This window comes from Uranotaenia lowii, chromosome 1 (assembly GCF_029784155.1).
Source record: "Uranotaenia lowii strain MFRU-FL chromosome 1, ASM2978415v1, whole genome shotgun sequence".
NCBI classification, from domain to species: Eukaryota; Metazoa; Arthropoda; class Insecta; order Diptera; family Culicidae; genus Uranotaenia; species Uranotaenia lowii.
The window spans coordinates 197466278-197754635 of record NC_073691.1 but is presented as its reverse complement, the minus strand read 5'-3'; the positions used below and the strand labels follow the sequence as shown (position 1 = coordinate 197754635).

At 37.7% G+C, this 288358-nt stretch overlaps 10 protein-coding genes and 4 long non-coding RNA genes across 19 annotated transcripts; 6 read left to right on the top strand and 8 right to left on the bottom strand.

Annotated features, from left to right (window-relative positions):
* Nucleotides 1-44640: 44640 nt before the first annotated feature.
* On the bottom strand, nucleotides 44641-50922 carry LOC129740070 (uncharacterized). Its single transcript, XR_008736087.1, has 5 exons — nucleotides 50860-50922; nucleotides 50728-50799; nucleotides 50426-50665; nucleotides 49755-50363; nucleotides 44641-44967 (listed from the first exon to the last, which is right to left on the bottom strand). It is a non-coding gene; the product is annotated as an uncharacterized LOC129740070 (long non-coding RNA).
* Nucleotides 50923-61589: 10667 nt separating this feature from the next.
* LOC129739587 (lipase 3-like) lies at nucleotides 61590-63499 on the top strand. 2 transcript variants are annotated; one of them, XR_008735905.1, is made up of 4 exons: nucleotides 61590-61710; nucleotides 61774-62493; nucleotides 62558-63074; nucleotides 63131-63499. XR_008735905.1 is itself a non-coding variant. In XM_055731061.1 (3 exons), exons 1-3 carry the CDS (start codon nucleotides 61612-61614, stop codon nucleotides 62954-62956), a joined length of 1218 nt encoding a protein of 405 aa, XP_055587036.1. In that variant the 5' UTR covers nucleotides 61590-61611; the 3' UTR covers nucleotides 62957-63499. The 2 variants fall into 2 exon arrangements, 1 of the variants encoding a protein (XP_055587036.1); XM_055731061.1 differs by having other exon boundaries at nucleotides 62558-63499.
* Nucleotides 63500-78205: 14706 nt separating this feature from the next.
* LOC129739751 (lipase 3-like) lies at nucleotides 78206-79584 on the bottom strand. The gene is made up of 2 exons (XM_055731266.1): nucleotides 78751-79584; nucleotides 78206-78691 (listed from the first exon to the last, which is right to left on the bottom strand). The coding sequence occupies exons 1-2, from the start codon at nucleotides 79561-79563 to the stop codon at nucleotides 78305-78307; spliced, it is 1200 nt and encodes a 399-aa protein (XP_055587241.1). The 5' UTR covers nucleotides 79564-79584; the 3' UTR covers nucleotides 78206-78304.
* Nucleotides 79585-84141: 4557 nt separating this feature from the next.
* LOC129742871 (lipase 3-like) lies at nucleotides 84142-87095 on the bottom strand. The gene is made up of 2 exons (XM_055734818.1): nucleotides 86262-87095; nucleotides 84142-86200 (listed from the first exon to the last, which is right to left on the bottom strand). The coding sequence occupies exons 1-2, from the start codon at nucleotides 87072-87074 to the stop codon at nucleotides 85706-85708; spliced, it is 1308 nt and encodes a 435-aa protein (XP_055590793.1). The 5' UTR covers nucleotides 87075-87095; the 3' UTR covers nucleotides 84142-85705.
* An 8421-nt stretch (nucleotides 87096-95516) lies between these two features.
* Nucleotides 95517-108337, top strand: LOC129742878 (lipase 3-like). Its single transcript, XM_055734825.1, has 3 exons — nucleotides 95517-96129; nucleotides 96188-96898; nucleotides 106253-108337. Exons 1-3 carry the CDS (start codon nucleotides 95932-95934, stop codon nucleotides 106637-106639), a joined length of 1296 nt encoding a protein of 431 aa, XP_055590800.1. The 5' UTR covers nucleotides 95517-95931; the 3' UTR covers nucleotides 106640-108337.
* Nucleotides 106893-124424, bottom strand: LOC129742887 (lipase 1-like). Its single transcript, XM_055734834.1, has 3 exons — nucleotides 124251-124424; nucleotides 107492-108193; nucleotides 106893-107394 (listed from the first exon to the last, which is right to left on the bottom strand). Exons 1-3 carry the CDS (start codon nucleotides 124374-124376, stop codon nucleotides 106993-106995), a joined length of 1230 nt encoding a protein of 409 aa, XP_055590809.1. The 5' UTR covers nucleotides 124377-124424; the 3' UTR covers nucleotides 106893-106992.
* Nucleotides 109007-110172, bottom strand: LOC129742892 (uncharacterized). The gene is made up of 4 exons (XR_008736570.1): nucleotides 109923-110172; nucleotides 109781-109860; nucleotides 109640-109706; nucleotides 109007-109550 (listed from the first exon to the last, which is right to left on the bottom strand). It is a non-coding gene; the product is annotated as an uncharacterized LOC129742892 (long non-coding RNA).
* On the bottom strand, nucleotides 113539-114861 carry LOC129742897 (uncharacterized). Its single transcript, XR_008736571.1, has 4 exons — nucleotides 114612-114861; nucleotides 114470-114549; nucleotides 114329-114395; nucleotides 113539-114239 (listed from the first exon to the last, which is right to left on the bottom strand). It is a non-coding gene; the product is annotated as an uncharacterized LOC129742897 (long non-coding RNA).
* LOC129742900 (uncharacterized) lies at nucleotides 123427-131607 on the top strand. Its single transcript, XR_008736572.1, has 3 exons — nucleotides 123427-123622; nucleotides 129907-130443; nucleotides 130556-131607. It is a non-coding gene; the product is annotated as an uncharacterized LOC129742900 (long non-coding RNA).
* On the bottom strand, nucleotides 129598-257084 carry LOC129742841 (uncharacterized). Of its 5 annotated transcripts, none has more exons than XM_055734780.1 (12): nucleotides 255726-257084; nucleotides 137975-138110; nucleotides 136469-137904; nucleotides 136134-136413; nucleotides 135479-135925; nucleotides 134977-135153; nucleotides 133239-133454; nucleotides 132878-133174; nucleotides 132463-132805; nucleotides 130542-130770; nucleotides 130087-130474; nucleotides 129598-130020 (listed from the first exon to the last, which is right to left on the bottom strand). In XM_055734780.1, exons 1-12 carry the CDS (start codon nucleotides 255919-255921, stop codon nucleotides 129960-129962), a joined length of 4206 nt encoding a protein of 1401 aa, XP_055590755.1. In that variant the 5' UTR covers nucleotides 255922-257084; the 3' UTR covers nucleotides 129598-129959. The 5 variants fall into 5 exon arrangements, with proteins under 5 accessions (XP_055590755.1, XP_055590761.1, XP_055590767.1 ...); XM_055734786.1 differs by having other exon boundaries at nucleotides 134977-135150; XM_055734792.1 differs by lacking the exon at nucleotides 135479-135925.
* On the top strand, nucleotides 135432-140329 carry LOC129742865 (splicing factor 3A subunit 3-like). The gene is made up of 3 exons (XM_055734812.1): nucleotides 135432-138763; nucleotides 138832-139527; nucleotides 139591-140329. The coding sequence occupies exons 1-3, from the start codon at nucleotides 138668-138670 to the stop codon at nucleotides 140257-140259; spliced, it is 1461 nt and encodes a 486-aa protein (XP_055590787.1). The 5' UTR covers nucleotides 135432-138667; the 3' UTR covers nucleotides 140260-140329.
* Nucleotides 257085-257319: 235 nt separating the features above from the next.
* LOC129738276 (uncharacterized) lies at nucleotides 257320-262341 on the top strand. Its single transcript, XM_055729460.1, has 2 exons — nucleotides 257320-257436; nucleotides 261696-262341. The coding sequence occupies exon 2, from the start codon at nucleotides 261781-261783 to the stop codon at nucleotides 262339-262341; it is 561 nt and encodes a 186-aa protein (XP_055585435.1). The 5' UTR covers nucleotides 257320-257436; nucleotides 261696-261780.
* Nucleotides 262342-271957: 9616 nt separating this feature from the next.
* Nucleotides 271958-272528, top strand: LOC129741923 (uncharacterized). The gene has a single exon (XM_055733741.1). It carries the CDS (start codon nucleotides 272019-272021, stop codon nucleotides 272505-272507), a length of 489 nt encoding a protein of 162 aa, XP_055589716.1. The 5' UTR covers nucleotides 271958-272018; the 3' UTR covers nucleotides 272508-272528.
* A 7154-nt stretch (nucleotides 272529-279682) lies between these two features.
* LOC129738275 (uncharacterized) lies at nucleotides 279683-280249 on the bottom strand. The gene has a single exon (XM_055729459.1). It carries the CDS (start codon nucleotides 280247-280249, stop codon nucleotides 279683-279685), a length of 567 nt encoding a protein of 188 aa, XP_055585434.1.
* Between the last annotated feature and the right edge of the window lie 8109 nt (nucleotides 280250-288358).

Genomic DNA, 288358 nt, shown 5'->3' with positions numbered 1-288358 from the left:
CGAGGATTGCCGTGGAATCCTTCAACAATGGGAGCAACTGAACAACCTTGACCTGGCAGACGATATTGTTTTGCTCGCCCAAACACAATAATACATGCAGAGCAAACTCGACGACCTCACCGAAAGCTCCAAGGCAGCAGGTCTCAAAATCAATGTCGAAAAGACCAAGTCGATGGAAATCAATACAGAAAGTCGTTCCAAATTCGTGGAAGCTGGACAACTGGTTGAGACAGTGGAGTGCTTCCAGTATCTTGGTAGCCAGATAACGCCTGATGGTGGTACCAAGAAGGACATCGAAACCCGGATCAGGAAAGCCCGATTTGCGTTTGCAAGTCTCCAAAATATCTGGCGCTCACGCCAGATCTCTCTACGAACTAAGATCCGAATCTTCAACTCAAACGTGAAATCCGTATTGCTGTACGGGTAGACTGAGTCGATTTGGGGTCATTTTGGAATTCCTCAAACCCTGGGGTCTAAAAAGCTTCGTCTTGGTCCAAAACTCATCCATGATTTTTTGCAAAATTTTTAAGTAACGTTTACATGAGTAAATTTGAACTTTTAGGTTTGTATGGGAAAATTGAATATTTTGTACTGAAAAATCAACATCACTTTTGTTTCATCTGTGGAACCGAGCCAATGTCAATTGAATTTATTGTTTATCAGTGCGAAAAGACATACCCCTGTTCAACAGCTCATAACTTTTTTTTCTAATAAGATACGAAGTTACGGTCTTCGACAAAGTTGTTCAGCGGAAAATTTCCTTAAGGAATTTTATAAATTGGCACAAAAACCTTCAGCTGGCTCGGTTCCACAGACGAACAAAAGTGATGTTGATTTTTCAGTACAAAATATTCAATTTTCCCATACAAACCTAAAAGTTCAAATTTACTCATGTAAACGTTACTTAAAAATTTTGCAAAAAATCATGGATGAGTTTTGGACCAAGACGAAGCTTTTTAGACCCCAGGGTTTGAGAAATTCCAAAATGACCCCAAATCGACTCAGTCTACTGTACGGGTGCTAAACTTGGTACACATACGCGGTAACTACGCGAAAACTGCAAGTATTTGTAAACCGCTTCCTGCGGAATATCATCCGCGCTTGGTGGCCTGGCAACTGGATCTCGAATGAGGAACTACATCGCCGGTGTCATCAAAAGGCGCTAGAAATCGAGATTCGGGAACGTAAGTGGAGATGGATTGGGCACACGCTGCGAAGAGATGAAAACGAGATTTGCAGAGAGGCGCTAGATTGGAATCCAGAAGGTCATCGAAGAAGAGGCAGACCCAGAAATTCGTGGCGGCGAAGCCTAGCCGCTGAAATCCGAACTGTCGACGAGAATCTTGGCTGGGACCAGGTGAAGACGCTGGCTCCGAATCGTCAACAGTGGAGGTCTTTTATCACGGCCCTATGCACCGGAGGATCGGCGCGGGATCATTATGTAAGTTAAGTAAGCATATCCGACGAAGACGAGCTTTCTCGTTTTGGGCTCAAATTTCTTCCGCTTGCAGTCTGGCTCGTGTACATAGACAGGGCAACCGAAGACTCGCATTCGGGTCAGATCCGGTTACGACGCAGTCCAAAGCTCGAACGGTGTGCATTCCACGGCACGAGTAGGCAAGCGATTTTGAATGTATGCTGCTGTTAGTACTGCTTCTCCCCAGTAGCATTTGTCGAGCAGCATGCAATCAGCCATCTCTTGAAGCGCTCGATTTTTGCGTTCCGCTACTCCGTTTTATTGCGGAGAGTAGAGAACCGTGAACTGTACTTCGATACCTTCGGAATTGTAAAAGTTCACAACTTTCCTGACGCCGATAAGTACACGCAGCGAAAAGATTTTTTATTTCAAAGGAAAGTGCCGCAAAAACAAAGGATTTTTTCCTTTGATTTTGGGATAAATAAAAATTTCTTTGATTCAAAGGCAATTTCCTTTGTTTCAAAGAATTTTTCTTTTGAAAAATCTTTGAATCAAAATATTAGTGCTTTGAAACAAAAAACAGTTTCATTTGATGCAAAGTTGTTCTCGTTTGCTACAATGTAACTTAGATTTAGATTTAAAAGAATTGGTTCATTGAACCATTTTCCTTTTATTCCAATTGGAAGAAATATTTTCTGTTGTCCCGAAGTTCCTATTAGGAATTTTGAATAATAAAAAGAAAGAATTTGCATTTAAAATTCATTTTTATTCACAAAATTAACACTAACACTGGTTCACTATAATTTTGATCCTAATTTTAGCCTGAGGGCATACTTCTTGGGCCGCTCAATAGACTTCCGGAAGCAGCTCCGGTTGCTAGCTTTAGTGGTCATCCAACTGGTGATTACCGCTGAAGATCGGGCCGAAGATAATCAGACCGCTGGATGTAGGGCGGAATCTGCCGTGGTCCTGTAATGCAAGAGTTTATATAAAATCTTAAACATCCACTTTTTGATTAATGGATTAACACACACTTACCATCTCTGATTCACTAGTTTTGATTTTCAACACAACCGGACAAACTTTATTCGAAATTCGGTTCTTGCTCAATCCAAAATATCTTTTAAGTTTAAAATTTTAATTTAAAGAAATTATTCCTTTCTTTTGAAAACAATTTTCTTTGGTTGAAAGAAAATTTACTTTGTTTTTAACGAAATGTGCAATTGAACAATTTTTTTTTGAATCAAAGAATTTGTTTAAAATCAAAGTCCAAAATTATTCAGTTCAAAAAATTAATTCTTTCTTTCAAAAATTATTCATTTGAATCAGAACGATAATTCATTGATGCAAAGAAAACAGGAGTTTGATTCAAAAAACTGAAAGTTTTGAATCAAAGTCAGTTTTGTTTTGTATCAAAATCCAAGTTTTCTCTGCGTGTATTTGCGAGTGAGCTGTGAAAACAAACAATTCGTTTTCTGATCAAATTCGGACAGTTTTTCAACCGAAATCGGCCAGTTTTCCGACTAAAATCGGACAAAAAATTGTCTGGAGCTGAAGGCACAGCCCTGTTGTTGTTTGCTCTGTTGTATGTATTTTCATTGGAATTTTCGGGAATTAAAATGGTTTGGAAATTAAGTTTAGTCAATTTATGTTCTTTTATTGATTCTTTTTGATGAATTTATCAACAAAAATGAGGCTTTTCCGATCAATTCAGTTGACAATTATTATTAGTAACTTTGAATCGAAAACATATCTAAAAACTTATGTGAAGGCCCAAGCTTCGTCCTCTTTCGGCTTTCGGTTCACAAATGAAAGCAGATTATGAAAAACCAGATCGCTGTATTGAAAACCAAAACTAGTCGTTTTGTTTTCAAGTGGTTTTAGCTCGGCCCAGAAATTCTGACCGAATTCCAACCTAAACCGAACCGATTGGAACTGACAGCGTTTGATTTCTGTCATGTTGATACTGTTTTTTAGCAGTTCGGAATTGGTCCGGGAAATCGAAAATCAAATCGGTCTGTTTACGAGACTCGCTCAAATCCAATAAAAAAAAGCTCAGACGTCAACCGCAGGGATGCCAGGTGGTTTTGTCAAAAATCAGGACAATATGAAGAAAAAATCAGAATTTTTCAGGACACCACAAATTCTGCTTACACGCTCCTTTTTTTAAACTCAAAATTAAGTACGGCCGAGGTTCAAAACATAGTTCGATTCTATGAACTTAAAGTTAAGTACCCTTTTTCCTCCTCGCGATTGTTCAAAATGGAGTTCGAACTGCGAACTCAAAACTAATCCCATTCGTGCCATTTTTGCCGAGCCGCATTTCAGGTAGCTACGAACAAGGGCATAAAAAAACAGATAAAAAAATGGTACTCGCTTTTGAACTTAGTTTTGAGTATGCTTGTCAGAACTTAGTTTCGCTATTGCCCAATCAAACTCAAAGCTGAGGGCTGCCACTGAAGTGCTGTTTGACCGTGGTCAAATCATAGTTCGATTGTATGAACTAAAGTTGAGTTCCTTTTTTCCTCCTTGCGATGGTTCAAAAGGAAGTTCGAATTGCGAACTCAAACTAATCCCATTTTTCCTTCGGCGAAGGAGCAAAACTGAGATCGATCTAATGAACTTAAAAATTGAACCCTCCTCGCGTGTGTTGAACTGAAAGCACTTAGCGAGTTCGGCTGCGAGAACTGCATTTTGGGTAGCTACGAATAAAGGCATAAAGAAAGTTCAAAAAATGGAACTCGCTTTCGAACTTAGGTTTGAGTATGCCAGTCAGAACTTAGTTTTTGCGTTTGCTCAGTCTTACTCAAAGTTGAGGGCTGCAACTAAAGTGCTGTTTTGAACCAAAATTTTGAGTTTAAAACAAGGAGCGTGTAGATTGCATAAATAAAGGCGATATAATGGTACTGTAGACGCCTTAATATTTATGCACCGAGGCATCTTGTCTTCCGGAATCTCGATTCCAGGCGCCTTTTGATGACATTGGCGATGTGGTTCCACGTTTGAGATCCAGTTGCCAGGCTACCAGATGCGGATGATGTTCCGCAGGCAGCGATTCACAAAAAGTTGCAGTTTTCGCGTCGTTACCGCATACGTGCACCAAGTTTCGCGTACAACAATACGGATTTGACGTTTGAGTTTGAGATTTGGATTGTAGTTCGTAGAAAGATCTGGCGTGACCGCCAGATGTTTCGGAGACTTGCATACGCGAATCGGGCCTTTCTGATCCGGGTTTCGATGTCTTTCCTGGTAACACCATAAGGCGTTATCTGGCTAACAAGATACTGGAAGCACTCCACTTTCTCAACTTGTTGCCCAGGTACCATGAAACTGTAGGGATTTACTGTGTTGGTTTCCATCGACTTGGTCTTTCCGACATTGATTTTGAGACCTGCTGCTTTGAAGCTTTCGGTGAGGTCGTCGCGTTTGTCCTGCATGTCTTGTTGTCATTGGGCGAGCAAAACAATATCGTTCATCGATTTTCTCCTGGATCCTGGATCCACGCTTGAGAACAATTGATCGTAAAGGAATTTAAGACACCCACTTAGAATTCAGATGAAATGCATGTATCAGTTACGGGGAAGTTATGTGAATGCTACAGAGCACACGTAGAATCGATTGTTTGCATCAAAAGCTTTTTTTGCGTGAAAAATCTTGTGAAATTAAATTCTAAATTATTTTGCGTGTGCATATTATTTCCATAATTTTTGACAAACTAGTAGTATCTTGAAAAATCCTGACTTTTTTCTTCTCGGTGTACTGATTTGTGACAAAATCATCTGACGTCTCTGTCGAGGATGCCAAATTGAGATACGTGAATTCTTCACATTTTTTTCCAATTACAAGATAAGATCTACGAGTTTCAACGATGGTTTCCCATTGTGAAAAAAAAGATTGAAGTCAACAATACAGTCGTTCATGCAACGCAAATTGTTTTAACTTATCTGAGGAAAAGTCCACCGGAACAGAAACTCATTTCGAAACATAAATAAAAGCTCAAAATGTTAGGGTGGAGAGCAGCGAGAGAGTTCTTCAACGTTTTTTTCCGCTGCCGCCTGGGTGATTCGACGGCGCGAACTCACTCAGAAAGGAACGGGTGTGGGGGAATTTTTAATTAATATATATACGTAATTACGCTGCTGCGTAGAACGACAACCAAGCTACAGTGCTACGAAATACCTCCCGACAGTTATGGGGGACGCGTCCTTCGGTTCGAAGTTTGATGACGAATACTAGCAACGTTTTTCCCTAGTGTGAGAAGACAAGTAGACGTAAAAAGTGCACTTGAAATCGAATTAAGTGAATTCTTTTTTTAAATTTTTCTCCTACTTTACTTTGAAACTAGATTCAAATTGTTGTTTTAACTAAATAGTTAGTTAAACTCAAACTAAAGAAAATCATTCAAACAACTGATAGCGTATCGTTGTCTATCGATATTGTTTGATTTTTTAGCATGGCCCTGCAAAAAGCTTTCCAATTTCTTTTCCTGCTGTCGTTATATAGGCAGCACATGACAAAAATGACAAAAATTCCAAAAATTCCAAGTATGACTTAAATGACAAAAATTACAAAAAAAACAAAAATTACAAAAGTCCCAAAAATGACAAAAAATACAACAATTCCAAATTGAAAAATGAAAAAAAACAAATGACAAAAAAGACAAAAATGACAAAAATGACAAAAATGAGAAAAATGACAAAAATGACAAAAATGACCAAAAATGACCAAAAATGACAAAAATGGCAAAAATGACAAAAATGACAAAAATGACAAAAATGACAAAAATGACAAAAATGACAAAAATGACAAAAATGACAAAAATGACAAAAATGACAAAAATGACAAAAATGACAAAAATGACAAAAATGACAAAAATGACAAAAATGACAAAAATGACAAAAATGACAAAAATGACAAAAATGACAAAAATGACAAAAATGACAAAAATGACAAAAATGACAAAAATGACAAAAATGACAAAAATGACAAAAATGACAAAAATGACAAAAATGACAAAAATGACAAAAATGACAAAAATGACAAAAATGACAAAAATGACAAAAATGACAAAAATGACAAAAATGACAAAAATGACAAAAATGACAAAAATGACAAAAATGACAAAAATGACAAAAATGACAAAAATGACAAAAATGACAAAAATGACAAAAATGACAAAAATGACAAAAATGACAAAAATGACAAAAATGACAAAAATGACAAAAATGACAAAAATGACAAAAATGACAAAAATGACAAAAATGACAAAAATGACAAAAATGACAAAAATGACAAAAATGGCAAAAATGACAAAAATGACAAAAATGACAAAAATGACCAAAAAAATGATAAAAATTACAATATGGCAAAATGACAAAATGACAAAACGTCAAAAATGATCAAAATTACAAAAATGACAAAAATTACAAAAATTATTAAAATTACAAAAATTACAAAATTACAAAAATTACAAAAATTATTAAAATTACAAAAATTACAAAAATTACAAAAATTACAAAAATTACAAAAATTACAAAAATTACAAAAATTACAAAAATTACAAAAATTACAAAAATTACAAAAATTACAAAAATTACAAAAATTACAAAAATTACAAAAATTACAAAAATTACAAAAATTACAAAAATTACAAAAATTACAAAAATTACAAAAATTACAAAAATTACAAAAATTACAAAAATGACAAATTTACAAAAATTACAAAAATTACAAAAATTACAAAAATTACAAAAATTACAAAAATTTCAAAAATTACAAAAATGACAAAAATGACAAAAATGACAAAAATGACAAAAATGACAAAAATGACAAAAATGACAAAAATGACAAAAATGATAAAAATGACAAAAATGACAAAAATGACAAAAATGACAAAAATGACAAAAATGACAAAAATGACAAAAATGACAAAAATGACAAAAATGACAAAAATGACAAAAATGACAAAAATGACAAAAATGACAAAAATGACAAAAATGACAAAAATGACAAAAATGACAAAAATGACAAAAATGACAAAAATGACAAAAATGACAAAAATGACAAAAATGACAAAAATGACAAAAATGACAAAAATGACAAAAATGACAAAAATGACAAAAATGACAAAAATGACAAAAATGACAAAAATGACAAAAATGACAAAAATGACAAAAATGACAAAAATGACAAAAAAGACAAAAATGACAAAAATGACAAAAATGACAAAAATGACAAAAATGACAAAAATGACAAAAATGACAAAAATGACAAAAATGACAAAAATGACAAAAATGACAAAAATGACAAAAATTACAAAAATTACAAAAATTACAAAAATTACAAAAATTACAAAAATTACAAAAATTACAAAAATTACAAAAATTACAAAAATTACAAAAATTACAAAAATTACAAAAATTACAAAAATTACAAAAATTACAAAAATTACAAAAATTACAAAAATTACAAAAATCACAAAAATTACAAAAATGACAAAATTTACAAAATTTACAAAAATTACAAAAATTACAAAAATTACAAAAATTACAGAAATTACAAAAATTACAAAAATCACAAAAATTACAAAAATGACAAAATTTACAAAATTTACAAAAATTACAAAAATTACAAAAATTACAAAAATTACAAAAATTACAAAAATGGCAGGAAAATATCACATAAATGACACAATAATTTCTCAAAAAATGACACAAAAATTGCAGAAAGTTATACAACAATGAAAAAAACAGAATAAAATTATGAACAGAATATGGTATGTTTCAATCGTAAATTTACCTCTCCATGAAGTTCGGTTAGTTTTTTTTATGACGGCGAGATACCCCTGATTCGCAAAAGCAAAATCTAAACTGTACCTAGTAAAGCCACGCCAACTGTCGACGTCCCCTTTCGCTTTTCACCGGTCAGTCAGCAGCAGCCGGAACACCGAACGAGGAAATAGAATCCCATCCCAATGAGTGAATGAATGCGCGGTGGACAATTAATTTCTCCCCTTCGCAACAAGTGTCTCGAAACCGACCCTTACACGTGCCAGCGATTTAACGAATCAAACTGCCGAGCGTGGTTTATAAGCTGATAAGAAACTTGGTCAATTTTTGACAAACGCTCAGAACGTATGCCTGTTCCGTTTGGTATGTCAGACTGAAGCGTAAAATATCTTCTATCGTTGCTGAACTCCCAGTCGTAGTAGCCATGAGTGGTGCTACTGCACTCAACTTCTGCGCTTGCTTGCTGCTAGTTGGTGTGTGATGATGATGGTTGACTATAATTTTTCATTGACAGCTGACGGCTTCTGTGTAATTCCCACATGGCTAACTAGAATGGACAACTTGTCATACTATTAAGAAGGCATATTAACTTAGTCCATCGGGAGTTGTTTTCAGAAAAATAAAGAGAAAGTTGTTGAGCTGATAAACTTAGATTTATTTTTCTCTTTGTGTTTGTTGATTTCTAACCAATAATTAAAAGTTCTGTTTTGACAACAGCAATGCACATTGTATTTAGATTTTTTGTTTTGTTTCAATTGTTCCTAGGTTGACGAAAAACCCCATTCGAACCGGCTTAGGTATCGAGAGATCATAACAAAGAGTGCGATAACTGATAATCCACCGACTAGGGAAACTCCAAAATTTAGGAACCGAACTCATACGAAGAAAACTAGGAAACCATGAGCATGGCACTGGGGGGTTTGAAAGTGACAAATCCGCTCAGAATACTTAGTTGCATCAACTAAACTGTTCGAAACGGCAGTTGGAGTCTTTTAGAAATAAAATTATGTTTCTCTAATCGAGGCCGGGATTCATCATCGGTTAGAGTCAAATTTGAGCTGAACTGAGCCCTCAATACTTTGCTCTACTCCAAATCGATCTAACTGCTTTAGATGGTCTCTTCTCGTTTACTTGACCTAATCTATTCATGAATCGAACTGAAAATTTTAAGAAAATCTTTTAAATAGTACAGCATACTTCTGAGCGCCTGAGTTTATACTCTGCGAATATTTCAGATACCAACCAAATGGACATGACAGTGAATTTAAAAATCCTAATATTCCTATCCTATTAACGAAAATGCCTTAGTTTTATTCATTGACATAGTGTTTTGGAAATGGATTGGAGGTGGATTGAAAAATGAAAATGCTTCAATTTTTATGGATGAAGTCTTCTTCTTAATGAATTCTTCTTTACGATTTTAACGAATCTCAATTCAGTCTCGATTTAGTCAGATGTGTCTGTCACTAACAAGAATAGATCAATGACCGACTTTGTTTTGTTTGTTTTTGCCTAGTGTGGTCAGAAATAGAAATTTATTTTATTTCAAAAAAAAATTCAAAAAAATATATGCGACGTATAGAAGCTTCAGCTCTCTTGGAAACTTAGTGAAATGCTGTAGCCAAATATTCCTCAAACATACTTGAGTTACGTTACGAGGTTTCCAAAACTATAAATTTTGTAAAATTCGGTTGGGAAACAAGAGAGGTATATTGGTTTTATTCAGGAGCGCCAAATTGACAATCCAGGGACTGTAACGGGTAAAAATTTCAGGGACGGATGAGAGCTAAAAATCTGCGATTCCTAAGCCAATTTCGTCTTTTTCCACCGGAAGGCCAAACCGGTTTATGTGAAATATTTTTCTAGAAACCAATTTCAGCCTCAATTTTATTTTGTATTGTTTGTTCTTTTAATTGCCCAATTTCACATTCAAAAGTGTTCGATAAATTACACAAGTCTCAAAATTTACATTATTTGGAGGTGCGAAGAATTTATTAGCTTTTTTTTGCTCTTAAACTTTTGAAAATAGATGAAAATTATTTAAAAATAATTCTGCAATTTTCTGACAAAACGTTTTTCGTTCAAATAAAAAGAACACTGTATAACTTTTTTTATCTTTCATTATCATCATCCTCATTATCATCAAAATATTATTCTTTAATCGGATAAATTCAGAATCTGTTTTTTTTTCTCTTAGCTTAGCTTTTTAGGTCATTAGTTATCGATAATTGATTTCACTCAAAACTGATTTATTTTTAAACTTATAAACTATGTATCACCAAAACGAGATGTGATAGACAAAATTTGACAAAAAATCGAAGTCAGGATCGCAAAATCTACCAAATACATCATTAAATGCTGTCTCTTGAATTATCCAACAAATTCTTTAAATGAGATTTTAAAATTGTTTAAAAAGTTTTTTTTTTTGGAAAAAATTCTGAAAAAAAGGTTAAAAATTTATCTTTTTTATCTTCATATTTTATTTTAATTTATGATGAGTTTGGTAATCTTTAGTATTGTTTGTTCATTTAATTTATCGACCCATCGAAAAAAGTTATGTTCATTAAGTAATAGCATTAAAGGATTGTGAAAATTATAGGCGGATAGAAAGTTAGAAGAAATGAACAAATTTTTTTGTCTCTATTTGAGAGGTTTTCAGTCGCTGGCTGGTTCGCCTCTAAAGAACAAATATTTAAAATGAGCGAGTCGAAATTGATTAGAAGCATTTTCATCACATGTCATCGATATCTCCCTCATGCAACAAATTTTTAATTTTCATTATCTTGAAATATTTAACTAAAATAACATAAATTTTACGGATAAATTGAATTTCCATTTTATTTTAATTTTCAAATTATTTCACAAAATTTTATTGTATTGTTATATTAATTTTCAAATAAATTTACCAAATGTTATAGTCCAAATAAATTCTTGCTTTTGTCTATTCCAATACCCAATACCTATTTAAATTAACAGTGACAAAATATTCAAAGCTCGAAATTTCAAGCTTTAACTTTGTTAATCCTTTTTTTTTAATCAATCATATTTTTTAAAAGAATCCATGGAAAGATTTAGAAATGATTCGAGGAAAAAGCTTTAAATTGACAGCAACAAAATATTCAAGCTTGAAATTTCAAGCTTTAACTTATTTAATTCATTTTTTTTAAATCGATCATGATTTTTTAATGAATATTTGAAAATTGATTCGAGGTAGCAAGCTTAATTTTAATGTTTGAATTTGCTTTGTGTTTCCCAAAAATTAACTTGAAATTTTTAGATCAGAATAAAATCATCATTTTGAATAATTTATTAATAACTTACCGGAAAAAAAACATTTATTTGAAACTTTGATTCTGTTATATTTTGTATCGTATCAGTGAAATTTCTTACTTTTTTTTCGAGTTTGTGTGATGGCAATAAATAAGAAAATGGTTTTAGAAATTTTTTATATCTATTTTTATCAATGTTATTATTGCTAGCTAAATTTGAATTTCGAAACTAGGTCTTTAGTTTTCAAAATGGCGTCCAAGCAAGAGTACCTACGAATCAGAATTTTGTACTTGCGTCGTGAAAATCCAAAATACATGCACGCAGAAATAGCAAAACCGTTGAATGTGGCAAAATCAACCGTCATCAAAGTAGTAAAAGTGTTCGAGGAACGTAACAACTAGGTAGGAAGTCGGGATCTGGGGGAAATCGAAATCCGGAAACCGCAGTAACGAACAGAAGAGTGGCTAGCACTTTCAAGCGAAACTCCAAGCTCTCCGTTCGAGATGTCGCCAATAAGTTGGGAATATCGTCTACAACCGTGAATGAAGCTTAAAAACGATCCGAACTATCGACTTATAAGAAGGTGTTGACTGCTAATCGTAATGAAAAGCAAAACCCTCCGGCAAAAACAAGATATCGGAAGCTGTATACTACATTGTTGACAAAATTTGATCGCGTGATAATGGACGACGAATCCCACGCCAAGGCAGACTTCAGACAGCTTCCGGGACAAGAGTTATATACAGCAACCGGATGGGAAGCTATCTGTACCTAAGGCTTGTAAAGCGACATTTGCGTTGCAATCGGGCTCGTCACCCAGGAAATTTATATGAAAGAGTGTCTTCAAAAGCGTTTGCTGCCATTCCCTGAAGAAACATGACTTGTTTGTGCTATTTTGGCCGGATTTGACATCCTACCTCTATGGATAGTTAGTTAAGCGAAGACCGTAAAAAGACCCAAAAAAACTGTAAGCAGCGAGAAACAGTTCAAAGCAAACTGGCGTTCGGCGCCGAAGAAAGTGGATAAGGTGACTGTACAAAATCTGATGGCAGGCGTCAAACGACTAGGTCGACCGGAATCTTAACTGACTATTTTTTCCGTCTTTTATACAGATTGAACTTCAAAAAGAAGAATACTTTCATTTTTGTTTTTTAAGAAACAAATAATCGATTTACACGCAATTTAGTTTGACCACTTTTTGATCCGAACATCCTTTATTCTACCAACCACGCCAGTGTTGCCAAAATAACGAACGTTGCCATAGAAATTAATTTCATTCTAAATGTCTTCAGTGTTGCTGAATGCAACTTTTATTTTATTAGAATTTATTTTTCTCTAAATTTGATTTATTTTCTGCATATCCTTCGTCTCATCTTTACACTTTTTGTTATGGAATAAGAGTAGATCAGAGTAGAGAGTAGAGTAGTATGTCCCCCTGAATCGATGCAATTTACATGACATGCGTGCATCGTGGCTGCTGCGACACCATCCCATATGAGCTTCAATGAAAATATTTAATTCCATTTCTGTTTTTAAAATAATAATGTTTGGCTGGCCATTTTCGGTTTGCAATTTGATTAAATCATATATCGTTTTTCAATGATAAAAAGATTTTATGAATAAATTCGATTTATTTAATTTCTTATTATTCCGGTTGTCGGAAAATCAAATTTTTCAAATGAGATTAATCTATTGCTGCAATGGTTAAGCTTTCAACTACTAACTTTGAAATCATTATAACGCCTAAAACCGTTCAATAAAATGTTAGGAAAATTGAAGCAACAGCGCTTGATGTTTTTCAAAGATGGAATCAACAAATCCTAATCAATCCGTAATGTACCACACTGTCTACATTATCTTCCTTTTCCTGGGAAATCAAAATCTTTTGAAAGCTGGGTGATCTGATAGCTGATACCTGAACCGTTACAGTTACGAAAAAAAAAAACAAAATAATGTTAAAATTAAAGAAACAGACAAAAAATTACAAAAAATGACAAACGTTACAGAAAACAACAACAATGACAGAAAAAAAGACACAATAATATGAAGATTAATAAAAAGGACACACAAGGTGAAAAAATACATGAAAACACAATAATGTCAAATAAAAAAACAAATGTGAAAAATTACGAAATGACAAAAAAAAATCAAAAAAGTACCAAAAATGAAAAAAAATCAAAAATGGCAAAAAATAACAAAAAACGAAAAAAAGTCAAAAATATGGCAAGAAATGACCAAAAATGAAAAAAAAAAATGATACAAATAGATAAAAAATAAAAAAAAAATAATGAAAAAAGTTATATGGGAGAGTGGGGAATCATGGGCCACTTTTTTTCGATGTTCCATAACTTCTTTATTATGAACGATAAAATGAAAATAAAAAATGGTATGGTTTTCAACATTTTCAAGGTATCATAAGGTTTTTTTTTTAATTTTTAATAAGTTATTTTCCCCAAATTCTGACTGTTTGAAAAAAAGCAATATTTTTTGGATTTTGAAAAATGGTGGGGAATCGTGGGCCACCAAATCCAAATTGACCAAATAACATGCATAGTTTATGAGTTGACCCAAAACTGTGATTTCCTAATTCATTTCGTTATTTAAAAGCAATTTCAGATGATGAAATAAAAAAGAAAGCTGTGTATGATCGCATAGATTCCAAAACCTGGCTCGCGAACGTTTTGGCAAAATTTCTTATACAGGATGGACAAAATATTTTTCATAATTTTTCATTTGGCATAAGAAAACTTTACAGATAGGAAAAACGTATTTAAAGTTCTGAATGTGTATAAAAACATAAAAATACAGGTGATTCAAGATGTGTGGCCCATGATTCCCCACAAGCTGTGATTTGCAAATTGGTTGCGTTTGTGTGACTTATTGATGTTTCATCAAAAATTCTTTTTTACCATGTGAAAGATCATGGAAAAACTAAGATCATAAGCGCATGAGCATATTTTTGTTATGCACTTTAGGTTCCCCATCGATGAAATTAGCGGGTGTTTTTTTTAATTATGTAAGTAAATTTTTCTAACTTTTTTTAGCTTGATAAATAAAAGAAGCATATGATGCGTATTTCAGTAAACAACATATAGGAATATATGCTCACGCAAAGCGACGACGATGAAAGTTGAATTGAGCTTTTTATCTCAACACACATCTGAGATATTAAAAGTGGCCCACGTTTCCCCATGGCCCACGATACCCCACTCTCCCCTACATAGAAAAAATACGATGAGATAACAAATGACAAAAATGAATGAAAACTTAAAAAAGACAAAAAAATTACAAAACAGACAAAAAAAACCAAAATGACAATAAAAAAAATTACAAAAAAATAAGGCTAAAATAACAAAACATTAGAAAAAAATATTTAAAAAAATACAAAAAATACAAAAAGTGTTATGACACTAACAAAAAAACAAAAAATTATTAATGACATGAGAAAGGATACAAAATGATAAATAAAACAAACACAGAACAAAACTTGAAAAAAAAGAAACAAAAATGACAAAAAATGACAAATAATAAATAAAATGAAAAAAAAAATGTCAAAAAATGAAATAAAATCAACAAAAAATTTTTAAAAATAATACAAAAATGAATAAAAATGGTAAAAATGTTACTAAAATGGTATAAAATGTTAAAAAAATACGAAAAATAGAAAATGATCAAAATAAAAAAAATGACAGAAACTGTCAAAATATTTGAAAAAAATCCGATAAAATACAAACAATAACAAAAAAGTACAAGAAATTACAACAAATTACAAAAAAATTTCAAGAAATGCGAAAAATTACTTAAAAATACCGCAAAATTATAAAAAAATTCAAAAAATTACTACACGTTACAAAAGGTTACAGAAATTGAAACAATTTCAATATATGTAACTCAAAAATTACAAAGAATTAACAAAAAATTACAAAAAAATTTCAAAGAAATTCAAAAACAAACAAAGGTAAACAAATACAAAAAAAGGCAACACATATTATTAAATAATTAATAATTAATTAAATAACATAAAATAAAAAAAATACATATTAAAAAAAATCTATAAAAATAATTAAAATGGCGAAAAGTAACAGAAAATAACAAAAAATTCAAAAGATAACAAAAAAAAAGGAAAATAACAAAAAATCACAAAAAATTACCAAAAAATTAAAAAAAAATACAAAAATTGCAAAGAAAAAATAACAAAAATTAAAAAGAAAAAAAAATACATAAAATAACAAAAGATTATATACACTTCAATAATTTTAGAAATCACAAATGAGCATAAAAATTATAAAAGAATACAGAATATTATAGACTATCATAAAAATTGCAAAAAAAAATTTAAAAAATTTAAAAAAAAATAAAAACCACAAAAAAAGACAAATGTATTACAAAAAGCTACAAAAAAATAAATAAAATTTCGATTATTTCAAAAAATTGAAAATGATCACAAAAGTTATAAAAAAAAGAAAATTACAAATAATGATAAATAATTGCAGAAAAAAACAAAAATTACAATAAAAAATTTAAAACTACTAAAAATAACAAAATATTTTAAAAACATCGAGAAATAACATAAAATAAGAGGCGAAACCCAAAAATTACAAATAATTAAAAAAATCAAAATGAAAAAAAAAAACAAATAATGACATAAAGTTACAATCAATGACAAAAATTTTAAAAATGACAAAAAAAAATGACAAAAATGGTAAAAATGACAAAAAACGACAAAAATTTCAGAAAACACGAAAACAGCAAAAATGACAAAAAATGACAAAAACTGACAAAAATTATAAAAAAATGACAAAAAATGACAAAAAATGACAAAAAATGACAAAAAATGACAAAAAATGACAAAAAATGACAAAAAATGACAAAAAATGACAAAAAATGACAAAAAATGACGAAAAATGACGAAAAATGACAAAAAATGACAAAAGATGACAAAAAAGGACAAAAATGACAAAAAATGATAAAAAAAATGACAACAAATGACAAAAAAGACAAAAAATGATAAAAAAAAATGATAAAAAATTTCAAAAATGACAAAAAATGATTAAAAAAATGACAACAAATTTTAAAAAATGACAAAAATGACAAAAATGACAAAAATGACAAAAATGACAAAAATGACAAAAATGACAAAAATGACAAAAATGACAAAAATGACAAAAATGACAAAAATGACAAAAATGACAAAAATGACAAAAATGAGAAAAATGACAACAAATGACAACAAATGACAACAAATGACAACAAATGACCAAAATGACAAAAATGACAAAAAATGACAAAAAATGACAAAAATGACAAAAATGACAAAAATGACAAAAATGACAAAAATGACAAAAATGACAAAAATGACAAAAATGACAAAAATGACAAAAATGACAAAAATGACAAAAATGACAAAAATGACAAAAATGACAAAAATGACAAAAATGACAAAAATGACAAAAATGACAAAAATGACAAAAATGACAAAAATGACAACAAATGACAAAAATGACAAAAATGACAAAAATGACAAAAATGACAAAAATGACAAAAATGACAAAAATGACAAAAATGACAAAAATGACAAAAATGACAAAAATGACAAAAATGACAAAAATGACAAAAATGACAAAAATGACAAAAATGACAAAAATGACAAAAATGACAAAAATGACAAAAATGACAAAAATGACAAAAATGACAAAAATGACAAAAATGACAAAAATGACAAAAATGACAAAAATGACAAAAATGACAAAAATGACAAAAATGACAAAAATGACAAAAATGACAAAAATGACAAAAATGACAAAAATGACAAAAATGACAAAAATGACAAAAATGACAAAAATGACAAAAATGACAAAAATGACAAAAATGACAAAAATGACAAAAATGACAAAAATGACAAAAATGACAAAAATGACAAAAATGACAAAAATGACAAAAATGACAAAAATGACAAAAATGACAAAAATGACAAAAATGACAAAAATGACAAAAATGACAAAAATGACAAAAATGACAAAAATGACAAAAATGACAAAAATGACAAAAATGACAAAAATGACAAAAATGACAAAAATGACAAAAATGACAAAAATGACAAAAATGACAAAAATGACAAAAATGACAAAAATGACAAAAATGACAAAAATGACAAAAATGACAAAAATGACAAAAATGACAAAAATGACAAAAATGACAAAAATGACAAAAATGACAAAAATGACAAAAATGACAAAAATGACAAAAATGACAAAAATGACAAAAATGACAAAAATGACAAAAATGACAAAAATGACAAAAATGACAAAAATGACAAAAATGACAAAAATGACAAAAATGACAAAAATGACAAAAATGACAAAAATGACAAAAATGACAAAAATGACAAAAATGACAAAAATGACAAAAATGACAAAAATGACAAAAATGACAAAAATGACAAAAATGACAAAAATGACAAAAATGACAAAAATGACAAAAATGACAAAAATGACAAAAATGACAAAAATGACAAAAATGACAAAAATGACAAAAATGACAAAAATGACAAAAATGACAAAAATGACAAAAATGACAAAAATGACAAAAATGACAAAAATGACAAAAATGACAAAAATGACAAAAATGACAAAAATGACAAAAATGACAAAAATGACAAAAATGACAAAAATGACAAAAATGACAAAAATGACAAAAATGACAAAAATGACAAAAATGACAAAAATGACAAAAATGACAAAAATGACAAAAATGACAAAAATGACAAAAATGACAAAAATGACAAAAATGACAAAAATGACAAAAATGACAAAAATGACAAAAATGACAAAAATGACAAAAATGACAAAAATGACAAAAATGACAAAAATGACAAAAATGACAAAAATGACAAAAATGACAAAAATGACAAAAATGACAAAAATGACAAAAATGACAAAAATGACAAAAATGACAAAAATGACAAAAATGACAAAAATGACAAAAATGACAAAAATGACAAAAATGACAAAAATGACAAAAATGACAAAAATGACAAAAATGACAAATATGACAAAAATGACAAAAATGACAAAAATGACAAAAATGACAAAAATGACAAAAATGACAAAAATGACAAAAATGACAAAAATGACAAAAATGACAAAAATGACAAAAATGACAAAAATGACAAAAATGACAAAAATGACAAAAATGACAAAAATGACAAAAATGACAAATATGACAAAAATGACAAAAATGACAAAAATGACAAAAATGACAAAAATGACAAAAATGACAAAAATGACAAAAATGACAAAAATGACAAAAATGACAAAAATGACAAAAATGACAAAAATGACAAAAATGACAAAAATGACAAAAATGACAAAAATGACAAAAATGACAAAAATGACAAAAATGACAAAAATGACAAAAATGACAAAAATGACAAAAATGACAAAAATGACAAAAATGACAAAAATGAATAAATTACAAAAAAATAACAAAAAAAAAATGACAAAAAAAGATTAAAAATGACAAAAGTGACAAAAAATTACAAAAAATTTACAAAAAAGAAAAAAAACAAAAAAATTAAAAAAATTGCCAAAAAACTACAAAATAATGCCAAAAATTTCCTTAAATCAAGCAAAATAAAAAGTTACAAAAATATCACCAAAATGACATAAAAGTTCAAAAAATTGCAAAAAAGAACAAAAAAAGCAAAGACAATTTCAAATCATGAAAAAATATCCAAAAATTTAAAAAAATATTTCAAAAAATTACATTAAATAACCGATGGACTGAAAGTTGAACAAATGACATAAACAGGCTTAATGGACTATAATCACAAAAAATTACATACGAAATACAAAAAAAAACAAAAAATTACAAAAAATTACAAAAAATTACAAAAAATTACAAAAAAATACAAACAATTACAAAAAATTACAAAAAATTACAAAAAATTACAAAAAATTACAAACAATTACAAAAAATTACAAAAAAAATAACAGAAACTTCAAAAAAATAACAATAAATTACAAAAAATTAAAAAAAATTACAAAAAATTACAAAAAATTACAAAAAATTACGAAAAATTACAAAAAATCAAAAGAAATTACAAAAAAATAATAAAAAATTACAAAAAATGATAAAAATTGCAATAATTGAAAAATAATTACAAAAAATGAATAAATGTTACGGAAATAATCTAAGGTACAAAAAATTACCAAATACATTCAAGAAAATTAAAAATGAATACATAAAATTACGAAAGAAATTACAAAAATTTATAAAAAAAATTACAAAAATTCCCAAGTAATCAAAAGATTTTCTGGTTATTGCCTCCTTTTTTAGTTTTCTTCTCCTGACTCTATTTTCCGTCCTGTAACTCTTCTTGGTTTGTTAGTTCAAGAAGTTTTCTTTAAAACTTTATACTCACGTTAATTCAATTCCAAATCTTGCTGAATCTGATTCTGTGATTATTTGTTTATCTTTTAGTAAAAAGCCTTCTTTTCGATGAGGAAATCTTTAAATTGTTTAAATTGATGTTCTGAACATAGATACCTTAAGAACCGCCCTTAGTACAAAGGTAACGCGCTCAGCTTTCACCGGGAAAGCTCAGGTTCAAATCTCCGAGCTAGAGACAGTTAAGTATGAAATTCATTTAGAGAAAAGGGTGAAATAATAACAGATTTGATTGGTAGTTGGAAGATTTCAAAATAACTAAAAAAATGTGAACGCTTTATTTGGTCCTTTTTCTGTTTCTTTTTTTTTTAAATTCATGCAAAGGTTGAAAAGCCTCCTGCTCAGCTTTGGATATGGAACTTGAAAGTGTGGATATGAACTTAAATTTTTAGCTTAATAAAATGGCTATACAACCCATGAGCAAGGCTGAGTAAGCTTTTAAGAGAATGTTTTAAGGAACTTTTGGTTACTTGGTAATGTTTCATATTACAAAAAAAAAACAAAAATAATCAAAAGTCAAAAAAATAAAAAAGGTACAAAAAATGACGAAAGAATACTAAAAATGTCAATATGGACAAAAAATGACAAAAATGGCATAAAATAACAAAAAATTACAAAATTAAAGAAAAAATAATTTAAATACAATTAATTTCAAAGCAATAACACAAAAGTAGTTAACATAAAATGACAGGAAAACCATACAAAAAATGCCAACAAATCACCATACAAAATATGACAACAAATAATTTAAATTGACGAAAACTTTCAGGAAAAAAAACAAAAAAATCACAAAAAGACAGGAAAAAACAACATCAAAATTCAATGTTTTCAAACAGAAATGACGGAAGCTACAAGAATCACAGAAAGATTTTTTCTTACGATGTTTTTGATATAAAACTTTTGTATTTTTCTTGTCACTTTTTGTTATTTTTATCTGGTTTAAGATTTTGTTTCCGTACTGTTTTTTTAGTAATAACCGAGCGTTTTGATAATAATATTTTAAAATTCTAGAAACATACAAAAAGCATAAGAAATTATTCTATATGTTTTTCAACAATTGTAATCAAACAAAACGAGTTTGGCTCCTTAAAGCCTAAAGGTATGAGCCGTTTCAATAAATAATTTACAAAACAAAAAAAAATGTTTTTCAATTATTTTTTATCTATCGTTTATTGTTTCTATGCTTTTACCAAATTTTAAAGTTTTTTGTATTTTTTGTAGATTTTTGTTCAATTTTTAGAATATTTTTACATAACTACATATTAGATATTGACTGATAGCATATCGAAAATTGTTAGAAATTCGTGTTCTTAGCTCAACTGTTCTTTTCTGCAATATTGTGATCCTAAACCATCAAATTAGAATCCATGTTTTTGATTCTCATTTTTATTTTGTTTATCAAGTATTAGTTAGTTAATTAATAAATGTTGTTTCTAGTTTGTTTTCCATAATAAAATATGTCAAACAATCCTCTGAGATCCTGGTAAACAGATGTTGTGCTCCACCCACACTTTGTGCTGATTTCCGATACCGTAGGCGGCAATTCAATTTGGCTTCGATTGACAACACGTATGAGAGCTGCTGCATGGCATGATGACGTGGCGTCGCGACATAATAAAACAGAATTAAGGTCGAACAAATGAGCCCGGGAGATGAAAATTGGAGTAACAACGAAAAAGAAAAAAAAACAATCCTGGCGCAAACTCAAATGACCTTCCTGCTCTTGCCGTCACGTTGCCATTTTGGCCTTTTCCTGTAGTGTGGTGTGGATGAGAGTGAGCGGCGGAGATGATTGTTGCACATTTTGCATAATTTGTGGGTGCCGCCCATACTCATCGCATCGTCCTCCCACCCCCATAATTTGCGATGGGCTCGATTCGGCAAAAAGTTATATTTCTCGATTGGTTTCGATTGATTGGGTACAAGCGTTTGCGCGAAAATATGTGCTTGTTCACATATTCGATTATTGTGTCGTGTATAATTTCGCGATAATGGCGCCTCGAAATCATGTTTGTCTGATTGCAGCTCCTTGGGCGCATCTTATCGGTTGCATCCGTTGCCTACTTGAAGGCGCAAGAAGGTGAATTTTTCGCTCCATCGAAATCAATCGAAGACGATCGACATCTGGCGGGTCAATTGGTGGTCGTTTTCGTCAGTTGACACACGGAGAGACATAGGATAAGAAGCGGTTGCAGTTTCCTAGCTTTTTCGTCAGCTAACAGGAACCGAGCGCATGACAGAGGTCATCCGTGATTCCATGATTCGTTGTTGACAAACAGCGAAAAAAAAAACAATTAAACCGTGGCACGGTGCAATTATTCTAATTAGCTGTTTCCACTATAATACCCGAATTATAGAGAGTGGTAAATTGAAACCTTTATTCATTATTATTCAGATAACAATAAAGCAACTCTCACTCACAAGCTCATCGGTGTTCCCCAACTTACGTCCGCGATTCCGAAGCACCAGGCGACAATAACAACAGGCGAAACGCCATCTCCGATTCGAATTAACCGCATCGACGCAATCGGTACAAATGTGCATCCTCCGACACGACACGCACACATGTCATAATTACCAGTAAAGTGTCCTACAGACACAAAATTACGCCCCCTCCCGGGTGAGCGCTGCTCAATGCATTAAGTTGATGCACCGATTGATGCAAATTGATGCAACCAACAACCGGGAAGTTGGTCATTGGAACAAAATCCGCGTCGTTGATGCAGTTTTTGTCTGTTGATGTCAGTTAGTAAGTAAGTCCATCGCACACTTGTAGATCACTTTCCAGTTGGTACCAAGTTCGCATGATTTGTCGAAGACCCCTCATCTGGCAGGTTGTCATCGGGGAGCGTTTGAAATTTTGATTGATGTTTGGCAATTAAAGCATTTAAAATTTCCAGTGGGAATGAATTTTCATTAAGTTCTTTTTCATGACGTTATAGCATTGGGTAAATTGGCTTGTATCTTAATTCAGGTGCATTCAATTAAAAAAAAAATCTTCGCAGATCCTCAATGAATTCTTGAAATCTTTAATTTTGCATCATAACTTTTTTATGAATGCACCCTGAAAGCCCAGGAAAAAAACCTCTGTAATCAGACCTTGAGTGTCAATTTAATACTCTTCGCTTAAAACCGCTCTCTTGTTTCTCAACCAATTTTTTACTAATTTTTTTGTTTTGGAAACCTCGTATTGTAGCTCAAATATTTCAGACTTTATTCAACTAAAGCACTTCAAATTTTCCGTTACTCAAAGTCTAAGAAAAAAAATCCGAAAAAACATGCTTCGGAAAAAGTACTGAAGATTTCCTTACTTTCTAAAGCGGGCCACAGACTACACCAAATTTGTACAAATTTGATTAAATTCGATGAAATTTTGTCGCTGTGAACACGATTTGCATCGTGTATGGCACTGCTTGAATGAGTGCCCAAACGATTGGAGTAAAATCGGTCGGAATCGAAATATTTTGTACAAACCATCCTCCCAGCCGGGGTGGAGATGATTTTTTTGTTGCTGTTGCTGTTTTCGCTAGCAATCGTTTGTGTTCGCATGAAATATGTTTGTATCGTGTGTGGGCGAGCAAGAATCAAACAATCGTCGTGTAATCATCGAATTTGTACAGGCCATTTGTGTAGTCTATGGCCCGCTTAAGAAAGCTGTTTTTTAAACTTTTTGTCAATTTGCCATTTTTCAGATTTTTTTTTCAGTTCAATTCAACTTTACACTGGATTTGTTTTTGCATTCCATGGCTGATCTACTGTCTTTTTCCGAAGCATGTCTTTCGGTTTTTTTTTTGGTTTTAGTGCGTTTTAGTCAGGAGACTCTAATTGACACTCTAGAGACTGTAACGGTTAAAAATTTCAAGGACGGTTGAGGGTTAACAACTCAAAGTTGTCATATTGGGGCTTATTATGCGACACGTGTGACGTGACTCACGAAATTTCACGTCTTCGTTCTGACTCCAGAAAATTCTTCAGAAAAGAAATTTATGTATCAAGGAGTTCTGAAGATCAATAACAGCTCATTCCAACGAAAATTTCGAGGCTAAAGAGGCTATTTAAGCCAGCAAAACAGTATGAAATTTCGTAAGTTACGTCACTCGAGTTGCAGAATAAGCCTCATTGTGACATCAGAAATATGCCTCAGCTCGTGGCGCAGATGATAGTCTTCAAGTCTTCCAAGCCAACGTTCATGAGATCGAATGTCTGTCTCGGTGTACATAATACACTTTCTCTGAGTTGGTGATTTTAGCATTTGAAAGTTGCTAGCAATCATATCCTCGAAAGCTGTACACTTAGAGTTGAGTAAAAAGGAAACTCTTCGAGGAAAGTTTTTGTTTGTTCAAAAACAAATAATTCTCGGGTGAGCTTTCATTACGTGTCGTATGAAACATCTTAGGAATTCACAGAAAACTGCTGCAAAAGTTGCTACGAATATTCTAAATGCAAAGAAGTTGCAAATAGTTTATGTCAGTTTTTGTATTTTTTCTTAAACAAACTCTTTGTTTCAAACGACATAATGAAAGCAGAACGTACGACGTAGCGTAGTGCTCGGAATACTTGCAACAGAAATGAAATAATATGTTTAATTAACTTCTTCTTGTTTATTTCAGAAAGTCGCGGCTAAACCGTTCACAGTAATTAAAAAAAAATTGAAACAATCTGTGAACGGTTTAGCCGTGACTTTCTGAAATAAACCAGAAGAAGTTAGTTAAACATATTATTTCTTTTCTGTTGCAAGTATTCCGAGCCCTACCTACCACATAGGTGAGATCTGAATCTTTGTTAGTATGGAAGGTAGTGAATAAATTTAGAATTAGTTTTTTTCTTATTCAGATTTGATAGTTTTTCAGCTATTGTTGATGGGTTTTACTAACAACAGAATAATTTTAAAACTTTCAAACGTCATATCGCCAAATTTGAAGGTGATCTACTCTTATTCCATAACAAAAAGTGTAAAGATGAGACGAAGGATATGCAGAAAATAAATCAAATTTAGAGAAAAATAAATTCTAATAAAATAAAAGTTGCATTCAGCAACACTGAAGACATTTAGAATGAAATTAATTTCTATGGCAACGTTCGTTATTTTGGCAACACTGGCGTGGTTGGTAGAATAAAGGATGTTCGGATCAAAAAGTGGTCAAACTAAATTGCGTGTAAATCGATTATTTGTTTCTTAAAAAACAAAAATGAAAGTATTCTTCTTTTTGAAGTTCAATCTGTATAAAAGACGGAAAAAATAGTCAGTTAAGATTCCGGTCGACCTAGTCGTTTGACGCCTGCCATCAGATTTTGTACAGTCACCTTATCCACTTTCTTCGGCGCCGAACGCCAGTTTGCTTTGAACTGTTTCTCGCTGCTTACAGTTTTTTTGGGTCTTTTTACGGTCTTCGCTTAACTAACTATCCATAGAGGTAGGATGTCAAATCCGGCCAAAATAGCACAAACAAGTCATGTTTCTTCAGGGAATGGCAGCAAACGCTTTTGAAGACACTCTTTCATATAAATTTCCTGGGTGACGAGCCCGATTGCAACGCAAATGTCGCTTTACAAGCCTTAGGTACAGATAGCTTCCCATCCGGTTGCTGTATATAACTCTTGTCCCGGAAGCTGTCTGAAGTCTGCCTTGGCGTGGGATTCGTCGTCCATTATCACGCGATCAAATTTTGTCAACAATGCACAGTGGTCCAGAACAAACATTTATCGTGACAAAATTAATTACGCAAAATATGTACGTTTTAGACATATGATGTCTTCTGCAAAGTTGTTTATAATTATAAGGGCCGTATTTTGAAAGAATATTTTATTAGGGCGTGTCATCCTCCTGGGAATTCGTAATGCTAATTTCTTTCAAAAGCTAGATAGAGCAAAAATATATTCTACAATGTTGTAGATTTTAACTTTTCAACGAACTTTGCTGAACACATGAAAGTCGTACGATGAAACGTTTTCATTTTATAATTTTTTTAAGATTTACATATTAGAGCGTGTCGAAAAAAACAGTTTTTTGGCCATAACTTTTTCTAGTGAAGTTGTATAGTGTTGATATGTTCTAAACAATTGTTTAGCATAATAATGCGCACGTTTTTCTTTAAGACTATAGTAAGCTATTGTTTCATCTGCAAAAGTTAGGAGCACAAATGTGTTCAAATTTGACCATTTTTGGGCTGCAATATCTCTGATTTGTGCAAGCCAAAAAATCTGAAATCTATTGCAAAATGTTGCTTGAAATATGAATATTAAATGCTGAAAAAATTGGAGATAGGTTTTTCTTTTAATTTGAGATTTTTAATTTTGAAAATCGTGGTTTTTCATGATTTTTTTTCATAGAATTTTATTTAACCTTCCAAAGCCGTTCGCTAAATATCCGTTTCCTGGAAATATGCGTTGTAATTTGATTTCGTTCTCCTGGCTGTAAATGTTAACTGATTTTGATGATATTATATTCATTGTGTAGGTTATTTATTCTAATTACTCAACATTTCAAAATAAAGTCGATATGTATTACCAGGATTTCAGAAACTGGTTCAGAAAGTTAAAAGTCCGAAAAATCAATTTTATTTTTGAAATACTCATAACTTCTAACAGCTTTTCTGTATTTAATTATTTCATTGATGTTTGAAATAGTCAAGAATCCATCTATCCGACAATGTATAAATATGTTGGGGTCCAATGAAAGTTTTTACCGCTATGACAGATCTTCCGGTAGAAAAAAGTCTTACTTTAAAAAAACGACATCCAGTTTTTGCTTTGCTTAGCTGTATTTCATTTCTCAATGAACCGATTTTAAAAACTCAAATTTTAGTTTTTTGGCGTTAATTTGATCATTATTTTCATAGAACATACTTGGTCTGTCAAAACTAACAGTTCATCAGTATATTGGAATGATGATTAAGATGTTTGAAATGTGCGCTTCGGGTCATATTGACCCGAACGGCTTTGGAGGGTTAATTTTAATCCTTTTTTATCAGAAACACAACCAATACCAATACACACGCCACCCATTACTCGTGATATTATTTTGAATTCTTCAGCTTCTTATTTAACAATGATCTGAAACATTTTATTGTTTCAATAAATATTTTTTTAAAATTAACGAAGTTTAATTGTTCTAAGAAAATTCAACTTTCTTCAACAAATTTCCCGCAGCTTCGGGCATTAGCGGAATTTCTTTGACTCTCGGGACGCGATTGGTCAATGAAATGAGCGCATCAGAAGTAATCTTGAATTGAGTTCAAAATTAATTCATTGAATGAGAGCAATTTATAATATTCAAAAGTTAGATTGACCGAATTTTCTTAACAATTTTAAAATTGGCGCTTCTTGTCGTAATTGAAAATTTGATTTGTTTGCTGGGCAAATATAATTTGCTACAGTTAGTTCGTCATCCGATTTGCATGATTCCACGTTGTGGGTATAACGATCAGCAAGCGCATGTCTACCGTTTATTTAACTGATACTTGATAACTGTTTGCACAATTGGTTGCTATAAACACAATGCATTGCAATGCTATAATCTGAAGTGACGTTTATAACATCTTCTGATGTTTTTAAACTTGGTGCGGCTTATCGTTACGGACTATTGAAAGGTGTTCAGCAACTCGTGTTTTAGCTCGTTCGGTTTTTAGTAGTGCCACAGAATTAGTTAAAATGGAAATTTCACATAGTGAATTGTTTGATTTGCTATCCACTGGTAAAAAACTCCCTGAATTAGTGCATTTTGTAGAAAGTAAAGTGAGTGATGGTAAAATTAATGTTCAGGACCTGAAAAAAAGCTCGAATTTTGATTTTAAGGTTTGTTTGTAAAGCATAACTGTTGTCTCAATACAATTGCAATTGTAATTGTTTTTTTTTTTGTAGATTCAAATTCAGCTGGAACAAAGTTTATAGAATAAGGGATAGATTCCTGAAAGAAAATGCGGTGTGGTTCAGTAAATCATTACTAGTGAAGATAGATTATAGAAATTCGAGTTCCATAGGACGCCCAAAAACTGATTTTCAGAATGCTAGTGATCGAACTAAAATGAGGATAACCAAACACCTCAGTGATAAATACACTGCCGAAGAGCTAGGTTTTGCAGCGGGGTTGAGCATTGCAGCTCAGGGATGTAGAAGTGTGGGCGTAGCACAAAAGAACAATTAAACTTTGTTAATTTAAAAAAAAAAATTGATTGAAACAATAAAATGTTTCAGATCATTGTTAAATAAGAAGCTGAAGAATTCAATATAATATCACGAGTAATGGGTGGCGTGTGTATTGGTACTGGTTGTGTTTCTGATAAAAAAGGATTAAAATTAAATAAAATTCTATGAAAAAAAATCATGAAAAACCACGATTTTCAAAATTAAAAATCTCAAATTAAAAGAAAAACCTATCTCCAATTTTTTCAGCATTTAATATTCATATTTCAAGCTACATTTTGCAATAGATTTCAGATTTTTTGGATTGCACAAATCAGAGATATTGCAGCTCAAAAATGGTCAAATTTGAACACATTTGTGCTCCTAACTTTTGCAGATGAAACAATAGCTTACTATAGTCTTAAAGAAAAACGTGCGCATTATTATGCTAAACAATTGTTTAGAACATATCAACACTATACAACTTCACTAGAAAAAGTTATGGCCAAAAAACTGTTTTTTTCGACACGCTCTAATATGTAAATCTTAAAAAAATTATAAAATGAAAACGTTTCATCGTACGACTTTTATGTGTTCAGCAAAGTTCGTTGAAAAGTTAAAATCTACAACATTGTAGAATATATTTTTGCTCTATCTAGCTTTTGAAAGAAATTAGCATTACGAATTCCCAGGAGGATGACACGCCCTAATAAAATATTCTTTCAAAATACGGCCCTTATAATTATGAACAACTTTGCAGAAGACATCATATGTCTAAAACGTACATATTTTGCGTAATTAATTTTGTCACGATAAATGTTTGTTCTGGACCACTGTGCAATGTAGTATACAGCTTCCGATATCTTGTTTTTGCCGGAAGGTTTTGCTTTTCATTACGATTAGCAGTCAACACCTTCTTATAAGTCGATAGTTCGGATCGTTTTTAAGCTTCATTCACGGTTGTAGACGATATTCCCAACTTATTGGCGACATCTCGAACGGAGAGCTTGGAGTTTCGCTTGAAAGTGCTAGCCACTCTTCTGTTCGTTACTGCGGTTTCCGGATTTCGATTTCCCCCAGATCCCGACTTCCTACCTAGTTGTTACGTTCCTCGAACACTTTTACTACTTTGATGACGGTTGATTTTGCCACATTCAACGGTTTTGCTATTTCTGCGTGCATGTATTTTGGATTTTCACGACGCATGTACAAAATTCTGATTCGTAGCTACTCTTGTCTGGACACCATTTTGAAAACTAAAGACCTAGTGTCAAAAGCCAAATAGTAGCATCATTCTAGACAAACACACCCACACACACACACCTTCAAAATCAGGGATGTTTAGTTTTTTTTAATATGAATGTTTAGAAAAATACGGCGAATTTAAGTTGAAGACTTTTTGATCTGAACACCTTTAATGGCAGAGAGCGCAGATTGTCAAGGCTGCTGCTTCGAAAAAGTTGTTTCTGATTCGGCCTCCGGTAGAAAGACGGATTGGCACAGGAAGCGCAGGTTTTTGAAGGCTGCTGATACGAACAAAATTGTTTCTGATTCGTCCCCTGGAAAAAGACGGATTGGTTTAGCAGGCGCTGATTTTAAGGCTGCTGCTGCCATGTCCGTGCGAAGGACCCGTCCATGGGGGAGGAGGGGGGGGGGGGGGAGGTGTGGGTTTCGAAATTCAAATTTAGCTAGCAATAATAACATTGATAAAAATAAATATAAAAAAGGAAATTGATTTCTAAAACCATTTTCTTATTTATTGCCATCACACAAACTCGAAAAAAGTAAGAAATTTCAATGATACGATACAAAATATAACAGAATCAAAGTTTCAAATAAATGTTTTTTTTCCAGTAAGTTATTAATAAATTGTTGAAAATGATACATACATACTATACATAGATTCCAAATTGGAATTATACTACAAAACGAAGGTTAAGAATCAGAATCAAAGATGAAATAGCATTATTAGGTATATTAAAACAGAAATGGAATTAAATATTTTCATTGAAGCCCACATGGGATGGTATCGCAGCAGCCACGATGCACGCATGTCATGTAAATTGCATCGATTCAGGGGGACATACTTATAGAAAACACATACATACAGGCGCATTACCAGGGTATTATTCATGCGAAAAGCCAGCAGCCGCCGTTTTTCCTGTCGCGTTCGTTCGCTTGTTGTCAGGGTAATGTGGGATCTCGATTGGTGGGTGTGGGTGGCGCGCCGAATAATAAATGAATTTGCGGTTGCAACTGCTGATGCAATTAGAGTGCATATTTTTCGGGCTGGTCTACGCCCACACCTCACGCCGTTCCCGATGCACATCAGCATCCTCCGCGTCGCACCAAAAATGCTTATTAGCAGCGGCCGATTTTTGCTCCTGACCGATTATTCGCGCCCGTTAGTCGCAGAAATTAATGAGGCGTTCTGGGTTGTCGTCGCATTGTCTTATTAAAATAATTTGTTGATTGCCATTATCTTAATTTCCGATCGGATCATTCTTTTTTTTATTGGCCGTTCCTCGATGTCAGATTATATTAGTGTTTTCCTAATAGATTTGTTGTTCCCAAGCTCAGGTGGCAAAGTTTGTAATTTGATTTTCTCCCCGAATCCACCTCGCGATTGCGCTTGACACCCAATGAAAATGTCCGCCCAATGAAAGTGAGGGTCCCACCCAATTAAGTAGCCGTATCATGTATGCCGCCGCCAAGTGGTATTATGTCAGGTTCAAATTAGAATCACACCTGTCTCCTTCCTCGTCGAACTGCCATCGAGAAATGGGCCCAGGGAAATCCTCCCTGACCGCATCTTATTAAATGTGCCCAGCTCGGTAATTTTCCACCGCACACGCTAGTGAATCGCTAATGATGTAAATTGTCTTCGCGCCAAGATAAATTAGCAGGATCGCATCGCTCGGTGCAGTTTGGTGCATCCCAACAAAAACACGCGGGTGGATTTTTCGCGGATCGGCAATTCGCTTCGACCAGCCTATATGTTTAATTTTCGTTTTTTTTTTTCATCAACGGCTATCGCAATTTTCACCTCCGTCCGATTATGTTTTTCCATCACCGGCTTTGATTGTATTAAAATTTATTATACTAATTGGTCCATTTACGCGAATAAAATGTGAAATTATTATTTTATCATCGAAGGGCCAAAATTGCGTGAGTAAGAGTAATTTTTCTCACAGTGATTATTTTTGTAATGACAACATTTTAACAATCATTTTACAAAACAAGTAGGAGGTACTCAACTTTTTTCTCTCCCTCCGGATGTTTTGTTTACTCACATATCCAAACTTCATCATCATGAGAAGGCCGTTTGACTGAACAGTATCAGGAATGCATGAATAATTGCACTGGACTAGAAGCAGCATAGTGAGAATTTTTGTTATATCAAAGTTGTAATAATAAAAAAAATTACAAAAATTACAAACATGACACAAATTACAAAAATTACAAACATTACAAAAATTACAAAAATTACAAAAATAAAAAAACGAAAAAAATTACAAAAATGACACAAATGACAAAAATGAAAAAAATTACAAAAGTGACAAAAATGACAAAAATGACAAAAATGACAAAAACGGCAGAAATGACCAAAAACGACAAAAATGTCAAAAATGACAAAAATGACAAAAATGACAAAAATGACAAAAATGACAAAAATGACAAAAATGACAAAAATGACAAAAATGACAAAAATGACAAAAATGACAAAAATGACAAAAATGACAAAAATGACAAAAATGACAAAAATGACAAAAATGACAAAAATGACAAAAATGACAAAAATGAAAGAAATTACAAAAATTACAAAAATTACAAAAATTACAAAAATGACAAAAATGACAAAAATGACAAAAATGACAAAAATGACAAAAATGACAAAAATGACAAAAATGACAAAAATGACAAAAATGACAAAAATGACAAAAATGACAAAAATGACAAAAATGACAAAAATGACAAAAATGACAAAAATGACAAAAATGACAAAAATGACAAAAATGACAAAAATGACAAAAATGACAAAAATGACAAATATGACAAAAATGACAAAAATGACAAAAATGACAAAAATGACAAAAATGACAAAAATGACAAAAATGACAAAAATGACAAAAATGACAAAAATGACAAAAATGACAAAAATGACAAAAATGACAAAAATGACAAAAATGACAACAAATGACAACAAATGACAACAAATGACAACAAATGACAACAAATGACAACAAATGACAACAAATGACCAAAATGACAAAAATTACAAAAAAAGCGACAAAAAATGACAAAAATGACAAAAATGACAAAAATGACAAAAATGACAAAAATGACAAAAATGACAAAAATGACAAAAATGACAAAAATGACAAAAATGACAAAAATGACGGAAAAGACAAAAATGACAAAAATGACAAAAATGACAAAAATGACAAAAATGACAAAAATGACAAAAATGACAAAAATGACAAAAATGACAAAAATGAGAAAAATGACAACAAATGACAACAAATGACAACAAATGACAACAAATGACCAAAATGACAAAAATGACAAAAAATGACAAAAAATGACAAAAATGACAAAAATGACAAAAATGACAAAAATGACAAAAATGAAAAAAATGACAAAAATGACAAAAATGACAAAAATGACAAAAATGACAAAAATGACAAAAATGACAAAAATGACAAAAATGACAAAAATGACAAAAATGACAAAAATGACAAAAATGACAACAAATGACAAAAATGACAACAAATGACAAAAATGACAAAAATGACGGAAAAGACAAAAATGACAAAAATGACAAAAATGACAAAAATGACAAAAATGACAAAAATGACAACAAATGACAACAAATGACAACAAATGACAACAAATGACCAAAATGACAAAAATGACAAAAAATGACAAAAAATGACAAAAATGACAAAAATAATGACAAAAATGACAAAAATGACAAAAATGACAAAAATGACAAAAATGACAAAAATGACAAAAATGACAAAAATGACAAAAATGACAAAAATGACAAAAATGACAAAAATGACAAAAATGACAAAAATGACAAAAATGACAAAAATGACAAAAATGACAAAAATGACAAAAATGACAAAAATGACAAAAATGACAAAAATGACAAAAATGACAAAAATGACAAAAATGACAAAAATGACAAAAATGACAAAAATGACAAAAATGACAAAAATGACAAAAATGACAAAAATGACAAAAATGACAAAAATGACAAAAATGACAAAAATGACAAAAATGACAAAAATGACAAAAATGACAAAAATGACAAAAATGACAAAAATGACAAAAATGACAAAAATGACAAAAATGACAAAAATGACAAAAATGACAAAAATGACAAAAATGACAAAAATGACAAAAATGACAAAAATGACAAAAATGACAAAAATGACAAAAATGACAAAAATGACAACAAATGACAACAAATGACAACAAATGACAACAAATGACAACAAATGACAACAAATGACCAAAATGACAAAAATGACAAAAAATGACAAAAAATGACAAAAATGACAAAAATGACAAAAATGACAAAAATGACAAAAATGACAAAAATGACAAAAATGACAAAAATGACAAAAATGACAAAAATGACAAAAATGACAAAAATGACAAAAATGACAAAAATGACAAAAATGACAAAAATGACAAAAATGACAAAAATGACAAAAATGACAAAAATGACAAAAATGACAAAAATGACAAAAATGACAAAAATGACAAAAATGACAAAAATGACAAAAATGACAAAAATGACAAAAATGACAAAAATGACAAAAATGACAAAAATGACAAAAATGACAAAAATGACAAAAATGACAAAAATGACAAAAATGACAAAAATGACAAAAATGACAAAAATGACAAAAATGACAAAAATGACAAAAAAGACAAAAATGACAAAAATGACAAAAATGACAAAAATGACAAAAATGACAAAAATGACAAAAATGACAAAAATGACAAAAATGACAAAAATGACAAAAATGACAACAAATGACAACAAATGACAACAAATGACAACAAATGACCAAAATGACAAAAATGACAAAAAATGACAAAAAATGACAAAAATGACAAAAATGACAAAAATGACAAAAATGACAAAAATGACAAAAATGACAAAAATGACAAAAATGACAAAAATGACAAAAATGACAAAAATGACAAAAATGACAAAAATGACAAAAATGACAAAAATGACAAAAATGACAAAAATGACAAAAATGACAAAAATGACGGAAAAGACAAAAATGACAAAAATGACAAAAATGACAAAAATGACAAAAATGACAAAAATGACAAAAATGACAAAAATGACAAAAATGACAAAAATGACAAAAATGACAAAAATGACAAAAATGACAAAAATGACAAAAATGACAAAAATGACAAAAATGACAAAAATGAGAAAAATGACAACAAATGACAACAAATGACAACAAATGACAACAAATGACCAAAATGACAAAAATGACAAAAAATGACAAAAAATGACAAAAATGACAAAAATGACAACAAATGACAACAAATGACAACAAATGACAACAAATGACCAAAATGACAAAAATGACAAAAAATGACAAAAAATGACAAAAATGACAAAAATGACAAAAATGACAAAAATGACAAAAATGACAAAAATGACAAAAATGACAAAAATGACAAAAATGACAAAAATGACAAAAATGACAAAAATGACAAAAATGACAAAAATGACAAAAATGACAAAAATGACAAAAATGACAAAAATGACAAAAATGACAAAAATGACAAAAATGACAAAAATGACAAAAATGACAAAAATGACAAAAATGACAAAAATGACAAAAATGACAAAAATGACAAAAATGACAAAAATGACAAAAATGACAAAAATGACAAAAATGACAAAAATGACAAAAATGACAAAAAAGACAAAAATGACAAAAATGACAAAAATGACAAAAATGACAAAAATGACAAAAATGACAAAAATGACAAAAATGACAAAAATGACAAAAATGACAAAAATGACAAAAATGACAAAAATGACAAAAATGACAAAAATGACAAAAATGACAAAAATGACAAAAATGACAAAAATGACAAAAATGACAAAAATGACAAAAAATGACAAAAATGACAAAAATGACAAAAATGACAAAAATGACAACAAATGACAACAAATGGAAACAAATGGAAACAAATGACAACAAATGACCAAAATGACAAAAATGACAAAAATGACAAAAATGACAAAAATGACAAAAATGACAACAAATGACAAAAATGACAAAAATGACAAAAATGACAAAAATGACAAAAATGACAAAAATGACAAAAATGACAAAAATGACAAAAATGACAAAAATGACAAAAATGACAAAAATGACAAAAATGACAAAAATGACAAAAATGACAAAAATGACAAAAATGACAAAAATGACAAAAATGACAAAAATGACAAAAATGACAAAAATGACAAAAATGACAAAAATGACAAAAATGACAAAAATGACAAAAATGACAAAAATGACAAAAATGACAAAAATGACAAAAATGACAAAAATGACAAAAATGACAAAAATGACAAAAATGACAAAAATGACAAAAATGACAAAAATGACAAAAATGACAAAAATGACAAAAATGACAAAAATGACAAAAATGACAAAAATGACAAAAAAGACAAAAATGACAAAAATGACAAAAATGACAAAAATGACAAAAATGACAAAAATGACAAAAATGACAAAAATGACAAAAATGACAAAAAATGACAAAAATGACAAAAATGACAAAAATGACAAAAATGACAAAAATGACAAAAATGACAAAAATGACAAAAATGACAAAAATGACAAAAATGACAAAAATGACAAAAATGACAAAAATGACAAAAATGACAAAAATGACAAAAATGACAAAAATGACAAAAATGACAAAAATGACAAAAATGACAAAAATGACAAAAATGACAAAAATGACAAAAATGACAAAAATGACAAAAATGACAAAAATGACAAAAATGACAAAAATGACAAAAATGACAAAAATGACAAAAATGACAACAAATGACAACAAATGACAACAAATGACAACAAATGACAACAAATGACAACAAATGACAACAAATGACAACAAATGACAACAAATGACCAAAATGACAAAAATGACAAAAAATGACAAAAAATGACAAAAATGACAAAAATGACAAAAATGACAAAAATGACAAAAATGACAAAAATGACAAAAATGACAAAAATGACAAAAATGACAAAAATGACAAAAATGACAAAAATGACAAAAATGACAAAAATGACAAAAATGACAAAAATGACAAAAATGACAAAAATGACAAAAATGACAAAAATGACAAAAATGACAAAAATGACAAAAATGACAAAAATGACAAAAATGACAAAAATGACAAAAATGACAAAAATGACAAAAAAGACAAAAATGACAAAAATGACAAAAATGACAAAAATGACAAAAATGACAAAAATGACAAAAATGACAAAAATGACAAAAATGACAAAAATGACAAAAATGACAAAAATGACAAAAATGACAAAAATGACAAAAATGACAAAAATGACAAAAATGACAAAAATGACAAAAATGACAAAAATGACAAAAATGACAAAAATGACAAAAATGACAAAAATGACAAAAATGACAAAAATGACAAAAATGACAAAAATGACAAAAATGACAAAAATGACAAAAATGACAAAAATGACAAAAATGACAAAAATTTTCACACTGTTTTTTCTACAATTTTGCCAAAAAAATGCATATTTTTTGTTAGTTTCAAATGATATCTCTATAACAAGAGTTGATACCTTCTCCGGAAAAAAATCTATTGCGCCTTGTCTTGAGGAAAAATCTGAGGGCTTACTCAGCTAACACCGTTTCTTCTTGGAAAAAATACGTTTACGAGAAAAGACGCCGCTCTTCGAACCAAAGGTGCCAGATGCGTACTGATTATTCAGGATTGGTCCTGATTTTCGAGAGGCAGTCCCAAGGACTATAAAAATCGCTCACTCATCGAAACTCACATGAGAATGCTTCGCCGCCGGCTCGCTATTCGTTTGTGCTCAATACAATCACGAATAGCAACACAAACGATTCTACGATGGCAGTTTCTTTGTTGCTCGTTTTACAAAATATTCATGATGAGCGAGTCTGAGCAACGGGATCACGAGCAGGGATGCCAACTGTTTTTCAGAAATGTCTGGAAGATTTTCAAAAAAAAATCTGGAAAAGTCTGGATGGCGAACTGTTTAGGTGATGACCTTTTTTTTTTTTTTTTTGGTCAATATTGCAGTCTAGGGAATAACACTTATTACTTTATATCCATCATACGTTCTATACACTATCAATGCCTGAGATTAATATGTTGATATCGGCTATACTACGTTTTATACGTTACTTCCTGTTGATAGAACTTCGTGGCATTCCTCACTCTTCGAAAACTAATTCGAATCATTTCCTGCCATTTTGCAACCAAAATTTTGAATGTTCATGTCGAAACTCAAAAGTCTGGAAAAATCTGGAAGAAATGACAAAAGTCTGGAAGTTTCGAAATTTAAAAAAAGTCTGCCAAAAGTCCAAAAAGTCTGGAAGATTCCAGAAAAATCTGGAAGGTTGGCAACGCTGATCACGAGAGACTCGTATTTGCTTCGTGAAAATTTAGATACCAAGCTTGCTGTTTGTTTAGAGGAGTAAGTACGTCAGTTCAAAAGAAAAAGAAAAAGGAATCTTTCGGCTCCGTACCGTACCATCCGGGCACCGATCGTTTGAAGATTGGCTTGCCCTACACAAGTGTACACTGTTGCTGTTGATGTTATTGATGTTCCCTCAAGCTTGTAGCTTCAAAAAGTGACGCACATTCTTCCGTAGGAAGAAATAATAACACCACTAGCATGAAGGAAATGTATTCTTTTGGCTCGGCATTTTTGCCTGAAAAGCACTGAAAAGCAACATCACTAACATGGATTGACTCTACCGACCGTATGCACACTGTTCTTCTTTTTTTCAATTTCTGTTGGCCAACGCTGTTGAAAGCCAACACGGCTTGGCGTCAGTATTGTTGCTGTTAGTGTTTTTTTAAGCTCAAGCTTCGCAAAGGGACGAAGATTTTTCCACGGGAAGAAATAATATCATTACTAACACGGTTCATGAGCGGGTTGGTAAAAATTTTCACGAACCAGCTCGCTGCTACGCAATCGTCGGGTTGATGCTCAACTTTGTGTGCGAAGAGGGAAGCAAAATAAAAAGGAATCAGGAACCTTGTTCGTGTTTTCGTTTTGGTCGGGATTGATTCGTGAGAACAGGAGATTCTCGCTCACACCCAGGGATGCCAACTGTTTTTCAGAAAAGTCTGGAAGATTTTGAAAAAAATGTCTGGAAAAGTCTGGATGACTATCTTTGTAGGTGATGACCTTTTTTTTTTTTTTGGTCGTCAAATCGCAATATTGTAGTAGTCTAAGGATCTATACTCATTCCTTGAAAATAATCAATGTCTGAGTATATGTGAACGAAAGCTTGAACAACCGAAAGCTTAGACCCATTCAGCTGTCAAAATAACTTCTGTATTCTGCTTCACAGTAAATTCAATCTTGCAGTTATGAGCAATTGATTTTAATAGCATTTTTTTACTAAAACGTTGAGCTTATAGAAATTTCTGGACAAATCTGGATAATTTATGAAAAGTCTGGACCAGACAACATGAGGTCTGTATTTCTGGATGACACATGAAAATCTGGAAGATTCCAGAAAAATCTGGAAGGTTGGCAACGCTGCTCACACCTCATTCGCGTTCCACGACATTCTTATGAGCAAAAATCGGAGCGATGCAGGTTCCGTCGCTCGTATGAATGAGTTTTTCAATCCTTGGGCAGTCCTGATTTTTGCAAAAACTCTCGAATTATTCTGAATTTTTGAAAATTGGTCTTTGAAATGTCCTGATTTTCAAAAAAAAATTAATTATAATTAAATGTATAGATGAATGATGAGAACATCAAACGAATCTGTGATAAAACAGTTTAACCCAGGAGGATGACAACCTGTTTCTTCTTTCGAGCAAGAATCTTTCTCTATGTTTCTATCCATCGGGAGAGAGGAATATGGTTTTTCCCTCTCAAGGTAGTACAGAATTGAAAAAGTCAAAATTTCCACCAATGAGGAACCAGAATAATTGTTGTGTTAGTTTGCAATCAAGCATAATTCTCTAGGATTTGACATTTAGTCCAATTAATTGGCAGCCAAATGTCAGGTTCGTTATGGGCCCACAAAATCGTGGGCTTGTAATTTTTAAGGTTGTTTAATTTAATGACATAGAACAAAGATGCCATCCCCCTGGTTTAACCTCTTAAACCAATGGTAATATTCGGTTCAGATGATACTTAAATAAACGATGTTTCTCGATATAAACTGCAAGCCAGCCAAAAAGTTGATCTCTTCTGTTGACGCGGTTGTTTTGTCTTCATTTTTGTAATTTAAGAAGAGCTGCTTTTTATTTCTAAGAATGTACTGGTGTTCTGAAAAAAACTGTTTTTTTTTATCGCCGTATCTTTAATTATTGACGAAACCACCTGGCACCTCTGCTCCGAACACCACCTTTGATAGTTATTTTTGCAAGAAACAAAATCCAAAACAGCAGTAGGCATGGTAGCCAGGGGTGCCAGGTGGTTTTGATAAAAATCAGGACACCACAATGATAAAAATCAGGATTTATCAGAACACCACTAAATTGATGTAAATAACATGCAGCTCTGCTTGTATTGCATAACTAAAGGCGAAATACAGGTGCTGAAAACGCCTAAAGTTATGCAACTACAGTGAGAAGAACCTTCTATGTCCTGAAGTTAACATCGAAAAACACTATTCAAATATCATTTGAACCAAAGATTATCATCGGTTAAATTAGTTTAACTATTTTATAGAAGATTGGTTTGATTTTTTCACCATTTAACAAAAAAATTAGTTAAAGTTTAGATATTTTTCAAAAATCAGGACAAATCAGGACATTTTAAAGGTCATTTTTCAAAAATCAGGACAATTCAAGCGTTTTTAAAAAATCAGGACGCCCTCTCAAAAATCAGGACAAATCCTGAAAAATCAGGACACCTGACACCCCTGATGGTAGCCACAATTACAGATTTTTCTTTTAAAGTACAGATTTTTTTATTTCTTTTTTTTATCAACTGTAACAATCGGCTAGCTCAGACGATTTTCACTTACTTTCTGGCTTTCCACTTATCAAAGGCAGACAAACGTCCAAAGGTGGTTGTAATCTGGGGGTGGAAGACTGAAATTCGCTGTATCGTTTTCTGTATCGTTTTTTTACTGTTCGGCAAAAAGCCAACAATTGTTGAAAAGATTTGTAATCGTAAACTTTAAACTATATAAAAAATTTGTTCGATCAATGGGAACTACCCTAAATCTAAATCTGTTATTCAAGCCATTTTAAGAACAACCATTAATCAAGCAATTTTTATTTATCAGCTTCAAAAACTTCAACGAAATTTGAGCAACTCAATACGCCTGATCTGCAGAATTCGCCAGAGCAAAACAAAACCTAATTTAATCATTGATTCATGCAAAACAAGTGGTTTTCAGCATTAAAAAAGTTTTATTGAAATTCACTAAATATGAAAGTAAGATTTTGAACCTTCGCACTGGTCGGTAGATTGCTGAGAGAAATTTGACGTTTAAAAGATTTTTTTCTTTTTTTATTCAGTCTTCCTCCCCCAGGTTGTAATCAAACGGCGGACTTGGGCAGAACAATTGCAAAACAGAGGGATTTCGGTTTGGTGTGTCACGACACAGAAGGATAGATTTTGAACCGTGTTTTTTTTTTCAGTAAGAGTAAAGATTGGAATGTGGCAATGCTGACAGCGGGGAAGAAATTGTTGCTATTTTTTGTACGTTGTGTGGTGGGAGTCTAAATAATTTTTTTTATTCATTTTTACTAGCCATTAGGTTTGCGCCACGCGTAAGTTGACGATAGTCGAGTCACCCTAGTCACTCGATTCCAGTTGTCACTCTAGCCGAAAAACGTCTTTCGTCTTTTGTGAAGGCCGACTTCAAACAGATCCCCGGCAACTTGTTTTTCACGGCCAAGGATAAGTTCAGCTTTCCGGAGCATATCCGCACTCAGAAGATGTCCAAATTTGCGAGGAAATTCCTGGTTTGGCAAGCCAACTTCCTCTCCTGAAGGCCCAGAACGTTCCAACAACCTTCTGGCCGGATTTGGCCTCATGCCATTACTCCAAGGACATGCTGAAGTGGAATGAAGTCAATAAGATCAATTTCGGGCCGAAAATGTTCAACACTCCGGAGCTCCGCCCCATCGAGAAGTGCTTTGCGATTATGAAGCAGCACCTTCTTAAACGATCTAAGGTAGTGGAGGCAGTCGAAGAACTGAAGAAAGTATGGGTTTACATGCAAAAAACGGTTGATTCACAGGTTGTGCAGAATCTTATGGCCGGGGTTAAGGCCAAGGTGCGGCATTTGCGTATGGACTGTAAATAAAATACGAGTAGAATGGTAAAATGAAGTTGAATAGTTATTTTTCAATCCCTGAAAATTTGATGGCAATCGGATGATAACTCTAATTTTGCGAATCAATTTTATGTGTGGCAATTTCATCATGGACACCCTTTACAAGAGCTTATCACGCGCGGGGTGCTTGAAAACGAAATAGGTACCTTTTTTTAAATCGAAAATCCCCAGTGTACATTACATTGCCTTCACCATCTTATTCACTTAGATGGAGAAAACGAGAATATTGCCGTGAATTGTTTGTTGACGAAATCATGCCGTTTGCAATTTTCGCCAAATTTTAAGAATTCCTACCATGTAATGTGAATCAACAGATTTTCCAAAAAGGAAGAAAAAGGTTGAGACTTTTTAATGTTAATTGGCAATTTTACCCACAGTCCGTCTCTGCAAATCTTCCGTCCAACACGTCTATCACACCAATAACGGAATGACGCTATGATAAGGTAAACTTTCTCATCCGGGACCGTGCATCGCTGCTCCCAAATGGGCACAACTGAGCGCATCCCTATGGAGACCAGGGATGCACATTTCGGCAGGAGCACATCCGTTCCGTTTCATTCCGACTGAGACTGATGGATGGGGCTGGTACATTCATAACCAACTCCCCCACCACCCTGGTCAATTTGTAACCATTCATTTAATGGTTACAATAAAAATTGTGATTTTTGGGCCAGTTTGGATGAAAACATTGTAAATATTGTAAATAAAAATTATTGTTAGTAAATGTCTAAAATTAGGATAAGATATCTACATGTTTGTGTGATGTCTTGTCCTAATTTTAATAGCAATCGGCTGGTGTCACTTAGGGATTAAGTTTTTGTTTATTTATTTATTTGTTAAATTTTTCGTTATTTATTCATTTATTTATTTATTTATTTATTTATTTATTTATTTATTTATTTTTGCCGTAATCATTCATTATTTATTTAGTTAGTTATTTGTTAGGAATTAGTTTTGTTAGTCTAGTATAATTTGTTCTGGAATGCACGCTATAAAAAGAGATGTTAGAAAATAAGACACCAGCCCTCTATATGTCAGTTCCTGTATTGTTCCTGTCATGTTGCTGTCATCGAAGGGGACGAGAACATCACCGACGGGAAATGGGAACAGGGCTAAAATGAGAGGCAGAAAATGTATAAATAGAAGGAGCTCGCAAGACGCGAGGCTTTTTATGCAAGTTCCGGTCCGAGGTGGAGCAGCAACTGCGCGGTCACACACCAAAACGTGACAATCGTTCGTATCCGCAATTGGGTGGCTCTGACCCCCTTCCCACGTTACATTAGATCCAGTTGTGATCTGTATAGTTTTTTCAACGGCCAGTTGGAAGACTTCACGTCGTTTTTCCCCAACTGGTCGGTCGAGGTGGCTTAGTGAAGGGAGCCCCAGTACATTAGTTTTCCCCCAGTGTCGCTAATCACCATCAGCCCTTTGTTAAAGAACACCGGTGACCCGTGAGTGCTTTAGGTCGTGCAAGTGACAGTGCCCCGACTACGTTACAACCCCCAAGGGGCACTTTAGGCTGTGGTGAGACCTGGTGGGAATTCCCTCTGGGAGTTCCAGTGCCGACCAACCGTTACAAGCCCCTCGATAGTCGTGAGACACTCGCGTGGTTTTATCGTGCACGAACTCTATAGCTCCCCGGACCGTGTAGTGAACGACAGGCCTACGCCCAACAGGCCGAGTAGTTGCTCGGATTGCCCGAAGTGCAATTCGACCTGTTCCTGAAACTGCCCTGTTCCTGTTTTCATCCGGATCCCGTTACGTCGTTCCTGCAGTAGTCCCCCAACGAGTCGACCACCGAGAAACGGCCGCAACGAGTTCGTCGAGTTTGAAAAATAAATGCGCAAGTACAAAATTAAACCCCAAAATCTTACCACATTTTCTCTTGGTTCATTAACCCCTAAAATTGAAGAACACTCACAAAGAAAAGTGAATTGAAAAGTTTTTAAAATAAAAGTTATGTATGGTCTTTCTTCATCCAAATTGTTGCGTCTTAATTAAAAGTGCATTCCCTAAAATTCAAAATTATTCTTTCTTGTTGTTTGTTTCTGTGAAGTTCAAATTGGTTTTAAAAGTCCGCCCAAGAATCATAGTTTGAATTGTTATTGTTGTAAAATTTCTCCGGTGATCAATACATTTTCCCCTGTTGAGCTAGCGCAGGGAAGTAGGGTCAAAACGACTCTAACAATTGGCGCCCAACGTAAAAATTTCTGATTAAATTTAAATTTTCATTATTAAAATAGAAAGAAAAAGTGGTCTACTTCCCAGACCAGAAGTAAATCCCTTTTTCTAATTGGTCTCCCGGAGAAATTCAGTTAAATTTAACCTCATTAAAATCGCGTAGTTGTTGAAGCAAGTTTTTCTAAAGTCATTTCACGAGGAAGTTTTGGGGATGAAAATTCCCTGATTGCAGCGAATGATAATAACTATTATACAAACCATACTCTTCTCCCGAATTGTTGATCGATCTGAAATTGTTACTAACCATTCTAAAGTACCTTCTTATCCAACAGCAAAATTATAAGTTCATATTTGCCAAGACTAATCTTGCATTTAGTTGTGTTCATACCAGATATTGCCTTCCTTTGGCGTTTAAAAGAACCCAAAGCCACCCACATATGTAGCATATTTCTTTTTCAGCTCACATATCCAAAAGAATCACATTAGTTAATTTATTACTTACTAAGCTAGAGTTAGTCAATGATGGAGGACTTGAATTTCAATCAAGCGATAGATCGCTTGGTGAAGTGGTATCATGTCATGCGGGTGGAATTATTGGAGGAAGATGAACTTGAGCAAGAGCTCAAATGTCGCGACGTGATACTATCAGGTTTGGATTTATCTCGGAAAAGAAAATGTTTGCGAGATGCCTTAAAAAGGGAGAAAGAATCCGGTTTAAAATTAAGTGCCCTAAGTCTCAGAAGCCATCCCGAAAATGAGAGGGAGCTTTGTTTGCTTAAATTTAAACAGTTAAAAAAACTTTTAGAATCTAACATTTCAGACGAATCACAGAAAAGAATTTGCTTAGCCCGTCTAGCCCATGTGGGTACACGAGTGGCTACCCTTCTGTGTTCGTCACGAGGTTCCCCTAATCTTCTAACACAGATGCAAAATGTGTTGGTTGAATTAGTCCAACTCGTGCAATCTGTCTACGATCCACCGGGTATCGAATCACAAGAAATCGTTGTCCAAAATCCATCGCAGGCTATCACCGAGGCAAACACCAACACGGAGGTCGAGCTTCCATCACCCTCTGTTCTGGGCCAGGACGACCTGGATTGGATCCACAGCTTGCAGGCGAGGATAGTTGGCCTAGAAGAAGAATTGGCAAAACGAAAAGAAGGAAGAGAAGTTGAGACTCAAACGGAACAAGAAGTGTTCAATGTTTCGAACCCACTGGAAAGGGATTCCAGAAATTACTCTGAAAACTTTTCTGCTATCTCCAGTTTTCAGAACAATTCTTTCCCTCAAATTTCCCTTAATCCTACTTATCCTCACCCACATTTATCTTACCATCAAACTACCAATCCTTATCCATACCTAACAGCAAATATTTCTCAGTCCCACAGTGAGAATAAACTTCCAAATATTCCGTCTAACCAGCCCACCATTTCAAATTTTCATCTGAATCACACTATCAATCCTCAAAACCCATATCCCACTCTTACCAATCAAATTCCTGTAAATCCTAGCAACCCGAATCAATCCCTTCCCAATGTGAATTTCTCACATAATGTCGGACAGCCAAATTCCTGGTCAAACAATTGTCCAAATCCGAATCCTTCTCAGCCTCAGCTCCCATATAACGCGTTTCCAGGCCAGTACCAGGGACCATCCGGTCTACCTCCAGGACATTGGGGATCGCCGTACGGGAATCCAGGGTTTCCTCATCAGTTTCAGCCCCCTTTTCATCCCCGACATACCTTGCCAGTTTCCAAATGGAATTTGGCTAAGTACAGCGGAGATGATCAAGGTTTGAAACTGAATGAATTCCTAGAGTTGGTCCACACTCTGTCGTTGGCCGAAAAGGTTTCCGAGCAGGAGCTTTTTGAATCGGCTGTTCATTTGTTTACAGGATCTGCCCTCAAATGGTATATGACACAGCGATCAATGGGTCGTCTCGTCAGCTGGCAGCATCTTGTTTTTGAACTTCGCAGGACATATATGCACCCAGATTTGGACGCTCTCATCAAAATGAAAGTGTACCAAAGGCGTCAACGACAGCAGGAGTCATTCTATGAGTTTTACAGCGAAGTAGAGAAGTTGATCCGAACGATGAGTGTACAGATTCCAGAATTCGAGAAAATCCAAATCATTCAGCAAAATATGCGAATGGATTACAAAAAGCTAATGGCTTTCATTCCTATTTTGAATTTGGAATCATTACTCTCGGCGGGTCAGAAGCTTGACGCGCTTAATTTTTCCGCGTACAGCAAGGTGTTCGGCTCCGATAAGGTGGTTCACGTGGTCGAAGGCGAAGATCCAGAGCAGCCGAGGTCGACCAAAACCAAGAAGCAGGCATCAAACTCTGATTTCATAGTACCAGTTCAGCAATATCCGAGGGGTAATTCAGCGGGTTCTAAAGCGAATATTGCTCCGAAGAACCAGAATCCGATCCCGCAAAATTTACCTGGTCCGTCACGGCAAATATCCAGTAAATCTACTGCAGTCGGGGAACCATCTGGCAATCAGTCGCAGCCTCAACTCACATTGGAGACGGTGGTAAACAACCACAAGCCTCCTCCATCAAATCGGTGCTACAACTGCAATCGGGAGGGACATCATGCAGCAATTTGCCGTCAACCACCAATCATTGTCTGCTTCAAGTGCGGGCTTCGTGGTTTTCCGACTGCTATGTGTCCGTACTGTTTAAAAAACCACGGTACTGCGAGCCAAAACCGCGGTTCGCAGGAACGCCAGGCGTAATTTCTTCTTCTGACGATTCGTCAGCTCCTCCGTGGTTCTGGGAAACGGTCCCGAATCATTATTATTCAGCAGATACTGAAATCTGTAACATTTCATATCCATTCCCAAATGATCACCGTCCGTTTGTAGATATCCAGATTCACGATATTCCCGTTTGTGCCCTACTAGACAGTGGCAGCAATTACACCTTGCTTAACCAGAGGGTTTTCCGCAAGACAAAGCACGAAAAACTGAGTCCACTGAACAAATCGCTGGATCTCCGTTCAGCTAGTGGTGACTCGATGGAAATTTTAGGTCAGGCCTTTCTGCCTATCCAGTTTGATGGACGAACCAAAGTCATCACCACTCTGGTGGTGGCTAATTTGTCTATCGACTGCATTTGTGGGATGGACTTTTGGACCAAATTTCAGATCGTTCCCACTATGTTGTCTGGAGATTCCGTGAATGCAGTGGTCCTGGAAAATGTTTCTTCGCCCTCTAACTGCTTGTCGCTAGAAGAAGAAGGAAAATTAGAGGAGATTAAATCGAGCTTTTTAGCAGCAGGTCACGGTAAACTCACCATTACACCTATGGCCACTCATCGGATCGTCTTGAAGGAGGAATTCAGAGGCAAGCCACCAGTTCGTCAATTCCCATACGTGATGTCTCCGAAAACCCAGGCGTTGGTAGCTGTTGAGCTGGAACGGTTGCTCGAGGCCGGCATCATTGAGCGTAGCGAGTCCGACTGGTCGTTGAATTGCGTGCCGGTCATTAAACCCAACAAGGTTCGGCTTTGTTTAGACGCACGGAAGATCAACGAAAGAACTGTCCGTGATGCTTACCCTCTACCCCACCCTGGAAGAATATTAGGTCAGTTACCAAAGGCAAAATATTTGTCTACAATAGACCTGTCCGAAGCGTTCTTACAGGTTCCCTTAGAAAAAGAGTCCCGGAGGTACACAGCTTTCAGCGTGCAGGGTAAAGGGTTGTTCCAGTATACCCGGATGTGTTTCGGGTTGGTCAACAGTCCTGCGTCATTGGCCAAAATCATGGATTCCGTACTGGGTCATGGTATACTGGAACCGAATGTTTTTGTATACCTCGACGACATCGTCGTGGTTACAGAAACATTCGAGCATCATGTACAGCTTCTTACGGAGATCTCCCGTCGTCTACGTGAAGCCAACCTAAGCATCAATCGGGAAAAATCACAATTTGGGGTATCCGAAGTACCTTTCCTCGGTTACCTTTTAGGAACGGAAGGTTTACGGGCGAATCCGGAAAAGGTGCGGCCGATTTTAGAATACGAACGGCCCTCAACTGTAACAAAGCTCAGAAGGTTTCTTGGAATGGCCAATTACTATCGGCGATTCATTCCAGACTTTAGTGGAACCACGGCAGCTCTGACTGATCTGCTGCAAACAAAATCTAAGCTGATTCGGTGGAATGAAGACGCCGAAATTGCATTTGTCCGCATTAAGGAGCTTTTAATTTCTTCACCCATATTGGCCAGCCCGGATTTCAGCCGCCCTTTTACCATCCAGACAGACGCCAGCGATGTAGCAGTAGCCGGAGTGTTAACGCAGCAGCAGGAGAACGGAGAGTGCGTTATCGCGTACTACTCCCACAAACTAACCACTCCACAAAAAAACTACCATGCTGCCGAAAAGGAAGCATTGGCAGCTATGTTAACCATAGATGCTTTTAGAGGGTATATTGAGGGTTACCATTTTACTCTGATCACCGATTCATCCGCTCTTACTCACATACTTAATGCAAAGTGGAAAGTCGGATCTCGTTGTAGTCGGTGGGCGCTCATTCTGCAGCAATATGATATGAGAATAGTGCACAGGAAAGGCAAAGAAAACGTCGTTCCTGATGCACTGTCTCGTAGCATTGCAGCAATTGACGGCTCACCTACAACGTGGTACGATTCCATGATGCATAAAGTTGTGAGTAAACCGGATGAATATGTCGATTTTAGGGTTGAAAATGGTAACCTTTTCAAGTATATCTCGGTACCTGACTTTCCGCACGATTCAAATTTTGAATGGAAGATGATTCCACGAACGGAGGATATTCCAAAAATTATACAGGATTCCCATGACTCTGCATTCCATCCAGGATACGAACGAACGTTGTCAAGGGTAAGACAAAGGTTCTACTGGCCGCGAATGGCGGTGCAAATCCGAAATTATGTCCGCCAATGCACTACGTGTAAAGAGGTGAAGCCATCCCATGTAGCTATGGTACCCGAAATGGGGAAAATGCGGTTAGCCGACCGCCCCTGGCAAGTTATTTCGATCGATTTCATTGGCCCACTTCCCAGAAGTCGTAAAGGCAACCAGCATCTGTTGGTGGTTTCGGACTACTTTTCGAAATGGGTTTTAGTTCAGCCTGTGAAGAAAATCGCTAGTTCAACCCTGTGTGCAATTTTGAAAGATCAATGGTTCATGAAGAATTCTGTTCCTGAGATAATTATAACCGATAACGGTTCTAGTTTTCTCTCGAAAGAGTTCAAGTCATTGCTTGATCAATTCAAAATTACACACTGGTTGAACTCACGGTATCATTCACAGGCGAATCCCGTAGAGAGAGTAAACCGAACCATCAACGCTGCTATTAGGACCTACGTTAAAGAGGATCAGCGCCTCTGGGATACTAGAATTGCTGAAATAGAAATGGTATTGAACACCAGCATACACTTGCCCACTGGATTTACGCCATACTTCATTATACACGGCCATGAATACGCAGAACTAGGAAGCGATCATCGCCTGGCCCGCCACGGAGAAAATCTCACTCCCGAACAGTTTGAGGAGAGACGCAAAGAACTATTTGTGAACATCTACGACCTAGTCAAAAAGAATCTCGAAAAAGCGTATGCCAGGTCAAAACACACCTATAATTTGCGTATTCGTCCAGCAAAACCATTTATCAAAGGGCAATTAGTTTATCGTCGAAATATGAAGCTTTCCAATGCAGGGGAAAGCTATAATTCAAAATACGGACCGCAATTTCTACCATGTAAAATAAAAGGTGTACGTGGAACCTCTTCGTACATACTCGAAGATCTTAGTGGCAAAGATTTAGGGGTGTGGCCCGCTGCACACATAAAGCCAGCATAAAAGTGCTACCCTACTATCTCTCGTTTTGAAATGTGAGAAGGTGTGATAAAATGATAAATGACTCACCGTTGTTTTTTTCCAGCCGTTTGTTGATTTTATGGATCGAAATATCCAGCTTAGTCCGTCCTAGTGGAAAATGATTCTTTTTGGGTTCTGGTGAAATTATTCACACTATGTGGCGCGTGTGCATCCTGATTGAGATCCTGAAAGAAGGACAATTCCGAAGAAGCACAGCGTCCTTTCGCCAGACCTCGGTACAGACCATTCCACGGTCGTTATCCTGCCAACAGTTGAATAAACATTTTGGATAGTGCACTGCTGGTTATCCACGCTTGACACGCTAACTGGTAGCTAAGTGGCAAATCGAAACTGTTCTCTATTGCCGAATGTAGAAAATACTCCCACAATTTGCAATACAATCCAGTGATTGTTTTGATTGGTCGGGAGAAGCTTTTTACCAGCCAGAAAAGCGCTCCGCGCAAGTGTAGGTAGGGTCCTGCGTTACCAGCACTTTATCCGGTATCTAGCCATTCGTCGCTAGCAGGTCGGCCAATCCCAGCAAATCGTCTACCATCTCACGGCTGCTATTAATGCTAACATGGTCTTTAAAGTGTTCCAAAAGCGAGACCATTTTTTCCATCCGGTCGAGACACCATCTCCATCACGATTAGTTTGCTAAAAAAAAAAAAAAAAAAGTAAATACCAGCTTACCTAAACAAATTGGAACAAATAAGTACCCTTGCGGTTGCCGCGTTCCGTTCCGCTTCTTCGTCGAGTGCACCCTATCACGTCCTTGAAGCGAGAGCCGAGCAATCTACACCCTCGAAAGAATCATCACCCGGTTTAGCGATTCAGGACATCGTGAACCGATCACATAGACTCGGTGTAATCCCGTTTCTTGAGCACGGGAAGCGAGCCACCCACACATCGCATCCTCTTTTGAGCGAGCCATCACATTCGAGCCGGATCCGGAACATCTAAAAAGAAGCATGGAACCAAACCTTTGGTATCGAAAGGCAAAAATTATTTACCTCCTTACCTGAACTCTGGCTCCTCTAGTAGCGATTCCGGCTCACTCGGACCCAACGAGCATTCCCCGGCGTGTGAAGACCTGAAAATAAACGAAGGTAAAGGAGAAGATTCCAAAAATCGCGATTATTTCCCAACCCACCTCTAGTTTTCTTTCACACATGCCGCACAGAGAAACCAAAACTATCCCCATCAATGAATGACGTTTGTATGCCACGTCATCATCCGTCATCATCAATCGCCAACAGTCATCATTAACGAAAAGCGAGTTTCGTTCAGTTTGGCGCAGTACGCAGCCAGTTAGTGCGATGTTTACACACGATCAAAGAATTAAACCCAATTCTGCGTTATTTCGCTATTTTGCACTCAAAATTGAGCGATAAATGAAATAACGTTTCGAGTTGGTAATTCTTCTAATAAAATTAATCGTTTCAGTTGCGCACGAACTGAAACTGATGAATAAGTTTAAGTTTTCTATTAGTAATAACGTAATTAAGTGTTGGATGTTAGTTATAGGGATTGAAGGTTGAATGATAGCATGAATGGGAGTATGAATGATTAAAGGAACGAAAGATAATACTAGTCGGATGAATCAAGAAAGAATGCGTGATTTAAGATAGAAATAGGTAGTTTATTTATTTATTTTAGGCTAATTTAGGGTAAATACTGAAATATGTACGTCGTCACGGCAAATCTGGTAATGAAAAACATTTGATAAGAGGTGTCTTGGCAAATTTATGATCTCTTAATTTTCTGAGAGCCTATTGGACGAGATCGCACACTGAATGATTGGGGGGACACTTTTGGTTTTGAGAAACGATTTGGATCAGAGGAGAGAAAGATGGAATTTTTTTGAGATGACGCAAAATGGTAGTCGGTGATCAGTAATTCCTATTATGGACTCGTGATTTGGTGGAGGGAAGACTTTGTTTTGGCGACTAGCTCGGGATGACTCCGTTGAGGAACGAACAGAAATGGGCGTCTTTCGGGAAAAATCTTGGGTCATTGTTACCGTGCTTTGTAACCCCGTCTTCAAATCGGCTACGTGAGAAGATTCCTCTGCAAGCATGAACAAATTAATATAGCGATCCTAATGCTAAGGGAGCCGCGGTAGGTAAGGCGCTAATTCCTGCCGTGCATAGTGACCCGGCATTAGAATCGACGACATGGGGAGATTCCTCTGCTTGGATATGACTCAATTACTCTAGAATATGTTGCGAATTGAAGACCAAGGGAGCCACGGTATGTGAAGTGCTTGCACTCTTACTTCACAATGGCTATGAGGATATTCCGTTACATTTCTGTGAAGTTAATCAGCGGAGAACCCAAGGAAAAAACCCTCGTTCGAGATAGGACCTTTGCAACCGTGTCTAGTGACCCGGCCTTAAAATCGTCTACGTGAGAAGATTCCTCTGCAATGATGACCCAATTACCCTAGAATATGTTGCGATTCTAATGCTAAGGGAGCGGCGGTAGGTTACGCGATTACACATGGTGTGTTGTGACCCGGCATTAGAATCGACGACATGGGAAGATTCCTCTGGTTGGCTATGACTCAATTACTCTAGAATATGTTGCGATTTTAAGGCTAAGGGAGCCACCACGATGCATTGGTCCTCGGGTTTTTTCACCCCCGACTCCGGGAAGATTGTAACCATTCATTTAATGGTTACAATAAAAATTGTGATTTTTGGGCCAGTTTGGATGAAAACATTGTAAATATTGTAAATAAAAATTATTGTTAGTAAATGTCTAAAATTAGGATAAGATATCTACATGTTTGTGTGATGTCTTGTCCTAATTTTAATAGCAATCGGCTGGTGTCACTTAGGGATTAAGTTTTTGTTTATTTATTTATTTGTTAAATTTTTCGTTATTTATTCATTTATTTATTTATTTATTTATTTATTTATTTATTTATTTATTTTTGCCGTAATCATTCATTATTTATTTAGTTAGTTATTTGTTAGGAATTAGTTTTGTTAGTCTAGTATAATTTGTTCTGGAATGCACGCTATAAAAAGAGATGTTAGAAAATAAGACACCAGCCCTCTATATGTCAGTTCCTGTATTGTTCCTGTCATGTTGCTGTCATCGAAGGGGACGAGAACATCACCGACGGGAAATGGGAACAGGGCTAAAATGAGAGGCAGAAAATGTATAAATAGAAGGAGCTCGCAAGACGCGAGGCTTTTTATGCAAGTTCCGGTCCGAGGTGGAGCAGCAACTGCGCGGTCACACACCAAAACGTGACAATCGTTCGTATCCGCAATTGGGTGGCTCTGACCCCCTTCCCACGTTACATTAGATCCAGTTGTGATCTGTATAGTTTTTTCAACGGCCAGTTGGAAGACTTCACGTCGTTTTTCCCCAACTGGTCGGTCGAGGTGGCTTAGTGAAGGGAGCCCCAGTACATTAGTTTTCCCCCAGTGTCGCTAATCACCATCAGCCCTTTGTTAAAGAACACCGGTGACCCGTGAGTGCTTTAGGTCGTGCAAGTGACAGTGCCCCGACTACGTTACAACCCCCAAGGGGCACTTTAGGCTGTGGTGAGACCTGGTGGGAATTCCCTCTGGGAGTTCCAGTGCCGACCAACCGTTACAAGCCCCTCGATAGTCGTGAGACACTCGCGTGGTTTTATCGTGCACGAACTCTATAGCTCCCCGGACCGTGTAGTGAACGACAGGCCTACGCCCAACAGGCCGAGTAGTTGCTCGGATTGCCCGAAGTGCAATTCGACCTGTTCCTGAAACTGCCCTGTTCCTGTTTTCATCCGGATCCCGTTACGTCGTTCCTGCAGTAGTCCCCCAACGAGTCGACCACCGAGAAACGGCCGCAACGAGTTCGTCGAGTTTGAAAAATAAATGCGCAAGTACAAAATTAAACCCCAAAATCTTACCACATTTTCTCTTGGTTCATTAACCCCTAAAATTGAAGAACACTCACAAAGAAAAGTGAATTGAAAAGTTTTTAAAATAAAAGTTATGTATGGTCTTTCTTCATCCAAATTGTTGCGTCTTAATTAAAAGTGCATTCCCTAAAATTCAAAATTATTCTTTCTTGTTGTTTGTTTCTGTGAAGTTCAAATTGGTTTTAAAAGTCCGCCCAAGAATCATAGTTTGAATTGTTATTGTTGTAAAATTTCTCCGGTGATCAATACATTTTCCCCTGTTGAGCTAGCGCAGGGAAGTAGGGTCAAAACGACTCTAACAAATTCCCTTGCTTGAGTGCATTTGCAGTTGCATTCTATCAGCTGTTTGTTCGGCGGGGAAAATGCATTCCGCTGATTGCTGCTGATGATGAGTACTATCTACAACGAAATTCGTGCGCATTTCTTCTCGCGATTCGCCGCGTTACGCGCTCTCAGCCGAAGTGACGTTGCTACCTATCTCATTGATGAGCGTTATTATTTTCGTGTATTTTTTTTCTAAGTGTGATTGCAGTTCGCCGTTTGCGGTTCTATTTGAAGTATGTAGATAGGAACGGATGCAAATGCATTTCGCTCAAGTAATGGGAGAGTGACTGAACTTGCGCGTTTCTACTTTTTTTACGGTTACGTGTTGCATGAACTCACGTAGGTACACTATAATTCTTATTTGTAATTGGGGGATATTAATCTTTGAACTCTAATTGGGGTCTAATAGTTGATTGGGAAAAATATTAAACTGCACATGTCTCTATTAAATTGAATAGGAATGTCTTAGATTGGTTCGCAGTATTCAAACAAACTATTTCTTAGCTTTTTCTCAGTCTGTGTTTTCTTGCATCTCACTCAAGTGAATGAGCTGCAGTTTTTTCTACTAAAAATGCACCAACAGCTTATCTGGAACATTTTGGTTTCAGTTATCGTGATTTTTATTAATGGGGGGGCATTTATTCGCAAGCCATCTACTGAAAATAGAACGATTATCGCATGGTGGGGCAGGATCAAGACATTTGAAACAATTTAATCTGCATACGATCGACATCTGAAAGCTTGCAATAAATTATTTCTTATTCTTTATTCGATGTTATGAACTTGAGAGCAAATCAAGATGCTTTAAAATATTAAACTGAATATGGGATTGAATTACATTAAAAAAAACTCATCATCAATTTTTCTTAGCACAAGTTATTTGGATTTTTTTTTTCATAAACTCCACCAAAATTAATCAATCAAGCAATGCTGCTGACTGAAATATGCAATTTTCCAGGGTCTGAAAATAAATCGCTGTTTACTAATAAGCCCACTGTATCGGAAAAACAAACTCTTCCAAGTGTCATTATCCAAACAAATGTTGATTTATGTTATTTTCCTACCACTGTTAATATCGAGAACGATTCTTTTACACGGTCCTTAAAGTAGGCGATGACTAATTGACGTCGCATGTGTTTTTTTTTTTCGTTCTACTAATAATTCCAATAATTTCCGTTTTTTGATTTAGTGAATATAATTAATTGAAATAAAGTGGTATCAACGTGTGGCCGGATATTCCCAGTAAGGATGGCCACCGAAATAAGTGCTCCTCATTTAAGGAAATGCACGCTCGTATTTTTTCAACCATTAATGACTTTTCTTGAACCATTTTTTGCGATTTCCGATAAAACTGCCATTATTGCTGTTTTTCAATCATGACGTACGGTTCAATTTTAAGCATTTTATAAGTTCTAATGAAAAAGTCAAAAAATGGTTAAATTTCCATCGTTAAATCGCCATCTTTGCAAGCGAAATTGTTTGTTTTTACAGCTGTGCGGTGAATTCAACCTTTTGCTCTGAAGTCAGTGCGTGGTTGTAGCTTATTTAGTGGATTTTACAATTTATGATAAACATTATCAGATAATAAAAGGCGTAAGTATGTTTTGGATTACAAAAAAAGTGTTTATAATGAAAAATTTCTAAACCGCATAATTTTGTTTCTTGCAGTTTCTCGGCAGATCCAGAATTGCATTCGACAGCTACATTTCAATTCGATGGATAATCTACAGTCTTCTTCAAAAGGAATCGGATCAGATGCTACCGGGAAATAATATGCTAGAGCTTCCGGAAAATTATCTGCAGGAGCAGACAATATTATGAACGATAGCTATGCGGGAGGTGATGACTCTTTTGCCTTGAACGAATCCGACCTCAACGGTAGAAAAATGTTACCTCATCAGAACGACACGGACAGACGAGACGGAGACTGCCGGTAGTTTCAGGAATGGCAATATTAGCTACGAATCACTCATCTTAAAAAAGGTAAGCCTTATTAACATTATATTAAATTATTTCAACCCGTCTTTTGATTTCTTTGCATCATATAAACGATTTTCTATTTTTCTTTCAATTGCAGTATCCCGATTCGAAAGTTGCGATTAGAACCCAGAATTAAAAAATGAGTGGAACGGGTACAGGGTCGAGTATTGTGCCAGTAACCTGGGGAGGAGACAGCGTTCGCGAATGTGATGGCAGCAGAGGCCGACGAAATGTGCATCTTTTTATTGACAGCTACCGCTATATATTGCCTTTAAGACATGTATTTAGAAATAAAACACGGATTTGTACAAATAAGGATTCATTCTTGTCGTTTCACATTCATTCAAGTGGTTTCCCCAAGAATTTCTGCTCATTTTTCGCTTTTTTGGGTATGCTTGAAAAATAACCATAATCCGAGTTCTCCTCGAAATCTCATTTAATGAGTTTTTGCTGAAAACTCATAAAACGACTTGAGCCACAAAACATCGATTATGGTTATTTTTCAAGCATTAATGGTTCAATATGGCCGAGCGTGTGGAAATGGACTTTTGCGATTGCGGATTGCGCTTTTTTTTTCGTTCGTGTCGGTACTTGGATTTCGGTTTTTATTCAATGGACCTAAAAGTGGTTTTTCACAGTGTATAAATTTGGTTTTTAAGTGTATAAGTTTGGTCTTGTTGAATCCCACGATTTCAGTGCTAAGTTCAACTGCTTAAAATGTAAAAATAACGGTAATGATCAATTCGACTTTAAAGATTTCGGACAGAGCAAATATGAAAGCAAATGGGGGCTCGGGATGCCGGATCCTTCTGTAACAAAAAATGATGAATTTCACGGTTCTGAAAATTTTAAGTGACAAAAAGTCAATTCCAGGCATTAAATTCAGGGTCAGGGGACGGTCAAAGAGGTCGTCAGTGTCAACAGATTAATGTTTTTGCGATATTGGCATTAATATACCTACATGGGATTGTGATGAAAATTAGCACATAGGTGTTTTGAAGGACGAGCAATCGATTCTAGGTACATATATAGAGGATAGATGAAATTAAGAAGTAAAATAAATTATAAAGTATAAAAGTTGAAATAATTGAACATACTCATATTCTTATCTTGGTAGTAAAAGAACGTAAAATTGTTAAGGTTGCCAGAATTTTTTCCACTTCCATCCGGGCCTAGCAATTCCGGGCATTTTTTCTAAAAAACCTGGCAAAATCCGGGCATGAATTACAATTTTTTAAATCCAAAAACCGGGCAAAATTTAGGTGTTATTATATATAAAAGCAAAGAAAAAAATGCAAAAAAAATAAATTAATATTTTTTAATGTAATTTCAGACTTCCAAAAACTTTTAGGAACACTTAATTATTTAAAGGTTTATAAAAGTAAATCAGCGAAATTATTTTAAACAACCGTTGAAAATTTCCATACCGTTAATCGATTTTGCTGAAACTTACTCAAAAACTTTGATTTTTTTTTATTTCTTTGTGAAAATTGTGAAAATATCCGGACTTTTTTCACGATATCCGGGCAACCGGGCCGGACCGGACTTTCTCGAAATTTTGCATCAAATATCCGGGCAAACCCGGATAAAACCGGGCAATCTGGCAAGCTTGAAAATTGTGCTTTTGTGTCTGATCGTGCATATTTATGAGAGTTGTTAAATGAGCGTGTAGAGAAAAAACGACAGTTATTCAGCGGCTATTATTGTAAAGGGTGGTGCTTTATATGAATTCCGTTTAAATTGATTGGAAAGTGGAAGTTGGTCTAAAGTTTAAGTGAAATAAAATTAAAAAATGAACATACCCAACCGGCGGATTCGACAGTATCAACTTTAGGAACAGGGGTTGGCCAAAACGGTCGTCCATATCAATTGTCCAATGTTTTTGCGATATTGGCGTTGTTATACATTGGATTGAGATGAAAATTTCAACACAGAAGTTTTGAGGGACGCTCAATTGCTTTCAGGTTAAAAATTTTTAGTCAGGGAAGGGGTCGGCAAAAGGGTCGTCCATATTATCTGTTCACTGTTTTTGCGATATTGTCTTGATTCTGCATAGGATTGTTACGGAAGTTAGCACATGGGAGTTTCACAGTAAAGGTAATTGATTTCAGGTGTCAAGTTTTGGATCGTGACCCACAAAAAAAGGGTTCGTCCGTGTAAGTTGTTCACTGTTTTTGCGATATTGTCGTGATTATGCATCGGATGGAGATGAAAATCTGCAGATGGGGGTTATGAAATATGAGCAATTGATTCCAGGTAGCAAGTTCCGGGTCACGGGTCGGCAAAAGGGGTTGTCTATATTAACTGTTCACTGTTTTTATGTTACTGACGCTATTATACATATGATTTTTATAGAAAACTAGCTGACCAGGTGTGCTTTGCTACACCTTCCAAAAATTGTTGAAATTTGTGGTACCTAGTTATTTAACTTTTCATTTATTTGCAGAATTTTTTAATTCATTTCCAAAAACATTAAAATGTTTGTTCAAAAGAAAATTGCTACTTTTTTTTTATTTTGTAATTTTATTTTTTGAAATCCGTGTTTACATCGTATTTATGACTCTGAATTTCTTTGCATTATTAGTTTATAAGTGATACCAAAATATTTTTTTATATGCATGGAATTTCCGTTGTCCCTTTTAAATGTGGAGAGAATAGAAACATTTTTTGTAACAAAATAATGTCATGGGACATTTATTTTACCTATATATTTGGTCTCGAATTATTATAAAAATTGTGAGAGTGACCACCTCCCCCATTCCTATATACCTAATAGAAGAAAGGGGGATCTCATAACATCAGAAAAACACTTCTTTCTTGTATATTAATCCTATCCCATGTCATATATGGCTCCATTTTCGATAAGTTCTCGAGTTATTCAAAAAATGGGTAACTCACTCCTCACTTTATACCTCCCCTGGCAAAAGAGGGGGATCTCAAACCATCGAAGAAACATTGCCCGTACAAAAATATGCTCCCATGCAAATTTGGTTCCATTTTTTCGATTAGTTATTAAAATATTAAAAAAAGTGTATGCGTGACCCTCTTCCCACTTTTTATCGTTCCACTGAATGGATTGAGGAGTGCTAAAACACCGAAAAAACATTTCTTGTGCTCGAATTCTCTCTCATGACAAATTCTGTTCCATTCGCTCGATTGTATGGTTATTTCTGTCATATTTGGTTCCATTTGTTAGATAAGTTCTTGGATTATGAAAAACAATCATATATGAGCTCCCGTCTCCCTAACTGTATTCCCAATTGAAGGAGAAAGAAGTGTCACAAAAGGAAATAACAATTTTACGTATCCAAATACTTTTCCATGCCAAAATTGTTTCCTTTTGCTCTATTAGGTCTCGAGTTGTGCGAAAAATTTAAAAAGAAGTCCCCCTATCACCCCACTGGTAGGAGGCAGTAGTAGTAGCCCCTTCCCCACTTTTTATCTTCTTACTAGAAAAAATGGAGGGGGACCAAATATTCATGGAACTATTTATCGTCCCCAAATACCCTTCCAAGCCAAATTTGTTTTCATTTGATCGAATAATTTACAAGTTATGCAACAGAAAATGTATGAAGGCCCTCTCTTCCCTTCCTGTATCTCCACTGGAAAGAGGGAGAGGTCTGAAATAATCATAAAACCATTTCTCTTATTACACTACCCTCCCATGCCAAATTTAATTCTATTAGCTTGATTAATGCTCGAGTTATGTAAAAAATTGTAAGGGAGGCCCCCTCCATCCTTCCTATCTCAACACTGAAAGGAGGATGGGGTACCAAATATTCTTAGAAACATCCCTCGTACCCAAGTACCACCCCATGCCAAATTTGATATCATTTGCTTGATTGGTTCTCGAGTTATGCAAACAATTGTCTTTTGTTTGGGAGGCCCCTCGCCCCCTTCATGAAAAAGGGAGGGGTCTCAAATTATAATAGGAACCTTTCCCTGCCTCCAATACCCTCACCTACCAAGTTTCACGCTGATCGGTTCAGTAGTTTCCGAGTCTATAGGGAACAGACAGACAGACAGAAATTCATTTTTATATTTATAGATATCGCAAAAGGAAGTTTTAAGGTACTACGTAAAATTGTTTTCAAATATCGAATTTCTGGCAATGGGTCGTCCACATTAAAATTTCAGTGTTTTGTGCAATAATTTTGTGGAAGGCAGTTAATTGATACTTGGTATCCAATTTTAGTGCTAAGGTCAGGCAGAGGAGTCATGCATATAAGCAAATAGTACATTAGACTGAGTCGATTTGGGGTCATTTTTGAATTTCTCAAACCCTGGGGTCTAAAAAGCCTCGTCTTGGTCCAAAACTCATCCATGATTTTTTGCAGAATTTTTGAGTAACGTTTACATGAGAAAATTTGAACTTTTAGGTTTGTATGGCAAAATTGTATATTTTGTACTGAAAAATCAACATCATTTTTGTTTCTTCTGTGGAACCGAGCCAGCTGACAGTTTTTGTGCCAATTTATAAAATTCCAAAAGGAAATTTTCCGCTTAACAACTTAGTAGAATATCATAACTTCGTATCTTATTAGGCAAAAAAGTTATTAGCTGTTTAACAGAGGTATGTCTTTTCGCATTGATAAATAATAAATTTAATTAACATCACTCCTGGAGTCTCGCGAAGTATAGCATGAAAAGTAGCCGTGCAATACCTCGCCAGGCACCCAGCAGGGATGTCAATTGAATTTAATGGTAATCAATGCGAAAAGACATACCTCTGTTAAACAGCTAATAACTTTTTTGCCTAATAAGATACGAAGTTATGATATTCTACAAAGTTGTTAAGCGGAAAATTTCCTTTTGGAATTTTATAAATTGGCACAAAAACTGTCAGCTGGCTCGGTTCCACAAAAGAAACAAAAATGATGTTGATTTTTCAGTACAAATTATTCAATTTCAATTTAAAAAATGACCCCAAATCGACTAAGTCTAATAGTACATGTTTCTGTCATAATGTCGTAATTTTGCAACCGATCGGAAAGAAAGCACTCTCACATAGATTTTTTTTGAATAACCAATCAACCGTTTAATTTGAATTTCAAGTTGAAGGACAAGAAAAAGTGGCAAGTGGAAAGTTGTTAGCCCGAAAGTATTTTGGGTCCAATAGACTGTAGACCGAATGATAATTCGGCCTAAAAACTTTTCGAACAAAAAACCATGCGGCCTTACATCTATTCGGCCAAATAACCTTCGGCCTCAGAGTTTTCTGGGTCATCAATCATGAGTTCAAGCTTCAGAAGGTCACAATATACAAACAGGTCTTCACTTGGGGGTCTGGGTCACTTCAATGCGATTGAAAATCAGCTGATGCAAGTTCTCATGTTATTTTTTTTCCTACCACAACATATGAATATTTCATCTAGATTAACCTGCGGTTATCAAATCCTTAATTTTGCCCTCATTGGCAAATTCGGTTATCGATAAGAGCTTACACCCCTCGGAATCCCACAGATAACCGAAAAAAACCGGCCAAACAACCGGTGGTCTCGAAGAGTCCTAATCTTATCGCCCCCCCTATAGCACCCTCTAAGGGTTGACGTAAATGGTTAACTTTCTTCCAGACTGTGGTCTCCCCAAAGCGAAGATAAGCTGCTCCAGTCGGGGGCCTATAAGAACTCGTGCCTCGGGAGGGTCCGATAACAGTTTAACCAGTGCTAGCATCGTAGAATGAAACAGTTGATTATCTTGTGTGCCATCCTAATTCTTGCAGTCAATGCAAACTCGGATATCCATCCAGATATTATAGAGGACGCGCATTTAGATGCGGTAAGGATAGTTTGGTCGATTGATTGAAAGACGTTCTAAAACAGTTGTTTTGGGTCTCCACAGCTAGGACTTCTTCGCAAGTACGGTTATCCAGCAGAAGAGCACATCGTAGAAACCGATGATGGCTACCTTTTGGGAATTCACCGCTGTCCCGGCAGCCCAATGTCCCCGCCAGCCTTCGGTAAGCCCGTAGTCTTGCTGCAGCACGGAATGTTGAGCTCCTCAGCAGATTACATCCTGATGGGTCCGCAGACCAGTTTGGTGTACATGTTGGCCGATGCCGGATATGACGTTTGGCTAGGAAATGCCCGAGGAAATCGGTACTCCAACCGCCATCGCTCTCGGCACAACGAGACTGCACAGTTCTGGGACTTTTCGTGGCACGAGGTCGGCAGCATCGACATACCCAACGTTATCGATTACATTCGAGCAAGAACTGGACAGCAAGCCATCCAATACGTTGGTCACTCGCAGGGAACAACTGTGTTCTGGGTGATGATGTCCCAGCATCCGTACTACAACCGACGCATCAAGTCAGCTCACTTCCTTGCCCCAGCTGCCTACATGCACCACACCCGTAGTCCTTATGTGATCTTCCTGGCCACCTTCCTGCACACCACGGAACTGATGCTGCAGATGATGGGAACCCACTACTTCGCTCCTACTAACGAGATGGACATCCAAGGTGGACTGCAGAACTGTCACGATGGCGCTCCAAACCAACAAATGTGCACGATTCACACCTTCCTGATTGCGGGCTTCAACTCACAAGAAGTGAACTTTGTACGTAGTCTCCATCAAACTTTGTCTTGAAGTTTCTAACGTTCTCTTTTTCCCTCGGATACAGACCATGTTGCCCGTTATCCACGCTCACTCACCGGCTGGTGCTTCGGCCATGCAGATGATCCATCACGCTCAGACCGTCCGATCACGGATCTTCCGCCAGTATGACCACGGACCCACGATCAATCTGGTGCGCTACGGATCGACCATTCCTCCGCGGTACAACTTCGCCAATGTTCAGTGTCCCACGTTGCTGTACCACAGCACAAACGATTGGCTAGCTGCGCCGGAAGACGTTCAGCTACTGCGTAACGAACTTCCCAACGTTCACAAGCAGTATCTGGTTCGGCAGCATTCCTTCAACCATATGGACTTCATCTGGGCCATCAACGTTCGGCCGCTGCTGTACGACGAGCTTCTAGCGGATCTTAACGCTTACAAAAACGCGAACCCAGTTGGATAAACTCCTTTGAAAAAAGTATCAAAAATATCTCGAAATCGCAGAATAAACAAATTATGGAAGAATTGAAAAAAAAACTATTGGAATGTTATCGAGTTGCTTAAATTTACAACCGACACCAGTGAGTAGCCAGTAGATTGCCGATAAGAAAGATTTATGGTCACATTTCTTTCGCAGAAACTGAGGTCGTAAATAACAAGTGGTATGTAGAACGTGCGCAACACTGACGTGACGCCAATTCCCGTGACTAAGCTATAAGCGGTTTAACCCGAAGAGCTTAGTACGCGTGAGGCGGCAAATTTTCCAACCTAAGCGGCTGTCATCGAAAAATCTTGTTAAGAATGTGATTCAATTTTTTTTTGGTATCCTGAACACACATTGGCTTCGACTAACATTCCATCGCTTTTACTCAGGACTCAAACCTTCACTGCTAGTCATCGGTCTTAAATGTTTTCGGAAACTATCGGCTCTAACAATTGTGGAGCAGTTTTAAACTTTTTAGTCTTAAGAAAACTTGGAAAAAAATAAATTATCGAACTAAAACAAGCAATAGGTAATTTTTTTAACTGTAGGGGAGAGTGAGGATACTTGATCCCTGGGGATACTTGATTCCTAAGCTATATCTCGAAACTGGAATGTCCTACAAAGATCAAATATTCTAGAAAAATGTGCCAAATGGAGCAAAACAACAATTCCTTATTCTCAAAAATTTTTAACAAAATAATTTTTTGAGTTATTGAACTTTTTTTGAAAAATTTCAAGAAATGTGACTCCTAGATCTTTTTTCATCACTTTAAAATGTTCCTTACATGGGAAAATTATGAAAAAAATATTTGTTCCAATGTATCAATCGTTCGAGCGTAAAATGAACTTCATAATGCCATATTTTCAAAGCAATGGAAAACTCTCAACTTTTTTCGGAAAAAGTTTTCTAAAATGTTGATTATGGGTAAAACTGATCCCCTAGATTTGGGTACAATTGATCCCCCTTCCAAACGGCGTATTCTTCTTCTGAATTGATCGTTATGATTGCTGATTACGAAATTACTAATATTTATCCAAAAACTAATATTTATCCAACAATTGTCTGAAGAAAAGAGCAAAAATAATTAATTTTCTCTTAATTATAAAAAATAGCGCCTTTAAGTATGCAATGTTAATAGCGTTGAGACAAAGTTATAGAATTTTCTTCTTATGTCTGCTATAAATTGTGAAATGAGAACAAACATGACCAAAATAGTCAATGAACATTCTATCTTGGGGTTTTGTTTGATTTTTATATAAGGATTAGGGCTTCCTGAATAAAATATCAAGTCTCCTTCGAAAGGGGATCAAGTCTCCCCTAGCTTCAGAAAAATCGCAATTTTTTTACTCCCACGTAAATGCTTCTAGTTCATCAACGGGTTCAAGTATCGTTCTAATTTTTGGAGCATAGAAACTTGAAGTTACAAGCTGTCAGAAAATGTCAAAGACGGCGCGTTGCTAAATTTTTCCAACAAGTTATGGTGAAAATAAGAAAAGGGGATCAAGTATCCCCACTCTCCCCTACTGATTGTGTCTTTCTTATAATAGTAAAAGCTGTCTACGTTCATAAAAACTTGGCGACTTTAAAGCAGCTCGATCCCTGACCCGACGAACCTTTAGGAATGAAAAATCACTTTTGGGAAGGGTTCACCAACAAAATCCAATACAGCACCCCATCAACAATCTGGTGGTCTAAATGAGAAATCCTTAACGGAGGATCGCCTACCAAATCTTGCCTAATAGCCAATATATCAACGACCCATTAACACTAGTTGACTCCTTCTGTAGATACTTTTCATCCGTCTCGGCCCCATCTACTTCATCACTTCTCCCCATTCTACAACAACCCGGACTACAACAGCTGCTTCACGTTTTACGAACTGGAGTTCGCAGATGATATCGGCTACCCCTGCTTTAAAAATCTATCCATACTGGACCAATTGACGTTTCTAGAAAAATCTCATCAACAAAATCTGGTTAGAGGGATCCCTACCTAACATTTGGAAGATAGGACTGGTGATCCTACCTACCTACCAAAGGGTCCAGCGCCGATTGACCGGCGCATAGAGCTGAGATAAAAGATCTCCACTGCTGGCGATCCGGAGCCAGCGTCTTCACTTGCTGCCAGCCAAGGTTCTCGTCAACTGTGCGGATTTCAGCGGCTAGACTTCGCCGCCACGAGCTTTTGGGCCTGCCTCTTCTTCGATGCCCATCTGGATTCCAGTCAAGCGCCTCTCTGCAAATCTCGTTTTCATCTCTTCGCAGCGTGTGCCCAATCCATCTCCACTTACGTTCCCGAATCTCGACTTCCAGCGCCTTCTGATGACACCGGCGATGAAGTTCAACGTTTGAGATCCAGTTGCCAGGCCACCAAGCGCGGATGATGTTCCGCAGGCAGCGATTCACAAAAACTTGCAGTTTTGGTGATCCCCATCCGAAAACTCAAACTGAACCTGAACCTAATCGAAAACTTCCGCCCTATTACTCTCCTCAACTGCCCTGGGAAAATAGTGGGGAGAATCGACAACGGCTTTCGCTCAAATATCAAACCTCCACGGTGGAGTCTCCCAAGCGTCGGTCATCGACCCCTCTTCCTCATAGTCATTAACTCCCTTTTCCAGTCCACCCCTAAATAATACCATCTCCACCTTTATCTATGCCGACGACATCCTCCATGTCACCAATATCTTCAAACGTTCAGCAACGCAACAGATTTTATGCAGCAGAACATTCAACCGCGAAACCCAACTAGCATTGGCGATCGATTTGACAGGTTCATTGAACGAGGTTTCGTTAGAGTCTAAGCAAGGACTCCGACCCTACCTGGTGGGCATATCTGCCACGTCCGCCTTCGTCTTCGTCTTCTTCATGATAACCTTCAACCGAGTTCAACAATCTGGCTCATTGCACCACGCTCATTGGGTCCATGCGGAGGATGGACAACTGCCTTGCTTGAGATTCCTCGGTTTTCTTGCGTACAAAGGGTGGGATCCTTCTTCAGCTTTCGTTCGAAACCACTCAGACTCATGAGCGCCATCGGGCACCTGACCATTGCTATGCTGTTCCTGGTTGTTAAGTTTACGATGGCAACCTAGTAAGCCTTCAGGGTGTGCGTCTCCACTAGGTTCGTAAATGGTTCAACCGAGGTAAGATCTGAACGCCATTGGTTCGTTGATGTTTTCAATCTTTGACTCCAAATGGACGTTGTTGAATCCGATCAGAATCTACGGTTCGTCTCCTTCTTGATTTGCCATGTCCATACCCTAAAGATGCGAATGTTGACTGGTGATTTCCTTGAAATTAATACGCTGTCTTGGAAGGCTCAGCTTCTTCACGGTTCGTGCTTCTTTTAATACTGAACGTTGTCCCGTTATGCCACCTGATACCTGTAGTGTCAGGCATATTGGATTAGGTTCTTAACCTACAATATTACTCGTCGACTCCAGCGTTAGTGGCTGTGGTCGACTTTTAGCGTTCAGGCTATCGACGATCTCCTCCTCGATAAGCGTCGTAGACGAACCTTCGTCCAAGTAGGCAGCAGTTGACACTGATCTTTGTTTGTAGTGGAGAGTGATCGTTATAATCCTGTAACTTATCGAGCCCTGCTCGGTCATATGGGTGTGATGCTGTTCCGTAATTGACTGTATCCTTTGAAGTTGGCTTCGTAATTATACTCCGGTGCACCAAAGGATGACAGGCTCCAACATTGCAGTTTATCTTGAACCTACATCAGCACATCTTCGTGCTCACTTAGGCACCGTTCGCAGTTTGTGCTCTTCCTCCATCTTCAGCCGTTCCGTACAGCTCATACTCCGGAAAATGTTGCAGTTTCTGACCCGATGTTCATCCTTCTTGCTGGCCCTTATTCTGCGCCGTGCGTGATGTGATGATAGTCGATTCACCCAAGTCACTCTATTCCAGTAGTCGGTTTAGGTGAGGATTGTCACTTCGGATGAACTTTGTGAGTTCTTACCCTATTCTCGTAGTCACCGTGGATGAGAATCGTCGCATTCGGGTGACGATTTTAGCTGACAATTGGCGGTACATTTTCAGGTGACGACGAGATAGAAATTTATTGAAAATTACGAAAATTACAGTAAAGCGGAGTTGTGAGTTGTTGCAAATCAATCAAAAAAATATACCCAGCATGTTTTAAAGTTTTCAATAATCTATAAATTTATAAACGGGTTTTAGTTGAGGAGTTTTTAAGGGATTTGTGCTAAATTTGGCTGAATGATATTTCAAACTGTTTTTTACCGATATCTAAGTTTTTTTTGTAACATCTTTATTTGGCTCATATCTTTAGGCTTAAGGAGTCAAACTCGTTTTGTTTGTTAAAAATTGTGTGTTTAAATCTAGTTCATCATGTTGTGTCGAAAATATTCGATCACAAAGGGGACATCCATACTGTTCCGTTTCCTGTGAAACTTCCATCCGATGAGTAAGTTCTTCGTGCCTATCTCTGGCTCTGGTCGAAGGGTAGAGCCTTCCACAGTGCTGATAACAGCAATAGGGTTTACATTGGTGTGGTAGATAAAGGCAAGAGGACAGTAAGGAAGAAAAATACTTTTAATATTAGTTTAACTATTCTTGAAAAGTTATTGAGGAATCTAAATGTATAATTTCCTGGCATCACGGAGTAGGCACTTGAATGAACTGCAACACTTGTAAAGCGCCCATTGATCGAAATCAGCAGAATACATTGAACAGACTTCATTCGGAGACTTTTGAGTGAGTGTGCGTGTGGAGAAATGTTATAATGGAATGAGAGAAAAAACGGTCATTCTTTTGGCGTCTTTCGAGAAGGAAGGTTTGTCTGTCGGTTTGGCTTAGTGAGTTTTAAAAGTCGGTGAATTGGCAATTCCTTTATCGGTCACCACAATTGGTAATTGGCTTAGACTGGACAATATCGTTGTAGGATTGTACCAGTACTTTATCAAAGGATGGGAGAAACAAATCTAGCAATTTTTTTTTGAGATTGTTTTCTTGTGATTGTGGGATGTTCTCTGATATCCTATACAACCCGTAACTTTTCTTCCAAACTATTAGGATACTTTTTCCAGCGCTTCTTCAAATCGACGTAGAATATCACTCCCAGGGGCCAGAAGTCGCTGCGGAAGTCGTACGGTTAAACGGTCGCAGCCTCCGAGGGCGTTCGTCATATTTAGCTCTTCCTCCAGATCCCAAAACTTGGCCATCACCACAGCTGGCTAAGAAAGTTTCGATCTTCTCGGCATCAATGCAAAAAATTGGCCGGACTTTTGGCTTTAACAAGTCAAGTTTTCCGAAGGCAAAAAACAAAAACATAAGATTGACAGTTCGGGGTTCGTCCAGTCACTCAGCTGGGAATGAACACACCTGTCACTTGCTCTCACCTCACTTATAATACCGACTGTCGGAATAAGGTGACAACAGTCGAGTGACACGACAATCATCACGTCACGCGCGGCGCAGAATAAGGGCCGCTGTGTCTTTTGGATCGATGACGAGAATAACCTCGATGGCCTCAGCTACGATATTGTATGTGAAATCCGCGAATGTTCGGACTCGGTCAGCCAATCTCCGGCACAGCACCCATTCGTGCTTCGTTGTAGTCGGGAGTTTATCGACCAGTTCTTGTACTAGTATCGGATTGACGAAGTTATCCTGTTGGTTGACCGCTTCCAAAACTCTTGGACCGCCATCCCGAAAGAAATGAAGGTTTCGAGTCGATCGCTTCTCGGAGCATCCATCTTCCGTACTTTATTCAACGCCGTATGGGTCAGCTGTTCGGGTTTGCCGTAGTGCGAAGTGTTTCGATCACCTGCGGCACGGCCGACGTAGACAATGTTCAGTGTTGCCCGGCTGCAACTGAAGAATATCAAATTCAGTGTAAGGGGCCGGAAGAAGGGGTCGTCCATATTAAAATTTCAGTATCTTAGTGATATTGACGTTTTTATGCATCGGATTGGGGTGGGAATTTGCACATAGGAGTTATTAGGGACAAACAACTGATTTCACTTATCCAAACTAAAATCAGGGGTCGGCCAAAGGGGTCGTCCATATTAACTATTCACTGTTGATGCGATATTGTCGTTATTATACATCGGATTCAGACGAAAATTGGTACACAAGAGTTTTGAGAGATGAGCAATGGATTTCAGGTATTAAATTCAGTGTAAGGGGCCGGCAAAGGGGGTCGTCCATATAAACCTTTCAATATTTTTGCAATATCGTCGTTATTATACATCGCATTGGGATGAAAATTTGCACACGGTAGTTTTTGGGGACGAGCAACCAATTTCAGATGTCAAATGCTTTGCCAAGGGTCTGTAGAGTCCAGTTAAATCATTTCCGATATGGAAACGTTTATTCTTCTATCAAATACTAAGCTTCTAATTTTCACGTTTTCACTCCTAAACTGTCAAATCACTTCCTTCCTATTTTTCAATGCCGTCTTTGATTATACATAAACTTATATTTTTTATTGATGTAGACAATCACAACACTTATCATCGAGGGGCGATCCTACAGGGTCGACGAAAGGGGTCGTCCATAAAAAATAATTTTTCACTGTTTTTAGCAATATTGACGTTATTATAAAATGGATTGCTTTGAAAATTTGCACACGGGAGTTTTGAGGGAAGGGCAATCGATTTCAGATATCAAAGTTCATATAAGAGCCCCCGAAAGGGGTTTAGCTTTTTGGCAATAATTGCGTTGTTATGCAATGATTTAGTCGATATTTATACACGTGGTTTTTGATTCCTGATTTCATATTTAGACGACAGACGAAGTGATCGTCCAATATTTTTGCAATTATTACTTAACAATGCATCTGGAAAATGCTTGGCAATTGACTTTCATAAAAACTGTTCATGACATATTCCAAGTTGAAAGCGAAACGGAGTTCGTATGGGATCAGCTAGTTTATTAATAAAGTGATGCAGTTTTCTTTTATATATTTTGTTTGATTAAAAGGCATTAAAATTCGATTTTCCAAATCATTTAAATTCCAAAAAATGAGTGGAACTTATCTTTTAAATTTGGTAGAGCACTAAATTAGTATTTGATATTACTTAAATGAATAATAGATCTTTGCCATTACAATATAACTGCTTAAACTGGTTCCAAGTAACTGTATCAAGTAACCAATCTTACAAGCAATTCGCTTTTGTCTTTCGTTGAGTCATAAGTTTTAATCGAATTTAAATGCCTTTTAATAAAACAAAATATATAAAAGAAAACTGCAACGTTTTATTAATCAATTAAATGTTTTAACGTTATTTCTATAAGTAAAATAGGTAATTTTTACATAAAATGTGTATTTTAAATCATTCAAATCTCTACTAGTTCCACCGATTTCCGCACTTATTTCAAATGGAAATGGTTCCGCTTATCATCAAAGATAATCGCAAAAAAGGGGGAGTTGCGAAAATGTGCACTTTTCGATGGACGAGCCCTCAAAAATTGCCAATAAAATACACTAAATGCTTTCTATAGAGCTTCAACAACTTTTAAACCCATCATAATGTATGAGAAAAATGTAGATCGTGGCATGTTACAACTTTGTTTCAAAGACAGCGAACCCTTTTATCCAATCTACAACGTGTCAGGTTCAAAAAACTGTTTTTCAAGAGATTTTTTTTACTTTGACTGTAACTCCTGAGGATGATGTGATAGGACTTTGACATATTCAACAAACTTATGTATTTTGATCAGATAAACAACTTTGTCGAAGACATCAAAGCCCTAATTTGAAAAACAAAAAAGTTAGCGTTTTTATCTCACTATCGGTGGACCCCTCGGCAAAAATTTTGATATTAGAATATGCTCCATGTAAAACTGAACAATGTTGCTGGAGACTCCAAATGTCTATCTCTTCATCCCTGGGCGCTATTATTTTGTACAACTAGATTGATGTTCTGCACCACTGTGCATGGGAAGGAAAGGGTTAAGTTTCGGCTTTTACTGCCAGCAAATGTACCTGGACTCGTAAGTTGATGCTTCTTATCTATCGGCTGAGTAGGTTTTTGTAAGCTACAGAAAACATAACAAATAGAAAACTTACATCGTTCCTCTCCTCAGATAACTAACAAATCCTATCGGAATTGTTCGGGCACGGCCGATGGGGGGGGTTCGGATTTCGGGGTATTTCTTCCCGTCTCTCGTCGACGGCATCCACCAGCAGCAGGAAGGTACGGTCAGTCGACACTTAGCACACAACAGCTGTTCACCCGTTCGGGGGGAGATTTTGTTTGCACCTTTTTGATGTTGATTGTATGGATTACCACCACAATTGGATTGCACTTATGTTGCCACTACTTATTTAACCCGATTTCGGATGTATTATAGAGGTAAGTCGCTTGGTCGGACTTAATTATAAACTTTATTGGGAACGAATTAAAATGCCGTGCGTTCAATTCAACTTATTGATCTATTCTACTTAATTCTAAAATGGCTTACTACACTATTATTTCAGACTCTCTATTAATGTTGCGAGAGAGTCATGCTTATCCTAAGGTACTTGCACAGATAATGGTGTTTGCGAACAAATTGATTAAAGTGTCAAGTGAACATAAAAAGGACACATTACAAACAGAAATCAATTTAAATTCCTGATCGGTTCAGTATCGATCATTCCGGCCACCTTGAAACTGCTGGCGATCGTTTCAATAACCCATATGCCCAACGGATTGCTGCATGCTTCTTCGGCTGGATTCGAAGGCACGGCTGGTATGTTGCTCATCGAGGAAACTGCTTCGACTCAGCGTCGGAACTAGGGATCGATAGTGGGACCCGGGTGATCACTCGGCTGAGAACTCATTCGGTTGGACCAGAAGATACGGTTGACACGTCGCACATCGAAGAACTTCGTCGCAACATCGGAACTGGTGCAGAATCTGTGAACGACAAGAGACCCGGTAGAACGAACAACGGAGGATAAGGTTATAGGAACGCTTATCACCTGTTAGCGCCCTTTAAGCGCGTTGAGCAACGTTCGGCGTGCTCTACCGATCTTTGAAGACTCTGCTGTTGATACCGATGTTGTTGGCCGTTCTCGATGGTGGCCCATGAGATGCTGCGACGATGTACGATAGTTGGTGATCTGGAATCGACAAAAGACCCGGTAGATGGAACGATAGGAGAAAAATGATAGGAACGCTAATCACCTATTAGCGCTCCGTTAGCGCGTTGAGCAACGTTCGGCGTGCTCTACCGGTCTTAGAAGATTCTGCGTTGTGGCTTGGTGAACGGCGATGAATACGTGGTGACGATGTAGTGATAGTGTAGGATAGGTAGGATATGATCTATTAGCGCTCGACATGCGCAGTGAGTCACATTCGGCGTGCTCTGCCGGTCTTTGTAGAAGGATCTCAATAATGATGAGGAATGAAGGACGTCTAAGGATCTGGAAGCAACAAAGACCCGGTAGATCGAACGATATGGATGAAATGATAGGAACGCTAATCACCTGTTAGCGCTCCATTAGCGCGTTGAGCACGTTCGGCGTGCTCTACCGGTCTTTGTAGCCTTTTCTGGTCGTCGGTGGTTGTGACAACCATCTCGCTGGGCTGTCTTTAGTCCTAAAACCGGAACGACTCCATCTCGACCTGGATGAAGCTGTGCAAGGCGATCTAGTGACCGTAAGGTGGCGGAACAGGGCCGGTATTTCAGCGACGACGGATCGTAACACCATGCAAAGTCGGACGGCTGTAGGTTACTGGAGAGTTCGCTGACCGCATTTTGCACTCCCGGCATGCGTCTCCAACTGGGCCCGTCTGTACCAATCTGGATAGCAGTTGTACGTTTAGCAGCGGCAGTTCTCCAACGATGCTGTGGCGACTTTGACTATTGAGGTACCCGGAACGGTTCTGTTGGCAGAACAGGTGCACAGTACTCCATAGCGGTAACAGAGTGCTGTGTGGCGAAAGGGACAACGTAGCAGCAGGATCCACAGACAGCGTCTTCTCCTTCGTCGTTGACCTTAGCGGCGCTTAGATAGGTGGCGGACAGTGAATTTTGTTGAACGACGGAACCGACGAGCAGCGTATCTTTGAGCGCGTACCCTGAGTTGGGCCCACAGGATGCGTTGAATACCACGCGTTCGTTGGTGGTTTTGCTGGCTTCCTTGATTTGGCAGATAGCAGTGTGGTTTGTAGTCTTCAACAGGATCGCTCTGGTGCGCTATTCCGAATTGGTCGTTACTTCCAGGAATCTTGTGGTGTGTATCTCTGGTGGAGTTTCGATGTGTGGCATTCGTTTCGTAATCTCCAAGGGTGGTTTGTGGATCCTTGAACCGGGAATGGTGGGTGAAGTATCCTTGATCGTGGATTTGAGTGGTGGAGGGTTCAGCTTCCATTCTCTGTTTTCCATCAGTGGTTTCCATTGGCCGGAACTCCCCAGGGATCGTTTCTCGGGTTTGGTCAACGGTGGAGAGGAAGCACGCTTGCGGTGCGGTGGTGGAGCTGGAATCCACTTTGCCAGAAACTGTCCAGCCAAAGAGGGTGTCCACCAAAAACGGAGAATTATCACCAAGAGAGTGGCGTACGCCTGTGTGGAACTCGTGGTAACATTCTCCACCGATGATCATGTCGATTGTTGCTGGAACGTAGAACTGAGGATCCGCCAATGGAACCTTTGGCATTTTCCAGGCAGTTGTATCGATCGGGGATGTGGGAAGATGGGAGGTTGGCTTCTTCATGACGAGGAAATCGAGTGTGGTGGAGAAGTCGCTGTTCCTGGATACGATTTGGGCAGCTAACTTGTTCCTGATGCGCTTGACTGACTCTCCAATTCCGGCAACTGCGATGTCCACGGGTGTTTGTCGGGTGGCGAGCTCGTTCGCCAGCTTCCTGGTGATAAAGTTGGACATTGCTGCGGAATCTAAAAGAGCTCGTGCTGGAATCTTTCTGCCGTATCGGTCGACAACTAACAGCGCAACTGTCTCCAATAGAACCGTCGAATTTGAATGCACGGATAGGTTTACTGTTGGTGGGCTAAGCGATCTATCGGGGCCTGGATTTGCTTGTGTGGCTTGTGATCTCTCGGGTGAGAACTCATTCGATGGTGCTACTGGATCGTGCAACATCGTATGGTGCTTCGCTTGGCAAATCCTGCACAGGAACTTAGATTTACAGGTTCTAGCCTGGTGGTTCCCGCGGAAGCAATTCCAGCAAAGACTGTGCTGTGTCACAAGCTCTCGCCGTTGGGAGCTTGACAGATTTTAAAATGCTGGACATTGGTGAAGGGGATGTGTTCTCAAACAACAGTGGCATGGAGAAGTGCTGAATTGGGTTTCGGACGTAGCTGCGTTCACGACAGATTTGATGAGAGCTTGCTTCTTTGGGATTTGTCCGGCCACCTTGGAAACGGTGAAGCCTGAGGAACGATGCTGTAGATCGCTGTCCACGGATTTCAACATCCGGACTTGTTGAATTAGAAACTCGATGAGCTCGTCGTATTTCACCTCATCCTTCTGTCGAGTATCTTGCTCCCACGCACGAATCGTCGCCGAATCCAATTTATTCGTCAGAATGAAGATGAGCGGAGTGTCCCAATGATCTATCGGTTCACCTAACTTCCCCAGTGCCTTGACGTGTCGCTGGAAATCATCAACCAGTGTGTTGAGGTCTTGTGCGGACTCATGCTGTATCGGTGGAAGGTTGTACAGGCCTCGGAACAGCTCCTTTCTGAGGAATCGCTTGTTGTCGTAGCGCTTTTTCAATGCGTCCCACGTCGACGCATAGTTATCGGCTTGGATATCCACAGACTCGAACGGTTTTCTGGCCTCTCCTTCCAGTGACTGCAACAGATACTGCAGCTTGTTGACGATTGGTATGTCTTCGTTGCAGTGGATCATCGAAATGAAATTGTCGCGAAATGATATCCATCGCGATTCATCCCCGCTAAACTTCGGTAGATCGATTTTTGGCAGCCGATGATGGAAACTGGAAGACATGCTATGAGAAGTCGATGCGTGCATGATCGTCGAACTCAGAAGATGCTCCCTGCTTTCCAGTTTAGACAGCAAAAAACCTTTCGCTCTGCAAAACCGATCCTCGAAATCCGCCCGGAACTCCAGATGCGCCTCGAACCGTTCTTCGCTATCGCCCATTTCGATGTCATTCTGCACGTTCATGAACAACTCGTTGCACTTGTTGAGCGCCTCTAAACGTACCGCAACCTGGCAACAATCTCGTTCGTAGGTGAAATCCGCTACGAACTTCTCCACCACATCTCGTTCGGCACACGCTCGTCGTCTCGTCAGAAGGTCCGCTGCTAATTTTTTCTCCGCCTTGCTAGCCATCACTCAACACCACTCAAATCACACTCAAAAACACCAAACGACCGTAAATGCCACCAATGATTGACTTTTCGGATGCGATTTGTAAATAAAAATTTCCAAAATATTCTTATTTTATTCGAGTTGCTATCCTTTTGGACGGTACTGTAGTCAGCAACTTGTATAAACACCACCAAGCAATGCTACAATCGCCTCAAAATAAACAGGTAAAGCGATTTTGAATTTTTCCAAAAATCCAATTTTTAAAGTGTTGCTTTACTTTTGTACGGTACTGTTGTCTAGCCACTTGCCCAAATGCGTCTCAGCAATGCTTCAGTGTCTCAGTGACCACTGGAAGTAAATTTCAATTTGTTCAAAAACTTTTAATTTTTCAAGTGTCGATGTATTTTTGAACGACACTGTAAAGTGCACCACCCTAAATGCACTTGCACTTGCGCCTTGAACTGACTTTTGGCCACAAAAATGCAATTTGGTTAAAAAAGTTATTTAATTTTTCCTTGTTGCAAAACTTTTGCGCTGCACTGTGTTTCAAAACATTTGAACGGCACTGTAAAAGTTTGCCGTTTGTTTTGATTCTACGAATCCTTTAATCGACTGTTTGGTTATAATTGCGGTGTCGGTTAATTTTTTTGCGCTCAATTTACAAAATTATCCGTTGGCCAAGTGATTAATTGGGCCGTAATAGTTTGTCCGCGGTGTGAAAATCACAAGTTGGCCTACCTTGGGTGTGGATTTCTACAAACCACAACTACTATGGCGCTCGGAAGATGGCGAATGCTGATTCCTCTGCTGGTTCCTGATGAGATGATGTCCTCGAATCCGGCTGCGAAGGACCAAATGTTCGGGCACGGCCGATGGGGGGGGTTCGGATTTCGGGGTATTTCTTCCCGTCTCTCGTCGACGGCATCCACCAGCAGCAGGAAGGTACGGTCAGTCGACACTTAGCACACAACAGCTGTTCACCCGTTCGGGGGGAGATTTTGTTTGCACCTTTTTGATGTTGATTGTATGGATTACCACCACAATTGGATTGCACTTATGTTGCCACTACTTATTTAACCCGATTTCGGATGTATTATAGAGGTAAGTCGCTTGGTCGGACTTAATTATAAACTTTATTGGGAACGAATTAAAATGCCGTGCGTTCAATTCAACTTATTGATCTATTCTACTTAATTCTAAAATGGCTTACTACACTATTATTTCAGACTCTCTATTAATGTTGCGAGAGAGTCATGCTTATCCTAAGGTACTTGCACAGATAATGGTGTTTGCGAACAAATTGATTAAAGTGTCAAGTGAACATAAAAAGGACACATTACAAACAGAAATCAATTTAAATTCCTGATCGGTTCAGTATCGATCAGGAATTTACTTAAAACAATAACTGTTTCGAAACTAATCAAAAGTTAAAAAATCGCGTACTACTGTCAACTTCTTACTCGAGCTATCGCAAGCCAAACAAGATTAACTTCGCGCGTTTTTGCGCACAACCAGACCCATGTAACTTATCGAAAATTCTTTCTATACGCTCAGTGCTGCTCCCTTCTAAGAAGAGGTATCATAACAGGCGACTAAAATAGCTTGTACACCCTCCATGGGGGTCAATGGTTTGAGTATTCAACAACTTCAACGTCAAATAACATACAAAATTATCAAAGCAACCGTTGTTCGTATTCGCACTATTGGTATCAATTTCAACATACTTGTTTTTATGAATTAAAAGATTCCCAATTGAGCATTCAATAGATGATTTTCTTCTCGAACAGAGTAAAATTAGAAAAGCAGAGTTTCGATTTAATTCAAATTCAAATCAATTTTTCTCCGAATGGCTATATATGGTTAATAATTCGTCCAAAAGGTCAACCAAAATATATTTTTACCATTTCAAGCATTGTAGATGGCTCTGAAGTACTCACTTTCAACAGATATACTTTTAAAGCAAAGTTTTTCCAAGACACACATTGGTTACCATGGCTAGATGCATGAATCTTGTTGCCCCAACTCTTAAGGTGGCGTTGCGAACATCAAAAGTCCGTATAGAAGAATTAATGTTCCCGGCAAAGCCCACTTCTTTATCTTGAAGTGACGGTATCTTTGGCACAACTGTCATTGGCTTGTCGAATCTTATGCCAGCCCAGTAAGCTAGGCTGCAGGGTGTTTGGCATGTGTGCCCAGTGATTTTACAACATTGAGAAATCAGTACTTTCCCGGTTAGAGAATATGTATGAGAAGTGGAAAGTGACAAATAGTTATCGCTATTGTAATGGATAATTTGTTTAAGGACTGGACGAACAAACCTGAATAAAGATAACTCCAAATATTCTACCACTGAAACCTGCGTTCCCAACAAGTTTTTTAATCGTCTCTTTGCTCTTTGTCTCTTTACTTCGCCGAAAAAGATGTGTCTTAAAATTTCTGTTTTTTTGTTTCGCGGCTGAGCAAATCGAGTTAGTAATTCGTTCGTCAAACAGTTTCTGGTGTTGAATTCTAATTTCTCTACATTGGAGCTCTCCCGTTTTTGAGCCACCGCAATACTCAAAAAATTCAAATACTCAAAATTTCCGGTAGAAACATGTAGCGTTTTCGTTTTCTCTACTGGCACTGGGCAAACTTTTTCTTCATAAACAAATAAAATCGTCATCCGGGACGACGATGCAAATAGATGGTTGCTACACTCACCCCACTCATGCTTAACCCCAACACTGACAACTTCTACGGGGTACAACCGCCTGCTGAGGTTCAAAACTCGGGCAAAACTGATGGACTTTTGAATGAATAAACGAACACAGTGACAGCAGTATGGGTAAAACTCGTGGAGAACTAGGTTGCTTCTGCTCATAAACGAAAACACTAACCACATTGTCCAAACTGTTTAAATGTCAAAATAGAATTTCGTTCTCAATTTTTCTGGGAAAAAACTATTGTTTAAATGGTAGTCTTGGATCATTAGCAAGGGTTGAATCGTTGAATAAACACAAATTGTAAGGGAGTGTATTTACATATCCTAACTAAATAAACTATTGAAGATTTAAATTCTCTTACAAAACTTTCCAGGTCAGAATCCTCTGGATGATGTCCCCATACAGTAGCTCCCGAACATCCTTGGCAAACAGAAAATCTAGATGGTTGAAGGTGTTATGCTGCACCTGCCGGTGTTCAATGAGATTCGGTAGTGCGCGGCCAAGCTGCAGTACGTCTTCGGGATCAGCAAGATAATCGTTCAAGCCGTAGTGAAACACAACCGGTGTCCGAACTTCCGTGAGGTTGTACTCCGGAGGTTCCGGCATGCCGTATATGAATGTATTTTTGATTTTACCGAAATCGTACCGCCGAAATTGTGCCGTCCGTACGCCTTGAGCGTAGTGCACAATCTGCTTCGTCGATGCACCCGCAGGTGTGTGACCAACGAGGAGGGGAATTATTTTCTGGAAAAGAGGTTCGCTTAGGAAAAGTATTGGAAGTTTTCAAATGCATAATACATTACCAGTTCGACCTGGTCAGGATCAGCTCCTGCCAATTGGAAAAGAACGTTCAAGCACAGATTACTTGTAATACTTCCAGAGCAAAACAGTCGAGCTATATCATGGAGAATACTATTGTTCGGTTTGAATTCGTCAATTCCGAAGGTTTCGAACAGTATGGTTAGGGTTTCTTGGAACACGGATAACACTCGTAGCAAAGGACTCCTCATATGACTCGTGAAGGCCACTGGAGCAAGAGCCTGCATCAGATGTACCTTTTCGTTGTACTCAGGACGCGTTGAAGTCATCACAAAGAAACTCGTCGTTCCCTGAGAATGGCCGACGTATTGTAGCTTCCCTTGCCCCGTAAGATCCAGAACGTAATCGATCATGGCCGGTAGATCGTAGTATCCTATCTCGTGCCACGAGAACTGCCAAAAGGCGAACATATTCGGGGTCAGCGTTTTATGCCTCCTGGAGTATCGATTGCCTCGAGCATTTCCCAGCCACACATCGAAACCTTTTTGGGCCAGAAGATAGGCTAAGCCGTGCTTGGGCCCAATGATAATCCAATCCGCTGAACTACACAAAAGTCCGTGCATCAAAAACACCACTGGACTACCCGGCTCACCCGGAATCCGATGCATCTCCAGCACGTAACCATCTTCCGTTGCGACGTGATGAACTTGAACCGGATACCCATGATGCTGAATCAGCTCCGGAACCAAACGCTTAGCATCAGACTCATCCACATCGAAGTCTCGCGTAAGATTCAAGCCTCGCGATGAGCAAATCAAAACCAGTAAAAGAACACCTGTTCCGCCTAATTTGGTCATGGTTAATGTCTTTGGGAAAAACCATTTGCCAACTGCAATACGGCCAGCCACACCCGGGTCGCTTTATAGTGGAGACGTTTGTTGATAGTTGATGGATTACGGTCCACTTGAAATCCCAGTTACGTATAGCACATAGGAAGTGGCTCCAGCTGCTAGATTACGGCCAAGTGTTTGCCCAATCCTTTGACCTATCTATCTAGCATTGTGCAAGCGGCTTTGTTTTGATTAAGGTCTTCTAGGGAATTTTGATTAAGGTAAGGTTTTCATTTCTCATCTTTTGATCAATTGGTTTTATCGTTTCAATTTAAAATTAGCATTCGTATAATAATGTTTACATCTCTTGACCTTATGCTCTTCAGCAAGTCAGGAATGCATTTCATTGAACAGAGATTAGTTTGTCTATCTATTATGATAACAGAACGCTCAATCTTATCACAATTCTATCGAAGGAGTAGAATAAATTTCCAAAGAGCCCTTAACAAACGTTCAAAGTTCAACCAAAATCTGATAATGTAAATTGGTATAAACTTATGTAGATATGTGTTTTAATTTTTTCTTTAAAATAAATAATTTTGTCAATTTTAACAATTTTGAAAATTTTGATGATTTTGACAATTTTTGCAATTTTGACAATTTTGACAATTTCGACAATTTTGACAATTTTGAAAATTTTGAAAATTTTGACAATTTTGACAATTTTGACAATTTTGACAATTTTGACAATTTTGACAATTTTGACAATTTTGACAATTTTGACAATTTTGACAATTTTGACAATTTTGACAATTTTGACAATTTTGACAATTTTGACAATTTTGACAATTTTGACAATTTTGACAATTTTGACAATTTTGACAATTTTGACAATTTTGACAATTTTGACAATTTTGACAATTTTGACAATTTTGACAATTTTGACAATTTTGACAATTTTGACAATCTTGACAATTTTGACAGTTTTGACAATTGTGACAATTTTGACAATTTTGACAATTTTGACAATTTTAACAATTTTGACAATTTTGACAATTTTGACAATTTTGACAATTTTGACAATTTTGACAATTTTGACAATTTTGACAATTTTGACAACTTTGACAATTTTGACAATTTTGACAATTTTGACAATTTTGACAATTTTGACAATTTTGACAATTTTGACAATTTTGACAATTTTGACAATTTTGACAATTTTGACAATTTTGACAATTTTGACAATTTTGACAATTTTGACAATTTCGACAATTTTGACAATTTTGACCATTTTGACAATTTTGACAATTTTGACAATTTTGACAATTTTGACAATTTTGACAATTTTGACAATTTTGACAATTTTGACAATTTTGACAATTTTGACAATTTTGACAATTTTGACAATTTTGACAATTTTTACAATTTTGACAATTTTGACAATTTTGACAATTTTGACAATTTTGACAATTTTGACAATTTTGACAATTTTGACAATTTTGACAATTTTGACAATTTTGACAATTTTGACAATTTTGACAATTTTGACAATTTTGACAATTTGGACAATTTTGACAATTTTGACAATTTTGACAATTTTGACAATTTTGACAATTTTGACAATTTCGACAATTTTGACAATCTTAACAATTTTGACAATTTTGACAATTTTGACAATTTTGACAATTTTGACAATTTTGACAATTTTGACAATTTTGACAATTTTGACAATTTTGACAATTTTGACAATTTTGACAATTTTGACAATTTTGACAATTTTGACAATTTTGACAATTTTGACAATTTTGACAATTTCGACAATTTTGACAATTTTGACAATTTTGACAATTTTGACAATTTCGACAATTTTGACAATCTTAACAATTTTGACAATTTTGACAATTTTGACAATTTTGACAATTTTGACAATTTTGACAATTTTGACAATTTTGACAATTTTGACAATTTTGACAATTTTGACAATTTTGACAATTTTGACAATTTTGACAATTTTGACAATTTTGACAATTTTGACAATTTTGACAATTTTGACAATTTTGACAATTTTGACAATTTTGACAATTTTGACAATTTTGACAATTTTGACAATTTTGACAATTTTGACAATTTTGACAATTTTGACAATTTTGACAATTTTGACAATTTTGACAATTTTGACAATTTTGACAATTTTGACAATTTTGACAATTTTGACAATTTTGACAATTTTGACAATTTTGACAATTTTGACAATTTTGACAATTTTGACAATTTTGACAATTTTGACAATTTTGACAATTTTGACAATTTTGACAATTTTGACAATTTTGACAATTTTGACAATTTTGACAATTTTGACAATTTTGACAATTTTGACAATTTTGACAATTTTGACAATTTTGACAATTTTGACAATTTTGACAATTTTGACAATTTTGACAATTTTGACAATTTTGACAATTTTGACAATTTTGACAATTTTGACAATTTTGACAATCTTGACAATTTTGACAGTTTTGACAATTGTGACAATTTTGACAATTTTGACAATTTTGACAATTTTAACAATTTTGACAATTTTGACAATTTTGACAATTTTGACAATTTTGACAATTTTGACAATTTTGACAATTTTGACAATTTTGACAATTTTGACAATTTTGACAATTTTGACAATTTTGACAATTTTGACAATTTTGACAATTTTGACAATTTTGACAATTTTGACAATTTTGACAATTTTGACAATTTTGACAATTTTGACAATTTTGACAATTTTGACAATTTTGACAATTTTGACAATTTTGACAATTTTGACAATTTTGACAATTTTGACAATCTTGACAATTTTGACAATTTTGACAATTTTGACAATTTTGACAATTTTGACAATTTTGACAATTTTGACAATTTTGACAATTTTGACAATTTTGACAATTTTGACAATTTTGACAATTTTGACAATTTTGACAATTTTGACAATTTTGACAATTTTGACAATTTTGACAATTTTGACAATTTTGACAATTTTGACAATTTTGACAATTTTGACAATTTTGACAATTTTGACAATTTTGACAATTTTGACAATTTTGACAATTTTGACAATTTTGACAATTTTGACAATTTTGACAATTTTGACAATTTTGACAATTTTGACAATTTTGACAATTTTGACAATTTTGACAATTTTAACAATTTTGACAATATTGACAATATTGGCAGTTGTAGTGACAATTTTGACAATTTTGACAGTTTTGGTTTTTTGACATTTTTTACAGTTGTAATATTTTGACAATTTCGACAATATTTATCATTTTGACAATTTTGGCAATTTTGACAGTTTGACAATTTCACAGTTTTGATCTTTTGACAATTTTGACCACTTTGACAGTTTTGATCTTTTTACTATTTCGACAGTTTTGACAGTTTTAATCACTTCTACAACCTGATAATTCTGACAATTTACAAGTGAATGATTGAATTTGTTAAGGCACGCGCTCTTGAACTGCGAACAGTTAATGTTTACGAAAAGAAAAGCACAAAACTTTCATGTTCATTCGAATGTCGACACAAGTGTAGGGACCTCGCTGCATCTTCGAGAACGTTCGGCGGGAAAAAGGCAAGAAAAGAGCTTCGGGTTATACGCCAGCCAGCCCAACCAGGCACAACGTTCTCGTTCAGGGTAAACAACACGTGCTCAGCTCATCTGTTATCCGTGTTCCGATCCCTTGCGTCTCGAGAAGATTGAATTATTCCCGCCGCTCTCCGCCTTTCGGATTTCATTCACAAGTTAATCGAATAAACGCAGCGCATAGCCGCAATCGGAATCGGAACAACGTCAAAGATGATCGGGTTTACTAGAGGTCATACTCGTCGACCACTACTCATGATAGTGACGTAGGTGGTGGCGCGTCTCGACTCGTTACGCGTCGTGAATCGCCATCACACGACGACATGATTGTAATGAGCTGACGGACGACGCGATAGCGACGCGCGTCCATTGTCAGTCCGTGTTTAATTGTGGCGCTACTTATACGCCTCGACCAGGTGAATTTATGATGGGACCTTTCAACCTTAAGCTTATTAAATTTCATTCCTAGTGATTCAGATGAACTTATTATAAGGGTAATAAAAAAAAAGAGATCTAAAACGACGTTGTAATCATACAGTGCAATTTTGAATACGAATTGCAAATTCGATGACATATTTTATCTCTGGTAAATTACAAGTGTTGATCAGTGTTACATGCGGAAGCAACAAAAACTGAGCCACTGGGCAAAGGCGTAGAGATACCACAGACTAATAGAGATACTACATTTATGGTTTAGTTAGTAGATAATTACATTAGATAAATAACATTTTCATAATGACATCCTAAGATAAACATCCAAAATAACTATCAAAGACAGAATGCAGTTTTGAGATGAGTGAAGAAAGTTACAATTTAATTGTTCAACAATATATCATTGCATCCTTAAAAAAACCATAAAATTTATATTCTAACTTGCATTCTGAAGAATTCAGAAATGGCCCTACGTGGTAGCGAATACTTTTTAATTTTTAAGTATTTAAAACTACAATAATGAGTGTTTGATTATTTCGGTTTTCCTTCTAGCCGGTCTGAAGGGAATGTACTGTGAGATTTATTGAAAAGAAAAAGATCTGATCCAGAAAAGATAAAGTGCGTTTTGCTTTTTTTTTGCTGTCTTCAAAACTCGCAATAGCATTTTTTTTCCTCAACAGCTGTTATCCAATTCGTTGTTCTTCTTTGCTGTCCTCTCAACTCTCAAAGATAGGTTGTCCTACCGACTCGCCTTTTTCCAACAGCTATCTTCTCAACTCGCTGTTCTTCTCTGCTGTCCTCCCAACTCCCATAGGTAGGCTGTCCCCAGACTTGCCTTGTTTTCTAACAGCTGTCCTCTCAACTCGCTGTTCTTCTTTGCTGTCCTCCCAACTCTTAAAGGTGGGTAGGCGATCGCGATTATCATAGCCCCCCATCATAACGCGATTATCATAACCCCCTGGCGAACATTTCAGAAAAAATCCTTATATAGGATTTATGTTCGTCTCCATCGCATTGGAAAAAATGGACAAAATATTTTTCATAACCTTTCATTGGGCATGAGAAAACTTTACAGATAGGATAAACGTATTTTCTGAATGTGTATAAAAACACTTAAATAATGGTGTAATAATAACCCAAAAAATGTGGCCCACGATCAGAAGTGCCAGCGTTCCTAATTTATCAGGTTTTTTTTTCAGATTTTCGAGAGACCGTCCTGATTTTTAGAAACGCTTGAAAGTCCTGCTTTTGAAAAATTGTCTGTTAAATGTCCTGATTTTCGAAAAATATCTAAATTCCATATTCCATAAATTATAACTAAACCTATACACGGAAAAAAAATTGAGTGGTCATCCCAAAGACGCTGTCATGATAATTTTACCATTTCAGCGCTATAGTATTTTCAACCACGAAAAGTTGAACATCGATTTTGTGAAAGTGCGCATGAAATAATATTCAAATTACTATGTACCTGGTAATTGCCGATAACTCTCAATGTTTGTTGTCGAAAATACTATGGTCATGATAATTTCATCATAATTTCTATCACAACTACCGTCCGCATAGTAATTTTGACATTGTGGCACCAATTCATATCAACAAAATACTACGCACATCGTACTTTTGAGAACAAAACATATTTGACTCAAAAACATAAGTGCTTATGATAATTTTACTATGGTAAACATTCTTGTTGTTTACACTAATTCAGGATCATTAATCATCAAACCCGTTTGTAAAAAAACTAATTTTGAGCTGCTTTATAGTTACATAACTTTGAAAATCATTCCAGAGCATCGGGAGAACACACTAACATTGACCGACGTGTGTCGGAAGTGTGAATTTTCATGTTTCAAATAATGTCATAATGCATGCATGCAAATAAACAAACAAACATACATAGTAATTCTACTATTTAAATCAAGCTCCTCGCTCCTCCTAATCTTTATCATAACACATACTAGTTTCATCATGAAACATATTAATTTTACTAGGGACGAAGTAAAACAATGCATCATTTCATTGACAATTTTACTAAAACGCAGTCGAATTTACTATGCGCAGCCAAATTGAGCACATGGTAAAATAGCTATGCGTAAGGTATTATAAACAACAAAACATATTTGACTCAAAAATATGGTCGCCTGTTGTTCGTTTAAACCACGGATTTAGTAATTTTACTATGCTTTTTTTTTGTGTGTAGTTAAATGATGAGAACATGTTGGAAATCATAGCAGTCAGCGATTTATACCCATACAGTAGCTCCCGAACATCCTTGGCAAAGAGAAAATCCAGATGGTTGAAGGTGTTATGCTGTACCTGCCGGTGTTCAATGAGATTCGGTAGTGCGCGGCCAAGCTGCAGTACGTCTTCGGGATCAGCAAGATAATCATTCAAGCCGTAGTGAAACACAACCGGTGTCCGTATTTCCGTGAGGTTGTACTCCGGAGGCTCCGGCCGGCCGTATATGAATGTATTTTTGATTTTACCGAAATCGTACCGCCGAAATTGTGCCGTCCGTACTCCTTGAGCGTAGTGCACAATCTGCTTCGTCGATGCACCCGCAGGTGTGTGACCAACGAGGAGGGGAATTATTTGCTGGAATGAAGAGTTTCGGTTAGGAAAAAAGTTTGAGGTTTTCATATGCATAATACATTACCAGTTCGACCTGGTCGGGATCAGCTCCTGCCAATTGGAAAAGAACGTTCAAGCACAGATTACTTGTAACACTTCCAGAGCAAAACAGTCGAGCTATATCATGGAGAATACTATTGTTCGGTTTGAATTCGTCAATTCCGAAGGTTTCGAACAGTATGGTTAGGGTTTCTTGGAACACGGATAACACTCGTAGCAGAGGACTCCTCATATGACTCGTGAAGGCCACTGGAGCAAGAGCCTGCATCAGATGTATCTTCTCGTTGTACTCAGGACGCGTTGAAGTCATCACGAAGAAACTCGTCGTTCCCTGAGAATGGCCGACGTATTGTAGCTTCCCTTGCCCCGTAAGATCCAGAACATAATCGATCATGGCCGGTAGATCGTAGTATCCTATCTCGTGCCACGAGAACTGCCAAAAGGCGAACATATTCGGGGTCAGCGTTTTATGCCTCCTGGAGTATCGGTTGCCTCGAGCATTTCCCAGCCACACATCGAAACCTTTTTGGGCCAGAAGATAGGCTAAGCCGTGCTTGGGCCCAATGATGACCCAATCCGCTGAACTACACAAAAGTCCGTGCATCAAAAACACAACTGGACTACCCGGCTCACCCGGAATCCGATGCATCTCCAGCACGTAACCATCTTCCGTTGCGACGTGATGAACTTGAACCGGATACCCATGATGCTGAATCAGCTCCGGAACCAAACGCTTAGCATCAGACTCATCCACATCGAAGTCACGCGTAAGATTCAAGCCTTGCGATGAGCAAATCAAAACCAGTAAAAGAACACCTGTTCCGCCTAATTTGGTCATGGTTAATGCCTTTGGGAAAAACCATTTGCCAACTGCAATACGGCCAGCCACACCCGGGTCGCTTTATAGTGAGGACGTTTGTCGATAGTTGATGGATTACGGTCCACTTGAAATCTCAGTTACGTACAGCACATAGGAAGTGGCTCCAGCTGCTAGATTACGGCCAAGTGTTTGCCCAATCCTTTGACCTATCTATCTAGCATTGTGCAAGCGGCTTTGTTTTGATTAAGGTCTTCTAGGGAATTTTGATTAAGGTAAGGTTTTCATTTCTCATCTTTTGATCAATTGGTTTTATCGTTTCAATTTAAAATTAGCATTCGTATAATAATGTTTACATCTCTTAAGTAAGTCAGGAATGCATTCCATTGAACAGAGATAAGTTTGTCTATCTATTATGATAACAGAATGTTCAATCTTATCATAATTCTATTGAAGGAGTAGAATAAATATCCAAAGAGCTCTTAACAAACGTTCAAAGTTCAACCAAAATCTGGTCTTGTGTGTTTTAATTTTTTTAATTGGATAATTTTGATAAATTTTTCAAAATTTTGGAACATTTTTATCACAATCTAACGAAGTTTTGAACAATTTTGACAACTTGACAATTTTGCGATGTTAACTAAATTTTGACGGAATCAAAGCAATCGAAAGTTTTCTTTTAATTCAACTACGGTATAAGCAAGTTCAGCTACCGGTATTTCGTTTGCAACTTATTGATTTCTTCAGCGATCGTTTTCGATGTTTTCGATTGAAAATCAATTAAAAATTGAAAAATTGTCAATATCGAAAATTTTGACAATTTTGACAATTTTGTAATTTTAACAATTTTGACAATTTTGACCATTTTCAAAATTTTCAAAATTCTAAATTTTCAAAATTTTTATAACTTTTAAAATTTTCAAAATTTTTAAAATTTTGAAAATTTTGAAAATTTTGAAAATTTTGAAAATTTTAAAAACTTTGAAAGTTTTGACAATTTTGAAAATGTTGATAAATTTGACAATTTTGATAATTTTAACAATTTTGACAATTTTGACAATTTTGACAATTTTGACAATTTTGACAATTTTGACAATTTTGACAATTTTGACAATTTTGACAATTTTGACAATTTTGACAATTTTGACAATTTTGACAATTTTGACAATTTTGACAATTTTGACAATTTTGACAATTTTGACAATTTTGACAATTTTGACAATTTTGACAATTTTGACAATTTTGACAATTTTGACAATTTTGACAATTTTGACAATTTTGACAATTTTGACAATTTTGACAATTTTGACAATTTTGACAATTTTGACAATTTTGACAATTTTGACAATTTTGACAATTTTGACAATTTTGACAATTTTGACAATTTTGACAATTTTGACAATTTTGACAATTTTGACAATTTTGACAATTTTGACAATTTTGACAATTTTGACAATTTTGACAATTTTGACAATTTTGACAATTTTGACAATTTTGACAATTTTGACAATTTTGACAATTTTGACAATTTTGACAATTTTGACAATTTTGACAATTTTGACAATTTTGACAATTTTGACAATTTTGACAATTTTGACAATTTTGACAATTTTGACAATTTTGACAATTTTGACAATTTTGACAATTTTGACAATTTTGACAATTTTGACAATTTTGACAATTTTGACAATTTTGACAATTTTGACAATTTTTAACAATTTTGACAATTTTGACAATTTTGACAATTTTGACAATTTTGACAATTTTGACAATTTTGACAATTTTGACAATTTTGACACTTTGACAATTTTGACAATTTTGACAATTTTGACAATTTTGACAATTTTGACAATTTTGACAATTTTGACAATTTTGACAATTTTGACAATTTTGACAATTTTGACCATTTTGACAATTTTGACAATTTTGACAATTTTGACAATTTTGACAATTTTGACAATTTTGACAATTTTGACAATTTTGACAATTTTGACAATTTTGACAATTTTGACAATTTTGACAATTTTGACAATTTTGACAGTTTTGACAATTTAGACAATTTTGACAATTTTGACAATTTTTAACAATTTTGACAATTTTGATAATTTTGACAATTTTGACAATTTTGACAATTTTGACAATTTTGACAATTTTGACAATTTTGACAATTTTGACAATTTTGACAATTTTGACAATTTTGACAATTTTGACAATTTTGACAATTTTGACAATTTTGACAATTTTGACAATTTTGACAATTTTGACAATTTTGACAATTTTGACAATTTTGACAATTTTGACAATTTTGACAATTTTGACAATTTTGACAATTTTGACAATTTTGACAATTTTGACAATTTTGACAATTTTGACAATTTTGACAATTTTGACAATTTTGACAATTTTGACAATTTTGACAATTTTGACAATTTTGACAATTTTGACAATTTTGACAATTTTGACAATTTTGACAATTTTGACAATTTTGACAATTTTAACAATTTTGACAATTTTGACAATTTTGACAATTTTGACAATTTTGACAATTTTGACAATTTTGACAATTTGGACAATTTTGACAATTTTGACAATTTTGACAATTTTGACAATTTTGACAATTTTGACAATTTTGACAATTTTGACAATTTTGACAATTTTGACAATTTTGACAATTTTGACAATTTTGACAATTTTGACAATTTTGACAATTTTGACAATTTTGACAATTTTGACAATTTTGACAATTTTGACAATTTTGACAATTTTGACAATTTTGACAATTTTGACAATTTTGACAATTTTGACAATTTTGACAATTTTGACAATTTTGACAATTTTGACAATTTTGACAATTTTGACAATTTTGACAATTTTGACAATTTTGACAATTTTGACAATTTTGACAATTTTGACAATTTTGACAATTTTGACAATTTTGACAATTTTGACAATTTTGACAATTTTGACAATTTTGACAATTTTGACAATTTTGACAATTTTGACAATTTTGACAATTTTGACAATTTTGACAATTTTGACAATTTTGACAATTTTGACAATTTTGACAATTTTGACAATTTTGACAATTTTGACAATTTTGACAATTTTGACAATTTTGACAATTTTGACAATTTTGACAATTTTGACAATTTTAATAAATTTGACAATTTTGACAATTTTGACAACTTCGACAATTTTGACAATTTTGACAACTTTGACAATTTTGACAATTTTTACAATTTTGACAATTTTGACAATTATGACAATTATGACAATTATGACAATTATGACAATTTTGACAATTTTGAAAATTTTGAGTTGTGATCTTCTGACAATTTTGACAATATTTATAATTTTGACAATTTTGGCAATTTTGACAGTTTGACAATTTTACAGTTTTTAACTTTTGACAATTTTGACAGTTTTGATCTTTTTACTATTTTGACAATTTTGACAGGTTCAATCACTCGACAAGCTGATAATTTTGACAATTAAGAAAATACGTAAATGATTGAATCTTTTAAGGCACGCACTCTTGAGCTTCGAACAGTTAATGTTTACAAAAAGAAAAGCACAAAACTTTCATGTTCATTCGAATGCCAACACAAGTGTAGGGACCTCGCTGCATCTTCGAGAACGTTCGGCGGGAAAAAGGCAAGAAAAGAGCTTCGGGTTATACGCCAGCCAGCCCAACCAGGCACAACGTTCTCGTTCAGGGTAAACAACACGTGCTCAGCTCATCTGTTATCCGTGTTCCGATCCCTTGCGTCTCGAGAAGATTCAATTCTTCCCGCCGCTCTCCGCCTTTCGGATTTAATTCACAAGTTAATCGAATAAACGCAGCGCATAGCCGCAATCGGAATCGGAACAACGTCACAGATGATCGGGTTTACTAGAGGTCATACTCGTCGACCACTACTCATGATAGTGACGTAGGTGGTGGCGCGTCTCGATTCGTAACGCGTCGTGAATCGCCATCACACGACGACATGATTGTAATGAGCTGACGGACGACGCGATAGCGACGCGCGTCCGTCGTCAGTCCGTGTTTAATTGTGGCGCTACTTATACGCTTCGACCAGGTGAATTTATGATAGGACATTTCAACTTTAAGCTTATTAAATTTCATTCCTCCTAGTGATTCAGATGAACTTATTATAAAGGTAATAAAAAAAAGAGATCTAAACCGACGTTGTAATCATACAGTGCAATTTTGAATACGAATTGCAAATTCGATGACATATTTTATCTCTGGTAAATTACAAGTGTTGATCAGTGTTATACGCGGAAGCAATAAGAACTAAGCATTGGCGTAGAGAAACATTTATGGTTCAGTTAATAAATAATTACATTAGATAAATAACATTTTCATAATGACATCATAAGATAAACATCCAAAATAACTCTCAAAGACAGAATGCAGTTTTGAGCAAGGGGGGTATATAGAAAATTTAATAACCTTGGTTTTGAGATGAGTGAAGAAAATTGCAATTTAAACTGATTAACATTAACTAAGAGCAAGTTCACTTGTGTTGGGAGAAAGTGGTAGAAATTCTGACACTTGTAGGTCAATGTAGGTCAATGTGGTGGAAAGATGAGAAAAGAACGTTGAAACAGGTAGTAGTAAAGTTTTTTCATCGTAAACAAAGTTACCATGACAAAAGAGACGTCACTGCAGACAATTTTTGCGGGGAATTTTGATTAGGTTAAATGGAGTTCCTTGAAAACAACGCAGGCACATACGAATACAGACATGACTCCCTATAGAAAATTCTTTCCAATTTTTCGCAAAAGTGCAGTTTAAAGAGCCTATAAAAACAAAGAGACGAAATGTCACGATTGGAATTTTAAAAGTTTTTTTCAGTGTTATTGCAATCTAACAAAACACTTGTCAAAATGGGAATTTTGTAATTGCGAAAGCGAAAGAATGTTTATAATTTTAATGAAAAAACTGGCACCCATTTTTTTTTTATTTAACGGCAAATGTTAACATATTAGATAAGCAAAACATTGCTAAATTAACTACTATTATCAATTTCTTCCCCTGTTAATGGCGAGCTTGTTCTGTTAAGCTGCCAATCTTATCATTTTCAAACAAAGTAAATGAGAAGTTGTAATGAAGTAATAAAATTTTGATCAACTTGATCCTTTCATCCGAAACAACAGTCAGTTTTATTAATGGCAATCCAGGGGCATCACTGTAGCATGGTTGTTGATTGTATTATTTGGGTGCCTATAGAGTATTTCCTGAGACAGGTTGTGGTAACTTTTTGTTTTTGTTTTGAAAAACGTAAACACCAACTGGTCATCATTTTAATATTTGATGATAAGAACTGTTCAGTTCTTTCTTTTAAAAACTTCTTTAATTAAAAGCATTAGCATACCTTCATGTCCCAACTTGTTATGAATGTACAATTAATTAAATAAAGAATTTATATTCTCCTCACCAAGGTGCGCTTACAAAACCACTACAATTGCATTGCCATTATTTTTATTCGTTTCTATCTGGTATTTGAACATACGTAATGTTGTTGTTATGTTTACCCTACCACGATATGCCGAGAAAATGTAAACATGAGAAATCAGCTGTTCTTCTGACAAGTGGGAAAATGCCTTATTTGTTTACTTTGGGAGTTATTAAGCAAACACTAGCGACGATGTCCTTTATAGAAGAGTTTAGATTAGTTAGGGCGCTCTTGAAAAGCTTTGGAAAAGGGCCATATATTTGTCCTAACTACAAAACGTCATACAATTACCTGGCATCGCGGATAATCATTTTATTGTTTTCTTTTGTTTCGATTATAGTCGTTTTACCATCTTTATGGCATTCGCAACTTTATATCAACGTTGCAGTTGGCGAATAGTTATTGAAAAACTTATCCGGTACAACTGTATTCGATATTTACTCTTGGGCTCGAACTCGCGGACATCGGTTCAGGAGGCAACTGACTTGCCAACGGAGCTATAACACAAACACATAGTCTCTTTAGTGCAGTTAAGTGAATGCACTGCCTTCTGGTGTCGACATTGCCCCTTACCACTATTGTATAGTATCCTCAATATTGTCTATGCAGTTGAAATCCGAAGTTTTCACGCTGGTGATTGGCAACCTTGCCAACCAGCGACGATGAAAAAATCATCAAAAACCTCGGCAATCGGGAACCCTTTCTTTCGATTGGTTCCGACACATGGAGGATGTTTGACAGATGTCTGGTCAACATGAAATGCCGCTGTCGCTGATGTTGACGAAAACTCCGGTTTGGGGATTCAGCGACAATATAATAGTAAGATTGTACTCGAAAAACATCTCTCTTGAGACCAAGGTCTTTTGATACACTAGGTTTTCCGACATTCACAGTAAGTAGGCGGGGATTGAGCGGGGCTCTCAATGAGTTTGTTTTTTTTTGCTCAGCTTTTCGGTGGTTTGTTGGTAAATAAACTTCATGAGTTCCGCATAGTTGCATAACCTACATAGCCAAAATAGCTGAATCGGGAATTCGATAATCGGTAACACCTCCTGAATATATACACACCTTGCTTGAGACCTGTGAGTATACAAGTCTTCTCTCATGATTTTAATTGACATTCTTCTGCTGTATCTACACTCGATTACTGCGATCGAATGATATAAGAGGAGAAGCGGGCTATATGCACCTATTGAGCTGAATACTGATTTAATCAAATATTACATCGAATATGTGCATAAAAACTATATACACATGAGCAGACATCTGTTTTCTATATGTTGAGGTAATTTTTATGCTGAAATATCTATCCTTCAGTTTTTGAGAAATCGATTTTATTACAACTGTTGTCAAAATTGCCGAACCTCAAACCGTGCGGGCTAAATGCGCCTGTTTATGTAAAATAATAAAACAAAAGTAAGGATTGCCATATTATGGAGGCAGTTCATCCATAAGAAAAACTTTATCAAATCTGTTTTGAGATCTTCAATTCACTTTAAAGGTGTTAATTAGGGCTTAAATTCGAAGTTTTAATGATAAAAATCATATAGATTAATTCTATTTAACCTGTTATTTTAGGATAGCGGCTGTAGAAAATTTGACAACTTCAATAGTCAATGCTAAAGCCGCTTCAATACCCAAAGTTAAACATAAATTTAATCAATCTTTAATTGATGATGATCTTCAGTTTTTGATACGACTGAAAAACATTCGTCGACGCCAATATCAGCGTACTAGGGATCCTTCAAAAAGAGATCAAACGTCGTTTAAATTTCATTCGTAATGAAAATTTTGCCAAAGCAGTAGAGGACATAAAACCCTACTCAAAGCCATTTTGGAAATTAACTAAAATTCTGAAAAAGCCCCAGAAGCCAATTCCTACTTTGAAAGACGGGGATAAACTTCTTTTAACGAATGCAGAAAAAGCTCAAAAATTGGCCCAACAATTTGAGTCTGCTCATGATTTTAATTTAAACGTTGTAAGTCAAATTGATGCTCAAATTTCCCTTGAATTTGATGATTTTCTTTCTAAACAAAATGTATTTGAAAGTTCTTGTGAGACAGAAAGCCATCCAAAGGATTCAGAACAAGGTTCTGAAAATGATTTTGCGGCTTCCACCTTGGCACAGCACCGAAGATCTTCATCGGATTGCGGGCATTGAATCGATCGAAGAGATGGCCAACAAAATCATCTCCAACTTCAGAGGCAAATCGATGCAGTCTTCCATCGCAGAGATTCGTTCTCTTTACAATTGAGTTAGTTTTTAGGATATAGTTTAGGCTTGAGTTTATATATAAATAATTTTTTTTCTATTCAGGATATTCTCCTATAAATCAAATAATTTATTGCCCTAGCAATATTAAATCAAATAAACAATGTTTAATATTTACTTAATTAAAGAGTTGAACTGATCATAATTGATCTGAACACTTAATATACTGTAATAATATAACTTGAATGTAATGATTAAAAGGCTAATAAAGACTTATTTAAAAGAAAAACCGTCAAACGGGGCATAATGCAACAGTAGGATTAAATGCAACATTTGTATACCACAACACAACTCTTATTCAATTTTTATTTAAATATAATGTAATATAATTATCATTTAATGGTAACAAGATGATGGTAACATTGTTTCTTACATCGTGAGATAGTTTTTTTTAAACTTTTATGATTTCAGCTTGTCGTTTTTTTTGTTTTTTTTTATTACTTACTAGTTAGTAGAATTTTTTGTAGTATCTTTTACTCCTAAATGTATGCAGCACAAATATTATTCTTAAAGTTTAGCCCTGAGGCCTATTAAGTTTGATTTGAATATCGTTGTCACGATTATCAAAACAGAACCCCTGATAGGGCAATTTCCCGCGCCCATGACGATTACGGATACACTTAGCGCAACAGCTCACCAGAACCTGTTACATGATGGTTACAGTTTACTTACCCCAACTAACTTGTGATTGGAACCGGCAGTTGTAGTATGAAGTTCTCCGATTGAGAAGGTTCTATCCCAGACCGGGCCGGGTGCCTGTCGTTTGGAATCTGGTCGTGTGATGTGATCGTGAGACGCAGAGTGAGAAACCCCCAGCGCATTGCCCAGCTCAATGCAACGTCACAAAATGTTCGCTGATAATCCCGCCGTTCGATAGGAAGGGTGGAGGCTGGAAAAGGCTCAATCAGCTCGATTGCGGGTACTTATGCAGGTATACTAATCAACTTAGTACGGCTCTGGGGAGGTAATTTGTCGACGACGACGGACGTCGCGACGACAGCCTGCCAACAACCTTACGCGGTAGTGAACTTGATCATACTTGAACTTGACTCAGTTCTGATCAGCGTGCGGTATCGCGACTTACAAATTCTACACTTACTCCCTGATCGAATTGAAAAGTTCTCCTGGAAGCTTTCGAGAATGGGTGCGATTTGTTGGTGGATTTTTTTCGCTTACACCTTTGCGGTCGGATCTTCTCTTAAGCAGTACGATATCCCGGAAGATCCTCCCGGGGACCTCCGGGATAACGTCGGATCAAAAGTAATCAATAACGATCTGGAAATGGAGCTGGACGTCGAAGGGTTCCAGATCGAAGACATCGATGGTCAACTGACGGTTGTAAGTTTTCCCAATCCTTTTGACGAATATCCTTGTTTTAATTTGTGTTTGAATGCAGCCGCAGTTGATCACCAAGTATGGCTACCAGTTGGAAACCCATCGGGTGACCACCGAAGATGGCTATATCCTGACAATGTTCCGGATATTACCGCGTCAGCAACCGGAAACGCCCAAGTATCCGGTATTGATTGTTCATGGTCTGCTGGGAAGTTCCGCTGATTTTGTAGTCAGTGGACCGAACCACAGCCTTGCTTACTATCTGTCCGATTCCGGGTACGATGTGTGGCTTGCCAATGTGCGCGGAACCAGATATTCGAAGGATCACACCGATCGACCGCTGCAGTCCAGAGAGTACTGGGACTTCAGCTGGCACGAAATGGGATACTACGATATCCCGTCCATGATCGATTACATCCTGAATTCCACCAGTTCCGAAAAGCTGCAGTACATCGGCCATTCGCAGGGAACGACCAGCTACTTCGCCATGAGCTGTAGCCGGCCGGAGTACAACGATAAGGTCGTCCTGGTGACGGCTCTTGCTCCGGCCGTTATACTCAAACAGGTCAGGAGTCCCATTCTGAGGCTGATGTTGAGGGTGGCCGATACCCTGAAGGACGTTTTGGATTCGATGGGGGTGTACGAGTTTTTGCCCTACAATCCCAACAACTACTACGTGGCTCGATCAATTTGTCCGAAGGAGGAGAAAAATAGTATTTGCTCGCTGCTGGTGGCTCTTATCACCGGACCGCATCCGGAGATGTATGATGAGGTGAGTTGAAAGATGCTTGAAGGTATTCCGCCATTTGGTTAATTTAAAATGTTCAGGTTTGAAAATGGGCGAAAATTTCAATTTTAACAATCAATAGGAATCGAGGCAAAGCCGTGCGAGGGGCAGGGGAGGTTTTAAGGAAAAAAACCCTCTCCCCCCCCCCCCTCCCCCTCCCTTGGAAATTTCTTCCAAGTAAAATTTACACCGTAGTATTGGGAAATTACTTGATCTTAGAAGGTGTTTATAAATAAGTGTTAACAAGCCTAAGCCTATATGACTTTCGCGAATTGAAACTAATTTCTAATTGTAAATTTCGATTCGCAATTCAATTAAACTTTAGTATTGAAACTCTAAACTTGAAACCCCTACCTCGTCGTTTAAAACCTCAGTTTTTATTAAAAAGTTAAATTAAACATCAAAAAAATTGGAAACGAACCATTAATACCATCGAATACTAATTTTATAAATCGACAAGTTGGACATCTTGTCCCAGGGCTATACCCCCCCCCATTGGTCCAAAGAATTAGCAAAAAAATCTAAAATTTAATATCCTCTACCTTATTACAAGAAATTTTAGATTTGAAAATCGTTTATGTCATTTAAAATGTTATGCTAATATAAAATATTTTTCTAGAAACAAATTCCAGTTTCAATTCAAAACTTTTCCTTGTTCTTCTCAATGCTCACCATCACATTTAAAAAGGTTTTGATAAATTACCCAAGGCCACAAAATTTACATTTTACAGAGATGCAATCAGTTAATAACGTTATTGAAATAATTTTCTAAAATAGGTTAGAGTTATTTAAGAAAGTTCTGCACTTTTATGATAAAAGTTAGAAACATTTTAAAATAAAAATTTCAAATCAATCATTAACTTTCCTCAAGACTTCAAGTAATTTTGAATTCTGGGAATAAAGTTATAGTAGTTTTCTATTTGTTTACTTTTCCTCATTTACCGAATTTTTAAAGAAGTTTTATGCCAAATCGAGTTTAAGATATTTTTCAAAGCTCAAATCTTATCGTTCTGCAGGTTTTAACAAATTTGCTACAAGAAATGAAGTTTTTCTTTAATTTTTTGCAGTAATGTCAAAAATACTTATACCTAATGATATTTTAATATTTTAATGATTTTTATAAGATCATGCATCATCATCATCGAAATATTATTCCTAAATTGAAAGAAGTATAGTAAACATAATCAGAATCAGATTTTTTAACAAATGTAGGTTTGATAGTTAATCAATTATCAATGATTGATTTTACTTAAAACTGACATATTTTTTAAACTCCATATCACCAAAACTAAATCTGAAAGAACCAATTTGACAAAAGATTCGAGCTCAGTACTCTTAAATCTACAAAATCAATTATTAAAACATGAGCACCAAAATGCTTCTCCATTGAGTTATCAATTTAATTATATAAATAAGTTTTTATTATAAAGACGGGTTTAATGGAAATGGTAAAAAAAAACTTATCTTTATAATGTTCATATTTTGTTTTAATTTTCAGATGAATTTACCGTTTATTGTACAGTTTATTTTCGGTTTGTAAATAAATTTACCGAGTTTTAAAGTCAAACTATTCAAACTTTTAGAAATATTTTTGATATGTTTGTCTACGTTTTTCAGTTCTGAATTTTTGGTATTCTAAAAATATAAACCTTCAAATCGATTTATTTTTATTCAAAACACTACATCGTAATTTTTCAATCAACCCTTCAGTTGAAAATGCAGTAATGAAATTTAAATAAAGACGAATAATAAATGACATTTATTAGCATTTTCCTAACATTTATTCTTGGTTAACTTTTGAAATGATCTGACATTTATTTTAGAATTAATGTTTTTTTTTTCTAAATCTGTGTTTTGGAAATACCTATTTCAAAGTTTAAAACTAGACTGCTTAGAAATTATTTTGACGCAAATTTCTAGTTCAGCATAACAAACATCATTTTAAAATGTGGCTTGTGATATAGCTCAGTTGGCAAGTCTGTTGTCTCCTGAGCAGATGTCCGCGAGATCGAGCCCAAGAGTAAACATCGAACACAGTTGTACCGGATAAGTTTTTCAATAACAATCCGCCAACTGTAACGTTGATAAAGTCGCGAATGCCGTAATGATCGTAAAACGACTATAATCGAAACAAAAAAAAAACATTTTAAAAATTTATCAACGACTTACCAAAAATTGATTTGAAACTTTCATTGTTAGGTATTTGTTTTGGAAGTTTTGATTAATTTTATCAGTGAAATTTATTATTTTTTAAGTGAGTGTGATAACTATGAGTAATAAATGTTGTTTGAAATCCATTTCCTTATTTATTGTGTATTTTTGGTATTTTAAATATTTTTAGCAAAATTTGAAATTCCAAACTTGTCAACTTGTCTGTGATCAATAATTGATAATATTTTCAGTGGTGGAAACTTTAGTATCAATAAATTTTGATCATAAGATGTAATTATCAAAGATTACTAAACACAAAGGATCGATTTCAGTTCAAATTATTTTTCTCTATAGAAATTTTAAGATTTTTTCTTGAAATAAAACCATATATAGAATACCAATTTGATAGTCTACATCTAAATTAAGTGAATTGTTTTGTTTTTATGGAAATTTAACAGTCGTTATCTCTTTAGTCGATTTTAAATAAAAGTTCCAAAAAAAAGGCACCAAAAAATTTTCTTCTGTACATTTAAAATTTCAATATTTTAATCTACACACCTTTGATTAACTGGAAAGATCACCATTTCAAAAAATATTTTGAAATTTGCTCAACTTAGACTTTTAAAGTGTGTTTCTTGAAATTTGCTTCATGGACAGATAATCCTTTATTTTTCATATGTAGAAAAACAGAAATCTTCTTAGTCTCCTTTTTACATATTTTAAGGCAAAGCCTGCAGAATTTCATGTTGATGTTCCAAAATCATCCATTCAGACAATACTAAAGGCTGTCCAATCAGGATTGCGCACGCCACCCTTTCAAAAAAAGACAATAAACAAAGAAATCAGACACACTTATCTCTTTTCAAAAACGCTTAAATTCACCCACATCTTTATATGATTCGCATAACCAAAAAAGTTTATTTTTTTAAAGCGGCTTAACAAGCACAAATAACAACACTACACTGCAAAAAATCCACATATTAGGAGTATGTGTCGGCCTATATAGATCTTTGCAATTTGTCTCCCATTTAAAAATTATGTGTCATTCTTATACTCAGGAAATATTTCAAAGTTGTATGCGACACATGAAAGTTATAAATTCCTACATATTGATTTTATGTGTGAAATGAAAACGCCTGAAAATAGGCTTCAAATTATTATTAAAAATAACATGATTTGAAATCTTGTCTTGGGCATATGAAAATAAAAGAGACAATTGTGATTTGTTTTCGCAATGACAAAACTTTCTTGTAAAATTTTTTATAAAAAGTTTCGTTGAACAACTATTGACTTTTTGGTGGCTCATCATCGAAGACATCCGAGGTTCCATTTCCGAATTCAGCGTTCCATTATTGTTGAAGGACCATCCGTAATCCACACCAATATTAGCTGCGAGAAACAGATAGAAAAAAAACAAACATACGCTTTGTGATCATCGTAAGAAAAATGATCTTTAAGAAGTTATTTATAAAATTAACTAACCTTGTTTGCCTTTATAAGACCCAAACAAGTTTCCTTCACCGGTACCTCATGTTTTTTTCCAATCGGAGCCATTTTGAAAGGGTGCAATATTTCAAAGATGACATTCATAAAAGTTATGTGTACGTTGATGAACATCATCTTTCAATCCAATATAAACTAAAACTGAAACATAAATCTTATTTGAATCATATAATAGCAGAGATTTATGAGCTTATGTGTGCAAAAACATAATCCATAAGTGTACATTAGACCGCTGCAAAAAATGACTATTTGCTCCCATATGTTTTTTCGATGCCTTTTGGGTCACCAATCATCAGTGTAAAATTTGAGATGATTTGGTTGATTCCTGAGTTAGCGCATCGCGTTTCAATTTTGTATGAAAATTTGTATGGAAGAAGAAATATTTGCACTTTAAATCATCCAGAAAATTCAAGTTAGCTTGAAATGAAATCGGTCTTTCATTTTTGGTTTTGACTATTCTTAAGCTTCATTTTTTGCTTACATGACAAGCAGCTAAGAATTTCTTGAAAAAATTTATAACCATTTCAAAATAAAAAATCTGAATCCATTGAAAAGTATTCAAAAATGGCAGACTTTACTTGCTAGAGCTGTTAATAATTGCATGAAATGTTTTTGCAAAGGCTTTATAAATCAATAAATTCTCTGGCAATGCAAAACAGATTTTTTGAGATTTTAATTTCCATCCTATTGTTACACAGCTTTCAAACAAGCAGTCAAAAACGATATAATTAAATATATGAATTTTGAAAACAAAAACTTTATATAACATTGAATATCTTTTCTGGGGTACAATTTAGGTTGGTGCATTGTTCACATAAAATGTAATGCAAGAATCAAGGAACATTTGTCATTAAAAGTTATATTTTTTGGTAATTTCAGAACACCTCTGGCGATTTTCGAATGCAAAATTTTGTTTTCCCGCACAAATTTCCATACAAAATTAAAACTCGTTGCGCTAATTCAGGACTGGATGGATCGCTTCCAAAATTTTTATTGCTATTTCTGGAAGCAAAATCAACCAAAAAAAGCTATGGGAGGTGTAAAAATTTAAGAATTTGAAATTTTCATACAAAGCTTGCAGCGGTCTAGTGTACATTTTTTGCAGTGTAGCATTAGCGTGACTTTAAGATACTTATGTCGATTATTACCAGTGTTTTTATAATCCAAATGGCGATTTTAAACACTATACAGCTAAAGTAAATAGTTCAATGGCATTTTCATATTCTTACATATTCGTAACACAAACCATAAAAATATCATGAAAAAAGACGCTCTACGCTTTTGAACGAAAATTAAGGTCCTGGAAATGGTTTCTGAATGATTTCCAAAAAATGCGTGATAAAATCGAGCGTGAATTTGGCGAGTATTGATAAAATCGAACAGTGATAAAATCGAAAAACTACCGTCAAACGGGGCATCATGCAACAGCGGGGTTCGATGCAACATTTGTATAACACTACATTGAATCAATTTTTAATTTAATGTATTGTAATAAAGTTATCTTTTAATGATAACAAAATGATGATGACATAATTTCTCGCATTTTAAGCTAGTTGTCTTAAGTTTTTAATTTTTATGTAAAATTTGAAAAATCGAGCAATAAATGTACAAATTTTAACATTTTTTGATGCCGAAAAAAACTTAACCCAATATTACGGATCGGCTTGATAAAATTACCTACAAACTTTTTACAGGTTTCCTCATGTTATACCAACATTGTTTGTGTAAAAATATTTTTCGAACAATCACCCAATTTTTTTAAATGAATATTTTTAAAATTCAGTTAGGTGTCTGAGGTTAAATGCAACAAAATACAAATCAAATAAATACCTTGTAAATCTCGTTTCCATGTGCTGGAATATGAATGTTTTGCATCACGCGTTTGTAAACATTTAAATTTCATTCATCCAAACATTTATTTTTATGATTTCAGCTTGTAGAATTTTTCGTAGTATTATTTAACCCCTAAATGTATGCAGCATCCTTATTTTCAGAAAAAATGTGAAAATTTGTTTTTACAGACCCAAAACCTACTGCAATTGGTGTTGTCATGCGTAAAAGTCTTTAAGGCATCGCAAATATATTAAAAACTATGAATTTTCGTTCGTGTTCATAAGATTTTTAATTAAAAACAAAGTTTGTTGCAAGTTACCCCATTTTCTAAGGAGTGTGATAATCGCATGTTTTTAGAAAATTAAAAATAACTGAGGAAACCAATAATTTTTTTAACTACGCCAATTTGATGCCCCAGCATCCTTAAAACTTTTGATGCATAAAGGACGGTACTGTATCTTATGTTTCAAATACCTGAGAAAGGTTTGATGTCATCAGAAGATAATAGATCCAAAAATAATCAAAAAATTTAAAATTTCGAAGAAACAATGTCATTGGAGTTCAACGTTAGAAATGTGTTAAGTTGGAGATATTCTTGCGTGCACCGTGCATTCTTGCGTGGAGAATGAGGATACTTGATCCCTGGGGATATTTGATTTCTTAGCTATATCTCGAAACAGGAATGACTTACAAGGATCAAATGTTCTAGAAAAATGTGTTGAATGGAGCAAAACAACTATGCTATAAGCTCAAAAAATTTAAACAACAATTTTTTTTTGAGTTATTGAACTTTGTTGGAAAATTTTTACAAAATGCGACTTGAAGATCTTGTTTTATCACTTTAAAATGTTTCTTACATGCAAAAATTAAAGCAAAAATACATCCAATACATAAATCGTTAGAGTGTAATATGAACTTCATAATACAATGTTTTCAAAACAATGGTAAACTCTCAACATTTTTCAGAAAAAGTTTTCTAAGGTATTCATGATTGGGTCAACTGATCCCTAAAGTTCAAAAAGGTGTTTTTTCTTCTAAATAGATCGAATGATTACAATATTACGATTATTTATCCAATAACTGATATTCACACAATAATTGTCTGGCAAAAGGGGCTAAGAAAGTGGATTTTCTCTTAAATTCGGAAAATAGCGCCTGAAGGTATGCAATAGGGTAGAGACATTGTTTTGAAATTTTCTTCTTCTGACATTTATAAATTGTGAAATGATTAAAAATATGACTAAAATAGTCAATTGACATTCTTTTTTAAAATTTTGTTTGATTTTTTCCAAGGACTAGGGCCCCCGAAATGAAGGATTAACTTCAAAAATATCGCAATTTTTTTACTTCCACGAAAATGCTTCTAGTTCATCTACCGTTTCAAGTATCATCATAGTTTTACGGGCATAGAAACTTTGAGTTATATGCTGTCAGAAAATGTAAAAGGGTGCGAGTTTCAAAATTTTTCCAAAAGGATATGGTGAAAATAAGAAAAGGGGGTCACTCTCCCCTACTGTATGCAAAAAATTTGTACAAGTTAGTATCTTAAAAACAATCCACTTGATGAAATACCTAGCTAAAAAAGTTATCACTTCTTTGATGATTTAAAACCATGCACTATATATAAGCAATGCTGAATACATTCAAATAATTTATTAATAGGACTAGACTTTTTGCACTTATCTCCTAGCGCATCAAATTTGTAGCTTCAATGAGGTCAAAATAAACTAAATTACTTGAAAAATTAATTGTGTCAAATCTCTTTGAGTTCGACTGTGTAATTTGTAAGAATAAACCGGTCTAATTCCAATTCTTGCAAAACGGTTTCCTTTTCGCTGTCGCAAAATAACGACGAATGATGGGGGCCGAGCGATTCGATTTCAATCAAAAATTGACAAATTTATATAAATCAGATTGGTTTGAAATCATTTTTCTAATTTTATTTCGACATTTTCTGTTGAATTTAATGATTTTGATAGTTAAAAGCATTGAAAGGAAGCGTTAAAACAACACGTTGGGGGGATCACTACGTTCGTCTATCAATATGGCCGAGTGCGCCAATAATTCAATTCACTTCGTGATTTCAAAATCAAATATCTCAAAACATAGTTTTAAAAGTGACAAATTTGTGATAGGAAATAAACTCACAAGCGTAAGTTCATCATGTGAAATAGCCAATTAAAGTGGAAAGAGATTTTTCGGCTCTAAAACATACATTCATGAATTAAGGGATCAAAGTCAAGGAATACGACGGAGGTGGGTGCACTTCCCCTAGTTAATTTGTGCCAATTTATAAATTCTCTAAAGACATGTCATAATCATGGTTTTTAATATCTGTTGAAAAACAAAGGAAAAATATTGGTTACAATAACTTTTCCGATTTTTGGCCATCTGATCACTCGAACGATTTTCAGATTAACGATTGGTTCAGAAACATGATTTGACAGAAGAAGTTGATTTATTTTGCAAATTGACCCCTATCGCCCAAAAAATCGAGGGGCTCCCAAACAAAACTCATTTTAATACCTAAAAAACTCATTTAATTTTCATGTTCCATTTGTAAAATTTGGTAAACGTGCATGTTCTGACAATCTGACATGACAATTGTGTTGTATTGTATTAAAAAACCTTTCCTACTTTTAAAACTGGGAGCTTAAATATATAAAAACAACATAAAATTCGCTGCAACTCTAACAAGTTTGGAGTGATTTTCACAAAAATTGATCACAAAATAAATTTTGATAAAACAGACGGTTGATTGTACCAAGTTGGAAAAAAAAAACATAAAATTGCTTTAGAACTGATAGCTCAAATCGTTGAACTTGTAAATGCGAGTCGCAATCTCTACTAAAAAAGTTAACGATCATAAAAATCGTTATTTAAAGTCGGTATAAATCGGATATGAAAAAAACTTCGCAATAAATGCAAATTTGTTCACCCAGTTATCATTTCCTGTAATTTTTGTAATTTTTGTCATGTTTGTCATTTTTGTCATTTTTGTCATTTTTGTCATTTTTGTCATTTTTGTCATTTTTGTCATTTTTGTCATTTTTGTCATTTTTGTCATTTTTGTCATTTTTGTCATTTTTGTCATTTTTGTCATTTTTGTCATTTTTGTCATTTTTGTCATTTTTGTCATTTTTGTCATTTTTGTCATTTTTGTCATTTTTGTCATTTTTGTCATTTTTGTCATTTTTGTCATTTTTGTCATTTTTGTCATTTTTGTCATTTTTGTCATTTTTGTCATTTTTGTCATTTTTGTCATTTTTGTCATTTTTGTCATTTTTGTCATTTTTGTCATTTTTGTCATTTTTGTCATTTTTGTCATTTTTGTCATTTTTGTCATTTTTGTCATTTTTGTCATTTTTGTCATTTTTGTCATTTTTGTAATTTTTGTCATTTTTGTCATTTTTGTCATTTTTGTCATTCTTGTCATTTTTGTCATTTTTGTCATTTTTGTCATTTTTGTCATTTTTGTCATTTTTGTCATTTTTGTCATTTTTGTCATTTTTGTCATTCTTGTCATTTTTGTCATTTTTGTCGTTTTTGTCGTTTTTGTCGTTTTTGTCGTTTTTGTCATTTTTGTCATTTTTGTCATTTTTTTCATTTTTGTCATTTTTGTCATTTTTGTCGTTTTTGTCGTTTTTGTCATTTTTGTCATTTTTGTCATTTTTGTCATTTTTGTCATTTTTGTCATTTTTGTCATTTTTTTCATTTTTGTCATTTTCCGTTACTTTTTGTTGAGTGATTCAGATCCTTTCATATTAGACATCGTTAATCCTTTCTAGTTTTTTCACAACTTAAAGCAATTTTTTAATAAAAAAAAACTAACTTCTATGTTATTGTTTTCAGCAACTGGCTCTTGCCTACATGGGACATGCTCCAGCTGGCGCATCCACCAAACAGCTGATGCATTTCGTCCAGTTGGTTCGAAGTGGCCTGTTCCGACAATTCGATTACGGCAAGAAGGGCAACCTGCAAACGTACAGCAACTGGAAAGCTCCCCAATACAACTTTTCCAACTCGAAGGCACCGGTCCAGATCTTTTATGGACTGAACGATTGGATGGTACACCCGCGGGATGTGGAGGAGTTTTCCCGGATGCTGCCCAACCTGTTGGAGGCAGCCCCGATTGTGGACAAAAAGTTCAATCACCTGGACTTTCTGATGGCAAAAAATGCCCGGCAGCAGGTGTACGATAAGATGCTGCCGGTGATGGAACGATACAATCGAGTTTAGATAATCGTTCGTGAGAATTGATTCGTCGATTCTCAACGCTGTTTTCATCTAGATTTCATAGAATGTAATTAAACGTTGATTGTTCGTAGAAAGATACAAAGATCTCTCTCGGATAGCTGATCCATTCCGAAATCTTTCCATCATAATCTATGATAGCGAAAAGTTCAGCCACGTGGTTTTAATCAACAATATTTTTTAGTGTTATTATGTGTGTTATTGGATAGAAAAGACTTCACTTTTTTTTGCAACAATAATTTAATAACCACATTTGTACAAATATTTACATTAAAACATAAAAATCTTCGTGTCCTAGATCAGTTAACATTTGCCTCGACAGTTAAACCTTTTTCCAACTAGCTGTAGCTCCGTCCATCGGAATCTTCAATGTTTCGGACAATCTCCTCATAAAGTACCTCCCGCACCGAATTGGCCAGGATGAAATCGACATGGCTGAACCGTTTATCCGGCACCGGGTAGCTTCCGATGACGTTCGGCACTTCCTGTTCCAGCTGCAGCACATTCAGATAGTTTACCGTGTTGTCGTTGTATCCGAAGTAGGTCCGGACCGGGGCCGTCACCTGCGATAGGTTGTACCGGGGCACTTCCCCATAGCCACCGTACGCTGCTCGGTTCAGCACCGGATCTTCGTAGTCCACCTGCCGGAACAGCCCATCCCGGATGATCTGAGCGTAGTGGCCAACCTGCTTCAGGGAGGCACCGGCCGGGAAGTGACCGAAGAATATGCGCAGCATTCTCTGTTTGATGAAAGTTAGAACATTAGCTGTGTGTTGCAAACTCTCTGGAGCCACTATCAAGAGCCACGGAAAAAATCTTCATCAATCAGAAACTCACCGCGTCCAGCTGATCCGGGTTGGCACCAACAATATCGTAGATCACCGAACGGCACAGAGTTTGGGCTGGCGCTGGACACAGCCAACGAAACAGGAAGTACTGCTGCTCGAAGTTAGGTAGTATTTCGTATTGACCCGCTTTGATAAAAACCTGCGCCAGCTGCCGATAGCTCACCGAAAGCAGCCGCAGGAAGGAACTTAAACTGCGGTACATGTAAACTGCCGGAGAAAGGGCATGCAGCTGGATGATCTTGTCGTTGTACTCCGGTCGACTGCTCAGCGCCACAAAGGCCGTCATGGCTCCCTGGGAAAATCCAACGTAGTGTAGCTTGGATGCCGCCGTTTGATCCAGGACATAGTCGATCAGCGAAGTAACATCGTAGAAACCGATCTCGTGGAAGCTGAAGTCCCAAAAGGTGGGGTTCTTGGTCGACAGTAGCTTGTGCTTCCGGGAGTACCGGGTGCCCCGGGCATTTCCCATCCAAACGTCGTAGCCCAGGTTGGACAGAAGATAGGCCAGTCCGTGCTGCCTTCCTATCAGGACCCAATCGGAACAGCTGCTGAATAGGGAATGCATCATAAACACCGGATGCTTCCGGGAGGGTCGCCGGGGGATGATTCGGTACATGCCCAGTAGATAACCGTCCGGTGTTTCGACCTGGTGTTCCTGCACCTGGTAGCCATATTTGCGGATCAGTTGAGGCTGTGGGATGCAAGGAGCGAAATGTTAACGAGGGTTTTGTGGTTTATCGGCGGCAAATCTGGACAGCTTAAAATATTTTAAGAATTTTATTTTTCAATTCCTTTAGCCCAAAAAGATAGATATTGTTTTTCTGAATGGATCGTGATCATTGATTATCATGAAACTACTCTGTCCAATAACTCATGTTTATCCAATAATATAAAGGACTAAAAATACTGTGTTTATCTAAAAACTCGAAAATTGCGCCTTAATGTATGCAATGACTCTAGGGTAGTAACAAAACTTTTATGATTATCTTTGCCTGATGCTTACAAACTGTGATGAACTAATATCGAAAAAAATAGTCAACGGACCTTTTATCTTCGGATTTTACTGGATTTTTGCCTAGGGTCAGGTCACCCTGAATAAAGGATCAATTCTCCTGTGTCTTAAAAAATATCACCATTTTTAGTCTCACAAAAAGCTTCTATTTCATCTACAAGTTCATGTTGTAACACGGAGTTAGCTCAGTGGGTGGAGATTTGGGAAAGGTAAACAAGAGGGAACTCAGGGTCGTTTTATGATGCAACGCGACACTTTCTTTCCGCGGAACTCGCAGCAGAGGAATCCAATGGGAATCGAACCAACCAGGGTCGTAAGCATGGGTGATTACCTCTCATGCTAGCAACCAGTCCAAACGATGAGAAATGTTAAAACCGAGGCGGGCAAAGCATATAATTTCGTGAATGGAAATGTTAAGAGGGAAGGATTGAAAAAACGATTTTCGATAAGGTGTAAAATAACAAAGTATTCCAGTAAAGTATTCTACCTGATTTCAAATTTTACATAATGTGGGGGGTTTTATTTACATAGTTTTTCAGGGGTGACGTCACATATAAGGCATACTTGCGGTTAGATTTTGTGCACGGAATTTATCAGGAACTACTAGCGGCAGCTGGATCGGCGGACAACGACGATTGATTGGAACCATATGGGGACATCGGTTCCCATATTATGTTGATTTTTCCACCAGCAATCCGGAATTCACAGCAGACTCTATCCGGCGTCCCGGAAGAGCCTGCAAGTTGCGATTTGTGATTCCGGCCTTGTTGTACCGGATGATCTTTCCGATACCCTCGTAATAGCCCGACAAGGTTATGTTTTAGCCTTGCCTTCGTCGTTAACCTCGTAATGGCCCAAACTAGGTTATCAAGCGGTCCTAGCGCCACCGGATGGCCACAGCCAAAAGCCTTCCGACAAGGTTATGTTGTGTGGTCTTTCTGTCTGGTTGATTTTGGATGTTAGACGTCGCCGTGTGGTTGCAGTTCACGAATAGCTGGTGAATAAGCCGACAAAACAAGAAAAGGCCCTCTTGGACCTGCCAAACAGGGTTTTAATACCAGTGACTTAAGATTTTACACAGCCCACGTGGTTTACAATTTTTGTTTTTGTTGTTAAATTAATTACCTTTTCTTTGTGGTGGTTTTTGTTGAGTTTGTCTTCACGATATTTGTTCTTTTTATAATTTCTAAATCTATAACAAATTAACATTTACATTTTAACACGTGCTTTGCTATCTACGTACACATTTTGTTTTTATTTACTAACCGTACTTATATATTTTTTTAACCGCGCACCGTACTACTGTTTGTATTTTTGTAATACGTTTTTATTTTGTACTTTTAGCTCTAGAATAGATAGGAATAATTTAATTACTTTACACCACAACATTTTAAACAAACTAAATTACTTGAACTACACACGACGCACACTTCTTACTCCTAACGAGATCACAGACAGAAAGAACATGCTTTGCATTGCCGATATTCGATAGACCTTGATTTTTGGCCGACGCCCATACATACGGCAAATTTACATGGTGCGTCGTTCTCTGGGTGCCCACACTTCCCCATGACGGCCCTGGTTGAGCACGACGCCCCTGGATTTCTCTGAGAAAGAGAGTGCCTGTGCGGGATGACAGATGATTTGGGTGAAGTGGGGTGAAGTTAGCCATTCTGTTTGCAGGATTTGTTTTTGTTTTTCCTTAAGGGACAGGGATGATCTGATTTTGTGGCGGAGCCACACAAAAACATGTAACCGACGGCTACATTACCCCATCGTCCCTTCTCAAAATGAATGAACTTTCATTCATTTTGTTATGAGGGAGATGAATGCAACAGTCCATTTGAAATAATTTATTTTGATCTGATCAAAAGAATATTTCTTTACTATGGTGTCTTTTTAAACGAAATACCTATATCTCAATCATCACTAGATTGGAACAGTAGGGGAGAGTGGGGATACTTGATCCCCTTTTCTTATTTTCACCATATCTTTCTGGAAAAATTCAGCAACTCGCCGTCTTTGACATTTTCTGACAGCTTTGAACTTCAAGTTTCTATGCTCCAAAAATTAGAACGATACTTGAACCCGTTGATGAACTAGAAGCATTTTCGTGGGAGTAAAAAAATTGCGATTTTTCTGAAGTTATGGGAGACTTGATCCCCTATTGAAGGAGACTTGATCTTTTATTCAGGAAGCCCTAATCCTTGTATAAAAATCAAACAAAACCCCAAGATAGAATGTTAATTGACTATTTTTGTCATGTTTGTTCTCATTTCACAATTAATAGCAGACATAAGAAGAAAATTCTATAACTTTGTCACAACGCTAATAACATTGCATACTTAAAGGCGTTTTTTTATAACTAAGAGAAAATTAATTATTTTTGCTCTTTTTTTCAGACAATTGTTTGATAAATATTAGTTTTTGGATAAATATTAGTAATTTCGTAATCAGCAATCATAACGATCAATTCAGAAGAAGAATATGCCGTTTGGAAGGGGGATCAATTGTACCCAACTCTAGGGGATCAATTGTACCCATAATCAACATTTTAGAAAACTTTTTCCTAAAAAAAGTTGAGAGCTTTCCATTGCTTTGAAAATATGGCATTATGAAGTTCATTTTACGCACGAACGATTGATACATTGGAACAAATATTTTTTTCATAATTTTCCCTTGTAAGGAACATTTTAAAGTGATGAAAAAAGATCTTCAAGTTACATTTTGTGAAATTTTCCAAACAAAGTTCAATTACTCAAACAATTATTTTGTTAAAATTTTTTTAACTACAAGCATTGTTATTTTGCTCATTTTGACACATTTTTCTAGAACATTTGATCTTTGTAAGACATTCCAGTTTCGAGATATAGCTAAGGAATCAAGTATCCCCAGGGATCAAGTATCCTCATTCTCCCCTATCGTTTGTTTCAGTGTAGCACTTTTACTGACGGTCACTCACGACAACGTCAAGTTACTGAGTGTTTTGTTGACGGTCACTCACGACAAACGTCAATAACAAAGAGTTCAATGTAAACATTGGAGCTGGTATTGTTGATCAATCTTCGGGAAAATATTCTGTTCATATTTCACGGTAAGTATTCTCACAAAGCTTATTATTGGCAAATTTTAGTAAATTAATCAGTTATTCTATCTCTTTTCTATTTCAGCTAAAATTGCGGAAAGAAGAAGTCCGGAAGAAGCAGAAATTTAACGAAGCAGATGATCCGTTCAGCTGGAGATTTGCTTCAACATATCCGAATCGTTGGATAACAAAAGTTGGGCAATCTTGCGGTTGTTTTTCGATGTGCCTTTTTCTATATTTCTCATCACAAGGACCGCGGTTCCAGGGACGGAAGAAAAACGACAACAATCAGTTTCAGGTAGGTTTTATGTATCGTCACATTTGATGAATAGATACTTTGTAATATTCTTATTTTTTTCTTGTAGGTGGTGAATCTCAAGTCGGTCACGGAGAAGAACCAAGTTAACTTCCCGGAAAAGCGAGTCATCATTTTTATGCTAGTTGCATTTGCATGGGTCCATTGATGGATAATAAATGGGACCCTAGGTGAAAATTAAACCGTGGAAAATATTTCATTCCTAAAAATGTAAGTGTTCCAATTTATTTATGTATTTTGAGATTTAAATTCCAAATAAATTACTTTAAAAAGTTTGTATGATTCTCTCTTTTTCCAATCCGAAATTCCTTCAAAGCAAATTTACCAATTTTAATAGTTCTAACTACATTAGAAAGTCAAATCCAATTCTTATATCAGGAAAAAAAATTCGAAAGTTCGAAACGTGAAGCAGTTTGGGACATATTCAATTATGACGACGTTCATTTTCTTGATCGGATCTTTCATAATGTATTTTAATTCTTGTTTTTTTTTTTCGAATTAGAGAATTGATGTAGGCTTGAGGCTCAAACAATGACAAATTTCAAATCCATGCAGAAAGTATTAGAAATATCTGGAGAAAACAATCAAAATTATAATAATTATATACTGACTCTTCACAACTAAATTGTTCGTTGTGGAAGAAACTAATTGTTCTGCTTAGATCTTAAAACTGCGGGAAAACATCCATAATTCCACAACTAAAGATTTTTCACTTCCTAGGGGGGTGAAGAAAATAAGAACTATATACAAAAGTTTAGAGAAAAAGTGGCTTTTAATTTGCCAATCCAACTGGTAAATACCGATTCAAAACTATAACATTTTCACAATTTCTTATTCTACATATTCACAAAATTTTAATAATAGTAACTAGTAATAAATTAAAGCAAAAAACAAAAATATAATAAATTCTGGTGATTCTGGATTCTAATACAATTCTGGTGCATTCTTGTGTGGTGTTCTTAGAATCATCTTCAAATTTCCACAGATATTTTGCCTCAAACTTAGCATGTTTAACATGCACTGAAATGGTTTGAACTTATTGAACAATTTGTACAAAAATTCATCTATGTCCGTGTAGTGTTTTTCACTTTTTGATTCAATTTTTAAACTCATTTCCGTTCTTATTTATTTGCATTCCAATTCTGAAAACAAAAAGAAAATATTAGTAAATTTTTCAAGAAATAACAGGGGAAACATTATTCCATTATTGGTAGATTTTTTTCTAATCAGCGGCAAAGGGAAAGCTTCAGAGTTTTCTGAAGTTCCATCAAGGCCCAAAATTTTGATTTTCAAAATTGTTTGCATGATGTAAAAGTCCTCAACTCCAACTCAAAAACTTATGGTTATCGGATTAACAATCGTTAGGAGAACGATCCAATAGGCTAACAGGAACTGTTACTATTCCTCCCTCCGGGAAAATGTACCGTTGCTAAATTTTTTTTTTGCGGGCGCCAATTGTAACACGGAGTTAGCTCAGTGGGTGGAGATTTGGGAAAGGTAAACAAGAGGGAACTCAGGGTCGTTTTATGATGCAACGCGACACTTTCTTTCCGCGGAACTCGCAGCAGAGGAATCCAATGGGAATCGAACCAACCAGGGTCGTAAGCATGGGTGATTACCTCTCATGCTAGCAACCAGTCCAAACGATGAGAAATGTTAAAACCGAGGCGGGCAAAGCATATAATTTCGTGAATGGAAATGTTAAGAGGGAAGGATTGAAAGAACGATTTTCGATAAGGTGTAAAATAACAAAGTATTCCAGTAAAGTATTCTACCTGATTTCAAATTTTACATAATGTGGGGGGTTTTATTTACATAGTTTTTCAGGGGTGACGTCACATATAAGGCATACTTGCGGTTAGATTTTGTGCACGGAATTTATCAGGAACTACTAGCGGCAGCTGGATCGGCGGACAACGACGATTGATTGGAACCATATGGGGACATCGGTTCCCATATTATGTTGATTTTTCCACCAGCAATCCGGAATTCACAGCAGACTCTATCCGGCGTCCCGGAAGAGCCTGCAAGTTGCGATTTGTGATTCCGGCCTTGTTGTACCGGATGATCTTTCCGATACCCTCGTAATAGCCCGACAAGGTTATGTTTTAGCCTTGCCTTCGTCGTTAACCTCGTAATGGCCCAAACTAGGTTATCAAGCGGTCCTAGCGCCACCGGATGGCCACAGCCAAAAGCCTTCCGACAAGGTTATGTTGTGTGGTCTTTCTGTCTGGTTGATTTTGGATGTTAGACGTCGCCGTGTGGTTGCAGTTCACGAATAGCTGGTGAATAAGCCGACAAAACAAGAAAAGGCCCTCTTGGACCTGCCAAACAGGGTTTTAATACCAGTGACTTAAGATTTTACACAGCCCACGTGGTTTACAATTTTTGTTTTTGTTGTTAAATTAATTACCTTTTCTTTGTGGTGGTTTTTGTTGAGTTTGTCTTCACGATATTTGTTCTTTTTATAATTTCTAAATCTATAACAAATTAACATTTACATTTTAACACGTGCTTTGCTATCTACGTACACATTTTGTTTTTATTTACTAACCGTACTTATATATTTTTTTAACCGCGCACCGTACTACTGTTTGTATTTTTGTAATACGTTTTTATTTTGTACTTTTAGCTCTAGAATAGATAGGAATAATTTAATTACTTTACACCACAACATTTTAAACAAACTAAATTACTTGAACTACACACGACGCACACTTCTTACTCCTAACGAGATCACAGACAGAAAGAACATGCTTTGCATTGCCGATATTCGATAGACCTTGATTTTTGGCCGACGCCCATACATACGGCAAATTTACATGGTGCGTCGTTCTCTGGGTGCCCACACTTCCCCATGACGGCCCTGGTTGAGCACGACGCCCCTGGATTTCTCTGAGAAAGAGAGTGCCTGTGCGGGATGACAGATGATTTGGGTGAAGTGGGGTGAAGTTAGCCATTCTGTTTGCAGGATTTGTTTTTGTTTTTCCTTAAGGGACAGGGATGATCTGATTTTGTGGCGGAGCCACACAAAAACATGTAACCGACGGCTACAATGTATCGTTCTAACCTTTGAAGCATATAAGCTTGAAATTACACGCTGTCAGAAGATGCAAACGACAGCAAGTTGGTAAATTTTCCCAAAAAGATATGATGAAAATAAAAATGGATTTCTATCTGTCTGTCTGTCTGTTTCCCATAGACTCGGAAATTATCGAAGCGATTTGCATGAAACTTGGCAGGTGGGAGCGTTGGAGGCCGGAAAAGGTTCCTATTATGGTTTGAGACACCTCCCCTTCACTGGAAGCGGGAGGGGGTCTCCCAAACAAAAGTAACATGTATGCATAATTTGAAAACTGATCATGCAAATGGAAACAAATTGTTTAGATCAAGAAAGTGAAAGCAAATTTGCCATAGAAGTGGTTTTGGATACGAGAAATGCTTTTATGATTTTTCGAGCTCCCTCTCTTCTTCCAGAAGAAGAACGGGATTTTGTTTTTTGTTTTAATTATATAGTTCTGTATATTTAGCTCTAGAAAACTCATTTTCCTTGTACAGTCTCACAACAAGATAGCACCAGAGTAGGCTATATTTTTACTGCTGGCTGCTGTCAATCAATGGTGGAGGAACAGGAAGAAAAAAAAGAGAAAATGGAAGGCGAAAAGAAAGCTTTTGCTTTCTTCTGTACCAGGCGTCCGTGAGTAAAGTCCGATTTGTGTTAAGTGTCTGTGTAATTCAAAGGAATTCGCCCGGAAACGTCGGTTGACTTCCTCACGGCCCAGTCCCCAGTTCCTTCGTGGTCTCGCGCCTAACCGTGAAAAAACCCGCATAATCACCCTCGGGTTCTGCGGAATCCTAATTTCCAAGAAGGACTTCCCTTCTTGGCCTGTCCGGATACAGGGCACTCCCGTGGTGGGTATGCCGATCAAACGCCAATTAAGTGAGACGCCTGCAATAAATGAGTCCAGCAACGCCCGCTGGCGCCGATAGTTTCGGAACTCCGTCGATATCGTTGGGCGTCGATACGCCCACACATAAAAGAACATAAAAGGTTTCTGTCGATATTTGGTATCACTCCCTCCTTCCAATGGGAAGATAGGAAAGGGGCTCTCCTCCTTTACAATTTTTTGCATAACTTGAGAATTTATCACGCCCATGGAACCAAATTTGAGTGAGCGTATGAAACGCTGCGAAAAGATGAAAAAGAGATTTTCAGAGTGGCGCTAGATTGGAATCCAGAAGGACATCGAAGAAGAGGCAGACCCAGAAACTCGTGGCGGCGAAGCCTAGCCGTTGAAATCCGAACTGTCGACGAGAATCTTGACTGGGGACCAGGTGAAGACGTGAACAGTGGAGGTCTTTTACCACGGCCCTATGCACCGGAGGATCGGCGCGGGATCATTAAGTAAGTAGGGTAAAACTGTACAAGACGCACCAGCTAAGCATAATTGCTATTTTCAGCGATACCAATCATTTAAGAACCAAATTGATAGTTGACGACGATTCAAGGATGAAATTTACGTATTATCGAAAAGAAAAAATATGATAAAAAAACGAACTTGGCTATATTTTTGTAAAAAACTAAAACAGCCAGAAAACAAACCGCGGGGTAGAACGCCAAAACTAGTGGACAGAACGCACCAAACAGGAAGGGTGGTAAGAAATAGAACAATGATTATAACGAATGTTATTGTTGAAACACTAAATGTTTAATTACATGTTCATCGTATTTTTGTAAACCACCATTCTTTGGCTAAAAATCATTTAGTATTGCTAAACTCATCGAAAATTTCGCTTTTCAAAACACACTTTATTATAGCCTTATAGATAAAACGCCTTCAAGTAGGCAATGAAATTCAATTTTTTTGACTGATATAGTGATATCGCGGCAAAAATGGCGGCCGATAATTTTTTCGAGTCGGATATTGGTGCACCGTTTTAACTCGAACAAGGACAAAATATGTGATAACTTTGCAATGTTATCGTAATTTGGGAGTCAGCAAATAAAAAGAAGGGCATTTTGTTTTGATATTCAGGTTTTCTCAAAAGTTAACAGCATTTAAAATTTGAGCTTAAAACACGTGGTCTTGTGCGCATTCTGCCCCAATTTTCATTTGATTGATTTTTGACAAAATTTGTATGAAGTTAGTAAAATACAACAAAATGTTTATAGCCTTCCGAAAGTGAACATGAGTGGTAAAACGATAAGCTGTAGTTTGATCAGATTGCGCAGGCTGTTTTACCATAAAACCTTATATGATACTTGTGAAAAATTACAAGTTTCACGATGATTCCATTAATTCCTCTATTTCTAAGAACTAAAGTGGATTTTGTGAACTTTTCATCTATTGAAAGATGAAAAAGCTTGTTTGCTACAATAAAAATTAAGAAAAACATAATTTGTAGCCGTAGGTTAGTGTATATTTGAGAAAGAATGACATGGGCCATTTTACCCCGCTGGTGCGTCTTGTACAGTTTTCCCCTAAATAAAATATGATGAGAAATGGTTATATGATTATTTGAAACTCCTCCATTCTTCCATTGGGGATATAGGAAAGGAGTAGGGAGGCCAAACTTCACGGGGAAAAGGAATATTGCACGAGAAATGGATGTATTAAAATTTGAGACACCACTCTTCTTCCAATAAGTTTATAGGAAGGAAGAAGGGCCGTAATACAATTTTATTGGCATAACTTGAGAAATCATCAACAAATGAAATTAAATTTGGCAGGGGAAAATATATTCGGGTACGAAATATGTTTGTAAGATTGTTAAAAACCCTTCCGCCTTGCAAAAAAGAAAAAGGGAATATCCTATACAGCTGTTTTGGCATAAATCGAGCTCTGATCGATCAAAAGGGACTATCTTTTAAAAGAGAGGTTGTTTGCGTATGAATAATTTGAAACCCTCCCTTTATTCAGGGCGGAGTAGGAAAGGAGACAAGTTTTTTTTTCATATTTTATTCGGCTTAACTTGAAAATTTATCAAACAAATGGAATCAAATGTGACATGTGACGTTTTTTAGATACCAACAATGATTTTTTCATGAAAGATCGTGAGCCCTCAACATTTTATGAAAGAAGGAAAGGGTGAAGAATCCATACGAATAAAACATACATTTTGGCATAATTAAAGAACTCATGAAACTTATAATAACACAGTAAAAATTTCGGATCTTGAAAAGCAAATTTGAAGATCAACTTTCACTAAATAAGATAATATCATCTTTGATTTAAAAATTATTCCTACGAAGCACACCGGGTCAGCTAAAGGGTGTGTCACATCAAATTGCATCACGGAAAAAACGCTGTAGAAGTTCACCCAGCTGACCGATCCTTTTGAAAATTTTAGACAGTAAAATGAAAACTATTAAACAACTTTTGGCATTTTCTTTTTATTCATACTTCGAGCTCAAGCCCTTATGCTCGCACCTTCCTCTTTAGCCCGTCCATAAGGTTCTGTACAACGTCAGGTTGTAGTTTTTTTTTGAACAGAAATTCATTTTCTCTTGAAGTCCGCCTTCTTTTTTTTTTTTTTTTTGTTTCGATTATAGTCGTTTTACCATCTTTATGGCATTCGCGACTTTATCAACGTTGCAGTTGGCGGATCGTTATTGAAAAACTATCCGGTACAACTGTGTTCGATGTTTACTCTTAGGCTCGAACTCGCGGACATCGGCTCAGGAGACAACAGACTTGCCAACTGAGCTATATCACAAGCCCAGAAGTCCGCCTTCGATTTGACAACTTTTGGGTTCTTCCGAAGGGCCTGCTTCATAATCGCCCAATATTTCTCTATTGGGCGAAGCTCCGGCGCGTTGGGCGGGTTCATTTCCTTTGGCACGAAGGTGACCCCGTTGGCTTCGTACCACTCCAACACGTCCTTTGAATAGTGGCACGAAACGAGATCCGGCCAGAAGATGGTCGAGCCCTCGTGCTACTTTAATAGTGGTAGTAAGCGCTTCTGTAGGCACTCCTTAATGCCGTTTTCGTTTTTCTCCACTGGCGCGGGGCAAAACTTTCTCTGAATAAACAAACAGAATCGTCACCCGGGACGATGCAAATATATGGTTGCTTTAGTCAACCTTATGCTTACTCCCAACACTGACAACTTCAACGGGTTGCAACCGCCTGCAAGGGTTCAAACCTCGGGCAAAAATAGTGGACTTCTGAATTTATAACCGAACACAATAACAGCAGTTCGGGCAAAACTCGTGGATAATTAGGTTACCACTGCTAATAAACGAAAACACTATAAGTTAAACCTGCCCGTTTATCGTGCCGGTCGTCACGAAGGGGGCGCTTCGCTTTCCGCAAGAGCAGATCACTTGCCACACCATGTACTTTTTGGCAAACTTGAATAGTTTCTGCTTGCGAATCTCTTCCGGAACGCTGAATTTGTCCTCTGCGGTGAAGAACAACAGGCTCGGCAGCAGACGAAAGTCCGCTTTGACGTAGGTTTCGTCGTCCATTACCAGGCAGTGCGGCTTTGTCAGCATTTCGGTGTACAGCTTCCGGGTCGCACACCATGTTTTGCCTTTTTTTTTTTTTTTTAAGATAACGAACACAAACACATACAGGATCTCAATGAACTTGATGTTTCCTCGAAGAGATTCCTTTTTTCTTAACTCTAAGTGTACATCTTTCGAGGATATGATGGCTAGCATCTTACAAATGCTAAACCCACCAACCCACAGAAAGTGTACTATGTATGCCGTGACCGGGATTCGATCTCATGCCCGCTGGCTTAGAAGACTTGAAGGCTACCCTCTACGCCACGGGCTGCGCCTTTCGTAGCGGACTCCTCGCGGAGCCTTCTGAACCTTGTATGTACGCAGGCCTTCCCGCTGCTTGGTCCGCTGGACGAATGAACTTGACAAATTCAACTTTTTGGCGACATCCCGGACCGAACTCACGTCTAAACTGCTTAACTACGCGTTTGTTTACGTTTTGTTTCATACAACGTAATGAAAGCTCACGCGAGAAATATAGGGGAGGAGCGGGCTATATGCGCCTATTAAGCAGAACACTGATTTAATCAAATATAACATCGAATATGTGTACAAAAACTATATACACGTGTGTAGGCATCTGTTTTCTATACATGGGAGTAATTTTTATGTTAAAATTTTCTTCTGGTTCCAAGAAAACGATTTTATTATAAGTGTTGTCTAAAATGCCGAACCTCAAACCGTGCGGGCTAAATGCGCCTAATTATGTTTTGAACAAAATTTCTGTTTTTTGGGCAATATTTCCGTATAATTTCATTGAAACTGCTAGAAAGTAATAATTTCCGTACGACAAAGCTGAAGTTTTATAAAAGTCTATGTATATTATAATTTTTTTGGAATAAAACAAAAGTAAGGGTTTCCATACTATGGAGGCAGTTCATCCATGAGAAAAACTTTATCAAATCTGTTTTTAGATCTTCAATTCTCTCTTAAGATGTTATTCAGAGCTTACCTTTGAAGGTTCAATGATAAAAATCATTTATTTATTCTATTTAACCTGTTATTTAAGGATGGAGGCATTTTACAAACATGATGGGGGCATACAAAAACACTGTATTATTCCACTATATAATCATTATTAAACCTCCACAAAAGCTGAAATATGTTTAATTTCTTAAGTTCATTTGAGTTAGAAAAAAAATCATCCTAGTTTTTGTTTTAAGCTTCTTTACGTATAATTTTTAAAAGTCGAAATATTACATCAAAATGTATCAAAACCTTGTATGATTTTTTAAATTTTTTTGAGTTTGTAAATTCATAAAATTCTTTCTTGCCTTATATTCTAAGCGTATCACCCTCAAAATGCATTGGTCAGATAAGCTGTTTAGTCAGCCACTTCAACAAACAGCCGTAGGGTCATTTAACCCAAGCAAGATCCATCGAGTTTTTGGAAATTTATGAACAGCCGCCGCCTCAAAAATACGATTCCATTTTCTGTATCGTTTCATGGACGCATCTCGAGTAGCATCAGGGAATCGGCTGATTTATTTTCGGAATTCTTCAGCAGTGTTTATAGCTCGTCTAATCCTGATTGCGCTGATACCTATTTTGGAACTCTACCGAACTATGACGTCAGGCTCCCACAACCTCTATTTACCGATCAGGAAGTGTTAAACGTACTCAGTTCGCTCGATCCATCGAAAGGTCCAGGTCCAGATGGCATTCCATCGTCATTGGTTTCGAGATTAGCTCTATCTCTTGCAACACCGCTTTGTTTAATTTTCAACCGATCAATCTCAGAAGTCTGGGAGTGCGCATCGTGTGGAGAACTACCGGCCAATTTCAATCCTCTGCTGTTTTTCAAAGGTGCTTGAAATTTTGATGTACGAAAGGCTCTATTCAGCAGCTACTCCGATACTTGCCGAAGTCCAGCACGGTTTTATCCGGAAGAGATCAACGTTGACCAACTTGATGCGCTGTGCCAGTGACCTGATACTGCAACTGATAAAAAACTGCAAGTGGACTCAATATACGTCGACTTTGCCAAGGCCTTCGACAAAGTACCTCATATGGTCGTGATGGAGAAAATAAAACGCTATGGTTTCCCTGAATGGGTAAGCAAATGGTTGCACTCTTACCTGCTTAATCGTCAAGGCTTCGTAAATATCCGTGGAATTCACTCCACTATGTTTACTATGCCATCTGGTGTTCCGCAAGGTAGTCACTTGGGACCACTTATTTTCGTGATTTTCATAAACGACTTAGCAACCGTCCTTCAATCGCCAAAACTACTGTTCGCAGATGATTTGAAAATCTACCGGATCGTTGACTCAAGAGTGGACTGGGCTGCCCTCCAAGAAGACATTAACAGACTTCTCGCATGGTGTGGAAAACATGGAATGGAAGTAAACGCTGATAAGTGCAAGTGCATCAGCTTTTTTAGAACCAGAAACTCTTTGGTCTTCGATTACCGACGCTGGCATCAAGGCGCATTCTTCTACAACGGCTCTTTGTCTTTGATATTCTACAGAATAATGTGGACTGCCCAGAATTGTTGTCGTTACTTCCGTTTAACGCTCCTGTAAGATCTACTCGGACGCAGGAGTTCCTCAGACTTACTACTAGACGAACCCGATACGGACAAAACAACCCTTTGGATACATGTTGTGCTCGTTTCAATGAAATAGTTAGTAACTTTGATTTTAATATTTCTAAGGCTGTGTTTAAAAGTAGAATAAGATAGTATCTTTTTGTAATGTGTAAACATCTCTAAATGTCTGCAAAGACTAAATAATAAATAAATAAATTACGCTTTTGGTGACACTCCGCTCGAAAGAGTTGTCACAATTAAGGATCTTGGAGTAACCTTTGATCAGAAACTCTCGTTTAATCAGCATATCGCAATAACAACAGCTAAAGCCTTCGCTCTGTTTGGATTCCTGCGACGAAATACTTTGAGCTTTGAGGACCCATACGCTCTCAAGACAGTGTTCTGCTCTTTGGTGCGAAGTGTCTTGGAGTATGCGGCACCAGTTTGGGCACCCTACCACTCTGTCCATATCGAACGAATTCAGAGAAAATTTCTTCGTTATGGCGTCAACTGCCATGGAGAGACCCTGTAAGGCTACCACCCTACCCACAAAGGTGTGCTCTTTTGTCTATACCGTCCCTAGGTCAAAGAAGAACATATTTGCAGCGAATGTTTGTATACGATATCCTGACAAACGCTGTAGATTGTCCACAATTGCTCCAAAGCTTGAGTTTGCACGCCCCAGCCCGCCGTTTGCGTAATCAAACCACCCTTTGGCTACCTAGAAACAGAACAGTTTTTGGACAAAACCACCCGCTGAATCGATGTTGTCAAGTCTTCAACGATGTTTCACACTTGTTTGACTTCAATGTATCCAAATCAATGTTTAAATGTGCAAAACGTAACGTTCCCTAGTTTTAATATAGTTTTAATTTCAACAAAAGTTAATTTTAATATTCGGTCTGTATGGCAGCAGTCGAAGACATAAATAAATAAATAAAACCCGATAAGCCCATTTAGGAAACCTTTCCTCTACTTCAAACTCACCTCCAGGCAAGGTTGCCGAAATTACAGAAAAATCTGTAATTTCACAGAATTTTGAGCAAATTTTCATCACAGAATCTGTATCACAGAACACAGATTTTTTAAATATTCACTGATTTCACAGAATTTTTGAATTTTGAATGAATTTCCAAAAAAAAATTTTTTTTTGCCAGTAAAAAATTTATTATTCTTGCTTTTAATAAGTAAGGTATGTTTAGGCTTAGAAATCGGTCCTCTACAGCAACGAGCGAGGCAGCGCGATTTCGACACGGCGCGTGAAGCGCCTGGGGCGCATGAAATATTTCCAACCTATTGTGATAGGACTCCGCGAACTTCTTGGCGGGAGATTTTGCGTTCTATGCACCGCAAAAGATCGGCTTGGGCATATCGAACCGCCATCCCATCGTTCACTTCAGATTGTTCCAGCGCGACGACTAGACGGCCAGGCCGAAAAGTGTCTCAAAATTATATTTGTCTAATTGTTAAGTGTTTAGTAATAAATTCTATATAAGTCTTTAAAGTCTTTTGAAAGTTAAAATAAAAGTGTAGCAAGTTGTATCATCATTGGACCAAAAAAACCGAGGAAGTGTATCAAGAAAACTTATCACAAATTTTGGGAGCTAGTGTCCGCATCAAATTAATTGTCTGGGAATCATCCACTGCAATCCTGATCCCTCGAAAAGGTATAGTAAGATTTCTAATGTTAATTTATTTTTTTCAACTAAAATGTAAATAAGACACATGTCATGAATTTTCAATAAAAATAATGGAGTATTTTTGGGTAAAATCACAGAAATTCAGAATTTTTTTTTTAAACACAGAATTTTTTTCGTTAACCTTGCCTCCAGGACGTAACATTGATCAAATTAAAATTCTTCAAATGCAGTTTAGTTGTTTACTGAATGTGCTAAAAAGTTCCCAAATAAAGTACATCAAAATGTGTTGCCCCAGTAGAGTTGCTATGTTTTTTTTTACGTCGTCACGTCACGAAATAGGAAATGTACCTATGCGTCAGCTTTAGTTACGTTAACACTTTTCCGATTTAATTAAAATTGCGCGAATTAAAATAATATATGAAAAATGGAGCACTTTGACAACTTTGAAGCGCGTTTTCTCGAAACTATCATTTGGGACTATTTTCCCTTTGATTCTGAGTGCCTCAATTGTCGTTGGGTTTGCTTTTAATAACACCATCTCACACTTGATCTTTTGTTGGCCTACTTCAAGGCGTTTTAGATAAACAACACCACGTTCGATTAGATGTGTCCAGATTTCCTCGCGTATGATCCTTGAATGGTTTTTCAATCTTACCACCGTTAGTAGTGCATCCTCTTCTTCGACCAGAAATCGGGCCGTAGTTTGATTCTTGAACCCATCGGCCAGATGAACCAAGATCAATAACACTCCAAAGGATGAACCTAACTTCGCGAAAAACATCGCACCCACGTGTCGATCCTTCGAGCTAGAACTAAACTCCTTGACAAACGGCGCTCGACTGGAGGCAACTGAATCAACGGATTTCGTTCTTAATCCACGGTATCGCACCGGCCAAATCGCCCGTCCCAGCCAAGGAGGAGGTCAACAGTAGAAACTCTATAATGATTACCTGGAAAAATAACCGTTAATCGAGGGTGTGCAGCCACATGTCCCCTGCTATTAAGTCACACACGTGTCCTAGTAGTTAGACCAGTAGGTTACTAACTAACTGTTGCTGCTGCTGCTGCTAAGTTGTCTCGCGCGATTCGCTACCGTGGAGTTTGTCACTTGATTGGAGCTACAGGCCGGCATCTGGCCACCAGCCCCGGTCCAGCGCAACGTAGCGCGTCAAGTAGACCAGCTAAGCCGCCGCAGCGCCGGCTAATAACAGCTATATTCAGTAGACTTCGCTGACTGACTGCTGATTCTAGTAACAGATCCTTTGCTGAATTAACTGATGAACTCTGGCCCGGCAGCATAGGCGCCCTCTGATGAAGGAGATCCCAGAACAAACGAGTGAACGTAATTTAATGAAGGGAAATCTTTCAATTCGGAAAGACTAAGACACAAGACACATTTTCGGCGAAAACGCCTAAATTTAGTGCTACTGTAATTAGTGTTTAGAAATGTTTCGATTCCCTCAAAAGGGGATGCCTCAAACCATTCCTTCAACAGATTATCAATAAGAACAATGTGATTTCTCTGCTCCTAAAGGTATACGCGATCGGGTTAAGTGATATCTATCTGTTTAGTTTTTAATGACCGGCATTTTGTGTGAGCGTTAGGCTGATTGAAGATTATTGCGAAAGTGCGAAACTGATCGTTAAGAACCAAGCAGATCGGTAGTTTCAGCTTTTGGGGTTCGGGACAGTACGGTGTGGGAACTAAACATGTAATGTAAGTAAGTACATATAGGTATCAAGAAGCGACCCGTAACTAGTCGGACCTGGTTGCAGTTAATCACACGACCAACATATCTCAGCAGGTGCAAGCTTCACTAATATGGGTAATTTGTGTGAGCTTATAATTAGCGCCGGGTCCTATCGCGGATGCCTAGCTAGCCCAACTCGGTGATCAATTGGTTGGTTTATTCAGTCGGAATGGTGGACAGGTTTCATTCGTCTCTTATTTTTTGCTACTGACATTTTGTAGGTTAGTAGTTTCTCTTTGTGACGTGATTTATTTGATTTTTATTGTAAGAACTTATGTTAAATTCACCACAAACTGGACACTGGACACAAACAGCGAAAAGTCAATAACAAAGAAATCACTGATCGTGCAAAGCTGATGACATTTTCATTTTCTTAACCCGTTCTGTCTTTTGTCAGAAATCTATTTATTATCCTTCTGACGATGGAAGTGGTTTCTATCTTCGATTTTTTACCCCTAAATGTATGCACCACAATTGAGACTTACCTATATTTATGTAAAAAAATAAGTATAAAATTGACAAAAATCGAAAATATGACAGAAATAACAAAAATTAAAAAAGTGACAAAAATGACAAAAATGACAAAAATTACAAAAATGACAAAATTTACAAAAATGAAAAAAATGACAAAAATTGCAAAAATTACAAAAATTACAAAAATTGACAAGAATGACAAAAATAAGAAAAATGACAAAAATGACAAAGATAAGAAAAATGACAAGAATGTCAAAAATGACTACAATGACAAAAATAACCAAAATAACAAAAATGACAAAAATGACACAAACAACAGAAAAGACATAACTGACAAACTTTTTAAAAATGACAAAAAATGCAAAGATGCTAAAAATGACCAAACTAACAAAGCTGAAAAAACGACAAAACTGGCAAAAAAATACAAAAATGAGAAAAATAGCAGACACAGAAAAAAAAATCAAAAACTTTAACAATGACAAGCAAACGAAAAAGGATAAAAATAACAGAAATGACAAAAATGACAGAAATGCCAAAAATGACCAAAATGACCAAAATGACAAAAAATAAAAAATGACAAAAATGCCAAAAATGACAAAGACAACAAAAAAGACAAAAATGACAAAAATGACAAAATGAAAAAAATAACAAAAGTGACAAAAATGACAAAATGACAAAAATGACAAAAAAGACAAAAATGATAAAAATGTCAAAAATGATAAAAATGACAAAAATGACAAAAATGACAAAAATGACAAAAATGACAAAAATGACAAAATTGACAAAAATGACAAAAATGACAAAAATGACAAAAATGACAGAAATGACAGAAATGACCAAAAATGACAGAAATGACAAAAATGAGAAAAATAACAGAAATGACAAAAATGACCGAAATGACGAAAATGACAAAAATGACAAAAATGAAAAAAATGACAAAAATGACAAAAATAACAAAAAGTACAAAAATGACAAAAATAACAAAAATGACAAAAATGACAAAAATGACAAAAATGACAAAAATGACAAAAATGACAAAAATAACAAAAGTGACAAAAATGACAAAAATGACAAAAATGACAAAAAAATACAAAAATGACAAAAAAAAACAAAAATTTAAAAATTGACAAAAATGACAAAAATGACAAAAATAACAGAAATGACAAAAAATGACAGAAATGACAGAAATGACAAAATGACAAAAATACAAATATCACAGAAATGACAAGAAATGACAAATCGACAAAAATGACAAAAATGATAAGTAAGAAAAAGTTTCAAAAATGGCAAAAAATAACAAAAATGATAAAAATGATAAAATTCACAAAAACGACAAAAACGACAAAAATGACAAAAATTACAAAAATGACAGAAATGAGAACAACGTATGACAATAATGACAAAAATGAAAAAATAACAAAAATTACAAAAATGACAAAATTGACAAAAATGACAAATATGAAAAATATGACAAAAAATACAATATTGACAAAAATGACAAAAAAACAAAAATGACTAAAATGACAAAAATTACAAAAATGCCAAAAATGACCAAAATGACAAAAATGACAAAAATGACAAAAATGACAAAAATGACAAAAAATGACAAAAAATGACAAAAATGACACAAATGACATAAACGACATAAATGACAAAATTGCCAAAAATGAAAAAAAAGACAAAAATGAAAAAGATGAAAAAAAAGACGAAACTGACAAAAATGGTAAAAATGACAAAAATGACAAAAATGACAAAATTTACAAAAACGACAAAAGTGACCAAAATGACAAAATCGACAAAAATACAAAATCACAAAAATTGCAAAAATGACAAAAATTACAAAAATGCCAAAAATGAAAATTAACAAAAGAGTGACAAAAATAACAAAAATAAAAAAAATGACAAAAACGAAAAAAATTACAAAAATGACAACAATGACAAAAATGACAAAAATGATAAAAATGATGAAAACGACAAAAATTACAAAAACGACAAAAATGACAAAAATGACAAAAATGACAAAAAAACAAAAATTATAAAAATGACAAAAAATGACGAAAATTACAAAAATGACAAAAATGGTAAAAATGACAAAAATGACAGAAATTACAAAAACGACAAAAGTGACAAAAATGACAAAATGACAAAAATGACAAAAATGACAATAATGACAAAATTGACCAAAATGACAAAAACGACAAAAATGACAAAAAATTACAAAAATTATAAAAATGACAAAAATGACAAAAATGACAAAAATGACAAAAATGACAAAAATGACAAAAATGACAAAAATGACAAAAATGACAAAAATGACAAAAATGGAAAAAATGGCAAAAACGAAAAAATTACAAAAATGACAAAAATACAAAATGACAAAAATAGCAAAAATTACCGAAATGACAAAGTGCCAAAATTGACAAAAATGATCAAAATTACAAAAATGACAAAAATTATAGAAATGACAAAAACGACAAAAATGACAAATTGACAAAAATGGAAAAAAATGCAAAAATGACAAAAATGACAAAAATGACAAAAATAACAAAAATGACAAAAATGACAATAATGACAAAAACGACAAAGTTGACAAAAACGACAAAAATAACCATAAAGAAAGAAATGACAAAAATGACATAAATAGACAAAATTAATAGAAATGAAAAAAAAATCATAAGATTACCAAAATTACAAAAATGGCAAAAATGAAAACGAAGATCACATAAAGACCAAAATGACAGAACTGATAAAAATATGCAAAACGAAAAAAAAAAACCATTTTTGTCTTTTTTGTTTTTGTGTTATTTTAATCATTTTTTTTTTGTTTTTGTCATTTTTATCTTTTTTGTTTATTATTGTCTTTTTTTCGTTTCTTTTAGCTTTTGGTGTAATTGGTCATTGAAAGTTGCTTTTTCTTATATTTTAGATTTTTTAATTATTTCGGATCACCCCAGCAAAAAATGGATAGACCACCCTCATGAAAAATCAAGTCTTAGATGTTTTTTTAAATAACATCAGATCCCGATTTTCTAGACATTTCTTATTAAGTAATTTGGAATCCAAATTAAAATTTTGTCTTCCTTTTGAGCGATTCAAAAAAAACGGAACCTTGAACCCTTTGAGGCACCTCTAAATCAAGTCGGATTGAGCTTGAATTGAGCAAAAGTTCAATTTTTTTTAACCAATTCACAAAAATCCCCAATTCTCCTATTTGAGCAAGAATGTTGTTGATTTCAAGTCTTCAAATAAATGCAGATTCTTCTGCTAGACTAAATTTATTTAAAAAAAAAAAAAATTCTACAGATTTATAAAATATTTGAAAACACACTATGAATTTAGTTTGGAAATTTCCAATCGTGCAGATAGTCGGGCTCGACAAATTCATGCCTTTTTTCTCAAAGTAGTAATTCTCGTCCGAGGCCACTGACACAATCTTAACCAGTCGCTCGATTCCTTGGCTATCAGCATAGTCCGAAACTACTTCTTCTGTCTTTTACAGATTTGTTGTATTTAGCTAATCTGATGATTTTTTAAATGTTCAAGAATACATCTATCCGACGGTGTTCGAATATGTGGGAGTCCAATGAATGTTTTGACCGCTATCTCAGATCTTCTGGTAGAAAAAAAACTTAGGTAGGTACTTAACAAAAGAAGGGATTCAGTTTTTGCTTTGCTTCGCTGCATCTCATTTTTCGATAAAGTTTTTAAGTAACGATGAAGTGAATCGGGCAAAAGTAAAACAAACGAGAGTTTGAAGAAAATTTCTTTATTTCGACGTTTTAATTTGTGTTTCACATTTTAGCAGTGGCTCACGATCGGAGTAGATAAAAAAAGAGGAAGCATTGTTTTACATCTCTTGGATCCTATAAGCTAAAATTCTACCGGTAATAGTTTTGTCACTTCTTACATGTCGATTAGCTTTGAGTTTTGTTCCGTTTTTTGTTTCATCTTTATTCAGTTTATTTGAAGGTTATACCTACACTTAACGACAGAAAAAAATAGATTGTATCTCCCTAACTAGTTTTGATTATGTTATTTTAGAAACTAGATACTGGATGATGTGTTTCGTTGTACATTTAATTGCAGTTAGCTGGACGTGTTGCATGTCCTTCGTAGCTCAGCCCCCCCTGACCTTTATGCTAATCTCGGGTGACCAGTGATGCTCGTAACGATTCGTAGGTTGTTTTCATTGAATCCAATCTGTAACAACAATGAAGGAAAAAATCAGCGTCGATTGTTAAAAGGGTCCGGAAACATTCAATGAACCTTAACGCAAGCAATGGTTTCAAAGCCGTCCGGATGTTTCCGTACACGGCTGGATTGGTGGCTTCCTGAACCCGTAGAATACTGTTAGCTGCATCCGGTGGACGAGTGAACAATCGGGACGGTCTGCTGGGCAGGGCTTTCGAGGCCGCATAATCATCAAGGGTTCGTTCCCGAATGTACAGAAGCGGCCTGATGATGCGAACCTCTTGGCCTGAGCTGGGACAACTGTTCCGAGTGATGGCTTGCATCGGACAGAGTTTGCCCTGATAAAGCAACGACACCAGAAACCGATCGGCGAGCTTATCCAGCGTGTTTCCCTGAGCTAGAACGTTGTAACCTTTGCGCTGAGCTATACTGGTAAGCTTTTCCTGTAGGTTTTCGGGGGTTTCTGTTAAAAAAGAATTTAAACTTTTTATACAAACTTAAAATATAACAAAATTAAATGAACTCGATACCATTCTGTTCGTAGAAAAACTCTACTCCCAGCTCCCGGAGGTACAGCATCAGGGCTCGCGGGTCGACCCCACAGTCTCCGATGCTGACGGTGGCCAGCTGGACTTTGCTGAGGTGACGTGCCCGAACAAACTGTCGCAACAGGTGCAGCAGGCAGAGCGAGGAACTGGACCCGGAGAGGCACACGAGGATCCGGTCCCCGTCTCGAATCATATCGAAGTCGTCCAGGGCCTGTGTTAATTGAAAGGGTGTAGAATTTTACTCAGGGTTCAATATATTTGAACTTTCGAGGACCTTACAAAACCACCATGCAGGGTTTGTGACCGTTGAAGAGATGATTGCCTCTCAGTCTTTATGAGATTTCGCTTTACATTTTTGAAACTTAAAGAGCTTCTGTAACTTTGTTCATAGCTCCAAAATCGCCAGAAAAGCTTATGAAATGTTCGATGTTTTATTTTTACTACGCGTATTTTGTTTGTTTGTGAAACCTAAGGAAAATCTCGATTTGAAAATAGAACTTTAACGGAAAACTGATATTCAAATCACATCAGCATGGTTGCTCAGTTCCAGCCTGCCATTTCTGACAACTAGATGGAGCTGCAACCGTGGAACTCGAAAACAAATTCCAGGTAACTCATTTCCCATGAGCGACGTTGCTCAGAGTTCATTTAATGCTCTCTGAGAGCCAATCGAATTGGACGCACAGTGGGTAAAAAATTGAATTTTACAAACATCGTATAATTATTGAGAAAAATTCTTACGAAGACATATTTCAAGAAAAAAAAAATTGTGGTAGAGATGAAAGGAGTATGGGATGATAAAATTGTGTAGTTTTTGTGTTTTACCACCTCATGCATACCTTATGCAAGTACTCAAGAAGGCATCCACCAAATTACAAAAAAAACTGATATTTAGCTTTTTGCCAATCACCACACAATGGAAGCTCTCAAAAACCAATTCTAATGTTTTTTTTGTTAGTTTTACCAATTAGTGATTTTGAGTATGGAAACAAATCGAAATTCTAAGGAGTTCATCTAAAAAGACAGTTCAGTTTGAAGATGTATTTAAATGTAGCTTTTATTATTTCTGTCAAAATCGCATCTGATAACTTCATAATATCTTTCAACTTGTAGATTATTCCATTAAATATTGTAACTTTCTGGTATAATAGTACATACATCGGTAACACGCATTCACACAAAAATCACATTGTTTTTAATTATTTTGTTTCCTGTTTATTCAACGTTGTATATATTGGCTCCAATGACTTGTAAAACGTGTTGCTGCTATCGGCTTCTATGCAATTATGGGTCTGTAGAAAATATATAGAGGATCCTCTCATCCATCAACAACAACGATAACGATAAATCTACTCAGTATGTGCTCCCGGCCCGGTTGAAACAGCATTCGCGGACCGAGTAGTTCCAGCGAACTTATGTTACGTCTCAAACTTTGAACCATTCTAGTGCAGTTTCAAACATCTTTCAGATTGAATTTTGAAAGCAAATTTCGAAAAAATGAAGGCCAGCGAAAGAAAAGAAAGGAATAGATAATGTATTTTCTTTTTAAGAAAGCAACGATCAGATTTTAAAGCCATTCTTTTTTAATTACGTGGTTTTTCATTTTTCAAAACGCCAATTTCGAATTAAATGATAAACTAACTGTAAGGTTGGTGCCAATTCTAATACTACAAAACTAGGTACGATTTATGGTTTTGCTTAGTTGGTTTTGACTTTTGTAGCGAAAGTGTTAGATGACGTCCAATATCCGTAAATGCAATTTCAATGTTTTTTCAAAGGATTAATGCTTGCAGCAGCAGATTTAGTACGTGGATTAGATATAAACTTGGGTTAGTTTTTGTAACAGTTCGTGCAATATGGGGCAAGCGCAAGCAACGCAAGACAATAATGTTCAATCATTAACCTCGGCGGCTTGTTTCCAAATATCTTTGGGTAGATTGTGCCACTTGATTACATCTGGGCTGCACTGGTCTGAATCGATGTCTTGTGAGGGCGAACTTTTCAGAACGTTTTGCTGTCGGATGAGAGGACTTTTGGCACCGTTATTAGCACTACTGCTGTTGGTCGCAAGCTCCACCTCAGGGGTGGACGGAAGACGGGTGTGATCTGTAGAAACCGTTGCTGTCGACGGTATTTCCACCGATGATCCGGTCGGGGCAGCCGATTCAGATACTACCCTTCTCTGAGAGGCCAGAACTTCCGGCTGGCAGCGTTCGCTTTCCAGTTGAGCTGAAATTGTACGATTTCTAGAACAAAGTACGGTGATGAGCTATCAAAGCACTAGCCTACAACTGGGCGCATTCGGGACAGTCAGTTACCTATCTTTTGCGGAAGCTCCCAGAGCCGACTTCAACTTCTCTTCGTGCTCGCTGAAGCACATGTTGATGCCGGAGTCCTGCGATGACATGGTAGATTTAAAATCCCCCGCAGAAGTTTTGGCAATGGCTCCCGTGTAGGGAAATGTGGGTGCCGAACTCTCTGCACTGGGCGCAGTTAGGACGGCCGAGATCGGGGCATTCGGTCTCGGAAATGATTCCGACCTGTGCTTGTCGCTATCAGCCGACTTTGGGCGCCGTAGATCCGGCGTAATATCACTGTAACGCTGCTTGATTAGGCTAAAAATATATTTTAATTTACAAATTATATTCTACAAATTTCAATAACTGACAAAATACTTACAGTTTTGGTCCTCCGGTTCCACCCGCCGTTTTCATAATATCGGGTGGGGAGTTTTTGCGAGGACCAAGATAGTTTTCGGGTGAAATCATTTCATCCACCGCATTGACCGCATCTCGGATTTCCGATTTAACTTCGATCATCATGCCCTTACTGAATTCTTTCAGGTAATCGACCACATCGCTGGCCGAGATAGAGTCCCGCTTGCTGTCGTTGAAGCTGTAAGTAATGAGTGTACAAAAATTAGGTTTCCGAGCCCTTGCGAAAGCTGTTCGGTGCAGTACTCAGGGTGTCGACTCATATCTGGTAATAAAATTCCCTGATTTTCCAGTCGTTTTTCCAGAAAATTCCAGGTTTGAAAAACAACCTGAGGAAGCAACTTAAAGTTATAAAAAATATATTTCCCCCGAAAATAAACGCACAGGAAGCTTTGAGTAGAGAACACTAATTTATTACAATAATTTTAATGAAAGTATTATTGGTGATATTAAACATTTTAAGATAAGTCAGCCAGTTCGGATCCACTTGTAGAAATTTCTATGATTTCAACATAACAATTTTCTCTTGCAAGCTATCAGCCTTCTTCTGTGCGTCTTCCAAAATTTTCCTCCGTTTCACCTCAAGCGATTTTGCTTCCGCTTTTCGATGACGCTTCATCAGCTTTGTTTGATCTGATTCAAGAGCTTCTTTTTTGCGGCGATCTTTGTCTTCCAAATACAGAGCATGTGAATTTCGAACTCTTTGAATAAGTTTGTTGGAAATTTGGACTGATTTTATCCCTCCAGCATAAAAAACAGCATCATAGATTTGTCGTTTAGCCACCACTGATTCTTCACGCATATTTTCGAACCATTTGACTCAAAGAATTGTACAGAAAAGGTACCATCGGACTGTCCGACTGAAATTCTCGTAAGGAAGGTTCCACTTAGCCTCCAACGGATACGAAGAAAGCCAATTTGACCAGAAGAAGCGGATCCTTGAGGCATGCAACAACGTCTCGATATGAATCGGATGTCGGCTCTATCTTGTCATTTTGAACACCTTTAACAAACTTTTTCATGTGTGGAGTGATTACTATTGCTCGCTGAGCAACGCTCACGTTCTCTAACCAACGGTGAGCGCAAAACTTTAACGGAAACACGGTACTTTTAGAATACTGTGTATATAGTGCGCGGCGTGTAGGTACATCCTTCATCAGGTTGTAGCTTCCTCTCAGATATTTGAGAATATCCCAGCCAGTAGCGCGAATACCATCTTTGAATGCGCCATGTAAAATATGTAATCCGCAACTTCCCAAGTCCAGAAGCTTCTAGTCATTATTTTGGGTATCCTGCTTTAACTCACGTAAAAAGGCTCAGTTTACATTGGGCCCATCCATCGATACTTGCATCGATACTATGACGTTTCAATTTCTTCAAATAAAATCAGGATCATTATTTTTCCCTGATTGGTGGAAAAATTCCCTGAAATTCCCTGATTTTCCCTGATGCAAATTGAATTCCCTGATTTTTCCTGATTTTCCAGGTTTTTCCAGGTAGTCGACACCCTGAGTACTGTTAAATGGTTTTACTAACTCAAAACAACCCAAACCAGAAAGACTTGACTATGCGATCAGTCAAGCCCTTCTTTAACGCTCGGCTAATGTCCACAAACTTCTTCAATAAAACTTCCAGTTCCTAGGGGTGAGCTTGATCACAAATAGCCAGCCAGATAACTGGAGCGCCAATACACGGTTACTTACCTTATGTTACCCAATGAAGAGAAAGCGGCACCACTCATGTCCAAACTATCGGTGCTCTCCAAAACATCTTCAACCTTGGAAATGACTTCTCGGATTTCTGACTTTATTTCCGTTGCTAGTTCCTTTGTGACTTCTTTAACGTACGCCTGAATATCTTCCACATTTTCGCTGCAACTGCTGAAAATAACCCGAACTGAATTAGTCAAAGAATCGTAGAAAAATCACAAACCAACACCACAGAAAATGAACACGCTACACCAATAGAATAGAAAGGAGATAGAGACAGGGAGGGAATCAGCCAAAGCGATACACACATATATTGGCGAGTGGAGAGGGGGAAAGGCTACCGTACACAGTACTACGGAAACATCTATATGGATTCAATGATGATACTCCAATCTCCACAATCGGGAGACTGCAAAGCTATCAATTGGTATGGAAACACAATGTAGAAAGCAATGAAGATATGGCGATTGTCAAACAACCGCGCAATGTGTCTAACCTTCCAGTGCGTAGATTCGGAAGGCTCGGTGCCGGGGAAGCTCGTCTACTATTGTCTGCTAGTGCTTCGGCAGAACCTATACTAAGATCCGTTTGGCTGCTGCAGGAACATGAACGTTGCTTAGACCGCACCACGAGTGGAGCAATGGTGCTAACCGGGGACGTAAGAGTGCGACTTTCACTCAGGCTTAGGGTGCGCCCATAGATGGTAGGATACTGAGTGGAATTGTTTAAGAGTTGTCGCTGTCTTTGCTGGACCTGCTGAGTCCAACCCAAACTGTAGCGAGCTTGAGGTGCGAGTATTGTGTAACTACTACCACCACCACCGAACACGACACCTTGGTCACTACTGGTTGTAGCAGTAGAGCCGCTCTTGGCCGGTTCCGGACTGCTACCAGTAGGACTTCTAAGAACTACCGTATTCATAGGCGAGCTCCAACTATTGCATCTGTGTGTGCGTGATTGCCGAATTTTGATCGAAAATATACAAACAATTTAGATCAAATGTTCTAGTTGCTGGTTATTTTGCTATAAAAATGACTATCATTGGGTTTAGTCACGTAACACATGCGTTTCAGATAAAATATTAAAGAATAAACTGATACACTCTTTATACACTACAAAAAAGGAGGGACATCGACGCACAAAGGACATACCTATTTCGACTGGTACTGGACTCGTTGACGACAAGATTTGTGACTTGCGGTGGTGGACTATAGCTGCCGACCTCACCACCCAAAGAAAAGCGAACGGTCGGGGGAGATGATGTTGGCGTCGGAGTTGGACTGTGTGATTGTTGAGGCGAAACCGAATGCTGTCGACGGATCGAAAGCTGTAACGGAGACGCCGGAAGGCTGCGGCTTTTGAATCGTTTAATATCGAGTGCCGACAGACTGTGGTGCCGATGGATCATCAGAAGTGACGGATTTTCTGGAACTATCAAACAACTGTGAAATTAGTATTTTCATTTAAGAAAAAAAAGGTAACTTACCTCGACTAGGATCGAAAGGCACCGAATTTTTGACCCGATGAGAATGACCCAGCAGCAGTTCGTGGGCCTCTCCCGGAAGCATGTACCAACGAAGGTTTTCCACTGCAGCATGTGGCAGCTTCAGAATGATTTCGTCGGAGGCAGACCGCAGTGCCATTTTTCGAGAGCGATTGAACAAATTCCTTGCCGTTTGCAGACAGTCCGAGTAGCTTTGTGGAAACGTTCCTGGACCAGAAATACGACGGTCGGAGAACAACATTTTACCGTCGGTATATCGGATCGCTCCAAGCCATTTACGTTCCTTAGCCAGCGAGTTCGAATGATGTCGCCATTCACCGGTGTTATCGTCTACTTCGTACTGTGGTAACAATTTCCACGCCTCGGTCGCTACCATTTTGAGAGCTTCCAATATGAAAGCGACTTCGGTTTCGGTCATGAAAAATGGTAGCGTTATCCTCACATATCCAGGATGTATGCTGGACGCTTTGAGTGAGTCATCGTTGAGTATTTTCTCATATTCCACAGCCAGCTGCGGATTGATTCCGAGTAAATCTGCTATCATGTTATCTGCGGTTGCCTGAACGCCAAAAACGTCGTTCAAAACGGCCACTACAAATCGATGGTGCAAAAAAGCTCCCCTGGGATGATGCACCATAAAACACAGTGTCGTTAAGCGCTTGGCCGTAGTACAAGGAGGCCCGAGCAGAGTTATTTCCGGTATAGTTCTCACGTGTGCTAACATTTGTTTGCAAATTTTTTCCATGCGGTTCATGATAGCCTGCACTCCTAGCGATTCTTTTAATTGTAGAACTAGCCCTGCTCGTACTGCTCCGACTACTCCAACCGTATCGGCCAATAACGAAACACTGTTTTCGATCAAACGCTTTTTGATTATTAAAACACCTGGAGCTTGAACACCTCCGATCATTCGATTGCAGTGGAAGAATAAAGAATCTTTCTGAGCTCCCGGTAGCACCGGATTGGTCACGATCGGTGCGCAGGAAGCTGCTACGCTGTGGTCCCAAATCGAAAGCGCATCATACTGATGCAGCAGAATAGTGGTTGCCACATCATCTGCCAAGATCCCCGTTAACCGGGAAGCGCCTGAAAACATCCCAACCATTAATCGTTTAGCTTCCGAGTATTGGAGCAGTCGCTTTTCCAGATCCACCAGGTCCAAGAAACCCTCATGGTTTTTGGCAATACGCTCCACGTGCCAACCGGCATCCAGCCAGGGCTTCAGATTACGGATAGGTTCCGACGTGCTGACGAACAGTATCGGTGGCATCGAGCGGCCACTGTTGTTGTTATCACAAAACTGTATGCTACTATTGGTTAGCAGGAAACACAATCGCTCAGCAGGGTTATCACAGAACACGACATCGTCTTCCGGTGTCGCTCCGACGGCTGCCCGCACCAAATCCCGAGCTTCGTTGCTACAAAGGCAAGACGAAAACACAATAGAAGTTCAGGAAATAAATACAGTATTATATACCTATCACTTACTCATACAAGTGGGACTGAAGACCGGTGACGGCGGAAATGCAGTTGGTATCACCGAATGCCGGTAGCACCTCTTTGTTGATATAGTCTTCGAGGAACTGCAGGGATCGACCGGATGAAGCGTAGTCTGCGTATACCACTGAAAGGTTAAAAGAGAAAAGGGAAAACGGTTAATAAAAAGGAGCTATAGTCAAAATGGTAAACTGGTTCCTCTATTCCCGACCTTGTAAAACAGTTACATGTTACATTAAGATAATTTAAATTAATTCTAAATTAAATTGAATTACTGCAATTTTTTAAAATTAAATAATCAATTTAAAAGCGACAGAAAGATACATAAATACATGTTTTACGTGTTGGGTTTTCGTTGAAACTCCAAACAGTTCACAAAAAAAATGTAAGTACAAAAAAATTGATGTTACTCTTAAGAACTGTTCACATAAAATTCCATTTTCGCTCACTGTTCAGTGAGCACCTTTGAAAGAACTCAAACACCGAGTTCATTCTCTTCCCAGTAACTCATTCTCTCAGCGAGCGAATGAATCGTTTGGCGACTCTCGCATTCTCCCGCAATGTTTCCTCCCACTCACAGTTCATTCCAGATCGAACTGTCAAATCGTTTGGGTCGCGTTGTTTCCGTCTTTGGTCGGATTGTTTTTCAAAAATTAAAGTTTTTTCTATTTTCCTCCACAAAACATGGAAACAATCTTCGAAATCCAACGGCGTCTGCACGAGGAATGCGACCGGCTGGTGATGGCCATGTCCGAGGAGCTTCAGATGCCAAAAAAGACGGTAAGTTTTGCGATAAAAATCATGGAGCTTGGGGGTTTGTTTACAAATTTTATATCGATTGTTTCCAGACCAAGGAAAAGGTGCTGGCTGATCATCGGATAAAAATTTACCTGGAACGGTACCAGAGTTGCAGCAAGTCGCTGCTGGAGCTGTACCAGGATAAGGACGGGGAGCGGAAGCAGGAAATCAGCAACATGAGCATCAACGAGTTCAAGGAATTCTACAGCCAGTTCAATTCGCTGGTGGAGTTCCACCAGAATCACGGGAACAATGTTGCGATTCCGTCGTCGATTGAGTTTTCGAAACTGCGGGAGCAGCTCAACGACCCGGCCTATCTGGCCGAGGTTGTGAAATTCAGTGACGTGGAGAATTACGGCCAGTATTTGGATCTGCACGAATGCTACGACAGCTACATCAATCTGAGGTGCTTGGACAAAATTGACTACATTACGTATCTGTCCGAGTTCAATAAATTTGGGGAAGTTCCGAAGAAGCAGAAGAATTTGAAATACAAAAAATATTTGGAACTTTTACACGACTATTTGTACGGGTTTATTACCCGGAGCCGGCCGCTGTTTTTTGAGCTGGAGCATACCATCAAGCGGAACGAGCTGCAGTTCGAGGATCTCTGGAAAAATGGCGACGTAGCTGGTTGGGAGCGGCCCAAGGATCTGGAGGAAGAGGCCCTGATTAATCTGAACGAATTTGCTAAGTGGGAGGATTTGACCTATTTGGGGTTGGATCGTCTCAAAGCAGCTCTGCAGGTAAAATTTTCAATTTCAGATGTTGATTCTTTTGACTTATTTATTTGAAAACCATTTCGACAGGCAAAGGGTATGAAATGTGGTGGAACACTGGAAGAGCGTGCACAGCGCTTGTTCGCTAGCAAGGAGGAAAAGAATCGTTCGAACCAGGACTGTCACCGTTTGATGGCTTTCAACCAGAAGGACAAAGAGATTGCCCTGCTGGAGTACCATATTGGCCGGTTGGCCGAGCTGGTCGACGATCAGATTTACGAGACCAAAATCAACTTGCAGCGGAAGCAAGCTCGTTACACCCTGGATGAGAGCGACGAGGACAGCATGGACGAGGTGGAATCGGACGATGACGATGGAATTCCGTACAATCCGAAGAATCTTCCGCTCGGATACGACGGAAAGCCCATTCCGTACTGGTTGTACAAACTGCACCAATTGCATTTTTCGTACGAGTGTGAGATTTGCGGCAACTATAAGTACAACGGGCCGAAAGCGTTCCAGAATCACTTCAGCGAGTGGCGTCATGCCCACGGGATGCGTTGCCTGGGCATTCCCAATACGGCACATTTCGCTAACATTACCAAAATCGAGGACGCTCTGCTGCTGTGGGATAAGGTTAAGGATTCCACCTTTTCCAAGATGTGGATTCCATCGAACGAGGAAGAGTTCGAGGATTCCCGCGGTAACATTCTGAGCAAGAAGGTGTACTTGGATTTGCAGAAACAGGGACTGCTGTAGAATGGAAAGTGCTACCGGCGTCATTATGCTTACAGTGCGTGGACTTTGTTTTCTTAGGAAGATAATGCTGGAGTGATAATAAAAATCAATCAGTACATCTCTATATTTGCGGTGAGTTATTTACCTTTCGGTTGGATGACCATTTTTTTTTATATCGATTGTAAATTTGTGTTTATTTTAGTATCCATATGAGCATTTTTCAATGAGAATCAAAGAACTGAATCAAAATTCAAAAATACAGGTTCAGTTTTAGGTACATATACTTTTTTTTTATCTAAAATTTTGGTTTCAAGTTAGAAGTTTTAGGTTCAAATTACAAATACAGTATTAGAACATATTACATCTTCAAAATTCGTTCAAATCAAGGTTGAAAATCTCATTAGGCTTCTAAATTTGAAACAAAGATATTCGTCATAAATCAGATTGAGGATTGAAGTTATTTACTTTGAGTGTAGTTTTAGGAATGATTGGCTTTTTTGAATAATCTATAAGACGCTGATGCTGATAGGAAAGTTAGGTGGAAAGAACATAAGAAATATTAGACTAAAAAGTATGGGTTTGACATTCCATTTTAATTTCAAGGCAACATTAATTTTTCTCAGTCTATGTACCTTCACGTCATAATCCAAAATTCAAGAATCATCAAAAGTGTCAAATTAGATGCTGTCAGTCAACTATCGAAGGTCATGCTCATTATTCGGAAAGTAATTAAAATTGATAAACCGTGACAAAACTAGCTCAGCCCGTTTCGAAACCGAATCAACAGTGGAAAAGTACCGCGGCGGAGCGGGAGTGGAACATACTTTAATTGAGCTGTCGTCCCCCGCGTCAAACAGGGGTTTGACACACAAGATTTCACAAGCAATAACAACAATCATCTCCCGAAGGCACGCTTTATCAGCTGCCGCTAGCTAAACGGCAACGGGGTTCAGTAGGTAATAGAGTAATAATGGAACTTAAAGCTGCCTGTCAGTCGGGTGGTTTTTTTTTCTTCTGAGACTCGAGGCTGAGAAATTCCGGGTATAATCGTTGTGTTACATTTTTTTGTGTTCACTCAGCTGACACTTTGAGTACCAGCTGTAATAATTACAGGCAAACTAAACGGCGATAATCAATTATATTTGGCGCACCCCGCGCGCTGCACTGGAGGTGAATATTTCTAATTACCTACTAGCGCAATATGTAGAAGGAGGGAACGTTTTCGCAGTCGTTTTAATTATATAGTCAGGCTGTGGTTGTTGAGTTTTGAGCTGACTTTTGCACTACCGTAACCTGGACCAACGACAGCGCGCGTATTGTGAGACAACTATGAAATTTTTCGATTATAAGTGTACAATCAGAACATTTACAAGGATCGTGTGCCCTATTTACGAAATTAAAAACAAAGTGTTATTCAAACACCATGCGACTTGATGACTATCATCAGTTTGCATTGTAATCTTGGAACATTTTGAAAAGTTACACTAGATTTTAAATGCGAAGTCATGAGTGTGTGATTCATCTTCTTTAATTCTATTACTGCTCCCAACTATGGAGCGGCATAAACGATTGGAGATTTCATAAGCGAATCTTCACAGTAACTCGTTGCAATTGCCACTTGACCAGGAATCGTATTAACCGACATAGTTGAGTAATATTTCCGGGGAGCATAGCGAGGGGCATGCAAATACACGATACACCTCACACGACTTTATATCCAAAGGTCAATCTGTTTCTATACTATAAGATTTTTTATTCACGCGAAAAGACTGGTACTACTATTTTATAGTAAATTCCTCATAGCGACACTTTCTTTAAGCCAGCCATCCAGTACTTACGCATGGCTTCATCGAGCAAGAAAGTTGGCGTGTTGGCTCTCAACGAACTGATTGGTATCAATTTAATTCAATTTAACTGATCGCTCCATTCCGTTCGTCATATCTCCTATACGACGCCGTCGTCGAAGAAAACACGATTGGCGTAGACACAATTTAGTTTGTCCGGGCAGGGGGGATCGTTAACGTTTCCTGGCGGGAGGCATTTGACCGGATCGAAATGTATTATGGTTTTAGAAGGAATCAAGAGAGAAGCTAGAGCAGCAGCCGATTAATTGGTGCGTGGGTTTGGTTTTTCGGATTTTTTTTTGTTTATCCGAAATCGCAGCTATAGTTGTATTCTCTTAGTCGGGTGACGTTGGCTACGGAGGATGACGAACGGATAAATCGTGAAGTTGCAACAAGGCCGTCGTCACACGTCATTTTGATTAAATATGTCTCGATCGAATCTCTTGACTCCCAATCGATAGAAAATTTAAAGTGTTCGAAAATTTGTGACAAACTAAAACATGATTTCCAGGCAATATTTCTCTAGAATGCTCTTAGAAAAAAATACTTCAAAAAATCCTGTAGATCAGCTACCATATCATGCTCAGCAAAAAATTTACTTAGTTCGAAATTCTTATGATTTTTATAGTAGACATTCGCCAACCTTACTTTCTTAACCCTAATCCGCTCTTGACTGTCAATATGACTCTATGGGAAATTTGGCGGCTTGTAACTTTCTTCGGGTGCATCCAAATAATACAATTTCTTTGGGTACCCTCAATGAATTCTCGAAACCTTTTATTTTGCATCATTACTTTTCTTGATTCTTGATAATTGGTTTAAATAAGTTAAACAGAATTTAACAGTGGAAAGATTTATTAGCAGCTTGGTGGAGAGCTTAATGTAGACTGAGAAAATTTTCACGGTTGTTTATTACAGAAAACTTCCGTTTTAATAAAGGTGACCAGTAACCAGCATTCTTCGACTGCCGATTATTCAAACACCCGCCCTGAATCGGTCAATCCCAGGAGGGGCCGCAGGTCGCAGAAACGGCCAGGTTCCAGTGCTTTGGTGAACGCATCTGCAAGTTGGTTAGCTGTTCCTGTTTCTGCGATCTGCAGCCTTCCGTGTGCCACATGATCTCGCAGGAAATGGTGTTTCACATCAATGTGCTTCACACGCTTGTTCTCGGTGTGTGTGGCCATCGCAATGCAGCCATGATTGTCTTCAAAAATCTTGAACGGTTTACCAGGGGGAACTTGCTGCAGATCTTCTAAGATTCCTTGTAGCCACAGTTGTTCGGAAGCAGCTACGCTTAAGGCTGCATACTCTGCCTCACATGATGACAATGCAATCATTTGTTGCTTCCTACTGGCCCAGGACACCGTATTGCCGAATACCTTGAAGACATAACCGCTCACGGATTTCATATCTTCAGTATCCGACGCCCAATCTGCATCAGCGTACCCGATCAGTACTTCAGCCTTTTCGTCTCGCTTGAATTGGAGCTTGAGGTTCTTCGTGCCTTTCATGTATCGGACCACTCTTTTCAGCGCTTGCCTGTGTGCTTCGCCAGGTTGACTTTGGAAACGTCCCAAGTATGCAACGGCGAGTGTAATATCGGGACGGACACATAGCTTTGTATACATGAGACTGCCAAGTAGCTCACGATAAGGATGGTAGACCGGATTTCCTTCATTCGTTGGTAGAAAACAGGCCTTCTCCATTGGTGCTTTCACGTGGTTGCAATCTTCCATGCCGAATTTCGTCAACACACGATCCACAGCGACTTCTTGACTCAGAGACATCAAACCAGCAGTACGATCATATCCGATCTTGATTCCGAGAAAGTGATTCACTTGCCCAAGGTCCGTCATCTGAAGGTTTTTGGAAAGGAATAGCTTGATCTGCTTCATCAGCTCCAGACGATCGCCAACGATGAGCAGGTCGTCAACGTAGATGACGATATACACCTGCCCTCGATCGTCGATTCGGGTATATAAGCAATAATCATGGCAGGAACGCGTAAAACCGAAAACCATTCAGGAGGTCATTCAGTTTATTATTCCAACATCGTGGGCTTTGCTTAAGTCCATACAGTGATCGTTCCAACTTGCACACAAGATTCGGATTTGCGGTGACTCCATCCTGTATGGCTAAATAGACGTCTTCTTCTAGTTCACCGTACAGGAACGCCGTCTTGACATCGAGTTGATTGATGAACATCTTCCGGTGCACCGCTACAGCCAGAACGGTTCGTATTGTCGCCAACTTAGCAACAGGGGAATAAGTTTCGCTATAATCGACGCCAGCCTTCTGCAGGAAACCTTTAGCGACTAAACGAGCCTTGTATCGCACAGGTTTTCCATTTTCGTCTTGCTTGACCCGGAACACCCATTTGGATTTGAGAGGAACCACGCCAGCTGGTCGTTCTACCAGCCGCCACACGTGGTTGTCAGCCAGGGACTTCAGTTCTTCATCGACCGCTTGCCTCCAGAAAACCTCATCGTCTCGCCCAGCAATGTCCTTATACGCCTCAGGAGCATCGGAAATGGAACGTTCGACCTCATATTGTTCCAAAACAGCATCAACGTTTGGAACGATATCTGTAGGACAGGATTGCGCGGCAGTGAAAAGTCTTCCAACAACAAAGTCTTTTAACTTACCGGGGAGCTTGCGCTCCCGTTCGCCGCGCCTCGGGATTACCATATCGAGGTTCGAACCACGGTCTGTTTGCGAAGGGAGCGCTCCGGTTTCGTCAACGTCATCATATTGAATAGGGACCACACTCGACGGACTTTCGCAAGGAACCTTAGGAGCAAACGGAAAACTATTTTCATCAAACTTGACGTCTCTTGACAAGAACAATTCCTTCTTCTCTGGATTCCACAGACGGTAAGCATTTGGACCATCACAGCCAGTTGATTTTCGGGTCCAGTTTTCTTCTCTGTTGCGCCGCCACCCAAGCATACGCTTTACAGCCAAGAACGCGAAGTTTGCTCAGGTCTGGCTTGTGGCCTATCTAAATTTCCGCAGGGGTCTTCCGGCAAGATAGAGCACTCGTTGGACTTCTGTTGGTTAGGTACACCGCAGCCAGAATCACTTCGTTCCACAGGTACTTCGGAGTTTGAGATTCGGACAACATCGCACGAACCTTCTCGATGATTGTTCGATTGATCGTTCTGACACACCATTTTGCTGTAGTGTATACGCTGCAGTTGGCTCAACCTGGATACCTTTGGACACGTAAAACTCCCGCTGGTCTTCGGAGCAATACTCTCTGCCGTGATCCACAATCAGTTTCGAAATCGAATGTCCTAGAGCGACAGTTGCCATCGCTTCGTACTCTCGGAACCGTTGGGATACCTCGGACTTCTTCTTGAGGGGATACACTACTGCGAAGTGCGTGAAATTGTCAATAAACGAGACAAAGTACCGAGAACCATCCCAAGCTGCCGGTGTGATAGGACCACACACGTCGGAGTGAACTCTCTCTAAAGGTCTTGAAGCACGGACTCTTGTACCCGAGAATGGTTCTCGCCACTGCTTTCTAAGAACACATATATCACAAAAATCCAATTTACCTGGTTCCTCGGAAATACCTGTTACCATGTCGTGCTTTACAAGTGCTTGCAAATTCTGGATGCCCAAATGGCCAAGTCGACGGTGCCATAGATTGCCGCTCACAGCTACACACAAGTTGGCCGCCACAGTATCGAGGACCAAATCTGGCTCGTAAAGGTCGCCACGCATGGGACATTTTCCGATCAGCTTGCCGTCGTACCACACAGTTGCTTACGTTTTCTTGAAAGTAACGTCCAAATTTGCTTTCGCCATCTTCTTCATAGAGAGAAAATTTTCTCGAAGATCAGGAACAAACAGAACATCTTTCAGGACCAATTTGACGCCTTCCTTATTGACGCCCGTAATTGTTCCTCGATGCCAGGATATCAACGACTGATCATCTTTCGCCACATTTATGATCACCGGTACCTTCAGCTTCGTAAGGTCAGCGAAACAGTGTTTCACGTTCACGAGGTGGTCCGTGGCCCCAGAGTTCAATTTGAAGGACACGACACCCGTCTCTCGTTCGGAAAAACTCCTTCCAGTCATGAAGGCTATCGCTTTACCTCCACTTGCAGCATAAGCTTCAGCTCGTCCGTCCGACGTGAGCTTGACACGACAATCTTTGGCCTTATGTCCCATTTTTTTGGCAACGTCTGCACTTTCCCGTGAACTTAACGAACACCGTCCTCTGTTTCGATCCTTGAAAAGCAGCAGGTTTTTCTTGGTTCGAATCTGCAACTCGGTCCGTTTTCTTTAATTCCTCTGCAAGAAGGCGCTCTCGAACAACGTCCAGTTTCAGATTTTCCTCTAAAAGATTTTCCAAGGCGGTAACTAATGGATCAAACGATTCGTGAAGAGTGGCAAAAAGCTGAGCAACAACGTTGTTTTCTTCTAGCTTCGCTCCGGCCAACTTCAGCTGACGAATAAGGTCTTCGAAGATCTTCAAATGGTCATTCGCTGACGATCCTTCAACCATTTTCAGCTAGCGTACAAGGTCCAGCAGGTCATCGTGAATGAACGAAATTAGCAAATACGTCGCCTTTCCGTCCTTCTGCAGGCACTTAGCACGTTCAGCCGGAACCGCCGGGGGATCGTTCTTGACCACGTCCAAAAGATTCACCGATTTCAAGTAAGCTTCCAAGCCAATTGTCAAAGCCGGTACCCAAGAACTGCGGGACCCCGTGGACCGGATGTTTGCGTGAGTCGCCCATAACCTCTTGACTCTTGATAATTGGTTTAAATAAGTTAAACAGAATTTAACAGTGGAAAGATTTATTAGCAGCTTGGTGGAGAGCTTAATGTAGACTGAGAAAATTTTCACGGTTGTTTATTAAAGATAACTTCCGTTTCCATAGAGGTGACGAGTAGCCAGCATTCTTCGATTGCCGATTATTCCAACAACTTTTTTATGTACGCATGAACGTTGTGACGTCACGCTGGAATGGATCATTTGTTTTCATCGTTACTGAATAACGAACTTCAATAACAAGGAGGAACAAAAGGAAATCGAAAATATCAAAATTTTAATTTTGATGCCAAATGACTTAAAAATTCATCAAACGTCGAGATGCGTTGTCTGTAAAAAAAAAATTTGGTCATCTCTTAGTAGGTGAGTAGAGGGGGTTTCCAAAAATCTTAAATGAGAAATGTTATGTCCATGGATAATTCGTCACAGCCATACGAAACCATATTACACAGGTTTTATTTTTTTTCTTTTCACTTTTGTTGGTTATTTTTGATGTTATGTTATTTATCTTTTAATGCGTCTTTAAATTAATTTAAAAAAAGCTGCTGATTCGATAAAATTTAAAGCGAACTAATTCAAACCAACATGCCACCAAAAACACTAAATCACATAGTTAAAAAAGATCGTCGCTTTTTGCTTTTCAACATAACAAGCTTTTTAATTGAGAAATATATAGGTCAGATTTTTCACTGATAGACGCTGCCAACTCGAAATTCTACAAACGATTTTCCAAAAAAAAAAACCTAAAACTTAGTTGGTAGAGTTTTCTTCACTTAGTTAATTCAGAGCGTTGAACAGAAAAAAAAACTTAGTATTCTATTTTCTTTCGTGAGATTGCTCTAATGTTTGTAAAGCATCCAGGCAAAAAGAGCTTAAGAGCCCTTCTTTTGTATAAGAATAATCAGAGAATTAAAATATGAGGAGGGATACGCTACAAGTACTACAAGCTCATTAAAGGCAAACCTCAACTCTGACGTTGTTTCAAAATAGGGGTCATTGCCCGGGTTTAAGATTGTTATTCTCCGATCTTTGTTGATGTTTTGATTTTTCTCCTACCACCAAGTTTTGCGAAAAAACGTGACACTGCCATTTTATCCGGAAACACATTAAAATCACCACCGACGACCGGCAGCAAGCAATAGCACTTTAATTTGCAAAGCGCAAAGTCATAAGTTTCGCATTGTATTTTTTATACTCATTCTGCCAAATAAAGCATCGATCATTAACGGTCACGAGCTGTGGTTGGGGTTGATCTATTGAAAATGATAAAAAAGTATACGCTGTTTTACAACATTTGGCACAAGAACTCGTTTTTATGGTGATTGTAGATTTGATACTCAAAAAGTAAGCCATTAAATACCGGAAGTTTCACTGAAGCGAATGCATCGAATTGAAGTGATCCAGTTGCAGAAAATGGACGCCAATTGAACCATAAAATTGATTCCCAAAACATTAAAGTCCCGTTAAATTCATTAGCATTAATTTTCGTTAGAAGTGTCAAAACCCTCCTTCTCGTTTGGACAGATGCTGCGTATATTGTTTCCATTTCAAGCAAAATAAACCAAATGGTACAAATTCCTCTTTCTCGTTTCCCGGGTGCGACAAAGCTGCTAAGCTGCTGCCTCGGGTTCAAGGACGTTCACAACAAAAGCGAAAACCGAAAGCCGAGGAGAGATTTTTCCGCAGCAACCCACCCCACCACCGAAAAGAATGCCATGGATGGTGCGAAAATTTTGCGAAACGACCTTGGACGCACTCACCACCACTCTCGAGCTCGATACAAAAGTATGTTGGGAAAACCCCACGAAGCACCTTGTTTTGTTGCCGGTTGCTGCCGAATTTATCTGATAACAAAGTTTGCGGTTCGTGTTTATCGGGTGCCGAACGCGTGCGAAACGGCCCGAAAGCTTACGCATCGTCAAAGCAGAGGAGTAAAGTGGCAGGCAGACGGGTAGTAAAATTTTGAGCAGATACACAGGAATCAGAGTTCAAAAGGTCCAAAGAAATCTCTAGCGCGGCAAAAAATGACTAGTGAAAATCAATTAAAGAATCAAGGAATCTGACAGAGTTGCATGCTGCATGCAAGGAAGAAATTCACTTTTAGGTGAATTCTCATGTATAATTTAAGTGTGAATTTGGATTCAGTGTATGGTTTAATTTCTACTGTAAGCACTGAGAAAAATAACAGAAGATTAATGACGTGTATTGTCACCGAAACACGAAGATGCGGAATATACCGAACAATGTGATTCAAAAAACTAAATTCTACCGCATGATAACGGAGGCAACACATTGCGAAATGTTATTACGTATTTCTGGATACTACAAACGAACGATACAAAAGTGGGTGGTGGGTGGAAGAGAAAATGTATGATGAGACGGCAAGTGTTTGACCTACTTTTTCGAGCGAAACGGCTCTTTTTTGGGGCGCTCTTCCTGGTTTTGACGGGCAAACTTTTGTATGTAATAGGTCGTTGGGCTTTGTTTGCTTCGTCCGAGTAAAGAATGAATTGGAAGGTCCACCGGGAGACGTTGTTAATCCAATAATGGAAGAAGGTTTGTTATGAAATTGTTTGCGTACATATTATATTTTTGGTTTGTTGTGTGCCGGTCTAGGTCGGCAATTGACAACACAACCGGTTGTTTAGCGCGCTCTGCGGTTGTGTAATCAAATTTTCTTGCTGATAACAGGCTGTTATACCGATTGTGATTGGTATAAGGCGGCTGCTGCAGTGACAAGATAAAATGAGCGATGGAAGAGTGGACAATTTCTATTTACTACCTACTGATGGGTGGAGATTTAGAAGTTCAGCAAATAAAACATTAGATATTGTTCCATTTATTCGTTTTTTTTAATTTTTGGTGAAAACTCTATTGAACACTAAAATGTCCAAGGTCATTGAAAATTCAACAGGTAACAAACTTGCTAAAAACTGAACGAAAGTTCACAAACTTGGTCTTGTGGAATTGCTTGAAGTGTCTTATTTTAATTCATAGAACTTAAGTCAAAACAAAATAACTTTGAGATTTTTTATTAAATTTTAATATCGTTGTACTATTTCAATCATTACCTGTACAACCTGTTATGGAGCCCAGATTTGTTTCTTGATTTGTCTTGGGTAAAATGGACCTTACAGACTTTGTATCTTAAGATTAGGGGGAACTACTTATAGCTATTTTGAAACAACGTTTACACATGTTAAAATCAAACAGATGGTTCACTGAATTCAAACGTTCACAACATTTATCCCACGGATGATTTCGGCCATATGCATTACGGTGATAAGGGATCCAGAGAAACTGGCGTTGTCGAAGTGGTCGGGTTGAGGCGTACATACATGTTGACACGTTGAAGGATATATGAGGAATCTATTCGGCAGGTTAGGGTATCGAAAATCAAAGTTTTCTGCAACTCGGATCGACGCTTTTCGAGTGGCGCTAAATTGATCAAGCTGCATCTTTGTTCATACAGTGGTAGTCGATGTGGATCATTCCAGGAAAGCTGTCGTAAAGCGTATCTAACGAAACTTCTCTGAACTCGTTCGAGGACTACTTTACATTTTTGTTACGTTTGCGTTGAGTGGCACCAGTCCTCTAGTTTGGCAATGTCGGTTTGTAAGGCAAAGCAATCAAATTCGCTAAGCACTTTTCTAAAGAGTTTTAGATCGTCGGCATACATGAGCGTGTCAGATTGAAGCGTTGCACACAAGTCACTTACAAAAATGATAAATAATAGAGGTCCGAGGTGACTACCTTGCGGTACTCTGGACGGCATCGCAAGTTTCCTCGAGGGTGGATTTTTTATTTTTGTGTACGCCTGGTAAGCAAGGTACGACGCAATCCACTCAAGCGACCAGGATGGAAAGCCAAGTCTATCCATCTTTGCTATCAGTATTTTGTGCGGGATCCGGTCAAAAGCCTTCGCGAAGTCGATGTAAACAGAATCTACATGACATACTTTTTCCAGATTGTTGTTCAGTGAGCTCACGTAGCATATTAGGTTGGAAACAGTTTTTTTTTAACGAAACCATGTTGCGATTCGGCGGACGGCAGCATACATGCGTTCATGAAACAGAACTTCGAAGACATTGAAAATTGCACTGAGTATCGAAATCGGTCTGTAGTTTTCTACACAATGTGCGTTTCCTGATTTGTAAATCGGAGTGATAGCAGCAATACGCCAGGCGCTAGAAAATGTCCTTTCTCTGAGTGAGCGATTGAACAGGTGACAAATCGGTGCAGCTAAAGATGCAGCGCAATTTTTAAGTACTGTTGGAGGTGTATCGTCTGGTCCAGTACTTTTAGATGGGTCGACTGTCGATAATCTTTCGAAAACTTCCTGTTCAGTGAGGGATAAAGTTAATATTCTAAAATTACCTCTACGCTAAGTGAAAATAATACTTGAAAAATTTGTTGCTTGATGGATTTTACTTGAGCCTTCCAGATGATAGCTGAACACCCAAAATCGTGGTAAAAATTTTTTTCTCATAAAAAATTTATAAATTATTTTTTACCGAAGCACATTAGCGAGATTTTAATTTTATTAAACAATTCTAAAACAAGGCTAAAAGAATATTGTAATTGGGTACAAAAACCATGAATTCTGCAGAAAAATTGTAGATTTTGGTCTGGATTTTTCTAATAATGAGGATAAACCCAGAAAAATTCAGGCTATTTTCCTTCCTTTTTCCGTTATTTCTCTGAAAATCCGGACAAGCCCGGATAAAATCGGGCAATCTGGAATGCTTGACTTGTATGTATTAAATGTATGAGCTTTTCTGTCGTTTTCCACTACATTTACTTCGACATAAAGCAACCCTCAGGCAGCACCTCTCACAAAAAAAATTGAATAGATCGATCTTGCAAAGATCGATTTTTTTGCTTCGATTTTTTAGGTGGATCGATCCTGGAACCATTCAGCTGAATCGATCTTGGGAATCGATCTTTACAGAAGATCGAACAACCCTATTGTGCCATTAGAATTCAGTGCTATTAAGGATTCAACTTTATTTAATATGTAAATTTACATTAATAAATCGCGTTCTACGTCATGTTACATTAAAGGTTTTCAATTTCAGTGTTGTTGAGGATTTAGATTTTTTTTGCTGTGTATGGTATGAAAAACTTTGAGATCGGCGTACAACAGCTTTTCCGATTCAATAATAGCGCATATATCGTTGATAAAATAGAACTAAAATCAAAGGTCCCAGGTGACTTCCTTGTGGAACTCCAGAAGTGATTCTAAAAGGTGTCAAGTTCACGCTGTTCAGTCGTACGTAAGTAGTACGGTCTACAAGATCAGAGTAGATTCATTTGCAAAGTCAATCAGGTTGTCCTATCCGACGTATTTTTTCGATGACAAATTTTTGCGGTACTCTATCAAAAGCCTTGCTCAACTCTACATAAACTGCATCGACTTGTTGACGTTTGTCAAGCCTAGTAGATAGAATCTAGTGGTCGTAGATCTACGTTTCATGAACCTCCCAGACAACCAGAAGTCGTATTTTATGTTACAGATTATATCATATAGAAAGTTATTTAAACTCATTTTCGCATATCTGCACCTACAATGTGCGTCCCATGCATGTTCTTTACGTATTTAAATGCATTGCATGATTTTATTACGACAATACAATTCAAATCAAGAATATGCTTGCTAATGTACCTATATGGCCTCCATTATATACGATATTTTTACACGTATATTTGCACGTATATTTGTGTTGCAAATTCGAAATACCTACCAAATGGTTGTCTGGGCCATGTTGATTTTCGGTGATACAGTGATACAGTGATGTACCGATTGATAAAGCACGTCACAAATGAGGCTCTCGAATTCCTTCGGCAAACAGCTTAGAATCGAAATCCCTCGATAGTGTTCCACTTCCACTCGGTGCAAGTCGCCGGATCGATGCGATTTCCGTGCGGTGGGAAAAGTACATTCCGTTAACGAGTGGTTAAAAATCTTCTAAATTAATACGGATAACGAATCGGCGTACTTCTTAACCAGAATTGGAGGAATGCCATGTGGTCCAGGTCCTTTGTTTCATCTAACGTAGAGAGCTCCCGGAATACGTCATTCTATGAGAAATTCAGCATAGGATGGTTGAAGTCACGGTTGGGCAAGCTACTTAAGTATGATTCGCATAAAGGTGGCGAGTTAGTACTTTCTTTGTCCCACTTATGACCAAAAAGCTAAGGGATCGATGTGAGCATTATCCTGAATGCGATTGATGTAGACACAGAAACTTGTCACGTGTAGAGTAACAGTGTACCAAAGAATGAATGTTTAGAGTTTAGAGTGTATACGTCAGAAGCAAACGCACGACGGAAACGTAAACAAAGGGAAACAACAAGAAAACAGCATCGTCGAAAACGTTTTAGCGGTTGTGATCGCCATTGCATTTCGCAATTGTTTTCTCGGCAAAAGCTTCCGACCATTCGTCTGCATTGTGGAACCGGAACCATCGGAGAACGAGCCCTTTTAGCGGCATCGCTTAAAAAACGGTTCGATCACGACGACAAAATCCAAGTGAGTCAAGGAGCAGGCCGAGTAAAACCGAGATAACCGCAGCGCCAAAAACGAGAAATAGTAGGCGGAAAGAAACAATCAGCAACAGCAAACACAACAAAAGGAGCCCAGCTCGAGGGTTGAGGGCCGGCGGCCTCCGAGAAGTCCATTCACCAGACGGCCGGAACTATAAATTTTGAAAGACGGCCACAATCGGAGTCGTTTTTGGAGAGGTGAATTTTCTTTTAACGGGAATCGTTCTTGTGCCACTTCAGGCATTTTCGAGACTCGTTTTTGAAAACGTAATTCCCGACGCCATTCGATTCCATCGGTTTGGATCCATCCGGAAGCAGTCTACGGAGGTGCTCCGCAGTGTAGCCAGGCAGAGCTGCCAGTTATTCCCGTGATATTCAGCTGTGATATACCTGTGCAGGGTGATTTGTTATAATTCTTGCTAACGGCGACGAACGATTTATGCCTTCTCGAACGAAAAGTTTCCATCCATCCGGATCCACTTCCTTATAGTTATAAGGTAGTGTAATGTGGTCCAGAAAATGTCATTCGTGTGATGCATGCTAAGAAATGTGTGTTCGAATTCAATGCGGCGTTAACAAGAGGCAGCTGCATTCCTATTTTCTCGGATGACTATTTCACTTCCCCGATATAACCCAAACAGAGATCGTTTAATATCGTTCCCTTTCATATGAAACTAGGTTGTTTAGGAGTGCTGTTTCACTGTTTGGTAAATTGAAGTTCTAATAGGATCGGTTTTAAACAAAGTCTATACTTGATTTTACTTCGGTTTATAACACTATTAGGATGGCTACAGGACGCGCCTGATAGACAGCACAGGAACACTGACGGAGATGAAATATGTCCACGTCGGTCGTCCAACATCCCGTCAAAAATAAACAAACTACTATGCATCATTCGATTTGGTTGACGTTTTTTGTGTCGCCCAACTGCTGGCAAAATATGTATGTACAAGTTGCTAATATTAGAACGGTCCATATTGTCTACAGAGTGTGGTGGATGGTGTGGTTCGTAGAAGTGATTTGATTTTTCTTCTTCTGGCTGTTGTCTAGTGAACTTGAATCCCGTTTCTGCTTTGACGATGCTGGCTGTTCACGCGAATTCACCGAAAGCAAGCAGCAGCCAAGATGACGATGATGATGATGATGGGACCAATGGGACGTCAAGGACGTTCGTTGACCATACGTATCTGCTGTAGCCGTTTTGCAGCTTCCGCTTCGTGATATCGAGTACATGCATGGACGGACAGAAAAGAAAGCAAGCCTGTTGTGAAAATCACCATGTACCGCACGACACGACACGACAAACGCGTTCCTATCACATGGTGGGACATCGCACGGTTTGAAAGACGGATCCATGTTTTAGGTTTTTTTGTTCCCACATCACCACAAAAAAAAAACGCGAATATCGGCGAAGGTCGTTGGGTTCCCAACAACACCAAACGACAGAGCATTGGGGAACCATTTATCACGACGACTAATTCTGTGCTAACGATTTGTTTATCTTGGGTACTTGTTTATCCACTTTTTGTTTTCCGGTAGGAAAAAAAAGTGACACCGTTCTACTGCCATAGAAAAGAAGGAATGGTACAAAAACAGTTTTTCATTGAAATAAATTACACCGGTTGTTCAGTTAGAATACTTGAAAGAGACAAGTATGAATCAAGCTTATGAATTGTTACCAACTTTATTGATATAGACATCGATCTATTTTTAGCAATCAGCAGCCGTAAAATTGTTAAATCAACCTTACATGATCTATCTTAGATATTGATGATGTTTGAACAAAATCATTGACACAAAAAAAAACAACTGGATGTGCCTAATTTCGTTATATTTGTTCAAAACATTTTTGGCATCTTAGTTCCAAATTCTTTTTTTACTACAGTACAGTCATGCTTCCGAAAATCAATCATTTTCACTGAGCCATGCTTGACTAGATTCAGAGCCAAAAAATCAAAGCAGTCAAATTTTCCTTCTTCAACCAAATCATACAAACAATCATGCATGACAACGACGCTTCTGTATTTGAAACACTTTTGCGATACATGATGAGGTAAAAAAGGACGCAGACTATCAGCAACGAACGTCCCCTAACGACTTTTAACCTTTAGGATCATAACTGATATGTATCAGTTCTGAGCGATCTATGTAGGCTATCAGATGATTTTTTATTTTTCGTTTTGCCTAGAGAAGGACAAAATCATGACTAGGTAACCGCAATGAACTGTCCAGCATGTGCTACAGCTTTTTTGAACATGTGGTCCTGGTATTTATTCAGATTTTTCCTTTTGAAACATTAATGATCGTCTATCAATAACGAGCATTATCAACAATGATGCGAGGATAGACGGTCGGGAATGATTGAGGGAGCGACGTTCAAAATGTATCACCAAGTATGTCGATCACCGTCGATTAGCCACGTGACGAATAGCAACGGTAGCCTCCGGTGGGGCATGGTATATCTTCTTGTATCAAGTTAGTGTTGATTTTCGACATATATTCAATGGGTACTTTTACCACGTGCGTATCACAGCACTCGGAGCTGTCATTCATTCTAGCTAGAAACCATTCCTGATTGCTTTTCTTGAGCGATTTTCCGACCACTGAGTACAGTACTACAGTAGTTTATCAGATTGAAAAATTGTCGTGATAATTTAGTATCAGACAACGAATTTAAAGAGGCCTCCAAACTTTTATCGCCCAGACAATGGATAATGATGTGCTACGGATGTTTAAACCAAGGATTGTTAACGAAAGAAAGTGGATACGGGTTATTTGATGTTATTAAGTAAGTATACTAGCTAGAATTATAAAAATTAAGTTGAATAAAAACTTAACTGATATCGGCCATGATTATTAGAGTAAGTAAAAATAATAACGCGGGGTAAACCACAATAGATCAACTTAATGGTCGCAGTGGACTCTCTCCCCAACAGAAAAAAATGTTCTGATTCGCCCGACGTTTCGATGCAGATAAGCATCATCATCAGGGAATTCTAAAAGTGTTTTTTTGTAACTAAATTATTTAAAAAATATAAAAATTGGTGAAAAATTTCGATTGAAGCTGGATAAGGCGGAGTAAATCTGTCGTTGAGCGAATCTATTCTAATTCTATTCTAATTTGTTTATTTATAGAGGATTTTAACCAACATGGTCATTCGTCCTCTTAAGCGATTGAGCGAATCAATTCTGCACAAATGATGTGTGAAAAAATATAATTCCATAAATGGGTAAAAATTTCGAAGGATGTTTAAAAAAGTTAAGGAGTTTGGAGAAATTTAATTTCTTTATCTACCGAAATATAGATGAAAAAATTTGTATGGAAACCGGAATTAAGAAGTAGCTGCGCTCGCTTCTTAAATTGCAGAAAAGCGAGTTCGAGTTTTTTTGGAAGACATTCACAAAAAAATTGCTCATAGTCATCACAATACAGCGAAAAAATTATAAAAAATGCTAAATCGAGTAAGAATAATAAAAAAAAAACAAAATGCCCTTAGAATAAATATTGTTAAAAAAAAATTAAAAAAAAAGGTGACTTCTGTAGAACGATTAAACTTTAACCGAATTTGATACAAGTTGGCATTCTAGTTTGCCATTTTTGACACATTTATTAAAAATAGGACATTTCTGATGACCTACGATGCATTTTATTAAAAAAAAATGGTGAGGGAGAAACAACAATTGCATTTACAGATTGAAGCGCTTTGCATTTTTTCATTGGTCCCAACAAATAGAGAGACTTACTGGAAAAACTAATATCATCTAACTGTGGAATCTCTTATTGGATTTACCAGACTTGTGGACTAATCACTTTACTAACTGTATTTCGGCTGTACCAAGAAAAAGTAAATTTTATCGAGAATTACCGAAATTCATAAAAATGTCCTAGGCAATGGCCTATAATCGATATACGTCTTGAGAAGTATGATACACACCCAAAATTCAGCCTCTGTGCCAATGGCGTGTAGTCAATTACATAGCATCATTGGTACAAGAAGATAACGCGATCGGTGCTGATTCGATTTGCTCCCACCGGCATTAATCTCCCAAGTCAACCGAATTGCGTATGTCTGAAAGAAACAAAATAAAAACGCTTTCACGTCCCTCCCTATCGCATCACAAGACGAAGAAGGATGGAAATAAATACCGGCCAACACCAGGCAGCCAGCGAACCGAGCACTGTGCGTGTGAATGTAGCAAAAGCAACAACAAAAACATCCTTCTAATTCAATCCCTTCAATCCACTGGCAAACAACCACGGCCGAGCTGTGCGTGTGTATGCAGTAAAAGCAACAAAAAAAAACATTCCTTCAATTCAATTCGCCAGCAAACAACCACGGCTAAGCTGTGTGTGTGAATGTAGCAAAAGCAACAAGAATATATTCCTTCAATTCACTGGCAAACAAGCACCGGCCAAGCTGCCCGGCTTTAGCAGCTGTGTATATGTAGCGTGTGTATGTAATAGCAGGCAGTAAGCAAAGCACAGTTCTCATTCAATGGGTTTCCCGTTTCCTCCACTCCCGTTCCCTTTCCCGTTTCCATCGCAAGACAAATGAATACCTTGAAAGGAGGCCAAACGCCGGGAAGCCACTGTCGTGCGTTTCTTTTGTGATTGATCGGTGGCAGAATGCCTATGACAAATATCCCTCTTCCTGCATGAAGCTCAAATAGTACACTGGTTAAAATGTCGGTCTAGCAAGACCAAATGGTTGGTGATTTGAGTTCGATTCTTCCTACGGGGGCGCTGTGGTTTATATTTTTATTTTCTTGTTTCTGGGATGAATTATCCAATAGGAACGAGATCCCATAAAATGTTTTTCTTGTTTTGCTTGAATGTAGTGGTCATGCATCATTTTAGTTGGGAGCCGAGTCCTTATGCCAGTTACGGTTTTTCAAACATATCATCTTCGGCACAGTGCACATTTCAGCGCATTATCGGCACAGAGATGTGCTAAATAGGCATTGGATTTTTGCAACCTCTTCTATGGGTGCAGAAGCCAACACCATGAAAAAATCGAGTAATTTTTATCAAAAATAGCACTTAGCGTCACAATCAAAGTTGTACAAAATTTTACGAAATCTATTTTAAAAAATATTCACGAACGCTCTAAAAACAAGGTGTAAGGTTCCAAATTCTCAAAAATCCTTTGAAATGCACACTTTTTACAATATTTCAAACAGAGTTTCAGATTTTTTTCAAAAACGCAACTGTTAACTTCAAGGACTAAAAAATCGCTCACTTAGCGAAGCGGCCAGGAATATGCATCAACCCCACTGCTCGCTATTCGTTTGTAAACATTCAATCGTAGGTAGAAATTGGCTTCTACTGTACCATACGTACTCTTTCAAGAGTACATACTCTTTGTCGATCGAGAAATGAGCGTACTTTTCTTTTGTGAAATCTTGCCGAATGTACTCTTTTTTCGTTCAAAGACATTTTATCAGAGATACGAACTTATTTCTTCCAGTTCTTTAGTTTGTGCATTATATGTTCAAGAAGTCCGAAAGAAATGCAACATTTGTACGGTACTCCAGGTTTCCCTACTTTGTTGAGTTTTCCAAGAAAGCATCATAAATCGATTAGAATCTTAAAATTTCGTTTAAAAAATAGTTTACTATTTCATCAGTAGTACTTTTCTATAAGTAAAATACAACAACTTCGAAAGTTTTAAAACCGCTTTTAAGAAAGCTTCTTTCAGGCGTCGAAGTAAACTGTGCAGGCCATCAGCGCCTTTGAATATGCAATTAGCGCCCAAATAGTTTGCAAAGAGCACAACAGCAATTTGAACTCCTGTTGAAATGCAACATTTTCTCATGTTTGCGATGTTCTGATCTCTATCTCTTCGAATAATCTAACCACCCTTTGACTTTTCACTAAAAATCTGCAAGAAAAGGTAAGTATTTTTTTGAAAAATCTAGAGTTTGTTTTGATTAAGTCGTAAGAACCACTTGGCATGTTTTAAGAAAATTGATGTTGAAGTTCTGAAACAGCTTTTTAATTCATATTTTATAATTGCTGGTCTAATTCGACTGCAAATGCTAAATTTAATATCAAACTGAACGCAGAACATGATGATGTATTGAAATTTGCATTTATTGTGTTCTTTTCAATGAAGATGTACTTACGACATATTGCATTTCTCTTTTGGCGCAAAGGTTTTTTTGATCAATCGATAATTTTGGTAGCAAAAACTGATTTGATTGGCCAAAATCTTGACTCATCATTTGAAGTTGATTGAAGAAAGGTTTTGAATGATAATCCCATCCAGTTAGTATACGGAAATCATTGATCGAGGGCATTTGTCAGTATCGCTCTGTGGGACTGGCCCTTGGAAGTCCGACGGGATATTACCGACCACTACCATTAGCGCTACTGACCGCTCGAGGAGTGTGAAAAACACAGTTTTCTTTCATATTTACTTGAATTTTCATCACTTGGATTACTTGGTAAAGAACTTGTCCGCGACAAAGCATAACGTCGTAAAAACCAACCTGCCGAATTGTTTTTAGCGACCTTTTGCATTACAGCAAATACACGGCAACGCAAAATGACGCAAAAGCCAAATTTCACTCAAAAATGTTAAAGTCATTATACGTCCTAAATACAAATCATTGTTTAAAAGTTATTTAATGATTAAATGAAACCAATTTCTTACCAAAGATAAAATGCATGTTTATCAATCGTTTGCAGCAAATAACTCTTTTTTGTATATATTGGTTCATACGACCTAATCAAAACAAACTCTAGAAATCATTTTTGCCAGGTAAGTCACATAACTAGCAACTAATTGTCACTAGTTGAATGGCCTTAAATTTCCTGGTTCGCGTTTCTCCTAAATATTTTCAAATATTATTTCTACGTACTCTTTTTGGCGATGAAGGATATGGTAACCCTATTCTACTGATTTCTGTCAACTGGTAGTTGTTAATGGGCAAATGTTCTGGTCAGTAAGATCGTTATTGAATGAAGTAAGTCTAAATCGATCGAAACTAGTCAGAACCGATCCAGCTTGGTAGGAGGATTGGTTTTGACCTCGTAGATATCGATCGAAGCCAATAGGAAAATGACAGGTGATCAATTGTCAATCCATTACTAGGTACCTGTTTCGACCTATTTCGACCAGACTTCATTGAACAGACCTAATACAATTACGAACAGAGACACATACGATATCGAAGAAGAGGCAGATCCAGAAACTCGTGGCGGCGATGCCTAGCCGCTGAAATCCGAACTGTCGACGAGAATCTTGGCTGTTACCATAGGTGAAGACGCTGGCTCCGGATCGTCAACAGTGGAGGTCTTTTACCACGGCCCTATGCACCGGAGGATCGGCGCGGGAACATTAAGTAAGTAAGTCTTGTTTTAAATTACGTTTAGATTAAGAAAACAATTTTTTTTAAATAATCTTCTGATACGCAAAAAATTTACAGCAAATAAAAAAGATTTTTTCACTTTGAAATTGAACCTCTTTGAGCGGTCCCTTAGCTCAAAATGAGCTCAAATTTTTCTTGGTGCCTAGTGTTAGTGCAGGAAAAAAATTCTAGCCTCCAAGGTTTTACATCGGAGACAAATGAGTTTTTAGACCACACCCTACTGTTAATACACTTAAGATTTTTTTTTTGTAATCGTGTTGCATTATTTATACAGCGTTTGGAAGAATAACAGAAAATTGATTGTTAGATGTTTTAGAAGCGGAGATTTTCTCAATTGACATATTGGATTTGTGATTTAAAAATATTTGGTTGTTCAGGTGCTCAATGTTGATCCTTTTTTTTTCAAACAAAAAATAATAGGTAGGACCTTGTTTGACACTGATTGAGGTACCTTGTTCAATAACCTTTAGAGGCGCAAAATTCTTAAAAACAACTCAAAATTACCGAAAAAAAATTGGGAATGATGAGGGCCATAACTCTTGTCAGATCACCGGCAACAGACGTCCAGAAACGGATCTAAAGCGAGGCATAAATCCTTTCCCAAAATGTTCAACCGTTAATTTGACCCGTTGCCAAATGAGCAATTTTGCAACGAAAAACGACGCCAGGCTTAACGAAACAGTCGCCTGGTACCAGAATCCAAGGGGAAAATGACAAGCTGTTTTTTTTTTGGTGTCGTTGCTGGGCCAGCCCCAAGTTCTAATTCTTATTAAACGGGGGAAAAAATCTAAGATCCACGGAAATTAGCCGGGGTGTCAATGTCCCGGATCGTTGCCCCATTCGTTTAAGGGGGGGGTAGGGTCTAACACTTTCAAAAAATCGATTTTTTTATTTTTTTATTTTCTTATTGTAAAACATTTCAAGAATGTTGTGTCAAATTTTCAAGTCAATTGAAGCAAAACTGTAGAAGTTATAGGCCTTTACCTCCTCCTATCTAATACTGCAAGAAAGCAAGAGCAGAAACTTCAAACGCGTTTTTCTCGAAAGCACATTTTTAAAGTCCGTGGACATCGTCATTTGAAAACTACTTATCCGATTCTTTTCAAATTTGGAACATATTTTCTACATATAAAATACCAGACCCCAACGTTTTTCTTTTTTGATTTTTTTTACTTTGGGGAGATTTTAGAGGTGAAAAATGGCGGATTTTTAAGTGAAAAATCGTAGTTTTTACTTCAAACAGCCACAAAAATTTCATAAAAATATTTTCAAGTTAAATAAAAACGTTGGGGTCCAGAAAAACATCTATTAAAAATATTTTGCTCTTATTTTTCGATTTCAGATGATTCTGTGCTGAGATACAGTGTCCACCGCAAATCCTGTTTTTTAAAAGGCATCCTCGAAAATGCTCCGTCACCGGCTTATTTTTCAATATTTTTCTACGAAAAAATTACTAAATGTTCTTTTAACAATGCTTTGTATAATGCAAAAAATTTGAATACATTTGTTTGAACGATAGCTCTAGAAAAAAATCGTGAACATGGTGTTTTTTTATACCCGTTAGACCCTACCCCCCCCCTTAAATAACAAGAATGATCTGTGATCTGCTGAGAAGTGTCAGGAATTTCCGGCTCAGCCGAACGGTCATCGGCTTAGGTGAGCTAAATTTGTTCCGAAATGACAGTGCTTTTGATAAATGAATTTGAAATGTGTTTTTCTAGGTCTAAATTTAGCGGTTAATTTTCCGAAAAATTAGTGAGTCTCACTCAACTATTGCCTTTTTTCAAGAGAAATGCATAATCTGCGGCGCTATTCTCAGAATAGATGTTTTCCCGTCTGAAACTGACACAACACAAGTAACAGTAATTAAAAAAGTTTATAATGAATAAAGGTCAACCAGACTTAAGATACTTTCCGAGAACCGCGCCACCATAGGGACACTTCGATTGGATTTCGAGTTGTTGTGGCAAGGGAAAGGCACCGTCGCATAAACAACAAGACTCACCGAACCGATCGCTAATCGATTAGTTACACCTGTATTAACAAGAGACTGCGCCGCGCCCGATTGAACGATTGAACCTTTCTCCTGGAGACCAACCTACATCTACATGTAGATTGGGGTGACAATGGATGTATGGGGAAATTTTGTGATTGAATTTTGAATAACAGGCCATGTACATTTTGTAGATTGGCCAAAAGAACTGACCTATGCTAAATTTTAGCTCAATCGGGCCTGATTTAGGGGTGCCTCAAAACGCTCATAGTTTTGAATTTTTGACCCTCAAAAAACACCAAAGGGGGACCAGCGGAAATCATAAAAATCAAAATTATAATTTTGATGCCAAAAAACTTTGAAATGCATTAAACGTCGAGATCTGGTCTTTTCTCGAAAAAAAATATTGACAAAATTTGACTTTCTGGGATTATTTTAGGCCGTTTTTCGGAAAACCGACTAAGTCCCATAAAGTTGATTTTTGGTCAAATTTTTCTTGGAGATAACACCAGATCTCGACGTTTCATGCATTTCTAAGTCACTTGGCATCAACATTAAAATTTTGATTTTCCGAATTTCCTTTTTTTCCCCTTTGGTTATTTTTAAAATTTTGAAATCGATTTTCGACAATTTTTTTTTTGAGATAATATAATATTTCGACATCATTTGGCATCAGAATTAAAATTTCTATTTTCTAAATTTCTTCGGTCCCCCCTTTGGTGATTTTTTCGGGTAAAAAAAACGAGCTTTGAGGTACCCCCAAATCAAGTCCGATTGAGCTGAAATTTTGCACAGGTCAGTTTTTTGGACCAATCTGCAAAATGTATATTGTCGGTTTTCGAAATTTGACATGACCCATTGGGCTGCCACCCTAATCAACATATAACACTATCAATATATGGTTGTGTTCCCGCAGATCTATACGGTTGAACGAACATTAACCGCTTGAATCAATGAAGCGGCGTTAATTACTTTATCACTGTCGTCGTCGCAGACGAAGGAGGCTTCGTATTTTAATCACATTTCATCGATTTTATGATTACTTTTCATCTAGTAACTACGCATATTCGGTGATGACGTACAAAAAATCCGGTTCGAAGGACCAACTATCTCGATGGTGAGCTAAAATTAACGAGTTTCTATAATAAAAAACAACACTAAACCTCCTCAACACTACTTGACCTTGAAACCTTGGAACGAGAAGGTGCAAAAGTTGGAGAAGTTCCTCCTACTAGAACTTCTTGTTTACCAACCGTTGAACGCAGAACAAACAACACGGAGTTCTTCCGTTCCGCCTATCGAACTTACAGACGGACGAACGGTCAGCGACGGCAGGTTTATGAACTCAAGTGTAAACAAACTTCACGCGAAGAGGGGTTGAAGCATAAATTACGCTGAGCCACATTTTCATAATTTTATTTATCTCCCGTCTGCCGGTCTGCCGATCGGGCAGCCAACCGGTTCGGTGGGTCACGTGAGAGTCAGTTTTCTGCATCAGGCAGTGTTCTGCAGATAAACAAAACACCACACCCGATGTGTGCGTGTGGAAGAATCATCACGTGGCTGCGTCAGGTCACCGACATCGAACGAGGAAACATTCCAGAAGAAATCTGCCACAGGTTTCAGTCAAGGACACTACACTGGTGGTTGAATTTCGCTTTGAGATGCCCTACAAACTACCCCTTTTTTCGCTGAATGACCTAAACCACTCAACTTGTGCATACTGATAACGAACAAGTTTCCTGATTGAGAGAAGATTCCCAACAAACATTTAAGAGGGTATATCGCAGGAACAACAGAATTATTCAAACAAATATACCAAATGAAAAGGTTGTATTAAACTTACCAAAATAGCATATAGCTACCAAAGTGGAGGCGATATATCTACAATGACAAGATTTAAACGATTCGATTTCCCCACAAAGAGCAAAATATACGATTTTAAGTAATTTAAGTAAAACGAAAAAAAATTCCCCGACCGGGATTTGAACTTCAGTCATCCGAGTTGGCTGTCCGGTATCTTACCACGATGCCAACTCATCAAGTGATAGGATTCGCGCTAGAGCTCTATACGAAAGATTTTCTGTTCACCAACCGGTCAAAGGATGAAAGAAGGAAGGATCGCCCACTTATCGTAAATCAGTTCACTTAAATCGTAAATGTCGAATTAGCATATTCTGAACTTTTTGGAGACATATTTACGAATTGACTAAACTGCTATCCGATTCAACTTTTTTTGGGCAAAGCTAGTCTTAAATGAATGATAGAAATCACTCAATACCAACTTGTTTACGATGGTTATTGAAAATGTCTTTAAATTCGATTTGGATTATCATTTCTATTACGATTTCATGTTAGCTGGGTTGTTGCTGTGCGAACTTTTCGTTTTTACTCGGAAATTTACTGTTGTAGCAACTGATTTTTTGGGATTGGTGAAGAATGACGAACTTTACGTCGAGGCTCATTTTGAACAACTCCCTCGACAGGAATATGTTGATCACCTGGAAGTTTGTGACTGAAAATCGAAGATTTTAAAGAAATATCTAGTGAGACAGACCATCTGTTTATGTGACTGGCCAGGAAATCATACCACCTTTATGGTTCCCATACAAGATTTACATAAGTAAGATAACTATACACAAATCAATCAACTACCAATTAGGGAATTCGTATTTTATAGTAATCGTTGTAAAATCGTGTAAGTCCAGGATTTCCGGATATGAAAATACATGTTGCAAAATAATGTGATATGCTAGTATTTTTTCAGCAGGATCATAATCAAGGCCGTATTAAGGTGGTGAAGGGGGGGGGGGGGCAATGGGTGGCAATTGAACCGCCCCAACCCCTCGGCTCAGAGGGCCCCCCGATGAAAAACAAGTTAAACTTTTTTTCGTTCATTGTAGCCAGCACTGATCGATCCGGTGCAAGCGTGCTGCTTATGCGCCACCCTCGAAGAGGGACAGCACACCAAGGTGAAAATGCCCGGCTGAGACTCACTTCAAGGCGAGTCCATAAAGTCTTCCCGAAGGATAGAGGATCGATACAGTTCGACTTGCGAATTCGCGAAACCGAAAAACTCGAGAAAATTCTCGGACGCACTCCCGAAAATTACCAAAACCTAGAAGACATTCAATAAAATTCTCAGTACGAGATCACCCATACCTGAATTTATCATCATAGGACTACAATTTCATTTATCCCCAAAAGGCAAACGATTGTGGAACTGGCTAAAGATGCTTTAGACATCGGGAACTTTAATTCGGAACGCGTTGCGATGGGATTCCAAAATAGAAAGAAACTAAAATCTTTTGGGGTAGAATTCAAAATTGTAATGTATTCATGCTAACTAGATTTGTATTTCAATTAATTTGTACAAAGGTGTTCATGTAGGAAAACTCGGTTCATTTCAAAGTGTATTTGATAGTTCATTCTTGTTTTACTTGTACCAATACATTATTCCTTCCTACTCTCTCTAGCTGTTCATTCAGTGCGTGCGTTTTCTACCTATCTATATTCCAATTGAATACCGTGCAGTGCTAAGTTTCGTTGTATGGGTGCTGAGAACGACGTTCGCTGGATGGTTCAACTCCGATGGTAATAATGTCCGTCCACGCATCGCGTGACGTAAGCTTACGATTTTTTGATGGGTTATGAATCAATTTTTATGTTGCAACATATTGTGTGGCTGTGTGGTTGGCTACAGCATCGATAAATATAGAGTTCAAATTATGTACATAATTGGGCGCTGTAATATTCTCTTACAGCATTTGTTTAACGATTCGAATCATAGTTGAAAATGCATTTTTAAGAATTCAATTTATGAAATCATTCAATTCAAGAAATCATTCAATTTCGGATGATTTTGATTTCCAGGGTTTTATAAAATAGTTCGGATCTGTTTCAATTTTCCGAACAAACAGTAACGGCAGCCGTGAACGGCGCTCTGTGTGAGAAATCGAAGAGAAATATAGTAATATATTCTGTTGACTCACCGGATGTATGCGTTAGCAAACCTGTGTGCGACGCTGGTGCTGCTCTGCTCGACCTCTCTTAGGGAGCGTGATGGCGTCGCTGGCGGTGATGACGTTGAGATGGTTGCTGATCGATTTGGTGTTGAACGAATCTCCTTCTGACCGATCATGCGCTCCTGGTTGGCGCGGTGTCGAAACGGTGCGATATGGGGGGTCCTTCTATAGGGGATGGACCTTCCTGCCTTGAAGCACACGATGTCGTGGTTTAACCTGAGCGGGGGATGCCAATTCGGTTCAGTTTTGGCGGAACACGTGGGGGTTTCCGAAATCGGCTGAAGCAGGGTTCTTTCCGGACCCAAAAGGATGTGGTGGCCCGGAAATCTGGACGTCTGGGCCGATGGGCTCGCCCAACGTGACGGGAAGCGGCTGTAGGGTGAAACTAAAGGTTGCCTTTACGGCAACAGCATTAGCACATGCACGGGCACTTCCACTCACGTTTGCAATCCAGATCTAAATGATCTTGCAGCGTGCAGCCTCAGATCAGGGAAGATGACCTCGGGCGTTGACCCGCGGGCGGATATACGTTAATCCCGAAAATCTATTCAATGTCTTCGGGATTATGGCGATTTACGATCGCCGCTCGTTTTGTCGCCCGTAATTCGGGTCTTACTGCAACTTTCCAAACCCTTTCAAGAAGCTTTATGCAATTTCCTTCAAGTGAAAAGCCAGACTTTCCTCCTTCGATCGAAATCGATGAAGACACAGAACCGATCAATGCTGTATTGCATACCGAAAGGCGAAACCGAAAGCTAGTCTTTCGGTTTTGACAAATTTAAATTTTTAAGTGGTGCGACCGCTACATAACACCGGACTTGTTTTACGAAAATTTGGTTTTCGGAGTAAAACCAAATTTTCGTAAGGGAATTCAATTAAAAATTTAATTCATTTGTAGAATTCAAAACTATGTACAAAAATATAAAAATAAATCTAAACCTAACTAAAGCTACTATTTACAAAATGTACATTAACTCATATATTCGCATTACTAGAAAAGAGCATCCGAATTTTGAAATCTCCCTCTTGCGTTCAGAATCTGGTTTCAACATTCAAGTATCAATCACAAAATTGTCTTCAACAACTGAAGAATCCCCCTGAATAACCAGGTCCATAGACTACAACCAACTTCAAATCTATATTTGAAAAAATGTTGAGTCTATTTCCCCAAAGCTCCTTCCGCTTCAAGCCCCAATAATCAACAAGTGAACTCCGCACACGAAACTCCAAACGAAAGTTTGAAACATAATTCGTGCCGAAATCCACTGACATCCCATTATGCTTGCCTTTTTTCCAAGCACATATACTCCATATAACTCCAAACATACTCCACTGCTTCCATGTTCTACACCCCAAACTTGCTTTTGGGCAGCCAAGACACATTTCCGCTTTTTATTTTCCCATAACACTCAAATGCCAATTGATATTTAATATTTCGAAACTTTCGAAAAAATCAATTATTTCGGCATATCGTACCACCCTAATCCCTAAGAGTTCATTTCACTAACACAACGAAACCAATAATTCATCCCAGCAAGCGAGAGACATCAAAATTCAAACGTAAACAAAGTTTGTCGCGAGTGAAATTGTGTTCTACGTCCCAACATATTTTCATCAAAAAACACGGTAAATGTCGCTGCCATTTCGTATAAAACGAACTTAAAACAACACAGCAGCCCTCAATTCATCATTCATCAACAAATATTGGCAAGTAATCCCGTTATTTTCTTTCTTTTCAGCAATCAACAACTGGAAAAATCAGCAGGCTAGAGGCGACGATGATGGGACCGCTGAGCAACCGAAGTGTCGACGTTCGCGTTTAAAATCACCCGTTTTGAAGAACATCCGGCTCTGGTGCATCAAAGGAAACAGCTATCGGTCCACAGGTAAGTCATTTGAACCTTTACTAATTCCTTCTTTTTGCTTTTTAGGTACGTACATCAGGTGAACCATCTTCCGGAGTGTAGGAGCCAGGGGCTTCCATAAATTATGCCACGCATGCGAATGCAGAAATTTTCCCAAGTAGTCAGCGGAACAGGTGCTATTTCCGAACGTTGTTTACTTTTTCGATGGTAGCTGCTGACAAAATTTAAAATTCCTCCGAGAGCTGCGTTTCAGGAACTGTTTCCGGTCGGATTTGGTGTTTGCGGATTTTGGCCATTTTTGTTTTTACTGGTCTATTTACATCCTCTTTGTGGTAGACCCGTCCCACTTTTACGCATGCCAAAAACACCCAGTGATGAACAGCTAAGCCTCCACCTCCATGCGCTGATTTCTCCGGAAAGGCGTTACCCCTTCTAGACGAAACCAACCCACGACGAAGTATCAGCCTAGCTGCTGTCATAGGACATTAATGCCAATTCAACTTTGGCCACTAAAGCAGCTCTGCGTGGGAGGCTAGTTTTCACTGCCCCCACAATTAAATTCATTTCTCTAAACTGAACCAAATAATATCAAAAAATTTTAAACAAAATTGAATTTAAATAATAATACAAATCTTAAACAAAAACAAATAACTTTATACATACTTAAATCTACCACCTAGAATCTAAGGCACTCATGTTAGTTTTTAAGGACCTATTGTAAAATCTAAAATTAAGGGAAGAAAAAAAATATGTAAGTGGATAAAGAAAAACCACTTTAGGTAAGAACTAACATTAGGTTAAGTATGTTCACTACCAACTAACATTATTTACAAAATAGAACTTACAAAGAACAATGAGAAGAGGTTGATAAAAGTAGGTTACGGTTAGGGAACATTAGCGTATGCAAGATTTGCTTCCCTCTTCTCATTTCCCTTTTTTTTTCGCGATTGTAGGTGTTCGACCAGTTTAGGGCGCGAGTTGTTGTAGGTCTTCGGCCAGTCTAGGGCGCAAATTAATTCTCCTAATCGGCCAGTTTCGGGCGCGATAGATTTTGGCGGAACGCTTATAGAAAGACCGCGTATTTCAAGAACACGTGAACGTTACAGAGACAATCCGTTGTAGCCAGCTCGATTAACTTGGGTTGCTCAACATTGTCTTTTGATTATTCGACTTCTGAGTCTATTCGCGATCAACGTCCGGGTTTCCCCACTGCCGGTCTCACGCTATGTTTCCGATTCACGTACTCCTCGTCAACGTCTTTCGACTCTGAGTTTTCCGGATTGGTAGGTCATCGTTCGTACGGTTAAACCGCAGAACTCGCTCTTATCTTCGGGTCGAGGGGAACGCTATACGTGCTACGACGGATCTCAAAGTAGGTTTAGGTGTCTTGAAATTTTATGAAAACTTTAAAAATCGTTCTCCAGAGCGCTTACAAGATCTCCTCCAGTAAAGAAAAGGTTTTGTGGTAGGATTTTTGATCTTGTAAGGATGGATAGATGTTTTCGTAACCAGAGCTAGGGCATCATGGTTCATAGTCCCATTTCCCCTCAGAAAATTTACATAGCTAGAATTTATAGTTGTTTAGGGAACCCCAGTAAACTTTTTAAGGAATTTACAGTGGAAAATTCCTAATCTTTTCCCTTCGAGAGTTTCGATGTCATAGCAATGACTTCCCACTATTCGTTTTATAATGGCCGGTATATATTTCGGAGCCAACTTCCCGCAAAAGGCTTTTCCTTTTTCCGATTGTTCCGTGTTCTTTTTCAACACCTTCTCCCCCACAGCGTATGTTTGGCAATTTGCGTTAGAGCGTAGGTTGTAGTGCGCTGCGTGTTTTTCGTATGCTCGTTTGAGGTTCTCCCTCACGTCCTTGAACAACTTCCCCCTTTCATCCGAATTTAATCCTGCGTTGTCTGCACCTGTATCCCTCAGGGCTCGATACTCCCGTCCATCAGCTACTCGGTTCCGCCCGAACATGATAAAGTAAGGGGAATATCTTGACGCTTCATGAATGGAATTCCTTACCGCGTTGACAATTGTCTGGACATTGTTCGCCCACTCGGTATGGTCCTTTTTTATAGAAGCGCGGATCGCCGTCGTTATGACCCGGTTTACCCGTTCCGAATCGTTGACCTGTGGATGATAGTTAGGGGTTCGCCAGTGTGTCACGTGGTACTTTTGTAGAAGACTTTGAAATTGGTGAGAGACGAATTGGGATCCGTTATCGGACAGGACTACTTCTGGAACACCAAATAGGAGGAACAGGTTGTTTTCAACGAACTGAACCAGCGACTCTGCAGTTGCCTGCCGGAAGGGTTGAGCCAGCACGAACTTGCTGAACAGGTCTGTCACAACCAACAAGCAGGTATTCCGATTCTTTCCGGAAGCAGGTAGAGGACCCACGTAGTCCATTGTAAGGAACTGCCACGGGTAGTCAGCGACTTTCTTTTGGGACGACATAGGTGGAGTTGTATTTTTGTTCGTAGCCTTACTGGTTTGACATTGAAGGCAAGTTCTACAAAATGCCTTAATGTCCGAACTCATTCTTGGCCAGAAATACCTTTCCCTGATGGCTGCCAGTGTTTTCTCAGCTCCGAGATGAGCTTGTCCATGAATTTCCCTGACTATTTCCTTCCTATGTGACTCCGGTGGATACTTCTTCCAATGGAATCGTGCGTCTTCCAGCTTACCATCGATTTTGACGTACTTCATGACTTCTCCATCGATCACACGAAAATCCGGGTAGTTGTTCGGCTCCTTACAGATGTTGTCGGCTAGTTTCTGGTGTTCATCGTCCACAGGGATGGCAGAAATGGCATCTATAGACCTTGATAGGCAATCTGCTAACACGTTGCTTCTCCCCTTCCGGTACTCCAACTCGATGTCATAGGATTGAATTTTCAACGCCCACCTGAGAAGTTTCGCATTTCCGGTTTCTACGCCCATAGTAAAAAGCCACAACAGACTCTTAGCGTCAGTAATGACCTTAAAGCGGGTTCCCTCGACATAGTGCCGGAAATTTTCTATGGCCAGCAATACTCCTAGGCACTCCTTTTCGACGGCTGCATACCTTCGCTGTGTGCTGCTGAGTTTCTTACTAAAGTAAGCAATAACCTTCGTCTCTCCTTCGATCGTCTGGACCAATGCTGCTCCCACCGCGTTATCTGAGGCGTCCGATTCTATTGTGAAAGGCAAAGCAAAATTAGGGTTTCCGAGAATCGGTGCTGAAACAAGCGCTCCTTTCAGCTCTGTGAAGGCTTGCTCTGCCGCTTCCGTCCACACAAACTTCGTCTTCGTCTTTTTCAAAAGGTCGGAAATAGGTGAAACTATCCTACTGTAATTTCCGATAAATCTCTGGTAGAATCCAGCTAGTCCAAGTAATCGTCGAATGTCCTTGATACATTTCGGCCGTGCGTAATCCAAAATTGGGGCTATTCGAGAATTGTCAATGGAAATTCCCTCCTCGGTGAGCAGATACCCTAAATAAGTTACCTGCTTTCGGCAAAAGCGACTTTTGTCTAAAGAGATGGTTAGGTTTGCCCCTGATAACCTTCCTGCTACAATCTTCAGCAACTTCACATGTTCGGCAAAGGTATTCGTCGCTATGACGATGTCGTCAAGATAGACGAACACGTGAGGTTCGAGGTCAAAACCAATCACGCGTGCCATTAGCCGGCACATTGAAAACGGTGCGTTGGTGAGACCAAACGGGCACACCTTGAATCGCCAAAGACCCTGACTCGTACGAAACGCTGTGTAATCCCTTGATTCTTCCTTTAGTGGGATTTGGAAATAGGCGTCTTTCAAATCAACCACTGAGAAGAATTTCGCTTTCCCGAGTTTGTGAAAAATCTCACTCATGGACCGCATTGGATATGAATCCTTTCTGGTCAGAGCGTTGATTTTTCTGGAGTCTAGACATATCCTCAACTTCCCATTTGCTTTCCTCACTGGTACTAGAGAGGTCGCCCATTCGCTCGTACACTCCTCTATGGCATCCATCTTCTTGTACCGCTCCAATTCCGCTTCCATTTCTGCCTGAATTGCCGGTGAACATCTATAAAGGGGTTGTCGAATCGGTTTAGCCTTCTCCTTAAGAACGATCTCGTGTTGCAGCATGGTTGTTCTCCCTAGACGGTTCTCGGTAGTCACCGGAAATTGACGGATGGTATCCACCAAAGCTTCTCTTTCCCTCGCGGTCAACTCATGCTCTGTCTCGATGGTTTCCGGTGTCGCTGATGATGGCTCTGGAAGCTCCAAAGCAGGGATGTCCAACGTCTCATCTGGTTCTGCCTGCTTTAACACCGGTAACGTCTCGATCGGGCACAGTGTTAACTCGACTGCTGCTACTCCTGCCTTTGTTTCCTTCCTGTTCTCCATCGTGACATGTTCGTATCCGTGCTTGCCCTCAATCATCGGTTGGATTCTAAACGACTTCCAGAAATTATATCCCAATATTAATTTCTGGCTAACCTGCGGGACAACCAGAGTTGGGATCACTCTTGTCGCTCCTCGAAACTCTATCGGGAGTTGTACGAACCCCAAGCACTCATGGGTCGTTTTATCAGCCGTTACAATTTTAAGTGGACTCGGATGCAGTTTGAGGCCGTTTTTCTGTGCGATATCCACGATACTCGTCACACTTATGCTAGCCCCAGAATCTAAAAGGGCGTCAAACTCGTTTTCGAATATTTTAACGGTTACATGCGGGCATGTTTCCGTCTGTACTCTAACTTCGCACACCTGTGAGAACGGATCTTTGAAGTCTTCGTCGTCGGGAGCTGGATTTTCTAATGGAATGCTGTCGCTCCCTTTTGTGCATTCCATCTTTAGTTTCCCACACGCGCGTTGCGTGGGTGGCTGTCGCAAAACGTCGAAGTCTTTCCAGGGGTGCCGCAGATATAGCAGAAAATCTTCTTCTCCTCCTTGCACTGTCTCCAAAGGTGGCCAGGTTTCCTGCAATTCCAGCAAAACATGGTTGGTCGGTCGCTCGTCGTTGTCGGTTTCTGGACGCTCTCGTTATGCTTCGGTCTCCTGGTGTAATCGTTCGTTCCTCGTGGCCTGTCTTGAAGTCTGCCAGTAATCGCGTTGACCTCCTCGGTCTCCGAGTACTCTGAGTACGACGGGTTCGACTCTTCTTCCGCTTCAATGTGGTGCAAGTTTGAAGTTCTTCCTGCTCCTTCCCTGTAACTTTGGAATGCTGGGTCGTTCGCGTCGATACGATGCGCGTAAAATTCTAAACGACCAAGATTTTCCACCGTTTTCAACGATAGCCTAGACCTGTAATGGGGACGCATATTTTCAAATATTATTTGAAACAATCTACGCTGACTTAAAGGTTTAGGTAACGTTTTATTCATCCTTTCAATGTCCATCTTGAAAGAAAGAAAAGTCTCGTTCCTCTGCTGTTTTCGACCTTCAATTTTCAGTCGCGTACCCTGGCCCTGACTCGGATTCCCGTACATATACCGAATCCGTTCCTCAAATTCTTTCCAAGTTGAAAACTCATCCGCGTAACACAGATACCAGTCGTATGGCTCCTTTCTAAGGACGGTGTGGATTCGTTGCAGTAAAACGTCGTCTGCAATCCTGTCCATTCTCGCTAGACGCTGTACCTTGTGGAGGAAGTCTTCGAGCGAACGGTGTCGTGGATCCCCATCGAAGGTCAGATGCCATTTCTCCATACGCCTGTCTGCGTTCTGAATTTCAGCATCCGAGATGAGTCGTTGAAGTTGCCTACACGGATACGACTCGGGTTCTTCGTCCTCCGATGAACTGTAGTTCTGCCTGACGTGTTGTCTATTCGTCGTTCTACTTCGAAAACGGTCACGTGGGTCACGGTCCTCCTCGCTGTCGTCACTCGTCCTATCTCGTACTGCCATTGAACTGCGTTGACGTTGTGGTTTTCCAACAAAACCTGCTGACTGTCGTCGGTTGTCGCCATAGTCCTCCTCTGACTTCCATTTCCGGTCATGATTGATAACTGATCGCTGCTTGGATAGATTCTCCATCCCACGTGGTTCAAAAATACCCTCAACCGTTCTTGGATTAGGCGTTTTCTGACACATCCCTGCTAGTTGTGCCTCTAGTTCAGCAATTCGTCTCTTCAATCCTGCTGTCTCGTGGTCGCTCGTGGTAGTTCTGTGGTCCTGACGCAATTGTTTCGGAACTGCTCCCGTATACGGTGCTGGTGTTTGTGACCAAACTGTGTTGACTGCTGGCGGCGCTTGAAATTGACCCACAGGCCAAATCGAGGGTGCGGTGTAGTAGTTCGGAACGGTTCCAGGAAACGGGACCATTGGAGGTGAACTGAAGGTCTGAGGTAGCGAGGCACTCCCAAGTGAGTGTTGCGTACTCATCCCTGCAGTCATCCCAAAAGCCGTCGTTCGTGGTTGGAAAGGGGAAGTTGTTCCAGGCGGGACTACAATTTGAGTTGTAGTCACTGGTGAAATATGTTGGTGCATTTCCGGTGCACCCTTGTGACTTGTAACGCTTGTGGGGTTGTCCTTCACAACACGAGTAGGTTTGTGATGCTCCAAATCCGATTCGTTCTCCGAGGTTAACTTTTTCGCTGGCCTAGATTGTCGGAATTTGTTCAAAACAGACCTAATGTCATTCGCCAACTCTCTGACCATATCCTTAGAAGCCTGGTCGGGTGCTCGGCTTCTCAACGTACGCTGTAAATAGTGTTTTAATCGAGAAAAGCTGACCTCGTCAGGCTTGTCCTCCAGTTTCTGACGTAAATCGTTCACGATGCCTGCTATTCGATCAAACTCTTGCTCAATGTTGTAGGGTGACACGTGTTCTCGGTTCTCCTTCGCGTCTTCCTGGAAAAGCCTCCTCAACAGCCTACATTGCTCATCTCGATCGCCTTCTAGAGCCTTCACCTCACCTCGAATTAACAATTCATATTTCACTTCATCGTTTGTGAGGTGATCGACCCGCGGAAAACTTGCCATTTTTTTTTAATATGAATAAATTTTAAAATACCAAAAAATATGAATGAGAAAAAAATTGAATTCAGGTAAGTATTAACTAAAAGAATACTTAAAATAATAACAGAAATAAGAAAAAATATAAAATAATAAATTTGATTGAAATAAAGCAAAAAAAAAAATAAAATATTGAACTAATAAAAAAAATAAGAAAATGTAATAATAAAAAATAATGGAAAAAAAATGAAACACAACTTCCTTTAGACAAAAATTTCTATTCTTTCCACTCCGAAATTTCAAAAGCGATCTTTAAAACAGTGCGCAATTGCACACGCAGAACAGTATAGTAATTTCTATACGCAATAATAATGTACCTTAATATTTTCCAAATAAATCATTAACTTTAGCTAATCCCTAAATGTACATAGTTTTTTTTTTTATTAATTTACTCCAAAAAGTTTTTCTTAAACAAGTCCAAAAAATATTACAACCTATTCATTCTCCATAAAAATCCTAAAAACGAGCAGTTTTATCATCTGCTTTGAGGCATAATAATCGCGTGTTCTCCAAATAGAACCTTTTCGTTGGGCGCCAATTTGTAGCCAGCACTGATCGATCCGGTGCAAGCGTGCTGCTTATGCGCCACCCTCGAAGAGGGACAGCACACCAAGGTGAAAATGCCCGGCTGAGACTCACTTCAAGGCGAGTCCATAAAGTCTTCCCGAAGGATAGAGGATCGATACAGTTCGACTTGCGAATTCGCGAAACCGAAAAACTCGAGAAAATTCTCGGACGCACTCCCGAAAATTACCAAAACCTAGAAGACATTCAATAAAATTCTCAGTACGAGATCACCCATACCTGAATTTATCATCATAGGACTACAATTTCATTTATCCCCAAAAGGCAAACGATTGTGGAACTGGCTAAAGATGCTTTAGACATCGGGAACTTTAATTCGGAACGCGTTGCGATGGGATTCCAAAATAGAAAGAAACTAAAATCTTTTGGGGTAGAATTCAAAATTGTAATGTATTCATGCTAACTAGATTTGTATTTCAATTAATTTGTACAAAGGTGTTCATGTAGGAAAACTCGGTTCATTTCAAAGTGTATTTGATAGTTCATTCTTGTTTTACTTGTACCAATACATTATTCCTTCCTACTCTCTCTAGCTGTTCATTCAGTGCGTGCGTTTTCTACCTATCTATATTCCAATTGAATACCGTGCAGTGCTAAGTTTCGTTGTATGGGTGCTGAGAACGACGTTCGCTGGATGGTTCAACTCCGATGGTAATAATGTCCGTCCACGCATCGCGTGACGTAAGCTTACGATTTTTTGATGGGTTATGAATCAATTTTTATGTTGCAACATATTGTGTGGCTGTGTGGTTGGCTACAGCATCGATAAATATAGAGTTCAAATTATGTACATAATTGGGCGCTGTAATATTCTCTTACAGCATTTGTTTAACGATTCGAATCATAGTTGAAAATGCATTTTTAAGAATTCAATTTATGAAATCATTCAATTCAAGAAATCATTCAATTTCGGATGATTTTGATTTCCAGGGTTTTATAAAATAGTTCGGATCTGTTTCAATTTTCCGAACAAACAGTAACGGCAGCCGTGAACGGCGCTCTGTGTGAGAAATCGAAGAGAAATATAGTAATATATTCTGTTGACTCACCGGATGTATGCGTTAGCAAACCTGTGTGCGACGCTGGTGCTGCTCTGCTCGACCTCTCTTAGGGAGCGTGATGGCGTCGCTGGCGGTGATGACGTTGAGATGGTTGCTGATCGATTTGGTGTTGAACGAATCTCCTTCTGACCGATCATGCGCTCCTGGTTGGCGCGGTGTCGAAACGGTGCGATATGGGGGGTCCTTCTATAGGGGATGGACCTTCCTGCCTTGAAGCACACGATGTCGTGGTTTAACCTGAGCGGGGGATGCCAATTCGGTTCAGTTTTGGCGGAACACGTGGGGGTTTCCGAAATCGGCTGAAGCAGGGTTCTTTCCGGACCCAAAAGGATGTGGTGGCCCGGAAATCTGGACGTCTGGGCCGATGGGCTCGCCCAACGTGACGGGAAGCGGCTGTAGGGTGAAACTAAAGGTTGCCTTTACGGCAACAGCATTAGCACATGCACGGGCACTTCCACTCACGTTTGCAATCCAGATCTAAATGATCTTGCAGCGTGCAGCCTCAGATCAGGGAAGATGACCTCGGGCGTTGACCCGCGGGCGGATATACGTTAATCCCGAAAATCTATTCAATGTCTTCGGGATTATGGCGATTTACGATCGCCGCTCGTTTTGTCGCCCGTAATTCGGGTCTTACTGCAACTTTCCAAACCCTTTCAAGAAGCTTTATGCAATTTCCTTCAAGTGAAAAGCCAGACTTTCCTCCTTCGATCGAAATCGATGAAGACACAGAACCGATCAATGCTGTATTGCATACCGAAAGGCGAAACCGAAAGCTAGTCTTTCGGTTTTGACAAATTTAAATTTTTAAGTGGTGCGACCGCTACATCATACTGCTTTTGTTCTAGGAATCTGGGAAAGAAAGTAAAAAACTAGAATTTATCTAAGGCTAGCTCAAAAAAAGTGATCTACTTTAATTCAATTTTTTAAGCTATGTATATTTTCTGGACACAGGCTAGAACGTAGTTTACTTTACTTTTCCACTTTATTTTGAAAACTCGGACATGTCCGAATAAATCCGAGGAGTCTGGAATTATTACCCTACAATATATAATATTTCATTTTCTTATAACAATTCTATAGATAACTTACTCTAGGAAGTCCCAGGGAATCAAACGTTATTTTTAGAATATGACAAACTTATCAACATTTAAATAAAAACGTAATGGTTTTTAACTGACGACTAGAATAACTTATCTCAGCTTTGTCAAAATTTGAATTAATAAAAGTAAATATCAGTTCTTGAAAGAGCATTTGCAATACAGAATGTGTGGAATAGAGAAAAACATCTCCCATTTTAGCTCCAGCTTTTATTTATAAACATGCGATTTATGAATAGATTCATGTTTACTAAAATAAATTGAAAGTCTTTATTTTTTCCGGGAAATATTTTATTGAAGTAAAAAAACGAACTATCTATAGATGTATAAAAAAAGGATTTCTGTATGTCTGTCTGTACGCTATTGACTGGGATTGGTCGATCTTGGATCGATCTTTGCGAGATCGATCTTTTGAACTTAAATTTCCAGTTTTTTGGATCGATTTTTTAACCTTGGAAAAATAGATTAAATCGGTTTATTTTCGATCCGATCTTTCGATCTTTTGAAGATTTTTTTCTATATAAAGATTTCGGAGATTTTTGGATTCAGTTTTGTGCAGAGTTTTGATACCTGCAGCTTCCTTAACAATGCATTTCATTATTGGTGCTTCCTTGCCAATATAATCGAGACCGACTTAATAAATAGCGTTTTTACTTCTATTTTCTTGAAGAAAACCAGAACTTTTGTCAAACGCCCAAGTAATCGAAAGTTCCATAGAATGGCCACTTGAAAGCTTACTTAGGCTTAAATAAAGCATCAATATTCTATAGCATTTTACTCAGCTAAAGATTTACCTTCTGATCGAGACATTCGAGTTTTATAGTTGAGTCTAGGTACGACGCTGTTCAGTATTTAAATGAGTCTACAATAAAAAGTAATTTATTTTTGAATTTATTTGAATTATTAAATTGCTCATATTAATATTTGCTATCGAGTTATTTAAATATTGCCTCTACTGAGTCTACTCTTAATGAAAATTATACTTCAAAAGTTTGGACGCTTGAAGAATTGAACTTGTGCGTTACAGACCCAGATGATAGCTGAACTCGTTATGTTTGTGCCATGACCTGTGGCTGAATTGATGGTACTAAAAACACCAATGTAAATAAAAATAGCCTTTTTTTGTAAAAACGTTTATTTAGAACACTTCTTGTATACAATATTAGTTACAATATATATATAAAAGTCTTAGGTGGTAATAACTGTATTATTGGTCTCTAGGATAATATTTATGTACATGATAAATAATATTAGAGCCTTTTATTTCTATCTTTATGATACATTTTTAAACTCATGAGTGATGAAAATTGTAACAAGTGGCAATGATTTAAAATACAGTTTGGAAGACATACAATTATTTTTGTTTAATTTCAGATTCGCATTTGTTATCTACAGTTTTCTTAGAAGGAGATTTGGTTCGACGTTTTTTTGTGAAAACCAGATTCACTTGATTAAATTTTTTAACAGGAAGATAATCTCTACTTGACTCCTCACTCTCAGAAATCTCCTTGGAGGGGGGTTTAGGAGGAATTTTGAAATATTCACTTGGATTTGTAATTTTTCCCGAAGAACGAAGTTTCATATCCTGAGCAACAGGCTCCTCATCAGTTACGGACTGCACCATTTCACTAGCACTCGTTGAGATATCGCTGGCTATTGGATTCACTTGCTTTCCATTTGTCGGTTCCTCTGCTTTGGATTGTCGAATTGCTTTTTCTGTGGTGTTTGCTTTGGAATCTCGGGCAGCGATTGGAATTTTTGCATTACCAGATTTAGACGTAGCTGGAGCGGGAACAACTACTTCAGGATCCAAAACAATGGGTTGTAATTTTGGTAGCGGAGAGTCTTCACTTAGCACATCGGCAAACGATTTGCCTTTTTGTTGAGCTTCACGAAGCCGCTTATCAAGGTCTGCCTTTTGACCCAACAGAACCTTATTTTGAACACATGTACTGCCTGGATGAAGAAGATTAGCACAATGTCTACACGTTTGGGGCTGATTGCGATAGGTAAGCAATGTCACTTCGCCCTGGATTGTCACAAATGACTGGATATGCTTTCGAAGTTGCATCTTGACTACACGTGCACCCGTTGGACGGCCCTTGTATACGAAGTTGTCTCCCCAAACAAGATCTTTGATGGAAAAAACGTCGCCAAACTGCTTCAAAAAACTCACAATATCTTCCGTACACTTTCGGACAAATCATGTACCTTGACCTCCACTCCTCCGTCATCCATAAATAATCGGACCTTGGTGCTGACTCCATCCACCTTGATCTCATGACGTTCATAACAGCATCGGCATCTTGAGCTGTTTTAAGATCGATGCATTTGACATGGGCGCAGTTTTGTGCGTGGTTCATTTGCAAACGAATCACATTCTCAAAAGACAATCCAATTTGCTTATGGACAAACAAGTGAATATCCTCAAACGTAGGGCGCTTTGGAAAATTGGACAGATCTACTTTAAAAATGTTCTGCCGGGACCGGGCCGATGCCATTGTCCGGCAAATCACGAAAGAACTCACTCACGTAGAGACCTAACCTCAAAACATTGATAAAACAATAATCAGCAGCAAAAGTAAAAAGCGTCTGGACTCGACGAGATCTTGAGCCGAACTAATATGCATTTCACTAAGTGAACTTGGATTTGAAAACATTTTTTTTTCGCTCATAAATTTCATATCCAAATGTATAAGCTTTCCATTTGTATTCACTTTTAACTTCAGCATAAAGAAGCCCTCTGACAGCACTCATCACAAAAATTAAAAAATCGGTCTTGCAGAGATCGATCCTTTCGCTTCGATTTTTTTGGTGGATCGATCCTGAAACAATTCAACTGAATACAATAGACTCAGAAACTACTGAACCAATTTTCTTGAAACTTGGCAGGTGGATGCTTTTGAGGCCGCTGAGGCCTTTTACAGTTTGAGACCCCTCCCTCTAACTGTAAGGAGGGAAGGGGTCTTCATAGCAAAAACGAAATGTTTGCATAACTTGAGAAGTATTCAAGCAAATAGTACCACATTCTGCATACTAGGGATTTGGCTACGAGAAATATTTCTATAAGTATTTGGTACCCCTTCTTTTTTTAAGAGGGGAAATAAGAAGGAGGGAGGGGGTTCTCTTACAATTTTAAACATAATTCGAGAATTAGTCAAGCAAATGGAACCAGATTTGGCATGGATACGAGAAATGATTATTTGTTTACGGTTTTTTTGGATGGAGAAATGTTTCTATGCTTATTCGAGAACCTTCCAGTGGGAGAATTGATAAGAAAGAGGGGGGCGCTCATACATTTTTGCCTAATTCGATAACATTTTTAACAAATGGAGTCAAATTTGTCGTAGGAAAGTATATGGAAATAAGAATTTAAGGCTCCTCTTCTTTTGTTTTAAGTGGGGAGCTTGAAAAGGGAGAGGTATGCACTCATACTTTTTTTGATAACTCGAGAAATGATCCATCAAAATGTGCATAGAAGAGGGGGATTGGGGTATGAGGAACGTTTTCTTGATTATTAAACAGTGGGCTCTCATAATTTTATTTTAATGACTCGGGAAGTGATCAAACAAATGGAACCAAATGGAACCAAGTTTGCCTCGGGAGAGGAGTTTTATACAAGTAACACATTTATTGTGGCAGAATTTAGGAATTTATGAATAAAAAAAATACAGAGTCTTATTTCAGATACAAAATAATGATAGGAAAACAAATTCTAGGGCAGGTTTTGTAAACAGAAAATAATATTTAAGAAAACAAGATTCTTTTATTAAATTTTCATCAATTTAAGAAGGTGTAGCAAACCACACCGGGTCAGCTAGTCTAGAATAAATTTTTCGCTCATCAAAAAATTTAACATCTCAGTTTAAACATTCTTTACTTTTTTGCGAAAATCAACTTTAAAAAAAAACTACTGTTGTTCCTAAAATTAGACAAACCCGCCATACTGACTTTCTTTATGAATTTTCCATACCATTTTAAATCGTCTATTTGAAATTCGAATATAAATATGTAAGCTTGTCCTCTAAGGGCGCGAGACGTGGATATTGCTCGAGGAGGACCTGCGCACACTCGGAGTATTCGAGGGACGAGTGCTAAGAATCATCTTTGGCTTGAAAGATTTTTTTTTTTATATAAATTGAGATATTTTAACATTTTTACTGATAATTGATTTTTATAGAAAAAAATGAGTATCAAAATATCTCATCTTAATAAAATTTTCTTTTTCCCTCCTGAAAACGATTCATAGAGGCCCTCCGAAAAAAAATTCCCCGGGCCACCCCATGGCTTAATCCGGTCCTGATCCTAATATTTCCAAACATTTATCCTCCACTTACGGGCTTGTGATATGCTTAGTTGGCAAGTCAGTTACTTCCTGAGCCGATGTCTGTGAGTTCGAGCCTAAGCCTATCGGATAAATTTTTCAATAACTGTCCGCTAACTGCATCATTGATAGAAGTTTCGAATGACATTAAGATGTTAAAACTACTATAATCGAAACAAAAAAAAAAATCCTCCACAGTATCAGTGAGAAAATAAAAAAATTGGTTAAAATAGTCAAATGCACTTGTCAAAAGTGTTTCCTCCAAATCGTATCGTATCTTTTAACCCGAACTTCCAAACAAAATTGTTTGCTAGGATGTAGAGGTGACCTCGGTCCTAAACCGAAAAGTTATATCTTTCATCCCTTTCTCTGTTTTTTCTAACCATCTTTTGACTACTAGGACGTTGCCGGCGCCTTTATAGATGTGTAAAGAGATGGAGAGCATCAGTTTTGTAAATTGAGAATGAGCTGCTAACTCCAAGAACCATTGTCTTGACCTTGACCTTTGTACAAAATTGGTGGCCTTTGTTCGATCGGACCCTAAGGTAGGAAAATAACAACCTCATCGTTGAATCGAGGAGGTCTCATAATACGAGAAAACCTTAGAAAATTTTGAGTGATTTCCATCGAGGAAGTTTCCTTAAAAACGGCAGGTTTCCATACAAAATCAGTGAAAAAACAACACAGAAATTCCATGCTTGCCGTTCATGCTATCTGAATTTCCCCTTCAATTTTTTTTAATAATCTCAGTTTACTCTTTTAGACTTGTCACCCTACCTAAAGCTGTAATAATCCAGAATTTAAAGTTAGTAAACCACATTGTACGTCTAAAGATTGTATGTGATGAAATTGATATTTAATTTTTTTTTCTCATCAAACATGAATCTAGCTGGACTGGCATAGATGTTTCCGCATTGCAATCCAAAGATACAACAACAAAATAACCAACTGTCCCGGCGCTCATGGGAAATTCCTTAGCTGTTGCACTAAAACGTCCTATCATCTGTCATAAACCACCACCCGAGGTAAACAAAGTAAGTCCCTCTGATCGGCTGCAACTGCAAGCTTAGTTAGCATTCTTTCAGACCGGACCAGAGCTCACACACAAGACAGCTAAGTAAGTAGGTACTATGTGTTCACTTCAGCTGTTAATCTACCGATGCTCACGTTTCGCGTCCCGCTAAAGACGGAGAACGGTTCTCGTAAGTAGAACTCGAAGAAAATTTGCGTTGTTCTTAGCAAAAGTTTCCTAGGAAATAGTCTTACCTACTCAACGTTTGCGATCGACAGCAATCGGTTGACAAGAATGTGATTCAAATGTCCAAGATAATTGCAGGCAACCGTCCCGCCATCGAGAGAGGTTGAAGATGATGATCTTTTTTTTATATTTACGATTTATGGCTTGTTGAATTGTGCGAGGATCAAAGTCGGGTGGCTGTGATGTACGTTTACCGTATATTTTGAGGGATTATACGGGGTGTGACCCCCGGATTATAAAGTGCCAATCGAGTGTGGGGTTTGTTTTTATTTACTTTACAGTTGAATCAGATTTTTTCGAAAGAATGTATGATTCCGAAAGAATGGAACTGTTAGTACTCAAGAAGGCGACTGCATATACATATGTATAGCTATTGAATTTTGTATTCATTACTAAATATAGTAACCCTTAAGAACGTAGCTTTAAATTTAATTTATTCTATGATGGCAACACTGTTTGATCAGCCATGCAACCGGTTTGGTTTCTAATTTCATCTGTCCTACAACCAGTGATCAGAACAGACAAGTCAATTGTGATTCACAATTTGTGAACATGTTTAGTGGTCCTTCGAGCCGGATTCAAGTACCAAGTAGTTTTACTATATTTTTCTGTTAATTTCGGATACTCAACTTTGACCTGAGACATGAGACCTGAGACATGATACATGAAACCTGAGACATGAGACATGAAACCTGAGACATGAGACATGAGACCTGAGACCTGAGACCTGACACCGGAGATCTGAGACCTAAGACTTGAGACATGAGACATGATACATGAGACCTGAGACATGAAACATGAAACAGGTCTCAGGTCTCAGGTCTAATGTCCCATGTCTCATATCTTAAGTCTCAGGCCTCAGGTCTCTGGTCTCAGGTGGCATGTCGAAAGTCTCAGGTATCAGTTCTCAGGTCTAATGTGTCAATTGTCAGGTCTCAAGTCTTAGGTACTATTTCGCAGGTCTCAGATATCACGTCTCATGTTTCAAGTCTAAAGTCTCAAGTCTTAGGTCGTAAATCTCAGGTCTCAAGTCTCAGGTCTTAAGTGTCAAGTTACATGTCTTATTGTTTCAAGTTTCAGAGCTGCAGAAATTCAAATTACACGGAAAACCGTGTAATTAGCACGGTTTTTTACACGGTTTTCCGGAATTAGCGTGGTTTTTTTACACGGTTTTCGGGAATTAGCACGGATTTTTACACGGTTTTTTACGCGGTACGTATATCAGTGAAAAAAAAACCTTGGTGTATCATCACTTATGATTTCGGCAGCCAGTGTTGCGAATGTTTTCGTAGCAATTGCCTTTCGGCAACATTCTTTCAACTTCGTTTAAACATTCTAAAAGGGCTTTAAATAAATTCATGACATTTGCCGCAATACAATGAGGACTGTCATCGGTTTAAATTTCGACGAATGCCCCATCAGGTTTCCTAAAAAGTTAGTTGACCATTGTATCATTTCGCAACACTGGTCTCAACCGATAACTGTGGGAAGAAGCTACCCTTGAAGTTTCTTTCGAAACTAAGAACAAGTTTTTGATGGGTAATACGTAGATTTGTTAGCTACTTTTTTTTTAGTAAAAATATAATTTAAATTTGGCTTGTATGAGAGAGCACTACTGTTATGAAGGTATTTTATCATTTGTTTTCCTCCTACAAGAGCTCATCATTGCACGAAAGGGCAACGCAAATAATAATCAAAACAACAACGCTAGCTGGTTACTTTACCTGTTTGACGGAATGTAAACATTGGCCGACAACTTGGAAACGTCTAGCAAGCTGCCGGTAGGTACGATGATGACGACGACGACCTTAACAGCGCGGCGCAGCAAACGTTTAATAGTTCACAACCGGTTTAAGCTGAGCGCGACTAAAGTGGCACCTTTCAAACGCGTTTAAAGTTACCTGGTAATCTACAAACTGTCGTTTTCGGTGCTCGCTCGAAAGGTTTGAATTATATTGAATCACAATTATGATTTTAACTATCCAAACCAACGTTGTAAATTATGAAATATTACACGGGTGCTGCCTTTCTGCATACTTTGTTGTTGGTAACTACAAATTAGCGTGTAATATATTGCTTTTCTTGCGATTAGTTTAAAGAAGGATGCCTACTGAGTTACCGCTGATCGCTGGCAGTTCTCAGGATTGTTCACTGGGAGAGCATGATTGATGGTCAATCAATAGATAATTTGTGTTCTAGAATGGTCGATGAACAAGTTGTTACGGTCTAAGCGAACGAGTTGAACCAGTTGAGTTCTTTGTTTGAAAGTTAATGAAAAGTGAGTTGATCCCAAGAACCTTTTTAATGTTAGAAGCCGTTCAGCAGGTATCCTACAATTCTGGAAAACCAGTGAGTCATTTTTCTTAACACAAACTCGAGACAATAAGCATACTTTCATCTTTCCAATTAATAGAAAACATTTCTCGCCCAAAGCGAAGCGGCTACTGAAATTATTCGAACGACTTAACGATGAACTTCACACATGATAGATATCATTTGGTCGATTCTCCAATGAAAACAACTAACCAACCAAGGCCAGACGCGAAAAAACAGCCCGGCAACGAATGCCCGGTTTGACAAGTCAGTAGCCAGTATAGCAAATAGGCAATAATGATAATAAATAATCTCGACCAAGCGGCACGGAAAAGTTTTATTTTTATAAGGCACTGAAAAACGCGAGGAAAATGAATGAAAAATGATCCACCAGAAACCGTTCCATATCATCAGGTTTGTTCCGAACAAATCGGACATGCCGAACGTGTGAACACAGACAAGCAAATGTAACGCTTTAGTTTTTTTTTTCAGTGAGTTCATAGATAAATTTCGGATTTCAGCTATCTACTGTGTCCCTCAAAGAACTCTTCTGAAGCCGTTCAATAAAACTCGAGAATCCGTTTAGGAAATACACTGATTTCTTCTATGAATTTTTTTTCAAAACACTTTAGCGTCTCTTAAGAAATACTGTTGAAGTTAACGAATTTCTTCATAAACATTCATTCAAAATCTTCAGGAATCGTATTGATTTCTTTAATAGGAATTATACGGAGTTCCTTCAGGAACGTTTATGAGACCCTTAAAGAATACTTTACTTTTAGGAACTCATCTCAGTTCATTTAAGAACTATTCTGAGTTTCTTGGGTGACTCTGCTAAGTATCTTCTAGCGCCATTTTGAGTACCTTCAGGAACTATCATAGGGTCTTTTCGAAAGTTTTTTTAGTTATTCAGAATTTTTTTCTCTGTCAATATAGCGACTCTCCAAGGTCGCTTCAAAAGCTTTGCTTCTTTCTAATTCGTTTAAGAAATTCCTCCTAATTTCCGGCGGAGATTCATCTCAGTCCCTCGAGAAAGTTCTTCTGAATTCATGATTCATGAACTTTAATCATTTCCTACCATATTACATCATGTCCTATTTCTATTTTCATATTTTCTCAGAACAATTTATGTCCAAAACCAAAAGTCTGGAATTGTCTGAGAGAATTGTCGAAATTCTGGAAGTCTGGAAACCTGACAAAATGTCTGGCGAAAGTAAAAAAAAGTCTGGAAGACTCAGACAAAATCTGGAAGGTTGACATCACTGCTGACGAACCGCGTGGCAAATGTTAACAATATCAGAGAGTCGCAAGTGAGAGAGAGCGTCAATTAGCTATTGTTCTAGAATCAACGAAGAGTGAATTTGTAGTGTTGAATGGAATTGTTGCCAGTTGAACAGATTGAAAACCATAAGTGAAGTGTTGCCAATATGAGGGATGAATAGTCCAAGCATATACAGTTGCGTTCAAAAAAGAATGAAACCGCATGAAGCTGCGCACCCACTTCCAACTTTAACAGGCTGCCGTTTCTCTCTCGGTTGATATTTTTTCATGAAAATTTCACACAATTCAACTAACACTCTACAAAATTTGTACGTTGTTTTCCATACAAACATCCGTCCAAAAAGAATGAAATCGTCTGCTGGGCGATAATGAACCTCACCATTTTGTCGAAACTTGACCTGGTATTAGATCAAACATTTTTACGTCTTTGAACCAAATTTCATGATTTTTCAATTCAATTCAATTCAATTCAAAATTGTCAAAGATACAACAAATTTAGTGAAGCAATTCCAAATTCTCTTTTTTACGGGAATAGCTGTATCTTTGTTTCCCGTCATTGTAAAGACTTCAAATTTTGTAGAGTGTTAGTTGGATAGTTGAACTGAATTGTGTGAAATTTTCATGAAAAAATATCAACCGAGAAAGAAATGGCAGCTTGTCAAAGTTGGAAGTGGGTGCGCAGCTTCACGCGATTTCATTCTTTTTTGAACGCAACTGTATGTATCAATCACTATTGTAACCTGACCTTTATACATCACTTGACGATAATAATTGTGATTATATTATAACAACACTCTGGAACACTTCTGAGTGTCTTCAAGCAATCTTCTGAGTTATTCTGTCACCCTTCACATACTTTGCTGAGTCACTTCATGCAAGCAAGGTTGCCAAAATTACAGAAAAATCTGTAATTTCACTTAATTTTGAGCAAATTTTCATCACAGATTCTGTGTCACAAAACACAGAATTTTGAAATTTTCACAGATTTTAAAGAATTTTTAAATTTGAAATGGATTTCCGAAATTGTAATTTTTTGAACAATATTAAATTAAGATTTCTTTCTTTGAATTAGAAAAGTATGATAAGATTGGTAATGTTAATTGATTTTGCTCAACAAAAATGTGCAAAAAAAACCCAATTTATCAAGAATTTCCTTTGAAATTCAAGGAAATAGCATCACAGAAAGGCATAACAGAATTTTTGGGTCAATTCACAGAAAATCAGAATTATTTTTCTCAAAAACACAGAATTTTTTTTTCGGCAACCTTGCATGCAACTCCTTCATCACTTTAGCAACTCTTATGAAACCCCCAAGGAAGTCTTATTACTTCTTCAAGGTTTTCACCTGATTCCCTCTTTCCTCGCTTCAGTAATTCTTCTGAGCCCTTGCAAGAAAGATTTTCGGTTCCTCTAGAAGATCACTTTCCAGATTCTTTCGAAAATTTGTGTGAGTTTTTTCAGGAACTTTTTAGAAACTCTTATGAGTCCTCTCAGGGATACTTCTGCAACCTCAGGAATTCCTCTTAATTCCTTATTCTAATTTTAATATATTTGGAGAGGATTTTAACAGTAGAATCATCTTAATTCCTTCCGAAAACTCCTTTTATTTCCTTGAGGAACTTTTCTTAAAATGTTTTTAAAAAAAAATTGTGCAATCTTTTAGAAAGAGTCCCTGCTGATTCTCTTTAGGAACTCTTCTGATTCATATCAGAAAATCTTCTGAGCTCTTCGGAGAGTTCTTGGTCACTAGTTGAAATTACCAAGTTCGATAATTTATTTTACCGAAGCAGTTCTGTAATTGGGAAAAAATTGATAATGTATTACTTTGACGTCTGTTTTCCACCGAACTTCGTTCAACGACTCTTAACTTAACGAAGTTCGGTAAGAATAATGTGAGCAAGTGAGCGGTAACTGTTGAATTTTCGGTAATTTTTACCGAAAACCATAAAACGGTCGGTACTTCCAGCATATGATGCAAAGCTCTAGAGCATTCAAGACTCGAATCATTTTATGTAATACATTCTGCATTCTGCTGATTCTCTTAAGAAACTCTACTGATTCATATCAGAAATTTTTTTGAGTTCTTTTAAGAGTTTTCGGTCACTAGCGGTACTCTCCATGGTCTCTTCACACAGTAAATTGAAATTACCGAGTTCGGTAATTTATTTTAACCAACCGGTTCTGTAATTGGGAAAAATCGGTAATTAATTAGTCTGTTTTCTACCGAACTTCGTTAAAGGATCTTAACTTAACGAAGTTCGGTAAGAATCATGTAAGAATTTTTTTTATCGGTAATGAAAACACCGAAAATGCTGGCAATATTAACCGATAACTGTAAAATTTTCGGTAATTTTTACCGAAAACCGTCAAACGTTCGGTAATTTCAGCATATGATGCAAAGCGCTAGAGCATTCGAGACTCGAATCATCTCATGTAATACATTATGCATCATAAGCCGAAACGGTTTTCGGTAGAAATTACAGAACATTTTACGGCTTTCGGTAAATATTACCGACTTCTCGGTAATAATTTCAAATTTTTTTTCAAATATACAGAATTTTCGGTCAAAATCACCGGTTGTTCGGTAAATATTACCGAAAATCACAGTATTTCGGTAGATATTTCGATAATAATTTCAGGTATTTCGGTAAAAATTCCAGGTATTTCGGTAACTCAAAATTTTGACAGATGATCTAAGATATGGTTATCAGAGTTTCGGTGATTTTTTACCGCAAAAGGTCCGTAATATTTGACAGCTGTCCCTTCTCGGCCATGAAAAAAATACTGAACACATTACCGATTTCTACATATTAGGAATTCGGAAAAATAAATACAGAACTTGGAAATTTTTGTTTACTGTGAGGATCTTTGGGAAGTCAACAGAGATACTTTTCTGAATCACTTTATAAACTCCTTCTGCCTCCGGAAATTCTTTTCAGTCGCTTTTTAGAAACTCTTCTGAAAAATTATTTCTGAATCCCTTTTGGAACTTTTGAGAATTCCTTACTATCAGATTTTTATCGCCGTTATAATTCTTGATTATAATATTTTAGTGCCATTGCGGTTCCTTTCATGACCGGACACTTTCAAATGCTGTCTAAATACTTTTTCTGGAAAAAATAATTTTTTTCGATTTTTTTCTGGTCGGAGGTTGCATAAAAAACCTTGAATTTTTAGAATAACTCAAAATTTGAACTTTGAAAATTTTTCGGGAAAAAATCTTTTTTTTTCAATTTTTTCTGGTCGGGGTCGCGTAAAAAACCTTGAATTTTTTTAGTGACTCAAAATTTTAAACTTGATAATTTTTGGGGCAAAAATCTTTTGGTCGATTTCTTCTGGTCTTTTTGAATCACTCAAAATTTTAAACTTGAAAATTTTTCGGGGAAAAAACCTTTTTTCGATTTTTTCTGGTCGGGGGTCGCGTAATAAAACCTTGAATTTTTTTAATCACTCAAAATTTTAAACGTGAAAAGTTTTTGGGAAAAATCAGCAACTTCGCTTAATGTTCTCCGCCAAGTCCTTTCAAGCCACTTCAGAAAACTGATTCCCTCCGGGAACTGCACTAGGCTGTTCGATCTCCGGGAAAAAAATTATCTCCAGATTCAGATTCAGATGAACGGTTTTGGATCGATCCACCTAAAAATTCGGAGCATGAGGATCGATCTCTGGTGGATCTATTTTTACCATTTTCAACAAGGGGAAGTTACATTTTGTTAAAAAAAAATAGCATACAATGTTTCAAACAATCTACCTATGGAGCTTCGAAACGCTCCAGTGTAGGTTCTCAATTAATTAAAATCAGAGACAAAATTCCACAAAAGCCAATCTAATTTTAGTACTGATATTGCCTAAGGAGTGTATTCGAATAAAATGAAACACTTTGTTTTGTGAATAACTTTTGAATGCATGGATGGAAATTGATGAAAAGACCGAATCTTAAGTAAATCGATCTAATCGATGTTTTCCAGGCTAAAAATTAGAAAATCTGATATAAAATACTTATTTTGCAAAAATCTATCCAAGATCCTTATATGGATTTCAGACTATTCAAGAACTCTTATGAGCTTTCGCAGAAAATTCTACGAGCCTTCTCAGGAACTCTTCTGTTTTCCTTCGAAAACTCTTAAGATTTCATTTAGGAACTCTTCGAAGGAGGGAATTTTTCTGTGTTCCTTCAGGAAATTTCCTTAATTCCTTCAAGAATTCTTCTGAATTATTTCAGTAGTTCTCCTGAGTCTCTTCAAAAACTTGCTCAGGTCCTTTCCCCCTTTAAGCTTCTCTGCGATAAATTGATTCCGTTGCCTTGTTTTGTGATGAGACAACATTTTGAGTGTCCGGGTTCGTTTGTCTGTGGTGTTAAGGCCCATATATGTGTGCAGTGTCAATAATGATGACCATTTTTTACAATTTTACCATCGATTGAAGATACTCCGAGGTGTAGCCAAGAGCGCTAAGCTCAGTGGATTGGTTCATTGCGTTAAGTCGTCTAGACTTAAACGCAATAAATAAGATATCTGGTATACCAAGAAAAGGTGTTTCGAATTATTTTTACCATTAGTATATTTTTTTAATTTTATTTAATCAAAAATAAACTCGTTTCTTTGCAGCACATGGCCTTCATGCTTTGTTACTCACAATATTCTACCTTGAGGATCAATTTAACACTAAACATACCGACACTTTGTATATACTTATTCATACCGCGAGCGGTCAAATGGCGGTTTACACTGTTTTCGCTAAAACTTTCTTGTTTCTCAACCGATTTCTTTAAAGTTTATAGTTTTGAAAAGCCTATAATGTGACTCAAATATGTTTCTCAGACAGTTTTCAGCTACAATCACTAATTTCAAAGTTATTTTAAGTCCAAAAATTTTTTTATGAAAAAACATGCTTCAGGAAAATTGCTACAAATCAGTTATATAGTGCTCGAAAAAAATTTCACTTAGTGCCTGAGAAAGCTGAAGTTAGAAGCTATATACTGCACATACAAAAATTTTTATCAATTTTTTTTTAAGATCATGCCCACAAAAAATGTAAAAAAGTTGTGTAAAACCTATACTTTCCAATCAATCATGTTTTTTCATAAAAAAATTTTTGGACTTAAAATAACTTTGAAATTAGTGATTGTAGCTGAAAACTGTCTGAGAAACATATTTGAGTCACATTATAGGCTTTTCAAAACTATAAACTTTAAAGAAATCGGTTGAGAAACAAGAAAGTTTTAGCAAAAATAGTGCAAACCGTCATTTGACCGCTCGCGGTATGAATAGGTATACCACATGCGTTATTCGAAAACCACAACACTTAGAAAAAATTTAAAAATGCAAAAATACTAGCATTTTGAAAATAAAAATAGTCCTGTCGTTAAATTGGCGAAAAAAAAAATAATATAAGGCGTAATCATCCTCAAAGTTTAAAAACCGTCATTTGACCGCCCCCGGTACGTTTAGTGTTAAAAAAAAATTAAACACTCTAAGTTTGAGCCCCTCAGTGAAAGTATCTCGTAGTAGCTGTCAAATTAACACGTACCTACTTGTTGTTCGAAGTGATTGCACTCATCGGTGGCCGGTGAAATGTCCTCACATTCTTCAATACCCGACGTGCGTCGTCGTTGTGATCGAGAGATGGATTACGGAAAGATGGTCCGTTTCTAAAGTTTCTAGACATATCGGGAGCATCGTCATGGAAAGAAATGACCCTGAAATTTTGCGCTTAGAAACCATCTAGTAAACCATCAATCGGTACCTCATGTCCGTCATCATCGGAACTTGACGATTTGTTTATGTTTCATTAATTCCGACAGGCGTTCATGATGTCCCTCGGCTGTCAGTCAACTGCCCGGTCGAGGGGTGTCTCGTTTAATCACAATACACTCTCCTCGCCGGCCGGCAGCCGTCGGAGGGGCTAGACAAGGAGATCCCCTAAATTGGCGGGGGAGTTCGTCGTTTGCGAACTCGAATCTAGGTCATCCGGTTAAATCATTTTGGACCAAGCGGGAGTTACTTACATGCCAAGAGTCTGGCTCGAAGACAGACTACCATAAGCGTAAATTTGCCATTGCCGTAAACTTGTCGTTACCTGAGAAGAGAAGAAACGATACAAAAAGTAAATCATTTGTAGAATTTATGACACTTAAATAGTAGACAAATCTTATAGAGTGTTTCAAAAAAAAATAATAAAAAAAAAACCGTCCCTGGTTCGGCTAATAAGTCACCGTCAGGCAATCTCGGCCGAGGTTAGGGTAAAAAACGATGTCCGCACCCTAGATGGCACGTGCAGGGAAAACCACATCCCACACGACGTGTGTGTTTTTTTTCTCTCTCTTAGTTTAGTTCAGGAGGGTCCCACCTTTTTAGTTATCCTCCTAACTCTTAACACTTCGATCGGTGCCAATCGTTTTGCTGAATTGCATTTCTTGTTTGTGCTCGTTCATCCGCCTTCAGCTCCCCGGCTTTTGACTTGGAGTGTGGACACTTCTTCCCGTGCCTCCAAACGGGAACCTCTAACGACCAGACGGCCGTGGAATTTCCTATCCAGGAGCGGGTGTGTGATTCTTTTTGAAGGCGGAAGAAGGCGGTGGAGCGACTTGTGAATAAATTTGAATCGGTGTGAATGCTCAATTGATCTGTCTATTTACAGGGAGCAGGGAGTGCGAGCGCAGATTAAACTCAGCTGTTTAATACAAATTTCCGGTAGTCGCACGGAAAACGTTACAAGCGTTTGTGTGTTGTGAAGAATTTGTTGTGTTGTTGCTATTCCGGCGCCGCCACTGGCAAATTGTAAAATATTTATCTTTTTTTGTGAATTACTAGTTGCTATTTGTGAAGGGCCTGATTTCGTGTCCTGTTAGAAATATCAAAAGTTGAGAAGAAGTACACTGAACCCAAATTCACACTTAAAAAACACTAGAAGATTCACTTAAAAGTGAAAACGCAGTGAATTTCTTCATTTCAAGTGGCTCATGTACATTTCACTTGCCTCCCACTTAAGTTTTAAGTGACCGAATCAATATACACTAGCCCATCACTTGAGTTTTAAGTGACCGGCATTGAATGTCTTCGATGCTCACTTGAAATCCACTTGACCGGTCACTTAAGCCAATATTCACTTGCCGCTCACTTAAAATTCAAGTGATTTTTTGCATAGCGAATGTCAACAATGTCAGTATTGATTGTTTCATTGTTGTTTGGAAAAGAAACAACAGAGGTTTGTTTGAGTTGGTAGATGCAGAATTAAAGTAATTTATATGTTATTAAACAATGATATTTTCCATAGGTCGACCGACAGAAACATCGTGTGAACCAGTTAACACGTCGCAGAGACCCTTTTTAAAGCAATCAGGTTTCGGATACGTTTTCCGATGATGATTTGTTTTGGAAATATTCAAGTGCAATTAAAGTAAGTATCATGCAAAACAATAAATACTAGTTAAATTTATTTTATTTTTTAATTATTATTTCAGAAAAGATCAACCCGAATGTCTCGTCAAAGTGAGGAAGTCAATGATTTTTCGAAGCCGAAAAATCTTTTTGAAGAAGAAAAAGTGACGTTTTTTACGTTGTATTTTTTAATAAATAATTGTTTTGTAGAAACAAAGTTGATTAATGTTTGATATTCCGAAATTTCACCTAAAAACCACTACAATTGAAAGATATTAATGACCTGAGCAAACATTTGAAATTGACTTTGCCATTCACTTGAAATTCACTTGATCGCTCACTTAAGTGATTTCACTTGACCGGTCACTTAAAATTCACATGAATTTACGTATGGCGCAAATTCACTCCAGATGTCACTTACCTTTAAAGTGAAAATTATTTTCGGTGTAGGCATTGCCCCAATTGCATCGTTAGCATCCTCAAGTACTACACCGAAAAAATTCTTCACGTGAACGCTACGTGAAAATGTACATGGATTTTTGCCACCATGAAAATCACGTGAAACCTACGTGAATTTCAGGTAGCAAACAGAGCTCGCACACCAAGCAGATTTCACGTAATTTTCATATAAGTTGTACGTAAAAATAAAGTAGATCGAATGTGAAAAGGGATTCGTTCTACTACATGAGATTCACGTAGATTTCATCGAAATGAAATATGAAGGTAGTAAGTTTTTTTTCGTATCTTTTAAATAAAAACTATGTGGATTTTGCGGAAAAACTTTATTTTATCCAAATAAAGGTGCATTTTTTTATTTTCACTTTTGAATTAACACTTTTAACACTTCACTTGAATAAACACAAAAAATTCTCGCGAAATTGGCATTTGGGTTGCCTTCTTGCCATCCTAGTTGCTTCAATTCCGAATCCTGTTTAAATACCAAAGATATAAAAAACGAATACACATCAATTTGTTTAATACTTACAAAAAATCAGCGTCCCCATCATTCGTAATTTGTCTTCTTGACAGCACCAACTGTTGGACCCGCGCCATATTCAAAACAGTTCTCTTTCACATAGATTTTAATTGAATGAGCTCTTGAGAGTTACGTGAACATCATATAGAATACACCAACTCCATCTATACTCAGCGGATTATTGGATTTTCACATAAATCAGATGTGAATTTGATTTAACAGCATACAACTATGTGAATTTCACGTAAGGATCAAGTGATTTCTTATTGGCTTCCAAGTGCTGTTGGTAGAAATCGGTTTCAACTGGTTTCTGTCAACTGGTAGATGTTCAACGAGCCAATGTTTTGGTCGAAACTTGTCAGGTCGTTGTTCATTGGAGCAAGTAGAAACTAAGCCAAGTTGGACCATAGTGATCTTAGGCTTAAGTCGTGTAATATATGCGCAAACTTTACAGAACAGACTTTAAATTTCTCAATGTTTTCTCCTTGTTTATCTCCGGGAAATACAGGCGAGATTTGTCAACAAAAAGTTCCTGGTTTGAAATCTGCAAGATGACCGCTAAAGAGTTCATTTTGCTGTTCATTACGATTTTTTCCAAAATACATATCTTCCCACTAGCAGTCCAAATATTTTGCGCACAGTTTGACCGCCCTATTTTTTTTTTTTTCATTTTAACGGTAGGCAGCTTATCTACCTTGTGGAAATGAAGTCAGGCCTGCTAAACAAACTAGTCAGAAAAAAATATCATTTTTATCACTTCCTCTATTGATATTTTTGGATTGGGCTTCCTCATTTCTTAACTTCATGGAATCAATAATCATCACTTTTATTTAAATTTAAGCTCACTATTGGATCATCTAGGACTTCTTAAACGATCTACCTTGTGAATTTTGGTCGCATAGTTGATTTCCAGCTGTTTTTGGGTCTCCCAATGGGACTTTGCTGGATTTTTCTCGATCCTGCCCAAAAAATTTTATCAATGAACTTCAGTATTTGACGCTATCTCAAAAACCACTTGACCGATTGTCACCAAATTTTTTACACTTATACATTACATTACCAGGTAGCTTCTCTGAAAATTTCATCAATTTTCATCCATGCATTAAAAAGTTATTCACAAAACAAAGTGTTGCATTTTTTTCGAATACACTCCTTACAGGTAAAATTTACCCGAAGCTGATATTTTGCGAACAGCTTTGAAGGGTTAAGCAATCAGGAAGGATTCAAAAGTTTAAGAACTTTTTGTGCTGTTTTAATAACGAACCAACGTACTTCCATAACACCGGAAGTGCTTTGCTTGATTTACTTTTTTCCGATTCAATTGATCGTTTCAGTCAAATTTTGTTATCACGATTTGATTTTCTCATCGATGAATTTCTCGTATATTGTTGAGCCAGAAGCTTTTAGTTTCGCAATTACAAAAACTTTAAGGTAAATGCACTTCCAAATGCGCTCACTGAAGTTAATTGGACCTGGTTTCAAAGCATAGAAGATACTGATATTCTTGTGGATGTTTTAATAATTTGTTGTTAGAAATTCACGAGTCTATTTTCCCATTAAGTATAAAAGATGTAGTAAAAAAGGACGGTTTAACCTTAAAAAATACCACGCGATAATCTATAGAAATTTGGCTACAACTCATGGAAGCACTCCAAGGATTTTTTGGAATAATTTCAAAAAGTTTGAGTTGACCAATTTGGAAGGTAATTTGGCTGTTTCTAACTTTTCTGCTAATGAATTAAATGATTATTTAACTTCAAACTTCAATCGAAATAATAGTAACCAACTAGTTCAGTTAGTTCTGCCTATGCAATAGAATGCTGTAGAAGTTGATGAAATGTCTATTAAACTTATAAAAATAGTCTTGTCATACATTCTATCAACACTCAGCCATAATTAGAACATCGTAATTCCTCTATCAATGAAAAAAAAAAACAAAAATTATTCCAATCCCAAAAAGGTTTAATCTTTTGACTTGTCAAATTATAAAACCACTAGCTGACCCGGTAAACTTCGTTTTACCTTCTAAAGTATAAATCGTAATAAATGTTTAATTTCATCTACACGTCCTTAACTGCATTGTGCTCGCCAAAATATTCTTATGGAAATCGTAACAAATAAAGTTTAATTTGTATTGGGGCCCCCTATCATCAAAAGTGAGATCCTTGAAACTATTATACAAACCATCTCTGACCCAAAAAACCCTCGGATACCAAATTTCACTTCATTCCGACCGACCATTCATACGTGATGTTATCACAAAGAAAACGCCTCCATTTTTATATATAAGAAGATGTGAAGAGATAATTTTGTATGGGGACCCCCCTTTCATAAAAAGTGAGATTCTTGAAAGTATTATACAAACCATCTCTGACCCAAAAAACCCTCGGATACCAAATTTCACTTCATTCCGACCGACCATTCATACGTGATGTTATCACAAAGAAAACGCCTCCATTTTTATATATAAGATGTGAAGAGATAATTTTGTATGGGGACCCCCTTTCATAAAAAGTGAGATTCTTGAAACTATTATACAAACCATCTCTGACCCAAAAAACCCTCGGATATCAAATTTCACTTCATTTCGACCGATCATTCATACGTGATGTTATTACAAAGAAAACGCCTCCATTTATATGTATAAGAAGATGTGAAGAAGAGATAACTTTGTATGGGGACCCCCCTTTCATAAAATGTGAGATTCTTGAAACTATTATACAAACCATCTCTGACCCAAAAAACCCTCGGATACCAAATTTCACTTCATTCCGACCGACCATTCATACGTGATGTTATCACAAAGAAAACGCCTCCATTTTTATATATAAGAAGATGTGAAGAGATAATTTTGTATGGGGACCCCCCTTTCATAAAAAGTGAGATTCTTGAAAGTATTATACAAACCATCTCTGACCCAAAAAACCCTCGGATACCAAATTTCACTTCATTCCGACCGACCATTCATACGTGATGTTATCACAAAGAAAACGCCTCCATTTTTATATATAAGAAGATGTGAAGAAGAGATAACTTTGTATGGGGACCCCCCTTTCATGAAAAGTGAGATTCTTGAAAGTATTATACAAACCATTTCTGACCCAAAAAACCCTCGGATACCAAATTTCACTTCATTCCGACCGACCATTCATACGTGATGTTATCACAAAGAAAACGCCTCCATTTTTATATATAAGAAGATGTGAAGAGATAATTTTGTATGGGGACCCCCCTTTCATAAAAAGTGAGATTCTTGAAAGTATTATACAAACCATCTCTGACCCAAAAAACCCTCGGATACCAAATTTCACTTCATTCCGACCGACCATTCATACGTGATGTTATCACAAAGAAAACGCCTCCATTTTTATATATAAGAAGATGTGAAGAAGAGATAACTTTGTATGGGGACCCCCCTTTCATAAAAAGTGAGATTCTTGAAAGTATTATACAAACCATTTCTGACCCAAAAAACCCTCGGATACCAAATTTCACTTCATTCCGACCGACCATTCATACGTGATGTTATCACAAAGAAAACGCCTCCATTTTTATATATAAGAAGATGTGAAGAGATAATTTTGTATGGGGACCCCCCTTTCATAAAAAGTGAGATTCTTGAAAGTATTATACAAACCATCTCTGACCCAAAAAACCCTCGGATACCAAATTTCACTTCATTCCGACCGACCATTCATACGTGATGTTATCACAAAGAAAACGCCTCCATTTTTATATATAAGATTAGTATTCTGAGTGAAACTTCGAAATTTTTTTGAAAAACTACTTAAGTAAACGTCAAATTACAGAACACTGAAATCAGTTTATCATTTATCATACGAATTTCAATCTGGGTTTCGCTCTTCACACAGTACAGTCCATAATGATATTGTACAGGTACACATGCTTTGGATAAAAAAAGAATCGCTTCACTTTGGATGATTGATTTTGCAAAAGCGTTTGTTCGTGTTTCACATATTTGATTTATCAATAAATTGATTTCAAAGTATATTTTTTCTAATTCTACTGTTAAATTGATACAATCATACCTGGAAAGTCGTTCACAATCTGTCCTTTTCAGAGGCAGCTTTTCTTGTTTGGCTGCCATCGAATCGGGTGTTCCTCAAGGTTCAATTTTAAGACCCCTATTTTTTACGCTATCCATTACCGACCTTCCATCTGTGCTAGAACACTGCTCGATACATCTTTTTACGGATTATTGTACAAGTATATCTGCGCAAATATGAATTTTTATTTGAATGATTTTTACGCTAAATTAAATCATGATCTTGCTAAGCTTATCGACTGGTCTAATTAAAACAGTTTACCGATCAATCTCTTTAAAACGAAAGCCTTGCTCTTTGGAAGTCAGCCAACTTCTTCAGTTCACTCGTCCCTTTTTCCGAATAACACTGTAGTTAATTTTGTTGATTTTGCTGGAAATTTAGGTATTATTTTTGACAAATATTTCTCCTGGAACCGATATTTTAATGCCCAATCTTGTAAAATTTATGGTGCAATTAAAAGATTAAACTTCATAACAAGCCATCTGGATGTATCTACAAACTTAAAACTTTTCAAGATAATGTCTATCCTTTGTGTATCTACAGTGACTTCGATTATTCAAATGTTGCTTTGGAACGAAAAGATTTACCTGAACCACCCTAAGCTCCAAAAACGGTCTAGTAGAAGCTTCGCCATGCTGCTGGCTTCGGTACCGAAGACGATCCGACCCAGGCCAGGGTCGAGCCAAAGTTGGTCCTTGTTCGATCTCTTTCCCCGATCAGCCATCATCGAATAAGGTTCAGAGTAAGCGGTCCTTGGGACCATGTCAGAGGCCACGATGACCAGTGTTAGAGGACTACAAGAGGCATGTCAGAGGCCTAAGTGCCTTAGCTTTGTAATAAAAGCGGTTCTTAATTCGACAAAGAAATTCTCATGCTATCGCAAAACCCCTCAGGGGCTGTTTCCTGAACTAATGCTACATTTACTTCTTAGCTTCTAACTAAAAATGGCCGAAATGCCTCTGGAAGGCATCTAACATTGGCTATCCTGGCCTCTGACATGGTCCCACGGACCGCTGACTCATAACTTACTCTATATCTTACTCTTATGCTTATCGATCGTACGGCTGTTCATTAATCCGGCTCGAAGGACCAAATGTTCAGGATCGCCCTCTACGGTGTCTCACTGACTCATTAACAACATTACAAACTAGACTAAGTGGACTGTATTTTTACTTAACCTAAGGACAATAAAGTGTTCTTCGAAACAATCTGACTACGGCCTCTGACCTGCTCATTCTGGGCCTCTTATACTGGCCTCGAGAGTCTCTAACACAGGCCACTTGAACTGCTTACTTATGATTCTTACTATAGGATGACTGGTGCGGAAAAGAGGTTGAAACAACTATGGCTCGGCCCTTGGTAAGATCACCTTCGATGCAGATGATACCTGATGTTTTGGTGCGCATAATTGAAGTTAAAGCCAGCAGCATGGCGATGGCCTCCAGCGCCTTTTCGAAGCTAAGGGTGGTTCAGAGAGACTTGTTCGTTCCAGAAAAACCGCCAGAACAATACGCCTGAACGAGTGATTTGACACTTTGGGCCCATGAAGTCGCCATAGTTCAGGTAGAAAAAGTTGAAGAAAAGAACAAGATGATGTAAATGTGGAACGATGCATGATTTCATAGAGTGAATAAAATCGATAGATACATAGATGAGTTTAAGGTTTGGCAAATGTTGATCGTACATGTGTATTCGTTGACCTTTATTGCAAAAAATTAATCCAATAAACTGAAAGAACCGAATGTTGTTAATTAGATGCCAACATCGCAACGTCAAATGTGTTAAGATTGCGCCCTTAGGGAAATGAAAAGCAACGACTAGGTGATGGAAAAAGCCGGCTCGGCTCGGCTGTGTTTACGCTGGCAAACCATCCGTCCGTGTTGATAAATAAACGAGCCGGTCGCGACCGGATGGTCCGGCGGCGTACCGATGATGCGTCCCGTGTCCCTTGAGCGTTGTACAAATATAAACCTTGACCATGCGGCCAGCGAGTGAACGAACGAGAGCTGACGTGCTCGCGAAATGGAATGGGTTAGGGAAGAGGTGTTTTTTATGCTTTTCTGGGGTAGTGCGAAATTGATGAGTCTGACGATAAGGTCCATTCTGCAAATGAAAAGACAATTATTAAAGGTAGGAAGTTAAATAAAGACATACAGGTACTTGAGTAATAATGAAAAGTAGTGCTCCTAAGGGATAGCCTTAGGGTCCATGAATGTCCGAGCGAAATTCGTTTTTTGACAGTAAATTTTTGTTGTTGTTCAAATTACCAATAATAGTGTGTCCATAATGCCCCAATGTTCTAAGCCATTTGGAGCGATCGTTAACAATTGTGTTGTGAACAAAAATAACCGTCTGTCTATCAAAGGTTAGCCATTAGACATGCAAGCAGGAGCAGCACATTAGTCATAGCGCATTACAAAAGAACAACAACACATTTCTGCCATCCATGTCACGGGTACAATTTCGCACGAGGCAAAACGTGACTAGAGTCGGGATCGCTTTTCCACACCACATCCATACATAAGTGTGTGCAACTGGTTCATTTCGTGCTGATAAAATTTCTTAATCACATTTTCATATTTTGTTCTCTTCATGTCGAGGGTGTCGTCACGAACAACAATCGAATGTTTTCAATTGTCCAGCTATAGAGTAATGGTACAAATCTCGACGGCATGAGATCTTTGGAATGTGCATATGTATGATTAGGGTGGCAATGGATGTATGGAAAAAAATTCATGATCGAGTTTTGAAAACTGATCATATCCATTTTGTAGATTGGCCCAAAAAAATGACCAAATGTAAAATTTCAGCGCAATCGGACTTGATTTAGGGGTTTTAAAGCGCTCAAAATTTCGGTTTCTTACCCCCATAAATCACGAAAGGGGGGGCCAAAAGGAAACAGAAATTCGAAATTTTAATTTTAATGCAAATTACTTAGAAATGCATGATACGTCGAGATTTGGTGTGTTGAAGTACGAGTAATCAACGCAGGATTGTGTGGGAATAGAGTTATCTTTATTCATATTTCGTCAGCCTAGTCATTACATAACTACACAATTCATTAGCGATTGCTATTGTTGCACTCTTCACTAATAATATTCCCTATCCGGGGAGGTACTTTTTTCTGAATGAGTAAATGAGAAACTACTCATTTCTGAGGGAATATTCTGAGCAACACTGCTAAGTAACCACGAACTCGGTTTTAGTCGTTTAGGTTTGCCGTGTAATGATGCAAACATATGTACCGTTTTCATCACAATCTTTGCTCAATTGCGAATTGACCAAAGCTTGTGGAGAACCAAAACAAACATTACATTTGGAAAATTGAAATTTGAATTTTGATGCCAAATGACTTAGAAATGAATGAAACGTTCAGACCTGATCGAGGAAGAATGACCTTAATGGGTTAAATTCCTATAAAAAAGGGAAAAATAAAGTTGAGACCTGGTGTTATCTCGAAAAAAAATTTCGTCCAAAAATTGACTATCTGGGACTTTTTTCGGAAAACCGACTCCCAGAAGTCCCAGAAAGATGATTTTTGGCCAAAAATTTTTTCGAGATAACTCCAGATCTTGACGTTTCGTGCACATCTAAATCATTTAGCATCAAAATTTAAATTTCGGGTTTTCGAATTTTCTTTGGTCCCCAGTTTGATAATTTTAGTTTTTAGGTCGATTTTCGAAAAAAAAATTTTTTTCAGAATAACTCCAGATTTCGATGTTTGATGCATTTGTCATTTAAAATCAAAATCAAAATTTCCTTTGATCCCCCCTTTGAGGGTCAAAAACACCAGAAAATTTGAGGCCGTTTGAGCTACAATTTTGCACAGTTTAGTTTTTTGGGCCAATCTACAAAATATATTTGGTAGGTTTTAAAAGTTCGATCATGAAATTTTTCTCATACATCCATTGCCACCCTAATGTACACAAACGAACCACTCTTTTTGGTTATCAGTGCTGTTTGTTTGTTTGTTTTGGATTACGTCGGGGAGTAGTCGATTCGATTAATTTTGAAGTGTCGGTCTTATCAGCGCTTTTTGTGGGAATGGTTATTGATATTTCTTTTTATCGCTCATGAAGATTTAATGTACCCCGAAAGATCAATTTTATTGATAAAAAAAGACAATACCTAAAATTTAAAAGTTGACAAAACAAATGCAATTCTGTCACTGTTCCAAACAATAACAACCCCATAACAATAAAACTTCGCGGATGTTTTGTTTTGCGCTTGAACATAGTTGAGCGTGAAGAATCAACATAATTCGACAACAAACAGTTTTCCGCTGGAGTGGTTCGACTGAATCAACAACGTTTTTCGCGACTGTGCAGGGTGTGAGAGTAAATAAACAAAGGCAAATTGGCGCCTTTTCTATGTACATAAATACTTGGGTTTACAAAGCGACTGTCCGGTGCCAGGAATTGCTCTCGCTACGCAATGCTTCCACCAGCTGGTAAAATTGCTAAATGCAGCATGCAAGGTCGTGTGCGGAAAAACATGATTGACATTTGAATAATCAGGTGCTTTAATCGCAGGAGAAAAAATATTTAAAAAGCATTCCTTTTTAATTAAAAAAATGTCTCAAAATCGCTTTCTAAGAAGTTGTTGGCATATCCGGAACTCTTACGTGAATGTGTAATTTTTTAAGCTGATGATTCGTAGATTCCCAAGAAAACAATCGCATGGATACAAGCAATTGCATGTTTACAAGAGAAACTTACTCGAAGAGTAGAAAAAATATCAAGGCTAGACAATTCTAGTCTTACGATTTAACTCAACTTAAATCCGATTCAATTTGAAAGACTGAAAAAAAAAACGCTCCAACACGTAACAACGAGATTTCGAAATACAATCAAATTTCCATTATTTTTTCCAGCTGACGTTTACCGCTTTTTCCTCTACACGCTCAAACTACAAACTCAATCTTTGAGCTCCCACGCAACATGGAGTTCTCATTTTTTTTTTTGGAACTCAAGATTGTCTTGATCTCTGACCCTCTGAAGAACTCGAAAGCTGCGAATGGTTTAAATAACTTGACTGGTAAAATGACCTTATCAGTGAAATGACCTTGACTTGCCTAGAGAACTTGACTGGTCTTATTAACTCGACTGGCCTCAAGAGCTCGACCGATCTAAAATATCGACTGGCCTTAAGACATCGACTAGCCTTTAAAATCTCAACCGACCTTAAGACCTCGACCGGCTATAAGAGCTAGATCGGTCTAAGTATCTCGACCGGTCTGAAGCCTCGGCCGACTTTAAGATCTCGACCGACTTTAAGATCTCGACCGGCTTTAAGATCTCGACCGGCTTTAAGATCTCGACCGGCTTTAAGATCTCGACCGGCCTCAAGACCTCAACTGGCTTTAAGATCTCGGTCGACCTTAAAACCTCGACCGACCAAAAGACCTCAACCGTCCTTAAAATCTCGACTGCTCTTAAGACCTAAACTGGCCTTAAGGTTCGACCGGTCTAAAGATCTCGATCTCAACTCGCCTTAAGATCTCGATCGACGGTCTAAGGTCTGGACTGGTCTAAAGACCCCGACCGGCTTTAAGATCTCACCGGCCTTAAGACCTCGACCGACCTAAACCATCGACTGGCCTTATGACCTCGACTGGCCTTAAAAATGACGACCAACTTTAAGACCTCAACCGGCCTTAAGATCTCCATCGACCTTAAGACCTCGGCCAGTGTAAAGACCTCAACTGGCCTAAAGATTTCGACTGGTCTTAAAACTTCGACCGCTCTAAAGACTTCGACCGGCCTAGACCTCGACCGGCCTAAGGACCTCGACCGGCCTCATGATCTCGATCGTCCTTAAGACCTCAACTGGCCTTGAGATTTCGACCTGCCTAAGGACCTCGACCGACCTTAAGACCTCAACCGGTCTAAAGACCTCGACCTCACTTGGCCTTAAGATCTCGATCGACCTTAAGATCTCAACAAGCCATAAAACCTCGACTGGCCATGAGACCTCAACCGACGTGAAGACCTCGACTCGCCTTAAGATCTGGACCGGTCTTAAGACCTCGACCGGCCTTAAGATCTCACCAGCCTTAAGACCTCGACCAACCTAAAACATTGAATGGCCTTATGACCTCGACTGGCCTTAAAAATTTCGACCGACCTTAAGACCTCGACCGGCCTTAAGATCTCGATCGACCTTAAGGCCTCAACCGGTGTAAGGACCTCGACTGGCCTAAAGATCTCGACCGATCTTAAAACCTCGACCGGCCTAAAGACCTCGATCGGCCATAAGACCTCAACTGGCCTGACGATCTCGGCCGGCCTGAGGACCTCGACCGGCCTTAAAATCCTGATCGTCCTTAAGACCTTAACTGGCCTTAAGATCTCGATGGTCCTTAAGATCTCGATCGTCCTTAAGACCTCAACTGGCCTTAAGATCTCAATCGTTCTTAAGACCTCGACCGGCCTTAAGGTCCCTACCGGTCTTAAATACTCGACCGAATTTAAGATCTCGACCGGCCTCAAGACCTCAACTGGCCCTAACATCTCGATCAACCTCGATCGGCCTTAAGACCTCGGCCGGACTAAGGAACTCGACCGTCCTAAGTCGACCGACAAAAGATCACGACCAGCATTAAAACCTCGACCGGATTTAAAATCTGGGCCGACCCTAGAACCTCGACCACCCTAAAAACTGTCTCTGGCTTAAAGACCTCGACGACGTGGCTAGAAAACTGCTCCATGGCTCAGAGAACTCGACGACTGCAAGACCTCGATCGGCCTACAAACCTTCCAAACCTGAAAAGTTTTCTTGCCTGTTAGGTTTTAGGAAATAAATGACTCCAGCCAAAATAAGTCTGGCTGAAAAAATATTTTTTGTTGTCAAATTTCTGATTCTCCTAGCTGTACAAATTTCCTAGTAAACAATTTCTGAACAATATGCCCAGTTGGATACCATCAAGTGATCAAGAAAATTGAGATGATTTTATTTTATCGGTTATCCAGTTATAACTTAGGTCAAATGATAAGTCGAAACGACTTGAAAACCAAAACACAAACATGCAGACCTTCACTAGAAATAGAAAGGTGTATCAAATTTAGTTAACAGCGAAAATTTTGATTTCATGGTTATTCTCTTATAGGGGCGTGGTGTATCATTTTGTCAATAATGATATGATGTGTATTATTCATCGAATAGTGTAATGGTTCGTGAAAACATTTGCAAATTTTTTTCGTGAATTCTTTGTATCAAATTTAGGCCTACATTCAATCGAAACATGCATAAATTAGCTTTCATCTAAACGAAAACCAACGGGAACCCCGGAACACGACTCATCGATTTTTCAATAAACAAATCCTCTTTGTTTGTTTTTTTTTTAATCCTTTTGTTGTTTGAACCCTTCCAGAAAACATCTATGGGAATTAGTAAACAATCTAGCTACAAACCACTGGAACGGTAAAACAACAAAATAACAGCCATAAATGGAATTGGAAACTTTCAAACGTGTCATATTTGCAAAACATCATCCAAACTGAATGGCGCAGCGAAAAGAACACGGGCAAGCGCCATCCGATCCGATATTGTTGATAAACTTTCCGCTCGAAACCTTCCGTTCTTCCGCTCTCTAATTGCGTTACATTTTTGAGTTAGCTTTTTCAAGCATATGCTCAACTTCTCGTGAAGTTTCATTCCATTCCCACAGGAGCATTTTACCAAAACAGAAAATATCTCAGTTTGAAATGGAAAAACACGTTTACGGTTTCGTTGTTTTTGGCTTCTAAAATGAGTAAATATAAACAAATCGTCAAGAAGAATTTGACCTACCTCAACCACGTGTTGACAGGTGCCACTGAATTAACTCCACACCACACGTTCGGTGCGATCTCTTTTCGTGTTATCAACAAAAACCTGCCATGTGTGGGAAAGTGTCACCAAAAATGAACTTTTACTCACAACTATTTTGTTTACCATCCGGGGACCATTGTTGTTTCCTGTTGAAATGTGCAGCGAGACCAAAAACGCTAAAAAATATGTCCAATTTTCAAACAAATGCTACCGATGGCCGCGGCGGCGTCCACCACTCGCTGACATTTGTTTACCCGGATTGTTTATGCATATTTAAAATTCCGCAATGCCTCGAGGTGTGCTACCCGGTCGGTAATACAATTTGCCAAGTAAGCGTAAATACAGAAAAAAAAGTATGGCACACGTTAGAGCCCCCCTCTTCTGCACTTTTCTGTACAAGAGGCCGCATTTTTGTTCTGTATTTTTTCGCAGTGTTGCCAGTTTGAAAAATGTGTAACCAATATATTGGTCCGACTGGTACTGATTTTTTAAAAAGAAATTTACCAGCTAACTGTTATTTTTGTCAAGCCACTGTTTCTGATGAATTTGTAAACACTGGTAATGAATTCGGAAATGGAAAAAATCAAAACACATGCTTACTAGATTCGATACAAATTGAAACCGACAATCCACTGAACTGGCACTGGATGTTTATTGTTTTCCCTACCACATGATCAACGCAATATGGCAAGATGACGTTGCTGAGCATTCGTTAAATTAAAATGTGCATCGCTCGTAAACAGGCCAGTGGCGGCTTGTCATAAAATGCATCAATATTCGGAAGCCATTTGGTTCTAACTAACTGGTAGTCCCGTCGTTAGTGTACCGGGTGTTGTGGGATGAATATTTTGCACAACTAACCTGCTACTGACTTCCTCCTGGAGAAGTTGTTAGCTTTTAATATCCATTACCTGGAATGGGACGGAGCGAGTTTTTGCAACCACTGTTTAGGTCCCCTGATAGGATAACATGTTGGATCGATAAAGGAGTGACAATCAGCTGGTGTTTTTCTATCTTTTTTTTTATTTTTTTATTTACATAGTATTCCGTCTCACGACATAACTTGACGAACATAATTCCTAAAATTCACTCGGTTCATAGCAACCGTTCTCCAATTTCTCGGGCACCCCACGTTCGCCAGATCACGCTCCACTTGGTCTAACCATCTCGCTCGTTGCGCCCCCGCTCGTCTTGTTCCTACCGGATTCGTAGCGAACACCTGTTTTGCAGGACAGTCGTCCGGCATTCTCGCAACATGTCCCGCCCAGCGTATCCGGCTAGCCTTCACCACCTTCTGGATACTGGGTTCGCCGTAGAGTCGCGCGAGCTCGTGGTTCATCCTTCGCCTCCACACTCCGTTCTCCTGTACGCCGCCAAAGATGGTTCTTAACATTCGTCGCTCGAATACTCCGAGTGTACGCAGGTCCTCCTCGCGCAATATCCATGTCTCGTGCCCGTAGAGAACAACCGGTCTAATAAGCGTCATATACAGGTTACACTTCGTACGAGGGCAAAGTCTTCTCGACCGCAGTTGCTTGTGGAGTCCATAGTAGGCACGACTTCCGCTGATAATTCGCCTCCGGATCTCACGGCTGGTGTCATTGTCTGCGGTCACCAGTGAGCCGAGATAGACAAAGTCTTCGACTATCTCCAGCTCGTCGCCGTCGATCATGACCTTGTTATTACTGGACAAGCGGGTTCGGTCGGTCTTGGATCCGCAGGCCAGCATGTACTTCGTCTTGGACGTATTAATCATCAACCCAATCCTTCCTGCTTCGCGTTTCAGTTTGCGGTAGATCTCCTCCACCGCCGCAGATGATCTGCCGACTATATCAATGTCATCGGCAAAGCAGATAAGTTGACTGGATCTGTTGAAAATCGTGCCCCGCATTTCGCCCACCGCTCGTCGAATAACACCTTCTAACGCCACGTTGAACATCATGCAGGATAGACCATCACCTTGTCGAAGCCCCCTGCGCGATTCGAATGAACTCGACAATTCACCCGAAATCCGCACACAGCACTGCGTTCCATCCATCGTCGCCTTGATCAGTCTGATTAGCTTCCCGGAAAAGCCGTTCTCGTCCATGATTTTCCATAGCTCGTTACGGTCGATCGTGTCGTATGCGGCTTTGAAGTCGATGAATAGATGATGCGTAGGGACTTGGTGTTCACGGCATTTTTGGAGGATTTGCCGTAATGTGAATATCTGGTCCGTCGTAGACCGTCCCTCCATGAAGCCGGCCTGATGACTTCCCACGAATCTGTTTGCTTGTGGCGTGAGGCGGTGGAGTAGGATTCGGGACAACACTTTGTAGGCGGCATTGAGGACAGTGATCGCTCGGTAGTTCTCACAGTCCAATTTGTCGCCCTTCTTGTAGATGGGGCATATTACCCCCTCCTTCCACTCCTCCGGTAGCTGTTCTATGTCCCAGATCCGGACTATCAACCGGTGTAGGCAATCGGCCAACCTGTCCGGGCCCATTTTGATGAGTTCAGCTGCGATGCCATCCTTCCCAGCCGACTTGTTTCTATTCAGCTGGCGAATGGCTTCCTTAACTTCACTCATCGTTGGGAGTGGCTCCTCTACGTCGTTGGCTACGCCGGCGATGTACCTTCCCCCACCGTCTTGATCTCCTGCATGTGCGCCGTTCAGGTGTTCATCGAAGTGCTGCTTCCACCTTTTCATCACCTCACGATTGTCCGTCAGGATACCCCCGTCCTTATCCCGGCACATTTCGGCTTGCGGCACGAAGCCTTTGCGGGATGCGTTGAGTTTCTGATAGAACTTTCGTGTTTCTTGGGAACGATGCAGCTGCTCCAGCTCCTCCATGCGGCGCTTTTTCTCCTGGAAAAGTAGGACTCGCTGCCTCTTCCGCTGTCGGTGATTTTCCACATTTCGACGGGTGCCTCTTTGCACTACTGCCGCCCGCGCGGCATTCTCTTCGTCCATCACCCTCCTACACTCCTCGTCGAACCAGTCGTTCCGTCGAGATCGCTCCACATAACCGATGACGTTCTCCGCAGCACTGTTGATGGCTGTTTTGATGGTATCCCAACAGTCCTCGAGAGGGGCTTCGTCAAGCTCGCCCTCTGCCGGCAGCGCTGCTTCGACCGATTGCGCGTAGTCTGCCGCGACCTCAGGTTGCTTCAGTCGCGCGATATTTAACCGAGGCGGGCGCCGGTTTCGCGTGTTGTTCACTACGGAGAGTTTTGGGCGCATCTTCACCATCACCAGATAATGGTCCGACTCGATGTTGGCGCCCCGACAGGATCTGACGTCGATGATGTCCGAAAAGTGCCGGCTGTCGATCAAAACGTGGTCGATCTGTGATTGAGTTTGGTACGGTGATCTCCAGGTGTACTTGTGTGGGAGGCGGTGCTGAAAAAAGGTACTACGTACGGCCATTCGTTTGGAGGCGGCGAAATCAATGAGTCTGAGGCCGTTTTCGTTGGTCAGCTGGTGCGCGCTGAACCTTCCAATTGTCGGTTTAAATTCCTCCTCCTGGCCGACCTGAGCATTGAAATCCCCGATGACGATCTTGATATCATGTTTTGGGCAACGGTCGTATTCACGCTCCAGCTGCGCGTAGAATTCGTCTTTGTCGTCACCGGTACTTCCGAGGTGAGGGCTGTGCACGTTGATGATGCTGATGTTGAAGAACCGGCCCTTGATTCTCAACCGGCACATTCGTGAGTTGATCGGCCACCACCCGATCACGCGCTTTTGCATCTTTCCCATCACTATAAAAGCTGTTCCAAGCTCGTGTGTGTTGCCGCAGCTCTGGTAGATGGCACGACCATCTGGATACGTTCGTACCGTGGAGCCCTTCCAGCATACCTCCTGCAGCGCTACGATGTCGAATTTGCGGCTCTTCAATTCGTTGGAGAGCACGTGGGTACTGCCCACAAAATTTAGAGATCGGCAGTTCCATGTTCCAAGTTTCCAATCGCTAGTCCCTTTTCGTCGCGTGGGTCTTTGCCGATTTCCATCCGAAATTTGTTGTTCGTTATTCGTTGCTTATGTTTTTTAGTAGTCACAGGCTCGCAAGGCCCGCAGCTAACCCCACTATCTCGCAGGAGGACCGTCGTGATGTTGCTGTTTTGGGTCCCGAACACCACCAGGACGTTGTTGCACTCCGCACGCCGCCCCTAACATGGAGAACAGACGCGTACGAAGCCCCCTAACTCATTCTGCATGCGACCAAAGCATCCACCGGGGTTGGGTACCCGATCTCCGCTAAGGTTGCTCGCACCCCAGCTAGTACCACGGGGAGGTAGAGAATCGGAGTTGCAGACAAGAGGTGATATGACCACTACCCGAAGGTTGGGTGTATGGGGTCTCGAGTTGCACATTGTCTACTTCACTAGCTCTTTTTTTTTAATTACTTTCCAATAAACAGGGGAAAAACATCATAGTTTAATTGGTTTAATATTGACATTTGAAGTTCAAAGTACACCCATAGAAGAGGTTGCAAAAATCCAATGCCTATTTAGCACATCTCTGTGCCGATAATGCGCTGAAATGTGCACTGTGCCGAAGATGATATGTTTGAAAAACCGTAACTGGCATAAGGACTCGGCTCCCAACTAAAATGATGCATGACCACTACATTCAAGCAAAACAAGAAAAACATTTTATGGGATCTCGTTCCTATTGGATAATTCATCCCAGACACAAGAAAATAAAAATATAAACCACAGCGCCCCCGTAGGAAGAATCGAACTCAAATCACCAACCATTTGGTCTTGCTAGACCGACATTTTAACCAGTGTACTATTTGAGCTTCATGCAGGAAGAGGGATATTTGTCATAGGCATTCTGCCACCGATCAATCACAAAAGAAACGCACGACAGTGGCTTCCCGGCGTTTGGCCTCCTTTCAAGGTATTCATTTGTCTTGCGATGGAAACGGGAAAGGGAACGGGAGTGGAGGAAACGGGAAACCCATTGAATGAGAACTGTGCTTTGCTTACTGCCTGCTATTACATACACACGCTACATATACACAGCTGCTAAAGCCGGGCAGCTTGGCCGGTGCTTGTTTGCCGGTGAATTGAAGGAATATATTCTTGTTGCTTTTGCTACATTCACACACACAGCTTAGCCGTGGTTGTTTGCTGGCGAATTGAATTGAAGGAATGTTTTTTTTTGTTGCTTTTACTGCATACACACGCACAGCTCGGCCGTGGTTGTTTGCCGGTGGATTGAAGGGATTGAATTAGAAGGATGTTTTTGTTGTTGCTTTTGCTACATTCACACGCACAGTGCTCGGTTCGCTGGCTGCCTGGTGTTGGCCGGTATTTATTTCCATCCTTCTTCGTCTTGTGATGCGATAGGGAGGGACGTGAAAGCGTTTTTATTTTGTTTCTTTCAGACATACGCAATTCGGTTGACTTGGGAGATTAATGCCGGTGGGAGCAAATCGAATCAGCACCGATCGCGTTATCTTCTTGTACCAATGATGCTATGTAATTGACTACACGCCATTGGCACAGAGGCTGAATTTTGGGTGTATGGTTATAATTGAATTCTTCACATTTTACGCTGACACGATGGACATTCCATTATGAAGCTCCTCCATGTCTTCCGGTAATTGTTCCGGTACAACAAAATTTTGCGTCGTGTTCGTTGGGTGCTGTTCCGGTTCGAAGTGAACTCACTAAGTGTTTTCAGTCCAACAAAGAGAGTTCAATTTTTAGTTCATAAGGTCGAACTCAACTTTGCTCCCTCGCCGAAGGAAAAAAAGGGATCAATTATGAGTTCGCAGTTCGAACTCCGTTTTGGACCATCGCAAGGAGGAAAAAGGGTACTTAACTTTAAGTTCATAGAATCGAACTATGTTTTGAACCTCGGTCATACTTAATTTTGAGATAAAAAAAAAGGAGCGTGTAGAATTGATCTCTGAAACAAGGCGTGTTAAGTAAGGTGATCTCAACTGTAAAATCACGCGTTCAGTCAGATTGAAAAATGTTTTGAACAGCGTGAATAATTGTACGATATTTTGAACGGCTGGAGTCGAAACTGATACAGAGAAGACTTTGAAGTCACAGTTCATACCACTACTGAAATCATGCCTCCTTCTAACTTTTTTAAGTGTAAATTTTGTGGCGACGGCCACGAATTTGTAAAAGGAGCTTGTGCAGCGATCGGCAAAAAGTGCATTGCTTGTGGTAAAAAAAACCACTACGATCGTGTTTGTAAATCCGAAGAAAGGATCCTTAAGAAGAAGCGTCGAGTTAAAATGTTTAAGAAGAACCGAATAGTGATTATCATGTTGAGTCATTCACGGAAAATGAAAAAAATCAGAAATAGTGAAGATGAAGCGGAAATTCGAGAAATTCACAAAAACTCCACTTCCGGAAGGGCAAGTTTTGGAAGATTTAGAAGTCAACGTCGTGACGCGTCGCCGGCAATTGGAAAACGATCAAATGTAAATTGGACACCGGAACAAATACAAGTACCATCGGAAAAAATTATCTGAACAAAATTGTTGGATCACCAGAAACCCAAATCACCCCGTCAAATCTTCGTCTACTTAGTTTCGGTAGATATCCAATTCAGTATTGAGCGAAACGAACTAATGGATAAAGGTATAAATTAGTTTTCCAAATGGTTGAGGTCGACCGTATTCCGCTGTTGTCAGCGAACGCCAACAAGACATTGTTGGGTTATGTAAAGCTTTGTAACTCAGAGTCTTTTACGACAGCTACAAATTCCACGAGTTTCCTGAATATCCATCGATCGGAAGCTATGAAGATAGTCGATCAAAATAAAAGCGTTTTTGAAGGATATGGTCGATTTACCGGTAAAATGTCGTTGGAGGTTAATTTCTCTGAACAACCATGTATCCAGGCTCCAAGAAGAATACTTCTAGCGTTTCGTGGCCCTCTGGAAGAAAAATTGGTCAAACTTGATAGAGATGGCATTGTGATTAAAGAGTTTGCGCATACGGAATGGGTGAGCAATGTGGTTCTCGTGAAACGTGAAACAGATAAAACAAGTTCTTTTCGTATATGTCTTGATCCAGTGCATCTCAATCAAGCTCTGAAAATTCCCGACTATAGATGGAATCCTCCCAAAACATGGAAGGGCCAAAATATTCACAATGATGTCACAATTGTTTTTTTAGATACGGTATTGAGCTATTTGTTGTAAACTTTTTAAAATTTACCCACTCTCCCATTAAATAAAGTGAGCGTGTAAAAATCCATAACCCTCTATCAAAAGTTGGTCGAGAAAAAGACCGAGCGAGGGAAAAGAGTGGAAATGGTTGGCGTTCGTTCATTGTTGGAGGAAGACGATCGAGAGTGGGACGCAAAAAGAATTGAACCGCAATCACACCGTCGCCATTAAGGGTGCGAAGCAAGAATCCAGCAGAGCCAGTTCACAATTCGCCAACTTCGGCAGGGAGCTTCCATTGGACACGGAATTCGACACTCGAGAGGACAAGAACATGTGATACGATCCAAAGTTTGTGCAGGAGATTCGATTGTCTTCAATCAACAGGATGGCCAAGTTCATCCGACACCGCATCAAGAGGACCCACGAGAAGACGAGGAAGCGCTACAAACGGGCCAAGGAAGATATGCAAGGAAAAATCAATGTAAGTCGCTTTATCTTCAAATATTTTATGGGGGGAAACAATAAAGGGTATAACGTTGCAACCTTTGGTTTGCTCAAAATCACCAGTTTGCGTTATTGATTTAAAAGCACCGAAAGCCATGTTTTTTTATTACAAAATGGCCTCCACGTGGGGCTCAATTGTTGCTCAAACTAATCGAAATTCAAATGTAACAATAATAGATGCTCAAAAAAGTTTTTGGCACGTGGTTTTGGATGAGAAGAGCAGTAGCCTGACTACCTTTTAGACACCTTTTGGCAGATACCGGGGGAAGCGGCTCCCATTCGGAATATCTCCTGCCCTGAAGATCTTCCAAAATAAGGTACACGAGGTTCTTCAAGGCTTGAAGGGAGTCGAATGCCTGGCTGACGACATTCTGGTATATGTGTGCGTGGAGAATCTATGCAGCAAGCACTTGTCGATCACAATCGGAATCTGCGGAACCTGTTGGAGCGCCTCTAAAAAAATCTTGTTAAATTGAACAGTGGAAAAATAAAAGTGTGTGGACGATCTGTGAGGTATGACCGTAAATACATTGAGTGAGAGCGGTCATATATCGAATGATTCAAAAGTGTCTACTATAAAAAAACTATCCTGTGCCTACAAATAAAAAAGTTAATTTTTTTTATTTATTTACATAGTATTCCGTCTCACGACATAACTTGACGAACACAATTCCTAAAGTTCACTCGGTCCATGGCAGCCGTTCTCCAATTTCTCGGGCACCCCACGTTCGCCAGATCACGCTCCACTTGTTCTAACCACCTCGCTCGTTGCGCCCCCGCTCGTCTTGTTCCTACCGGATTCGTAGCGAACACCTGTTTTGCAGGACAGTTTTCCGGCATTCTCTTAACATGTCCCGCCCAGCGTATCCGGCCAGCTTTCACCACCTGGATACTGGGTTCGCCGTAGAGCCGCGCGAGTTCGAGTTTCATCCTTTGCCTCCACACTCCGTTCTCCTGTACGCCGCCAAAGATGGTTCTTAACACTCGTCGCTCGAATACTCCGAGTGAACGCAGGTCCTCCTCGAGCAATATCCATGTCTCGTGCCCGTAGAGAACAACCGGTCTAATGAGCGTCATATACAGGTTACACTTCGTGCGAGGGCTAAGTCTTCTCGACCGCAGTTACTTGTGGAGTCCATAGTAGGCACGACTTCCGCTGATAATTCGCCTCCGGATCTCACGGCTGGTGTCATTGTCTGAGGTCACAAGTGAGCCGAGATAGACAAAGTCTTCGACTATCTCCAGCTCGTCGCCGTCGATCGTGACATTGTTATTACTGAACAAGCGGGTTCGGTCGGTCTCGGATCCGCAGGCCAGCATGTACTTCGTCTTGGACGTATTAATCATCAACCCAATCCTTCCTGCTTCGCGTTTTAGTTTGCGGTAGATCTCCTCCACCGCCGCAGATGATCTGCCGACTATATCAATGTCATCGGCAAAGCAGATAAGTTGATTGGATCTGTTGAAAATCGTGCCCCGCATTTCGCCCACCGCTCGTCGAATAACACCTTTTAGCGCCACGTTGAACATCATGCAGGATAGACCATCACCTTGTCGAAGCCCCCTGCGCGATTCGAATGAACTCGACAATTCACCCGAAATCCGCACACAGCACTGCGTTCCATCCATCGTCGCCTTGATCAGTCTGGTCAGCTTCCTGGAAAAGCCGTTCTCGTCCATGATTTTCCATAGCTCATTACGGTCGATCGTGTCGTATGCGGCTTTGAAGTCGATGAATAGATGGTGCGTAGGGACTTGGTGTTCACCGAAGTTCACTGATTCGTTGGATTGTTGACCTACCTGGGAAGATTTTTTTTGGAACCTAAGTGCCAACATTACAATGTCAAGAAGACTGACCTCGGAAAAAGAAGAGTGGAATTAGTCCTCAGCACACGAAGCCAATTCAATCGATTAATATTTTATGGTGTCTGATGTAAAGACGTTGTGCTTCTATGATCTGTCTCAGCTTCTAGTGATAGAATGTGGTGCTAGTTGTTATGGATTTGGGTGTAGCGCAATGAGGTACACTTTTACTAAAGGGGCGCAAAAGAACGCACACTTTTGCACGTTTGCTTTTGACCTCCATTGCGTTCGACCTCCATTTTGACCTTCACCTTTAAAATGCAGCTTCCTACTACTCATTTTCCATCATATTTCAGGATGTCTGGTTATTGGAGGCTTCAGGCAAATTCTGAAAAATCAGACATATTGGCAACCCTGCTCACGACAACCAAAAAAAACTAAGCCCAAATTGAAAAAAAGGCTTTTGGCGATACTTTTTGTGTGTGTTGGTTCGATCAGTTAGTAGTCGGTAATCGAAAATTTACAGTGAAAACAGACCACAAACCATGAGTGAATGTATTTAGAAAGAACATTTTAACCGTATATAAAGTGTTCACAGGGAATTACAAAACCTACAACTAGCATCTTTCTTGAAATGTCTGAGGACTGCTTGAATGAAATTGTTGAGGACGCCAAAAAAGATTACACGCTGCAGCAGATCATCTCGTATAAACATTGTGGTTGACCAGCAGCTGTGCCCAGTCTACCGGAAGGCGTCAAAATGTACTCCTAAGATTCCTCACTTTAAGCACTTTCATTACAAACTGCTACTGTAAAAATATTCCAAATCCGACCACCAGGAGCATTGCAATTCGTCTCGATTTGAGGTGTCTCAAAGTTTAGTTGTTCTTTTTCCGCACATTTGCAAAGTCAACTAAAACATCAACAAGTTAATTCAAAACCCTACACGAAACTGCAATTAGCTGCTGCTTATCGCTTATCAGATTCAAAACAACCGTCGCCGCGGTCTGATGTGCCGAGAGATTCCCTTATCAAGACCGGGAACACTAGGCCGGTTTTAATCTTCCAGTAATAACACCGGTCAGTAGTGTGTTTAGAAATGCAACTCCGAATGTATTTAGTCTGGATGCGGTTCAAACACCTTGACCGGTTCTGCGTTTCGCAATTGTAAACGCTCGAATCGTCACGAGCGAAGTATGTTTGAGGAACTGATCGAAATTTGAAATTTGATCCATACAAAATTTACACCCACGTACGTTGTTGGATGAAAAAGAAAACAAAAACTTGAGCGCCTACTACGCTTTCGCGTAAAATTGCCACACAGCGGTAAATAAAACTATTTAATTTAATTGTTCCGTGCACCGTCTTTCGTAATCGGGGTACTTTCGTTTTTAAGTTTATCATCGTCATCACCATCGTGTTGTCTGGTACTGCTTTCGGTGTACCCGGATTTGGGTTGATCCCGTTTCTTTTTGGGACCGGGCTGACGTCACTCATTTGCAACTTCTACATACTTGGCACACCTCTCTACACGATCAAAGGAGATCTTTCGATTGTGTGTATGTACGTACTACCATGAGGTTTGAACCCGAACACCTTGGATGATTGCCGCAGGCCCTGGTGTAACTTGAACCAAGCAGACAGCGAGTCTGGCCCAGGTCGACTTGGTGTCGCATGGTTGACTTTTCGAATGTTCAAAGAGAACGGAGCAGGGTGCTCAGAGGCGCAAACCCACACCAACCACCGTCTCTCCTGGCGTGTCGCGGTTCTTTTTTCAGGAAGTTCACCGGGTCTCGCGCAGCACCATTCATCATCCTGACGGACAGATTCTGACAGCCGGTCGCATACAAGTAGGTACTTACACCACAACCGAACCGGTGCCAAACCCTGAACGCAGCTAGCCCTGGCTCTGGCTTTTGAGAATCCGGTCTGTTGGTTGCTGCCGACTGAGTAAGGGGAGATGAACGGTTCCGGTGAAGACAAGAAAAAAAGATCCTAGACTTTTGTCTCGTGTTCCTTTTTGACGACAAGTTTCGCAGGTTCTGATTGAGTTGCGCTTTTTTTTTCTTCATTTCAACAGACGAGGTCAAGATCAGTGGCTTTTTGTCACCTCCCGGTGTAACGAACTCAAGTCCTCGACCAATTTGCATTTGTGCTGAAATTTTTATTACCTACGTACATCAACGCTTAAGTGCTCTTGCGCAGCCCAGCTGCCAGGCGCAACTTTTGTTGAATTATCCAACAAGTACCTACTTTGCCACGGGGTATACAAAAATTTCGCGAAAAGTGCTAATAGGGTTTTGATCAAAATTTTATTTGGAGTTATACTTTAAGGCTATCGTTACTCAATGAAATTACAATTACAATTAATTTTAGACAGTCAAAAATTGAGAAATTCGTGTTTTTACTGTTTAAAACTAATATAACTAGGCCAAATAAAAAAAATTCATGCTAATATTGTGTTTTACATTAATTTTAATTAATTTGAAATAAAAATAAAAAATTGAAAAAGTGGTAAAAAACGTCGGTTTTGCACGGATGTTGCCAAAATCGAAAGTTGCCAAAATCGAAGATTGCCAAAATTGGACGTGGTCTGTACAGGGACCGACAAAAAACACAAACACAGCGTACATATCGTGCAACACAAATCCTGGAGTGCTGACACATAAATTTTCGTGTGCGACACTTCGGTTTGGCACAGCACTTCAATTGTGTTGTGTTGCATCAAATCAACACGACACAGTTCCCAGTTGTGTCGTGTCGAGAAGAACACAGTTGTGCTTAGCACGCAACACAGTGTGTTTTACGAGCAAGGCTATTTTAACCCGTCGCGCTTTATTGGACAGCATTTCTCCGTATTTTACATGGCGAAGTTCTTCACTCACATTGTGTCGAGAAAGAAGCTTGAAAGCAAACGAACAAAATCTATCCAGTTCGCCTACTGGCAGATTTGCAACAATTAAAATCTCATCTTTTCGGGACCGGCACACGAACACACTGTGTCGTCAACTGTGTCAGATTTTGTGTCGCATGCAGTACTGTGCTGTGTTGCGGCCGACACGCAACAAAAGAAGATCAACACAGACACGGCACAGTTTCGTTTCGGATGTGCCGTGTCATCAAATTGTGTTGCACTTACTGTGTTCGTGCTGTTTTCGGTCCCTGGGTCTGTACTATGAATCCGTAGAAATTTTTTTTTTCGCGATTCCGAATTTTTACCGAAAAAAATCGTTGTTTTTTTCAATAGTTTTTGTTTTAAGGTTTTATGAATGCTAATTGAATTTTTGATGCATTTTAATTGTTTGATTTCTTTAAAGTTCTGAGATATGCTAAATAAAAATATGAAAAAAAAAAAAACATCGAGGGCGCATATGGGCTCGTATGCAGTAGAAGGTTAATTCGGGTGCTGTCAGTTTGATCAAAGAAGGCGTCGAAAAATGAGCACGAGGAGAATCAAGAGAGAAGTGTGAGTCCTATTAGGTTTTTTATGTGTGTGGTCAATCATCTTGAAATAATTGATTTTTGAAGCGAAGTCATGATAGTGATTTATGAAAAAAGTTTTTTTTCAGTTTTCACAAAAAATATAAATTTCAGAAAATTAAAATGACTGAATATTGTAAGAATATCATCAATTTTGCAATGCTTTTTGCATCTGAAAATATAGTTTTACTTGATTTTTTTAGTAAAAATAAATTGAGATTTTAAAGATATTCAAGAAGAAGCTTTCAGAAGAAATCGGGTTTTGTGATATTTTTTTTGTTCAATTCGAGGTGAGAATGCTTTTTTTGGAAACCAACTTTTTCTAAGATTGGGTAATGTTAAAAAGACCGAACAATATGCACAATAGTTAGGTTACACTACACAATAAAAATATACAGCACGAGAGAAGACAGCATAAAATGCCAAAAAAAAATCATCTGAAAGCAAAGAGGAGTAAAATCGACAAAAATAAAAGGCTAGGTGGCATTATGACTTAAGTTGCCATAATTTATTCAGCATGTATCCGGGCCGGAAAAATCCGGGCAATTTTATATAAATTCTGGTAAAACCCGGGCAATTTTATATAAATTCTGGTAAAACCCGGGCATTTGACTACAAAATTTACGACCAAAACTCCGGGCAAATTTGATCAAAACCCAGAAATTACTGAACAAAAATCAAGAATGAATGAAAAATGAATGAAAATGAATGAAAAAAAAGATTTTTTCTTCTAAACCTATCGACAGATTTTAAATCGTGATGTGGGCTTCCGGGAAAATTTGATCAAAACCCAGAAATTACTCAACAAAAATCAAGAAAACAAATGACAAATGAAAAAAATTCCTTTTTTATGAAGGATTAATTACGGTTAATTATGTTTGTTACTTCTAATTTATCGGCCTTAACGGTAAAAAGTTATGTCCTTTTTAGTAGGGACATCTAAAGATTATGAAACTTTTTTTATAGATGGATAGAAGGTTAGATGAAATGAATGATGGTGAAAATGAACGGGTAGAATTTATTCAGCAGCAGCAGCAAAGTGGGCCCGTGTGAAAAAATAAATTGATATGTGATGATAATGCTTCTAAATAAATTCTGTCCGCTCATTTTCACCATCTAAAACCATCCTAAATCCATCTAAAAAATCCTATTTTATAAAATGTTCAACATAAATTTGAATGATTTGAATACATTTTTTGAATTTTCGGAGTCCATGCTCTTCCTTTGTTTATGTTTTTTTTCTTTGAAGTTTGTTGAACTTTTTGACGAAATGGTTTGAAGAAGTCAACACTACGTTACACGTTACTACTTACGGATAGAAATTGCATGTTAATTCAACTAAATATAAATCAGAAAAATCAGGTTACTGTGTAATCCCAGCAATGGACTATATTTCAGATCCACTATAGACTCCCGACCAACTGTTTTTTGTTTTTTTTTTCAAGGAATTTAACAGCAAGCTGTCATTCTTCCCAAAAACCGTCCCGACCAACTGACATAATGGCTAGCTATAAATACACTTCAGGGGTTAGTTGGGTTAGCGATTGCTATTGCTGATGTTGAGAGTTTGTCTCTCATACGCACTCGTTTGTCTGTTAGAACTAGAGGCATATCTAGGATGCCATAGTTACCTTTGTTGAAATTATGCGTATAACAATGTTTCGATTAAATTCTAAGGTAGGTAGTTGTTATCAAGTTATTTAATTTTAAGCACTTTTCATTTCGCCAGTTGCCGTTTGAAATTGGCAAAACAAAATAAGGTTTTATAATCTTTCACGAAGCAATTACTAGCAATTCGAATGCGTTTGGCAGGAAATTTTGTGTACGAAAAAAATATCTTCAACTAAACTCGGTGGATATCTACTGCAAGTAAACGTTGATTACCATAGGAAGACCTCAAAAAGATGCTGCTAGTGATCCGGAATCTAAAACAAGAAGGAAGATTGGACATTTAACAGGTCAACGTAATTCGGCTTTTCTTACCTTATTCTGTCATCAAATCCTTATAGTTATAATATTTAACGACAAAATTTTGAAAATGTATGTTTTGTTTTGGAAAAATAAGATTCGTTTTAGCATAAGAGCTCCTAACAGCATAATTTTGATCAGAGAGTCGTTTAGAGCTGCAAATCGCCAATCGCTCATTCCTATAATTTTAATGGCATGTTCGGCGGAATGAAAACTAGAAAGATTTTTTTTTATAGAAAGTTGAAAGAAAGGTGGATAGACAGGCATTAGTGCGCCAATAGGGATGCTATACATGGGAATTCTCCTTCTCGGTTTCTCATGTATAGTTAGCTAGTGTAGAGCAAAGGCGGGATAATTCATGGGAGCTTTTCATCAACATGCCCTCTAGCCTAAAATTTCAACACCTATCAAGCTTTCTCCTATTGGCACACTAATGCCTGTCTATCAACCTTTCTTTTAAATTCCTATAAAAAAATAAAATACTCTCTAGTTTTCATTTCGCCGAAAATGCCATTAAAATTATAATCTTACAAACGGCGATTAAAAGCCTATAACAATCGCTCATTCCTTATTTTCACTTCTTATATTACATATTATTTCTCCCTTCCCTTTTTGTTGAAGCCAAGAGTTTTCCTTCAATATTCCGCAAGCTAACGGATGTTAATTAAAAAATGAGAATTTTTTCAACACATATAAAAAAAATTGTTTTTTTTTTCATCGATTTCAGTATTTTTTATTAATAACATAATGTATGTATTTCCTTCAAAAAAATGTCAGTGAATGTTTGAGTGGCCGTGGTCTGATGTTCGACGCAACTTTGTCGCGATGCTCTCACAAGAACGTTGTACGGCACTTACGTCCATTTTCCGGATACAATTCCGGATTCTTGTAGTCAGTTGCTTCGTGTCCTTGGCCCTCCAATTGTTTTTATACACTAGGACACTGAGTGAGCCAAAGAAATCCTCTATTGGGCGGCACTGGGGCAAGTTTGTTGGGTTACGATCTTTCGGCACGAACGGTATCTTTTTCTCCTCAAGGTACGCCAGCGTCTTCGTGGCGTAATGGAAAGACGCCTTGTCCGCGTGATGCTCGTTCAGGAACAGCAGCAGGATTTCATCGAGGCACTCTTCTTGATAGATTTGTTGGTTGATTGCCAGACCGCTCGGCTTAAACCAAGGCTTTGAAATGCCCCGGTCGGAAATGGTGATGTACAACATAACCTTTTTTTTCAAACTTGTGCTTGAACTTGTATTTCACTTCAGGCGGTGTGGATGACTTGTCGCTGGAGTAGTAATTATCATTTCCTGGAATATGCGTTTTGGTCAGCGGAAAATAGCTTTCGTCATCCAGAACGAATGACGTCCCGCGGTATTTTTTGGTCATCCACCGACATGCGTTTCGTAGAACCGTACAATGCGTTCGCGGAGCACGTGCTGTTTCGACGCCATCTCTGCTTTGACTAAATTCAAACTAGCAAAACCAAACACGCATACTGCTTCTAGGGAGCCCAAAGAGCAATTTTCTTGGAGAAAGAAAATTTTACGCTCTTTATTTGAGTTACTGAAAGGTATTGAAAACATTCTCATTTTTTATTTAACACCCGTTAGAACCCAATAACTTCGACATATTTCGTTCCGTAATCGGCCAGATTGGCCATGGCCACGACCTGGTGTTGTTTTAGGACCGACTGGGTGGCCCAATCGATGCTTTTAAAGCTAATGGAACCTTTTAGCTCCGAGAGGGTTTTTTGACTCAATACTTTTAAAAAAAAAACGTGGTCTAAAAGCATCGAAAATTATATTTCATGGGTATGTTAATAAAAAAAACCTCAGTAGCAATTGAGCATGGATAGGATTACGGATTACCCATTTTTGCGTAACCATACAGGTAGTCGCTTTCAGCAAAACTAACTAACCAAGGAATTTCACACCGCCCAAGTAGTCTGTTGGTGGTGCTGATGTTTGACAGCTGGTTGTCAAACAGTAGAAACTAGAATCATTCCCGGACCATGACCGTGTTTTGCCAACAAACGACAGGGCTAATAAAATAAAGTATTGAAGCAAAAAAAAACAGACAATTTCTCGTCGCCTTCGCTTATGTTGTTTTCCTGTGTTTACCGCAGATAGTTAAATGTGCCAAGATCTGGTCTTAATCCAACAATACCACTCCCCGGGCAGTATTGGGTGCGAATCCCGATGATCATCTCCTCGGCCATGTTGAGGAATAACGAAAATAAAACAAATCCGCACCTAGTAAATCCATCAGTACCGTAAATCATAGGCTTGTAGTCTTCCTCATTCGACTTCCAGTGAAAGCAGAAGTAAAGCTACCACATGTTGATCTACTTCCAGGTTAGCAGAGAAAAAAACGGAATCGATTACTTGACTTTCGACTGGCAAATCAAACAAACAAAAAATTAACGATGGCCGCGACCATCAATCGATCAATCTCTGTTCAGTTGTGGTTTTCATGTGTCATTGGAGACGGACTGTCTGGTAAGTTATGCTTGTGCAAATACGCTCTAGCCGGCCGGGCAGCCGCAGTTCTTCCTTCCATTGAGTGTCACCGCCAGCTGCGATCCACGCGGTTTTCAATTAGCACCCAAGAAACAATAAAACGACGACGCGAAGGGAGAAAAAAAGAATTCAACCGAACCAAAAAAAAATGGCCGAACATGAATGACAGTCGAACGAGATGGATTCGCGCGGGATTTTTCTTAACCAACTTTGCATTTCGCTTCGGTTTTATTGGTTTGTGCAAATTTTGATTGATGGGTGACCCATTTTCGTTAAATTACTTTCTTGAAACATGAACTCAGCACGATCGTTTTCCGAGCACATTCGGGAGTCGAGTGCGTACAGATGAGTGGAAAATTTTCGGCAAATGACCTCGGGTAGGTTTTTGGGGCTATCATCTGTATTTTTTTTCATGCCAAAACCGAAAAGAGCGTTATTTCGAATTAATGGAGGTTCCTATTTTATATTACTTAGAACTACGGACTATATTTCGGTAAGAACTCTTGGTTGTTTGGTGCAAATTACCGAAAGTTTTATAGTTTTTCTCCAGTATAATATTCATAGGTATTACAGGTTTTACGGCAAAAACTACCATAGGTGTAGTGATACTAAATTATAGATTTTTCGGTTAATACTATCAGTTCCTAATGATTGTCACTTTGACGGACCAATACTTAGAAAACATTTACCTTCCTCTTTCGGTAATTTTCTGTAATTTTGAAAGCTTCCTAGTAAAATGACGAAATCTCTATCGCCTCCTACGGTAGACTGAGTCGATTTGGGGCCATTTTTGAATTTCTTTAACCCTGGGGTATAAAAAGCTTCATATTGGTTCAAAACTCATTCATGATTTTTAGCAGAATTTTTAAGTAACGTTTACATCAGTAAATTTAAACTTTTAGTTTGTATGGGAAAATTGGATATTTTGTACTGATTTGTACTGAAAATCAGCATCATTTTTATTTCTTGTGTGAAACCTGCTTATGGTTTTTGTGCCAACTTATAAATTCAAAGTAAATTTTCCGCTGAACAACTTTGTCGAAGACCGTAATTTTGTATCTTGTTAGGCAAAAAAGTTATTAGCTGTTTAACAGAGTTATATCCCCTGGAGCTTTCACCTTTTTCGAATCCGGATAAGTTTGAAAGTACTACAAAAATCATTCCCGATCTTAAAAACGACTACACACAATATTTCACGTTGATCGGTTCAGTAGTTTCCAAATTTTTTTCGAATTGTGTCAAGATTTTGTAAATTTGGTATGGGATCCCCTTCTTTTTGGATTCGGAGAGGTTTGAAAGTATTATAAAAATCATTCCCGATCTTAAAAACAGTTTCACACAAACTTTCACGTCAATCGGTTCAGCAGTTTTCGAAATTTGTTCAAATCGTGTCAAATTTTTGTTAATTTTTTTATGGGAGCCCCCTCCTTTCGGGTTTGGAGAGGTTTGAAAGAATATGAGAAACCATCCCCAGTCTTGAAAATAGCTTTACACCAAATTTCGCGTTGATCGGCTCAGTAGTACCCGAAAATTGCTCGAATTGTGTCTAAATTTTTCATGAATTTTGTATGGGAGCCCCTCCTCTTTTACGTCGGAGCGGTTTAAAAGTATTTTAGAAACCGTCTCCGACCCCAAAAACTCTTGCAAACAAAATTTCACATTGATCGGTTCAGTAGTTTTCGAGTCTATAGGGAACAGACAGACAGACAAATATTCAGACAGACAAACATTAAAGTAGGCGAACAGAACTCGATGAATTTGGGTGATACTTGTTATCTTTGTTTACAAACTAGCAGTGTTAAAGCCATATGCTAAAATGAACAGGCTAGCTTAGATCTAAGCTGTTCTATGGATTAAAGGTAAACAAACGCAACAAAGAAACCAACATGGCTGGTTCTGAAATTTAACAGATCGGCTCACCTTCTGTTTACCACCCTTGGCGTATACTGTACACGCTAACTTTTGGCTATCCCTTAAAGGCTTCAAATTGACCCGTTATTGAGAACCTCAACGATCTGAGTCCGCTTCAAAGGGGTAGTTCTAGATGTTGTTAAATTCATAACGTTGTTATTAGACGGATTGTGAATATTTGATTGAATATTTATATAGTTTCCCTTTTAAAATTATAATGCACTAGCTGACCCGTTGTGCTTTGCTACACCTTCCGGAAATAAATGTAATTTGTAAAAATTTATTAAAATTTAGATTTTAGAGAGCATTGTTTTAAATCAAACCTCATCATACTTCAGAACCAACAACTTTGAAATGAGAGCTGCAGCTGCAGTTCTGAATAGCAATTCAAAGATGGTATATATTATTTACTGAAACTTGATCTCTAAACTCGTTTTTCAAGATCAGAAATTTGTACTCTGTACCCAAAAAAACCTTTTTTAAATATGGTCTCTTCGCTGCAGTTTCAACATTCGGAATACCCCTTCTGGTATTTCCAACATATTGAATCATTTTGAAGATGAATTAAAAGTTCGACGTTGGCCCTTGCCCCACCGTGTAAGTTGACAGAAGGGAATATTGTTTTTAACACTTTAAGGGTAAACTAAAAATTTCTCTTAAAAAAAAGCGTCCAGTTGAATATCAGTTCTAAAGTCTCGCTTTTCAAAAACCAAGCGGATCAAAAGTCTCTTTTATGCAGCCATGTAACACAAAAACACTTTTCATGTTAAGTGCGTACTTGAATTGGTATGTAAGCAAAAAGTACGATGGTTTTTTCAAAATTATTTAAAATAAAAAGCTCCCATTTTCATTTTTAAATTCGTTTCAGTTGTGTATTTGGGCCGAAGTAACAATTTCTAGAAGAAAATATAATTTTTAATTTTTTTTTTAACAGAAAAAGTTGAACGTTTGAACATGTTCTAATGTTCCTTGAATGAAAAGTCGAATGCTACCTACATTAACACGAACTAAATATGGAAGTACATATTTTTGCAAATCTTTCAATTGGTTTTGATTCGATTGATAAAATACCAATCCGTGTCACATCTAGGCGTCATTTATTACCACGTGCTGTGTACAAATCAAATAAGCAAGAAAAAAACACATCTAGGTTGCATATCGCCCCACGTGTTTGAGAAACAGGCGCCTTATTGTCAAATTTTCCAGCAATCAATGAACAGTGTGCTTCAGTTACTATCCTCTTGCGTCGACGTTTGCTCGCCCATGGAGACGAAAAACAAACCCCAGGTTGAGAAATACGCGCCAAAATATTCCTACTGATCAGTATGCTATGCCTGGGTTACTTTCCTTTTGCGACGTTGTTTGCGACGCCTCGACCATAGAGACGAAAACCAAACCGCCCAAAGGAAAAAAAAAATCTCAAGAAAATGGATGTCATGACTTTAATTTGTTTCGAAAAACTACAAATTTTGTATGGAAGCCTCTCCTTCCTTAAGTCGGATGGAGTTTTGACTATTACAGAAACCATCCCCGGCATCAAAAACCCTCAGATGCCAGTTTTGACGATGATCGGTTCAGTAGTTTCCGAGTCTATAGGGAACAGACAGACAGACAAACATTCATTTTTATATATATAGATTAATCTTATAATTTCAGAGCTACACTGTTCCAGATGAGCGCGATGAAAATAAGCCGACGTTTGAAAGTCGATTCGCGATGGATCAATATTTAGGGTAAATTTAAATTTTAAAATAATTTGAAAGTATTTTAATATTATTGTCATTTAAATAAACCACATGAAAAATGATATTTTGTTGTGATTTATTTCCCAGCAAACATATTACCCATAAGCTGCTCCCGAAATTTCCACCATATGAAAGCATTTCAAATAAGGGGTAATTATCATCCGTTACAGGCATTTGAAACAAGGGGCAAAATTTCATCAGCTGAAGCGTTATCAAGCAAAGTGTACCCCTAAAAGAGTAAAGGGGCTTTATCCGGAAAAAGTAGTTCTCCCAGTCTTATTAAATAACGGGTGAAAAGTATTCGTTAAGGGGTAGCCAAAAGTTAGTGTGTACCACTGTATTGTTTACATCAATTGAAACACGCTCCTTTTTTAAAACTCAAAATTAAGTAGCTTTGGTTCAAAACAGCACTTCAGTGGCAGCCCTCAACTTTGAGTTTGGCTGGGCAATCGCAAAACTAAGTTCTGATAGGCTTACTCAATACTAAGTTCGGCAGCCGAACTCAAATTTATCCTTTTTATTGAACGGTTGTGTTGAAACTTACGGTTTCCTTCCGGCGACGTAAATAGCAGCAACCGATTTCTGCTGCGAGCAGAACCAAAACATTGTTTGTTTTGGTTCCTCCTGCTTGTTGTTCAATTCGCAATCGAGAACAATAGATCAATGATTGCTGATGACAGGTGATGATGATAAACGCGGTATAAATGTTTACATCATCACACTGTTAAGCGAGACAACACAAATTGGGTTTGTGGTAACACAACAGTGTTGCCAGATATTCTGGGTAAGAATATCAAAGTACTTATTAAGAAATGAGTACTTTCCCGGTTAGGGAATATAAGATGTGGAAGTGACAATTAGCTATCGCTAATTAATATAGTTGTATTCTACTGACCTCATAGACGAAACATGAATAAAGATAACTCTATTCCACCACTGAAACCTGCGTTTTTCAACAGGTTATGGGCCCAGATACGTCTGGATTTTTGGAAATACGAGTTAGTGAGAGGGGTACTCTCAAGTTTACCAGACTTGCGGTTAGCAAGTGCTTCAGCAGCCAGCGCAGTAGGACCAGCCAGGTCGAGGAGCCAGCCACCAGCCAAAGGACCACCAGTGCCGAGACCAGCCAGCGAGATGTCCCAAGCCAGCCAGGAGGTTCCGCCAAAGGTCGAGTCCGGGGAGGTTCGCGGATCGAGAGGGTTACTCTCGATGCCGTCACGAGCCACGCTGCGGTTAGCATGCGTGAGCTCACGTCCGACGGCCGGGAGGATTCCCTGGATCCGCAACCGGGCAGCGCGATGGTCAGGAGGTCCACCCCGGATTAATAGGGTGGTGCTGATAGCCGAGAGGGTTACTCTCGTGCTTTGGTTGTGCGCTATGGTCAGCAGTTATGAGCTGATCCATGCGCAGAGGACCATCATCGTAGAGGACCGTCAGCACAGAGGCCACGAGATGCTCCAGGTCAGCCAGAAGGTGTCACTGGAGTTCGAGGCCGGGAAGTCGGGTTCCGAGAGGGTTACTCTCGATGCCGACACGAGCCGCGCTGCGGTTAGCAGCATGGTTTTATTTCCGATGGCCGGGAGGAGGACTCTCGGGATCTGTAACCAGGATTGGTCAGATCCTAATGCTCCAGATGGAGTATTAGCAAGGATTGGAGATTGGAAGAAGCTGTTCGAGAGGGTTACTCTCGTGATGTGGAGCTACGCTGTAGTCAGCATGAATGAGCTTATCCAAGCCTACAGTTTGATTTTTCTGTGGCTTAGGAGGAGGTATTTTCGGCGACGGTTAGTTGCCAGAAACTTTAGCAACACAGAGTCAGATTGGACGTTTGTTGCTGAACTTTGCCTTCCCGCTTTTTGTAGCGATCAAAGAGTTGGAGACGAGAAGATCTTTCTCGTGCTTTGTAGCTGTGCCGCGTATAGTATGCGCGAGCATGTCTTCGATGGATGGAAGCTGCTTCGGGTGCTTCGGAGGAGGTGGTTCGGGCGATGGTTAGTCGCTAGCGAATTCATCCACCTCTTGATTTCTGTCGATCGAAGTGTAGCTAATTCACGAAGCCACCGAGAAGGGGCCCTGTTAGTAACAAGAGATTGTTTATCTGGGGTTACCAGAAAACAACATGCAATATATGCTGTGCGTTTGCATGCTGAGGTTATCAGCCACCAGAATCAACGAAGATTCGTCATCGATTCTGGTGCCAGTCAGCATACGTTGGTAGACGAGAGCGACTACGAGAGTAGCGATGGCGAAGATGACGATGATGATCCAGATTCCGTCAATCCCGAACCAGCCCAGAGACGCAGTCATCGAGCAGGAGAAGCTTATCAACGCTACGTGGATAACGTAGCCGCTGATGATGAGGAAGAGCAACTTCAAATCGTCAGCAAGCTCAAGGGCCAAAGGGACTGCTTTTTTCCGGAAGACCACCGCAGCCATGAAAGGAACGAGATTCGGGCTGAACGAAGTGAGGTTATCACTGAGCAGCCGTTCAACGATTTGATCGGTTGTTTGCAGTTTTCGTGGTCGAACATCAGTGCTGCGGTTGGCGTACTAAGCAACTATCAAGCAGTCCTGGATGAGAGCGAGATTTGGGAAGTGGTTAGCATAACCCAGGTTACAGGAAATCCATTCTGTTTCTGGTACGAATTGCCGATAGACGCAGCTAAACGATGGTGAGGTTATCACCGAACAACAGTTCAAAGAACTTATCGGTTGTTTGCAGTATCTGGCGATATCATCGAGACCAGATATTTGTGCAGCGGTTAGCGCACTAAGTAAATACCAGGCCAGCCCGGCGGAGAGCCACTGGCGAAGCCTGCAGCGTATTCTGCGATACCATCGACGTATGACCATTATGGCGTTGGTATACCGCAGAAACGCGAACACGGATAGAATTCGAGATTTTGCTATCAGGATACGTTGAAAAGTTTTTGCAACGATTTGGTATGGCCGATTGTAAACCCGTTAGCACTCCGCTTGACACAAACGTTCGCTGGACGAAGCTGAACGATGGTGAGGTTATCACCGAACAACCGTTCAAAGAATTGATCGGTTGTCTACAATATCTGGCGACATCTTCGAGACCAGATATCTGTGCTGCGGTTAGCGCACTGAGCAAGTACCAGGCCAGCCCGGGGGATAGGCACTGGCAAGGCCTGAAGCGTATTCTGCGATACCTTCGAGGTACGACCGATACGGCGTTGGTATTCCGCAGAAACGTGAATTCGGAACCACTCATCGGATATGCTGATGAAGATTTTGCCAACGACTCCGATGATCGAAGATCTGTATCAGGCTACGCTTACATGATCTTCGGGAATCTAGTTTCGTGGTCAACGAAACGTCAACAGACGGTCAGTCTGTCGTCGACCGAAGCTGAGATAGGAGCCCTTTGCCATGCGGTCAAGGAAGGTTTGTGGTTAACAAACTTCCTTGGTGAATTGGGTGTGGTTAGCACTCCTTTCACGTTAATGGAGGACAACATCCCGTGCATCCAGTATCTGGAAGAGGCGCGGACTCATCAGCGGATGAAGCATCTAGATGTGAAGTATGCTTTCATCAGAGACATCATAAGAAGCGGTCAGCTATCTTTGCGACATATCTCCACTGAGGATCAGCCAGCTGATGCGTTCACGAAGGCGTTACCTAGGGCGAGGCACGCGAAGCTGTTCAGCATTCTCAATTTACGAATTGAGGGGAGGTGTTGAAACTTACGGTTTCCTTCCGGCGACGTAAATAGCAGCAACCGATTTCTGCTGCGAGCAGAACCAAAACATTGTTTGTTTTGGTTCCTCCTGCTTGTTGTTCAATTCGCAATCGAGAACAATAGATCAATGATTGCTGATGACAGGTGATGATGATAAACGCGGTATAAATGTTCACATCATCACACTGTTAAGCGAGACAACACAAATTGGGTTTGTGGTAACACAACAGTGTTGCCAGATATTCTGGGTAAGAATATCAAAGTACTTATTAAGAAATGAGTACTTTCCCGGTTAGGGAATATAAGATGTGGAAGTGACAATTAGCTATCGCTAATTAATATAGTTGTATTCTACTGACCTCATAGACGAAACATGAATAAAGATAACTCTATTCCACCACTGAAACCTGCGTTTTTCAACAGGTTGTTTATTTTCAGAGAATTAATGGATGGTTCAAAATTTTTGTACCCGGATGTTGCTGTTCCGGTACATTGCATTGCAATTACAGAGAGGTGGACAGTTTTGACACTCCCGACCAAAGAAAACTTCCGGATGTTACTTCCCACGGGAAGTAAATAACATCCGGATGTTACTTCCCACTGGAAGTAAATAACATCCGGAAGTTTCCGGACATTCCAAGCCGCTCACCATATGATGACAATGACGGACAGAATTTTACGGTGACACGGTGGAAATCCAATATGAAGATCCTTCATAATCTCCCGTCAATTGTTCCGGAACGACAAAACTTTGCGTCGTGTTCGTTGGTTGCTGTTCTGGTTTGAAGTGAACTCGCTAAGTGTTTTCAGTCCAACAGAAAGAGTTCAATTTTTAGTTCGTAAGGTAGAACTCAGCTTTGATCCCTTGCCGAAGGAAATAAAAGGGATCAATTTTGAGTTTGCGTTTCGAACCGTTGCAAGGAGGAAAAAGGGTACTTAACTTTAAGTTCATAGAATCGAACTATGTTTTGAACCTCGATCGTACTTAATTTTGAGTTAAAATAAAGGAGCGTGAAGATGAAAGCTTCACTCTAAGCCGTAGTAACCCAAAACCAAGTTAGAATGCCGCAAAATCGGATGAAACTGGTTCCCGACGAAACTGAGTTCGAGGGGGTTTTCCCAAACTTGAGAATAAACGTCATTCTCACAACTTAATTTTGGGGCATGTCCGTCGGCAAGGATTTTCCGTTTCAAGAACCGCTTATCAAAAGGGATTATACATTTTTAATGAATGAAATTATTTTACTCATGATTAGTAAATTTATTTTATTCAAAAAAACTTGCATTCAGGGAAACTTTATTCCATATCGAGAGCTCAATACTTTTAAAAAGCGAACTGTGAACTGCTGAATCGTTTCCAAAAACTTCGGTTACGGTTTGGGTGTTTTCTCATGCAACAGAGAAAGAAATGCTGAACCAAATCGTCACTGACATTGACTAATCATGACAATGGTTGGTGGAGCTGTAGGATTAATGTCGGGAAAAAATCCTATGCAAAAATCTTTCGGCGTATTATTCAGTCGCTGCAGTCTATTTTGCATGTTCCCAGCACATTGATAAATTTTTATATACTGGTGCTTCCAGTAACTGCAAGAGGACGTTCTGACTTTCCGAATACATCCTTCCTCGTCCCGGACTTCCGGCTAGCTAGTTTTGTTCGACATTTAGGTTAGGTTAATTAGTTCAAAATCCGACTGAAACAGATGAGCTGGAAACGTTCGAAGAAGAAACGTGTGGTAAACAAACATTTCAGTTTAAGAATTAAGGAAGCATATAATTAAATCTTAATAACCTTCCATCAGTCCAGACCAATTTTCCGAAAGTGATCGATTTGTTAGGGAACAAAACAAAACCAAGTAAAACCAAAGGGAAATTGTTTTGGGGCGGTCAGCTCGAGCTACGAACTTTTATTTTGGGGTATTGACAGCAACCCAAAATTAAGAATGTCATCTGAACTTTGTTTTAAGGTGCTGACGTTCGTAATTTTGGGTTATTATTGTTCTGCGTTTTATACAGTATACACACATATATAAAAAATCCTCAAAAATCGTCAAAAATAACCCAAAACAGACTGCTAAAAAAATCGCATTTCAATGGGTCATTCTATAGTCACTATAATTTCATATAGTCTGTCAAAGAGGATGACGAGAGCCAATCGAACTGTCATTCGCGCGGAGCCAATCGAGCGTTCAACGAGAATTTTCAAGCTCTTCATAACTCTCTCCAGTTGCAAGATAAAAAATAGTATCTCAAATTCGTTAATAACAAGCTATTTTTATCACTTCAACTAGAAATCACTTTTGAAAAATATATTGTGATTTATAGGTGAAAAAATAGTGAAAATAATGCAAATTACTTTAGTTTATGTTAAAAAAATGGCAGAAATGCTTTGTGAATCACAATACTTCAACCATGATTTTCCAATATTTAGAAAGTTTGCTCGATTGGCTCCCGCGAATGACAGTTCGATTGGCCCCCGTCATTCTCTTTGCCAGACTATATGAAATTATAGTGTCTATAGGTCATTCTGTACACAAGTTTGTAATTCAACTAAAATTTTTATTTTTTTTTGTTTTCTATTTTGCATCATCAACAACAGCATTCAGCCAGGTAAAAGGAAAATCAAAACAAACCGATCGACACTTCTTCACAAGTTACTAATGGGCTATTGCTCAAAGTACATAGAATCAGACGGTAAACAGCAAAATCTTGTGAGGTACCTACGTCGGCCAAGGGGAGGCGCTAAACTGTTGGATTTTATCGCCATTGGCTCGCTGTCAAATATGCGGTTACCACCAGCAGCAGCGAGACGACGACTTTGCGCCTGCTCCTCACCCAGCTGCTTGTTTGTAACAACAACAACACAAATAAGATGCCGGCAATCGAGAATTTCAATATGGCTACGGACGACCAGGAAGTCGACGACGACGCCGACTGCGCTAATGGTTTACAAATGTCAACCAGGCCCCGTGTGGGTGATACACAATAAGGTCTTGTTGTTGCTATAGCTCCAGATAAACAAATCTTTGCCGGTGTCAGAGCTACGATTAATCAGAATTCAGAACTCGGAATACCGGCTTCAGATTTCAGAATCTTAACCGATGTAATCTTGTTTACCATTTCTAGCAACAAATCAAATCCACAAGCCTTTCAATTATCGAATGTGAAAAGGCTTTATTCACATTCCTTAGCAATACCTCGCTCGGGATGAAATTCGATTCCAAGGGGTTTCGGAACGTATCGAATTACCTATTTTCGGGGAGCAAAACCGAAACCCAATAATACTAAGTAGTGCACGAATTTGCAAAACTGTCACGTTCAGCGATTATCGATGGACGAAACACGCGCGCCGGTTGTTTGATGCACTAACGAATTCTGTGTTAGTGGGATTTTTTTGTTGCAAATGCCGTGCTGCACCCGATGCATGTGTGCAGCAAGTGCAATGTGCAATGCGATTAACCAAACGCCCCGGCCGGCTGGCCAGCCAGCCCGGCCAGCCGTCATCGTCTTCGATGAGATGCACTTTATGGGTTTTGAATGCCGATGACAACACCAACGATGCGCGCCCGCGATGGAATGTTTACAAATTTGAAATTTATTTTTTCTGCTTTCGCACTACAGCGAAAAGCGATGCGCAGTAGAAAACTACGCTTGATTTACTAGCAAGGGTTGAAGTGCTCGGAAAACTGGGAGCTCTTTTAAGTTTTGTTTCACTTCAGTCGAATTTTTGGCATTGCTGGTCAGCAAATTTTGACGATTACTTAGAGCAAGTGCACTGGTGTTGTGAAAAAGTGGTACACATTCTGTCACTTTTGTCACTTTTTGCACATTTTGTCATGCAAAAAAATTTCAAGATCTGCGGCCTTTAAGCTTTTTAACAACACGTGTTGTAGTTTCGCATGCTGTGATGCAAAAATTAGCAATATTTCTATCACATACAGCTGAAATAGAAACAGTACTGTAAAAAAAATACAACGCCCAAAAATCTTGAAAACATTTTTGAATGGACAAATTTTCAAAATGTCAAAATTTCTACCATCTTTTCCAACACCGGTGAACTTGCTCTTAGCAATGATCACCGCCATTTGACAAGAATTCTCGAATGAGGTGTGGAAATTCTCAAATCGTTATAGATTTGGAAGGTGTTGCCCACTCCATTTAGATAGATTTAAATATTTTATTCAAATATTCAATTACTTTTTTTCAATTAAGTTATTTTAAGACCAAACCCACCAGGCGTCGCTATTTCGGTCGGTATTTTAGATATTCTGATTGGTTGCGTTTTTATCTACTTACTGATTTTCACACCAATTGTTGCCATCCAGGTTGATATTTGTGTTTGTTTATTTTCTGATAGCGTCGACCGGCTGCGTTGCTACCGGGTTGCTACATAAACGCATCCTGTAACAACCTACTGCTCGAATGCTATTTCTCGAATCAAGTTAGCGACTGTTGGTGCGATGATGGGATGATAAATATGTTGCTGAATGTCACGATTCCAGGTTTAGCAACCATTGGTGGGCTTGGTCTAAGTTACGTTTTTCATTTCACGTTGTCAGGTTTAAAATTTTGTGATCAAGTCGTTCTTTCGTAATCTAGTTTTGTTGTTTTTGCCATTCCAGTTTTTTTTTCATATTCGTCATTCTTCACAATTTTTTGTATACTTTTTTTGTCTACATTTTGTCATTTTCGAGTTTTTCGGTATTTTCATACAATTTAACAATATCGCCATCATGTCATTTTTACAAATAGTAACATTAGGTGTAATTTTTCCAATTTTGTACTGTCTTCAAAACCTTACACAAAAAACGACGAAAAACCCAAAATGACCAAAAATATAAAAATGACAAAAATGCAAAAAAAAAGCAAAATTGACAAAAACGATAAACACGGAAAAAAAGAAAGAAAAAATCCTAGAATCATAAAATGGCGAAAATCATCAAAATTATAAATATGAAAGAAGAGACAACACTATACAAAAATTTGTGAAAATTGTTATTATCTTAAATTTTTTTTTGCAGAGATTAAGTATTTTCGATATTTTCTGTTTTAAAATATTTAAGTCAGTTTAAAAAAAATTGTAATTTTTTGAATATTTTTATATTTTTTGTGTGTCATTTTTTGTCGTTTTAGGAATTTTTGTTATTTCTGTCATTTTCGTCATTCTTGTCATTTTATTATTTCTTTTTGTCATTTTGACCTTTTTTGTCATTTTAAATTATATTTGACGTTTTTTTGTCATTTTTGCTATTCTTGTTACTTTTTTATTTTTGCCATTTTTGTTATTGTTGCAATTTTTCCATTATTTTAAATTTTGTCATTATTGTAAATTTTTGTCATTTTTTGACATTTTCGTCATTCTTGTCATTTTTGTCATTTCTGCACCATGTCATGTTTTGATATTTCATTGATTTTTTGTCATTTTTGTCATTTTTTTACATTTGTTTTTTATTTAATTTTTGACATTATTATCATTTTTGTCATTTTTGTCATTTTTTAAGTTTTTTTTTTTCATTTTTGTCATTTTTGTCATTTTTATCATTTTTGTCATTTTTATCATTTTTGTCATTTTTGTCATTTTTATCATTTTTATCATTTTTGTCATTTTTGTCATTTTTGTCATTTTTGTCATTTTTGTCATTTTTGTCATTTTTGTCATTTTTGTCATTTTTGTCATTTATGTCATTTTGTCATTTATTTCTTTTTGTCATTTTCATCATTTTTGTCATTTTTATCACTTTTGTCATTTTTGTATTTTTTTCCTTTTTGACACTATTGTCATCTTTGTCATTTTTGTCATATTTGAAGTTTTTTTTCCATTTTGTCATTTTTGAAATTTTCGTCATTTTTGTCATTTTTATCATTTTTGTCATTTTTTGTTATTTTTTTCATTTTTGACACTATTGTCATCTTTGTCATTTTTGTCATTTTTGAAGTTTTTTTTCATTTTGGTCATTTTCGTCATTTTTGTCATTTTTGTAATTTTTGTCATTTTGTCATTTAATTCTTTTTGTCATTTTGATCATTTTTGTAATTTTTGTCAATTTTGTCATTTTTGTATTTTTTTTCATTTTTGTCATTTTTGTCTTTCTTTTATTTTTGCAATTTTTGTAATTTTTGTCTTTTTTGTTATTTGTGTAATATTTGTTATTATGTTATTTTTGTCAGTTTTGTCAATTTTGTCATTTTTGTCATTTTTATCAGTTTTGTCATTGTTGTCGATTTTGTCATTTTTATCATTTTGCTCATTTCTGTCATTTTGTCGTGCCTGTAATTTTTGTCATTTTTGTCGTTTTTTCCATTTAGACATTTTTGTCATTTTTGTTATTTTTGTCATTATTGTTATTATTGCCATTTTTGTAATTTTTGTTATTTATGTTTTTTTGTAATTTTTGTATTTTTGGCATTCTTGTAATTTTTGCATTTTTTATGTAATTTTTGTAATTTTTGTAATTTATGTCATTTTTGCCATTTTTGTCATTATCGTCATTTTTGTAAATTTTGTAATTTTTGTTATTTTTGTGATTTATGTCATTTTTGTCATTTATGCCATTTTTGTCATTTTGGTCATTTTTGTGATTTATGTCACTTACGCCATTTTTGTCATTTTGGTCCTTTTGGTCATTTTTGTCTTTTTTCCATTGTTGTCTTTTTTCCATTTTTGTCATTTTTGTTATTTTTGTCATTTTTGTCATTTTTGTCATTTTTGTCAATTTTGTCAATTTTGTCATTTTTGTCATTTTGTCATTCTTTTCAATTTTGTTATTTTTGTCATTTTTGACATTTTCATTATTTTTGTCATTTTTGTCATTTTTGTCATTTTTGTCATTTTTGTCATTTTTGTCATTTTTGTCATTTTTGTCATTTTTGTCATTTTTGTAATTTTTGTAATTTTTGTAATTTTTTTCATTTTTGTCATTTTTGTCATTTTTATTATTTTTGTCATTCTTTTAAATTTTTGTCATTTTCATCATTTTTGTCGTTTTTGGCATTTGTGTCATACTAGTCATTTTTTGTGATTTTTGCCATGTCAGTTCTTTTTTTTTTCATTTTGTCATTTTTCTCATTTTTGTCACTTTTCTCAATTTTTTCATTTTTGTAACATTTATCCTTTTTTGTATTTTTTGTCATCTTTGTCATTTTTGTAATTTATGTTATTTTTTGTCATTTTCTTTAATTTTGCCTTGTTTGCCATTTATCATTTTTGTCATTTTTTGTATTTTTTTTTTTTCATTTTGTCAGTGTTGCCATTGTTGTCATTTTTATCATTTTTGTCATTATTTCCATTGTTTTTTATTTTTGTCGTTTCCGTCATTTTGTTAGTTTTTAGCTTTAATGTTTTTTTTGACATTTTTGGTTTTTGGTCATTTTTGCCTTTTTGATTATTTTTTATCATTTGTTTTAATTTGGTGACAAAACAATTTTGCCAACTTACCTCACTTGAGTTATCATTCAAAATTTGATTCAACTTTTATAAACAACTTGCAAACATCAATTATGAAACGGAACAGTTCCAAGATAAGAAAGTTGACTTTTCAGTCCGTTGACCTCTGATTAGCTGTTGATTTATACGGTCACGAGTCGAGGCGAAAGTTCAAAGTAGATTATTTTTCACACCAGGTATCGCGTTTAAAAGTAATTTCAAAATCGATTTTCAATTGCTAGCAAATTGTTGTTTTTTTTCTTTTTAATTAAATTAAATTGAAAAGGTAAAGCTGCCAGGAGGTGTGCGATATGCGGCGGCCTGCGGTGTTTATTGAAGTTCAAATATGGATTCCGCCGCATTGGTAAATACCTGGTTAGGTATTTCTGTCTAAATATATCAGCTGATAGTCGCTGGCATGGCTGACAACAACGCACCAGAACAGGAGAATGTCTGGTTGGAATATTCCTCGCGAGCTATTTTTCCCCTGTTTTGCCGATATTTGCACAGCAGGAACGTTATCGGAGATAAACGTTATCCGGGAGATGGTTTATTCCGAATTGATAAGTGGCAATGAACGAGAGATAACTTCGATTGCACACACCTAGTTATTTTTGTTTTTGAAATATTACTTACAATCGATCATTTTTACGAAGTAGGGAATTGTTTCTAATCTGTTTAACCTAAACCTCGAATGATCTTTCGCTTTTTTGTAAACAATATTTAACTTAAATTCAACCTGAAAGAGTTCAATGCCAATCACCCACATCGACATGTGTGCCAAACTCGGCAAAATGTGAAAGATCAAAAGCTGCCGCGCGCACAATTACGAATTCCGATGTCTCAATTGGAACGAGCTGATGATTGTAATGAATGAGAGCTCAATGCTAATTCCATTATATGTGTTCTGTTTTTAGTTTGTAGGAAATCCCGTTTGGAATTCGTTAGGTCAAACCAAGAAAAATTCTATTCTAGTTGTCATATTGAAGTGAAAAATGTGTAATTAAAAATTTGCATTATCAAAAGTTTCCGACGATGATGATCATTTAAATTAAATTTATGACAAATTCTCATGGGATCTCCAAGAATAAATAAGTGCGACTAAAACCCTAATAAATGTTAGAAGTAGCCAAAATAACATAGGGTATGGTCTCTACTTTTTTTTCTTCACGCCTACGACCTTTTTTTATAGGTAGCTCATAGGTATAAAACTTTAATTCCACACTGTTTTTGTGAGCTATCGTTTATCATTGCTCTTAAAAGCGATTGGTAACATTAATTTACTCCATTAATCAATTGTCGGTAATTAAATCATAGGCAGGTCCCATTCTCTTGGAAAAGGTCACCCGGCAGCAAGATTTAAATCGCGTGACTTAGCATGGCTTTCAATTTGTTGTATTGAACTTGCATGAGTCGATCAGGTTTTAAAAGGGGTTTGGTGAACCGGCTCTACCCAGATATTAAGAAAAAAACTGCGTCTCCAAACTCACGAGATCGTAAACATCGCATCAATGTCACGAGATTTCTAGAGTTCAAACAGGCAGCTGCCCTCTTCGGCCGGCCGGAATCAACCGGATTTAAGCGGATTGTTCGTTCATGCATCGGCCCTCAGACGATCACGAGCGAAGAATATTTGCAATAATCACATATTGACGTCAGAAAGGTTTCGAGGTGAACTATCCTCTAAACATTGAAAAATTAAGGTACATTTCAAATATACTTTTGATAATAGCGCACCGAAATCTTGTCGACTAACTCAGTTAACATATTCCATATTGTAAAGTCTCCATTTAGAATAATGAAAAATATGTCGAATAATTATGAATGATTATAGAATCAAAGGTTATTCATTTATTTATTTTTTCACAATAGTAGGTAGTTCATTTTTTGTCACCATTAAACTTAACACACCCATGCCTTCTACTTCTTAAGAAAGCTTTCAATAGGAAATAATTTTTAAAAATAATTTTAATGGTTCACGGTAACACTAGTCAAATGTGTCCCTCAATTTATTCCTTTTACCCTACTCCCAAACAAAGTTATTTTGCTAGGATGCAGAGGTATCCTCGGTCTTAAAGCACAAAATAGATCTTCCACCCCTTTCTCTTTTTTCCAATCTATCCATTGACTTCTAGGAGGTGGCCGGCGCCGTTATTGACGTTGAAGAAAAAGCATCAGTTTTGTGAAGCGTGAAAGACTGCTAATCCTAAGCAGCATTCATTTGATCTCTGAACTCGGAGTCGCAACCGTTGGCTATTGAATATATATGGTGGAACTTGATTTTGAACAAGTAATGCATAATTTTTTTTTAAAAACCATACATTTCAAGTTTTCGTTTTGTGCCCATGTCAAATCGTAGAGCCTTTTCTTGTATGAAAAAAAAAAATTCTCAACACTGAATCAAGTTGGGTAAGATAAGGAGACTAAAGTAAACATAAGGAGGCTCCATCTGATCCATTTGAAAAAAAAAACATATATAGCAACCCTGCGATCAGATCTGTCGGATGCAAGCAACACTTTTTTTCTATTTTCAGAAATAGTTTAATATCATCGGCGTATATTAGGTATTCGATCCGTTTTAGAAAAAAGAGTATGTCATTAACGAACGGTATGAAAAGGAGAGGTCCTAGATGAGACCCCTGAGGCACACCAGAGGTTGCAACTACAGATTTAGATAATTCGTTTTGGAAACGAACGGTTAAGTATGATTGTAACCAAGAGAGGAGATTTGGAAAAAAGCCAATTTTTTGAAATTTTAAGATTAAAAGGGGTATGTCAATGCGATCAAAGGCTTTGCTTAAGTCGGTTATAAATAGCTTCAACATGAAAGCCTTTGCTCATAGAATTGATAACATATGTAACGAATTCGAGAAGATTTGATGCTGTAGAGCTTCCTTTGAAAAACCCGTGTTGTTTACTCGTTATAATATTTTTTACTTGTTGATACATTTTTTCGTTTATTATTATTTCAAAGAGTTTGGGGATGCAAGACAAAATAGCTATTCCTCGATAATTTCGTATATCTGATTTTTTTCCGGACTTGAAAATTGAAATTAAAAAAAAAATCCTAAATTTGGGTACTTTCCTATAGTTTAACGACATATTAAAAAGAATCAGAAAAGGTTCGGTCAACTCGGTCGCCAAGTTTTTAAGGAAACATGGGGAAGTCCATCAGGCCCTGCTCCTTTAGAGGCATCAAGTTTTCTAAGTCATTTGAAAACATTATTGTAATCAATTTCATTGACTTGAACGTCTCACGCTAAATCTGGAATGACTGAAAAGTATTCTCTATCACGGTCAATCTTAGTGAAAAAAAGTGTACACTTCTTGAAAAAAATTTGCAAATAAGTTAGAAATTTCCAATGGATTATTTCCAATATTTCCGTCTAGTATCAACTAAGTAGGAAAGTTTGAATTTTTCATCTGCGTTCTAGTATAGCCATAGAACGCTTTTGGGTTTTGTTTAATTTCTTTTTCAATTTTCTGATTGTATTTTTCAAAAGCACTTTTTATACATGAACTGAGCTGGTTGCATTAATTTATATAATTTTGATGATTTGTAACACTTCTATCACTTCTGACTTTATGAGCTTTTTGCTTTCTATTTTGTAAGTTTTTCAAATCTTTGTTATACCAGACAAGTTGTTTACAACTGTAGGACCGTCTTTAAAATTTTGAAGGTACATAACTGTTTATTAGATTAATCATTATCAATTGAGTAAACGGTTATTCTGGATGTACGTGTACAACACTTTACCAAATTAACGCGGTTTCATCTTAAAATCACTTAAAACTTTTAAAAATATATAAAAATCGCCAATCTCTGGTATTACTAAAAAAAAATGTAGAATTTTTGGATAGGCAACGGAAAATATGTGGACATACACACGATTCGTTTTTAAAACCGTCTTATATTACACGGTTTTATTTAAAAAAAAAAATTCAAACGATTTTCTCAAAATATGACGATTTTCGAACAAAAAAAGGTCCTGGACACTGCCGTTTTTTTGCAAACCACTCTTGTGTGGTCAATGGATTTGGAGGCAGCTTCTCAACAGAATCATGGCCCGGAATGGCCAGTTAAAGACTCTGTGGAAGTTCGAGAACAACGGTGACAGAAAATAATATTTAAAAAATGGTTTGAGCTTCCCGATATCAACAAATCACCTCAGACTGGTCTATCTGGTTAGAAATGATCGATTGGCTACTTTACTCGAAATGAGCGATGATTTTTCCGTTTAAAAAAAAGAATCTAGTGTATTGCACTTTTGTTGAATTAAAGTGGTTAAAATTGTTGAAAAGTGAACTTCTTTTTATGTACAATAAGGAAAACGTATTGAAATTCCGAAACAGATTTTGAACCTGAATTCAAATTTTGAATTCAGGTTCAAAATTCAGATTCAGATTCGGCTTGTAAATGAGTTTCACAATCAAAATAAAATCATCAAGATGACCATTTCGGTAAGGAATTCAAATTGCAAGAAATGGCAGAGGCTAATCAGGTAATGCTGTTTGTTAGTTCGATTTTAAAATTAAACTCAAGTCAGTTTGTTTGCACTAACCAGCTGAAATGTTAAAAATTAAGTAGAATTTGATTTCATTTAGCAAGTTTCGACTTATGAAAAATTTATTTAAAAAAAACCATCCACAGGAATTGATTTTTAATGAAAAGTAATTGATGATAAAGAACAATGTATCTTCTCTCAAATTGCAGAGGTTGAAGCGAATCCCATAAGTTTGGGCGTACTGTTCAACATTATCAATATTGCAGTTTTTTTTCAAGAACCAAATGTAAAAATAAAATTGTTAACTAGGATCGAGTTCGCATACATCCGATTTGAACCGCAAAATTTTTTTCTTTTACTTTTACTTTTGAAAATTGGATTTATTTTTAGACATTTTTTGTAAGCTCAAATCAAATAAGAAAAATTAAACTGGCCAGATTACCCGGACTTGCCCGGATATTTTATAAAAAAAAACAAAATTTGGAAAAATCTCGGCCCAGCCCCAAATATTGTTGAAAAAAAAAACCTGATTTGTCCGGATTCACTCACATTTTTTGGAAAATCAAACAAAAATTTCAAATTGCATCGTTATAATTTAATTTTTTTTTGCCCAAAAATGAAATTTTTCAAGCTAGATTTATTAAAATAAATATAAACGATTTTTTGGGAGGCTGAAATACACTTCAAAATTTGTTTATGTTTTTCGATGAAAAAATAAGGTTCCCAATTATATTCTTCTTGATTTTTGTTGAATAGTTTCTGGATGTTTGTCAAATTTTCCCACATATTGCCTGGAATTTTGTTTGAAAATTTGGAAATAGATTTGTCGGATTTTGGTTAGAAAATTTGGAAATAGAATGCCAGAATTTTACCAAGTTTTGAATAAAATGGCCCAGGTTTGCCCGGACCGGATACGTGCGCAAAAACTTCTAGCGATCTTAAGCTAAGTTCACCAGATTTTGATGCAAATTTTAAAATTTAAACCATCGATGAAAGTAAATTTTCTATTTTGTTACTAAAGGGTTCTTTGTACAAATCCTAATCATCATTTGGAAGATTTTAAAGCTTAGTTCTTTTAGAAATGGGACAGTTACGAATGCGTGTATCTCAAAAACCTTTCGTTTGATCTAAATACTGTCTATGAAGGAAATGAAGGTAATCTTATGATTATTTATGAAAAAATTTGAAAAAAATTATTTATCGTTTTTTTGTAAGAATTAATTCTACTTTATTCTTGGTACGTCCCTCCGGCCGGCGCACACTTTTTCCAGTCATGATAATGATCAGTTTTTCAAACTAATACTTCATCTAATCTGTATTTTAGTTGGTTATATCCCCTTCCTTCAATTTCTGATACTTTTTTGACCAATACTTCTTATTGAAAAGAAACTGAGGCAACTTTAGTGGATACAGCTGTTTTGAAATTAACAAATTTGATTATTTTTGAGCCACTTTTTGAGCGTTTTAATGGAATTTCTGCTGGCAAAATCTGGCCATAACGAAGTAAAACCATGAGGAGATTGAATTTAAAGTATAATCGGTAAGTAAAGATCGTAGGTTGCGAAGGGTACATAAAAGATTACTCTTTTTAGGCATTTGAAAAGAGTGAAAACCATAGTATTCGTTTTGAAAATTGTTGTTTTTTTTTCCACAGGAGCAGAATTTTGGCAAATCATTATATTTTATTCAAAATAATAAGCAAATACATAATTTAATATACTCGGGACCTTGCCACGAGCAGACGTGGTATAGGATTCAAACGCTGGAATTTGTTTAAAATAGGGTATTTCTTAAGTTTTTTCGTTCATCAGAAATCATCTGTCCCATAGCCTCGGAACCAGATTTACAGCATACGAGCTGTGGATCTAGCAAAAAAAATTGTTTGAGGTTAGGTTTTAATGACTCATTTAGAGGCAACACTTTCAGCTTATCGGAAATTTTTTTTTTTTGGAAATTTCAGCGAATAGCAGTGATCTACCCTTAGTTTTTCGCTTATTGAAAATTAAAAATGCTGGTATGAGATTTGACTTCCCTGATGACCCTTAGCCGAAGTTCCCAATCATATGCTTCACTCCATTGGTTGATTTGAACTTTATGGACATTTTAGACAGTATTTGCATACTTTTCCACCACTCACACACAGTAGTTCTTTGAATAATCAACGGTTTTGTCGGCTATCAATTTAATAATGATGGGTTTTGAATGAAACTGTGCAAAATTATTTTTTCCTTTTTCTCTTGCATCGTAAATATCTCCAAAACGCGTAAATATTAAATTTTGAAAAAATAGGTCGGATAGTACTTTTTACAGGCAACAAAATGCTGTCAAAATTTTGAATATCCGATTACTAGTAAACGAGCTATTAGCAAAAGAAAGTGTCCCATTTCTAAAAGAACTAAGCTTTAGGATGTATTTTCATAAGTTTCTATTTAACACGAAAAACTATTTATATAAAAGAACTTAAAATAGTATTAAAAAATAATATTTTAATTTTTTTATTAATGCATTGTTTGCCGCAGCCCGTGGCGTAGAGGATAGCCTTCAAATCTTTTAAGCCAGCAGGTATGAGATCGTATCCCGGTCACGACATACATAGTACATTTTCTGTGGGTTGGTGGTTTTAGCATTTGTAAGATGCTAACTATCATATCCTTGAAAGATGAACGCTTAGAGTTAATAAAAAGGAATCTCTTCGAGGAAACATTAGTTTCATTGAGATGCTGTATGTGTTTGTGTTCGTTTTTAAAAAAGCAAAAATTTCTGTATGTCTTTTTTAAGGGAATAAACAAAGTACAATGAATAGATTTAAAATAATTTTTTTGTCCATGTTATCAATGATAGGTTTAACTCTAAACTGATTAGTTTTAAAATTATTAAACGCCACAAAATAAGAGAGTATAAATCTGATAAAAAATTGAGTTCAGGAGACAAAAATCTTCCAAAATTAGTTTGCCTATGTGTTATTTCATTCTTTGAAGAGCATTTAAAGTGATAATTTTGTACATATATAGATATACAAACTACGCCAATTTTCTTTTTCATCAACATTTTTTCGAAGTGAACATTATAGATTCGCAGATTGTTTTATAAAAGGATGTATAAATTGTATAGAAGAATATCGAAATAGGTATATTGAAAAAATTTGTAAACAGTTTTATTTTTTCTTCTCTAATTTCATATTTTTCGAAATACATCTTAATTTTTTCAGTGAAATTCAGCGGAAGGAGGAGGAGTAGTATGCGAAATATTCGTTTTTTCACTAAATATGAACGTTTCTTTATATTGACTGAATTATAACAATTTGGAAAATAATCACATGTCAATTAAACACAAATGACAAAAATGAAAAAAAAAGAAATCAAAGATGATGAAAATAACAAAATTCAAACAAATGAAAAAAAGACAAAAATATAAAAAATCTTACAAATAGTTGAAAATGAGACAAATGATTAAAACTACGAAAATTTAAAAAAAAAATAACAAAAACGCTCAAAAACAGAAATATATGACGAAAATCTCAAAACCGATAAATCTGGTTGAAACTGGTTACAGAAAAAATTAAATGGCAAAAGTGATAAAATTGAAAAAAAAATGCTAAAAAATATCAAAAATAATTTTAATAAAAATTGAAAAACATCTGAAAATTTGTCATGATTGTCGTATTTATTCTCTTGCTAATTATTTCGTTAATGCAAATTTAGTAACTTTTTTTAGTCTTTGTCATTATTTCTTCATTTTTGTTATGACTGTTGTCATTATCAATATTTTGGGTTTTTTTCATATATATTTGTCTTATTTCATTTTTCTCATTTATGTAATTTTTCGTGTTTCTTCGTTTTTTTCTATTAAAGTTATTTTTGAATCAATGGGTTATTTTTTGAATTTTTTTTACAATTGTCTTTTTTCGTATTTTGGTAATTTTTGTTGGAAGGAAACGATACAAAAAAAAAGATCACAAACTGCCCGGCATATAAACCATCATGACTTTCATAAGGAAACGAACGATTCCGTAGTGGTTTATTGCAAAAATTACTACCCTCCAAGACCTTGAAGCAGCCATCAAATTTGCCATCCAAAACAGGTTGGTACGGAGAGCACCGAAAAACGCGAAGTAGCTTCTTGAAAGTTCGGCCAGTGTTAATTTAAATAACACCTTTGGACTGAAGTTGGAAGAAAATGCATGAAAATAGTTGATGCGTGCTGTTTGTGTTTGTGTGCCACACATTTTTGTCAATAATAAGTGATTGTCTTTTAAAGTTCTAAAAGGGTCAAGAAAATTATAATTTGAAGTCAATGAAAAGTCAAATATTCGAAAAGCTAAAATCGAAGCCACAGTTTTTTACCCCTATGTGTGTATGTGACCTTCCAAATTTAAAGCGTTGTTGTGCTGAGTTGTGCAAAACTTGAAACCGAAAATTGCCTAGCATCATTAATATTAAAAAATTTGCACCGTTCCCCATCATCGAGCAAACGGACAGCCTCGCGCAACCTTCAATTAAAATCTCATTCATTCGGAGTCAAGTTGAATGTTGAATGTTTCTCAATTGGATGCAAATGTTTGTGGCAGGCCTGCCTGAGCATCACGACACGATGCGATTCACTCGTTTTTTATTTGGTTGGGACGTATTTTTCGGGAATACTTTTGCCAGAAACATATTTTGGCTTAAAAATCTATGTTTAGGGGGAGTTACCCAAATAAGTATTGTAGGAATTTGGAGAAAAATTGAATTTCTAGCGTTATTATAAAACTGTCTGGATTTGATCGCTAAGCTGATTCGCCCTTTTTGAAAGCACAAGTTGGCCGGCTGTCAACAAGAGTGACGCTCGAAGCGTCACCCGGCAGCTGGTGCGTGCACACCAAATTTACATGCTCCGTAGAGCCTGATGTCCGTCGCATATTTGCCATTTTTCCCCATCTTTCAACGCAACGATCTTCAAAGTAGTGTTTCGTATATTCCGGAGATCTGTATCATTGTTTGTTTAAAAATCATGTGCACGAACCCGTTCTTAATGTGAGCATCCGACCAACTGTCAATTTATTCAGTTCCTAAATCTTAAAACAGCCATTTGAAGGTAACTTCCGTCCTGTACCAAACTATTTTTGTTGTATGTAGTGGGTTTAATTTGTTTTTTTTTTTGCTCTGGTCTATTCGACTGCGACTCACGGTTCGCGATTAGCATTCAATCGCGAAATTAAAAGGTAGCTACTTGCCAATTCAGCCGGCCTGTAATGTGCTTGGCTTATGCCAACCAAGACAATCGGTCGCCGCCACTATGTCTAGCATGATCGCTTCCACCGCCAGCATGCTTGAGGCGTCTCGGGGGAAAAAAAGAGTGGATGGCCCCCGATGCGGACACGCCGTCGATATGTACGCCCTAGAAGCTGCTCTGAGGCTGGGTAATGAAGTGTGCGGTTTCGCTTGTTTGATCATTCCTTCCACGCTCTTTTTCGTTCGACTTCGAACACGATAGTTTGCAGTTTTTTTTCTCTCTCGTTCGATCGATCGTGTTCACACTTTTCAAGTAGGCCTTGACGTACAGGTACCACCCATGTTGTTATTATTTTGCAATGTTTGTGCTTTTTTCTCCCTTCAAAAGGGCTTGAACGCCCACGTTTTCCATCAAGGTCAGCTACCATGCATCGTGCAATGCAGTTTTCGGTTCACAAAACCCGTTCAACAATCCACAAAGTTCAGGCCTCAAGCAATCGACGACTGCCAGGGTACGAAAGCTGTTATTACCCTGATCGTTCAGCAAGTTGGAGTGAGTTGTGCCACGTCAGCCTATCGATCGCTGATCATCTTCTGGAGTCGGTGGTCGAGCCGAGAAGCCGGGCGGGAAGATGTTGATTTGATGAAAGATGTGTTTTTCCTGGCGCTAAACGGGAAAGAGCACAGCGCATTGATCGGTAGTGATTGGCGGCCGTTGTTCTCACTGTAGTAGAAGTTCAAGGACGGACATTCCCGCGCAAAAAAAAACCAACCACCCTGTCGATGACTGCGGGAATAGAGTAGTAAATTAATTTGTGAACCGAGCAATAAATTCATTAAAGCGCGCCTCATCGCATTGTTGAGGAAAACGCACGCGGGTAGATTGATAAAGATTGTTTTCTTGTGAACAAAAATTCAAGTCTGCATTTTGATTTTGGTGACAAATCTTCCCATTAAGATTAACCAATTTTCTCCTTCTCTTGTTGAGATTTGTCCAATCGAAGCAATCGATGGGACAAATAACAACATACACATAATTAGTATACAAGTGTTTTATGTTACCATGGAAATGGTTTAGTTCATAAGGTAGTGATATTAGTTGAATGAAGTATTCCTAGTTCAACCAGCAAGTAGTACAGATCTCTTCTTTCCACTGCCCAAGTGCTGCACAACATCTCTTCTGTAGCTGATTGAGTTCAAAATCAGCTGTTAATGGGAACCGGTATCTTGGACCATATTTATACCCATAACCAATTTAAGTGTTTTAAGTATGGTGCCAATAAAGCCAATAACTTCGAATTCTATAGATACAAGCTTATTTAGAAGGTCGCCCACGATGAATGACCACAACAATAAAGGTAATAGAAGCTTAACTTGAGCACATCTCTTCGTTGGGGTAGCTTTGATTGTAAGTGTTGTGATCTGTATTCTCCGGATAAACTAAATGAAACACTTCTTTAAATTTAACTTGAAGGACTTGCTTTCATTAATTTCAGTCTGACCAGTTTGAATGATTTAGCAAAATTATTCTAACGAGACTTCTCCGATTACTTCGATCACTATCGAAAATTGGAAACTACCACATCTCCCTTTGTTTTAACAACAGTTGAAATATGACTAAAATTATGAGTTGACGACGAAGTCCTGGTTCCTGGTGCTAGTGAGGTGGATTAACCGATCTGAGCTGATGTTATTTGTTGACCCTGCGAAACCACTGGTTCGACCTGGATATCTGAACCGTCATCACCTGTCGACACCTTTTTAAGATATGCAGTATTCCGTAAAAACGTATTCCCATCTTCATCTTGAATCTCAACTTGGTTCTCTTTCCTCCTTATGACTTCGTAGTTGATGGGTGCAAAATAAGGCTGTAGTTTGTTTCCCGATATTGAATTTTGGACAATTACACAGTCACCCTCAACTACTCCAAAAAGTTTTGCGTTACGGCGATTATCTTCACGTTCTTTTCCATGATACTTATTCACCAGATCTCTATCGCAAGTTTCTGGATCAAACAGCGGGATTGTTTCGATATCTCTTAAAGACGGGACGTACAGACCTGTTCTGTAGAAGTTGGGAAGGAGGTTTGCCAGTAATCAAATGAGGAGTTGAATTATAAATTACAAGCTATTCAAGCATATCGATTTTCCAGTCTCGTTTAAAAACCTTACTAATATTCAAGCGTTTTAGAAGATATCTATTCTGTCTTTCTACTTCTCCGCTTTCTTGAGGCCAATATGAAGAGGTATGGTTCAACACGATACACCTGGATTTACCATAACTTCTGAATGCGGTGCTTATAAACTTTCGTCCATTGTTGAGGTGATTGTTCTGGGATAACCAAAACGCACGGAAATCGATTCTAACTCCTTTATAGTCTCCTCGGAAGTAATTTTCCGCATAACACGGCTATCAACAGGTATTCTCCGGTTGGAAGGAGGCCAAGAAAACCAATCGCGATGTCAATCCACGGCTCGTCTGGCATGACTCTTCGTCTCATCGGTTCTGGAGCTGAAGTCCTACCGGCCAATCGACATTCCTCACAAATTCTCACGAACGCTCTGGCATCCTTGTCAATCCCAGGCCACCACACACGCTCCCTCAGACGCAGTATCATTGCTGTTTTACCAGGATGTGCCTTATGAGCCAGTTGTAGAATTCGTGGTTGTAAAGATTTCGGTATTACCAATAGAGATCCGCGAACTATTACTCCTTCGACGACATAAATTTCGCCTTTGAAAAGAACAAACTCTTTAATACTTGGATTTACGCTGTCATTCGATCAGTTATCCAACTCTATCGCTTCTTTAAGATATGTTAATTGGGCATCATAAAGTATTGCAGCTCTAATTTCAGCAATGTCAACCGCAACCATCGATAACCTCGTCCGAATCGTCCGCATCAGCTGAGCCAGCCGAAACTGACAGCCTCGAAAAAGCATCCGCAATATTCTGCTTCCCGGGCTTGTAAAATACTCGAAATCTGAACGACTGTAACCTGAGTACCCATCGATCTATCCGACCAGGAGTGCGTGAAGTGGGCTTAAAGATTTCGGTGAGTCTATGGTCAGTTTCCAGCTCCAACTTCCGTCCGGTATCGGATTGGCCCTCAAACTGTAGCAATACAGCCTCCAAGCCCACTGGAGAAGTATCGATCACCATCCTGGTCCTACGAACGTTTTCGAAATATCCTAAAATAGGTGCTCTACAAACTGCATTTTTTAAATTCCTAAAGGTTTCCAACGACAGAAGCTGCGGGGATAAGACTTGACCTACTTCATAATGGAAATCGTTGGGAAGAGGTTATTCCACGATCGGGGAATACACACGGGTAGAGTGGCGCTGACTCGAACCATTCGAGTCGGAGTAGGATGACGTCTTCGTCGGGAATCATCCGAGTCGTTGCGTTAAGTCACGCGCGTGTGCCGTGACAGGCGCGAGTCTAGAATAAGCTGCTCTCGATCTGGCACACGACGGGCAAGGTGGCGAACCTCGAATCCTGGAGATAAAAGGTCGGGCTCCGAGTCATTAGAGGAGAGGTCAGGCCTCGAACCTCCAGGCGGAGAGGTTTGTGTGGTCAACCCCGAGTCTTTATGATAAGGGGTCTGGTCTCCAGTCGTAAGAGGAGGGATCAGGCCCCTAATCAACAAGAGGAGGGGTACTAGTGGTCACCTCGAGTCATTGCGAGGAGAGGTCAGATCTCAAGTCGTTAGAGGAGAGATCGGACCTTGAATCGTGCAGAGGAGAAGTCAACCTCGAGTCGATGCGAGGAGAGGTCGGATCTCGAGTCGTTAGAGGAGAGATCAGGCCTCAAGTCGCGAAGAGGAGAGGTTTGTGTGGGAATCTCGAGTCATTGCGAGGAGATGTCGGTTCTCAAGTCGTTAGAGGAGAGTTCAGGCGTCGAGTCGTAAGGATGAGAGGTTTTGCTGAAAGTGGTCTCGATAATGAGTATTGCCTTGGAGCGCACACTAGCGCGAATAGACCTCGAACTATTGAAGTACAGTGTGCTAAACAGTTCGAGGTGGGAACCAGGTCTGCGGCCTCAGGTGGAGTTTAGGGAGTACGGGGAGTACACGGAGTACAGACTGGGGGTCGCGGTGGCTCGCCGTGCCTTGGTATACAATCCGTAAACCGGGATTTACCACCTGTGGTTACCAACTTTAAAAAAAATTCTAAAAGCAATGTTATGCTTCACCAGCCACTCAATTTTTTGTCTTTCGACCAAAAGCTGTCGAAGTTCAAATGTTCTAGTGCTAAGTCTGGAACAAACCGACCTACATATCCAACTAGCCTAAAAAGCTTCTGTCTTCCTCCGCCATCCTAGGAGCTCTAAAGTTCTCAACTGCAACGACTTTCTCGCTGGATGGCCTGATTCCTTGACCCGATATATGGTGACCAAGAAAAATTGTTTCATTGACCCGAAATTTGCATTTTTTTAAGATTGAGAACCACCCCTCGTTCTTCCAAAGCTTTTAGAACAGAATCCAGGGCAGCATTATCCTCAGGCAACGATTTTGCGTAGAAAAAAATGTTGTTTTGATTAAAACCTGCTCAATGATCCACAGGAAATGCTCTGACGCACTGCAGATCCCAAACATCAACCACTTCATCGAGTTTTTGGTGCTCCTGCATGCAGTGAGAAGTTTAACAGAATCTTCTGTAGGTAAGTATCTGGTTTCCGGCACATAAAAATATTCCAATGAATGAAGCTGCAGATCAAGCAGCTGGTCAATGTGGATTCGTACTGATTGACACATCATTTAGCATCGATGTCAACTTTCCGTGCGACATAGGGAAGAATTACCCTGGCATTTAAACTCCCTTGAAAAAAACAACTTTCCGTGCAAAGTGCGTGTTTTGGAAGCATGGCTAATCTCTTGGGACAGCGGCATTAAAGGTAGATTTGGTCACAATCTTCTCACACATGTTTCAACAAAATCATGGTTCTCTGGATAGAAGTTAACCCGGCGGGAGGTGGTTGTTTTATCAAAACTGATTATGCAATCACTCTGGTATCCCGTCACAGCTTCGTCGCAATAACATTATTGCGAACACATGCGAATGCGGAGAATCTTCAGCAACACTGGACCATCTTATATTCGCCTGTAGAAGGTTCGAGGCTCAACGCAGAAATATGTGGAAAACTACTATATCCGAAAGGATGATTCCCGAAAGGATTTCTTCCGAGTCTATTGTGAACCCCCTTTGTTGTTCTCCAAATGAGTGTTTTTTTTTTCATTTAAATCTGGCAGTTTCTGGCGTAGATTGCACGGTTTCACACATGTGTCTCCAACTACTCCTCTCTTTGCGTATATTTTCATTGTACTTAATTAGGTAAAGAAGTCTTAATTGGCTTTCATTCATCTTAACTAGCAGATGTCTCAATCCGTTTTCATAATTCTCGACCAGCAAAAGACTGAATCCGCCGTAATTGTCTTTAAAAACCAAAAAAAAAAAATGTTGATAAAAAAGGATCGAGCTGGTTGCACTATTTTCAACAAGCAGAAGTCTCAATCCACTTTCACTTTTTTTTAACTAAAAAAAAGTATCAATCGGCTTTCATTTTCTTTACAAGCAGAAGTATCAATTTGTTTTATTTTTTCCAAACGAGCGGAAGTCTCGATCCACTTTAAATCCTCTTAGCTAGCAGAACCGTTGCAAATATGTTTCACGAACAAAAGTTTTCGAAAGATGTGTATCAATCTGATAACACTGCTTTCAACAGGCAGCAGTCTCAATCCATTATAACTTTTCTATGGGCAGACGTCTCAATCCCCCTTAAAAATTATTTGCTTTCAAAAGCCTTAATTCGCTTCCAAATGAAGGAACGAAAATGAATCGAGATTCCAGCTCGGTCGATGTAAAGTCATATGTAAGAGTAGATCACATATTCACGTTTTTTCGAATAGGATTGCTGAACAATCTGATGTTAAGTAATCTTCCTGGTTATATTGATCTTAGCCCAAGAAACCCCCGATTTCAAATCGCTTAAAGTGGTACGTACCTTTTCGTCTTCCGAACGGCCCCAGAAAGGCAACACCCTTGCCGATAACGTTGTCATCGATGAACTTCATGATCTTCATCGTGTCTTCGGGACGTTTGGCCGTCGCGAAGGCGGCCTTTGGTTTGGCCGGACGCAGCGGAAAATCATCGCCACTCAGCGACAGGCTCTTGGTGCGGCTGGCCTTTTTCAAGCTCATCTTCGCTGAAGCAGTATTGGCTGCAACAACGCCAGGGACACCGCTGGAATGTTGTGCGGCAACACTCCGAGATTCCCCGACCTCCGGATGCTTCTCGTCAGCCAACTTTAATCCGTTTGGGAGCTGAACCGTGGGAAGGGTAATGATCACTTTTTTTTTTATTTGGAAGATAGAATCACTTTATTAATGGGTCGGCGACACTGAAATACACCACTGGGTCACCAAAGTTACATCTAGGCGACCGAACCCTTGAAGCACTGCCCTCGACAATTGTGAGGATGAATTGATGCACACTTTTCTTCGGATCACTTTTCTTGAGCACCACTTCAGTAGCACTTTTTTCCAGAGAATTGCTAAACTTAGCCTTCGAGAAAACAGACGACACGTGAACTCTCACCACGGGTCAAGAGTGACTATTTTTAGTAGATTTTTTTTGGTTTGCTCTTCCCCAGCCACTGAACCGAGCACTTTCTTCTTGGCTAATGACTGAGTTCTGATCAAAACAAAGATGGAACGTTTTCACGCACCACCCCAGTTAAAGGACGTTTGGTGGAAATTTTTTCACATTCGAAAACTTTATTTTAAGCCACTTTTACTGACTCGCGTACCTACTAGCATAATAGTTTCTTATCGCACCGTTTCGACGTACTTTATGGTCACCTTTGTGAAATTTCAGTAACGCACACAATCGCAACGGTCGTGCGCTCAACAAAGAAAATTTTATTCAAATACAGCAGAATCTTCCTTTGCTCTGCAAACTACCAACGGGGAAGACACCGTCAACTTTATAGCGTCGAATCAAACACAAATTACGCGCGGTTATCTCTTTCAACACCTTTGCTGCCAAACAACAAAAACTCAGAAGAAAATACGAATACGTAGTTGGCTAGAGCAGTAGAGTGCTTAGCTAAAAAAAAACACTAGCAACCAGCACACAGCATCCCTCCTAGCCTGTGGGAGGTACCGCGCGAGCACTATCACAATTGATGTTTTTATTAAGGATGGTAGCCGCCGTTTCTAGTATCCACGGTTGATTAAAATAGTAAAACCAACCGACTGGCTGGGCTGAAGCACAATCCTTCTGAAAGCAGCGAAAATCAACTCCGAAACCACTAGCTAGCTAGAGCAAACGCGTGCTACACCGACCAAGTACGGAACTCGAATGTTTTCGCGATGGCTTCTGTTTGCTTGCCAGAGCTTAGTAGACGGACAGAGTAGACGACGACGACTCTTTAGTTGCTTCTCCTCTCAAAAGTTAGTAGTTGCTGCTTGCTGGCAGCTGTCAGCGGTATAGTAAAAGTGATCCTTTTGTTTGGCTCTTGCGGACGCGTTGATAAACCGAGATAAAAAAAAAGATGGAAGCAAAACAACCCCTTTTGCATGAGGCACGCTCTCGGAGAAATTTTTAAGGAAGAGAGCAAGCAACCTCTCCTGCGTGAGGAGCGCTCTCGGAGAATTTTTTAAGGATGAGAGTGAGTGTAGCACGGAGAACTCAACACGGAAAATAATCAAAAGGTAAGTTTTACCGAAATAAAAAGGTGAATGCTAGTGATATCCAAAATGGTAACGTTTACCTCAACATTTGCACAGTATTAACGGCGTGTTCGTAAATTGATATTTTCTATCGAAGTGATTATTTCTATCGATGCTGGCGTTCGTAAATTAAACAAACTGTATGCAAAAGCATTGGAAGGTGATTTGACATCTACCAAAAACATCGATGCATCACCCAAATAAATCAGTTTACGAACTTACGACTTACGACTCGTGCTGAAAAAATCCACTGTTGACAACTTGTTGATTGAATTACAATTTTGAGCGTGACTGGTGACCCCAAATCAACCAACTGTGAATTTTTTCGTAGCAGTTTTGATAGGTCAAACAAACAGCAGCAACAGTCTTAATCTGCGCGTCCAAAGACATTCCGTCATTTTCCGCCGGAAAGCAAAATCATAACAAATCACTAGTTTACAGCATTTTTGAAATTAGTAAACTGAAGGTCATTTTTAATGTAAAATCGGGCGCTGAATCCGAAAATGAAATTCAAAAAAATTTCTCAGTAGAACCGTTTTTGAGTTATGCTCCAGATATGAAATTTTGGAAAAATAAAAAAAGTTCTTGTACTTAGATGGACATACCTCGGACGGCATAACAGTAATTTGAAATCCCTCTTTTGCATATTGAAGGTGAATAAATTTTCTATCGATCATCTGAACATTGTTTTTGCGTATGATCAACAGTATTGTTGATATTAGTGACTTTATGATAGAAAAAATTATAAAAAAACGCATTTTTTTAGAGAAAAATTTGTTTTAGCGAAAGTTTTAGACTCGATGGTAACATTTAAAAAATCTGATTTTCTTCTGCGCCTGAATGTTAATTTAAAACAAAGATTTCAAGTGCTTTTTTATCAAAATCAGTTGAAAATTGAAGAATTTATGGTTACTTTACCATAACACTATTTTTTGTAGTTTGTAATAATTTAACAAACCGCAGTACACTTATCATAGTATAGGAAAAATGAAACATGATAAATCTCACTCGCTCCAAGTCAAAATTATTTATTAGCTTACCGAAAGGTGACATGCCAAATATCAGGAAGATTGTAGCAATTTTAGTTTCATGCATATATTTAGCACGCACTCAATTTCTAAAAGGCCAGATAACTGACACTAAATCCCCTCAGTGTGGGAACATTTTGTAAAGTTTGAAAAAACCCCTCGCGTGGAAATGCGCACGTGAGCACACTTCACACCGTCAAACGTCAATTGTCGCCACCGTGTAAGAAGAAGGAAACAGCAAAAAAAAAAAAAAAGTACTGAAGTCACGTGTAAAAAGGCAAGTCGACGGTGGTGCCGGATCCCGTGCAAGTGCGATTCTACCGGAAGGACATTTCCGGCAGAAATTCGCTTGAAATCCTTTAGAAGGCATTCGCACCAGGTAGAAGGAGACGTCATCTATCTCAGCCGTTGGTGAGTTCACACAGCAATATATAATAGCACGTGATAGATAATCTTGTTCTGCTCAGGTTGTTCCCTCGGGCTTGGAAACCGAACAGCATTCAGATCGGGACGAAGCAAGCCGTGACAGAAACACATCAGAAAGAAAAATATCCCCGATACAGGGTAAGACCCATAAGAAGTTGAAAGTGGAACGGATTCTAATCGAGTCGTGCCCAAAGGGTTTTTGTTTCTTGCCTCTTCTTCCCAGGAACTGCGCACCACTGCACCGATCCACGTGCAGAAGATCACCGTGCTCACATTTGTTGCCTTCCCTCGGTCAGGCAAATCGACCGTGGAAGAAAAAATCGCCAGCGAAGCGGTTTGCACGTGCAGAGTTGGGCGAGGCCTGTCAGTCGTCATCCAGGCCGCCCACACCAAGGAAAAGCGTCGCAAGCGATATCCTCAGAACGTGTAGTGTAGGGCGAGGCCTGTCAGTCGTCATCCAGGCCGCTCACACCAAGGAAAAGCATCGCAAGCGACATCCCCGGAACGTGCAGTGTAGGGCGAGGCCTGTCAGTCGTCATCCAGGCCGCCCACACCAAGGAAAAGCGTCGCAAGCGATATCCTCAGAACGTGTAGTGTAGGGCGAGGCCTGTCAGTCGTCATCCAGGCCGCTCACACCAAGGAAGAGCATCGCAAGCGACATCCCCGGAACGTGCAGTGTAGGGCGAGGCCTGTCAGTCGTCATCCAGGCCGCCCACACCAAGGAAAAACATCGCAAGTGATATCACCGTAACGTGTAGTGTTGGGCGAGGCCTGTTAGCCGCCATCAAGGCCGCCCACACTGAGGATAAAACATTGCCAACAATATCGTGCAGTCTCGTAAGGGACCTGTTAGCAGAAACAAGGGGCTCCAGGACTGAGGAAGTTTGTCGTCTGCATCATGCCCAGAACATGCCATCTCGAATTCCAATGACCTTGCCTGTTTCCGCATGTCGCCCAGGGAGTCGGCGAAGGGGATGCTGAGGACGGTAACAAAGAAATAGCTCATCGACTTTTATCGGAAGATGACATCTGATACACAGCACGTAAGTTAGGCCTATTCTCCAATGAAATTGATGCGAATATATGACACACAAAATTAAGTTCCTTTTCCTTGTGGCGTGATTTAGAAGGTGCGGAGCACAGCTTTCTTCAGAGGTTGCGCCGCATCTGTAAAATAGCAAGTCCATCACAAGATCTGACCATAGGGAGGGGTTGCTTGAGTCTCAAACGTGAATAAAATTTTAAGGTATTTTGCCCGGGAGGAAGGAAAATACCGGTTTTTCATCAATAACTTTTTTCATCACAAGCCGATTGTTTTTGATGGTTGATTTTATTAAAGCCTAGGTTGAGACAAATATTTCACCCGAAGACTGTAACTCGATTGGGTTTGAAACAGGAAAGTTATTGTGGTTCCAAGATTGTATTTTGGTCGAAAATTCTCGTATAAAACGCAATGCGTAAAAAGTACTCATTGAGTGTTGGACAAAATTTGCGGCCTTGCAATAACAATAACAATTGCAATAACTTTTTTACTTCAAGTCCAATCGTGTTGCAGTCTTCGGGTGAAATATTTGTCTCAACTTAGGCTTTAAGAAAATCAACCATCAAAAACAATCGGCTTGTGATGAAATAAGTTATTGATGAAACGGTTCTACTGAGATTTTTTTTGAATTTCATTTTCGGATTCAGCGCCCGATTTAACTTTAAAAATGACCTTCAGTTTACTAGGTTCAAAATGCTGTAAACTAGTGTCCCCCAGAGACGCGGACCGCATAAAATATTAGGTAGTCCTATTTCTTTATTGATGTTTTTTTTTAATAAATGTTAATTCATTGTAAACAGTTTTTTTTGGTAAGACTCATAATACCTGAACATTTAATAAAAATTGCAAATCCTAAATTAAAAATCTTAAATTTTACATCGCTGTGTATTTTTAAACTACAATAAGCTGTTTCGTTTTCATGCATCGTTTTTTGTCTAACTTTTCACGCTTCAATGTAACGATGATGCAATTTTAGATTAAAAATGTTGTTCCGTTTTCGTGCATCGTTTTCAATTTAAAATAACATGTTTTTTTTTTTGTTGCCCACGTGTTACAATTCAAGCACATAACACTGTCCAATGGAGAACGTTCGCTCTCGATTCCCCTTATTCTCAGCTGCTCATTTTTTTGCTTCACACGCTCCCAAAACTGGCCAAAGATGTTCTCGTGAGTGCCCGATTGTTTTGGTCTCTTTTTGTCGTCGTTCTCTGTTTACCATCGCATGCTCTTTCGGTCGAGAATCTCGTGCGTTTTTTTGGGTTTTGTTTATTTCGCGACGCATTTGACCCAATTTCCTCATGCGTAATTTCGCCACCCACGCTAGAAGTCACGTGCGGCGTAGCAGTACCATGTCTGTGACGCCCGTTACTGGAGCCTACTCCAGCCAGGATAACGACATTCCTTCAGTTCGTGTTCTGTTTCCGTTACCAGTTCTGTTCCTTTTACTTTAGACGAACGTTGAACGTTTCAACCGGTTTACGATTTCAATTTTCATAGAAGTACAACCAATTTGTGCTTTTGAAATCAATTCAAACTGATAGGAATTTTTAACATTGTATTTTACGACATTGTATGGGTTGTAAAGATCAATCTTAATATATTATACGTTATACTGACACGAGAAAATGTAGCCTTTACAAAGCTCGTCGATTTATACCCAATGATATTTTTGAGCGAACTAAAATCATGTAGTTGAGAATTTTATTTTAGTGACACTGTCTAAATATTGCTATTTTTTTTTTCAGATCCAACTGGGTTGAGATAGATAAGTATGAACGTAATGAACTTATTAATTGCTGCAGTCGGAACGTTTGTTCATTTGCTCACGAAATGTTTTGGCAGTTATTTCTACTAGCTCTGTCGACCCTTGTCGAATTGCCAAGGTTTACCGAATCTACGAAGATGGAAGTGGAGCTGGATCGTTTCGAGCAAACCATAGGGTTCCAGCTAATCAACGCCAGCTCAGTTCGGGTTCGGAAGTTTAACCGGGCAGTATCCGTGCTCGACGGAACAGCCGAGGTGTTCCAGGACCTGGGAGACGATTACGATATTCAACTCCGGGCAGCTTACAGTACCATGGGAAACCAACAGTTCAACGAGTACCCTATGAAAATCGGCCGGCAGGGCATGTGCAAGGGATTGAACGGGCCATATAAGGAGTATCAATCGCTGTTTCTCAACTGGACCAACTTGCCAGCCATCGGGAATGATTGGTATTGTCCGCTTAAAAAAATGATCATTGAGGTGAGGAACTGGGCGCCGAAAGCTAGTTGGGTTCCTGATGTGGTGCCAGTGGGTTATTGGAAGATAACGTGTGACATCTTTGGCCCCAACAAAGAGCTGGCCTATCAGGTGTCCGCCTACATGAGAATTAAACCAAAAATGTTCTAAATGGAGACTGTATTGTTATTGGAAAGTTAAAAATTATGCTACTTTTTGAGGGATGAATCACCCTAAAAGGCTGAAAATCATGAAAAAATTATGCTACTTTTCAAATTTGAAGATATACAGATTCATTACCTACATGAATAATTGATAAAGTGAAAACTGAAAATCTGGATTATAATGATTGAAGAAAAATAACAAGATGCGTTCCAATTTAAAACAATAAAATTTTAATATTTAAATTTTATATTTGACAAAAACTAAAGAAAAAAGATCGAAAATGGCAAATGGGATTTTTTTAATGATCTGACAATTTAATTTTTTTTTATATTTTATTTGAAACTAGCTGATTTTACCCGGCCTTGCTCGGGTTCACATAAAATATGAATCAAAATGAGTCGTTTGACTTTTCAAAATTTGAAAGCTTTAAATTTTACCCATGTTTGGCCATTTTGGTTTTGATAGTCTTTTTAAAGTTTCATTGAGATTATTCAATGTTTTTATTATTTCCTTTTTTTGGAAAACTTATAGTTATGAGATTTTAATTAATTGATAATCAAAATAAATTTCCTTGAATCTTTATTCATCGTACCCCGAAAAACATTTTTTCACTCATCATGTTTTAGGAAACTTGAGTAGATTTGGCCTTATATTTTTTATCTTTAAATGATAACATTGTTTGTTTTTATCTTTCCCATTTCCCAATAAAAATCTCTTTTGGAGATCATCCCACTTTTCAAGATGGCTCCCTGAACAATGGTTTATTCAATTTTTTTTACTTAGTAATTTCTAAAAAGACTTCCGAATCTTGTTGAACCATGTTGAAAGCTCACTTTCTCCGTTTTCAATTGTATGATTGATTTTCCGCTTTTTAATTTAACACTGTTTTATGAGTACTTGTTCTTAAATGTTGAAAGTTCCATTATTTAATTGTTTTTAAATGTTATCGAAAACAAATAGTTTTAACCGAAGTTACCATTATAGTGAAAAAGTTTAAAAAGGTGTTATTTGAGTTTTATTTCAATATTTCTGTTCTTGGGCACAATCATCCCAATAATTATTGTGAAGAGAGGTCAATGTTTAAATTCTTAGATATCATTTGTTCGAATTTGCAGTACTGAACGGATCTATAATAAGCCTTCTTAAAATTGTATGGTAGAATTGAACACATTGACGGCCAAAAATAACATAAAAGTTATAAATGTGCCTATGAAATTGAATTGTATTAAACTAAAAATCTCAGATTCAATAATCTGATCAGTTTTCAAATCCCTCGACAGCTATCAAAGCGTTGAAACCTGTTACTCTGAATCTTATTTTTTTTTCTCTATGAATGCTTCCAAAAGTACGTAAAAAGTTGGTTCTTAAAAGCTGGAATTTATGAAAATCGGTACATTAGTTTTTCACCACTCTGTCCAAAAAGATATTCGGCTGAAACAGTAAATGTACTGTTCAATTCACTGTATATTCTTGTGGACTCTCAAAGCCCCAAGCACTTTTAAAACCACTAAAACTATAGTCAATATATACTTAACAGGTTAGTTGAATTTTTCAATCCAAAATATATGCGTATTATTGTATCCAAATATCCCGTACCGGTACCACGTGCTTTCAGCAGTAGAAGGAAAAAAAAAACACCCGCCAAATTTTCCCCTTTCAAATCTTTAATGCTAAGCAAGCTTTGATTTGCTTTCCAACTCTGTATGGTCGTTTCTAATGCCCGGCCCCTGCTGGTGATGGTAAAAATAACCCCGTCAAAAGAAACGAAAATCGGTTGCCAAAATGGGTGCCATGACTTTCGATTTGTGGGAATAAAAACGGAAGTTGTATGGGAGGGTCCCTTTTCTTAGTTGGGATGGGCTCAGAACTATTACTAAAACCTTACCGTGGTCCAACTACACCTCTGTACCAAATTTCAGGCTGATCGGTTACGCGGTGTGGATTTGTATAAGGTGCATACAAACAAACAAACATATATAGTCCAACTCATCTTTATATATTAGACTAGCTGATTTTACCCGGCCTTGCTCGGGTTTACATAAAATATAAATCGAAATGAGTCGTTTGACTTTTTGAAATTTTTAAAGCTTTTTGTACATCATTATAACAAATTGGACCATGTTTGGCCATGTGAGCTTTGTAAGTTGTGTTAGTCTACTTAAAGTTTTAATTGAGATTATTAGCAAAGTTCATCGTTATCATATTATTGAATAACTAATAGTTTTTAGGTTTGCTAATAGAATTTTTGAACTAATTTCCCTTGAATGCTTATCCATTCATCACGAAATACATTTCAATCTAAGGTTGCCAGGTTTCCCGGATTTATCCTGATTTGCTAGAACATTTGAATCAAAATTTGAGGTGTCCGGTCCGGCCCGGTTTCCCGGATTTTGTTGCAAAAAGCCCAGATTTTGCCCGGATTTATTCAAATCATTTTTTAAACGTAAAATAAACTGAGATTTTAAAAATTATTATTATAATTTTTCATTTTTACGTTCAAAAAGAAGTTTAAAATGGCAAGTTTTTGTTTGGAAGCTTGATATACAATTTAAAATCTGCTGATGTGGTTTGTTGAAAAAAAATATTGCAAGTATATTTTTCGTTATTTTTCCTGAATAATTCCGCGGTTTTGACCAAGTTTGCCCGGATTTTGCCAGGATATCATTTGAACATTTTGAAATCAAATGCTGGCCAGGTTTTTTCATAAAATTGGCTGGATTTGTCCGGTCCCGATACGGCAAATCTGGCAACCTTATTTTACCATTTTTTAGGAAGCTTGAATTGAATTACCAATTTTTTATCAAATGATAACATTTTTTTTATCTTTTCCATAGGTTATCTAGTGAAAATCCCATGTATCAAGCTTGTAAACAAATGTTAACGACCTCTTTTTAAGATCTCCCCGTAGAATGGAATACCCATTTAAGTTTTATTTTGTACTTAGAAATTTCTAAATAGATTTCCGCTGAAACCTCTGCATGTTTTCAATGTGCTTTATAAATTTTCTTTTAATTGGGTGGTAGAATTGAACACATCGATGATACATAATAACTTAAAATTTAAAAATTTACAAATGAAATTGAATTGTACAAAACTGAAAACTTCAGATGAAATTACTAAAAGTCTCGTTCGTTGGATTTGGTTTTAATTTTTTGCATAAAATGAACGTTTAATTGTCTAATTCCTATTGTAAATTGAATTCCTACACGGCAATCAAAGTGTTGAGATCGCAGCCTTGAACTTACAACCCTTAGTTATATTAATTGTTTCCCCATGAGGAGTTCCAAAAAAATGAAAATGGATGGTTCCTGAAAGCTGGAACATTAGTTTTCAGTCCAAATAGTTATTCAACTGAAGAAGTCAATTCGTTATAAACATGAATTAATGTATCCATACTTTACACACTGCATATTCTAGTAGATTCTCAACCACTGTTCTTCTCAATATATTTCTAACAGGCGAGTAGTTTTTTTTATCCTAAATCAAGGCTCATTATGGCAATCAAATGCCTCGCACCGGTACCACGTGCTTTGAACAGTAGAAGGATAAAACACCCGCCAAAATTACTCCATTCAATTTTTTTATGCTCAGCAAGCTTTGATTTGCTTTCCACTAAACATGAACTTTGGATGGTGGTTTCCAATGCCTGGCCCATGGTGATGGTGAAAACAATCCCGCCAAAGGAAACGAAAATCGGTTGACAAATGGGTGCCATGACTTTTGGTTTGTGGGAATAAAAACGAAAGTTGTATGGGAGGGTCCCTTTTCTTGGGTGGGAGGGGCTCAAAACTATTACTAAAACCTTACCCTGGTTCAACTACATCTCTGTACCAAATTTCAGGCTGATCGGTTAAGCGGTATCGATTTGTATAAGGTGCATACAAACAAACAAACATATATAGTCCAACTCATCTTTATATATTAGATTTGATAAAAGTTCAACGTGCTATTTTATGATTTCCTTTGAAAAATAACAGAGTTGTGAAGCTTTGAAATATGGTTACATTTTATTTACAAAAAAATTAAAAACAAAAGACGGATAAATTTAGATTTTTAGATGTTTCGAAACGTTGTTCATATTTCCAATGCAAGACTCGGATTACTGTTAATATTCCGATGAAAGACTGGAATTGTTTTGGTTATTTCGATGGAAGACTTGGATCAATTTAATTATCCCGATGGAAGACTCGGTTTTGGATTCGATATTCCGATGAAAGACTTGGATGAGTTTTGATATCACGATGATTGTTTTGGTTATACTGATGAAATTCTCATATATGTTCAGAACTCTCGATTCATTGGAAAATCTATCTCTGATGATAGATTCGGAAAATTAACTATGGGAATTTATGGTTCAAAGAGAGATTTGAACGACAAATGTGATCAACATGTCGATTGATATTCAGATGAAAGACTCTCAATCAGAATATTGAGATGCTGAATCAATGAAGAATTTGGGAATATGAAATATGGGAACTTATTTTTCCAAGTATTTTCGAATAATTATAACTGATAAATATCAGATGAAAGACTGAGAAGAATTCAGATGAAACACTTAGACAATTAAGATGAGAATTGTATCGATACAAAATTCTAATGACAAAACATTGATATTTCGGTTAGTATTCATATTCATACGAAAGACTCTGAATGAATATTAAGATGATGAATCTGCGTCTCCGATGGAAGTCTCAGAAAAGAAAGAGAGTTTTGGTCATATTCGAAAGATAAATAGTTCGGTTAATATTCAGATAAAAAAAACTGAACTATATAGGATATCGAGATACTGGCTCACTACAGATTCTTGTGTCGATGAAAGACTCAAAAATTTTAAGATATGATTTTATGGTTCGATGAGTAATTTCAAACACAAATTGATAAATATTTCGGCTTATGAAAAATAAATACCGAATTCTGCTAACGAATCTTGGAGATAATAGTCGCGTTTAAAATCAAAAAACGAAACAAGGAGAAGAGAAAAGAAAATCAAATAACAGAAGGGAAAACAGAGTAACAAAAATCATAAAACGAAAACATGCGATGAAAAAAAAAGAAAGTTGAAAAATTAAAAGTACTAGACAAATTAAAAAAAAAAAAACACATGAAAAATAGTAGACACGACAAAAGATAAGTAAAAAATAAAATAAAAAAGAATGAAAAGAGCTAAGAGAAAAGTGATAAAAATAATTAAGAAGTGAAATAGCATCGTAGTTCTAACAAAAAACGTATTTCTCTGTGTGGAAAGTTTCAGTATACATTTAATCGAACTAAGCTTTTGTAGGGTAGATACAAGGGGAAGTTGTTCAAATAACGGAAGAGAGGACAGAGTATAGAAATGAATCAACAAGTGCAGACTGTGATAAAAAATAAAAATTCAAAGTACAAAACAAATAAAAAAGAAACAGATAAAGACCGAACAGAAAAGTGAATAAAAGGATTGAGAAGTGGAAACGAAAGAAAACAAATAAGAAAAAAAGAAAAGCAACATGAAAGAAAGTTTGAGACACGATGAAAAGAATAGTGTTAAAAATAATAAAGAAGATGAAAATATGTGAAGAAAAAAAAGAAAAGTAAAAAAAGAGAGTAAGAAAACGGGTAAAACAGCGAAAATTTATGTAAAAAAAGTAAAAATATGCGAAGAAAATAAAAATAAGAGACGGGAAAACTTTAAAGACAAGTTTATAAGAAAAACGGGGTAAACCTTCATTCCGCCAGTAATAGGACGAAACTTAACGAAAGCGCAACGAAGAAAAAGATAGCCGATTAAAGGTCAGCCTTTTAAAGAAACATGAGATTAACGACCGCGCCTTTCGGAAGTGATAAGAATTTCGGAAACTTGTATCCGAATATTAAAATAAAAAGTGCGACACTCTCATCCTCAAACTTTTTACTTGTTCCTCAAAATAGACCATTGATATTATCGTTGGTGTAATATTTCAATGGTTGATAATTTTGAGTAATTTTTCTTTGTTTTTATCATGGTCTAGACTCAACTATTTTTTTTCTTGGTCTTTTATGTTTGTAATTATTGCATATTTGAAACTTTCATCATTTTGCATAATTTTTTGTTGTTTTTTTTTTCTCATTATAGTCTTTTTTATCAAATTTATTAAATTTTTATAATTTTTGAGTAGCTTATGATGAATTTTTAACTTACTTAATGATCCCGCGCCGATCCTCCGGTGCATAGGGCCGTGGTAAAAGACCTCCACTGTTGACGATCCGGAGCCAGCGTCTTCACTTGGTCCCAGTCAAGATTCTCGTCGACAGTTCGGATTTCAGCGGCTAGGCTTCGCCGCCACGAGTTTCTGGGTCTGCCTCTTCTTCGATGACCTTCTGGATTCCAATCTAGCGCCTCTCTGCAAATCTTGTTTTCATCTCTTCGCAGCGTGTGCCCAATCCATCTCCACTTACGTTCCCGAATCTCGATTTCTAGCGCCTTTTGATGACACCGGCGATGTAGTTCCTCATTAGAGATCCAGTTGCCAGGCCACCAAGCGCGGATGATATTCCGCAGGCAGCGGTTTACAAATACTTGCAGTTTTCGCGTCGTTACCGCATATGTGCACCAAGTTTCGCACCCGTACAGCAGTACGGATTTGACGTTTGAGTTGAAGATTCGGATTTTTGTTCGTAGAGAGATCTGGCGTGACCGCCAGATGTTTCGGAGACTCGCAAACGCAAATCGGGCCTTTCTGATCCGGGTTTCGATGTCTTTTCTGGTACCACCATCAGGCGTCAGCTGGCTACCAAGATACTGGAAGCACTCCACTTTCTCAACTTGTTGCCCAGCTACCATGAAACTGGAGGGATTTCCTGTGTTGATCTCCATTGACTTGGTCTTTCCGACATTGACTTTGAGACCTGCTGCCTTGGAACTTTCGGTGAGGTCGTCGAGTTTGCTCTGCATATCCGGTTGTGTTTGGGCGAGCAAAACAATATCGTCAGCCAGGTCAAGGTCGTTCAGTTGCAAATGGTTGATGAATGGTTGTTATATTTTATTAACATTTGAAAACGTTAAAACATATTTGTCTAGATTAAATGTTTGTCTAAATAAGTAAAACTTATTCTGTAAAAACGGAAATCGGAGGTACTGGTGTTCCGAAAACCGTTCGATATTGGCACATGTGCCAAAATTAAATCGTGTCAAAATTGAGCGGGGTCTATGTTTAAATTTAAAAAAAAAGAAGTGATGATTAAAATCGTTAAGCAGAAAATTTGAAAATTTTATTCTCGCAATTCTCAAGTCCTAAAAACTCACATGAGCAGGGTTGCCAACATTTTTTTTTTCAAAAATCAGGGAACTGGTAAAATAAAAATCAGGCTACGTAAGTAACGGATATTCCGCTCAAAGTGATGGCTTCAATGTATGTTGTTAGCCTACTTGGTTGAATAATTCTACTGAATCAAAGCAATCGAAAGATTCCATTTAATTACCTTTTTTAAATAAGAATTAAAGGGAATCTTTCGATTGCTTTGATTCAGCCATATTTTCACTTTTTAACTTCAGCAATGGTAGGGGAGAGTGGGGTAACGTGGGCCACTTTTAATATACCAGCTGTGTGTTGAGATAAATAACTCAATCCAACTGTCATCGTCGTCGCATTGCGTAGGCATGTTTTTCTATATGTTGTTGACTTATGTACGTATCATATGCTTCTTTCATTCAACTAGTCTAGAAAAATATACATACATAATTAAACATGCACCCACAAAATTGCATCCGTGGGAGACCTGAAGTACGTAACAAAAATATGCTCATACGCTTATGATTTTAGTTTTGTCATGTTCTTTCACGTGGAAAAGAAATCTTTGATGAAACATCAATAAGTCACACAAACGCAACCAATTTGCAAATCCTTGCTTGTGGGGAATCATGGGCCACCTATATTTTGGTGTTTTTATACACATTCAGAACTTTAAATACGTTATTACTATCTGTAAAGTTTTCTTATGCTAAATTAAAAGTAATGAAAAATGTGTTGTCCATCTTTTCTAATGCGATAGAGAAGAAACATAAATCCTATAAATGGAATTTTGCCAAAACGTTGGCGAACCAAGTTTTAAGAACTATTCGATCATACACAACTCTCTTTTTTATTTCCTTATCTGAAATTGCTAAATGAATTATGAATTTTCAGTTTTAGGTCTGAGGAATATCATGCGCGTGGTGGCCTGGCAACTGGATCTCGAATGAGGAACTACTTCGTCGGTGTCATCAAAGGGCGCTAGAACTGCTGGCTTCGGATCGTCAACAGTGGAGGTCTTTTACCACGGCCCTATGCACCGGAGGATCGGCGCGGGATCGTTAGGTAAGTTAAGTAAGTTTTGTGTCAAATCATAAACTTTGCACGTTATCTAGTCAATTTGTATTTGGTGGCCCACGTTTCCTCACAGTTTTTCAAAATCCAAAAAAAAATTCCCTTTTTTTAAACATTCAGAACTTGGGAAATTAATGTTTTTGAAAAATAATAAAAAAAATACATAATGATACCTTAGAAATGTAGAAAACTTTTTCCATTTATTTTTTTCTTTTTATCTTTTATAATAAAGAAGTTATGAAACAAAGAAAAAAATGTGGCCCATGATATCCCACTCTCTCCTACCTAATCCAGTTCCTTACTACCCGTTTTTTATCACATTCGCAAAAATCAGGCAAAATCAGGGAAATTCAATGGCCAGGTTGAACCTCAAAATCAGGCAATCCCTGAAAAATCAGGAACATTGGCACATGAGTAATTCCGCTCATGAGTGACCATCTGTTGTTGTTTATCATGCTGTTTCATTTTTCATTACGCGACGCATTCGCCCAATTTCCTCATGCGTAAATTTTACCACCCACGCTGCTGCTGGCTGGAAGTCACGTGTGTGACGTAGTAAATTAAGCGTAATCGAGCCCCCGAGTTACAGCTAATCTTGGTTCGAGTGACTAACGTTGAAGGTCCGCTGTCGTGCTAAATATTACTACTGAAGTTTGAAGAATATTTTTTTCCGATATCATCGAGTTGGGAAGAATGCAACGGTTTAAGCTGCAATGTGCTGACATAAATATTTTGTGATGACAAGTTTTGACAAAAGCTAATAAACGCTGAGGTGGTCTAGCCGATAGGCTGGCTCAAGTCTGGTAAGCCAAAACTTTTGGGTTCGAATGTCATAAGTGGCCGACTGCCGACAGGTAAGACGTGTAACTAAATATAAATATTTCAGAGGGAATGCATCTGGAGATAATCTAAAGAGACTATTGCAAGCATAGAGGATTTCCTGTAGAAGCCTGAGAAGTAATTCGTACATACATAAGTGTTGACAAAAGCTAATAAAATTATTAATAGCTTAGAGATCTTACGCCAATATAGAAAGAATCTATATAGGTTTTAACAGGTTTTAGAAATGTAGTTTGTTTAAACGTCAAAATTCCAAATATTCCACAATTTTAAAAATGTGACATGCAACGCCCCAAATGGAATGGGTGAAAACTTGAAAACGCAAAACGATAGTTAAGATAAAATCTATTTGGAACGGTTTCAACGTTGTACAACATATTAATCGAATCGAACTAGCTCGGGAAGGGCTGCTTGTGGACAGAAGTCGAAACTGTTTCCTCATTACAGCGCGACATGTTCCGGCAGATAGTTCTACTTATATCGGTTCTAATCCAAGGGCTCTGGTTTGCCAGTTCAGCCAAAATGGAGATTGAGCTGGATCGTTTCGAACAAACCGTGGGACACAAGCTACTCAACGCAAGTCTGTTGCGTGTTCGAAAGTTCAATCGAACAGTTTCCGTTCTCGACGGAACGGCTGAGCTTTACCAGGACGTTGGAGATGAGTACGAGTTTCAGATACGCGCAGCCTTCAGCTCTATGGGAAACCAGCAGTTCAACGAGTACCCTATGAAACTCGCTCGGCAAAAAGCCTGCGAGGCGTTGAATGGAGCGTACAAGGAGTATCAGTCGCTGTTTCTTAACTACACCAACATGCCAGCCATCGGGGACGATTGGTATTGTCCGTTTGAGAAGATGATCATGGAGGTGAGGAATTTTGCTCCGGATGCCGGGTGGGTTCCTATGGTGGTACCGGCTGGCTATTGGAGGTTGTCGTATGACATCTTTGGACCTGATAAAGAACTGGCGTTCCAGGGATCGGTCTATTTGAGACTTAAACGAAACATGGCATAGCTTTACGAGAGACTTTTTTGTTGTACCGAAGCTTCTATCAATAAATGCTGTGTCAGCATGTTTTTATTTATTCATGAAATTTTACTATAATCCAATTTGCGCTAGAATTATTTACGATATTGTGAGTAACGGAATTATCGTTACATGACGATTACAATTTGTATACTGACAATAACATCCGAACACCCCTAGTCAACTGTCAGACGTTTCATATATCGCGCTCCCTCTATCTCCCCTCCCTTTCGTACGGGCACAAACTTCAAGGGGTCAGTTCACAACGGTCCACGTTTCGCATCGGCGTTTTCACGTGTGATTGAGAAGGCAGTATTTTACAGTGGCGACCGTGACAGGATCTTACAGTTATGTTTACATAAGTTCAAGGTCAAATTAAACTGGAATTTGAGGAAAATATTCGGTTGCTAAATGGAAACCAAAATGGCGGCCATCGTCCAAGACTGCAAAGCATAAATTTTCAATGCGGGTGTTGTTTTGTGATACTTAAAGTGATTAAAGTAATTTCTCCTTTCTGAATTACAACAAAGTGCACCAACTCAAGTTAAAGAAGAAACGTTAGTTAACTTAAATTTAGATAAGAAAAAACTCAGGTCCGAGTTTAAATTCCTGAAAACAAGTTCTATGGTGAGTATTCTCTAGGCATTGTATGCCAGTTAAGGGTCCGTTGAGTCCAGTCAAGGCGATGATCGCCAGTTGAGGCAATGATTTTCAGTTGAGGACTCTTAGTCCAGTCAAGGCGATGATCGCCAGTTGAGGCAATGATTGCCAGTTAAGGTCTATATACTAGTCCAGTTGAGGCAATGATTGCCAGTCCAAGACTCATAGTCCAGTCAAGGCGATGATCGCCAGTTCAGGCAATGATTGCTAGTTTTGGACTCTAAGTCCAGTCAAGGCGATGATCGCCAGTTGAGGCAATGATTGCCAGTTCAGGCAGGACTCTCAGTCCAGTTGGGGAAATGATTGCCAGTAAAGGACTGTAAGTCCAGTTAAGGCAATAATTACCAGTTGAGAACTACTTCTCCAGTTTAGGCAATGATTGCCAATTCAAGATTCTCAGTCCAGTTGAAGCAATGATTGCCAGCAAAGGAGTGTAAGCTCATTTGAGGCAATGATTGCCAGTTTAGAACTTCTAGTCCAGTTGAGGCAATGACTGCCAGTTCAGGATTGCAAGTCTAATTTAAGCAGTAATTCAGTTTAAACAATAGTCATAGTTTAGGTAAAAATTTCCGGGCGTGGACAGCAAATCCAATTAAGACAATGATTGCCAATTTAGTATTGCTGATCCACTCTTTTTTTCTATTTCTGCGATAGCTGATTTGGGCTCCCGTAGGGTACCACTGTAAAAAAAATTACAGTATTCAACAAAAAAATGAGCATTGTTCTACGAAATTAAATCGGATGAACAAGCGGAAAACATTGAAAGATGATTTAATAAAAAGTTGTCAAACAAACATGTATACTAAATATTATTATCGGATTATCTATTGTTTATAAAACAAAAAATTGTGTTTGCCTTGAGCTTGGTCAATCAGCGAAAAAAATCACGGAAAAATGAATAATAAAAAAACCTGTTTGCAATGGGGTCAATCAATGGACAAATTCACGAAAAAAAAAATGAAAACCTGTAGTTGTTTAAATAAGTTTAGAGTTCGACGACACGGTAGCGATCATTCATGGAATGTTGGATTTCGTGCAATGTTTTGCAGTCGGAGTTATCCGTATAAAGTTTAACTGAATAGCGGTTAGCGTGTAGAAAACCGTCAGATTTTATACTGATTTGACAGATCGCACAAATCTCGCAGTTATGAGTGTGCAGTCCAATTTTTTGCGATGCGAATGGTATTATTTCCTATAATAGATTATTCACCGTACACAACTCCTTTTTTTAACTTCTCATATACGATTTGTTACATTTTAACGACAACATAATTGAATTCGACCAGCATATAAAGTATCAAAGACGCATTTATCGCATCAAAAATCTTCGTCATGCCAAATTCGTTAATTCTCAGGCTATGGAAAAATGTGTTTTCAATAATGTAGTTTGTTTTTCGTTTTGTCTGGGATTTTAACGCTCGTAATTAATTCAATCTCAATGAATACTAAGAATAATAATATTTCATTCCGATGACTTCAAGTTTTGTCCTCTCTTGCAAAATAATTATTTGAAGATTGATTCAAGAATTTACTTCTTAACTTTTCAATGAAATTAGTGAGTAAGAGTGAATTTTTTAACTGTGTTTACTGCTCCGGCTAGCCTACCGCACGGAAGGCTACCGTCGCGCGATTAGAAATTTTCCCAGTAACCGCAATACTCTTAGTCAAGTCACGGCAATGATCGCCTGTTGAGACAATGATCGCCAGAAGAGGCAAAGATTTTTAGTTAGAGAATGTGAGTCCAGTTGAGACAATGATTGCAAGTTCAGAACTCTTAATATAGTCGAGGTGATGATCGCCAGTTTAGGCAATGATTGCCAGTAGAAAACTGTAAGTACAGTTAAGGAAGTTCAGGATGCTAAGTTCTATTCTGTCGATAATCGCTAGATCAGGACAGGAAGTCCAGTTTACACAATGGGTTCCTGTTCGGGACTCTAAATTCAGTTGAAACAACGATGGGTCATAAGAATCTTTATTCAGGTTAAGGGGTAGATTGCCAGTTAAGATATTTAGTTTGTGACTTTAAGTTCGGTACAGGCGAAGGACGTCATTCAAAAATTTCTTTTCCCTGAGCTACCTTAGATGCTTTTTCCAGGCGATTTCTACTAGTAAATGAATTTTAGTTCCTTCCAGTTTGAATGAAACTGAACAGTTTGTATAGGGATTTGTAGCGAGTTAAAAGTTGGTTAAATCATTAACTGCAGTTTAGTTGTTCAAAAAAAGTGTAACGAGAATTGACTGCAATTATCTTTGAATACTCAAATTGCCATTCCGTTGAGAAGACTTGAATTTATTGAATTTGAAGGCTTACAACAAATGAGTACAAGCTAGTATTCAGAACAAAGAGATGGATACATGAACCAGGAACCAAGGTGTGTACATACAGAAGGTGTTACCGAATATCGAATTCCCGATTCAGCCCTTTTTTCTATTCAGGCTATGCAACTATGCGGAACTCATGAAGTTTGTTTACCAGCAAACCACAGAATTGTTGAGCAAATAATCTTATGTTTGTAAACAAACTCATTGAGAGCCCCGCTCACTTCTCGCCTTCTTACTGTGAAAGTCGGAGAACCTGGTGTATCAAAAAACCTTGCCAGGAACTAGGTTGATATATTAATGCGATTAAAAGATACATTAGTTAGTAATGAGCTGCTCAATTTACTTACACGGAAAATAATAAAAAGGTAAAATTTACCGAGATAGCAAGGTGAACGCTCGTGAAAGCCAAAAAGGTAACTTCTACCTCTTCGATGTGAAACACACCTCACAGCGAGGTAAAGTTTACCTAAATCGAGCTGGAAAAAAGGTACAATTCACCGAGTAAAAAGATGAATTCAAAAAAGGTAAATCTTTCCTTTTTTGAACGCACAAAGTTTGAGCTGAATAAACAGGTACAATCCACCTAAAGTGTGATAAGGTCAAAATTTGGTGAATATCAACTTAAGGCATTTCTTTCAATTTTGCATTTAAAAAACCTGAACATCCCTCATTTTGAAAGTGTGTGTGTGTAGAATGTTGCTCCTATTTTGATTTAGGATTTCACACTTCAGTTGTTGTGTGGGTCTTAATGAACACTACTAATGTACTGCTGAATATATCATACACATCCACTCATATGAGATCCCATCCCCCTAGCTCGCTAGTCGTCGTTATGCATCACTATTGCAACGGACCTTAATTGCGGCTAGTCGGTCAGTAAGTAGCTCATCGTCAGCTTGGCATTATGTGGGAAACACAGTTGTTAAAATGCCGTCCAAGGAAGAAGAGCAGCGTATCAAAATTTTGCTCGCGCATCGCGAAAATCCGAGCTAAAAGGTGCCAAATGAACCGTTACAAATTGTAATTAAAGTATTTGGGGAACGTTTGTCGACAGCCAGGAAGTCTGGATCGGCGGGAAATCGAAAGCCAGAAGCCGCTGAGACGACAAAGAGAGTTGCCGATTATCGACTGACAAGAAGGTAGTGACTCCAAATTGCGATGATGAACAAAATACGACGGTCAAAGCGTGATCCCGGAGGCTGTAAACGACGATGCTGACGAAGTTTGACTGCGTGGTAATGGACGACGAAACCTACCTCAAAGCCGACTACAAGCAGCTTCCGGGACAGGAGTTTTATACGGCAAAAGGAAGGGGAAAGGTAGCAGATATTTTCAAGCACATGAAACTGTCAAAGTTCGCGAAGAAATATCTGGTTTGGCAAGCCATCTGTACCTGTGGCTTGAAAAGCAGCTTTTTTATAGCTTCCGGGACTGTCAACCAAGAAATTAACGTGAAAGAGAGTTTGAATAAACGTCTGCTGCCTTTTTTTAAGAAACACGGTTGTTCCGTACTGTTTTGGCCGGATTTGGCATTTTGCCATTATGGTAAAAAGGCCATGGAGTGGTACGCCGCCAACAACGTGCAGGTGGTTCCCAAGGACAAGAACCTCCCCAGCACGCCAGAGCTCCGACCAATTGAGAAATACTGGGCTATTGTCAAGCGGAACCTAAAGACTGCTAAGGACGAACAGCAGTTCAAGGCAAACTGGCTTTCTGCAGCGAAGAAGGTGGACAAGGTGGTTGTACAAAATCTAATGGCAGGGGTTAAGCGTAAGGCCTGGCAATTCGGATTTGGAAAAGCGGAAGCCTCACTGAATATTTTTCCTGAATTTTATACTAATTAAACTTAAATAAAGAAATTTAATTTGATTTTTTAAATAAACGATTTCACCGATTGACACGCGTTTTCCCTCGACTAAATTTTGACCGTATCACCCTTTAGAAAAAAGGTGAATAAAAAAAAAGGTAAAACTTACATCGTAGCGAGGTGAAGTTGACCTGGATTGAGCTAAACAAAACGGTACAGTTTATCTCAAAAAAAGGTAACAATTTGCCGAACCCGTTTATTAATAAACAGGTTAATATGTGCAAATCGGAACAGAACGGTAAATGTTTTCTTAGATTTCTTTAGCAGTGCTGGTCCTCGTCATAAAACTTTGCTTTTGTTACAGATAGGCCGACATTCCGGAACATCCCACGGATCATTCCGGAAAAGCGGGACCTAACCGGATCAGTCGAAGGAGAAGGATATGAATCTCAGCGCAATGCAAGAGAATTCAGCGGCCAAGATTCCTCGGAAGAACTCGAAGAAGGTGACCGTGAGGAAGCAGGAGTATTTGTTCGAAAACGAAGCAAAACGAAGATCACTGAGTCGAATTGTCACGAGCCTGGCGTAGAAAGTTATGCCATATTCGGTTTAATCTGGTGGAAAGATGGTTGTGCTCCAACTGCTGTCATCTTCATATAAAAAAAACGTTTTGACAGCACTTGGTGCACTACCGGTGCACCACCAGGATGAAAACGAATATGGCATTAGCCTGGACTTGGCTCAACAATAATTTTCTGCATTCCATCCAACATTAATTATAAAGGTAAAGGCCCTATTATCTTAAATAAATAGCAATTTTTGAACGAATTTTGTTTTATTTTTACTGAACAAACCAACCAAACCAGCTAACTTTTACCTTTTAAATCAGAGGATGGGATAACGGTATTATTTACTATTTTGCTAGGTGACTGGGTTGTTTATTGGTGAATCCCATACCGGATAACCTACAAATATTGCTGATCCTAAATACTGATACAAATTAAATATTTCGAAAAGTGACTTTACAATGAAAGGTTGATCAGTACCCAACGTCAACCATATTGTCAATGAAGATATTAATAATGTTTGTTACAGATTCGCTACAACCTCAGCGTTCACTCTTCAGATTACAACTTTCGATATGGCTTTATTTAATTTAATTTGTTAATATACCAATCAGGGTGAAAAGTTTATTAAGAACCAACAGGGAACCGCAAAAATCAATTCAAAACAAAATGTTTCCTGGATTGGTTGCAGTTCTCTTGGTAGGTTCGCTTTGCTGCGTAATTGGCAAATTACTGGAGGTTCAGCTAGATCGAATGGAACAGACTCTGGGGTTCGAAGTAGCAAATGCCACCGGAGTTCGGGTTCGCAAGTACAACCGAACGATCTTCATGATGGAAGGAGACGCCGAGGTGTACCAGGACATCGGCGAAGACTGGACGATGCAGATGAGGGCAGCCCACAGCCCCCTCGGGAATCAGCAGTTCAACGAGTATCCGATGAAAATCCCCCGGCAGCACGTGTGCTCCAATTTGAATTCCCGTTACAAGGAGTACCAGTGGGTGTTCACCAACTACACCAACATGCCGGTCATCGGGGACGAGTGGTTTTGCCCGTTTCCGGCTATGACGATCCAGGTGCGACAGTTCGTGCCATCGTCCGATTGGGTTCCACCGGTTGTGCCACCGGGCTACTGGCGTATATCGGCAGACATTTTCAATCCGGATGACGTGTTGACAATTCAGTTGAACTGCTATCTGAGGTTCATGTACAAGACGGTCTGAATTTATGCGGCGAGTCTACGAATAAATCTTGACACATCTAGAAATAAAGAATGGCAATAGTAAAAATCTCATTTTCAATTTGCTTCTAAAGGCCAGCAAACGCATTTTAAAGTTGTGATCCCAAATTAAGCTCAGAATCGCCATAAAAAGCTTCTAAAGGCCAGAAAACGCATTTTAAAGTTGTGATCCCAAATTAAGCTCAGAATCGCCGAAAAATGCTTCTAAAGGCCAGAAAACGCATTTTAAAGTTGTGATCCCGAATTAAGCTCAGAATCGCCGAAAAACGCTACTAAAGGCCAGAAATCGCATTTTAAAATTGTGATCCCAAATTAAGCTCAGAATCGCCGAAAAACGCTTCTAAAGGCCAGAAAACGCATTTTTAAGTTGTGCCGGCTGGGATTTATTAGGACTGGAATCCTTTTTCTGTGATATAACAAAACGAGACAAAATTATAAACCGTTATCACAGGGCCAATATATTCAATTTTTACTTCTTTCTAAGCTTCAATAAGCTCGAGTTTAGTTTAAGTAAAGTTCTGAAAAGCCGATTTTTATATGAGATGCTGTGATTTCTAGTAAAAACACATTTCAAAGCACTCCCTTCCGCATCAATTTGATGTACGCCTGCAGCTGCATGACGATTTTCTCATTCTTATCCAGCAAATCGGCCGTGAACCTCCAGTAGCCGGCCGGTGCGATCGGAACAACCCAATCGGTTCCGGTGGTCCACTCCTTGACCCAGTAGGTCCCGGCCCGGAAGGGACAGTAACGTTCGTCTCCGACCCGGGGCAGGTTGCTGTAATCGACGATGTACTTCTGGTAGTCCTTGTAGACCCCGTTCAGGAACTGGCAGGGCGTTTGCCGGACGACTTTGAACGGCCACTCCTTGAAGTTCCCGTAGGTTTTGCTGTGGGCCATCGAGATAGAGTACATGTGATCGTCGGCAAAGTCCTGGAAGGTTTCGGTGGTTCCATTCAGGACATACGTGGTGGCGTTGAATTTCGTCACCGTGATTCCGGTCGCATTTACCAGGTCGAAGCCCAGGGTTTGCTCGAACTTTTCCAAATCCACCGTCACCTTTTGGGAGCTGGTAATCGGTTTGATTTCCCAGAACACTAAGAGAATGCTTAAGCTGGTTAAACGGCGGCAACCCATTTTCGATTATTGCATTTTTGCCGGCGGGGTTCCTTGTTATATCAGTTTAAATGGTCTGATTTCGATTGGCCGACAGGAAATGTAGGAAGATTTTTCGAAATTATTATTTCCTCATAACACGCAGCCTATAGGCAATTATCATGCCACAATTAGCTACTTTGAATTCAAATTAACAAGCGTGCATTGATCGATTCATGCGATGAAAGGTGTTACATTCGAAATGAAATGGTTCAATTGTGTGACTTCCATTTGAATCTACTAACAAATGTCATATGCAAATAAGTAATAGTTTATAAATACTATAAGATTCTCATTAATTAGATAACAAATTGACTTTCTGCGCGTTAGCTTTTTGATGTGAGAGTCTAACATGTTCGATTGTTTCTTTTGTCTAAAATAAATTCACTGCCTACATAAGTACGTTTTACAGGGTGGCACGTAAAAGTGATTGATACACTTTGTTTATGGCATAAAACTCAAACTGATTTTCGATTTTACAGACAGTTTTCGATTTTACAGACTTTCAAAACAGAATGTAGAAATTTTTTTTTAATTTATCCAATATGATCCATTAGTGCCTGATCATACGAAAAATCTTGCCTGAAAGCATTAGTATTTAACCAATCATTCATTATTTAGAACTTTGTTTTTGAGAAAGATCGGCTTAAAGGGTGTCCACGATAAAATTGCCACACACAAAAATGATTCGCAAAATTCGAGTTTTCAGCCGATTGCCATCAAATTTTGAGGGATTGAAAAATAACATTTACACTTCATTTTACTATCTACTCATATTTAATTTACAGACCATACGCAAATGCCCGCACCTTGGCCTTAACCCCGGCCATAAGATTCTGCACAACCTGTGAATCAACCGTTTTTTTGCATGGAAACCCATACTTTTCTCAGTTCCACGACTGCTTTCACTACCTTAGGTCGTTTAAGAATTTGCTGCTTCATAATCGCCCAGAATTTCTCGATGGGGCGGAGCTCCGGAGTGTTGGAAGGGTTGAACATTTTCGACACGAAATTGACCTTAACGTATAGCAGCCGCTTCTGGAGGCACTCTTTGATGTACACCTGTCCGTTCATCGTGTCCAGGGTCACGAAAGGTGCACTCCGCTTCTCGCACGTGCAGATGGTTTGCCAAACCAGGAATTTATTCGCAAATTTGGACATCTTTTTATTGCGGACATGCTCCGGAACGCTAAACTTATCCTTGGCCGAGAAAAACAGGTTGCCGGGGATCTGTTGGAAGTGGAGGCACATGTGTGAAACCGTTAATCTACGCCAGAAGCTGCCAGGCTCCAGAAAGTTCTATCTAAAGAACACTCAAATGGACTGGGTCAATTGAAGAAAAACAACGGCCAGTGAGGCCACTGGGATCGTTGCAACCACTTGGCCTTTTATTTTCACTTTTATTTCTCGTACACACTCTGGGACGATGGGGATAGGTGGCCCAGGATGCCGCACGTGTTCCCAGTGATAAAGAGGTGATATTGTAGACCTCTATGGACACTTTTTTTGATCTTCGACCGAACCGAGAGCACTCTTGTCACTTGTCACGCGCGTTGTTTTCGTTTCGCGTCGTGATTATTGCCGGATAATTGGAAAAATCCCGCCAACGGATGACCAGTTTTTGACCGAACGGGGGAACTACCGACTCCTCTTCGACAAGCACGTCTATCTTTCTTCACGTCCAGCAGACAAGAGACCTTCCCAATGCGCTTTTCTCTTTCCGGCTCTTTTACTCCTTTTTTGGAGTTCGCATATCCCAGTCGAATCGCAAACCCCGAGATGTTAGCGGGTGCGTTTTCCAAACAGTGGTGCCCAGGATGAGTTTGCCGCCCCTTTTTAGACCCCCAGCCCATCTAAGCTTTCAATAACTGAATTCTAAATTAATGGGACATGTTTAAATGTTACAATTCAAAGCTGCTGGTGAAGATGGGATTATACCAATCCAAGTACAGCAAGCAAAACAAATGGTAACACCTGCCTTGGTTGAGATGTTCGTCGCCAGTGTCGTAACCTGGTTATTCGTTTTAGTAACAATTGCTTAGCCAATTCAAGATAAATCTCTTTGTTTAATTTAATGGCAGCAGTGAAAACTGCTGAACCATTATCGCAACGTTCTGCTTCGTCCTGGTGTCCGAACAAGGTGACCTCGACCAGCTTGCGGGCGACCACCATCTTCAAAGCTGTCGGTTTTGGTTCGAATTTTCGAACCATTGTTTCCTGACCCGGCGCTTCCTTCTTGGTCTGCATCTGCATCTTTATACACTTTTTCACTGGTTATAAACAACCGTCACAAGAATGTCTTCCAAGGTGTGCTCTGACATGAACTATCAAAGAGATGTCCGTGATAGAGACCATCATCTCAGAGCTCTTGCAAAACCAACCAACTTTTGAAGAATTTTATATCCAAAATTAAACTTTTCTTCAAAATTACACCTAAATCAATGTTTTTTTTGTAATGAATTGTTCGTTTAGGTAAATCCCTTATTAACAGGGTTATAAATTACTAACATTTACATAGTAATTCAAGCAAACGAAGGAGATATAGCCATAAATCTGTTTCATTTTAGCGGGCTTTGAATGACTTCTTCTTGTTAGCCTTATAGTTCTGTTTAGTTTCAGTTTTATTTTCTCTATTATTAATTGCCTATCTCTACAGCCAGTAAGACGCCTTGTCATATTCCCACACAGTGGAGAAAGGTGCGCATTATCTTCATCCCAAAACCAGGGAAAAAACCAACCAAAGGTATTCAGACCAGATTCCGAAATTTGCAACAATTAATGTATTAAAAAAGTGAAAAATCGTATTTTATTTTAATTTTTCTTCTTGATGTACTCATCAGTTCCAACTGTAAAAAATGATTTTTAAGGAAAAATAAAAAATCATGAAATGAAGGGTTAATGATTCAAACAAAGAAACAGTTCGGAAAAGTTTTAAAAAGCTTATTCTTACAGTTTATAAAGAAATACAAGTAAAAACGTAATTATTGGTTTTGTACAGATGATTGATCACACTTCTTGGCCGCAGCATTCCATTTTTTCTTGAAAACCGCCATGGTCCTGTTGGCCTTACCATCCTTTTTGAAAACTCTCTTGACGATAGCCCAATATCGTTCCATGGGACGAAGCTGGGGGCAGTGTGGTGGGTTGATATCTTTCACAACGAAATCTACATCGTTATCCTCAAACCATCTAAGAGTGGATTTAGCGTAGTGGGCTGACGCCAAATCCGGCCAGAACAATGGTTTAATTAATTAATTTAAGTTATTTTATTAGAGAGGCTTGCTTGGTAGATTCGCCTCTCAGAACAATGGTGGAGTCGTATGTTTCTTATAAAGTGGCAGCAACCTTTTCTGCAAACACTCCTTTTGGTAGATATCGGCATTTATTGTTCCTTTTGTAAAGAAACTCGACGACTTCAATCCGCAGGAGCAGATTGCCTGCCACACAAGCACTTTCTGGCCAAATTATTCCACCTCAATCGACTTCTCGTGGTCACTCACATCCTCCCCAATAGCTGCAGTGTAGAATTGTGGTCCCGGAAGAGTACTGGAATCCTCTTTTACATAAGTTTCATCGTCCATGAGAATGCACACATCTGGTTTCTGCAAAATCCGATGATACAGCTTCCGGGCTCTGGTTTTGGCTCGTGATTTTTGTTCAGCCGTTTGTTTGGACACTTTCTGCCTCTTGTATGTCTTCAGGTTGTTCCGCTTCTTGATCCGCTGTACCATTCCGATCGATGTCCCAGCTTTTTCGCCAAATCCGGTGTGGACATCGATGGATTCCGGTTTTTTTTTTTTTAAATATGTCTTTATTTGTATCAAATCATGATTACACTTATATTACATTATTGCATTAAACTAGGTGTTCAGCTCAATAATGAACTGTTCATAGCCCTATAAGTAACTAAATTATAAAAATTTATTTATAAGATTTAAATTTGCTGAGCGCAATCAAATTTTTAATGTAGGAGAACATCCTGTAATAGCAAAAATATTTTATACTTAAAACTAAACACTATCTTAAAATTAAACTAAACATAAAGAGAACGAATCTCTGCGATGGAAGACTGCATCGATTTGCCTCTGAAGTTGGAGATGATGTTGTTGGCCATCTCTTCGATAGATTCAATGCCTGCAATCCGATGAAGATCTTCGGTGCTGTGCCAAGGTGGAAGCCGCAAAATCACTTTCAGAACTTTGTTCTGAATCCTCTGGATGGCTTTCTTCCTCGTCGCGCAGCAGCTAGACCAAATCGGAACTGCATACATGATCGCTGGTCGGAAAACTTGTTTGTAGATGAGTATCTTATTTCGCAGACACAACCGGGATTTCCTGTTGATGAGAGAATAAAGAGATTTAGTGTATTTATTACATTTAGATTGAATATCTTCAATGTGATTTTTAAAAGTAAGATTCCGATCAAGTGTGAGTCCCAAGTACTTCACGTGATCAGACCATTCTAAAGAAACCCCATTAAAAGTTATGGAATGATTTTCATTAGGTTTTAAAAAATTTGCTCTTGGCTTATGGGGAAATAAAATAAGTTGAGTTTTGGAAGCGTTAGGAGGAATTTTCCACATTTTCAAGTAATTCAAAAAGGAATTTAAATTTTGTTGCAATCTACTGCGTACCACCCGTAAATTTCGACCTTTGGCTGAAAGCAAAGTATCGTCAGCAAATAATCTTCTACCTTTTCCTTCTGGGACATCAGGAAGATCAGAAGTAAAAATATTGTATAAAATTGGCCCAAGTATACTGCCTTGAGGGACACCAGCTCTAATGGGTGTCCTTTCAGAGCATGAATTTTGATAGCTTACTTGTAAGGTTCGGCTAGTCAAATAATTTTGAATAATTTTGGTGAGATATACAGGAAAATCAAATCGAGCTAATTTAGCTACTAAACCTTTGTGCCAAACACTGTCAAAAGCTTTTTCAATATCAAGAAGAGCAACACCAGTTGAATAACCTTCAGATTTGCTAGCGTTAATCATATTAGTTACACTCAAAAGTTGATGTGTAGTAGAATGTCCATGACGAAAACCAAATTGTTCATCAGGGAAAATAGAATTCTGATTAATGTGAATCATCATTCTATTCAAAATAACTCTCTCAAATAGTTTACTTAAAGATGGAAGCAAACTAATTGGTCGATAACTTGAAGGCTCTGAAGCACTTTTTCCAGGTTTCAAAATTGGAGTTACTTTGGCATTTTTCCATTTATTGGGAAAATAGGCCAAGTGAAAACATTTGTTGAAAATTTTAACTAAAAAATTTAAAGTGCTTTCAGGCAACTTTTTAAGAAGAATATAGAAAATCCCATCTTCCCCTGGAGCTTTCATATTTTTAAATTTTTTGAAAATCAATTTAAGTTCATCAATATTTGTCTCACAAGAACTTTCAAACACATTTTGCTTTGAAAGAATATCATCAAATTCTAGGGAAATTTGAGCATCAATTGGACTTACAACGTTTAAATTAAAATCATGAGCAGACTCAAATTGTTGGGCTAATTTTTGAGCCTTTTCTGAATTAGTTAAAAGAAGTTTATCCCCATCTTTCAAAGTAGGAATTGGCTTCTGGGGCTTTTTCAAAATTTTAGTTAATTTCCAAAATGGCTTTGAGTAGGGTTTTATATCCTCTACTGCTTTAGCAAAATTTTCATTACGAATGAAATTTAAACGACGTTTGATCTCTTTTTGAAGGTCGCAATAAATTAATTTCAAATAAGGATCTCTAGTACGTTGATATTGGCGTCGACGAATGTTTTTCAGTCGTATCAAAAACTGAAGATCATCATCGATCAAAGGTTGATTGAATTTATGTTTAACTTTAGGTATTGAAGCGACTTTAGCATTGACTATTGCAGTTGTCAAATTTTCTACAGCCAAATAAATATCTTCTATTGAATTCAATGGAACGTTTACATCTAAATTACGTTCAATAAAATTCATATATCGCTCCCAGTTAGCCTTTTGAAAGTTAAAAGTTGATTTTAAAGGGTTTTCAATGGGACTTTGGGATAAAGAAAATGTTACTGGAAGGTGGTCTGAATCGAGGTCCGCATGAGTAACTAATTGACTACAATGCTCGCCTAAATCCGTTAGAACCAAATCAATTGTGGAGGGATTTCTAATTGAAGAAAAACAAGTATGCCCATTAGGATATTCAACAGTATAATAACCTGCAGAGCAGTCATTAAACAAAATATTCCCATTTGAATTTGAGGAAATATTATTCCAAGATCGGTGTTTTGCATTAAAGTCACCAATAATAAAAAATTTAGATTTATTTCTGGTGAGTTTTTGCAAATCTCCCTTCAAAAAATTTTTCTGTTCGCCGCTACATTGAAAAGGCAAATATGCGGCAACAATTATAATTTTCCCCATAGAAGTTTCTAATTCAATTCCAATTGTTTCTAAGACTTTTGTATTGAAAGAAGGAAGAAGTCTAAATTTGAGACGACTATTGATGACAATAGCTACACCCCCACCTTGTCGATCAAGTCGATCATTTCGTAAAATTTTAAAGAAAGCATTGCTTTTCAAGTTATTGTCTGGCTTTAAAAAAGTTTCAGTGATGGCAGCAATATGTATGTTTTGAGTTTTCAAAAATAAAAAGAATTCATCTTGGTTAGCCAGCAAAGATCTAGCGTTCCAATTCATAATATTTAAACATCTATTTGGATCCATGAGGGAATCGTAAAGTCATAATAATTTTGTTAGCATAATTAAAAGAAGTTTGGAAAGCTTCAAACATTGAATTTGCTTTCAACATAAGTTGCATCATTTCCATTAAGTTTTGATGCAAAAATTTTAATTTTTCCTCAGTAATCTCACCCAAATCAACAAAATTGTTAGAATCAGAAGAGGAAGGAGAAGAAAAAGTATTTAAATTTCGGGGATTTTCCCAAGCCTTCGCATGAACGTTGAGACTTGGTTTTTTCCCATTTTTATTAGTTAAACCTGAAGAGGGCAACCCATTTTCAACAACCTCTGAGAACGATAAACAACGAGTCTGTGGCGCAGAATCAGCCCAGGTAACATTAAAATCACTTCGGGTATTACCCAGCCGTGAATCCAATGTAGGCCGAGGCTGACTGCGAACAGGCAGGTTGTTTGCCGGTCTGACGTGTGAAGACGAAAAAGAGGAAAGAGGAGAAGAAACTTTTCTGGAAACTTTGGGATTTTTCCTAGAAGCAACAATTTTTGCCCTAACGGGACATTCTAGAGAATTCGAGGAATGATTACCTGCGCAATTCGCACACTTAAAAAATTCTGTTTTTGGCTTATCACCACCAAAAAGGCATTTAGATTTTTCATGATCGAATGAGCCGCAAAACATGCATCTGGCATTCATTCTACAATTTTTAGTGCCATGACAAAAAGCTTGACAACGACGACATTGCGTAATATTTTGTAAAAAATTGGTATGGGATTTACGAAAAGGTTCAAATTTTACTCGACAATGAAACATAAGACGAGCCTTTTCCAAAATTTGCAAATTATTGACCTGATCCTTTTTAAAATGGATCAAATAAAGCTCAGGAGCAAAACCAACACTACTGGTATTATTCGTGTTGGTTCTTTTCCTCATTTGAATTACTTGAATTGGAGAGAAACCTAACAAAGAATTTAATTCAGCTGTGATCTCATCCGGTGTCTGATCGCCGGTGAGACCACGAAGTACAACTTTAAATGGACGATCACTTCTAGTGTCGTAAGTAAAAAATTGATGTTTTTTATTATTCAAATAATTTAAAAATTTTTGAAAATCATTAAAAGATTCCGCCAATATACGAGCAGTTCTCCTTCGACCGATCTGAAAAGAAATCTTCACATCCTTAACGGAAGTGACGATTTCTTTTCGAAAGGCATTGAAGTCAGGAATCGTGACCGTTATTGGTGGAATCTTTTCGTTTTTAAGAGTATAAGAAGAAGAAGGTTTCTTAGTACTCTTATCAGAATTAAATATGAATATTTCCTCATCACCGATATTATGAAGGACATCGAATGAATTGGAAATTTCAACTTTTTTGGGCGATGGACCTGAATTAGTTTCGGCAATTCGCTTTCTACCAGCCCTTGACCCA

Excerpts from the sequence above, each read along its gene's own strand:
- LOC129739587 (XM_055731061.1), top strand. The coding sequence starts at position 61,612 with ATGAAACAGTTGATTATCTTGTGTGCCATCCTAATTCTTGCAGTCAAT. Across the intron at positions 61,711-61,773 it reads AGGACGCGCATTTAGATGCG|CTAGGACTTCTTCGCAAGTA; the intron begins GTAAGGATAGTT and ends GGGTCTCCACAG. Across the intron at positions 62,494-62,557 it reads ACTCACAAGAAGTGAACTTT|ACCATGTTGCCCGTTATCCA; the intron begins GTACGTAGTCTC and ends CCTCGGATACAG.
- LOC129739751 (XM_055731266.1), bottom strand. The coding sequence starts at position 79,563 with ATGACCAAATTAGGCGGAACAGGTGTTCTTTTACTGGTTTTGATTTGC. Across the intron at positions 78,692-78,750 it reads ATCCTGACCAGGTCGAACTG|AAAATAATTCCCCTCCTCGT; the intron begins GTAATGTATTAT and ends CCTCTTTTCCAG.
- LOC129742871 (XM_055734818.1), bottom strand. The coding sequence starts at position 87,074 with ATGACCAAATTAGGCGGAACAGGTGTTCTTTTACTGGTTTTGATTTGC. Across the intron at positions 86,201-86,261 it reads ATCCCGACCAGGTCGAACTG|CAAATAATTCCCCTCCTCGT; the intron begins GTAATGTATTAT and ends TCTTCATTCCAG.
- LOC129742878 (XM_055734825.1), top strand. The coding sequence starts at position 95,932 with ATGGGTGCGATTTGTTGGTGGATTTTTTTCGCTTACACCTTTGCGGTC. Across the intron at positions 96,130-96,187 it reads TCGATGGTCAACTGACGGTT|CCGCAGTTGATCACCAAGTA; the intron begins GTAAGTTTTCCC and ends GTTTGAATGCAG. Across the intron at positions 96,899-106,252 it reads ATCCGGAGATGTATGATGAG|CAACTGGCTCTTGCCTACAT; the intron begins GTGAGTTGAAAG and ends TATTGTTTTCAG.
- LOC129742887 (XM_055734834.1), bottom strand. The coding sequence starts at position 124,376 with ATGTTTTTCGCGAAGTTAGGTTCATCCTTTGGAGTGTTATTGATCTTG. Across the intron at positions 108,194-124,250 it reads AGGATGCACTACTAACGGTG|CCTCAACTGATCCGCAAATA; the intron begins GTAAGATTGAAA and ends TGCATCCCACAG. Across the intron at positions 107,395-107,491 it reads ACCCGGATCAGCTGGACGCG|AGAATGCTGCGCATATTCTT; the intron begins GTGAGTTTCTGA and ends TTCATCAAACAG.
- LOC129742865 (XM_055734812.1), top strand. The coding sequence starts at position 138,668 with ATGGAAACAATCTTCGAAATCCAACGGCGTCTGCACGAGGAATGCGAC. Across the intron at positions 138,764-138,831 it reads TTCAGATGCCAAAAAAGACG|ACCAAGGAAAAGGTGCTGGC; the intron begins GTAAGTTTTGCG and ends GATTGTTTCCAG. Across the intron at positions 139,528-139,590 it reads GTCTCAAAGCAGCTCTGCAG|GCAAAGGGTATGAAATGTGG; the intron begins GTAAAATTTTCA and ends CCATTTCGACAG.
- LOC129742841 (XM_055734780.1), bottom strand. The coding sequence starts at position 255,921 with ATGAGCTTGAAAAAGGCCAGCCGCACCAAGAGCCTGTCGCTGAGTGGC. Across the intron at positions 135,926-136,133 it reads TCCAGTACCAGTCGAAATAG|ATGCAATAGTTGGAGCTCGC; the intron begins GTATGTCCTTTG and ends ACGCACACACAG. Across the intron at positions 130,021-130,086 it reads AAACCATTGCTTGCGTTAAG|ATTGGATTCAATGAAAACAA; the intron begins GTTCATTGAATG and ends TTGTTGTTACAG.
- LOC129738276 (XM_055729460.1), top strand. The coding sequence starts at position 261,781 with ATGTTTTGGCAGTTATTTCTACTAGCTCTGTCGACCCTTGTCGAATTG.
- LOC129741923 (XM_055733741.1), top strand. The coding sequence starts at position 272,019 with ATGGAGATTGAGCTGGATCGTTTCGAACAAACCGTGGGACACAAGCTA.
- LOC129738275 (XM_055729459.1), bottom strand. The coding sequence starts at position 280,249 with ATGGGTTGCCGCCGTTTAACCAGCTTAAGCATTCTCTTAGTGTTCTGG.